This window comes from Schistocerca serialis, chromosome 2 (genome assembly GCF_023864345.2).
Source record: "Schistocerca serialis cubense isolate TAMUIC-IGC-003099 chromosome 2, iqSchSeri2.2, whole genome shotgun sequence".
Lineage (NCBI taxonomy): Eukaryota > Metazoa > Arthropoda > Insecta > Orthoptera > Acrididae > Schistocerca > Schistocerca serialis.
This window is the reverse complement of record NC_064639.1, coordinates 300,424,830-300,688,437: the sequence shown is the minus strand read 5'-3', so window position 1 is coordinate 300,688,437 and position 263,608 is coordinate 300,424,830. Positions and strand designations below refer to the sequence as shown.

Here is a 263,608-nt window from a genome sequence, read left to right as displayed (position 1 = left end):
AGATGTATTAGTTTGCTTAAGGAAGACAGATTTTTAGGACATACCATTTACTATACGTCCACTCGTACTAGTTTATACTTGCAGGCATTTAGCTGCCACCATCTTTCTCAAGTTATGAGTGTACTTAAAATTTTAGTACACAGGACTCATGTAGTGTCTGATACTGACAACCTACAAAATGATCTGATACACTTAAGAAATATTACATAAGACTTGACATACAAAATTACAAATTAAGAGAGCCAGGCCAACCAAAAGATGAACAGGAAGAAAGAGATGTGAGTCCTTTCTATTGTATGTGGGAAATGTCTCTTCAAAAATTGCAAGAAAAATGAAGAAGCATAAAGCAGATGTGATCTTTCCACCAGCCAAAATGGCAGCTCTTCTAGGGTCTGTGAAGAATGATTTGCTTTTATGAAAGTTGTGTATATATGAAATTCCATGTAAATGTGGTAAAAGGTATGTAGAACAAACAATATGCATTGTTCAACAATGTTACATTGAACACCAGTGATACATCTGCCTTCTATAATCTAATAAATCTGCAGTGGCTGAATGTTGTATTTCCTCTAGCCATTCCATGGATTATGGGAAAGTAACCTGTTCAAATGAGACAAGGGTTTCCTACTTGACGAATCATGGAAATGCCTAATTTTACTTCTGAAAAGTCAAAGAAAACATTGTCCAAGACTTCACTGCCTGGCATTCCAACATATGGCATCCATAATAATAAAAAATGTATTTCATAATTCACCGACTCTGTGCTTGCTTTGTTTTACCTGTAAATGCATAAAGCTTTATCTGTCACTGAGCTCTTCTTATTAATGGTGCATGTTTACTCCACAGTGTGTAGAGTTATTTAAAAACTTGCAAATGACTCACTGTAAGAATGGTAGAAACGTTATCAGCCAAGATATTGGAACTAGAATTAAAAATATCCTGGATGCATGCCTGTAAAATGATGGAATCCCATGAAACTGTTCACGTGATATAATTGTGAATGCACTTTCATCGGAATGTTAGTTTTGTGATAATGGCACATGGACTTTTAATAGATGTCAGATGAGTGGAAGAGCAATGTGCACACATTATATATTGATCTTATCACATCAGATGCTAGCCGTGCATCTTTTTAACACTCAGGATTTCACGGACCATCATGACGGATACAAGGATTAGTGAGCACAAGGTTGTTTATCAAAAATGAATACTGTAACATCCAAACCTACCAAAAATAAATGCAAAATATATCTGTTTAAAAAAAGCAGTTAATAATTAACGTGATGTCTTCCTAAGTGGCAGTCAACATTCCTTCCAGTCTGACTATGTAGGTGTAGACTTGAAATGATTTAAATTCAGAAAAATAGTACACTGACAGCTGAGAGATATATACCAAGTAAATTGGTAAGATATGATACTGATCCTCCACAGTACACAAAACAGGTCAGAATACTGTTGCAGAAGCACTGAACAAAGCGTGTCACAATTAAAAGAATGAAAAATCTCCAAGATTGGCAACGTCTTACTGAAGCTCAAAATTTAGTGAGGACTTCAAAGTGAGAAGCTTTTAATAATTTCTAAAATAAAACTCTGCCTCAAAATCTGGCAGAAAACTAAAGACGTTCTGCTCATATGTAAAGTATGTAACGACAAGACATAATCAATACCTTTGATGCTTGATAACAATGGAAATGTTATTGATGACAGTGCCAACTAAAGCACGGTTATTAAACAAGCTTTTCTGAAATTCCTTTGCCAAAGAAGACAAAGTAAATATTCCAAAATTCGAATCAAGAACAACTGCTAATATGAGTAACTTGGAAGTAAGTACCTACAGTATAGAGAAGCAGCTTAAATCACTTAGTAAAAGCAAGGACTCCAGTCCAAATTGTATACTACTTAGATTCCTTTCAGATTGTTCTGATACAATATCTCCATATTTATTAATGATATACAGCCACTTTCTCAATGAAAGATCAATCCCTGAAGACTGAAATGTTACGTAGTTCACCCCAGTATTCAAGAACGAAAATAGGAGTTATCCACTGAATTACAGACGCATATCACTTCTGTCAATTTGCAATGGGCTTTTGGAACATATACCATGTTTGAACATTAGGAATTACCTCAATGAAGTGATCTATTGGCAAACAATCAATAGAGACTCAGAAAATTTCATTTTTGTCAATCACAGTTAGCTCTTTATTCACAGGAAGTAATGAATGCTATATATAAGGGATCTCAAATTGAATCCATATTTTTAGATTGTCAGAAGGCTTTTGACACTATTTCTCACAAGTGACTTCTAATCAAATTATGGAGTATTAGCTGTGCAGCTGGATCCGTGATTGCCTGTCAGATAGGTCACAGTTCATGGTAAGTGATGGAAAGTCATCGAGTAAAACAGAAATGATATCTGGCATTCTCCAGGGAAGTAATAAAGGCCTTCTGCTTTTCCTGATCTATATAAAGGATCTGGGAGCCGATCTGAGCAGCCCTTTTAGATTGTTTGCAGATGATTTTGTCATTTAACATCTTGTGAAGTCTTTAGATGATCAACCCCAATTGCAAAATGATTTAGACAAGATATTTGTATGGTGAGAAAAGAGCTAATTCGCCCTAAATAATGAAAGGTGTGAGATCATCCAAATAAGTACCCGTCTGTTAAATTTTGGTTACATTATAAGTCACACAAATCTAAAGGCTGTCAACTGAATTAAATAGCTACAAATTACAATTACAAAAAACTTGGAACAATCACATAAGTTATACTGTAAGGAAGGAAAACCAAAGACTGTGTTTTATTGTCAGAACACTTACAAGATGCAACAGGATTTCTAAAGAGACTGCCTACCCTACGCTTGTCTATGCAAATATGCATCATGATTTGAAAGATTATTAAATATTGGATTTATACGATGATCTTATAGTGTGGTAGTATCTATGAAAATGTTATCAATAGCAGTGCTGCTGGTACCCATAACCCTTGTTGAAAACTGTACTAAGGGAATGAGGTCATATAGTTCATACTTAAGCCCACAGTGAATGTGATAATAGACAAGGCTACTTTGCTGGATACCTGTTGTACAGTTCTAATGTCACAACATCAACTTTAGTTGCTCTTGCCTAGCAATTGGCAGTGGTGTGGGAGGCACCACATGAAACAAGATGTCTGCTTATGACTTTTTGAGAAATCATACACATATAACGGAATAGCTGTAGCTTGTTTGTGTCATTACAAGAACAATACAACCATTAACACAATGCACTTCAGTGAAAATTGCCACTGAAGTTTCAAAGCACACTCATAAATGAGATTGATGAAATGATGCTATTGGCTATAGCATCATGTTATATACTGTCTCTCACTACTTTCCCATCTGTTCTATTAATGAAGCAAAAGCTTTAAAAATTTTAGATGTACATGTAAATGAGAATTTAAACAGCATGATTCAGTTTAAAATTTCTTAAACAGTAGTTGCAATAACTCTTATACTTTATGAAATTGCAAGTTTTTGAGACAAACAAGTCAGTGGGGTAACATACTGCGCCTGCTTTCATTTCCCGATAATTTTTAAGTATTGTTCAGGTTACTTTATCCTTTGGACATGAAGTTTTAATTGAATAAAAAGCACTTGTCCATAATCACATTGTAGGCATTTTATTGCAGTTTTCAGGAAAACTTCTGTGGAGTTTGGAGAGATGGAAAAGAAGTATTACTGCATTAATGCTCTGAGGATGTGCAGTGAAGCTCACCAGGCAGCATAGTTCAGTCAATGAGAATGTTGTTCATGAAAGGCAAGGACATGGATTTGAGCCACAGTCTGGGGTTTCAGACCAAAGTGAATTTTCTGTACATGTACAACAGCTGAGCTCATTTACATTCCAATATGTAGCATTTAATGGCACTATTTGCTATTTGTAAAGAAATACAGCTTGAAAATTCTTGTCATCACATGTAACTGGTCAGCTTTAGTTTCAGTACATGAGTAATTGTTTGATGATGTCTGCCTGTTTAGCTGGGTGGCAACGTGCTTGCCTCCTGTGCAATGCGCCTGGGTTCAATTCCTGGCCGGGTTGGAGATTTTCTCCGCTCATGGACTAGGCATTGTGTTGTCCTCATCATCAATTCATCCTTATCACTGACACGTAATTGCCCAGTATGGCGTTGATTGCATTAAGTCTTGTACCTGGCGGCCGAACTTCCCCGAATGGGGCCTCCTGGCCAACAATGCCATATGCTCATTTCCATTTTTGTTTGAGGATACATTTCTCAAACAATTGTGATGACATATACCCTGACATTATTACCTGAAATTTCTTATGCACTGTTTAAGTTTAAACTAGCCCAAGTGGAATCCTGGTTTTTAACCTTTAACAACTTGTTACCAGCTGTGGAAACCAGTGTAAATAAAATGGTCATCTTATGCATTGCATGTCACATGTGTAATAGCTGCCACTAGCTTATTGAACTCACCGTCAAAGAAACATAGAATTTCAAAAAGATGCTGTAGCATCCTGCATATTACATACACACTTTACAGACAGTAAACTTTTCCATAACAGAATGTGCGAATTACACAAGGAATTAACCAGTCAGGTACCTCACCTTACTAGCTGGGTAGCCAAGATCACTAATCCACTCATGTGGTGGAGCTTAGCTTGTGAGCAGCTGATATGACTTCTGGCAGTGGAAGAAATTTTCATCACTAGTATTTGGCTGGCTAGGAGAGGAGAGGTTGTGGTACAGTTCCTGATCACCAAACTTATCCACAATGTCTCCTCTCTGTGAATAAAAAGAACTGGGTTGTGTGCTGCTTACTTGAGTGAGGTTTCACCCTCTCCTCCTTTCATTATTGCAGAACACAAATGTGATACTACATGGCAGACACACTCAACAGATACATTTAAGGCACAAGTCCTGTATAAATTGCAATCTTGGTCACAGTTCAATTTGCTTTAACAGATAACTTCATACTTTTTCTCTGTTTGTAATAACAATGTCATCGATGTGATGTAAAATCTTTACCTTCCTTCCTTTCACCAACAAGATTTGTTATTCCACACTAGAAAGATTTGGGGAATGAAACTCTTCTAAGATATGACTTATGAATTTGCTACATAAACTAATGAATGTAATGAGGCTGCCTTGTGGCACATAAAAGTTGAATTTAGTAAAAGAATTGTCAAAAATATAGATATTTCTGTAGCCATGTATAAAGTATGCACTAAATTATGGCTAACTCAGATAAAGTATGAAACTTCCTGGCAGATTCCTCTTCAAGTAAAGTACTTTAATCTGTTATGTCGTCTGAAGAATGAGGTCCCATGTCAAAGTTGGTACCTCATGAATGAACCAAGGACAGTCACTTCTGTCACAGTAATGAATGACAGACGTTGACATAGATGCACCCTCAAGAGGTTCCATACACCTCCACTGCTGGAAGAGTACTTATGTCAGAGCACAGTGACACTCAGCTCTACTCTTTAATTATTACCAGTGATGACAGGATCTTCTTACTTCAGATCCAGCAGTATGAATTGTATTAGAAGCCCAAAATATGCATCAAAGGCTATAGTTAATTGTACATTGAGATGGAACCATCATTCTGTATTGTACCAAAATATAAGCTATAGAGTTCAGCAACAGTAACATGTACATAGATATTCCTGTGGACATGGATTGTTCAGAGTTAAGTATTTTCAAAATTTAATAAAATGTCTAATGTTTTGTGTGTGTTACAGTATCTGCTCAGCCTCCTCCAGAAGTAAATCTAGGCTTGCTAGGGCCCACTGCTGTCCCAACTCCAATGTCTGAAGTGCTTTTTTCATCTGGCACTACACAGACATCAACAAAAAGACTGATTTTTTATCTAAAAAATACTACAATGCTTTACTACAACAGATGGCATAACCCTATCTCTAAGGTGTAAAACAGTTTACTCAGAATTATCATGATGGAACCTATCATGTGACAAAGAACTTGAATCACTGTCAAATCATTTTTCACATGCAGAACGTCTCACCAGAGATGAGAGTCACAGTGAAGTATCAGGAAAGTAAAAATAGTTCCTGGAGATCAAATAATTAAGTGCCAACCTGTGTTGCATGTAAACTGTGAATCACAGAAATTCTGTGAGCTACTTGCTTCCAATGTGAAATGCAAATAAAATTTTTGAGATTTAACATAACCTTCTTTACCATCATTATGAAAAATAGTTGACTATTGAAGGCAGAAGTGGAAACTTTGTAGGTGTACTGGAATACATATTCTTTATGCCAAAGGAAACTAGAGAAGTCCCTCCACGAATGACAACTCAGAAAGTTTACTAATCAACTCCTCCCTATTCAAAATGTGGTATTTCACTGGATGTTTAAAATTACTATTCTAATATTCTGCCAATAATTTGTGTTATAATTCACTGGATGTTTAAAATTCCTATTCAAATATTCTGCCAATAACTTCTCTAGGTGAAAACCAAGTACATTCCTGGAATTAATAATTGAGCAGATGCACATACCTTCTTTATGTAGCTTCAGCACCTCAAACTCTAGGTGCACAGAGGTTCATCAGAACAATAGATTTTTTTAAAAGTGACTGAGAAAGGATTTAGAACTCTTTATCGTTCCATTAATAGCTCCTGAATATTTGGCAGTTAGATTGTGCATACTTTTCTCAATGTGATTCGCCTCAATGAACGGTTCCCCTTCAGTGACATATTGCTCCTCCGATATAACAATGGCTGACTTGTATCTATCCACCTGTATTATAAGCATATTATTATCCTGAAGCTTTTTATTAATTCCATTCATAGTAATGTTCTCTGGAGATCCTATAGAACACGGATAACTGCAAATTGCCTGCACTGCTAGAGTAGTTCTCTGCTACCTTGTTTACTCCTATAGCCACTTCATCGCGCAGGGTCGTTGTCAATAATTTTCCGTCCAAAACAGAAATGATGCGGGAGATTAACTTATTGAGCTATTGCGATAATTTCTGTGATGTATTGTATGATAAGCTCTTAAGGAAAAACTGTTTTTCTTCCTGATCAAAGACGATATTTGTTAAGTTCACTGATACTGCTGTCCACTGTAATGATGGCTCATGTCTTTATTTACATTGACTTTTTGGAATATAGATAACATATTTACTTTTGAAGGCACAACAGCATAACTTTCTTCATACTTCCTGTTGTATCACAACTATTTTTTCAAAACAAACTCTTGACATAATTTCGAATAACTTTATCTCTTAAACATTACTTGTTAAACTGGTTGTTACTGGATACTTTTACCATATTTTTCTTTAAACTTAAGAATCTGTAAAACGTCTGCTTAACTGTGCTATGTAATCTTGAGCATGTTATTTTAAATTGTGGGCAACCAAGTACTTTAGCAGATGTACAGCCAGCCCCCACCCTTCATACTTTCCTTAGCGCCACGTTTTTTACTGTCGCCTCTGCCGCCACCTGTTAACATCTTCCCCATTGCATAGCGCTCAGTATTGCCCCCCATCCCCCTCCTTCAAACACAAACACACACGCACACACACGCACACACACACACACACACACACATTGGCTTATCTTTTTCGCAAGACCACTGCCTGTAGTACAGACAGTAAGAGCGGAAATTTTGAGACCAGTAACCCACAAAATTGACATTTTACAGCAATATTCGAATTAAAAACCCTTAAAGCAGCTTTTAAGGCTGATATTTAAGTGTATACGTACATATGTAAGGGTGTTCAGGTACCCTTAAGATCACACACTGGCCTTACAATGTCCCTGCATAGATGGCGATCTGGAGTATTTTGGATCCAGTTCTACTGGACACCCAGCTGCTGAAGGTATTTCTGCAGTTCATCCTCCCATAGTTTCCATAGTATTACAAGTGAACAGGTATTATCAGTTCTTCCCACAATTACACCTTTTGCCTGGAAAGTGTGTGACATCCTAGCAATGTGCCCTGCCTGGTTTATTCTCCACAATTTCATTTTCTATGCCATCAGGTATTCTCTTCACAGATTAGTCTAATGATCTTTCTCATGATTTTCCGTTCAAAGATCAATAAGTTCTTTTTATTTTAAGTTCTTAAGCTTCCTATCCCAAATAACATCACTCGTACCAGGTTATAATTAAAGTACAGCCATGGGCTGTTAATTACCGTAGGGCAGCGAAAGTTCATAGATACACTAAGGTATTGAACAGGATCAATCTCCGCTGGAAACAAATTAGTTCCAATTTTGGATACCAGGTGCAAATCTGGCGCCGTACAGCATCTCATCAAATTTTCTGATGTTCATACTGAGCAAACTGTGAAAGCAGCGGTTAATAATAATAACCATCAATACGTCTTTCTCACTTGTTTGACCTTTTCTGCACACATCTCGTTCCTAATCCATTACGTATGGAAACATTTGTACAGGGTATACATAAAAGTCCGGGAACACTTTCATTTATTTATTGCACAAGAACTAAACATTGTACAGATGTCATACATATTGCATTTTGAAGAGAAACTCTGAAAGTTTTTTTATAAACGTTTGATATGCATTTGAGGCATTAGACATTGCTGCAAAATGTCCAAATAGGAATATCCAGTAACAGTGCTCTCGGCGAAGAAAAATGGCCTGTACAGTTTTCGACATGACAAGGCACAAAAAACATTTACCTTTGGGGAATCGCACTCAAATTCAATGCATTTTTGTGGATGCTTTGTACCCCAGATCGACAATTATGCCTGTTCACTTTCCCATTAGTGTGAAAAGTGGTTCGTAACTAAAAATTAAGTGATCGACAATGCCATCCCCACCCTCATTCAATTGTTGCAACTGCGAACAAAACTCAAAACGCCTGTCTTTGTCGCCGTCATTGAGCTTCTGCACTAGCTCCAATTTGAATGGTTTCATAGACAGCTTCTATCACAGGACTTTCCACACTCTCATTGGACCCATTTCGAGTTCACGGGATGCATGACGCACTGATTTCTTTGGACTCCTTATGAATGTCTCTCGTACATGCTCCACAATCAATTCACTTACACTGGGGTGTCCAGTTCTCTTTGCCGGGCATAAGCAAACCATCGTAACGATGGTAAATGGCCTTCCTTGTTGGTGGCTTCTTGCCGTACTTGGTTCTAATCATCTGTTGAACAGCTGTAGCACACTTGATTTCGTCGAACTCCGACTCACAGGAAGCTCGCTCCGCACCTGAACTCGCCATGTTTGCGACTAGTGCTGACTATCGGCAATTACCAAACTACGCTGTGGCGGTATACATGAAAAAAAAAGTTCAGGGTTTCTCTTCAAAATGACATATGTATGATATCTGTAATGTGTTTAGTTCTTGTGTAATAAATAATAGAAAGTGTTCCCAGACTCTGTGTACACCCTGTATACGTCTTTCTTACATTAACGATGCCTGATCTGCACCTGGTAACAGAACTGGAACTAATTTTTTCCAGTTCCACATTAACGCATTAGAATCTCTACCAAGTTTAGCTGCCATATGTTAATCACAACCCACACTGGACCTCTGTGAGTGGCTGAACTTTAATTATAAGCACCCAGTCCTACCACTGAGTTAATAGTAGCTTAAGTTTAATTTTAAGTGTCAGATTTTTTTAATGACATTACCTGCTTCAAAAATAAGTTTTTGACCCATTGACAATACGTCGATTAATTTCTTATATGAAGTTATTATGCCGGTTGAAGTCTTTAAAAATTTTCACTCTTGCTATGTTCCATATTCCTACTTGTAATGGAGCGTTTTAGGGGCATCTCTGGACAAGTCGATTCATTTCAGTCTTCTCCGCATTAGTCCACAGTCCAACATTACTGGCATTCGTTGCTAAGTCCCGCAAATCTCTGCTGCCTTTTCCACTTCCTTTACTTCTGACTTAAGTGCATAAAATTTTAATGAGCGATCTGTGATTTGATCAACATGAATAGGGCTGAAATTATTAAGATATGCAACGCTATGTATCAACATCGGAAATCAGTATTTCAGAATTTAAATTTTCAAATTGTATCTATAAGCAAGCACGTTTTTAGGCTAATGTAAGGGAAGAAGAATGTAGCAACCAAACAAATTTTGCTCATATTTAAATAAAATATAATGGTTTCTCAATCAGCCATAAAATCAAAGTTCTAAACAATCTTATTGAGTAAGTGTTTTGCAGATACGCTTCATACTAACGAAGTTATTCTCTATAACTTAGTTGACTTAAAATATCACTTTGTGTTCTGAGTGAAGCTGAAACATTAAGCCTATCTTCTCACGTGGAGATTTGAAGGTTGTTCTTTTCATCAGCTTCAGTTTTGAGAAGTACTTTTTTCTGCACTGCTGTTCATCACCATAAGTGACATCCTTACAACAACATCGATAGTATGCAAACAATATACAGGGTGATTCAAAAAGAATACCACAACTTTAAAAATGTGTATTTAATGAAAGAAACATAATATAACCTTCTGTTATACATCATTACAAAGAGTATTTAAAAAGGTTTTTTTTCACTCAAAAACAAGTTCAGAGATGATCAATATGGCCCCCTCCAGACACTCGAGCAATATCAACCCGATACTCCAATTCGTTCCACACTCTCTGTAGCATATCAGGCGTAACAGTTTGGATAGCTGCTGTTATTTCTCGTTTCAAATCATCAATGGTGGCTGGGAGAGGTGGCCGAAACACCATATCCTTAACATACCCCCACAAGAAAAAATCGCAGGGGGTAAGATCAGGGCTTCTTGGAGGCTAGTGATGAAGTGCTCTGTCACGGGCTGCCTGGCGGCCGATCCATCGCCTCGGGTAGTTGACGTTCAGGTTTCATAACAAACCTTTTTCGTAGGACTCTCCATACAGTTGATTGTGGAATTTGCAGCTCTCTGCTAGCTCTGCGAGTCGATTTTCCTGGGGTGCGAACAAATGCTTGCTGGATGCGTGCTACATTTTCATCACTCGTTCTCGGCCGTCCAGAACTTTTCCCTTTGCACAAACACCCATTCTCTGTAAACTGTTTATACCAACGTTTAATACACCACCTATCAGGAGGTTTAACACCATACTTCGTTCGAAATGCACGCTGAACAACTGTCGTCGATTCACTTCTGCCGTACTCAATAACACAAAAAGCTTTCTGTTGAGCGGTCGCCATATTAGCATCAACTGACGCTGACGCCTAGTCAACAGCGCCTCAAGCGAACAAATGTACAACTAAATGAAACTTTATAGCTCCCTTAATTCGCCGACAGATAGTGCTTAGCTCTGCCTTTTGTCGTTGCAGAGTTTTAAATTCCTAAAGTTGTGGTATTCTTTTTGAATCACCCTGTATATCTTTTTAAAGAGGAGTTTATACAACGGTCTACCCTTCCCGACTAATAACTTTCTCATTTTACTCATCATTTTTAACTCATACTAAAATGCCTCGAACTGAATAAGTTCATTCCCTAGTTGATCGTCTAAGTTAGTTTTAAATGTCACGACTAAGTTTCGCGCCGCTGCAACTACGCTACTGGCCATTAAAATTGCTACACCACGAAGATGACGTGCTACAGACGCGAGATTTAACCGATAGGAAGAAAATGCTGAGATATGCTAATGATTAGCTTTTCAAAGCATTCATACAAGGTTGGCGCCGGTGGCGACACCTACAACGTGCTGACATAGGAAAGTTTCCAACCGATTTCTCATACACAAACGGCAGTTGACCGGCGTTGCCTGGTGAAACGTTGTTGTGATGCCTCGTGTAAGGAGGAGAAATGCGTACCATCACGTTTCCGACTTTGATATAGGTCAGATTGTAGCCTATCGCGATTGCGGTTTATCGTATCGCGACATTGCTGCTCGCATTGGTCGAGATCCAATGACTGTTAGCAGAATATGGAATCGGTGGGTTCAGGTGGGTAATACAGAACGCCGTGCTGGATCCCAACGGCCTCGTATCACTAGCAGTTGAGAAGACAGGCATCTTATCCACATGGCTGTAACAGATCGTGCAGCCACGTCTCGATCCCTGAGTCAACAGATGGGGACGTTTGCAAGGCAACAACCATTTGCACGAACAGTTCGACGACGTTTGCAGCAGCATGGACTACCAGCTCGGAGACCATGGCTGCGGTTACCCTTGACGCTGCATCACAGACAGGAGCGCCTGCGATGGTGTACTCAACGACGAACCTGGGTGCAAGAACGGCAAAACGTCATTTTTTCGGATGAATCCAGGTTCTGTTTATAGCATCATGATGGTCGCATCCGTGTTTGGCGACATCGCGGTGAACGTACATTGGAAGCGTGTATTCGTCATCGCCATGCTGGCGTATCACCCGGCGTGATGGTATGGGGTGCCATTGGTTACACGTCTCGGTCACCTCTTGTTAGCATTGACGGCACTTTGAACAGTGGACGTTACATTTCAGATGTGTTATACCTGTGGCTCTACCCTTCATTTGATCCCTGCGAAACCCTACATTTCAGCAGAATAATGCACGACCGCATGTCGCACGTCCTGTACGGACCCTTCTAGATACAGAAAATGTTCGACTGCTGCCCTAGCCAGCACGTTCTTTACATCTCTCACCAACTGAAAACGTCTGGTCAATGGTGGCCGAGCAACTGGCTCGTCACAATACGCCAGTCACTACTCTTGATGAACTGTGGTATCGTTTTGAAGCTGCATGGGCAGCTGTACCTGTACACGCCATCCAAGCTCTGTTTGACGCAATGCCCAGGCGTATCAAGACCGTTATTACGGCCAGAGGTGGTTGTTCTGGGTACTGATTTCTCAGGATCTAAGCACCCAAACTGCGTGAAAATGTAATCAGATGTCAGTTCTAGTATAATATATTTGTCCAATGAATACCCGTTTATCATCTGCATTTCTTCTTGGTGCAACAATTTTAATGGCCCATAGTGGATTTCTTTACCTGATAAGTGTATCTAACTTGTTGAGAAACCCAAAATGGGAAACAATGGCTTTCGTTACCTTACGCTTCTGCATCAGTGTAGATTTTAACTGGCCAATGACAGGAGAGAACCTCTTGGTTTGTAATTCATCTGAAAGGGCCACCTCGACTTTGGTTCAAAAATGGTTCAAATGGCTCTGAGCACTATGGGACTTAACTTCTGAGGTCATCAGTCCCCTAGAACTTAGAACTACTTAAACCTAACTAACTTGAGGACTTCACACACATCCACGCCCGAGGCAGAATTCGAACCTGCGACAGTAGCTGTCACGCGGCTGCTGACTGTAGCGCCTAGAACCGCTCGGCCACTCCGGCCGGCCCGACTTTGGTGCTTCGAGACAGTCAAGAGGTTATAAACTGACATTTACATTGTCTTACACTGTGTTTCAGTTTCGTGCTAAGTGCAATCATCTCGCCCAACAGCTGACATCTTACAAAGCTATCTCTTTTCGTGAAATGGGCTTCTCAGTTCAATACAATTTCAATACAATCTGCTCGTTTTACAAAGCCCGTGACCTTGAATAAAATACTCGAGCTTTCGATAGCTGTCTCCACCGTCATCATTAGGAGCCAAAATCACTGACTGCCAGGAGTGGCACAGTGTTCTGCTTATATCGACGCAATACCAGCGTCTACAAAATTTCCAGGGAGGGCCGAAGTGACGCAAGCGGAAGGCAAGTTGGGCAGCCAGGTGCAGCTCCGTCCTGCCGTGGCACAGTTGCCAGGGGCCGGCGCCACCTTTGAAACGACCGCTCCCGCCTCCTATAAGGGTCAAGCTACCAACTTTTTTCAGATTGTATTCCGATTGTATTTGATGACCATTTTCTGGGCAATGTTCAGCCACGGCCGACTTCTCAATTTCCGCTTGTTTAATACTTGTAAGTCGTTCGTGAGTGCTCTGTACAAATCACAACGTTCCTGCTGTTTTTTTGTTTTTTTTTAATGTAAAGTAAACAGTTATAACTTCATACCAGTGAACTGAAGCTGCACAAAAGACATAACACACTTCCAGAAAGTCATAAAAGTCTTACGACACTCAAGCAGCACTTGGTTGCTGTCAGCGCTACAAGACTGTGTGAATACTCAGGACAAGGTACCGATACTGCTAAATTATTTTAATCAATTTTGAAGCTTGGAGCTCACAGTACACTCTGCTCATTTGAAAAGCGTTATCAAACTTCTGTCGATTGCAGTTCTTAACGTTGTTTCAAGACACATCTATACACATTAAATACGTTTGTGAGTCCAGTACTAGAATACGCCACAACAGCACTGAGCTGGATGACAAGCCTTATCACTGAAGCACTCTGTGCTGCAGAAAGACGAAAACTTCGCTTCGTCATGAGAGTACCATAGACAACTCGGGGTTTCGCTATTATGACGGGCACAGTCGTCATGATGTTACAATAAATATGTTGACAAATATTATGAGTTGTTTCCAGTTGGTAGAATTATTGTTTCAATTTGTTTTATAAAAATACTTTCCTTTCTCTTTAAAAGCATTTCCCACTAAAACTCTAACGTTGGTTGCGTAACTCTGCTAAGACGTCGCACGTCAACAAGCTATTTGTCAGACGCTATCGATCTTAAGAAACCTTGTACGTTTACCGAATTATCTCGTCAATCACTACCTAGTTAACGAATGAAGTTATCTAAGAATGTATTACCCAAGCTTCAAGAGCTCAAGAATTCACGTCTGAGAGCAGGAAAAAACGAGTCCAGGTTGAACAGAATGAAGAATGGAAGACATCATCTACCCACGATATCAAACTTGCTTCAAAAGAAAAAAAATTATGTTAACCATTCTTTTAAAAATCTTAGCTATTTTGCCGACCGATGAGTCACGCGCTTGACTGGGCGCCTCTGGAAATTTGACACGAGGAATTGCGATGTTTTGAGAGGTGAATACTGACTAATTCATGCCAGCTGTCCACTGAAAAAAATCATCCGAAGAAGCTCATACAAAATAATAACGTGTACGTATTTTACGAATATAAGAGTATTGGTTGCATCATAGATAACCTGCGCGTAATTCGGCCCTGTTTATACGCAGACAAGAGGGAAGCCTTTGGTCTACCATAGAACTTGCCCTCTATTTTAGATGATACTAAGACGAGAATAAAAAAAAATTGAAATTTTGTGAGGCGCCAGAACTCTTCTCTTGTTTGACTTGGACAGAGATTTGAATGTATTTCAGGACGTTGTTGTCTCTTCAGTCCAGAGACTGGTTTGATGCAGCTCTCCATGCTACTCTATCCTGTGCAAGCTGCTTCATTCCCAGTACGTACTGCAGCCTACATCCTTCTGAATCTGCTTATTGTATTCATCTCTTGGTCTCCATCTACGATTTTTACCCTCCACACTGCCTTCCAATACTAAACTGGTGATCCCTTGATGCCTCAGAATATGCCCTACTAACCGATCCCTTCTTCTAGTCAAGTTGTGCCACAAACTCCTCTTCTCCCCAATTCTATTCAATACCTCCTCATTAGTTATGTGATCTACCCATCTAATCTTCAGCATTCTTCTGTAGCACCACATTTCGAAACCTTCTATTCTCTTCTCGTCTAAACTATTTATCGTCCATGTTTCACTTCCATACATGGCTACACTCCATACAAATCCTTTCAGAAACGACTTCCTGACACTTAAATCTATACTCGATGTTAACAAATTTCTCTTCTTCAGAAACGCTTTCCTTGACATTGCCAGTCTACATTTTATATCCTCTCTACTGCGACCATCATCAGTTATTTTGCTCCCCAATTAGCAATTCTCCTTTATTACTTTAAGTGTCTCATTTCCTAATCTAATTCCCGCAGTATCGCTCGATTTAATTCGACTACATTCCATTATTCTCGTTTTGCTTTTGTTGATGTTCATCTTATATCCTCCTTGCAAGACACGGTCCATTCCGTTCAGCTGCTCTTCCAGGTCCTTTGCTGTCTCTGACAGAATTACAGTGTCATCGGCGAACCTCACAAAGTTTTTATTTCTTCTCTATGGATTTTAATACCTACTCCGAATTTATCTTTTGTTTCCTTTACTGCTTGCTCAATATAAAGATTAAATAACATCGGGGATAGGCTACAACCCTCTCTCACACTCTTCCCAACCACTGCTTCCCTTTCGTGCCCCTCGACTCTTATAACTGCCACCTGGTTTCTGTACAAATTGTAAATAGCCTTTCGCCCCCTGTATTTTACCCCTGCCACCTTCAGGATGGCCGGTTCAAATACAGAATACAAGATTGCTGACTGGGGGATACTGGACCAGCTTGCATCCCTGTCAGATTTCCCCAGCACTATGACGCCAGATTCCAAGATGACTGACCAGGGGATACTACCTTAGCCTGCATGGTTGAAAGGTCAGCGATCAACCGGCCATGTTTATGACTGAACTGTTTAATCAGTATTTTAAATGTATGAAATGAGTAAAATCAGAGACATTGGTGAATGTACAGAGTTTGGTAAAAATATGACAACACTGCGAGAAGTGCACGCTCGAACGTAAATGCAGATGCTAGTCAAGCCTGTAGGTTGCGCTGTTGTATTTGGCCTTGAACGGCAGCTGTGCAATGTCCTCAATGCGTTGCAAAGTGTCAGTTGTTGTCAGGACAGTGTTTTGTGTAGTTGTGAATGCATTATGTCGGAGATAAGTGACTTCGAATGTGGATAAATTGTTGGAGCTCGTATGGTGGGTGCTTCTGTAACCAAGGGAGACGGACTGTTGGTGTTTCAAGAGGCACCATATCGAAGACTTACACCGCATACAGGGAAAGTGGAAAAACATCATCCGCTAAGTCATAATGTGGACGAAAGTACACGTTGAGTGATCGTGACAGACGGCCATTGGAGAGGATTGTGACGAAATATAATAGGACGACAGGTGCAGAACTGAATGCCGCACTTGCAAACCCTGTCAGCAGCCAAAAAGACACGAAGGGAGCTCCATTAGCAGAGAATTCCAGGGCGAGCTGGAATTCCAAAACCACTCATCAGTGAAGCAAATGCCTGTGACAGGAAAATATGGTGCTGAAGCCATAAAACCTGGACTGTTGGGCAGTAAAAGAAAGTCATTTGGTCGGACGAGTCTTGTTGCACACTGTTTCCAACTTCCCGCCAAGTTTATGTCCCTAGAGTGAAACACGGTGGGGTTCAGTGATGATTTGGGCAACCATATCATGGTATTCAGCGAGCCCCACGATTACTCTACAAGGTTTCCTCCCGAGCGGTGATGCTGTGTTCCAAGACAATGGCCCCCTGTTCACGCAACTCACATCATCCAGAACAGGTTTTCTGAGCATGAGGTTGAACCATCACGTTTCCCCTGGGCACCAGTCACCAATATTACTGAACCATTGTGATCAGACCGCGCTGCTGCTACGGTCGCAGGTTCCAATACTGCCTCTGGCATAGCTGTGTGTGATGTCCTTAGGTTAGTTAGGTTTAACTAGTTCTAAGTCTAGGGGACTGATGACCTCAGATGTTGAGTTCCATAATGCGTAGCCCGCATCTCGTGGTCGTGCGGTAGCGTTCTCGCTTCCCACGCCCGGGTTCCCGGGTTCGATTCCCGGCGGGGTCAGGGATTTTCTCAGCCTCGTGATAGCTGGGTGTTGTGTGCTGTCCTTAGGTTACTTAGGTTTAAGTAGTTCTAAGTTCTAGGGGCCTGATGACCATAGATGTTAAGTCCCATAGTGCTCAGAGCCATTTTTGAACCATAATGCGTAGAGCCATTTGAACCATTTGTGGTCTGCTTTGGAGAGAAGGGCTCGTCTCCGCAGTCCATCTCCATCATCGTTACCTCAACTTGCCACTATTTTGCAGGAAAAATGGTATAAGCTTTCCTTGAAAATCATACTGGATCTTTGTCCATTCCCAGACGAGAGGAAGCTGCTTTGAATGCTAACGTGTTTTCTACACCATATTAGGCATGACAATGTGTTGCATTTTTGGTGCTTCCATGTTTTGTTCACCACCTGTACGCGTAACATTATAATGAATCAGTTTGTAGACATATACTTTTTAACAGTTTTAACGGTGTAGCTACTCATATTATTATAGCGAGAAATGCCGCTGGTGACTTGGCTGTTCGGCGCCCAAAGTTAAACTCATCCATGCACTAAGAGTTTTAGCACACAGTGCTGTTCTTCATAAACAGCACAGTTCCCCATTATATTAACTTGGCTTGTCTCTTTTTCGCATCAGAAGCAGCTAATCTTCATGCAGGTGGCGAAATTCGACGATTGAAGTTCTGTCGCTAGCTAATTACTGATCGATGATTAACTCCTTTTACACCATTCAGTGATCTACAGCTATAGTCTGCAAACCACTGTAAAGTGCATGGCAGAGGTTACGTCCTATTGTACGATTTATTAGGGCTTCTTCCCATTCCACTCACATATGGAGCGTGTGAAGAATGAATAAATGCCTCCGTGATTGCTGTAACAAATCTGATTTTGCCCTCACGATCCCAATGTGAGTAATACATAGGGGACCATTATATAGGGTGTCCCACCCAAACCTCCCTAATTTCAAAGACCCAGGAAAAAAAACCACAGTAGATATAACAATGAAAAATGCACCACATTGTAATGCATCTCAAAGAATTTATTTATTTACCATCAGTACACCTCTACATGTGAACCATTTGTAGCATGATGAATATCGATTCTATATTCAATTTTTCGCCACGTTCTTTGTAACTTTTCCTCTGTTACTGTTGCAATCGCATCAACCAATGTGCACTCCGTGTGCATACCGGGGGGAGTCATTCCAGATGTGGAAAGGGTCCTTCCGGATGCCATGAAGGGTACAGGGTGCACCCATCTGCAGGTGGTCGCTCATGTCGGCACCAATGATGTGTGTCGCTATGGATCCGAGGAAATCCTCTCTGGCTTCCGGCGGCTATCTGATTTGGTGAAGACTGCCAGTCTCGCTAGCGGGATGAAAGCAGAGCTCACTATCTGCAGCATCGTCGACAGGACTGACTGCGGACCTTTGGTACAGAGCCGAGTGGAGGGTCTGAATCAGAGGCTGAGACGGTTCTGCGACCGTTTGGGCTGCAGATTCCTCGACTTGCGCCATAGGGTGGTGCGGTTTCGGGTTCCGCTGGATAGGTCAGGAGTCCACTACACGCAACAAGCGGCTACACGGGTAGCAGGGGTTGAGTGGCGTGGGCTGGGCGGTTTTTTAGGTTAGATGGCCTTGGGCAAGTACAGAAAGGGCAACAGCCTCCACGGGTGCAGGGCAAAGTCAGGACATGCGGGGACCAAGCAGCAATCGGTATTGTAATTGTAAACTGTCGAAGCTGCGTTGGTAAAGTACCGGAACTTCAAGCGCTTATAGAAAGCACCGAAGCTGAAATCGTTATAGGTACAGAAAGCTGGCTGAAGCCAGAGATAAATTCTGCCGAAATTTTTACAGAGGTACAGACGGTGTTTAGAAAGGATAGATTGCATGCAACCGGTGGTGGAGTGTTCGTCGCTGTTAGTAGTAGTTTATCCTGTAGTGAAGTAGAAGTGGATAGTTCCTGTGAATTATTATGGGTGGAGGTTACACTCAACAACAGAGCTAGGTTAATAATTGGCTCCTTTTACCGACCTCCCGACTCAGCAGCATTAGTGGCAGAACAACTGAGAGAAAATTTGGAATACATTTCACATAAATTTTCTCAGCATGTTACAGTCTTTCGTGGAGATTTCAATTTACCAGATATAGACTGGGACATTCAGATGTTTAGGACGGGTGGTAGGGACAGAGCATCGAGTGACATTATACTGAGTGCACTATCCGAAAATTACCTCGAGCAATTAAACAGAGAACCGACTCGTGGAGATAACATCTTTGACCTACTGATAACAAACAGACCCGAACTTTTCGACTCTGTATGTACAGAACAGGGAATCAATGATCATAAGGCCGTTGAAACATCCCTGAATATGGAAGTTAGTAGGAATATAAAAAAAGGGAGGAAGGTTTTATCTGTTTAGCAAGAGTAATAGAAGGCAGATTTCAGACTACCTAGCAGGTCAAAACGAAAATTTCTGTTCCGACACTGACAATGTTGAGTGTTTATGGAAAAAGTTCAAGGCAATCGTAAAATGCGTTTTAGACAGGTACGTGCCGAGTAAAACTGTGAGGGACGGGAAAAACCCACCGTGGTACAACAACAAAGTTAGGAAACTACTGCGAAAGCAGAGAGAGCTTCACTCCAAGTTTAAACGCAGCCAAAACCTCTCAGACAAACAGAAGCTAAACGATGTCAAAGTTAGCGTAAGGAGGGCTATGCGTGAAGCGTTCAGTGAATTCGAAAGTAAAATTCTGTGTACCGACTTGACAGAAAATCCTAGGAAGTTCTGGTCTTACGTTAAATCAGTAAGTGGCTCGAAACAGCATATCCAGACACTCCGGGATGATGATGGCATTGCAACAGAGGATGACACGCGTAAAGCTGAAATATTAAACACCTTTTTCCAAAGCTGTTTCACAGAGGAAGACCGCACTGCAGTTCCTTCTCTAAATCCTCGCACAAACGAAAAAATGGCTGACATCGAAATAAGTGTCCAAGGAATAGAAAAGCAACTGGAATCACTCAACAGAGGAAAGTCCACTGGACCTGACGGGATACCAATTTGATTCTACACAGAGTACGCGAAAGAACTTGCCCCCCTTCTAACAGCCGTGTACCGCAAGTCTCTAGAGGAACGGAAGGTTCCAAATGATTGGAAAAGAGCACAGGTAGTCCCAGTCTTCAAGAAGGGTCGTCGAGCAGATGCGCAAAACTATAGACCTATATCTCTGACGTCGATCTGTTGTAGAATTTTAGAACATGTTTTTTGCTCGAGTATCATGTCGTTTTTGGAAACCCAGAATCTACTATGTAGGAATCAACATGGATTCCGGAAACAGCGATCATGTGAGACCCAACTCGCTTTATTTGTTCATGAGACCCAGAAAATATTAGATACAGGCTCCCAGGTAGATGCTATTTTTCTTGACTTCTGGAAGGCGTTCGATACAGTTCCGCACTGTCGCCTGATAAACAAAGTAAGAGCCTACGGAATATCAGACCAGCTGTGTGGCTGGATTGAAGAGTTTTTAGCAAAAAGAACACAGCATGTTGTTATCAATGGAGAGACGTCTACAGACGTTAAAGTAACCTCTGGCGTGCCACAGGGGAGTGTTATGGGACCATTGCTTTTCACAATATATATAAATGACCTAGTAGACAGTGTCGGAAGTCCCATGCGGCTTTTCGCGGATGATGCTGTAGTATACAGAGAAGTTACAGCATTAGAAAATTGTAGCGAAATGCAGGAAGATCTGCAGCGGATAGGCACTTGGTGCAGGGAGTGGCAACTGACCCTTAACATAGACAAATGTAATGTATTGCGAATACATAGAAAGAAGGATCCTTTATTGTATGATTATATGATAGCGGAACAAACACTGGTAGCAGTTACTTCTGTAAAATATCTGGGAGTATGCGTGCGGAACGATTTGAAGTGGAATGATCATATAAAATTAATTGTTGGTAAGGCGGGTACCAGGTTGAGATTCATTGGGAGAGTCCTTCGAAAATGTAGTCCATCAACAAAGGAGGTGGCTTACAAAACACTCGTTCGACCTATGCTTGAGTATTGCTCATCAGTGTGGGATCCGTACCAGATCGGGTTGACGGAGGAGATAGAGAAGATCCAAAGAAGAGCGGCGCGTTTCGTCACAGGATTATTTGGTAACCGTGATAGCGTTACGGAGATGATTAACAAACTCAAGTGGCAGACTCTGCAAGAGAGCGCTCTGCATCGCGGTGTATCTTGCTCGCCAGGTTTCGAGAAGGTGAGTTTCTGGATGAGGTATCGAATATATTGCTTCCCCCTACTTATACCTCCCGAGGAGATCACGAATGTAAAATTAGAGAGATTAGAGCGCCCTCCGCCACACACCGTTGGGTGGCTTGCGGAGTATAAATGTAGATGTAGATGTAGATGTAGTGATATGATGTCGCAACGTAGGAATATCGTCCATTTTGGTCGCATACACTCGGTCCTTCACTAATTCTCGCATGAAGAAATCAAATGGCGTAATGTCGGGTGAACATGATGGCCAGACAATGGGTCCTACGCATCACTGTAGTACGTGGACTAAATCTCCCTTAGTTCAGAGCTTCCTTGACAGTGTTATAATTTTCACTAAGAGTAATGTAAAGTTGTCAGCTGCCTTTTTGACAGAACAAATAATACTCTGAGACTTTTATCTCACGACGCTCTCGAAAACATCATATCTACATAATGCAGAGAGCCCTGTGAAGCTATAATTGTCGCGATAAGCTTTTATTAAATAACTTGAGGTAACTTTGGTGCATACTAAAGCTACAAAATTTTGACGACGCGACGGGTAATTGGAGATCTATTTTTCTGCGTCTGCGCTGGTGAGTGAGGAAGAGACTGCTAGGGTCTATTGGTATTTAAATAGAAAGAGAAATAAAATTTAAAAAATGGACAGAGCAATGTGGTAGATGTGAAATGCGATTCGGCGTTGTTTCTCGGTAACTATCTTAAGATGAAACTAAGTTTCGAGAGTTTACCGAATTAAGACAGAAAATTTTAGACTCCATTCCGAAACTCTGTGGCACTGGCACAGCAACCGTGATAATGCTATAGAGAGAATTCAGTCGTGGTTGCGACTGAGATGTATTCATTAGTTCTTCATTTGCAATGCGTTTCGCCTGTATTGAAAGGCATTTTCAGACAATCTAGGAAAATTACAAAACCCAATACAAAAATAATGGTCATATATATGTTACACCTTGTCAGAATTGTGAAAGTATCTACTTTCATTTAGTGTATGAATATTACATCGTAGTTTTAATGGGGGGCGACATACTGAAAGGTTCCCGTCTAACCTCCTTGCCTAGGGACGGCAGATAAAAGTTGATGTCGTCAAGCTCTGAATGAAAACTGCGCAACGGACAATTGGGCAGGGGAGCTTGAGAGCGCTACCTAGAGAGCGTGCCCTTTCTGTACGATACTAGGCAAGGGGCTGGAGGGCTCACACGCTGATGTGTGGGTCCCTGCATTCTGTATCTTTTATTTTAAATGAATTCCTTTAACTTGACTTCTCTGTGATTTTTAAGGTATGTTAAAGATTGATGACAGTTGATTACCTTTTTATTTTAAACATTATTACTCGATTTTACAGCGATTGCAGGAATTGTCCCAGTTTACATATATCACAATTTATAGCTTGGGTATATTATATACTAATCTGCACGCACATTTCTACGGGCAAGACGGAATTGCATTGGCCAAATGTATACCACCAAAGTCTCCCAATATTTTACATAGGACATCCACTATGTGAGGAGGATAACGGGCAAACTGGGGACCAAATACATTAACACAGGGGGTCACATTTCCGAAATTAAACGAGAAAATCATTTCCTTACACAATCCGAAGCTGGAAATAAAAGAATTAGTACAAATATACAAATACCTCTCTTCCATGCGTGAACATTGAGACAGATGTACTGAGGGGAAGTCTGCTCATTTACCCGTCTTCTGTAACACTCCCCTAATATGGCGGGCACCCGGAGGTCTTCCTGGGCCCCGGTGGAGGGGATGGTCGAACCACTTGGCCGTGACCAACCTCTCCACCCCATATCTTGTGACACTGGAACCCCTTTTACTTTTACCTGCCTGTGATGTCTCTCTGATCCCCTACCCAGGAGTAAGGTTGGCACTACTATACTACAGAACTACTTCCCAACTAAGATTTGGCCACGCTTTACGGAAAGGTGTGAAGAGGATTAGGAAAGTCCATGTGCAGATTCACTTTCACGTACAAGAAATGCATAATACACGTCACAAATAAATACGTACTATAAAGCCTGACACATTTCTTTCCACCCGTCCACATGGGTTCTGTTGCACCAGCGAAACCTGCTGCTTATAGAGCGGAAACTACTGTACCGTTTCAATACGCAGTAATATTGAAGAGAAATCGTGCTTTTTGTAGCTTTTTTCGGCGAGTGTCAACTTATGAACGCATAAAAATCAGACCGTAATTAGAGAAAAATTTCTTTGCACAGTTTAAAGATACAACCTTGTTCTATTTACAGGTGGATTTTCGTTATTTTCTGATTGTTCGTTTCATCGCTATAATGTCAAACGCAAGACGCTGCGATCGAGCTTACCGTTCGTTGTAGCTATTGCAACGGAGAAGGCACTGGTGTTAAACTTCAGCTTCAGTTGGTTACATCATATGTCTTTGCTAATGAATACTCCTCGTGTTTGTTAGTTACGAGTTTGTAAAGCAATCATGTTAGTAGCTGTAATATATGCGTGGCTGTGGTGGAGCGTAGTTGTCACACCACTGTTGTAATGGGCCATAAGCACCTGTTCATCAGCGAAGAACGGTAACTTCGTGGTCACATTCCAGTACAGCATTACCGCGTTCAGTTTTTGTCGCGAGTAGAGGGAATTAATATGGCCAATTGCAAATAAATGCTCCATATGCAAGCAGCTCACAATAAATGAACATTTTTATAGCACATTTCAATAGTAAATGGAAAAGTCGATTAGCTCGAATGAATTTAGCGGTAAAGAATGATGACTGAAATAAAACCTATCTTAACCTCTTTCGCTGCTGGCTGAGGTCTGGCTGCTGCTATAACAATCGTCGACTTGGATCAGCAACAGTTCTACTGCTATGTCAATCTTTGTGCTTAACATGGCTCCAGACACTTTGGGGAATACTTTCCAGAGCGGAGCGATACAACCGCAAAGTATCATTTAGTTTAAAATTCTTGTTCACCTTTAGTACCTTCTTCTTAACAAATTACCAAGTAAGTTGAACGGGGTTCAATTTGTTGTGCGCTACAGGCAACCACAGAAGTTTAATTTCCGTGTACATTGATTGCACTATGCTTTCCAAAAGGTATTACTGCGCCCTGAGGTGCGACGCACGTGTGCCATTAGGCTAGCTGTAGCAACTTCCTCATATGATGTGGCATTAAATGGAAGCTCTACATTACTACTTTCCATCCATTCAGTAATAGAGTCCTTTCTCCAGTTCGTAGATGGATTTCGTGATACTAGAATTTACCATCTTGTGATATGGAGCCTGATCTAAAACAATCGCAGATCTGTTTGGTAATTTTTCGAGAACGCTCCTAAATTTGTAGTGTGTGGCACTCATTTCAGAATGGTAATCTGCATCTCCTTTTTGCCCAGTAAAACATAACCCAGCGTTTCGCACTAACCCATCTTCATTCCCAATGTGGCGCATTATAACTCATTTTCCAGAACCGGATGGTGTTTGAATTCCAGCCATTCCACTGTTGAACACTTGCTCTGTGATAATCGTATACATTTTCTGTTGTTAAGGCATTTTCTGTTCCTGCAAACCAACTTTCTGGAACGATTTGCACTACACCAACTCTCATCAGAGTAATAAATGCTCCATCCAGGGTTGCGCAAGCGTCTCATTTCCCGCAAGAACTCGTCTCTCTTTCCTGCTTCTTGGTTATTTTCCATCAGCACAAGTGTTTTGTTGAACTTTTTGCATCTGAAGTCCAATTTTCGAAAGGCACGCCAAAGGGATGTTTCATTCGTATCAGAAAATCTTCCACTGTCACCTGACAGCCTTTTTTTTATTTTTGGTGATACAAGACATGAAGTTTCCCCTCTACGTTCTCTCGAAATTCGCTTAACTGTACCTCCATTAGTACCGAGACTTTCAGAACTTCCCTTTACTGGCTGATACAGAACTGCTTGCGCCCTGTTCTTTTTCGGCATCAAAGCATCAAGGTAAGCATGCGCACTAATCACCATATATTTTTCATAACTCGGTAAATTTTGCATGGTTTCACACAACTCACAAGTACAAGGCAACTAATTATGTTATGAACACTGTCTCACACGACTACACAACAATGAATGGGATCACGATTGTTTCCTTCCTGACCGGAAGCCTCGATGTAAACACTGCAACAATGAAGTGGAAATACTGTTCAGAGGTCTGCCAATATAGCACATACGAGCACGCGGCGCATAGAGAGGCAAAGGCAAATAAATTTCAAATGTGATGAAAGCGCTTTATGTAGATTTACGTGCATAAAGGCGTAACAGCTTGAAACGCAACAATAGAACTTGGATTTACATTATTCGTCTTGTTAATATGCATCACCATTATTAGGTGGATTGCAGCAAAAAAAACGGCTTATTGGAATGTTGTTGTTGTTGTGGTCTTCAGTCCTGAGACTGGTTTGATGCAGCTCTCCATGCTACTCTATCCTGTGCAATCTTCTTCATCTCCCAGTACGCACTGCAGCCTACATCGCTCTGAATCGGCTTAGTGTATTCATCTCTTGGTCTCCCTCTACGATTTTTACCCTCCACGCTGCCCTCCAATACTAAATTGGTGATCCCTTGATGCCTCAGAACATGTCCTACCAACCGATCCCTTCTAGTCAAGTTGTGCCACAAACTCCTCTTCTCCCCAATCCTATTCAGTACCTCCTCATTAGTTATGTGATCTACCCATCTAATCTTCAGCATTCTTCTGTAGCACCACATTTCGAAAGCTTCTATTCTCTTCTTGTCCAAACTAGTTATCGTCCATGTTTCACTTCCATACATGGCTACGCTCCATACAAATACTTTCAGAAACGACATCATCAAACTTAAATCTATACTCGATGTTAACAAATTTCTCTTCTTCAGAAACGCTTTCCTTGTCATTGCCAGTCTACATTTTATATCCTCTCTACTTCGACCATCATCAGTTATTTTGCCCCCCAAATAGCAAAACTCCTTTACTACTTTAAGTGTCTCATTTTCTAATCTAATTCCCGCAGTATCACTCGATTTAATTCGACTACATTCCATTATCCTTGTTTGGCTTTTGTTGATGTTCATCTTATACCCTCCTTTCAAGACACTGTCCATTCCGTTCAACTGCTCTTCCAAGTCCTTTGCTGTCTCTGACAGAATTGCAATGTCATCGGCGAACCTCAAAGCTTTTATTTCTTCTCCATGAATTTTAATACCTACTCCGAATTTTTCTTTTGTTTCCTTTACTGCTTGCTCAATATACAGATTGAACAACATCGTGGAGAGGCTACAACCCTGTCTCACTCCTTTCCCAACCACTGCTTCCCTTTCATGTCCCTCGACTCTTATAACTGCCATCTGGTTTCTGTGCAAATTGTAAATAGCTTTTCGCTCGCTGTATTTTACCCCTGCCACCTTCAGAATTTGAAAGAGAGTATTCCAGTCAACGTTGTCAAAAGCTTTCTCTAAGTCTACAAATGCTAGAAACGTAGGTTTGCCTTTTCTTAATCTAGCTTCTAAAATAAGTCGTAGAGTCAGTATTGCATCACGTGTACCCATATTTCTACGGAATCCAAACTGATCTTCCCCAAGGTCGGCTTCTACCAGTTTTTTCATTCGTCTGTAAAGAATTCGCGTTAGTATTTTGCAGCCGTGACTTATTAAACTGATAGTTCGGTAATTTTCACATCTGTCAACACCCGCTTTCTTTGGGATTGGAATTATTATATTCTTCTTGAAGCCTGAGGGTATTTCGCCTGTCTCATACATTTTGCTCAAAAGATGGTAGAGTTTTGTCAGGACTGGCTCTCCCGAGGATGTCAGTAGTTCTGATGGAATGTTGTCTACTCCCGGGGCATTGTTTCGACTTAGGTCTTTCAGTGCTCTATCAAACTCTTCACGCAGTATCATATCTCCCATTTCATCTTCATCTACATCCTCTTCCATTTCTATAACATTGCCCTCAAGTACATCGCCCTTGTATAGACCCTCTATATACTCCTTCCACCTTTCTGCTTTCCCTTCTTTGCTTAGAACTGGGTTCCCATCTGAGCTCTTGATATTCATACAAATCGTTCTCTTTTCTCCAAAGGTCTCTAATTTTCCTGTAGGCAGTATCTATCTTACCCCTAGTGAGATAAGCCTCTACATCCTTACAGTTGTCCTCTAGCCATGCCTGCTTAGCCATTTTGCACTTCCTGTCGATCTCATTTTTGAGACGTTTGTATTCCTTTTTGCCTGTTTCATTTACTGCATTTTTATATTTTCTCCTTTCGTCAATTCAATATCTCTTCTGTTACCCAAGGATTTCTACTAGCCCTCGTCTTTTTACCTACTTCGTCCTCTGCTGCCTTCACTACTTCATCCCTCAAAGCTACCCACTCTTCTTCTACTGTATTTCTTTCCCCCATTCTTGTCAATTGTTCCCTTATGCTCTCCCTGAAACTCTGTACAACCTCTGGTTGGAAAGTAAACACAATTCGTCTGGAAGTTAACTGGTTGTATTTTTAAGCTGTGCACGGAAAATTTTTATTCTAATTGCGGTCTCACTTCTATAAGCATGTTTTCTCTTAAATATTATCGCGTATGGGGGCCCCTTTTCAACTAAAATTTAATATTTGTACACCATATAAAAGTAGACATTTCCATGATTCCGGCAAGGTCTAACGCATCGGTGTTCGTCACGCAATGTGACCAGAATATGAGCTTAAAGTGAAAGGTCAGTCATTATGAAATGGATAATAAATTGCTTTTTTTTGGGGGGGGGGGGGGGGGGAGCGGGGTAGACAGACGGTAACTAAAGAGTGTACTAGCTCCCATAATATGAAATATGTAATTTAACACTTGCCAAACTACGGACAAACAAATATCACATGTAATCGGAAGTCAACCCCGTAAAATCACACCCAGGAAAGAATGGTCCAAGTGCGTGTATAACGCTAAAATACGGAACAACGTCGATGATCGCAATTTGTACCTAAAACTAGAACGACATTAGCTCATATACAGTATTATTAGCAATAGTCATAAAAAGAAGAGGCCGAAAGCCTGCCATGTGGAGGAAAACAGTAATGTGGTAACACTGCACAGGCCAGTAATGATAATAAAAGAGAACTCTCGATTTGGTACGATCAAATGTGACTTTTTAAAAATATGGGCTCTGCCAACAGCATAAAAAGTCATCTGGAAAAGGAAATCAACAGTGTTAAAATATGTAAACCAGGACTTTATACAACAACAGGAAACAAACTTTATGGATAAAATTACAATGAAATCCAGACCTTTAGCTGCTCGCAGGCGTTGATAAATATCACTGAGGACAGTCGAAAAAGTGTGCCCCGACCAGGACTCGAAGCCGGGATCTCCTGCTTACATGGCAGATGTTCTATCTGACTGAGCCACCGAGGACACAGAGGACAGTGCACCTGCAGGGACCTATCTCTGCTCCCCGTGAGACCCACACTTCCAACTTACTGTCCACACACTACGTTTGTAGTGCTCCTGTCCATCACACTCTTTACTCGCGGCAGTCAATCTACCGATTCTCGTAAGAGTTCGGGCAATATGTGTGTATCCCCACTGAAGAAGATCATTGGCCGGTAAGGCTTATCTATATGAAGATGGTATCCGTTCTTTCGGACATGTCCGAAAGAAAAGATACCATCTTCATATAAACTGTATGGATGTCGAAAGAGCTGACACTGACAATATTTGACTTTCCATGTGGAGACGGCACACCTTAAATACTAAATAGGGCCTGTTTACATCTGTTGTATATGCACAACCCTGCGTATTAGCACTGGCCCGACTAGACGAAAACTAAGGCCTACGATGTCGAAGTACTGGGAAGCTTGCCACGTGGCGAGGCTACAGTTTCTAACTAAGTAAGGCTTTGTGGAACTAATCTGGAAGAAAGCCCAGTGTCTGAACTAATAAAAATTCATAGACTCATTTGAAGATGCGCATCATACCATCGAAAACCGCCTGATTTTTCGGCAGTAACTTATCGTTTAAAAGCCTCAGAGATTTGAAGCATGTTTCGAAATCTCGAATTCTTCAAGCAAATTTAAATTTCGCCCTTCATTTTCTACGTGCAGGATTATAAGTTTTTCCAAAGTAGGGGATTGATGGCCTGAAGCTTTTAGATATTCATCAAACTTCAAAAATAACTTATTAGTGGGTTGCTCATTATACATACATTATACATACAGAATCGAGTTACCCCAAGAAGAAACAATTTGGACATTCGTCTACTTAAATAACTTTTCTAAATTATAAATTAGTTTTTCTCATAATTTAGTAAAGTAATTCAACCAGGCTAATGTCCAAATTGTTTTTTCTCGGGATAGCTCGATTCAGTACGCTCTTTTATTGCTATTATTGGCTTGTGGTATGTTACCACATTACTGAATACTTCCACAAGGTAGACCTTTGCCCTCTTCTTTTGTATGGCTGTTGCTAGTAACCTTGAATCCGACCTAATGTCGTTCTTGCTTTGGGTACAAATGGCGGCCATCGGCATTGTTCAGTATTTCAGTGTTATACATGCGCTTGGCCCATTCTTTCCTGGCTGTGATTTTATGCGGTTGACTCTTCATTTCAAGAGATAATAATTTACTCATGTATGTACAGGGTGTTTCAAAAATGACCGGTATATTTGAAACGGCAATAAAAACTAAACGAGCAGCGATAGAAATACACCGTTTGTTGCAGTATGCTTGGGACAACAGTACATTTTCAGGCGGACAAACTTTCGAAATTATAATAGTTACAATTTTCAACAACAGATGGCGCTGCAAGTGATGTGAAAGATATAGAAGACAACGCAGTCTGTGGGTGCGCCATTCTGAACGTCGTCTTTCTGCTGTAAGCATGTGCTGTTCACAACGTGCAAGTGTGCTGTAGACAACATGGTTTATTCCTTAGAACAGAGAATTTTCCTGGTGTTGGAATTCCACCGCCTAGAACACAGTGTTGTTGCAACAAGACGAAGTTTTCAACGGAGGTTTAATGTAACCAAAGGACCGAAAAGCGATACAATAAAGGATCTGTTTGAAAATTTCAACGGACTGGGAACATGACGGATGAACGTGCTGGAAAGGTAGGGCGACCGCGTACGGCAACCACAGAGGGCAACGCACAGCTAGTGCAGCAGGTGATCCAACAGCGGCCTCGGGTTTCCGTTCGCCGTGTTGCAGCTGCGGTCCAAATGACGCCAACTTCCATGTATCGTCTCATGCGCCAGAGTTTACACCTCTATCCATACAAAATTCAAACGCGGCAACCCCTCAGCGCCGCTCCCATTGCTGCACGAGAGACATTCGCTAACAATATAGTGCACAGGATTGATGACGGCGATATGCATGTGGGCAGCATTTGGTTTACTGACGAAGCTTATTTTTACCTGGACGGCTTCGTCAATAAACAGAACTGGCGCATATGGGGAACCGAAAAGCCCCATGTTGCAGTCCCATCGTCCCTGCATCCTCAAAAAGTACTGGTCTGGGCCGCCATTTCTTCCAAAGGAATCACTGGCCCATTTTTCAGATCCGAAACGATTACTGCATCACGCTGTCTGGACATTCTTCGTGAATTTGTGGCGGTTCAAACTGCCTTAGACGACACTGCGAACACCTCGTGGTTTATGCAAGATGGTGCCCGGCCACATCGCACGGCCGACGTCTTTAATTTCCTGAATGAATATTTCGATGATCGTGTGATTGCTTTGGGCTATCCGAAACATACAGGAGGCGGCGTGGATTGGCCTCCCTATTCGCCAGACATGAACCCCTGTGACTTCTTTCTGTGGGGACACTTGAAAGACCAGGTGTACCGCCAGAATCCAGAAACAATTGAACAGCTGAAGCAGTACATCTCATCTGCATGTGAAGCCATTCCGCCAGACACGTTGTCAAAGGTTTCGGGTAATTTCATTCAGAGACTACGCCATATTATTGCTACGCATGGTGGATATGTGGAAAATATCGTACTATAGAGTTTCCCAGACCGCAGCGCCATCTGTTGTTGAAAATTGTAACTACTGTAATTTCGAAAGTTTGTCTGCCTGAAAATGTACTGTTGTCCCAAGCATATTGCAACAAACGGTGTATTTCTATCGCTGCTCGTTTAGTTTTTATTGCCGTTTCAAATATACCGGTCATTTTTGAAACACCCTGTGTGTATCTATTAAACCGGAGACCTAGAAACGACGGAGAGGCTTCGTCCCGATATAGCCTTCAGTGGTTCACAAACCCACAACAGGCCACAGCAGTCCACCCACCACAGCGATGCCACACTCCAAACGCGGGGTTATTGTGCAGTTCGGTCCCTAGTGGGCCCCCGGGAACGTCTCATACCAGATGAGTGTAACCCCAAATGTTTTCTTGGTAGAGTAATTATGGAGGACGCATACGTGGAAATGGTTTTTGCACAGCAATTGCCGACACAGTGTAACTGAAGTGGAATAAGGGGTGTAAGCCTCCTACTTTCTTTTGCAATCAGGACTTAAATAAAAATGGAAATGTAATGTTAATCAGATCACAGGGAGGAGTTTTGAACTAAATATCGATAGATTAATTCATTCTTAACATCACAAGACAAAAAAATGGCTATAGGAACGTCACAAAAACATTTTTATTTGACAAATGCTTTCACTAATTTGAGGTCTATGGTGGACAAAGTGATCAGCTGGGGATCGACACACTACACTAACCAGATCACTAATCACTTTATCAGACCTCATACACGTGAATCTGGGTTATGGCACAAAAACTACGCCACAATCAAGTATTTATACTCTACTATTCCAAAAAGAAAAATATTGTTCGAAAGAACAGGGTACTGAGAAACATATATTGGAGCCTTACGCCGTAGCAGCAAATACTTTACACTTCTGCTGGTCAGGATGGCACACCACGATGTGTTCGGCGACTGAAGTCATGGACGGCAGCAATCTATTATTAATTAATTGGCGCCCAAAAAATGAAAGTACGCGGTCTTGCATTCGGCTAATTCAGAACGCAGGTACTTCCCTATGAGCCTCTGAAACCTCATGCCTTCACAAATATGTTTTGTAACAGAGTCTGGACGTCTGGGTGCCAGTGACCCATCCCATGGAAATCCGCAGAAAGCTCACGGTTGTCTCATCGACTTCCTGCCTAACAAGCGCCCATCTTCAGCTTTTTATTGCCAGTCTTCATTGCGCTGCAACGGCGAATTCTCGGCGCTAGTCAGACTACCTGGGTTCGGCCGCCGACCGACTGGCGCCATCCAACGTGTCTGCACAATGAGACCACAGGACTCGGCGGTCCGCAAATGTTTTCACCCAGGTTCTGCAGAAAAAACGCAGCTTTCAGCCACCGTACGCTTTTGTTGCAATCGTTTGAATCGGAACCCTGTTCCTTTGAACGCAGGTAAAGCTTACTGCTATTCCTTTACTAGAGCACACAAGCAAGAGCATTAGCTACTGTCCACCATTTCATCATCATGTATCAAGTCAGATCATAATAAAGATCATCTTCCCTAAGAAAATTAAGTGGCATGACACACAGTCAGAAGTGATATTGCCCTGCAATCTCTCACAACCTCCCCGTTCCTCTCAAATTTAATCATGGGGAGTGTCACATTTTAAAACGTTAGCGTGACATGGAACAGAATAAATTTTGACACTTTAGTTGGATTATTATCAAAGAAATAAACATGAATCAAGCTTCGTTCACCATAAACCCCAGCACGATGTTATACGCTGTCTTTACCACATTCAACCAAGAGTCATCCATACAATCCCTGCTGCATTCCTACAAAATTAAAGTGATAAATAAAAATGTGATGGGCATACCATCGGGTCATATTCTTGAAGATCCAGACTTAACTGACAATTACTAAACGGTTACAGGATCATGCAGACATTTATATACACATTCATCCTGGATGATTTCATGTGCTGTTGCCAAGTCTACATGCCACCATCTTGGATGACGTCTTCGCCGCCATCTTGGATACATCTGGCAACAATGCAGAGTGGCGTCGTACATACTTTGCCCCAATACTAATGACATCATTACAGAAGTGCCAAGGACCTAGATCCTGGCAGCGGTTCGCCAATTGTAAGCTTCCTGTTTTCTTTTGTAATCAGGACTTTAATAAAAATGGCAAACATAATGTTAATCAGAACAATGGGAGGAGTTGTGTTGATGTTGTTGTGGTCTTTAGTCCTGAGACTGGTTTGATGCAGCTCTCCATGCTACTCTATCCTGTGCAAGCTTCTTCATCTCCCAGTACCTACTGCAGCCTACACCCTACTGAATCTGCTTGGTGTATTCATCTCTTGGTCTCCCCCTACGATATTTACCCTCCACGCTGCCCTCCAGTACTAAATTGGTGATCCCTTGATGCCTCAGAACATGTCCTACCAACTGACCCCTTCTTCTGGTCAAGTTGTGCCACAAACTAATCTTCTCCCCAATTCTATTCAATACCTCCTCATTAGTTATGTGATCTACCCATCTAATCTGCAGCATTCTTCTGTAGCACCACATTTCGAAAGCTTCTATTCTCTTCTACTCTAAACTATTTATCGTCCATATTTCACTTCCATACATGGCTACACTCAACACAAATACTTTCAAGAACGGCTTCCTGACACTTAAATCTATACTCGATGTTAACAAATTTCTCTTCTTCAGAAACGCTTTCATTGCCATTGCCAGTCTGCATTTTATATCCTCTCTACTTCGACCATCATCAGTTATTTTGCTCCCCAAATAGCAAAACTCCTTTACTACTTTAAGTGTCTCATTTCCTAATCTAATTCCCTCAGCATTACCCAAATTAATTCAACTACAATCCATTATCCTTGTTTCGCTTTGTTGATGTTCATCTTATACCCTCCTTTCAAGACTCTGTCCATTTCGTTCAGCTGCTCTTCCAAGTCCTTTGCTGTCTCTGACAGAATTACAGTGTCATCGGCGAACCTCAAAGTTTTTATTTCGTCTCCATGGATTTTAATACCTACTACGAATTTATCTTTTGTTTCCTTTACTGCTTGCTCAATATACAGATTGAATAGCATTGGGGAGAGGCTACAACCCTGTCTCACTCCCTTCCCAACCACTGCTTCCCATTCATGTCCCTCGACTCTTATAACTGCCATCTGGTTTCTGTACAAATTGTAAATAGCCTTTCGCTTCCTGTATTTTACCCCTGCCACCTTCAGAATTTGAAAGAGAGTATTCCAGTCAACATTGTCAAAAGCTTTCTCTAAGTCTACAAATGCTAGAAACGTAGGTTTGCCTTTCCTTAATCTTTCTTCAAAGATAAGTCGTAAGGTCAGTCGGCTTCTACCAGTTTTTCCACTCGTCTGTAAAGAATTCGCGTTAGTATTTTGCAGCTGTGACTTATTAAACTGATAGTTCGGTAATTTTCACATCTGTCAACGCCTGCTTTCTTTGGGATTGGAATTATTATATTCTTCTTGAAGTCTGAGGGTATTTCGCCTGTCTCATACATTTTGCACAAAAGATGGTAGTTTTGTCAGGACTGGCTCTCCCGAGGATGTCAGTAGTTCTGATGGAATGTTGTCTACTCCCGGGTCCTTGTTTCGACTTAGGTCTTTCAGAGGTCTGTCAAACTCTTCACGCAGTATCATATCTCCCATTTCATCTTCATCTACATCCTCTTCCATTCCCATAATATTGTCCTCAAGAACTTCGCCCCTGTATACACCCTCTATATACTCCTTTCACTTTTCCCTTCTTTGCTTAGAACTGGGTTTCCATCTGAGCTCTTGATATTCATGCAAGTGGTTCTCTTTTCTCCAAACGTCTCTAATTTTCCTGTAGGCAGCATCTGTCTTAGCCCTTGTGAGATAAGCCTCTACATCCTTACATTTGTCCTCGAACCATGTCTGCTTAGCCATTTTGCACTTCCTGTCGATCTCATTTTTGAGACGTTTGTATTCCTTTTTGCCTGCTTCACTTACTGCATTTTTGTATTTTCTCCTTTCATCAATTAAATTCAGTATCTCTTCTGTTACCCAAGCATTTCTACTAGCCCTCGTCTTTTTACCTACTTGATCCTCTGCTGCCTTCACTATTTCATTACTCAAAGGTACCCATTCTTCTTCTACTGTATTTCTTTCCCCCATTCCCGTCAATTGTTCCCTTATGCTCTCCCTGAAACATGTACAACCTCTGGTTCTTTCAGTTTATCCAGGTCCCATCTCCTTAAATTCCCACCTTTTTGCAGTTTCTTCAGTTTTAATCTACAGTTCATAACCAATAGATTGTGGTCAGAGTCCACATCTGCACCTGGAAATGTCTTACAATTGAAACCTGGTTCCTAAATCTCTGTCTTACCATTATATAATCTATCTGAAACCTTCTAGTATCTCCAGGGTTCTTCCATGTATACAACCTTCTTGAACCAAGTGTTAGCTATGATTAAGTTACACTCTGTGCAAAATTCTACCAGGCGGCTTCCTCTTTCATTTCTTAGCCCCAATCCATAGTCACCTTCTATGTTTCCTTCTCTTCCTTTTCCTACTGTCGAATTCCAGTCACCCATGACTATTAACTTTTCGTCTCCCTTCACTACCTGAATAATTTCTTTTTTCTCATCATACATTTCATCGATTTCTTCATCATCTGCAAAACTAGTTGGCATATAAACTTGTACTACTGTAGTAGGCGTGGGCTTCGTGTCTATCTTGCGTTCACTATGCTATTTGAAGTAGCTTATCCGCACTCCTATTTTTTTTTCATTATTAAACCTACTCCTGCAGTACCCCTATTTGATTTTGTATTTATAAACCTGTATTCACCTGACCAAAAGTCTTGTTCCTCCTGCCACCGAACTTCACTAATTCCCACTATATCTAACTTTAACCTATCCATTTCCCTTTTTAAATTTTCTAACCTACCTGCCCGATTAAGGGATCTGACATTCCACGCTCCGATCCGTAGAACGCCAGTTTTCTTCCTCCTGATAACGTCGTCCTCTTGAGTGGTCCCCGCCCGGAGATCCGAATGGGGGACTATTTTACCTCTGGAATATTTTACCCAAGAGGACGCCATCATCATTTAATCATACAGTAAAGATGCATGCCCTCGGGAAAAATTCCCCTTGCTTTCAGCCGTTCGCAGTACCAGCACAGCAAGGCCGTTTTGGTTATTGTTACAAGGCCAGGTCAGTCAATCATCCAGACTGTTGCCCCTGCAACTACTGAAAAGGCTGCTGGCCCTCTTCAGGAACCACATGTTTGTCTGGCCTCTCAACAGATACCCCTCCGTTGTGGTTGCGACTACGGTATGGCTACCTGTATCGTTGAGGCACGCAAGCCTCCACACCAACGGCAAGGTCCATGGTTCATGGGGGGGGGGGGGGGGGGGGGGGAGGGAGGAGTTATAAAATAAATAACAATAGATTTATTCATCCTTAACATCACAAGACAAAAAATGGCTAAAGAAACGTCACACAAACATTTTTTTTGACAAATGCTTCACTAATATGGGGTATATGGTGGACAAAGCGATCAGCTGGGGATCGACACACGACACTAACCAGAACACTGATCACTTTACCTCACCTCATACACGTGAATCCGGGTTATGGCACAAAAACTACGTACAATCAAGTATTTATACTCTACTATTCCAAAAAGAAAAATATGATTTGAAAGAAAAGGTACTGAGAGACATATATTGGAGCCTTTACTCTTCTGCTGGTCAGGGTGGCACACCACAATGCATTCGGCAACTGAAGTCATAGATGGCAGCACCTATTATTAGTGGCGCACACGCAAAAAACGCGGTCTTGCGTTCAGCTAATTCGGAATGCAGGTACTTTCCTATTAGCCTCTGAAAACCCGGTGGATTCCAGTGTGGAGGTGCACCCATTTGCTGGTCTCCCAAACCAATTTGACTCCATCCCATGACTATGGTAAAGAAATATATCAAATGTTTAGATGGCCGACTCAAGACAAATAAGTACACCCATGTATCCATCGTTGTGTGCATGATGCTAGAAGCAGTACCTCTGATCGTTCAGGAGATGACTGGCGCAGGCTCTAAGTGGCACACTAGCAAAGTACGCAAGTCTCACTATTTAGGTAGAGACCTACAGTTCTTTACTAGCGAAGCGCCAGTACAAGAGTGACCACTTCTCTTTTTCTCCACTTTCCTTGCCAGCTTGGTAGCAAAGCACATTTACATCTTAGACTATTCCCACTTAAGCGCAAGCCAATCATGAGCTGGAGCACTGCATTCAGGAGACTGCCCCTTGATCTGCATACACAGATTTGACCAATCAGAGACTTTAAAGTTAATTGGGAGAAAAGAAAAAAAATCAGCTTCACGACCTCTTTCCCATGCGTTTACGCTGTGTCTTTTCTTAACAACATGACTTGGATGGAACTACAGCCCTCCATGAAAGATCGTAATCTCCACTGTTGTGTCCATTAAAACGGTCATAAACTCGCTAAAAGTCTCATGCCTTCACAAATATGCTTTATAATGGAGTTTGGATGTCTGGGTGCCAGTGACCTGTCCCACAGAAGTTTGCAGAAAGCTCACAGTCGTCTCATCGGCTTCCTGCCTAACAAGCGCCCATCCTCTGCTTTTTATTGCCGGTCATCATTGTGCTGCAGTGGCGTCTTCTTAGTGCTAGTCAGACTTGCTCGACGCGGCCGATGACTGACGGCGCCATCCAATGTGTCTGCACAATGAGACTGCAGGACTCGGCATTCCGCAAATACAGGGCTATTACAAATGATTGAAGCGATTTCATAAATTCACTGTAGCTCCATTCATTGACATATGGTCACGACACACTACAGATACGTAGAAAAACTCATAAAGTTTTGTTCGGCTGAAGCCGCACTTCAAGTTTCTGCCGCCAGAGCGCTCGAGAGCGCAATGAGACAAAATGGCGACAGGAGCCGAGAAAGCGTATGTCGTGCTTGAAATGCACTCACATCAGTCAGTCATAACAGTGCAACGATACTTCAGGACGAAGTTCAACAAAGATCCACCAACTGCTAACTCCATTCGGCGATGGTATGCGCAGTTTAAAGCTTCTGGATGCCCCTATAAGGGGAAATCAACGGGTCGGCCTGCAGTGAGCGAAAAATCGGTTGAACGCGCGTGGGCAAGTTTCACGCGTAGCCCGCGGAAGTCGACGAATAAAGCAAGCAGGGAGCTAAACGTACCACAGCCGACGGTTTGGAAAATCTTACGGAAAAGGCTAAAGCAGAAGCCTTACCGTTTGCAATTGCTACAAGCCCTGACACCCGATGACAAAGTCAAACGCTTTGAATTTTCGGCGCGGTTGCAACAGCTCATGGAAGAGGATGCGTTCAGTGCGAAACTTGTTTTCAGTGATGAAGCAACATTTTTTCTTAATGGTGAAGTGAACAGACACAATGTGCGAATCTGGGCGGTAGGGCGGTAGAGAATCCTCACGCATTCATGCAGCAAATTCGCAATTCACCAAAAGTTAACGTGTTTTGTGCAATCTCACGGTTTAAAGTTTACAGCCCCTTTTTCTTCTGCGAAAAAAACGTTACAGGACACGTGTATCTGGATATTCTGGAAAATTGGCTCATGCCACAATTGGAGACCGACAGCGCCGACTTAATCTTTCAACAGGATGGTGCTCCACCGCACTTCCATCATGATGTTCGGCATTTCTTAAACAGGAGATTGGAAAACCGATGGATTGGTCGTGGTGGAGATCATGATCAGCAATTCATGTCATGGCCTCCACGCTCTCCCGACTTAACCCCATGCGATTTCTTTCTGTGGGGTTATGTGAAAGATTCAGTGTTTAAACCTCCTCTACCAAGAAACGTGCCAGAACTGCGAGCTCGCATCAACGATGCTTTCGAACTCATTGATGGGGACATGCTGCGCCGAGTGTTGGAGGAACTTTATTATCGGCTTGATGTCTGCCAAATCACTAAAGGGGCACATATCGAACATTTGTGAATGCCTAAAAAATTTTTTGAGTTTTTGTATGTGTGTGCAAAGCTTTGTTAAAATATCTCAAATAATAAAGTTATTGTATAGCTGTGAAATCGCTTCAATCATTTGTAATAACCCTGTATTTTCACCCAGTTTCTGCAGAAAAAACGCTCCCCTCGCCCCTCAGCCAACGTACGATTTTACTGCAGTCGTTTGAATCGTAACCCTATTCCTTTGAACGCAGGTAAAGCTTACCGCTATTCCTTCACTAGAGCACACAAGCAAGAGCATTAGCTACTTCCCACCATTTCGTCATGATGTAGTCCGCCCCTGGCTGCTGAGTGGACAGCGCGATAGACTGTCAATCCTAACGGCCCGGGTTCGATTCCAGACTGGGTCGGAGATTTTCTCCTCTCAGGGACTGGGTGTTGTGTCGTCGTAATCATAATCATTTTGTCCCCATCGACGCGCAAGTCGCCGAAGTGGCGTCAAATCGAAAGACTTGCACCGGGCGAGCGGTCTATCCGACGGGAGGCCCTCGTCACACGCCATTTCACATTTCATCATGATGTACGAAGTCAGATCATAATAAAGATCATCTTCCCTAAGAACTTTAAGCGGCATGATGCCGAGTCAGAAGTGAGAGTGCCCTGCAATCTCTGAGGGGAACCAGCCTGCATTCGCTGAGGTAGATGGAAAACCGCCTTAAAAACCATCCATAGCCTGGTCGGTTCACCGGAGCAGGTTAGACCACGTGGCTAGCCGGGCAGGCTTATTTACCCATAGTTTGGTAAGTATTACATTTTGTATTTAGTGCAATGGGAGCTAGTACACCCCCTTCCTCACAAACACAGTTTAGGACCTGTAACTTTTTTTGTAAGTTTAAAGAATTTTATGTGGTTTTGTTGTTTTAGAATTTTTGCATCTGGCCCTTATATGTGTTAGATTTTGTAAGTTTCCTAGACTGTCTTCAAAACGTGTCAGAAATGAAAAACTAATAAATCGATCTTTATTTCAACAACTAGTGATTTCTCTCTTTGAAAATTTTGGAGTTTTCGAAGCGGATTGTGACTTCTTTCCATGAAAGTAAGAATGTAAACGTCAGGCTCTCTGTTTTTCCATCTGGTAAAGAATTGATCTCAATGGGGCAAGTCTAAGGAATGTTGATTCCACGGAATGTTGTACAATCCTGATCGCCGAGAGACCAGCATACTGTGCATCTTGATACCTGAAGCGAGACATAGGTGACGCTGTCACAGCAGAGGGCTCCCGTTGTGTATATTCAGAAGATTTTAAATGTAGGCTAACAGTGTATGTCGTAGAAGATAATTACCAACATCGTTTTTATCTTAAGAGAATTGTCATATCGCCACTGTGTGCAGTCTGATTAAGTGTCGCTTAAGTGTTAGGCAATACATAATGGCTGAGACATGAATTTGTGACAACAGGTCGTATTAGAAGTGGAAAAATTAGAGATATACTGCGTTTCTGTGTATACCGCCACTTGGTGTGTGTGTGTGTGTGTGTGTGTGTGTGAGACAGAGAGAGTGTAAGGAGCGGTGGAGGGGGGGGGGGGACACAAGAGATCAGGAATTATTCGATAACGGCATCAGAGATAAAATTCTGATCGATAAAATATCTAGAGGCAAGGTTGTGAAGCGATATCAAGAAGAAGGAAAACTTGAAACTAATGTCCAAGAGTGGATAAGTCGTAATGACTCCGCCAGCACCCCTAAGGCTCCAGCAAAATGAGTACATAAACCTCCTCACAAAGGAATCACTGCACAGTGGCCACTTTCTTTTCTGGATTTCAGTGCATTCTATCACGTCACTAATTTTAAAAGTAAGGTTGGTGTTTCAAAAAGCTTCGTCATTCACAAGACTGTATCTTGTAACTGAATGGAGATAAGAAACTTGGGGTCAATTACAGCTTAGGCATAGAAATAAAAATATTTTATTTTCAAAAGAACCATCCGATATTATAAGGGTACAGTTTCCATTTACCTTCCACAATGTTCAGCGTGCCTTCTGTCAGACACATGACATTCTTCTACATTATATTCAAACTCAATCTATAATGTATCCCATGAAATAAATAAATTGATAGAGCCAAATTTGGAGTGTTAATTGTGTAAGAGATTGAATACTCTGTTTTATAAATTTTATAAAGTAAAGTTTGTTTTACTTCCCTACTTCATAAATCACCATTACTGCAGAACCCTGGGCAGATAGAAAATTTACTATTAGCTGAGATACAAAACTCCCTAGAACTTAGAACTACTTAAACCTAACTAACCTAAGGACATCACACACATCCATGCCCGAGGCAGGATTCGAACCTACAACCGTAGCGGTCGCGCGGTTCCAGACTGTAGCGCCTAGAACCGCTCGGCCACAACGTCCGGCTGGCGTTAGGCTAAAAAGGTTGACTACCCCTGAGTTAGACGGATTGTACATGTACCCTATTGGATAGTCTACTCTTAGATTATGTAATAGCTTTCAGTGGCACCAAAATTAGCGTTTGAAAGAACTGAAATAGATGGCAGCAAAGCAAAAGCCCTCTGTTTTCAAATGTACTTCAACAAAGAAAATTCTCGCTCCACGCCATCTGATAGGAAACTGCGTTTCTTTTATTCAGTTCATTGTGGCAGCTGGTTGAGTGCAGGTCAGTTAAGACTTGTTGCTGGATTCTGTCTGCGTGGAAACGGACGTAAAAACACAGCAACGAGTTTGTATGAAATTTTGTTTTAAAACCGGGAAATCAGCTTCTGAGACTTAAGAAACTATTAGAAACAGCTTTTGAAGATAATTGTATGAGTTAGTCTAATGCTTTTGTCTGGTTCAACAGATTTAAAAATGGCCGCTAATCATTTGAAGATGAACCACGGTCCGGCCATCCTTCAACCTCAAAAACGAAGGAAAATGTTGTGAAAGTTCGCGACTTAGTGCACTCTGATCGTAGACTTACAGTTAGGGAGATTGGTGATGAACTTAAGTTTCTATGCAGTTCAGGCAATTTTAACTGAAGATCTGAACATGCGTCGAGTGTCCGCAAAATTCATTCCAAAAGTATTGTCAAGTGACCAGAGACAATACCGACTTGAAGTTTGCCAAGAACTGATTAATCGGACTAAAAATGACCCAGATTTGTGAAATAGGGTAATTACAGGTGACGAATCGTGGGTATATGGATATGATTCTGAAACCAAAGTGCCGTCTTCGCAATGGAAGACTCCAGGTTCACCACGACCGAAAAAGCACGGCAAAGTCGGTCGAAGGTGAAGACAATGTTGGTGATTTTTTTCGATTCTACCGGTATTATGCATCATGAATTTAGCCCTGGAGCACAGACAGTTAACCAGAAATGCTGCAAATATGTCCTTGAGCGTTTGCGCAAAAAGGTGCGGAAGAAAAGGCCTGCATTGTGCAAAAACAGGACAATGCTCGGGCTCATCGTGCCTTCTCCATCGTTGAATTTTTGACCAAATTAAAAACTCCTCTGCTTCCGCAACAACCATATTCCCCTGATTTGGCCCCTGCAGGCTTCTGTCTGTTTCCTAAACTGAAATCTTCACTGAAAAGGAAGCTATTTCACTCGACTGAAGGTATCCAGGCAAATACGGAGAGCGTCCTTAACACACTCCAGGAAAAAAATTTCCAGGGATGTTTCCAAATGTGGATACACCCTTGGAGTCGGTGTGTTAAGTCAGAAGTGTACTATTTTGAAGGAGATGCATCACAATAGCATGTAAGTACCACCGTTGTACAATTACAAGCCCATTCCTAATACATTCCAATCACACCTCATAGGTTTTGATTGGTGAGTTTGCGAGTATCAAAATATGTGACATAAATGGCCATACCGTTTGATTGCACTGATTTAGAAGCTAAAATTTTTTACGTGGTCAAGTCCATAGACCTTAGTATCTGATATAAATTTCAGCTTGATAAATGAGAAAAAGGGGTCTTCACAGTGAACAGACAGACAGATGGAAAAGAAAGTAATCCTATAAGGGTTCCAGTTTTACAGACTGAGGTACAGAACACTAAAAATGGACCAATTTCCAAAGCCCGATGGAATCGCTAACAGATTCTATACAGAATTTTCTGACTGAGTTAGTTCCATCCAATATTAAACATAACATACGTAGATCCTTCGAACAAAATACTTTGACCAGTAGTTGCAAGAGTGCAGGTGACACGCGTCCACGAGAAGGATATCGGAAGCGGTACACAAAACTAGTACCCAATATCTTCGAAGCCAGCTGTTGTAGAATATATTCTCATCTCAAGCTTACCGAGGTATTTCGAACAGAAAGACCTTCTCCACGCCAACCAGAGATGGATTGCAGAGACAAGGTCATGCGAAACACAATCGCAATTTCTCCGCATCTCATCCTGAAACGCATGGATGAAGCTAATAAGGGGGATGCAGTATTTATGGACTTCCTGAAAGCATTACTCCCAGCACCATGCATGCGCTATTAAGAAAGTATGAGCGCACGGGATAGCTAACGATTTTTTTTTTTTCGACGGATGTAGCAGTAACTTCTGACGTTGCGCAAAGAAGTGGTTTGTGTTTTTTATTAAACATAGGTCGGCGAATATACGTTTGAAGCACAGAATGATATGATAGTGAATCATGTACTGTGGGAAAATGGGGACGGCGTTTGAAATGTGGTACTATTAAATGATATAAAAAATTAGATGGACTTTTAAGATAAGAAATAAACAGGCTCTCCGCAGAATCTACAAAGATAGGAACAAAAGGAAAACACTAACAAGAAGGAGGAAAAAAACGTATATCTAACAAATAATTGGGGATGTGGGGGGCAGTATTCCTCTGAGATGAAGACGTTGATGCAGGAGAATAATCGGCATCACACCCATCAGAAGACTGAGGACATAAAAAGATTTTCAGTCTGATAGTGTCCGGAAAGTAAGTGCGGTTTCGTTCTACTGCCACCCCAGCACTACTGTCACAGTTGCGCACATTCGCATTCGTCTCTCTGGTTCATTGTCTTTATACTGACCTATGGTTCATTGTCTTTATACTGACCTCTGGTTCATTGTCTTTATACTGACGCCATTACAGACGGATTGCATTGTGTTACATTTGTTAGTGATCATTCAGAATGTTTAAAGACAATCTGTAACACGATTTTAAGCCAGCTGAAATTCGTCAACTTGTAGAGATTTGTGGTGTAAATATAATGACTGATGGAATGGTGAGGAAGTGGGTGAGATAGTTCATCGATGGACGAACCAATGTTCATTAAAAAAGCACAGAATGGGCGACCTTCTATTGCGAATGATGATTGCTTGAGAAAATGTGTGAGAAAATTCATGGAAAAAGACGTTTAACAATAAGAATGCATGAGTTTCCCCAAATTTCAAAAAATGTTTTGCATGAGATTGTCAAAAATCGCTTAAATTTTCTCAAATTTTGTTCCCATTGGGTTCCTAAAATACTTACAGAAGTCCACAAAAAGAAGCGAGTTGACAGTGCTTTCACATTCCCTACCAGATACAGTGATGCGGGAAATGAATTCTTAAGCAGAATTGTGATCAGCGATGAAACTTGGGACAAAGCACGTCCCCTTCCTGCTCGAGTCACTCAAAACCTTATTCGACATGTAACGTTACGAGTGTGTGAGCGACTTATCCGTCCACCTAGGGCTAGTACTTAAGAGAGCTGCATTTGGTTGCTTGACTGTGTGCAAGTCGGCAGGACGAGTAAGTGACGCGGCAGCTCCAGGCGAGCTCAAGTGCAAAGACCATGAGCGCGTCGTAGGGAACGGGTAAATCCCAGAGCTGGGAATGTGGACGACCTATTATCGCATTGCCTCCGTGCAGAATATGCTCCAGGAAATGGTGGAATGTCAGACATTCTTAAAAGTGGCCAAGTTATAGCTCTCTAATATTCGATAATAACTCACATCAAAAATTAATGCAAATGTGAATGCATTTTCGATCTCAGGAAAATGAGGTGCATCCAGTGACATAATAGTATATCAATATCATTAAAACTACAGAATTTAATACCTCACAGGGAATAAACATTTTCACAATGACCGTCTGAATTAACAACTTTTAACAGCTACGTGTGATTACAACAAAAATTCAAAAATGGTTCAAATGGCTCTGAGCACTATGGGACTTAACATCTGAGGTCATCAGTCCCCTAGAACTTAGAACTACTTAAACCTAACTAACCTAAGGACGTCACACACATCCATGCCCGAGGATTCGAACCTGCGTCCGTAGCGGCCGCATGGTTCCAGACTGAAGCGCCTAGAACCGCTCCCACAGCGGCCGGCCAACAAAAATTATCACCTCTGAAAACTACATATCTGAAGCTATTTTATTTATTGATTACTAAGTACATCTTTTCTATCTTTTTCATTATGTAAATGTTTGTCAGAATATCGTATTCTCCACATTTACACGGCAATTGAAAGCAGGATGAATACATCATATTTTACCATGCTTGCGTGTTTATTTAATGAACAGATTTCTATTTTGGCAGTAGCTTCATTTAAATGTTGATCGCAAGTGCTATTAAAAAAACTGTGCTAATTTAAAAGTGGTCAGTCACAAGTGTTAGCGGACACGATAACTGAAAAGAGAATCAGATGATTCTGTCAAGAAGGCATACATAATTGTTTAAATAATAATTAACGACAATCTGTTATCATTTATTGTCAGCGCACTTGCGCGAGGATACAGGCTTATTTATTTATGGACAAACTTTTGTCCATATTATTGTAAATGGTTTGAGTGTGACTGAATTTTTTTAACATTTCTTTATATGAATGTTGTGGAAAGTTATTAGTTTAGTGCAGAAAAGCGGACAAGAGGAGTCAAATCATGGCTGTTGCATGTAAGGGCGATGTACCTTTAGTGGGGACTCAAGAGGAGACTGGACTTTTCGAGCGAAGAGGTCAAGGCAGCGGTTCAGGACACTTTTTGTTGACAGCTGTGAGAAGTCAGATGTGCCTGTAGTAACAAGGAATATTCGATTGCGGAGGTGTATGATTATGGGTGGCGAATTGCCACTACCATACTTTAACTTCTGAAGGGACTTACATTTCGAGAGGTTTGAATGTGCTCCAGAGTAGGACTCTTAATTTTTTTCCAGTTGTTTTACAGAAATGAGAATCGATAGAATATCAGTTACTATCCATTGCATCGCTTATGTTAATTTGTGAATCTTCAGTTTCAACTCTGAACGGTTTTGAGCTCTTGAAGGTTTGGTACATTATGATCACGAAATGGATTTAGTTTTCGCATACTTATGATGAATATCTGGTTTGGGGAATTCTCTACCATTCTCGTAATGCTCTCAATGTAACTTTACTGCATTTGATAAGGCAATTTTTTGTCTGTACAGGGTAATTCTAAAGTCACTATACATTTTGTACGTAAACAAATTTTATTAACCAATATGTAACGGCACTGCAACTTATGTTACAATAGGACATAATTTCAGTACATTTCAATGTGACCACCTTGCATGTCTAGGTGCACCCCCCCAGCGCTCCACTGTAGACCGAAAAACCTGGCCAAGCGTATCTGGTGTAATCTCAGCAGCTGCGGCTCGAATCCGCTTTGTTAAGTGTTCAGTGCAGCGGATCTTCACCTGGTATACCTTAGATTTCATAAATCCCCACGCAGAAAAGTCTAAGGGTGTGAAGTCAGGAGAGCGGGGTGACCACAACCGTGGAGAGGCACGACCAATCCATGTGCCGGGAAATGCTTGATTGAGATAATCCCGAAGAACGAGGGCAAAATGGGGTGGTGCACCATCCTGTTGAAAAACAACAGTATCCATAATCACATCAAATATCGATTGGTGCTCCAAAAATCCAGCATATCTAGGTATGTGGTTCCAGTAACGGTTTGTTCTGTGATGAAGAAGGGCCCGTACACTGTTGACCTCGTGATCCCTAACGACACGTTCACTTTAGCTGTGTTCCGTTGCCACTCCTGCAGCACACTTGGTTGTTTGTCTGCCCAGATCCTGCAGTTGTGTCTGTTCACATGTCCACAGGTATGAACTGTAGCTTTATCACTGAACAAGACATTTTGCATCAAATTATCATTTTCCACAGCTTGTAGCAGGTCATGACACATAGCTTGTCTGGCTGCGTAGTCCTCCGCTTCAGTTTTATGTACGACCTGGATATGGTACTCACGTTTGTGCAGCTTGTAACGAATAAGTCTCCATACAGTGGTTTGAGGAATACCAAGCTCCCTACTAAGTCTCCTGGTAGATGCGGAAGGGCTACGTGTGATCGCATCCTGCACACTTTGCACGGTGTCTGGCGTTATGGCCGGCCTCCCTGAACGTTCTTCATCTGCAGCACTACTAGTACCCTGGAATTTATTGACTACGGTCTTGATAGTAAGCCTGGTGGGGCCTGTTTTCCGGAATCGACGGGAAAAGTCTGTCCGCACCTGTTCATATGTCATTCCACGAAGACGAGCAGAAACAACAGCGATTCGTTCTTCTTTGGTTAGCATTCTGTCGTAGTACCTGCAAGAAACTAATATTCCGTTATTATATCGCTGAAATGTACAGTGGTTCAAATGGCTCTGAGCATTATGGGACTTAACATCGGTGGTCATCAGTCCCCTAGAACTTAGAACTACTTAAACCTAACTAACCTACGGACATCACACACATCCATGCCCGACGCAGGATTCGAACCTGCGACCGTAGCGGTCACGCGGTTCCAGACTGAAGCGCCAAGAACCGCACGGCCACACCGGCCGGCGAAATGTACAGTGACTTACCATATCACTGAAATGCATAGTGACTTTAGAATCACCTTGTATTTTGACTGAATATCGTAGGACCATTTCCCGTCCTTTCTTGAATAAACATTATTCAAAATAACTGTCTGTCGTCTACATCAATTACAGACGTTGAATAGAACCCTTGTTATTAAATTATTCATTTTCACTTTTATTTTTTATATTTGTGTATTTCATTGACTCGCAGTTCTAGCCAGTACATAGACTATTTGACTGCAGGATCACAGCTGCAAGTTATATTTGCAGCGAATTAGCTGTGGGACACGAAAGGAGACGTGCGCTGTAAGACTCTATGACTATCGAGTTGTTCTTTTTAAACTGAGCTGTGCATAGCCCAAGTACCTAAAGCACAAGTAAACACTGACGCAACTGATTTGCTCATATGGACTGCTGTTTAAAAGCGCAACTAGTCAGCAATGACCACTAGGTACTGTCGCAAACAATTCGGTTGGATGCAGTTTGATCACCGACCGTACACCCCAGATCTCTCACCTTCTGGCCACCACTTGGTCTTGAACTTGAAGTGCGATTTTTGAGGAAGGCGCTTTGATAGCGATGACAACAATGTTCAGCAGTGGCAGTCTTCACTGGCGGCATCTTTATATGATGAGAAAAGTTGGTTTCCCGTTATGACAAATATATGAACAATGCTGACAACTATGTAGAAAAAGCCGGCCGGGGTGGACGAACGGTTCTAGGCGCTACAGTCTGGAACCGCGCGACCGCTACGGTCGCAGGTTCGAATCCTGCCTCGGGCATGGATGTGTGTGATGTCCTTAGGTTAGTTAGTTTTAAGTAGTTCTAAGTTCTAGGGGACTGATGACCTCAGCAGTTAAGTCTCATAGTGCTCAGAGCCATTTGAACCACTTTATGTAGAAAAATAGTTTAAGAAATGGTCTTTCTTGTAAAAATAAATTTTGCTTTGAAATAAGTGTTTTTCTCAGTTATTTCCTAAAAACTTTCTTTTCGGATATGCTTAGTATTTCAAAGTAGTTCAGAGATCGTCAAGTTGTTTTAAATGTTCAGATATGTATAACTGTACTCTCCATGAAACACAAAACCGCAGTATCCTGTGACTATAACCTCGATGATTCACAATAGTAATCAGTCATCTATTTGGTTGTGACAATGTCCACGATGTGAAGTGGAATGGGCACACAAGCTCAATCGTAGGTAAAGCAGGTGGCAGGCTTCGCTACAATGGCAGGATACTGAAGAAGTACAACAGGACTAAGAAGGAGAATTACTTACAAAACAACTGAGCGACCCGTCGGAAAATGTTGCTCAACTGTGTGGAACCTATATCAGATACGATTAACAGTGGATGTTGAAATTATGCAACGAGTGCCCACACGAACAGTTAAGTTTATTTGACCCATTGGAGAGTGACACTGTGATGCTGAGAAAAGTGATCTGGCAGACGTTTCAAAGTAGTCGCCAACTATCCTGCAAAATCCAACTTACATACTTTTAAGAACCAGTATTATGTGAGGAATCTTGAAATATACTTGTGACGGAACTGCGCTTATTGTTTCCATTAGTGGATAAACTGTTCTTAAGCAAAGTATGAGTAAAGAAGTTTATGTACATATATACACAAAACTGTACATACGCACATAAACATGTTTGCTCACACAATGCTTCAAAACCATTTTCCACTTCTGGAAACATTAAGTTCTCTTTCGATGTGTTTTGTAAACCTTCATTCACACTGTGCCCCTTTTTAATATACCAATATGATCTTACCAGGCCCAGAATTGACCTAAATCTGAGAAAAGAAGAGAAAATGATGCAGAATGTTAAAGCACCTAAAGATGAACACCCAAGACTCGAAATGCATCGAGCATTGATATAAAATCATGGCTGTGACTGAAGGCGGTTGTTCTTTATCTTATGAAAGAAATATTTAATTGCGCAATTCGGTATTTCTCGTCATATGTTATACTTTTTAAGTAAAGCTTTTCCTACTCAAATTTATAAACCAAACACTATTTTTATGAAGATTTCGCGAAAGCAAATTATTCACACAATAAATAAATGTGTTTTCAGAATATAATTAAAAAACATGATCCTTTTCAAGGTCCTCTTCAACAAATCGGATCCCCCACCCCGCGCTTTGACAAAATTCTGGCAACGTCCTTGAGTGGGCCTAAGTTTTGAAATACCCCAAGTGTTTTTCATAAAAGGATAGTTAAAGTTTTACCAAAATACAACTGTCAACAAAAGATTTAAGGTATTCAGCTTAAAGAGCGTTTTTGCTGAAATCGCAGTACAGTATTACAGTTATCTGCAAAAGCCGTAATGATTTATAATAGTTACCGGCTAATAGACTGTGAAGGGCCAGCATAAGGATTAATTATTGTGCGCGTCTGGAAGTAACAGTGTTCATAATTTCATGTGTATATAGTTAACAGCGTTTCTCATATTGTGTTGTAACTAAAATATTCAGTCTTGATCTGAGTCTACAGACAGATTAGTTTCTGGCTCCCGATACCAACTGTCGAACTAGATTTAAGTTTCATATTACAATTGCAGCGTTAGTGAAGTGCACTCGCCAGCTCTCTAACATCTGTGTGCTATAATAAGCAACTGGCTGCAGCTATTCAGACTATAGTATAAGAGACATTCAAATGAAACCTGGTCACTAGTGTAAAGTAACGGTAATGATTTTATTGACTCAAAAGTGTAGTTATACACAGTAATCATACTCAAAAATAGTCTACATAACTGTTGCCACATTTATCTCATTGCGACATTAGCCGGTGTATTCCATCTTTGAAGAAGCTATTAGGCTGCTGTCGGATCCAGGCTTTCCGGTTCAAAATGGTGTCACCATGTTTCGTCACCTGTGGCAATACATGGCAGAAAGCCGTATTCCTCCTCGTGGTAACGTTGCAGATGACACAAAGCCAGCGCCATTCGAGTATTGCGCTGTTCGGTGGTCAAATGGTTCAAATGGCTCTGAGCACTATGGGACTTAACTTCTGAGGTCATCAGTCCTCTAGAACTCAGAACTACTTAAACCTAACTAACCTAAGGACATCACACACATCCATAACCGAGGCAGGATTCGCACCTGCGACTGTAGCGGTCGCGCGGTTCCAGACTGCAGCGCCTAGAACCGCTGGCGTTCGGCGGTCAGATGGTTGGGAACTCACTGTGCACAGATTTTTCGATAGTTCAAGTGTTGATGCATTATGGTGTGGGCGGTGCCCACGCTAATACCCAGTAACCGATGGATCTCGTCCACGTTGATTCTGCGGTTGTCCAAGACTAAAGCATTCACTTCCGCAACCATTTCCGGTGTGACGACACTGCTGATACGAGCACCATCTTCCAGTGACTCACGCCCCTCATGGAATCGTTTGCGCCATTCCACAACCCCTGTACGACTCAGACTATGCTCACCGCACACAGGCTTCATCCGTCGATACACTTCATGGCCTCCAACTGTCTCCGCCGCCAAAAATCGAATCACTCCTCGTTGTTCCCGCTTACTCGCCTGCATGTTCGGTAGTGGACGATAACTTGTGTGGCCACCTTCTCTTCAGTGTGAAACCACACTGGCGCTATGGAACATCAAACGGTGCGCACGCATCAGTCTCTCTACCAATAGATGGCGTCACAATACCCGCAGTTATGTGGTGCCACCTTACGTGTAAGGCAAAGTTAGACCCTCTGACCAGGTTTCATTTGAATGCATCTCATAGATCCAGGTCTCACATGTTCCATTTGATCTAACTAGTATAAGGCGCGAGAGTGCAAATAATAACAGGAATAGAGAATGTAATTACCTGACAACCATTTCAAGGACAGATGTTCCTATAATTGTCCTGATAAATTAACCTCTCGTTCAAGTTAATATTACTCCATCATTAGTAATTAATTGCCTACAATAATCATTAGCTTTCTGTTTTAATACACATGTAGTAATTGTTATTGAGCGCCACTTGTTGCAAAAACGGTTAATATTCTTTCTGCATTACCCATACTAAACTTCTGTTACACTTGTTGATAAATTGCGCTACTGCTTGGTATTTTACTTGCAAAACATAATTTCAGCATCAACTAAACTCAATCCCATCAGTCACCTTTCTTTATGAACCGTGGTAGTACTTGTTATAACTTTGTCTAATGAAGCTGGCAACCATTCTCTTGTACGTAAGTACAGTTTACTTTATTACTGATAGAATCTTGGTTCTGGTACTGTTTCCCTTAAAAAGAAATCTTCAGAAAAACAAAAACAGTCCGATATCTTTCCATTAAGTACAATCACGGTCAAATAAGTATCCTTTCACAGGAGTAACATTGTCGGTGCATTGCTAATTTAGTAGCAGCCAGTAGTGTTACAACTTGCAGTAACACTTAGCAGTGTGAATAATCATAAGTTCAAAAGTTTTACGCTTGCGTTCTATATTACCAAGCTATAGAATTGCTTGTTTGGATATAAGTGTGCAGAGTTCTCGAGTGTGGCAGGTCTTGCACAAATCACTGCTGAACTCTAGTCGACACGCCGCAATACGAACGAAAAACTGCAACATTTCGTACTAAAAGCCTTACGTTTGGTTGCCGTAGGGACTATGTGAAGACAAGACTAATTACAGCGTGAATTGCAGCATTATGAATCCAATCATTCTTCCCGTGCTCCATTAGCTGGAATCCGCAAGAACGATGACTTCTCTCCAGAGAGTTCACTATCTTCTTTGATTTTGGCTCTTGAGGAAGCATGGGCTGCCACTTCCCACAGACATTAAGAAACCTCATTGAAACTGCCCCCAGCAGAGTTAAAGCGAAGGTGGAGACACCCCATATTAACGTCCACTAATAGCTGTCCAGATACTTTTGATCAGATAGTATATAATATTTGGGGGGTGGGGGGGGGGTGTATTATTGTTTTGTGACTTGATCGCACATTGGAAGTTGCCATAGACGTGAAGAAGGAGCTTCTGTCGACATTCTAGGTGACCAGTTGTTACCCTTTCTTTCACATCTTCATTGTGAGTGGACGTTCTCGTGTTCCAAGATAGCAGCCATGTTTTCAAAACTACACGTATACGTTCCTAGTCTGACAAACACTCAGGCATCCTGTCACTCCTTGACTGCCCGCTAAATCACCAGATCTTGATCTCATAGACAATCCCTGAGACTGGAACAGCGGCTGGCACATCATCCCCACAGTTGTCGCATCGACTTTGTGAGGTTACAAGGGACAGAGTAATAGTATAACTAATTTGCTGGATGTTGTAATGTTTACTGTGGAAGAACAGTTGGGTTATAGCAAGTACAAGTCAATATATTTATGGAGTCACCTTCTTGATAAAGAGAGGAGGCAGCATATAACAGTTTCACATTGAATTACTTAGTTACATAATTGCCTATGCCTCAGTGCATAACTTGGTGCATATGTTAATAATGTAAGGTGTGCTTGTCTTGCTAATCATTGGATTTGCTGGGTATCTAATCACTGAAATAGGAGTACTCAATAAATATAAGAGCTCCTCAAAATAGTTCAAAACTCAGATTTAAAGCATAGTAGCAGGGATAATATTTTGGACATTAAAGAACATGTTTTATATAAAAATTAAGTTGTAAGGATGTTTGAGAACCTCTGCTTAATAATTTATTGTCTTTTATTGTGAAGGTACTGTTCAGTTTTCGAACTATGTAGAGCAAAATGAGTATTTCGTATGCCACACCTTTTAGGCAAAGGCGTGATTAAACAAAAGAAGAGGGGTGAAATTGCCAAAAAGTGCAGTGCCCTTAAATATGTAAGTAATCTGATGATTGTCTACAAAATAATATAAGGTATCTAGTTTTACGTATTTTAATATTGTAACATTGTAAATGAATGATGGTCATGTTTAGAAATAATATATTTTACTAATGTAGAGTCATGTGACCGGACACAGGACAGAGGATAGGGGACAAAGGTCGGGGTCTTTTGATCGTGGTCCGTCGGTGCGGTAAGGTCGGTGCGGCTAAGAGCCGCCGACATAGTATCACGTGGCCATCAGTTCGTTTTGTGTATGTGATTCAGTAAAATAAAAACGTTTTCATTCTAAACTGTTGTCGGTGTAAATCATTTGTGAACGATCGTGATTTAGACAAATACTTGAATTCATTCACTGTAGTACTTAGGCTGGCTATTTATTCAATATAGGGCGCGAATGCAACTGTGCATAACCGAACCCCTTTTGCAGACGAGTCATGATAAAAGGTTGTGTACAAGCCCGATTGAAGTTGCAACATGACAAATTTTTGGTCTGCCTCGCTTACATAGTATGTGAGAGGCGGTCCGCAGTCGACAAAGAGGGCGGTAGCAACAGCTACAGCAGCGCGCCGCGAGGAGAGCCGGCGCGGAGTGCGAATTCGCGCTGTTGTAGATAAGGGACACGCGGAGACCCGGCAACTCATTCAGTTCGCCATGGGTGAGGAGAGGAGCCGCCTTCTGCTGCCGCTGGCGCTGGCGCTGCTGCTGGTCGCCCTGCCCGGAGCCCTCGCCTCAGGTAACATCTGCCCCTGCGACTGTCCTCTGAAAACCACTGCCACGCGCATTTCAGGCGGCACTGTCCACTGTAGCGCGTGTGTGTAGCAAAAGTGACTGCTTACATGTCTCTATGCACACTGTCTTGTCTTCACAGCCCGCGGGTGCGAGGAGTAAAGTGTTGCACTATAACTCAGATTCCTCAATATGTTTCCTCTTTGAAAGTAGGCATTCAGTGGGTACTTGGCGTCTGCCAGTCCACTTTTTTCAACTTCAGTGATACTCTCTCATGGATCAAACAAACCTGAGACCATTCATTCTTCCCCAATTTGCATACGTTCAATAACCCCTGTTATTCCTATTTGCTATGCTTTCCACATGCCCGAGTGTTTTGGAGGTGATCTTTTTAAACTCACTGCATTTTTCACACTATCGTACCAAAGTCTACCACATGCCTCCGTTTCCGTTTCACATCCCCAAAAGTTTTTAGTTGGAGGATACTATGTTTTGGAGTTTGATGAAGTGCAAATTTTCACATTTCGGAATATCTAAAGCTATTCCAAACTCTTCACAACTTTGAAACCTTATCAAGGTCATATTGAATATGTGTGCAGATTTTTTCAGACTATACCTTATTACAGATAACTGTAAAACGTCTGAGATTACCAATAATATACATGCACTACTGGCCATTAAAATTGCTACACCACGAAGATGACGTGCTACAGACGCTAAATTTAACCGACAAGAAGAAGATACTGTGATATGCAAATGATTAGCCTTTCAGAGCATTCACACAAGGTTGGAACCGGTGGCGACACCTACAACGTGCTGACATGAAGAAAATTTCCAACCGATTTCTCATACACAAACGGCAGTTGACCGGCGTTGCCTGGTTAAACGTTGTTGAGATGCCTCGTGTAAGGAGGAGAAATGCGTACCATCACGTTTCCGACTTTTATAAAGGTCAGATTGTAGCCTATCCCGATTGCGGTTTATCGTATCGCGACATTGCTGCTCGCGTTGGTCAAGATAGACTGACTGTTAGCACAATATGGAATTGGTGGGTTCAGGAGGGTAATACGGAACGCCGAGCTGGATCCAAACGGCCTCGTATCACTAGCAGTCGAGATGACAGACATCTTATCCGCATGGCTGTAACAGATCGTGCAACCACGTCTCGATCCCTGAGTCAACACATGGGGACGTTTGCAAGACAACAACCATCTGCACGAACAGTTCGACACGTTTGCAGCAGTATAGACTATCAGTTCGGAGGCCATGGCTGCGGTTACCCCTGACGCTGCATCACAGACAGGAGCGCCTGCGATGGTGTACCCAACGACGAACCTAGGTGCACGAATGGCAAAACGTCAGTTTTTCGGATGAATCCAGGTTCTCTTTACAGCATCATGTTGGTCACATCTGCGTTTGGCGACATCGCGGTGAACGCACATTGGAAGCGTACATTCGTCATCGCGATACTGGCGTATCACCCGGCGTGATGGTATGGGGTGCCATTGGTTACACGTCTCGATCACCTCTTGTTCGCATTGACGGCACTTTGAACAGTGGACATTACATTTCAGATGTGTTACGACCCGTGGTTCTACCCTTCATTCGATCCCTGCGAAACCCTACATTTCAGCAGGATAATGCACGACCGCATGTTGCAGGTCCTGTACGGGCCTTTCTGGATACAGAAAATGTTCGACTGCTGCCCTGGCCAGCACATTCTCCAGATCTCTCACCAATTGAAAACGTCTGGTCAATGGTGGCCGAGCAACTGGCTATCACAATACGTCAGTCACTACTCTTGATGAACTGTGGTACCGTGTTGAAGCTGCATGGGCAGCTGTACCTGTACATGCCATCCAAGCTCTGTTTGACTCAATGCCCAGGCCTATTCTCAGGATCCATGCTCCCAAATTGCGTGAAAATGTAATCACATGTCAGTTCTAGTATAATATATTTGTCCAATGAATACCCGTTTATCATCTCATTTCTTCTTGTTGTAGCAATTTTAATAGCTAGTAGTGTATATGGATGTGGTGTCTGTTCTTTTGGACACGTCCGAAAGAACAGGCACCATATCCATATATGTATATAGTTCTGGCAATACCGGCAGTGATCTTCTTCCTCTGTGCGGATGCACACATACTCCCCGAACTCCTACGGGACTTGGACAGAATGTCTTCCACGAGTAATGAGTGTGTTGGGTTGGGACACTACGAATGTAATGTGTGAACATACAAGGTGAGAATGTGGCTCTCGTGGGAGGCGTGCGCGGGATAGTCCCTGCAGTCGCACTATCCTCTGTGCCCTCGGTGACTCAGATGGATAGAGCGTTTGCCATCCAAGCAGTCCCGGTCGGGGCATACGTTTTCACCTGTCCCTGTTTATATATATCAACGCCCGTCAGCAGCTGTAGGTATTAATATAATTGTAATTTCGTACCAATAATATTGTCTGCCTGGTGACTGATATACAACATGAATGACAAGTGTCCCACCACAGTTCCTAGGGCAACGCCAGAAATTACTTTCACATCTGTTGGTGACTCCCCACTCGAGAAACCATGTCCCATCCTCCCTACCAAAAAATCCTCATTCTAGTTACAAATTTCATTTGATACCCCATGTGATCATGCTTTCCGTTGATAAGTGGTGGTCGAATAGAACTCTCAATTGGCTCCACAAGGTGCCAACCAGTAACTGCGCCTCGAAGTAGAACACGTCCCTGCATTATGGGGGCAACAATAACGATAGTATGCAGAACATTACAAGTCAGTGGTCTCTATACCACCTGGATGGAGAGCTACCGTCTTGGAGCAATGGACTAGCACATTCCTGTCGTCTCTATCGTCCTCCAAGTCGTAGTTATACAAAAAGTTTCAGTTAGTCTGTACGTGATTAAAGATTATTATTCGAACTATGCCACGACTATGAAAGTGCCTGAAGCAGAGAACTAAGAGATCAGCATGAGTCTACAATACTTCATCAGGAGACACCAAGGAAACAGAATAGTTCCTTCCTTCACAGAAGTTCGAATTTTATGACTTCTCTTGCGGTTTTCTTCTAGCAAATGGTAACAAACAGTGTTCCATAAATATTTCGTGTATTTATACGAAGTGTGAGAGGAAAGTTTTAAGAATGGGCTTGTAATTGTACAATGGTGATACTTAAATGATACTGTGATGTATCTCCTTCAAAATAGTCCCCTTCTGACTGAACACACCGACTCCAACGGTGTTTCCGGTTTTAAAAATATTTCAGGAAATTTTTTCCTGAAGTGTGTTAAGGACTCTCTCCGTATTTACCTCTGTGTCTTCAATTGTGCCAAATTGCTTTCCTTTCAGTGAAAATTTCAGTTTAGGAAACAGGTAAAGTCCACAGGGGCCAAAAAAGAGGAATATGGCTGTTGTGGAAGAAAAGGAATTTTTAATTTGGTCAAAAATACGACGAAGGAGAAGGCACGATGAGCCAAAGCATTGTCACAATGTTGCACCCAACCCCTGTCTTTCCACAATGCAGGCCTTTTCTTCTGCGCCTTTTCGCACAAACGGTTGATGACACATTTGTAGTATTACTGGTTAATTGTCTGTGCTCCAGGGGTAAATTCATGATGCACAATACCTGTAGAAGCGAAGAAAGTCACCAACATTGTCTTCACCTTCGACTGACTTTGCCGTGCTCTTTTCGGTCTTGGTGAACCTGGAGTCTTCTACTGCGAAGACTGCACTTTGGTTTCAGGATCATATCCATATATCCATGATTCGTCACCAATAATTACTCTATGTAACAAATCTGGGTCATTTTTAGTCTGATTAATCAGTTTTTGGCACACTTCAAGTCGGTATTGTCTCTGGTCACTTGACAACACTTTTGGTATGAATTTTGCGGACACTCGACGCATGTTCAGATCTTCAGTTAAAATTGCCTGAACTGCACAGAAACTTAAATTAAGTTCATCACCCATCTCCCTAATTGTAAGTCTACGATCAGAGTGCACTATGTCGCGAACTTTCACAACGTTTTCATTTGTTTTTGAGGTCGAAGGACGACTAGACCGTCGTTAATCTTCAAATGATTCGCAGCCATTTTTAAATGTGTTGAACCAGCCAAAAACATTTGACTGGCTCATACAATTATCTCCAAAAGCTGTTTTCAATAGTTCGTAAGTCTCAGAAGCTGATTTTCCAGTTTTAAAACAAAAATTCACTCGAACTCGTTGCTCCGTTTTTACGTCCATTTTCACGTAGACAGAATCCAGTAACAAGCCCTGACAGACCCACACTCAACCAGTTACCACAATGAACTGAATAAAGAAAACGCAGTTTCCTGTCAGAGGGCGTCAAGGACAAAGCAATGACTCATTCCCCACCCACTGTGTACCTGCCCACCAAACCAGTAAGCAGTAGCAGATCCATTATTAAAATTTTCCAATCACACCTTGTACCTTTACTCCTTATGTCCTGCAGGTAACTGACAAGCATTTGCAGCACTGTTTCCGAAATCTATTGACTGTCACCTTGCGCACACATTTGACATCCAAACAGACCACATTTGGTATGAGGAAGTGCATATTACTACCCCGGAAAATTCTATATTCATTATTTTGTTAAGACAAATATACTGTCAGATTTGCAGTACATACCACCATGACAGTGAGTGGAACATAAATGGTGCTAGGCAGTGTATCACCCCAGACAGCAATCACTTCAGATACCAGTCACTCCAGATACCAAGTGTGTAATAAAGTGTTTCACTTTAGACTGATAAGCAGATGTCCTTATGCATGTCAATATGAGTTTCTGGTTATGAGTGTTTGGTCAGTTCTCTTGAATTTTTATTTTCAATAGCGGGAATGTTTAAGCAAACGACGTCGACTTTGCTGAAGAGGTGTCCACATTGCTTACAGACTTGATTTTACGAATTACACGCTCTTAAAGGTTTGAATAAGTCTGTACTTAATTCCTTCATTTCTACCAGATTGCATGTTCGCATGACACCGAAAATTTTGAGTACAGCATAAGTGAAATAATGCAGAAGCAATTTTCTGATCATGATGACGATTTCCAGATCAAATTCGAGACTTCAAATCATAGAACATAACTGTCACCAGTTCTTGCATCAGTCTGGAGAAACAGTTAATTATGTTGTTCTCCAGGAATCTGAAACATACGATATAATAGGTTCATGTGGGCCCAGACTCTGAAAATTTGTTCTTTTTGCATTCTAGTGACTCTTTGTGGAAGCGTGTTGCGAAGTTCTTTGGCTATCACTCTCAGACAGCTGCATTTCGACACTCAGGTGGTATATATTTGGAATAAAATAGCTTTGTAATTGACAGACTGGTTGTGCGGGGTCCCTGTTGCCAGAGTGCAAACAACATGCGCCTACAAAACGGGCAACGCTGCAAGCATGTGACGCTCGAAGAAGTACCACGATTGCCTGGTGGTCGGCCCCTGCAACTCGAATCCCCCAAACGTGAATCACAAAGTTATTTTATTCAAAGTATAGAGATCACAACCACGTGGGAGTGACCATACATCTTTGGCTCGATGAGCAAGAAATCGTAGCACAGTACTCCGAAACTAATGATACAGTTTCAGCTTATCATATAAGTTACTGAAATATTTTTTTTATTTATTATTTGGTAGTGTACCTGCCGCAGTGTAAATCTGAGACAAGTTTATATTCCTGACGAACAGTAGAAGGTGTTTCTATGATGATGAAACTATTTAAAGAAAGGAAAGAGAGTACTGAGAAAAATCATGAACCTTAATCAAGATGACTAGATGGGAATTTGAGCCGCCGTCTTCTCGAATACGAATCCACCATTTTACCACTGCACTACCTCGCTCACTGTTAACTCTAAAAAAATGGCTCTGAGCACTATGGGACTTAACATCTATGGTCATCAGTCCCCTAGAACTTAGAACTACTTAAACCTAACTAACCTAAGAACATCACACAACACCCAGTCATCACGAGGCAGAGAAAATCCCTGACCCCGCTGGGATTCGAACCCGGGAAACCGGGCGTGGGAAGCGAGAACGCTACCGCACGACCACGAGCTGCGGACTCTGTTAACTCTCAGAGATGGTGAAGAATGGCAAAGCATCAGTGTGAGATATTTAACCTTTGGGCGGAAATGACTGGGTTAAAGATTCCACTGCCAGTGGAACAGCGAGAACCAACGAGTCATTGTAATAAATTGATCTATTATATTCATAGTTGCTAACATTGTACACTATGCAAATCTGTCCACTACACAGGTATGTCAGAACAACAGCTACAACATTAACATTAATGGAAGCATAAATCTTACTGACTTCAGACCTCATATCACATTGTGCTAATGAGCACTACAGTGCTGTTCACACGATTCTCACTGCCCCACTTATGACAGTAAAAGTATAAACAGAATAAAAAATGCTCCTATCAAAAGCAAAAAAAGACGAACACAACTTGGGCAGAATTAGGAACGTAAGAGAAGGGAACCAGCTTTTCGACTTTGTAAGGTGGCAGAATAAATGAAGGCCAAATTCGCACCTTACATGAGAACTTTATACATCGCAACGAGAAGGTGAAGATGACACCTAACGTAATTCGGCGGTTATGAACAAATTTTCCTATCAGTATGTAATGAAAAACAGGATGACAGTCAATCGACGGTAATTAACACACCGTTCCTATATAATGCATGTCTATGAGCGAAAGGTGAAGCAAGCAAGCGAGAGGCGTTTTTCGGTTTAAAAGCCAGAGGGGGAGAAGTGAAGGCGTGCCACAGGAGGCACCGCACAAACCACTTAAAGGGGTGGCACGCAGAAAGTCAATGAACCCGACCAGGTGACTCAGGTGGGAGAAACGGCCCTGCTGCAGGACAGAGAAAAAAGATTTAAAGAACTGCGTTTCGGAATTCCAAAAAGATACAAACAAAAAACCAGTGACGCATTTAGATTACGTGTCCAGCGAGTGCGACACACGTCAAGGTAAATGTACGCATTTAGGCGTCTGCAACAGGCACAAAACGTCCAATTGGCGGAAACGCGCTAAGAAGGAGAAGCATACTGAAGTTTTGACGCAGTTTAATGAAAGGGACATTTCGATTGGTAGAGAAAGTTTCCTCATAATAAGAGGAACGCTCCGATTGTTTGAAAACGGCCGTGACGTGAACAACGAAAGAATCCAGGTGGGGAGACAGTTCGGCCATAATTAGGACAAGAGAGAAAATTTTGGGAACTCTTATCTGGTTTGGCGTCTAGTGCAGAACGGAGCGCTTAACGCTCTGTACGACGCAGAGAAGAAATTTGTGTGAACACTGAATTCACAGCGGCTGAAAAGCAGCTACAAATTAGCTGTAGCAACATTTAGCTCCAACTGTGGAGAAACGAACCAGCCAATTAGTTAATTGCTCTTGCGAGAACTGAGAGGGAATTATAATATGCACGTTGCTCCAAATATGCGAGTGTATATCCCCACATACTAAGGCTAGGTATGAGTACAAGTTTTCTTGAATAACGAGAAACATAGGTAAAGTTTGTGCTAGAAAGTTCAGCAAACGGTTCTAGGCGCTACAGTCTGGAACCGAGCGACCGCTACGGTCGCAGGTTCGAATCCTGCCTCGGGCATGGATGTGTGTGATGTCCTTAGGTTAGTTAGGTTTAATTAGTTCTAAGTTCTAGGCGGCTGATGACTTCAGAAGTTAAGTCGCATAGTGCTCAGAGCCATTTGAACCAAAGTTCAGCAAAGGTTAAATTAGTTTTATAGGAATTTCAGTGGGCGAGAGTGGCCTAGCAGACGACAGCTCGATGCAGCTTAAGGTAAATACCGTGTGAAGAGACGTAAACTTGTTGGTTCACCAGCGTGGGTCCACTGTAAACTCGAGCGGCCGTGGGTAATCTTTCTAACCATCCGCCGGAGACTTGATTGTCATCCTAAATACGACAGTACCGAACTTTGAAGCGGAATCGGACGATTTTCGTAGTACTGACGAACATCATAATGTATGTGTAGGGACAATGTTGCAAAGAAACTTCTAATTAAACTTTAATATTGTTGTGTTTAGGATTAATGTGTTTTCTTAGAGTTAATATTTAATATTGTTGTGTTTAGGATTATTTCTCTTTTTGATGTTGACGAGATGCGTTATCGTGACAACTGCTTTTATGTTGTCACCTTGAAAACTGTGTAAAAGCGTGTATTTTGTGCTAATTTGCAACATTAAACTTGTCAATTCATTTACAAAAGTTGTTCTCAATCCTAGAATAAGATAACCACCTTACAACTTCTCTGGCAGCTTCAAGTCTGGGTATTCCTTTACTGTCCTTTGGTTTATCTCTATCACTGTAATACGTCACCTAAATCTCATTCCGTTCAAGACTTCCTTAAGAGTGCAATAGTTTTCACCAAGAATGATGTAAAATTGTAAACTACCTTTCAGACAGAAAGGGACCCGCTGAAAGACGTAAACAGTCATGCATGAGCAGCGCCTATTAGACGGAGGGGGTCCGCCAGCTGATCAGTTCCAGTCATTCCACCAGGAAGGAGGTACACTGCTCGTGGTTCAAATGGCTCTGAGCACTATGGGACTTAACATCTTAGGTCATCAGTCCCCTAGAACTTAGAACTACTTAAGCCTAACTAACCTAAGGACATCACACAACACCCAGCCATCACGAGGCAGAGAAAATCCCTGACCCCGCCGGGAATCGAACCCGGGACACTGCTCGTGTTATCTGTAGTTCAACCATGCCTAGACGGTCAATACCGCGGTTCAATCGCGTCCACATTGTTGCTTTGTGCCAGGAAGGGCTCTCAACAAGGGAAGTGTCCAGGTGTCTCGGAGTGAACCAAAACGATGTTGTTCGGACATGGAGGAGATACAGAGAGACAGGAACTGTCGATGACATGCCACGCTTAGGCCGCGCAAGGGCTACTACTCCAGTGGATGACCGCGACCTACGGAGTATGACTCGGAGGAACCCTGACAGCAATGCCACCATGTTGATTAACGCTTTTCGTGCAGCCACAGTGCATAGTGTTACGACTCAAACGGTGCGCAATAGGCTACATGATGCGCAACTTCATTCCCGACGTCCATGGCGAGGTCCATTTTTGCAACCACGACACCATGCAGCACAGTACAAATGGGCCCAACAACATGCCGAATGGATCGCTCAGGACTCTTCACCGATGAGTGTCGCATGTGCCTTCAACCATACAGTCGTCGGAGACGTGTTTGGAGGCAACCGGGTTAGGCTGAACACCTTAGCCACACTGTCGAGTGAGTGCAGCAAGTTGGAGGTTCCCTGCTGTTTTGGGGTGGCATTATGTGGGGCCGACGTACGCCGCTGATGGCCATGGAAGGCGCCGTAACGGCTGTGCGATATGTGAATGCCATCCTCCAACCGATAGTGCAACCATATCTGCAGCATATTGGCGAGGCATTCGTCTTCATGACGACAATTCACGCCCCTATCGTATGGTAATGATTTCACAGACAAACAATACTCTCACTTGGCTCCACAAAATGCCAGTGTTAGGTGGCGCAGTCGTTAGCACATTGGACTCATTTTCGGAAAAACTATGGTTCAAATCCGCATCCGGCCATCCTGATTTAGGTTTTCCTTGATTTCCTAAATCGTGCTAGGAAAATGCTGGGTTGATTCCCTATCCTTGAAACAACCCGAGCTTGTGCTCTGACTTTAATGACCTGGATGTCGACGGGACGTTAAACCCTAATCTTCCTTCCTTCCTTCCTTCCCTCCGCACTGTGCCAGTCAGCAACTGCATCTCCAAGTAGAACACGTCATGACGGCAAGAATAATGGTAGTATATGCAATGTTAACAGCCAGTAATCTCTTTACTATCTGTATAGAGAACTCTAGCCTTGGAGCGAAGGACTTTCAGAATTCTGTTTTCTCCATCGTCCTCCATGTTGCAGTTATACAAGAAATTTCCATTAGTCGGTACATGACTAAGGATTAATGTTCCAGCTGACGAACCTTATGTCACTGGCTATAAAAGTGTCTGTTCAGCACAAGACTGCAATACTTCATTACAAGACACAAACGGAACAGAATGCTTCTTGACTCACAGGAGCTAAGAATTCGATGACTTATCTTGTGGTTTTCTTTCGTCGAAAGGTAACAGCGTTCAAGAAATACTTCGTGTGCTTCAACCTTACTGTGTATGTCCTGCGGGTAACCGACAAACATTTGTAACACTCTTCCCGAAACCATTATGCGTCCCTTTTGCACGTCTTTCTGTCATCCAAATAGACCACATTTGGTCCCATAAATGCAGATAATCTTCCTTAAAATTCGATATTTAATATATTTGATATATTGTTGACGTAAATACCTTTTCATATTTGCAGCACGTGTCCCCATAACAGTGAGTGGAACATAAATGCTGATAGGCAATGCATCACTCCAGACACCAGTTACTTCAGATACCAGTCACTCCAGATACCACGTGTGTAATAAAGTATTTCGTTTTAGACTGATACGTAAATGCACTGGCACATGTCAATATCAGTTTTTGCGTACGAGTTCTTGAAATTGTATCTCCATTACTGGGCATGTTTAAGCAAGCTATGCAAATTTTTTTGGAGAGGTGTCTGCTGTGTTTACGACACTTGATTTTACGAAATGCATGTACTTCAAGCTTTGACTAATATAACACCTAATTCATCTACTTCTACCGAATCTAAAGATGTTATTTTACATGGCAACGGAAACTTGCAGAGAGGCATAAGTAAAATAAAGCAGAATCAATTTTCTAATCAAAGTGTCAAATTCCGGATTCAAATCGAGTTTTGAAATCATACAGCGTAACTGTCACCAATTTTTGCACTCGTTTCGAAACATTTTATTCTGTTGTTCTCCAGGAATGTGGAAAATACGTTGCAATAGGTTCATGTAGGTGTAGACTCGGAAATTGTTTTCTTTTTGCAAGATAACAACAGTTATAAAGAGGACAGCACAGGAACTATTACGGAATACAATAACAGCAATATCAGGCGCAAATCGTGGTTCAACGAAACGTGTACAAAAGCAGTTCGGATCAGGAAGACAGCCAGACAGGCAATGATGAGCAATAACAAATATGAAAACCAAGTAAAATATAGGACAGTCACGAGAGAAATAAAGAGAGCAATCAGGCGAGAGAAAACATCATTCATAAATAAACAGATACAGAAGGCAGACCAGGACTGTAGCCAGGGCAATAGCAAACAGTCTTACAGGACAATGAGAAACTGTAGAAAGGAGTACAGAGCTAAACCCGTGATAATGAAGGATGAGAATGGAAAACTGGTCACTACAAATGAAGGGAATCTAGAGAACTGGTGGAGATACTTCAGAGAACTGTTGAACAACCCGGTAGGGCAGAAAACAACTAGAACGTACAACCATTAGTCGAGGAACTAACTCTGATAGAGGTGAAGGAGGCAATAAAAAGACTGAAATAAATGGAAAGGCCTCAGGCATAGACATGATACGAGGGTCGTTCAATAAGTAATGCCCCATATTTCTAAAAAAATCCATTAATATACGTAGACACACGTCCTTGTTGCTGCTTCGCATTTCATGTTTGTTCTGTGCGCCGGTGAAGTTTCGAACCGTTCTGGCAGATGACAGAGCCGTAATACAGCGACAAAATAGCAACTGTGTTATCACACCAACAGCAAACCAACAGTGTGCTACGAAAGCGAAACAAGAACCATGGCAAAAAAGAGAGAGAGAGAAACTCAACTTTTGAAAATGAAGTACTGAAAAAATATATGGACCAGTGAAGAAAAATGATGAACAGTAGAATATCAGGAAAAATAGAGAACTCAGACATTATACGCACTACCTGACATCACAACGAGTGTGAAATCTGAAAGAGTCAGTTGGCATGGACATGTGAGGAGGAGAAGGGAGAACATGGCATTAAAGGAAGTGATGGATGAAGAGACCACTAGGACGACCGAGAAGAGATAGAAGGCTATCATTGGAGACATGCAGATATTAGGGCTGGGAGATGAAGATGCAGCTGACAGGAAGGTGTGGAAGGCTGGAGTGAGTGAAGCCAAGGACCGGTTGCGGTTTGTGTGGCCAGTATAGGTAAGTATTATAGGGGCTCTTTGTGGAAGCCGTGTTGTGTGTATGAAGCGGAGAACGGAAGTCATTGGACAGCTCTCTCAGACAGCTGCAGTTCGACACCCAGGCGGTAAATACATCGAATAAAATAACTTTGTGACTGACATACTGCAGTGGCAGAGGCCTGTATCTCCTGCATGCAGCCAGCCATACAAGGCGTTGCATGGACCTAAAAAATTGCAATACTGCGGGCATATGACGCTCGAAGAAGAACCATGGTTGGTTGGTGGCTAGCCCTTACCGTACGACTCAGCCAAACGTGAACTCAAAGTTATTTTACTCGAAGTATAGTGATCATTGTTATGAGGGAATGACTGTACATCTTTGCCGGCTGGTGTGGTCGAGCAGTTCTAGGCGCTTCAGTTTGGAACCGCGCGACAGCTACGGTCGCAGGTTCGACTCCTGCCTGGGGCATGGATGTGTGTGATGTCCTTAGGTTAGTTAGGTTTAAGTAGTTCTAAGTTCTAGGGGACTGATGACCTCAGATGTTAACACCCATAGTGCTCAGAGCCATTTGAACCATTTGACTGTACATCTTTAGCTCGACGGGTAGAAAATCATAAGACGGTAGTCATGCGAAGGTAATGATCCAGTTTCTAGCTTAACATGTGAGCTATTGAAATATTTTTTTCCATTATATGGAGGTATATAGGCCGCAATGTAAATACGTGACAATTTTATGGCTTAAATGGCTCTGAGCACTATGGGACTTAAATTCTAAGGCCATTAGTCCGCTAGAACTTAGAACTACTCAAACCTAACTAACCTAAGGACATCACACACATCCATGCCCGAGGCAGGATTTGAACCTGCGACCGTAGCGGTCGCGCGGTTCCAGACTGTAGCGCCTAGAACCGCTCGGCTACCCCGGCCGGCCGACAACTTTATGTTCCACACGAATACCGGAGAGTGTTTCTGTGATGATGAGACTATTTTAAGAAATGAAAGAGAGGAAGACTGAGAAAAAACACAGTGAACCGTAATTAAGATGGCTAGACGGGGGTTTGAACCCCCATATTCTCGAATACGAGTCCAGCGTTTTATCACTGCACCACCTCGCTCACTGTAAACTCTCAGTGGTGGATAATGGCAAATGTGTGGAGACGACTGAGTTAAAAGCTCCAAAGTTAAGCGTGTTGAGGGATAACAGTGCCAGTGGAATATGACAACCGACGATTCGTTGTTATATATTGATCTATGGGACTTAACATCTCAGGTCATCAGTCCCCTAGAACTTAGAACTACTTAAACCTAACTAACCTAAGGACATCACATACATCCATGCCCGAGGCAGGATTCGAACCTGCGACCGTAGCAGTTGCGCGGTTCCGGACTGAAGCGCGTAGAACCGCTCGGCCATAGCGGCTGGCTATACTGGAGCAGGACTCGAATCTGGAACCTTGCCATTCGAGGGCAATGCCCCTGCCGACTGAGCTACCAAGGCGCAGCTTTGTTTCGGCTGTTCCTCTCTCCTACTTTCAAACCTTCACAAAGTGAGGCTCACCATATGAGTCTCTCCCGCATACCCTAAGAACTGAGAACAAATTTCGTCCAGCCATTTAGTTAACAGTGTCGCACTTGCTTTCAGCTATCCAGACGATATGTATGTTTATATTCTGTGAATAATTCTTTGACTGTGGGGGATGCATCAGTTATAGGCTACAATGGACCGACGTCCCGTCATCATTGGTCCTAGCAGCGATAAATACTTTTGACATACAAGAACTTGTATCTTTCATAGTGCGATCGTTATTTCTACAGATGGATCCAAGGATGAGGCAGTGAATATTGGGACAATACGAGGCAATATGCCAGAAAATTTTAACTATCAAAGGACAACACGATCATGGCAGCAAAAGTAATAGCAGTTCTGGAAGCTCTTCTTTCTCTTCACAGAAAGTAATAACAGTATATGTCCCATTCCAAATCAGTACTTTATTTGCCAAAGAACGACTATGCCGGCAAAAAGGAGCCACCCGTAGTACACAGACTGCTAGATGTACGAGGTGTGGCTAGAAAAAAATCGGACTAGTACTGGTGAAACAATAAAACGAATGCAATAAGGCTGAAAGTCGCGTGGCCTGTCACGTGACTCTCGCTCCGCCTACTGCTCGAGTTTCATCTGCCTCCTGCACTCAGTCTGCCCGTGGCGTCTGTTTTAAGTAGTTGACGTTTTGTCTGTGCGTCGGAAAATGTTGAGTGTACAGAAAGAACAGCGTTTTAACATCAAATTTTGTTTCAAACTAGGAAAATCTGCAAGTGAAACGTTTGTAATGTTACAACAAGTGTACGGCGATGATTGTTTATCGCGAACAAAAGTGTTTGAGTGGTTTAAACGATTTAAAGATGGCCGCGAAGACACCAGTGATGACACTCGCACTGGCAGACCATTGTCAGCAAAAACTGAGGCAAACATTGAAAAAATCGGTAAACTTGTTCGACAAGATCGCCGTTTAACAATCAGAGCAGTGTCTGAGTTAACAGGAGTTGACAAGGAAAGTGTTAGGCAGATTCTTCATGAAAGTTTCAACATGAACAAAGTGTGTTCAAAAATGGTTCCAAAGTGTCTCACAATTGAACAGAAGGAACGCCGAAGAATTATTTGTTCTGACATCCTGGAAAACATTGAAAGTGATCCCACCTTCTTACAAAATGTTATTACTTGCGATGAATCGTGGTTTTTTACTTACGATCCCGAAACTAAACGCCAATCGATGCATTGGAAAACTCCTGGTTCTCCACGACAAAAAAAAGCACGAATGTCAAAATCGAAATTCAAGGCAATGATGATTGTTTTTTTTGACATCAAAGGGATTGTGCACATTGATTGGGTACCAGAGGGACAAACAGTGAATCAGCATTACTACATTAGCGTCCTGGCTACCCTACGTGAGCGAGTACGGAGAAAACGGAACGATTTGTGGAGAAAAAAAGTCATGGGTCCTTCACCAAGACAATGCCCCAGCTCACAGTGCGTTGTCAGTGAAGACGTTTTTGGCAAAACACAACATTCCCATCTTAGATCATCCACCCTACTCACCTGATTTGGCCCCCTGTGACTTTTTTCTTTTCCCTAAAGTCAAGTCAGTTTTGAAAGGAACTAGATTTGAGACTGTTGAAGCAGTAAAAGAAAAAGCGACGGAAGTAATGTATGGACTTACCGAAAATGATCTGCAGCATTGCTATGAACAGTGGAAAATTCGTATGGAGCGGTGTAGAGGCCGAGGAGGAGAGTACATTGAAGGAGATAACATGAAATTGTAAATAATTGTAAATAAATGTTTTTTCCAGCATCAGTCCGGATTTTTTCTAGCCGCGCCTCGTATTGAATGAAATACAAAACTATAAATGGCAAGTCAAAATGTATTGGTTCAAAGGCACTGTGGAATGAAAGGAAACTAAATTCAAGGTAGTCAGACCAAACAGGCAATATATGAAGGCGAAGGGAAACATCTTAAACTGTCGGTAAACGACTGTCTACAAAAATATAAATGCACAACATGTCATTCATGGAATAAAGGATAGGCATAATTCTCGAAATCAAGAGACCGACATTATGCCATTTAATCACCGATTTTACCAAACAATCCCTGAGTCACGAAGAGCTGTTGTGGTAAAATGTTCGTATCCACTTTAGCACGACTGAGCTTCAATCACGCATGCTTCAGACAGGATCTATGTTGCATTCACGCTATTGAGCTGGCAGTTTGCGAATGTGGAATCAGGAGGAAGTGAACCACTTGTTCTTTGAATGCGACAGTCGAAGACAACAATCCGCAGTATTGATTTGGCATCTGGTGGCGTTACAGTGTTTTCTTCCACCGGGTTCGATTCCCGGCGGGGTCAGGGATTTTCTCTGCCTCGTGATGACTGGGTGTTGTGTGATGTCCTTTGGTTAGTTAGGTTTAAGTAGTTCTAAGTTCTAGGCGACTGATGACCTTAGAAGTTAAGTCGCATAGTGCTCAGAGCCATTTGAACCATTTGTTGTCTACCAGCATATGTTGAGATGAGTTCAAGTGGAGGAGGAGACCAAACAGCGAGGTGATCGGTCTCATCGGATTAGGGAAGGATGGGGAAGGAAGTCGGCCGTGCCCTTTCAAAGGAACCATCCTGGCATTTGCCTGAAGAGATTTAGGGAAATCACGGAAAAGCTAAATCAGGATGGTCGGACGCGGAATTGAAACGACGTCCTCCCGAATGCGAGTCCAGTGTGCTAACCATTGCGGCACCTCGCTCGGCCCAACATCTGTGCTCACGTTCCCGGCGAAAACGATATACAAGGAACTTTTTCTCTTCCTGTGTGCAGAAAGAGTAAATATGACATTTTGATATATGCAATCTTATCAATCACTGTTAAATTGAGATAGAAGAAACTTGTAAATCTGAATTCGCCTGTTAAATTACACATGTTAATACAGTTAACTATGACTGACTCAACTAGGACCTACGCAGCCTGTAAATTGGCAGAGCTTCTATAGGTGACACCAATCTATTAATTATCTAGTTACATTGTATGTATCCTACATTACAGTTTTGGCTCTCTGGATTTTACTCTCTAATTTTTTTTAACTGACCTAATGTAATACCACTTACTGTCTAGTAGTAGCAGCTTTATTCGTCCGTAGATCTCTTTTTACAGGGATATAGGACATGTCAAAATAATTACAAGTTTAGATCCATTTAAAACAAGCTAATTCGTATACACATATATTTACAGACTTCTAGTTAGAGACAATCATTAGATTTACTCCTGGTATACAATACTTTTTTACAAATAACTTATTAAATAATGTAATACCACACTGTTCACTCATTTCTCACTATCAGTTACTGCACACACTATTCACACATTGTTTCATAACAGTTCACTCACTACACACACACACAAACACACACACACACACACACACACACACACACACACACACACACACACACACACACACACACTGGTGATCTCTGGGCCATTTTCTGTACTGAAACTTCCCATTTGCTAGCCTGAAAAACTGAGTCAGCATCCCTCCATAATGAGTGAGATATTGAGCTCAGAAAGAGGAAGAGGTGTTAGTATTGTGTTATGCATAGCCTGGGGGTAAGTATTTCTAGAAAGAAAAAAAAAACATAAATTGAATGTGTTACGTGGAATGTTGGATGTTTTATAATCATTATTATTATTATTTATTTGCACAACATTTTTTTATCAAACCCCTACTCTGTTTTATCTAAGTAAACCTTCAATGTATAAAAAGTATTGCATAACAGGTACCTTTTTAGCTGCCTTTGTAAATAAGTGAATTTTTTCAATTTCTTTAATCTCTTTTGGTAATTTATTGTACAGTTTTATACCCTGGTAGAAAATGCTGTTTTGAGTTTTATGTTTATTTTTTCTTGGTAAATGTAAGTTGAGTCTATCTCTTGTTGCATGGTCATGGACAGAGCTGTTTGTGTAGTAATTACCAATGTTATTTTTGATGTGTACAATTGACTGGTAAATGTATTCACATGGAGCAGTTAAAATCCCCAGTGTTTTGAACAGATCTTTACAATGATCTTGACTAGTTTTTTGGTTATTATTCTTATGGCTCTTTTCTGGAGTTTGAAAATTATGTTCATATTTTATGCATTTGTTCCCTAAAAAAGAATGCCATAGCTAAGAATTGAGTGTACATATGAATAATACGTAACTAAAAGACACTGCATGTTACTCACTGATGATAGGATTCTAAGGGCATAACATGCTGATGACATTCTGTTTGCAAGTACCTTTGTGAGTTCACACCACTTCAACTGAGAATCAATATCATTCCTAGAAATTTTGCTTTTGTTACACAATCTGTAGAGGTGCCATCTGAAATTGTGATAATTAGAAATTGTATGTAGATGGCTGTATGAACAGAGAACTCAAAGCCAGTAAATAAAAAAAAAAAAACTTAAGCTACTTCATTGTATTCAAGAAGAGCCGAAAACAGATACTATCTGGCCATTTTCATTTAGGCTTTCCCAAACTTCTGTAAATCAATTCATACGAGCCAAGGTATCGTTCTGTATATGTAACCGAAGTCGAATTCCTGCCCCGTCCTTACCACTCTACTGTCAATGCTGCATTGGTCAAATTACAGGAGCCGTTAAAGGCGATGTTTTTCGTCCGCAGTGTGCAAATCTGTTTTTACAGCAGAACTATCGGTGGTGAAAGCCCATGCAAAAGGTGTTAAGGGGGGGGGGGGGGGGGGGGGTAGGACGTCAAACGGGCCGACTTGGAACAGGAGAGGCACCGAACCCTTCCTGGCCATGCTGACAAAGTTTTATGAATTTATTTGTAAAAGTATAGACAGTGGAAATTGAAATGTCCGGTGGTGCCTCTCTCCTGCTCCAAATCGGCCCGTTTGACCTCCTACCCCCCCCCCCCCCTCCCCCCCTTAAGCATCAAAAACTTGGAAAAGGTCTGCGGTTCGGATAAACACAGAGGACTTTTTTTTCAGTGCAGTACTTCAACCAATGACACCAAGAAAACTGCGCTGGAAAAAAAAAGTAAGAGAGGATGAAATACGGTCATGTGCTTTACTGGCCGAGTGTAATGTTGCTCTTGCAAATTGTTACCTAGGATGCTCGCGGATTTGTGTAGCAAATCACACTGAAGCGCCAAAGAAACTGGTATGGGCATGCGTATTCAAATACAGAGATATGTAAACAGGCAGAAAACAGTGCTGCGGTCGGCGACGCCTATGTAAGACAAGTGTCTGGTGCAGTTGTTATATCGGTTACTGCTGCTACCGAGGCAGGTTAGCAAGATTTAAGTGAGTTTGAAAATGGTGTTAGAGTCGACACACGAGCGATGGAACACAGCAGCTTCGAGATGGCGATAAAGAGGGTATTTTCCCGCACGACCATTTCACGAGTGTACCTCCAGTAGCAGGAATCCTGTAAAATATCAAATCTCCGACATCGCTGCGGTCGGAAAAAGATCCTGCAAGAACGGGACCAACGTCGACTGAAGAGAATCGTTCAACGCGACAGAAGTGCAATCATTCCCCAAATTTCTGCAGATTTCAATGCTGGTCCATCAACAAGTGTCAGCGTGCGAACTATTCAACGAAATATCATCGGTATGGGCTTTCGGAGCCGATGGTCCACTCGTGTATCCTTGATGACTGCGCAGTACGAAGCTTTACGCCTCACCTGGGCCCGTCAACAACGACATTGGGCTGTTGATGACTGGAAACATGTTGCCTGGTCGAACAGGTCTCGTTTCAAGTTGTTTCGAGTGGTTTGACGTGTACGGGTATGGAGACAACCTCACGAATCCATGGACGCTGCGTGTCAGCAAGGGATTGTTCAAGCTGGTGGAGGCTCTGTTATGCTGTGGGCCGCGTGCAGTTGGGGTGATATGGGACCCCCTGATTTGTCTAGATACGACTCTGACAGGTCCATGTGTATTCTGACGGACTTGAGCAATTCCAGCAGGACAATGCGAAACACCACACGTCCAGAATTACTACAGAGTGGCTCCAGGAAGAGTCTTCTGAGTTTAAACAATTCCGCTGGCCACCAAACTCCCCTGACATGAACATTATTGAGCTTATCTGGGATGCCTTGCAATGTGTTGTTCAGAAGAGATTTCCACCCCCTCGTACTCTTACGGATTTATAGACAGCCCTGCAGGATTTATGGTGTCAGTTCCCTCCAGCACTACTTCAGACATTAGCGAGTCCATGCCACGTCATGTTGTGGCACTCCTGCGTGCTCGCGGGACCTTACATGACATTAGGCAGATGTACCAGTTTCTTTGGCTCTTTAGTGTATGTGGTGTGTTCAAACGTACTGCAAAACGGCAAGCACAGATCAAGGAATTCCAGGAGTTTCCTTCCTCACATGAACTGAGTGGCACACCTGAATCAACTACTGCAGCCTCCGTATTTCAGTCTATATTCAGGGCACTCACTGAAGCACTCAATTGACCTACATCAGTCACCTCTACAGAATACGATAGTTTTTGCTTTTTCTGTACAGGCACATTTGATCTGTACGGAAGTTTGTGCTTGAGTGAAAAAACTGTTTTTTTTTTCTTTTATTTTAAAGAAAGGAAGAAACGAGCAATGCTGGCACCGCATTCCACACTATTTCTTCTAGTTTGCGTGATGAACTGGTAAGCCTCAAAATGGTGAGCGCAAATAGTAATATTCTTGTGCAGATACTGCGTATCCTCCTTTATACAGTCGGCCCTTCTCGTATTTATAAGCCACTTCTTGCTCCTGGGTAGTGAAATTAAGCAATTACTCTTGGAAAAAAAACCACACACACAAAACGCATACATATAGGAGCGCACAACATTTTTACACTACCCGTTGATATCCACATAACGTAGCCCAATATAGACCAGAACATTTCCTTATTTTCATGAAGTTGTTATGACATGCTAATTTTCACGATTTCTTAGCTGCTTAAAGACAATCATAATAATTACTTGCAATTAAAGGGTTTCGTTACCCAGTGTAGCAGATAACCACAAAGCTATAACGGTATCTGTATTTTTATGAAATTTAAGTATGAAACTAGGTAGGCACTATTGAAGACGTTGTCGAATGCTTATCTGCATTCGGCAAAAGGTCCAGACATTTTTATGCAGTATCAACATCTTGAAATCGTGGTTAAGGTTTTGCAATGATCATTAAGAGCCGAAATTCTGAAGACACTACGACTCAATGGAAATGATAAACATTTTCTCTTATCTCCAAAAGTACAACTAGATATGCTAAAAACGAGCATTTATCATTTGTAATGATGACTTTCCAGACAGCATCCTTTGGAAATCGAGAAAGAGGTATTTCCGGATTACACTTTTGATTTGTGCTACAATTAACAGCGACACAATAAGCTCCAAAATACAACCGCGTTTTGTATGTGCTACACTCATGTACACAGACGCAATCGATTCGTAGTATGCTATGTTTATACGGGCCAGCCGCTTGGCAGCGCTTCAGTAGTGAAGTTGCAGAAAATCTCTGGGAGTTTCATGACTGATTCCACCGCCATGATGCAATACTTTCTCTCCATGACTCTACAACTACCATTGCGCAAGACTGCGAGTAGAGATGGGTCATCTCGAGTTACCAAACCGGATAAACTCTGGTTGAGTGGATTTCGAATCAATCCGAATGTGATTATTGTTGCTAACTCGAGTTGTGTTCACGCGGTGCGCGGCGTTCGCCGCTATCGATGACGCTTCCGCGCGAGGTTGGCGCTTACCGCCGTCGTGCCAGCCGAACACGAGTTGAAGTGAGTTGCAAAATGGGACATCACTCAGTATGGTCTTCAAAAGAGCAGTAGCTAACTACGATTTATTTCGTTTGATGGAAATTCGTGACTGCATTTGATAAGTGTTGTTTACAGGTGGGTCTATAAAGAACATTAGCGTCATGGCAGATCGCAAAAACATGATTTATTAAAATTTTGAAAACAAAGTCACTGAGGGAAACAATGACGAAGTGGTAAGTTTACACTATTCATGCTTAAGCCGTGGTATTTGGCTGCCTTAAGGTCGTCCGATCGTCGTCAAAATCCTTACAGCAAATTCCGGGTGTGTTATGAGTTTTTGAATTGCCGCTTAAAGCACGGCCACCATTCATGACCATAACGATGCATTCGGCTACCTTGAGATCGTCCGATCTTACAACAAATTCAAAGTGTCTCATGAGTACATTTTCAAATTCAGCCTGCAATGTGGCATCCACTAACGCTCATGGGAAGCATTTGGCTGCCTTAAGGTCGTCAGATCGCCGACAAACCATTACAGCACATTCTGGAGATATCACCATATTCAAAATTTCTTGCCAAAAGACTTGAAATTGCGGCCTACAGCTCGATGTGCAGTCGTGAACTGGCTTTTGGCTACAGTACGCTCGACCATTGGTAGTCAAAATTTATACTGCGAATTTCACATATTTTGTAGTCGAACTTCAAGATTTCAACAGCAAAGACCAAATATTGCGCTCTGTAGTGCGGTATTCGTGAACAGTTAATTGGCAGCCTTACGAGCGCTCGATAGCCGTCAAGATCTACACAGCGTTTCAGGGTTTCACAAGTCTATGATCAAAATTTCTATCCGGAAAACCAAACATTGCCCCTATCTTTATTCATCATGCTCGTGACTATATATATGGTCACCGATTTATACCCATAGTTACAGATTGGGAAACTGCACAGCTCAGGCTGGTTAACTGAACTGAGTTGTGATCTGCGCAGACGTAAAAGGAAGAACGGCGTTGAAAGTCATCTCAGTTTTTTCGTCCCAACCCGTTTTAACCTGGGTGTAAAATTAAACACCTTTCAGCCGTTTAGTTCCCAACCTTATTTTATTTGGCCACCACTTTCAGCGTTTTGGTACGCCATCTTCAGGCCCCTTACCGACGTGTAGGAAGAATCTACTTCGGTTGTGATCAAAACAGGGGCCGGTAACACTGGTCTCAGTAGATTTTTGCTATAGTGATCACCTGCCGACCTGGGTCGGCTAAGACTAGTATTGCCGACCTCTGTTTCGATCACAGCCGAAGTAGATTCTTCCTACACGTCGGTAAGAGGCCTGAAGATGGCCTACTAAAACGCTAAAACTGGTCGCCAAATAAAATTAGGTTGGAAACGAGACGAGTCCCGCAACCATCTCTAAAAAGATGGACATACAGAGACGTTTTAACCTGATTTGAAGTCGGTTTATGCAGACTTTCTACTCGGTTAAATTGGTTTGGCGTAAACCAGGCTTTGCCCATCGCTAGCTGCGACTCGACTCGACGATTACCTACCACCTTGTCCGCGCTTTTCTCAATAGCGCAACCTCTGGAAACCAGAGACTGTGTATCGCTCATGGGTCCAGCATTCAAGATATTTAAAGTGACAATATTCCGAATAAACAGATAATTTTCATTGTATCTGCATTCTTAGATAGTGTGGTAGTATACCAGACTGTGACTTCCATGGAGGTAAAAAGAAAGGCCATTCTCGTTTCACAACCATTTCTGCAAATGGGACGTCATTTTGATGCCCCGCGCAATATCGACGACCGCATGATCGGCTGTCGATTATTGTTAGCATTCGATACTGGACTCTGACAAGGCTTAATGCGCGCGTACCGGAGATTTACACAATAATTTATAGACGGTTAATGATTTCATATAAGAGTGCTCTCTCATGAGTGAGTTATTATCGTCAATAATTTACAAATTAAGCATGAAACGCTCTTGTTTTATAGTCTGCACTATGTCATTTCAAGGCAACAGAACATTGAAAATTTATCACAAACACGACACCATTGTCATTAAATGTCACTCAATAACACATCAACGATATAAGCCTTCAAGAGAGAATATGATACCGAAAACAGGTTCGCATCCCACTGCATGCAAACATTCTTTTTCCTGGTAGCGTTGTTAACCCATTCTGGGACTTTCTTACGAATGTAATGCAAGTATGTTCTGCAATATTCAATGTTATTTACATTCTATCTTATTTTAGAACGAAGAATGAAGTAAATATTTAGCGATTTCCGAGTGTGTGGTTAGGCAGAAACCTAAGAGGACAGCTTAAACTACTGTCACTGAAACAAGCAACAACAAAATTCATATTCTGCCTTTTCATAAATATTTGGCTTTTTATTTCCGAATATGTGGTGACTTCTGGGTGTGTGCTTAGCCAGGAAACCTAAGAGGGTAGCTTAAATTGCTGGGAGGGAATCGAAGAGCTACAATAGTTTCCTTGTCACAAAGTCGATAGTCGATGATGTGGTTGTCGATATTGCGCGTGGCGTAAAAATGGCGTCACGTTTACGGAAATGGTTGTGAAACGAGTATGACCTTTCTTTTTACCTCCATGAAAATCACAGTTTGTTGTATTACCACACTATCTACACTCCTGGAAATGGAAAAAAGAACACATTGACACCGGTGTGTCAGACCCACCATACTTGCTCCGGACACTGCGAGAGGGCTGTACAAGCAATGATCACACGCACGGCACAGCCGACACACCAGGAACCGCGGTGTTGGCCGTCGAATGGCGCTAGCTGCGCAGCATTTGTGCACCGCCGCCGTCAGTGTCAGCCAGTTTGCCGTGGCATACGGAGCTCCATCGCAGTCTTTAACACTGGTAGAATGCCGCGACAGCGTGGACGTGAACCGTATGTGCAGTTGACGGACTTTGAGCGAGGGCGTATAGTGGGCATGCGGGAGGCCGGGTGGACGTACCGCCGAATTGCTCAACACGTGGGGCGTGAGGTCTCTACAGTACATCGATGTTGTCGCCAGTGGTCGGCGGAAGGTGCACGTGTCCGTCGACCTGGGACCGGACCGCAGCGACGCACGGATGCACGCCAAGACCGTAGGATCCTACGCAGTGCCGTAGGGGACCGCACCGCCACTTCCCAGCAAATGAGGGACACTGTTGCTCCTGGGGTATCGGCGAGGACCATTCGCAACCGTCTCCATGAAGCTGGGCTACGGTCCCGCACACCGTTAGGCCGTCTTCCGCTCACGCCCCAACATCGTGCAGCCCGCCTCCAGTGGTGTCGCGACAGGCGTGAATGGAGGGACGAATGGAGACGTGTCGTCTTCAGCGATGAGAGTCGCTTCTGCCTTGGTGCCAATGATGGCCGTACGCGTGTTTGACGCCGTGCAGGTGAGCGCCACAATCAGGACTGCATACGACCGAGGCACACAGGGCCAACACCCGGCATCATGGTGTGGGGAGCGATCTCCTACACTGGCCGTACACCACTGGTGATCGTCGAGGGGACACTGAATAGTGCACGGTACATCCAAACCGTCATCGAACCCATCGTTCTACCATTCCTAGACCGGCAAGGGAACTTGCTGTTCCAACAGGACAATGCACGTCCGCATGTATCCCGTGCCACCCAACGTGCTCTAGAAGGTGTAAGTCAACTACCCTGGCCAGCAAGATCTCCGGATCTGTCCCCCATTGAGCATGTTTGGGACTGGATGAAGCGTCGTCTCACGCGGTCTGCACGTCCAGCACGAACGCTGGTCCAACTGAGGCGCCAAGTGGAAATGGCATGGCAAGCCGTTCCACAGAACTACATCCAGCATCTCTACGATCGTCTCCATGGGGGAATAGCAGCCTGCATTGCTGCGAAAGGTGGGTATACACTGTACTAGTGCCGACATTGTGCATGCTCTGTTGCCTGTGTCTATGTGCCTGTGGTTCTGTCAGTGTGATCATGTGATGTATCTGACCCCAGGAATGTGTCAATAAAGTTTCCCCTTCCTGGGACAATGAATTCACGGTGTTCTTATTTCAATTTCCAGGAGTGTATGAATAACCGTAAAAAAAAGAAAGGAGTTGCCATTATGTCACAAATTTGAAGCCGACGTCCGCAATATTACATAGCTCAAAACATTAGGTGCACCGAGTTTACCTTCATGGTTCACGGCGAACATGTTACCCTGTGACATCACTCTGACGTGCCTGTACCCAGTTCCGTCCCTATGGGGGTTTTGGTTGTGTGTTTCATCAGGCAGATTCCAGATTTCTAGATTTCTGGAAACCATTTGACTGGTGTCCCATTGTGGGCTGTTAAAGAATGTACGAACATATGGAATAAGTACATAGATATGTGAGTGGCTCAAAGACTTACTAAATAATAGAACCCAGTATGTTGTCCTCGACGTGAAATGTTCGGTTGCAGTATTACTAGTGTCCTGCTTGACACCGTCAAGTCTTTTAAATATCTGGGCGTAATAGTGCATAAGGACTACAAAGATAATATTCGGGAAATTAGGACTCAGACGGAGGCGTAGAGATAGTTGTTTTTCCCTCGCTCTGCAAGTGGAACAGGAAACGAAATGACGACTATTGGTACTAGGTACCCTCCGCCAGGCACCGTACGGAGACTTGCGGAGTATATACGTAGATGTAGATGTAGAGACAGCGCTCGTGTGTGTGTGTGTGTGTGTGTGTGTGTGTGTGTGTGTGTGTGTGTGTGTGTGTTTGTGCGTGAGCGTCTGTGTGTGGTTGTGCTTTGCTTCCTTTATGAAGAATGCTCGGGCTGAAAACTTTATGTGAACAGCCTCCTGCTGCTAGTCGTGTGAGTAGCAGTCTATCTGTTTGACAGTATAATTATTCCCTCATGAATTTTGTTGTAAATAATCCACTGCACTTCAACAGGAACAATGATGTACATAATTACAATACTAGAAGTGAAAAAATCATTAATCAACATTAAGGTCGTCTGTATCACAGTCAGGGGTTCACAGCGCTGCAACCAAAAGTTTTGATCACTTATCCATTGATATAAAATGTCTGACGGACACCAAAGTAAAATTTGAGACCAAATTGAGCACGTTTTTATTTGACAACTCCTCTTATTTTCAAAATGACGATGAGTTATTGTAATGTGTAAATGGTGGGTAGGCAATACTAACTGACATGTGTGTCTTTAATTAAAAAACGAACAAACTAAGAAATGACTATCATGGAGAAATAGTTACAAAAAGAAATTGATGTTGATATAAAATGACTCGTCCCACATTACCATTTGTCGTGCAAATGATACTTGCGACATGAAACTGACTAATTAACTATTGGTACATACTTTGAAAACTTCAGACTGACTTTCAAAAATAAAGTCAAGCAGATGATCAAATTAGATATATTCCAATTGTCCGCAGCTCGTGGTCTTGCGGTAGCGTTCTCGCTTCCCGCACACGGGGTCCCGGGGATCGATTCCCGGCGGGGTGAGGGATTTTTCCTGCCCCCAGATGACTTGGTGTTGTGTCGTCATCATCATTCATCCCCATTACGGTTGGAGGAAGGCAATGGCCAACCACCTCCGCTAGGACCTTGCCTAGTACAGCGGTGCGGGTCTCCCGCACTGTCCCCTACGCTCCTCGGAGAATGGGACCTCATCATCATATTACAATTGTGATATACTTGGTTATTCCTGAAAAACTGAGAGTTACTGACGAGAAATATTTCGGGAAAAAGAAACAAATAGGCTACTGTTGGAAAGCTAGGCCTACATCTTACAATTGTAATATGCTTGGTTATTCCTGAAAAACTGAGAGTTACTGGCGAGAAATATACCGGGAAAAGAAACAAATAGGCTACTGTTGGAAAGGTAGGCCTACATCTTACACATGTTTACTAAAATAACTTACTTACTAGTTAAAGGAAAATATCCATTTTCATTCACTTTGTTGATGTGCTTAAGATACGGCAGCATGCCTTGCTTCTCTCCTCGTCGCATAAATTGTAACGTACAAGAAGTAGGACCAATAAACAGACACCCTAAGCAAACAAGCATTGGTTTCCGAGTTCCTGATTCATTTGCTATCGAGACAAGTAACTACAGTAAAAGTGGAATTAAATGTATTACGAAAGCACGCTTTTAGGATCACTTCCTTCTCTTCCTAGTTATTCGAAATATGTCAAAAAATAGTAAGTTTCATTGAGTCCAAATGTTTCATATTATTAGAGCAAATACGCATCCAAGGATAGAAAAACGATCGATATTACCTTCCTTGCCCTGCGTTATTCATGTAAGTACTGTTATTTTTAGTATTAAAAAGGCAGTTGCGTGCAAGGACAGAAATGACGAACAGGAAGGAATCGTAAACAGTAGCCCGCTAATGTTTTGGACTATTTAAGATGGCGGCAGGCCACACCCACTCTGGCTAGAAAACAACGTACAACGTAAGTCTATAGTGCCATCCGTTTTTTTACCTCCTTAATGATTTACTACTATTTATTTTAATGACTAAACCTTTCAGTAGTAAATCTTGCGATATAACTTGTTCTTATGTTCAGTTCATAGGTAATATTATTGCATTTAGTGTACAACGCTCCGTTTCAGATACATGAAAATGGCCTAAGGCCGAAATTGTGGAATCGTACATCCAATAAAGAAATGTCAGCTGAAGGCATCACAAAAGCATTTTAAAAATACATTGTAGCTGCGGATCCTCTCGCAATGAAGATTATACCACATGCTGCATTAAAAGCTCGACGGCGGAAGATTTGTTGTATCAATTTACAATCCTGGAGCTGCTAGCCAACTTTAGTTAATTACAACTTTTACAGTCTCACATGGTTAATTTAATGTGGTCAGGTACAATATCCGACAGAAAACGCGTGAAGCTTACAATATCAGTACCCACAAAAACTAACATCACATGTTATTATTAGCTGCATTAAGCTCTTCTCGAAAACACGTAATCTAATCGCACTCTCAGTGCCTTGTCTTTGAATCATATGATACGTATTTAATCATTTCAGTTGGTCTCACGATAAATTCTCGCGCTAGATAGCGATTAAATAAAAATTTGCTCGTATCTCTGGAAGTAATCGCACTGACGATAAATTAACACCTATCACTGCTTAGCCGGTTCACAGTACCCTCTAATTAGATCACTGTGTTATCAGTCTTCTCTTTCCACAAAAAATGTAATACGAATTGCAGCAATCAGGTAAATTTTGTACTGTCAAATCGCTTCTAGTTAGTAACTTGCTGAAAAAAACATTCAAATGGGGCCTCTAGCCAGACATATGAGTCGCGGAAGAATATCTTGATAATAGACAGATAGATATCCAGCGATCACAGGCCCTGCAGACCAGGCGCAGCTTCCATAAACTGCCTACATTCCTTCCTGTTTTGTGCCCACTTCCTCCAGATGTCTCCAATCCCCAGGGCTGCTAGGTCCTTCGCCAGGTCGTCTATCCAGCGCTGCCTTGGTCGTTCAATGGGGCGTTTGGTGTTTGGTTTCCCATCTAGTGCCATCTTTGCATGTCTTCCATCTGGCATATCGGCTACATGGCCCACCCATTGTATTCTTTGTATTCTTTTGCTCTGTATCTGCTATGGTGTAGTTGGTTGTCTCATCAGAAGGTAGATTTGCTCGTTCTTCCTCCTCCTCCTCCATTTTCATTACCTAAAACTGGTCCCCATATCTTCCTCATTACTCTTCTTTAAAATATTAATAGTTTTTCCTTTTCTCGCTTAGTCATGCTCCATGTTTCTGAACCGTACATTACTGCTGGGCATATCGCTGTGTTGTAGATTTTCATCTTAGTGTTCACTGAGATCGATTTAGAGCTGAGTGTCTCTCCGAGGGAATGCATGCATTTCATTCCCACTGCTATTCTTTCCTTGATGTCCATTTTTATGTTGTTGTCCGTGGTAAACCAAGATTCCAAGTATTTGAACTGGTGTACTCTCTTGAATCTCTTGCCATCTATCTCAAGAAATTCTTCCTGCTCTTGTCTTCTTCCTAATTGCATGACTTTGAGCTCTACCTTTTGTGGATAACTGTCCATTTTCTGGTACATTCCTTTCAACTCATACTTTGATTCACTTAGTAGTACTATGTGATCTGCATATGCGAGACAATTGAATTTACCATCCGTCTGTGCTCCAGCCCACTCCTGTTGCCTACACTCTTTTATCATTTTCTCTAAGATGACACTGAACAGAACACATGAGGGAGCATCCCCTTGTCTGAGGCCTGTCACAATCTCGAATATTTCTGATGTGGTTCCTCGGGAACGTACTGCTGCCTTTGACCCTTCGCCGGTCGTCATGGCCGAGCGGTTCTAGGCGCTTCAGTCTGCAACCGCGCTGCTGCTATGGTCGCAGGTTCGAATCCTGCCTCGGGCATGGAAGTGTGTGATGTCTTTAGGTTAGTTAGGTGTAAGTAGTTCTAAGTCTATGGGACTGATGACCTCACATGTTAAGTCCCATCGTGCTTAGAGCCATTTGAACCATTTGACCCTTCCATACAAGCCTGCACCATTCTCATTATCTTCTCAGGGATTCCGAAGTCAAGCATTGCATTGTATAGACTATTCCTGTGGATGCTCTGATAAGCATGTTGAAAATCGGCGAACAGGCTGTAGACATCTTTATCATATTCCCAACAATTGTCTTAGTGTGAAAATGTGATCTATTGTCGATCGGTTTGGTCGAAAGCCAGCTTGGTACTCCTGTATGTTGTTCTCTATGAACGGTTGCAATTTTCTGAGGATAATGATGGAAAGTACTTTATATGTTACGTTCAACAAGCTGATTTTTCTGTAGTTACCACATTCCATTTTGCTTCCCTTCTTGTATATTGGGCATATTATAGCCAATTTCCATCCTTCTGGTAGTGTCTCCTTCTCCTACATCAACTGGATCAGTTTATATATCTCTAAGTGTAAGCTCCCACCTCCCTCCTTGATTAATTCTGAAGTTATTCTGTCCTCCCCTGGGGCTTTGTTGTTCCTGAGTCCTTTGATGCGAACTTCACGTCTTCTTCACTAACTTCCCATTCTACTTCATCTTTCCTTTCCTCCGTAGTGTCTGCAGGTAACATCTCATCTATGTCTGAGCGATTCAACAGTTCTGAGAAGTATTTTTTCCATCTTTCTACAATTCTTTCCTTATCATTTATCAAGTTGCCGTTCTTATCTCTGATAAAAACAGTTGAGCTCTGATATCCACGTTTCCGATTTTTTGTGTATTGGAAGACTTGCCTTGAATTTTTGTTTTGACTCTCTGCCTCAACTTGTTTTAGCAAACTGGTTAGATATATTCTCTTCTCTGCTCTTAGAATTCGCTTTGTCTCCCTTGTGACGTTGATAAAATGTTCTCTTTTCTGCTAATTCTCCCTGTCAGCTAGCCACTTCTCCCTCATCTTCCTTCTCTTTTCTGCAGCCTACTGGAATGTTACGTTCAACCATTTCTTCTTCTTTATTATGTCCTTTCTTCCCAATATATCCTCCGCTACACTTAGTATCGTGGACTTTATTTCTTTCCACTTTTCCTCCATGTTATCTCTTGCTTCCAGGGTCTCTTGGACCTCTAAATGGTTTTTGATTTCTATAGCATATTGTTCTTTAATGGCACTTTCTTGTAGTTTCTCAACACTCAAAGCAGGTTCTAGTGTCCTCTTCTTCTTATGCATGTAGGTGAACATGAGTTTAAGCCCACACACAGTGAGGAAGTGGTCTGACGCACAGTCGGCTCCTCTATACGACCTGACGTCCATGACTCTATGGCTATAGCGCTGGTACACCAAGATGTGATCTATCGGAGTGGTGGTTCTTCTATCTGGTGAGCACCATGTTCTCTTATGTATTCTCTTGTGTTCGAAGTAAGTCGAACTAACTCTCAGGTTCTTTGAAATAGCTAAGTTGATGATCCTCTGACTATTCTCATTGGTCTCATCGTGCAAACTGTGCCTTCCTATAGTTGGTATGTAGAATTCTTCTTTTTCTGCTGTTCCATTGAAATCTCCCAGCACTATCCTGATATTTCTAAGTGGTGAGCTCTCACTTGTTTGTTCCTGTTGGTCGTAGAATTCTTCCTTTTCCTCATCTGTTTTATCCTCTGTCGGGGCTTGAACATTGATGAATGTGATATCCGACACTTGGTTTCCAAGTACTGTGTAGGGTATTCTCTTGCGAACAGCTTTGAATTCTTTAACCGAATTTACTGCTTTGTTGTGTATTACAAAACCACTGCAGAATTCGTATTTATCTACGCATTCGCCGTAGAATAGTGTGTATCCATCCTCTTTGTGAGTTCCCTCTCCTAGCCATCTTGTCTCCAGTACCGCCACCAGGTCCAGTTTATATTGATTAATTTCTGAAACTATGGTCTGGATGGTTCCTGGTCTATACAGGCTCTGAACATTCCAAGACCAAAAATTAAAATTTCTAAATTGTGTAGCGTTTTTCCTTTATAGTTTTCGTATTCCACTGTATCCATCCATGTACGAGACAAGTTTGTGTTTCGTAAAAAGCACAGAATTGGATTGTTAGCCCAATGCCCAACCCTCCTCCTTTATCCGGGCTTTTGACTGGCAGTGACTGTTGCAAGGCAACTGACCCTAGGCCGAGTTATATTTTGATAATACGCAATACAATATCACGTGATGCTACCCCGGTTAAATTCTCGTACCATTGCAGAAATGAAAAAAGGCTGAAATCATTATAACCTAAGCAAAGTTTTAAGAACAGACTGAACATCTGCCTTATTCTATACGGAATTTCCCAAACCACTAAATGCAAAAATGCAGTATCGTACTACTTCAGTATCAATCACATCTGCATTCAGTCAATTCACACAAAGACATAAGTGTAGCAGGCAGGGGAGGAACATGAGTCCATTGGTAGGATACTGGGAAATCAATCCGTCTACAAAGGAGGTTGCTTTCAAAAGATTCGAGCGACACATCCAAAAATACTGCTCTAGTCTGTGGGACCTACACTAAACAGATACAACAGGGGATATGGAATGTATGCAGAGAAAGGCTGTGCCCAGGTAATGAGGGGATTGATCTTGAGGGTAGCAAATCAAACACAGGAAAACTGAATTCTGTTTTCAAATGTTCCTTTGCTAAGGAAGTTACAGATGTACTTTCCCAATTTACTCTTAGCACATTGAAAAGATGAGTGATATTAGTCCTGGTGGCATTGAAAATTGCTAAATTTAAACAAGGGTCCAGGGTCCAAAAGGATCCCTATACAGAATTTGCAGCTATGTTGACTCTCATGTTAAAGGCAATAAACAGTAGATACAATGAATTAAAAACTGAGCCCGATCATTGAAAAGAAAGCATTGGTCACACCTGTCAACAAGAATGGTAACACTATCTGAAGGAGAACGGTAACACTATCTAAACTATCGTCCAGTATCATTGATGTTCATCCGCTGCGAAATCCTAGAACACAAGTTGAGCTCAAACAATGATGTATCTAGAACAGAATGACCTCCTCCATGTCAAACAACAGGGATTCTGAAAACATCGATCATGCAAAACCCAACTTCAGATTTTCTCACATGACATCCTGAACGATATGGATCAAGAAAATCAGGTAGATGCAGTGTTCCTTGACTTTCGAAAAACATTAGCCTCGGAACCATACCATCGTTTATTAACAAAAATACTATTATCTGAAGTATCAAACAAAATTTGGTGCTAGGTTGCAGATTTCTTGCTAGGGAGGATGCAGCATCTTATTTTGGATGGAGAGTCAGTAGCATACGTAGAACATACTTCAGGCCAGCCACACTGTAGCGTACTGGAACCCTCATTGTTATATATATTAATCACGTGGCAGACTATATTAGTAGCCTCAGACTTTTCACTCAAGATGCAGTTATCTATAATGAAATAATGTCTGAAAAAAGCTCCAGAAATATTCGACCTGACCTTTATGAACTTTCATAGTTGCGCAAAGATTGGCAACTTCCTTCTTGGCATTCCTTTACATGTACAGAAATGTGAAATGTTGCACTTCACAAAACGAAAAAAACCTAGTATTAGAATCAGCCAACTGATACAAACGTATGAAGAAAATTTGGATCACCCATTTATTTTGAAATTCATACCACAGAAAACAAAAATAAGCCCTGAGGCATGCTTATATATTCATTTGCAATATGATCAGATAGCTGGATCAAAAGAACAGACATATGTGTAACAACAAACTCGGCAGTTTCCTATGGGGGCTCTTCGCAGCACTTCCGAGAAACGTCAATACGTGATGGAACGTCCCCTTGCTCGGATGCAAGCTTGAAACCTTCTCGGCACACCATCGATGACACAGTCAAATCCAAATTGGTCCAAATTATCCCACCCTTCAGTGGCGATTCTGCATAAGTCGCCCAGAGTACGTGGTTCTTGTCGACGTCCCATAACAGGTCGTTTTAGTGGAACCCACACATGTTCGACTGGGTTCATGTTCGAGCAACAGGCAGGTCATTCTATTCTGGTGATCCTAGCAAGCTGAACAGAACAATGAGCACGCTAGTTCTTATCCATCAAGATGAAATTGTCACTAAAACGTTAGCGGTGCAGCACCACTATTGCTTGCAGGATCACTGTCCTCAACAACCATGAGAGGGGTACAGTGGCCCCTTGTAATGCCATCCCAGAAAATAAATCCACCACCTTGTGGCACACGTGGGGCACGGTGTTGGTGTCGTTCGATATTATAGTGTTGTCTCCAAACACATTGTCTGCGATTATCAGGGCACAAACAATTCTGAGGTTTGTCCATACACAGCACCTGACGACAATCCTGGGGTGTCCATTCTGCATAATTTATGTCCATCTGTAAAAGAGTCCATGGTGTTGTGGTGTACGACTTTGTGCTCGCCATGGTCGTCGGGGAAGCAGATTCGCATCATGCAAGCATCTCCTAACAGTTTGATGCTATACATGTTATCCTGTGGACTCTTGAAATCCCGAATTCAGCTATATTTCTGGAGCACTCAGCCCACGATTCTTTTGATTATAAAGTCATCGATATTGATCATCCTGTGCACCTGTCCAACATGCATGACCCAAAGGTATAAGTTCTCACCACATGTGAAATGGAATCGATGTCACTTTGACTCTGGTAGACACACCTTCTGCGAATAACTTGGTGATGCATATACGATCATTAGTCAGGTATGTCCTTCATCACATGATGGATGTTCACCCTACTCTTCAACTGATGTCTGTAATGTGTCTTCCTGGTGCTTTACTTCTAACTGAAATGCTGTAGTACATTCGAGTGCGACGTTCTACACATAGAGAGCGCCCATGGTAACTGTGTGTATGTTTACAAACAACGTCAGGGGCGACCTTCCGATCGGTACAGGAACAATTAGAATAGCAACAGATCTGCATGACATTAGAGGTGATACAAAACTTTTGACGATGTGTGTACCTGGGTGTAACGGCTTGTAGGGACATGAAGTGGAATGACCACATTAGCTCAGTGGCAGATGACATAGGTGGCGCCGGCTAGGATGGCCGAGCGGTTCTAGGCGCTACAATGTTAGCTGTGTAACAAAAAAAAAAAAAAGGTTCAAATGGCTCTGAGTACTATGGGACTTAACATCTGTGGTCATCAGTCCCCTAGAATATAGAACTACTTAAACCTAACTGACCTAAGGACATCACACACATCCATGCCCGAGGCAGGATTTGAACCTGCGACTGTAGCAGTCCCGCGATTCCGGACTGAGTGCCTAGAACCGCTAGACCACCGCGGCCGGCAGCTGTGTGACACATTGCATTGTCCTGCTGGTATATTCCATCGTGCCTAGGAAAAACGAACTGCACATAGGAGTGAATGTTGTCCCCAAGAATGGATCCATAATTATGCTGATCAGTTGTGCCTTACAGAATAATGAGATCACCCAGTGAATGCCACGAAAACATTTCCCAGACCATAACACTCCCTCCTCCGGCCTGGACCATTCTGAAGATCCAACAGCCATCTGTCCAATGCAGCTTAAAAAGTGATTCATCTGAAAAGGCCCCTTGACTGTACTGGCATGCCAATTCTAGGTTTTGTCGCCGATGAAAAGCAGTCAGCATGGGTGCATGAACCACACCTGCTGCATAAGTCCATACACAGTAACATTCTCTAAATGATATTTGAGGAGAAACACTTGGTGGCCCCTTGGTTCACTTGGGTGGTCAGTTGCTCAACTGTTGCACTTCAGGTTGCCCATACACATCTCCAAAGGCATTGTTCACCCTAGAAGCCACATGTTGTGGGTATTCAGAAGGGACATGCTGTGTTGGGCAGAGATAGGGAGATGAAGGAGATGGGCAGAGAGAGAGGGAGGAACAGTTAGGTCGAGAGGAGGAGGATCAGAAGGACAGAGAGAGGAGGTGAGGAGGAACTGGACAGAAACTGACGGTATAATTAGAGGGAGATGGAAAGAGGAAGTGGATAGGGGTGGGGAGCAAAGGAAAAAGGAAAGAAGGTTGGGTGTAACGTCCCGTCTACAATGAGGTCATTAGAGATGGAGATGGAGAGCAGGAGACAGACATAGACAGGGGGATCCATAGAGATAAGGGGGAGGGGGAAGAGTTGAATAGAGAGAGGAAGGAGGGGGGAGATGGACAGATAGAGTAAGGAGGAGCTGGACTAATAGAAGACTGGAGTAAATAAATAAACAGCCAGGCATCCCCAGCTAGTTATTACATGAACGTAGAAATATGTAATTCAGAATGACAGAGTTAGTACAATTGCAAGTGTAATGTCCTGCAAAATGCTTGCTTCTTATAGTAATGTGATAAAGTATGAATTTCAACGATAATACAAATGTTACACTTTGGTTCCATTGTAAGCTGCTAGGTAACTCCAATTTCTCTGTCCGAGCTAAGTATACTCGACTGTGTTGAAGTAAGAGAGCACAAGGAAATCGCTCACAAACAGCGGAAATTGTCTTGTAAGCAGCACCGGCTTAAGGCACAAGGTACAAAAGTGGCTGCTTGGGAAGATGCGAAATTTGTACACCTGGTCTATCATAATTAGTAGTGAAAACTGACACAAGTCAAACTATACAATAATAGAAGCAAAAACATTCCAATACGCTGGTCTGCAAACAAGCCGTTGGTGAGATGTTTGTGAATGTGTGCTTACGAGCCGTTATTGATCTCAATATCAAATATTGTCTATGCTAGACACTGCATGTATCTAAAATGTAAAACCTAAAACAATTAAGTCCCTCTCTTAGTGGACTCAAATTTGTATCTAATGCCTGTCTAGACAAGAAATACAACTGCTTCAGCACGTTACATGTTACAGTTTGCTCTGCATTCTAACCTATTAACGTAGGTGTTCCACTTGTTCTCTTCGCATTTGGAAGTAATTGCTCTCGTATCGGCAGTAAATTCAAACAACGCTGGATTATCTCGGAAACCTTCACATGACTGTACAATTCGCCGCTCCAGTTCTTCAAGCACATCATCAGCAGAGCTGTGCAAGAAGAATTTTGAGATGGCCATGGAGAGAGAAATTCAGAGGATTCAGGTCACGAGACCTCGGAGGTCGAGGTACAAGCTATGCTGAAGATGTCTATGCAGCTTGGATCTTTCGTTAAATGTAGTCTTTTTTTTATTTTTAGTCATCTCTCTTCTCTCTGGTTTGATGCTGCCCACCACGAATTTCTCTCTCCCTTACCACACTCTCCACCTCAGACAGCACCTGCAACCTGTGTCAAATGGTTCAAATGGCTCTGAGCACTATGGGACTTAACATCTGAGGTCATCAGTCCCCTAGAACTTAGAACTACTTAAACCTAACTAACCTAAAGACATCACACACATCCATGCCCACGGCAGGATTCGAACCTGCGACCGTTGCAGCAGCGCGGTTCCGGACTGAAGCGCCTAGAACCGCCAACCTGTGTCCCCAATTATTTGTTGTACATATTCCAAGCTCTGTCTTTCTTTACAGTTTTTACCCTCTACAGCTCCCTCTAGTACCATGTAAGTTATTTCTTCATCTTAAAACAGGTCCTATCATCCTTCCCCTTATTCTTGTCAGTGTTTTCCATACATTCCTTTCTTCGCAAATTCTGAAGATAACCTCCTCAATCTTCACACTGCCAGTCCACCTAATTTTCAACACTCTTCTGTAGCATCACATTTCAAACGCTTTGATTCCTTCTGTTCTAGATATCCTATACTCCATGTTTCACTACTATACAACGTTGTGTTTCACATGCATATTATCTGAAATTTCTTCCTCAAATTAAGGCTAGTAGACCTGCCCTCTTTGCCTGTAATTGTCTGCTTTTTATATCCTCCTTGCCCCGTCCGTCGTGGGTCGTTTCGCTTCCAAGGCAGCAGAATTCCGTAACTTCCTCCAGTTTCTGATTGCAATTTTTGACGTTAAGTTTCTCGCTGTTCTCGTTTTTGCTACTTCTCATTACTTTTGTCTTTCTTCAGCTTATTCTCAGACTATATTATATATCCACGAGACTGTTCATTCTGTTCAACAGATCTTGTAATTCTTCTTCAACTTCACTAAAGGTAGGTATGTGATCAGTAAATCTTATCATTGTTATCCTCTCACCCAGAATTTTTATCTAACTCCTGAACCTTTCTTTCATTTCCCTCATTGCTCCTTCGATGTTCAGATTGAATAGTAGGGGCGAAAGACTGCTCCCCAGCCTTACACACTTTCTAATCTGAACAATTCGTTCTTGGCCTTCCAATCGTACATTCTCTATTCGTACTTGTACATATTTTATGTTACTCGTCTTTCCTTATAGCTGACTCCCATTTTTTTCAGACTTCTGAACGCCTTGTCATTTTACATTGTCGAGCGCTTTTTCCAGGTTGACTAATACTATAAACGTTTCTTGCTTTTTATTCGGTATTACTTCCATTATCAGGGGCAATGTCAGGACTGCCTCTCTGAAGGTCTTAACTTTCCTAAAGTCAGAGTCATCGTCATCTAATAATTCCTCAATTTTCTTTTCCATTTTTCAGTATAATATTCTTGTCATTAACTTGGACGCATGAGCTGTTAAGCTAGTTGTACAATAGTTCCCACACTTATCTGATCTTGCTATCTTCACATTTGAATGCATAATATTTTTCCGAAAGTCTAATAGGATGTCGCCAATCTTAGATTCTATATACCAACTTGAATAGTCATAAGTTTGCCACTTCCTCCAGTGATTTTAAAAATTCCAATCGAGTATTATCTATCAGTTCTGCCTTATTTAATTTCAAGTCATCCAAAGTTCTTTTAGAGTCTGTCTCTAATACTGGATCCCCTATATCTTACATATTTACTCCAATTTCTTCTTCTATCACATCATGAGACATTTTCTCTCCTCACGCAGGCCTACCATCTATACGCTCTCTCCTGTGTGTTATACAGTGAAATTCCGGTTGCACCCTTAATGTTGCCGTCCTTGATTTTCACCGGAATCTGTTTTGACTTTTCTATATACTGTATCAGTCCTTCTGAGGGTTATTTGTTTTCGGTTTCCTCACTTTTTTCCCGGTCATTTCGCCTTGGCTCCCCTGCACTTCCCATTTATTTCTTCACTGAGTGTTTCATATTGCTGTATTCCTGTGTTTCCCGAAACATTTTTGTACTTCCTTCTTTCTTCTATCATTTGAAGTATTTCATCAGTTATCCAAGGTTTCTTTGCAGATACTTGTCCAGTACCTATACTTGTCTTTGCAACATCTGTTATTGCTCTTTTCAGAGATGTCTACTACTCTTCAACTGAACTGTCTACTGTGGTTTTCCTTACCGCAGTACCAACTTTTTCAGCGAACTTCAAACATGCCTCAACATTCCTCAGCACTTCAGTATTTCACTCCCTTTCACACTAGTTTTTCTGGACAATTGTTTTAGACCTCAGCTTACTCCCCATCTTGTGATCTGAGTCTATATCTGCCCCTGGGTGACCCTTACAATCCAGTATCTAATATCAAGATATTTGTCTAACAATGATGTAATTCAGCTGTGATCTCCCAATGTCTCCAGGCCTTTTCCAAGTACACCTCTTCCTCTTGTGACTTTTAGCCGCAATGTAAATGAATTAGGTCCTGCGACTGTGCCATGCCTTTAGTAAAACAGCTACACTGCATGCCAAAATGCCCATGAGATGTGTTCACTTTAACCCCAGTGTAGCTGTTTTACTAGCGGAATGGCAGACTCGCAGGACCTAACTCATTTACACTGCGCCTAAAGACTCTTGAAATGGTAGTCACTATTACTAGATGAAATTTATTCCAAAACTGAAATAGTCTTTCTTCCTTCTCTTTCTTTCTCCCCAAGCTTATATCCTCCCATAACTCTTTCCTCTACTCCATCCCCTACGACTGCATTCCAATCCATATGGCTATTAGATTTTCATTTGCCTTACATACTGAAAATCACCATATACCTTCTCTACACTGACAAGCCAAAATATTATGGCTACTGCGCACGACGATGTTGGACGTCGCCTGGTGATGTTACGTGACCATGACACGGTACCAGAAGTATGTAAGTGGAGCAGACACGGACGAGGGATCACCCTAGCGAAGATACGGCGTGCAAATGGGGAAATCCATTGAGGTAAGAGCCTTTGACAAAGGGCAGATTATTATTACGCAGAGCCTGTGAATGTGCTACTGCTGTGAGCATCTACAGAAAGGGTAGAAGGACAGTGAAATTTCCACTAGGTACTAATGGTTGGTTGTCCACGTTCTTTACAGAATGTAGAGTTCAGAGGCTTGTCCGCTCTGCAAATCAGGGGCCAGTACCACCTCGTACAATAGCTACAGTAAGCCAACCATTACCATGACTGAATGTATCATTAAGGTCTATGCTACGACATCATAATCTATCGATTAGTATTCAAACTGATTTGTAGCGTAGCTGAGAACCAGACAAGGGTACATCTAGGATCTGTCGGCATAGAGGATGTAACAGTTTTGTTCATTTAGAAGTTACCTCTGTATATACACATAAATAATTAAATCCCAGATCTTAGCATATAGTGCCTGCAGTATTTATACCAGCACTAACATTGTATACTCGTAACAGAAGGAAAATATCTGTAAATGAGTCTGTATTTATTTGGATTAAAGGAAAAGGTGTATGTGAATATGTAAAATTTGAATTAAAAAGTTCAATTACTAAACTAAAAAATAACATAAATTTTGTACTTTCATTATTTCCATTTAGTTTAATAGGTAGACTTTTCTATAACAATACAATTCCACTTCATTCTGCTTTCACCAAATACTTTTCAAGATATTAAATAGGAATGAATTGTTACTTCTTTTAATATGTAGCCTGGAATAAGACACAGAAATTTATTCCTGTAACAGGGGAATGCCTACAGATATTGTTGTTGTAGTGTTCAGTCCGAAAACTGATTTGTTGCAGCTCTCAGATTCAGTCTATTGTGCATAACTAATGCAACCTATATCCACTGCAACTTGCTTACTGTATTCAAGTCTTGGTCTCTCTCTACAATTTTTAGCCTCCACACTTCCCTCCATTACCAAAGTGATGATTCATTCATGCCCCATGACATACTCTGTCACATAATCTCTTCTTTCACTCAGCTGTTCCATATATGTCATTTTTTACCTAATTTGATTCAGTACCTCTTCATTACTTATTTCATCTGTCCATCTAATCTTCAGCATTCTTCTGTAGCATCACAGTTCAAAAGCTTCTATACTCTTCTTGTCACAACTATTTATCGACCCCATTCCACTTCTGTACAAGGCAACATTCATACCTTCACAGTAGACATCCTTACATTTACATTTATATTTAATGTCAACAACTTTCTCTTTTTCAGAAATGCTTTTGATGCTAGTGCCATTGTGCATTCTTATATCATCTTTATTTCAAGTATTGTCAGTTACTTCGCTGCTGAAATAGAAAAAATTCTAATCCTACTTTTAGTGTCTCATATCCTTATCTAATTCTGTCAATATCACCTGATTTAATTTAACTACATCCCATTAACATTGTTTTACTTTTGCTGAAGTTTGTATTATAACTGCTTCTCAAAACACTACCCATTCTGTACAACTGCTCTTCCAAGTGCTTTACACCTGTAACAGAATGGCCATGTCATCAGCCAGTTTAAAAGTTTTAAATTTTTCTCTCAGATGTTTGATTCCCTCTACAAATTTATCATTTGTTTCCTTCACAGCTAACTCAATCTACAGACTGCCCTATGAACTTATTTTAGAAGAAAAAACAACCCCTTTTCCTAAATCACTAGATGCAGATTTATTTTTAAAAGTCTTATCAAGGACTGAGGGCAGGGCAACTACTGTCTGTGGGATGGGAACTAGTGCCAAGTTGCACCAAGTGATATGTTGCTCTTTATAAGGAGAAATGCTCATGAATAGGTCCATCTCATAAGATCTGTTTTGTTAGTTGAAAAGTGTGAAAAACATACTGAACAATCTGCCTGGAATTCGAAGAGGTATATCTATGAAATATCTTGTGAAAATCAATTTACAGCATTTCGAAAAGCCGATTTTGAGGGCAAAATGTAGGTGCACTTCTCATCTGAACTATTGTATGTGATAATCGGCAAGTCCTAGACATTTTTCCTTCCCTCAGTAGAAGTGCATGAGTTACACATCTGATTGTTGAATGGAATTGGTATATTTTTCTACATGAATTCCTATTTAAAATATTGTGTGCATGATCTCCTTTAGAAATCCCAGAACTAGAAATTTTTAACTGTAATTTCCTATCATCCTCTTGAACAAGTTCTGTTTAATTTATGCTCTGCTGCATATTTTTACGAACTGCTGCCATGGTATTACCAACAGAAACTATTTACTTTACATTGTAAACAAAGGTCCTTAAAATCATTTCTTGACACACCCTTGCACCCAACGATGTAGGCTGCACAGTGACACAGCTGCACAACCAGAATAGAGTCTAACACTTAATTCGAGCAATAACCTATAATTTTTCTAGGCTACTTCATCCTGTTTTTGTGGTCATGTGGGCACAGTGTGCCTTTACTGTTCATCTACTATGTTTCTAGGCATTTCTGTAAAGTTTTCAAGTGTATCTTAATGTTTAACCCATTCAGATATGCCATTGCTTTTATTCCCTCCTGCCAAAAATTGCTATGTTCTTCTCAGCTTCTACAACTACACATAATGTATGCAGTGGAATATGTTTTCATAACATGTGTGTCACTACATTTCATCATGCAACTTAGAACTGTAGTGTTGGTTGAAAAAGTGTGTTATATGTAAAGTTCTAAGCCTACTAGCTTTTAACTGCAGCTGCACTGGCATACCAGCAGTTTTGTTGTGATTAGTGATGGTAAGTAAATTAGTAATTTATAATTATGTGGATGTATAGTGGAATAGATATTTATGTTCATTTGTATAAATGTATGTAGTGCCAGTATTTAGATACCGTATATAATGAACATGTTTCTTTTATTTTGTGGTATGTCGAATCTTAGATAAAAATATTACAAGCTACAAAAATTTTTCTTTCCTATTATTATTGCGTAATCTTAACACAGTTCTGTAAAAACATTTTCATCTTGCCTTCCTTAAAGCAAGGACATAAGGATTTTGCATGTTGGATACAAGTGAGCAAGCCGCATGCAGCTGTCTTTGAGAAAACACGGTTTTTCCTAAATGCACACTGGCAACTTTTGAGTGTCTGGCCTTGAACTTTACTTAGGGTGCAGGAATTGCAATCTTTTAAATTGAAAAGGCAAAGGCAAAGTCTCCTTTAACTGTGCCAATAATTATTACAGCCCAGATGTGTAATATGTAAGCGTGTACCATTACATAATCTTGTTGCATACAGATTTAGTGTTAAGAGGACTGGAACACATGCCTTTAACCTCAGTTCATGAGAGTGGTCGTCAAACTGCGATCCAGATCAAGTACTAGCATGGCCCGCGGTTCTCAGCTGTATTTTATAATAACATGCTTCTAGCAAATCACAACCAAATCCAAAAACTTCAACTGATGTTAAGAGCTTCTTAAGACAGCAGTTTTCCTACTCAGTAACAAACAAAAGTATCGATACTAATACAGACAGTAATAGTATAAGATGAGCCTAATTTTAATTGATATTTATGAATTTGCCTAAAGTTAAGTGAAGTTGGCCACTTACATCAGGGGCAGAGGGGTAAATTGCATGGCCACTACAGGGTGAGAGATGTGGGATGGGAAATGTTTTAATGTTTGTCTTTCAGCACTGACAACTGAAGAGCATATGTGACTTGTACTGATCCATTGCTATAAATTTTGACACGGAATTACAGTAACACAGATTCATCAGTGTGTGTTACAGAGACGGAGATGTTCAAATGTGATACATATTTCTAGCAATGAATATGAAATTAAATTAAAGCTGCTATAATACAACACAATGAGTAGAAGAAAGTGATATTCAAAACACTTAGTACACGTTTGTGATTGTGTCTCAAATTAAGTAGTGTATTTAAATGTAAGTGGAGTTACTGTTGTTAATCAATTAATCATCCACTCACACTGAAAACATCAAAAAACTTCATCAGGCAATTACAGTACTGTACTTATGGGTTTCTCAGAGCATCAGCAATCTGAAACAGAGAATAATACACACGAATTGTTCTGAATGGTGCTGACTTAACAATCAGTACTTTGGGGTCAATGACCAACATATCATGTCCTTACTATAGCTAATCTGTTGGTGGCTCATAATATACACATTTATGTAGGTTAACAATTAATAATAAGATTGGTGCATACACAGCAAGGTGACTCCCCAAAATGTTTGTACTAGCTCTTGAACAAAACATGTTTGGTGACTGCTGCTCTATAGGGTATTAGGTGACTTGTTCAGTGGGCATAATATTATCAACAAACATTCTATATCTCTTACCACTTGTGTCCAATCCACATACTGTGCTGATTCTGTGTCGTTGTGATGTTGTACACACATACTTGTTTTTAAACTAAATTTTTCAACATGGTGCCAGAAGGATGCTGTCAAAGAAGAATTTTGCTATGCCACCGTTGATGAGATAAAAACAGAATCGCTAAAGGAGCTGAACACCATAATGAAAAATGAGTTCCAGAAGTGCTTCCAAGATGGGAAAAATCACTGGTACAAGTATATTATATCTGATGGGGATTACTTTGAAGGAGACACAGTTGATATTGAGGAATAAATAAAGATTTGTTAAGAAAAACAAAAATTTATGTTACTTTTTGATGACACTTTGTACATTCATCTCATACCAACAGCTAACATTTTATCAAAATCCAACCACAATCATTATTTTTATCGAAGTTACCAATAGCTGTCTCTTCATGAGAAAGGCCAATGGTAAGTGAAATACTCCATGTGCTATTTGGTTGCTATCGAGTATCTTATTAATGATAGCTTATAAAAAAAAAGTCAGTAAAATATACTCATAGTGGAAAGAATCATGAAAAAACACAATAAATTGCCAAACAACTGTTTTGTATTATAAAAAGAAAATAAATGCAAAATGAAAGTTAAAAAATATCTATTATATGCTACAAAATGAATGTCTGTTTCAAGGAACCAAGATGGGCCCTAAAATAAAATGTGGGCTTTTTCTAAAATAGCGTTGAACTGATGAAGGAAGAAAACAAAAAATAATTTGTAGAATGGTGCAGCACAAATTTTATAATATTTACATGTCCAATAATGTCAGCTGCACTTATGTGTCTACCTCTCTGGGTACACGTAGCTTGATAGTATGACAAACATAGCATCACTGCCGAGCACGGTGTGTGCAAAGGGGCAGAGGAAGGGGAGCTCATGTATGCATCATGCTATTGCAGTGCAGTAGAACTCCAATCATCCACATGAGTAGGGGCTCGACGTGATCTTGATAATCAGATATCTGGATAATTGAATAAATTATGAAAATAGGTAATTTGTTTTTAGAAAAAGCTAAAGATGTGTACACATACTACTGTAATATTTATTTAATAACTGCAAAACAATATTGTTTAAATTGTGTACTGTATAGTGTCATTTCTTAAATATATTAGTAGGAATCATTTGTTTTGCTGTCTTCAGTCACTTTTGTGCAGCCAAATCTCACATCCACTAGACAGTGGTCACACTCAAGCTGCCACTTCACTCATGTTAGAACAGTGCCTAGACATGCAAACACCTCACCAGATGGTGGTCGCACACCTTGTTCAGTGGCAATGTCATCCTCCTGCCCATCAGTTTCTTGAATAATTTCATCAATCTGAGAATTTAGAATACAGGCTCCAAAGAATCACAAGCAAGCCACTTGCCTCTATTCTCAGCACTGCAGTCAGGATGTCCAGGAATTTTTGAAAGGATCCTCAAGTGATATTTCGTCCTATGCTGGTTCTCTTTCTTCCTTTTCTTCTTTACATTTTTTTCTTTCTGTACCTCACCTTTGGTTGAAATACCTTTCAGTTTATACTAATCTCTTCTTAATGTGGTTGCTTTCACCAAATTCCATGCTTCTGTCACCATGTAAGAGCAGTCTTTCAAATTTAATTTTTGGTGATGAGCCAAAATGCCTTCTTCATTTCCATCTCCTACCAGAAACTTCATCAACAGTTGTCTACTGTAATGTCACTTTATAGTTTTGATAACCAATTGGCCCATTGGCTGTAGCAGATTCATTACCTTTGGCAGCAAGAATGCTTTCTGTGGGATGGGCGGATGCATTGCCCAGAATTAACATCACCTCATCTTTCCCAATGGTCTTTTGACATTCTTTACTTCAGGTATAGAAAGGCTTTTGATTGGTTCTTGTAAGAGATTGGAAGTTTTTTAAATTTTTTGAAAGCCCGTTGGGTTTTTCATTTTCCTCTCAACAGAACGGTATTTTGTTTGTGGTTTCCTGTAGAGTTAGCACAGTTCAGTAAAGTAACACAGCCTTTACTAATCTTCTGGTCAAGAGCAGTAGTTTCCCTTTTAGAAGCTAAATTTATTTTAGGCAAATCCTTCCAATAACAACTGTCTCATCTGTTTTTTGTATGAAAATTCAGAATCATAAAATTCTGTTCCAATTTTGAATTTTTCAGTAGAATTTTCTGCTGATTTTTGGGGCTGCTGATAGCTTTTCACCATTTAAATCCAATTTGTGAATACCATGTCTTGCCTTGAAATTCTGTAGCTAGCAATTGCTGACTTTAAATAAATACAAACTGTTGATTTTCTTGGCTAAAACTTTTGCTTTTTCACAAACAATTGGCCCTGAAAGACGGTTTCGCAGTGCTTATTGCTTCAAAAACCACTTGAAAACGGCCTCTTCCACCCCTTTGTTTACTACTGTTTTCATTGCTTTTCTTGATGAACTCCCATCCTCATTCTCAAGGATAGAAATGAAGTATAAACTGGTGACTTGTGCCTGTATGTCTGAAATTGCTAATGTTCCCACTCTAAATTTCTCAGATAACTGCTTACCACTCATGCATTTGTCTGACTGTTCAGCATTTCCTTATAGAAGACAAATGTTGCACAGCAAATTAAAACACATTCACAAAACAAATCAAAAGACGCAGAATACGGAACATATAGTGACAAATCAGTGTATACATTAAGGTCACAACACCACTGTAGGTCACACTGAATGACAGGCACCGCAAGCACAACAGCACACATATTGTGCATACAACAGTATGCATACTGTATTCATTGTTCACTGGAATATTTTGTCTTTTAATATATTCACTGTGGATTGATGATAAGGTAATAAAGAAATATACAGTGTTCTACATACTGTAAAAACTATTGAACAAAACCAAAAATTTTATTCATACAGTACAAATTCCTCTTTTCTCAAAGTGATATAGATAGTTTGAGTTCTACTGTAGCTATATACATTATACAGTCTGTACAGTATACAACAAATATAGTAACTTCTTAACATGGTTCACCTTCCCTGATATAAAAACATTCTCTACTTCATCCTAGGGGCCTATTATTATTATTATTATTATTATTTCTAAAGTTGTCTACATCTTCCTCAGGTTTCAGGCTATACCCATATCATATTTCATCAAAATCGTGGCAGTGGTTTGTCATTAAAAGAAAGCAGACAGGTTTACTTTCACAATTAAAATATTAATGCAGGTAATATCATGCATTTACTCTTTAACATAAGGGACAATATTTTGTAATTGGTTTCAAGACAGCATCTGCAACAGATGACAACTGCCAGCCCTGTTTGCTTGTAATTAGAGCAATTGTAAATATCTGGAACAGAGATTGCTTTACTCTTCTCACTCAGTGAAACCAAGCTTATGTGAACCTTAGTCACTTTGTCAGTTCCAGTGTTATACGTGGTCTTAGCAGGTAGTGGACCAAAAATTTTATTTCAGTTTTGTGATGGATCGAGTAGAATTTGACAAAGTACTGAAAGACCTAAATCAAAACATGGCCTCCTGCAGTGGACAACATTCACTCAGAATCATTGAGATCTTTGGGAAATGTGATACTGCAGTGCCTGTGTTATTCTATATGATGATGCAAAGCTCCTACTGACATGCATATGTATCCAAAGAAACAGACACTGCATTGACTACAGCCATTAAGAAATATGTGAAATGTATTTACAGTTGTAAATATGGACTACCATTAGCTATATAATGGAATAACAACAATGAAAATTTGTGCTGGACTGGAACTCAAATCCAGATTTCCCATTTATCATGAGTAGTCGCCTTACCATCAGGCTATCCGAGCATGACTCACAGCCAGACCCAAACTTCCATTTGTCGCCAACAATGTGTCTACAACTTGTACTCATACATCCATTATGTATATTCCTATACAGCTGAGATAATTTACTTGAAAATCACTTGTCTGGTCTCAGAGGATAAATATGATATTCCAGTGCCTGTGTTATTCTAAATTGCAATGCAACGCTCCTTCAGACTTGTATGCATGTCCGTAGGACCAGGCACTGCCGCAACTACAACCATTAAGAAATATATGAAATGTATTCACATTTGTGAGTATGAACTACCATCAGCTGCATAATGGAATGGCAACACTGAAAATTTGTGCCAGACAGGGGCTTGAACACAGATTTCCCGCATATCATGAGCTGTAACAACGTTTGGCTACCATTGCATGGCTCACAGCCAGGCCCAAACTTCCATATTTCATCAACCATGTGTCTACAACCTGTACCCGTACATGCATTATGTATATTTCCGTACAGTGGAGACATTTTGGAATAACACAGACACTGAAATATCATACTTATCCACCAGCACTGACCGGAAACTTTCAAGTTTTAAGCAAAGTGTCTCCCCTGTATGGGAATACACATAATGGATGCATGATTGCAGGTTGTAGACATATGGTTGATGAAGTTTGGGTCTGGCCATGATTCATGATCAGATAGCCAAATGGTAAGGCAACATCTCGCAATAAGTGGTGAATTCAGGTTCGAGTCCCAGTGCGGCACAAATTTTCATTTTCATTATTCCATTATACAGCTGATGCTAGTCCACATTTGCAACTGCAAATACATTTCATGTATCTTTAGGAAAAACAGTTATGACAAAAAATCTTTGGGTGGGTTTAGTGACATCTCTGAACAGTCAAAGGGACTGTGTCTGTGATACAACATCCACAGTCAACATTTATCTTCAGGACTTCTGGGAACCAGGGTGATGCAAAACTTTTTTTGATGTGTGTACATTCTTATGAAGCCACTGCTAGATTTTTATGTGTGCACTCTTCTAGCCAAGTTCAACAAGGTTTCCCTAAAAGCCAAACCTTTGTATTAATGATATTTCATTAACAACCTTATTTTTCTAGCAAAAATCTTCATTTTACTATATAAAATTGTTAGCGCTGTAAGATAGAAACATTCTGTTCTAAAATTTGAATAATTATGTAACAACATTTTTTGGCAGTGATATTTCCTGAATTTCAAAATTTAGTAAAAGTGCAGGACATTTCTGAAATAGTAGAGAATCAGGGCTTTCAAATGTGATGTGTCAATCCTAAATAGTTATTTCCAAAGTCAATATTTCAAATGAGGGCTGGTTTTCTTAAACTTAAATTTTGAATAATTCCATGAATGTAATGTTTTTGGACAAAATACTTATACATTCTCATCAGTTAAGTCACAGTTTCACACAGTTTCATCCTGAACAGTAACAGCTATAAAAATGAAGCTTATAACAATATTTGTTGGCATCACATACATGGTTGTACCTATCAAACACAAAAATATTTGCTTATTTCAGAACAAAAATGGAACACCGTAATTCAGTCCTTGTATGCAAATTTATATATTGCTATTTGCAAATGTTTTGATAGCATTATGGTATCATCAGAAAATATGATTTTATTGTGATCAACATAATCCAAATAATCACATCACAATGAGCAACAGTATTAGCGTGATACTTCACATAAAGAAATTTTTCATATTACAAGAACATCAATATCTGTCACTACATCAAAAAAAATACTCTATATAAACCCTCCCATTTTGCTCTTGATTATCTTTTTAACACTGTAAAACTCTTTTTTGCAGAAGCATGGAAGCACAAGGCTTTAACAGAGATGTTTATGAGTGGACTGGAGACATTTCATTCATCAAGAGTGAAGACACCTCATTTTCAAGAGGCATTGCATCATCTTACCCTGACAAATCATATTGAGTCAGAATATCTTACAGATCTGAGCCCAAAGGTATGTCCTCAAAGATATACATACAAAACATAAATTGTCTTTTAAATCATGTAATATATGCAGTATTAATTTGGCTCACCTACATTTTCTGGACAAAAAGGTTTTCTGTAGCAAATACAACATTGTATTTTTGATATCACCTATAACAAAAGAGACTAGGAATTTTTCTACAGGTCATAATAATTCAGTGTTGGAGCAAAATTTTCTTTTTGTCTTCTGTTCTTTTATTTTAATGAGACATCAACAGTGATACCACTGGATACTGCGCATTTACTTCCTTGAACAATGACAAAAAAGATTTTGCCCTCTTCATGTTTAAAGGGCCTATACTAAGACTTACATGAAATGACTTAGGATCACCACATACATCATAATGTAATAAACATAGCCCTTCCTGGAACTGAGACTTGTATTCCCTAAAATGGCTAAAGCATTGAAGCAATGCGACAACTTCAACCAGTCAGCATTGCATGCAATTATATTTGCATTTTGACTGCCAGCTGGCAAATTACCGGTGTCAGTTAATTTAGAAATTCTACCTTAATATAGATTTAATATAAAACAGGTTTCATCAGGACATATTAACTACCATATTACATGTGACATAAGCCTAGAATGAAAGTCTGTGAATAAATTTTGATCATGATATTTCACTTTTCTTATTAACAGACAACATTTATTTTGTGTGATGAAAAGGGCTGTGTCTTTAATTTCAGTGTTTCCATGGATATTTGCATCCCTACATTTGTGGTACTGCCTTGTCCCTCCAACAAATCCATTTCTCCCAATGGTACTTTCTCCCTAGGATAACATTGAGTTGCAGTGTTCAAGGTAACGGAGGGAAGCATCTGTGACACGGAAAGTTTGAGTCACTACTGGAGGCATCTTCAGTTGGCCTAACTGATTAAGCTGACTGCTAGCAATAAGGAGGAAACCTTGTTTTGAATCCTTGTCTGGCATCAATTTACATTCATCATCTTAGCTTTAAAATTACTATAGTCCCCAAAAGAAAAATTTGAGCCATTCAGTACTAAAGCTTGTATTGTAACTGATGTTATTTCAGTTTGAATCTCAGGTTAGCTACCCACAATGCTCCTAATTACTAAGCCACTATTTGATACTTTGCATGAAGTCTGACAAAATATGGCAGAATTTGGGCATAGTGGCATTTTATAATATGATTCCCTCAATAGATAAATACACTATAGACAAATCTCAACATGACTAAAAGTTTGAAACTCTCACGAAGGTAACAAGACATAGGTTAGAAACAAGAATAGGATGCACATAGAGATACTCAAGAAAAGTTATTAATACAGCTTCAACACTGACTTACTTTAACATCGAGTATAGATTTAAGTGTCAGGAAGTCATTTCTGAAAGTATTTGTATGGAGTGTAGCCATGTATGGAAGTGAAACATGGACGATAACTAGTTTGGACAAGAAGAGAATAGAAGCTTTCGAAATGTGGTGCTATAGAAGAATGCTGAAGATAAGGTGGGTAGATCATGTAACTAATGAGGAGGTATTGAATAGGATTGGGGAGAAGAGAAGTTTGTGGCACAACTTGACTAGAAGAAGGGATCGGTTGGTAGGGCATGTTTTGAGGCATCAAGGGATCACAAATTTAGCATTGGAGGGCAGCATGGAGGGTAAAAATCGTAGAGGGAGACCAAGAGATGAATACACTAAGCAGATTCAGAAGGATGTAGGTTGCAGTAGGTACTGGGAGATGAAGAAGCTTGCACAGGATAGAGTAGCATGGAGAGCTGCATCAAACCAGTCTCAGGACTGAAGACCACAACAACAACGACAACATACTTAAGTGATTAACATTGCAAGCACAAGACAAAGCATTGCAAATTAGAAATGCTGGTACAGTAATGACCAGAGTAGCCACCAGAATGTTGAATGCAAGCATTAAAACATGCATACATTGTGTTGTACATGTGTCGGATGTCAGTTTGGTGGATAGAGTTCCAAGCATGTTGGACTTGATCGGTCAATACAAGGACAGTTTCTGCTGTTTGTGGATCATGCTGGAGTTGTCATCTTGTAGTGTCCCATATGATTGAAGACAGACCTGGTGATTGAGCAGGCCAAAGCAACATGTTCACACTCTGTAGAGCATATTGGGTTACTACAGCAGTATGAGGGTGAGCATTATCCTGCTGAAAAACACCTCTTGGAATGCTATTCATGAATGACTGCACAGCAGGTCAAATCACCAGACTGATGTACAAATTTGCAGTGAGGGTGTATGGAGTACCACGAGATTGCTCCTGCTGTCATATAAAATCATGCCACATACCATAACTCTAGGTGTAGGTCCAGTGCGTCTAGCAAATAGGCAGGCTGGTTGCAGGCCCTTAACTGACCTCCTTCTAACTAACATATGGCCATCACTGGCACCGAGGCAGAACCAGCCTTCATCAGAAAACACAAAGCACTGCCAACCTGTCCTCCAACAAGCTTTTATTTGACACCACTGAAGTCACAAATGGCAGTGGTTTGGGGTCAGTGGAATGCATGCTACAGGTTGTCTGGCTTGGAGCTGTCCTTGAAATAACCCATGTGTAACAGTTTGTTGTGTCACTGTGGCACCAATTGCTGCCCATATTGCTGCTACAGATGCATTATGATGAGCCAGAGCCATATGCTGAACACAATGGCCTTCCCTCTTGATAGTGCCACGTGGCCATCAGGAGCCATTTCTTCACGCAGCCATACATTCTCGTGACCACCACTGTCAGCAGTCATGTACAATGACTACATTCCTCCCACATCTTTCTGCAGTATTGCAAAAGGAACATCAAGCTTCTCTTAGCCATATTACATGACCTTCTTCAAACACAGTGAGGTGCTGATAATGGTGTCTTTGTTACCTTGACGGCATTCTTGACTAACATCACTTCATCATGTCTAATCTCAAAGGTAACTAAATCTCATGACCATTACAGAGTGTATTTAAAGCAAACCTGAACTACATTCTCATAGTGGCATTACTAGCACCACTCTTATGTGACTGAATGCAAAATTTGAATAGACATCATATTTTAGATGCAGGAACACATATACCAACTTCTCTTTATGCCACACAACTCCTTCTCGGCGTTGTGATCTTTTTTTTCTGTCAGTGTATGTTGTGTAGGTTAAGTGGGTGGCAGAATACCACTAGGCAGGGGTAGGATATACTCCTCATCTCAGTGCACGAAGAGAGGTAGTCAAACCACTGGTGGAGAATGTGATACAGTTGTTCCAGTCCTGGGTGAGAGTGAGTTGTGAGAGGGATGCTCCCTTGTGGCTGGACTGAAGGTATGTGGGTTGTGGTATTTAAAGCAAACCTGAACTACATACTCATAGTGGCATTACTAGCACCACTCTTATGTGACTGAATGCAAAATTTGAATAGACATCATATTTTAGATGCAGGAACACATATACCAACTTCTCTTTATGCCACACAACTCCTTCTCGGTGTTGTGATCTTTTTTTTCTGTCAGTGTATATTGTGTAGGTTAAGTGGGTGGCAGAATACCACTAGGCAGGGGTAGGATACTCCTCATCTCAGTGCATGAAGAGAGGTAGTCAAAACACTGGTGGAGAATGTGATACAGTTGTTCCAGTCCTGGGTGGGAGTGAGTCGTGAGAGGGATTCTCCCTTGTGGCTGGACTGAAGGTATGTGGGTTGTGGTAGGTTACTGGAGATACAAGGCATGGGAGAACTGTTTTTGAACAAGACTGGGTGGATAATTTCAGTTTATAAAGGCCTCAGTCAGAACCTTAATATATTTGGGGAGGGACTGCTCATCTCTACAGGTGAGATGACCACAGTTCGCTAAGCTATATAGAAGGGACTCAAAGGGGTGGAAGCTGTTGAAGTGGAGGTATAATTTGTGCTTGGTAGGTTTGAGGTGGATGGAGCTATGGAGGTAGCCACCCTTGATGTGAGTTTGAAATGTGGCTTGTTGGGTTGAGGAGGACAAGTGAACTTAATGAGTGAGATGGTGTTGAGATTCTGGAGGAATGTGGTTAGGATGTCCTCACCCTTGGTCCAGATCACAATGGCATCATCATGCAATCTGAACCAGGTGAGGGGCTTTGGATTCTGGATGATTAGGAAGGATTCCTCAAAATGGCTCAAAAATGAGTTGACGTATGTTGGTGCCATGTGGTGTCCATTGGTGTACCAAGGACTTGTTTCTAGGAGGAGTAATTTTGAATGAGGATATGACTGGCCATGGTGACCAGGAAGGATTTTGTAGATTTAGAATCAGTCAGTCATTGGGAAAGGTAGTGTTCAACAGCAGCAAGGCATGGGTATTGTGGAGGTTGGTGCAGAGAAGGTGGCATCAATGGTGCTGAGCTCTTTGCTGGATGATAAAGGAACAGGAACTGCAGTGTGTTGGTGCAGGAAACAGTTGGTGTCTTTTATATACAAGGGTTAGTTACATATAACACGCTGGAGGTGTAGGTTCAGAATATCAGAGATGGGAGCACAGTAACTGGCCACAATGGGTCATCCAGGGTGATTGGGTTTATGGACTTCAGGGAGCATGTACAAGGTAGAAGTAAAGGAACGGTATGGATTCGGAGAGAGATAGAACTCAAGGGCAAGGTTCTGGGATGGTCCTAAGAACTAAAGGAGACAGGAGATCCTGTTGTATTTCTGGAATGGAGTCAATGTTTCAGGATTTGTAGATGGATTAATCTGCCATCTGCCAGCTGGTGGAGTTCTTCCACCAGGCATTCCCTGCATTTCAAAACTCTCTTGTCTGGAGAAGGGATTATAAGATCAGGATCAGTTTTTAAATAGTAGACTGCAGTTCGTTCTGTGGATGTAAGGTTGTTTCTATGTTGAGGGACTTGGAGAATGATTGTGAGGCAAGGTTTGATATTAGTAAATTCTGGAAAATTAACACAGGATGATTTTGGAGCAGTAAGGCCAAGTAAAATTGGATAGAGGAGTGAACTGAGTCAGATACAGTTCAATGTTAGATTTGCGTTGAGTCTGATTCATAGGGTTGGTGGTGAAAAAATATTTCCACTGCAGGGACTGGGAGAAGGAGAAAGATCATTTAAAAAAAGTCCAGTATGGTTGAATTTGGGAGCAGGGCAGAAGATAAGGCCTTTGGAAAGAACTATATTTCTGTGGTACTGAGGCTTTTGGAGGGAAAGTTTATGACTGCATTTCAAGCCTGTTTGGTTTCTGGATTCTGTATGGTGGAGGGTGGGAGTTTCTGAGGATGAGGTAAATGTAGTAGGTCTGCAAGACAGGGTTTTTAGGGTATGAGGGGATGCAGGAGAGGTTTGGAGGCTCTTGTAGAGTTGGTGTATAGGGATAGTCCGAGGCAGGAGTGGGAGGTGAACAGATTGGAGAGTTTTTTGAGCTGGCATTGTGCATGCAGCTCTAGTTCCTGGAGGGAAAAATTTCAGCTTGGGAGTTGAATTGCAGCTGTTCGGGATGGCACAGCAGGGGAATTTTACAAATGGGGAGGAGGTATTTCAAGGAGGTTTGGGCCTGATTTATATGGTTTTGCAGGGCTCTGGCCTGTCAGAATTTGAACAAATAAAGGTCATTGTGGCAGTAGAGATTGCAGCTGGAGTTAAATAATTTGATAGTCAGCCTATTTGTGGGAGATGCATGAGCTAGGCAGCAAGACAATGACAGTATGTGGGACTGGGTTCTGGGTAAGGATAGGGAAACCTTCCTTTATTGGTACAGATGAACAGAGCATGGATCAACAGTGAAGAATAAAATATATGAAAGAATGGAACAGATTGATGTATCGGGAAAAATGTGAAACTGAGGCAGTGGGATCAATTTCTTTATTCCAGCATCTGCATGCTGACCTCATGTAATCCATTTACATCTGTTACCCTTCTCTTCACACATATCTGTCCAGCAAATGGCATCCCACTACTGCTGTATTTTTATTTATTTTATTTCTTTGATGTCAGTGTGTTTCCACAACAATATCAGTTTGTTTTTGTCTTTCACTATTGGCCATACTCTCTCGGGTTTCACCTTTTTCCCCCATACATCATCCATTACATTCTTTTTGTGTTTACCTGTTCACCTCCTACTCCCACTTTGGACTACCACTATCCACCATCTCTACAAGAGCCTCCAAACCTCCCTCAGATCCTCTCATAGCCGTCAAACCCTGCCTTGAAGACCTACTACATTTACCTCATCCTAAGAAACTTCTTTCCACCACCAACAGAATCCAAACCTCAAACATGCCCAGAATACAGTCATGAACCTGTCCTCCAAATGCCTAAATCTGACAGAAGTAGCAGGTCTTTGCAAAGTCCTTATCTTTTTCCCCACCCCCCAAGTTCAATCATGTTGGACTTTTAACCAACCCTACCAATCAGACTCAACCCAAAAGTAATGCTTACTCAGTTCACTGCTCCACCTAACTGTGATCCACACCCACTACACCCAAATCACCCCCCACTAACATTTCTGAACATCAAACCTTGCTTCGCATCATCCCCCAAATCCCTCAAAATGGAAACAACCTTACATCCAAAGAAAGAACAGCAGTCCAACATCTAAAATCTGATCCTGTCCTTATAATCACACCTATGGATGAGAGCTCCATCGCTGTGATTATGAAATGCAGGAATTGCCTGGTGGAGGGTCTCCACCAGCTGTCAGATTTCTCCACCTACACACCCTGACACAGTTCCCCATTCCATAAATCCAGCAGGATCTCTAGTTCCTCCTCAAATTCTTAAGCCCATCCCACAACTCCCCTGAGTCTCTCTCTCTCTCCTCATGCCTACCACTCTCCACAATCTCACTTTCTACATGCTTCCTAAAGTCCATAAACTCAAACACCCAGGATGCACCATTGTGGCCAGTTACTGTGCTTCCACTGAAAGGCCCTCTGCTCTCATAGTCCCACATCTTCAGAATATTATCCATAACCTACTCTCCCATATAAAATACATCAACCATTTCCTGCTCCAACTCTCCACAGTTCCTGTTCCTTTATCACCCGACAGCATGTTCATCATCATATAACAAGTTGAAAGAGAGAGAGATGGGGGGGAGGGAGGGGGGGGAGAATGATATATATGTACTTATGATAAACCCCTTCCCTCTGTGAGATTTGCCTGCTTTATTTCTTCGTTGACAGTCCTCAGATTCCACGTACTGCATTGTTATACTGGCTGAAAAATGTGAAGTGGGGGGGGGGGGGGGGTGGAAGTTCAACACTGACTACTGTAAGTGATGTAGTCAACAGTTGCACAGTTGAATTTCACAGTTCTTTACTTTCACTGTTCACTAACCCCCAACATTACACCGTTAATATGGCCATTTCACTATTGGCTAACTTTTGATAAGCTTCATTAATAGTTTGCATGCATATGTCAGCGTACTGCTACAATAGTTTACCATTGAACGTATATGAGCAGTAAAAACATAATCACACAGTTCACAGACTTTCAAATAAACTGAACAGTCACTGTCATTGTTTTAACACATGGAAATGGAATATTTGTGTTACACTTATTTCACGGTTGCATTGTTATTGACCTAACCAATACAGGTTCCTCATCTGAAAATCAGCCATGGACTGTCTGTCTCAGGACCAAAATTCAGGCCTTTATATACCATCACAATAATAGGCACTGAAACTACACATTGTTTGATGTTTAAGTTGAAGAAATTACAATTAAAACATAGCTCATCAAACTAACTGAATACATAGAAATATTTCTTCTTTTCAACAGTTTCTTCCACTACAAGGGTTAAGCTGCATTGTTTGTTTAAATGATGAAATTAACAGATATAGTTATATAAATAATACTTTTGACAAACCTGGTAATTACTTTGGAATTAATGAAGGGCTGGCTTTGCTAATATATTTCTGAATAGAGCCAAATAGATACTTTAAGAATACTAGTACTACTTCTTCCAAATGTTTATAATTAGCACACTATTTATATTTGTTTATAAGTCAACAATAGAATCTAAGTCACAAAACTATTACTGATTTCTTCCTATAACAAAAGATATTAACTAGTAATAGCCAAAATAAATTAGGAAATTGAGTAAATGCACAAAACTAAGCACAACATTAGTTCTGGTGCTATATTCTTTAAAACTGAGGGCCAACCTTTCTCTTTCATGAAAATGCAGGTTAATGGTAACTATTCAAAAATGAAAAAAATAATTGAAGTAGGCAGATGGCAAAACAAAAGAGGAAGTAAAAAGATCCCAGCTTGCTTTATCACACCTTGACAATTACTTTCCTCCACACCTCCTCTGTGGTACCACAGATGACATTTCACTAACCTCTTTTGTATTAAGAATGCAGTACAAGTGAGGTGACTGTTTGCTTCCACCACCTCGAGTGGAATGCGTAAGTTCTAATTAATGTTCACCAACCTGCAGGTTCTATAGTTGTTATCCCATGTGCAGAGAACAGCACATAGGTCATGAATCTGTTATCTTGAGGCTGTAATAAACTCTTAGTGAGGAACTGATATGATATAAATAATTAAATTTCCAATTAGTTTGTTTATATGAGATGCAACTTGCTTATTATTACCAAAACATGAGAAATTGCACAATTACAATCCTCTTTAGAGTAGAAATAATTTCCATTCTTCAACAAAATAATGAACTGCATATTTCTGTAATTACTATCACATTGCTCTCAACTACATGTCCAAATAACAAAAAATTGCTAATAAATTCTTGACTGACACTGACTATGGCAGACAATGTCTGTCCTCCGAGGCTGCTGAACATTTAAAAACTAAGACTTGCTACTTAAGTCTTGACTGATACTGACCATGGCAGACAACATGGCTGTCCTCTGACACTGCCGAACCAGCTCTGATCTTACAGCTGAACAACTTTGCATGCCATCCAAGTTAGGCATGATCCAAAGATCTGTCTGCATTTTCATTTAGCAGTTGCTTATTCTTCTGCTGGTTGTCAATACTTGTGAAATAATGGAATGATAGCACACTATTGAGAGATCCTTTAATATGAAATACAAGTAAATATGCCGTTTAGTTTTTGTAATATTAATAACAGAACATTATTATTTTGCTGCACAACTTCTGAATGCAGCCAATCACAGAGAAGGACCACAATTTAGGCAGTCTTTCTCATGATAACCATACCAAACAAACCATCTGTCATTGGTACCTCACACCACACTACATCATCTTCCCACTGCTGCCTTCTCAACTGCTCTAAGAAGAGCTTATTTTGCCTGAATATGACAGCTGTGAAGCCAGAAATATTACAACTATTGATGCCACTTTCCTCTTTGACTAACATCCTCAATGCCCACGTCATTGTGCCTATTGAATACTACCTGTCCCAATGCCTGACTGACTTGTAGCCCACAACCTCCTTCCTGGTCAACTTGACCAACTATATCCACAACCACAATTACTTCTCCTTTGAAGGCACCACCTACACAGAAATCTGTGGTACACCAGGCAATCCTTATTAATCAGCCAGAACCCCAAATCCCTCATCTGATTCAGATTCACTGATGACATCGTCATAATCTGGACAGAGGGTGAGGATACTCTGCCACATGCCTCCAGAACATCAACACCTTCTCCCCCAGTCAATTTTCCTGCCCTTCTCAACCCAACAAGCCATCTTCCTCAATGTTGGACTCAACCTCAAAGATGGCTTCATCAGTTCCTCCAACCATATCAAACCTACCAACCACCAACAATACCTCCACTTCAACAGCAGCCACTCATTCCATACCGAGTCCCTTCTATACAGTCTAGCCACTCATGGTCATCACATCTGTAGTGATGAGCAGACCCTCTCCAAATATGCCACAGGTCTCACTGAGGCCTTCATGGATCAGAATTACCCTCCCAACCTTGCTCAGAAACAGATCTCTCTTGCCTAGTCTCTCCAGTCCCCTAGTCCCCTACCATTTCCCACATACTCAATATCTGACCACAAAGGAGCACTCCTCTCAAGACTCAGCCACCAAGGTCTGGAGCAGCTGAATCACATTCTCCATCAGTGTTTTGACTGCCTCTCACCATGCATAGAAATGAGGATTACTCTATCCACTATTCTCCTCACCCCTCCCACAGTGGTATTGTGCTACCCACTGAACCTATGCAATATACATATCAATCCCTACCCCACCTCTGCTCCCAACCCTTTGCCTCACGGCTCATTCCCTACCATATACCTAAATGCAAGACATGTCCCATACATCCTCTTGGGACCAACTATTCCATTCTTGTAACGAGCATCTCCTATCCCATCAGAGACAGGGCTACACTTGAAAGCAGCCATGTGAGCTGCAAACTAAGCTCCAGCCACTGTGTTGCTTTCTACGTGGGTGATGCAACTAACAAGCTGCCTGCCTGCTTGAATGGACATTGTCAAACTATTGCTAAGTGACTGGTGGACCACCAAGTTGCTGAACATTCTGCCCTACACAATGTGCTTCCCTTCAGTGACTGCTTCACGGCCTACATCCTTCCTAACAACACTAGCTTTGCTGAACTGCGCAAGTGGGACTCTCCTTACAACATATCCTTCCTTACTATAATTCACCTGTTCTCAACCTTTGCTAGTCCCACTCCTCTACAACCGATCTATTCCCTACTCTGCTCCCGCTCCAGCACTATAAAAGCATCCTATTCTGGCGACACACCCACTAGTCCTCCGTCTTCTCTACTTCTATCCTCTCACATCTCCCTTTTCTATTCCCACCCCACCCAGCACGGTGTCACAACTCTGCAACTAGCACAACTAGCAGCCTCTGGTGGCTTGTGAATATACATTTGGGGTGTTCACAAATTTTTAGACTCAGATCAACCTGAATGTGTGAAATAGCATCTGTTGTATAACAATCATGATTATGAACAAATTTATGCAACTACAGCCACTGCAAAGAATAGTAATAATAACAATAATATGCATAACTTGTCTGACAAAAGAAAGACTCGCTTTTGTGAAATGTTGTTTTGCAGATAATTATGTAGAGGTTAGAGCAAGAATGAAATAATGGAAATAATATATAAACTTCCACTACTCTCTGCCTTGTCAACCAAATATTAATATTACTAAAGTTTTATCACTCACCAAGTCTCCATTTCTGAAGCAGGAAAAAAGCATAATCTCTTCTTACGAAATATCCTATCCTTCTCCAGTCCACATAAAAAGTTATTATTGATACACCTTATGCTGCCCTGTAGGTACACATTAAATAGATAAAAATATACAGCAACATGACTGACATTCCTTATTTATAAAGAAAATCTATGCGTCTGTTTTTCAATCATGCAAATGTCTCAGTCACTTCATGATTGAAGTCTGTAGTATGATTAACAAACTTTTTCTCAATTGTGAGCATTGCCAATGCTGAAAACTTGTTCTCTGTTATTGTGTTTCAAAGAAAGGCTTTTATGCTTGTCAGTGTTGAGAAACAAGATTCAGGGTCAACTGTTGTAAGAGCAGTTGTTATAATTATTCTAATTAGTTCACATAAGTGCAGAAATGTGTCTAAATCCAAGCTGCAGCATTTCAACGGCACCACCCGTGCATTGAAAGTCTTTTCTGCTGTAGAGTATTTCTAGATCTGTTCTCAGTTGTGCCTTCAATAACCATGGGCATGCTTCAGCAGTAATGTCAAGTTCTCTCTCAGGAAAATCTGTCAAAAATAGAGAAAATGAGTTCACACCCAACAATTTTGATGCCACAAGGTGATTCATGAATAAATATCTTTCATTCACACAGTTTATTATGGTGTCACAGACTTCTTTCCATCTGCTACTTTATTTTCTGATTTTCTTTTCTTCTGAATTTGTTCTTCACAAGCTGAGAAAATTTCTTCAATGGCAATATTTCTTATTCCCGTAATTACACCTTCAAACTCCAATAAAATATTGTTTAACAGTTATTGCTTCAAGATGCCAATGTTGTAGCTTCCTGGAGAGTATGTCTGTGTGTAGCATGATCCTATGAAAAATTGTAGCCAAAATAAGAACTCAGGATCTTTCAAATTGGAGAGGAGGCTGTAACTTTCTCATCTGGTTTTGTTATCTGCATGACCAGAGAGGGTAATTTCTTTTAAACACTCAATCAGGCTTTCCTTATTCTCTTTAACTGTGGATTTACTGTCCAAAAGTTAAACACCCACCTTGTAGCTGCTAACCATAGTAGTCTAGTCTGTACAACTCTGTCTAGCACACCTGTTCTGTGTGGCGAAATAATGCAAACTTAAAATTCCTTGCATTATTATTTCTCTACATACACTTGGCATACAATTCTGAAGTTCATTTTGAAGTGTTCTGGATGTACCTTTAAACACAGTTGCAGTTTCTAAGTGTTCTTTCATTGAGCCATCAATAGCACTTACTTAATTTATAAGCCCACAAAACACTCCTGAGTTTTCTGATTCTTCCCTTTCATCATGACTACATAACGCTAACTCAAACGACCCACAAAATTTTATGCAGTCTATTAACCTGGAGAGGATATGTCTATTCCTGTTCACTTGCTCATTGTGTTTCCTGACAGACACTCTGTATATGCTGTCAAGCTGAGTACTGATGTTCACTTTACCGAGCACTGAGAGTTCAATGTCTGCATTTTTGTGTGAGTATGTTTTTGTGCTTTTCTAATTTTTTCAGACAAATGTACAAGATCTCTACACCTGTATTAGTTCACAAATTAATTTCTGGACTGAAAATCAGACATGGGAATCAATACAGTGCCTATCTTACATTGCATCCACAGGACCATTTATGCTTATTGCACACTTCTTTGTTAAATGTTCACTTGTAGTCACACTTTTTTTATTTGGTGAGATATTCAGTCAACAAATATAGTCCACAGATCCTTAGTTCCTTTGTGGCTAAGTCATCCTGGTAATTTAGTTTTTTGTCAGATCCTAAAATTGATTCAGCAGAGTTCATCTTGACACTGCACACGAAAGCTGATTCACTGTTTCCTGTCAGTGCTGTTATCCATACAGTACCAAACCAACTACAACACAAACTGCCATTAATGGAAAGATTGAAATCAGATAGTAATGCCTTAGTGTCAGTATAACTATAATGTATTTTGACATCTGATTTAATTTTACTGTATGTTGAGTGAATTGGCATATCTGAGGCGTGTGCTACCACCTAACGGGATTAACTCCAATCACTAAGTGAATGGAGTGAGCTACCATCTAGTGGAATTGACATAGACTTGTAGTTGAGTGGAAATGACTAGCTGTGTACGCCACAACCCACGTACATTGTTTATCTGCTCCACATGTATTTGACCCATAAGGCAATTACGTCATGCCAGTCATGGACATGCAGAAGCTCCTTAAAATGTGCACAACTGAGAGTGTGCTTGTACCCGTGATGCAGAGTTTCACTAAGTCTAGGGAAGTAGGAATGAGGAATAGCACAGTAAAGTAAAGTGCCATATATTTCAGATTATTGTGTCTGTAGTACATTTAACAGCACTCAAAGAAAAATAACCAATAAATCCTCAAGGTGTCAAAAGTTTGGATGTTCATGTGGTCATGTGCTCTTCCACAGCAGCCGCCACTGCTAGTGACACTATGCAGACCCCACCACATTCCTGCATGTCCTCACAGCAGCACACCACCTTCTCCTACCCCTTCCCTGCTACCCCTTCCCACCTCCACCTCAGGCCTCTTCCTCAACCCCACCACCAATGTCAGATTGCTGTTCATATCAGACCCAGTTGCACCCTGCAGTTTTGTCACTGTGGCCAAAAAAATGGCCATCTGTACATGAGTTGTGCTTGTGTGAATGTGTGTGTGTGTGTGTGTGTGTCTGCTATTTCTGAAAAAGGCCTTTTGGTCAGAAGCTTAAATGCTTTATTGTCATTTGGATGTACCTGTGTTCAACTCAGAGCCTCCTCTATGTAGCGAGTAGCAAGATATCCTTTTATAATATTGTTGAAAGCATAAAACAGGTTTATCTGATAAAATTAATTCTTGTCTAAAACATTCTACTTCAGCACCTATGTTAAGTGAAGTACCTAAAACATCAACTGGAATATTGTTGAAAATAAGAATCTTTAGTGAGTGCTATAGCCATTCTGAAATGAAATGGGAGAGCATTTTAGGAAGTTTGTGGGAAGACATTCTTTAATAACTCTTGGGGGTAGCTGTTATAACTGTAATGAATTTTTTGTTTGATTTCCTATTATGGTACTGACACATTGAAGTCTTGAGAATGCTCAGTCACAAACCGGAATAACATTGTGTAACATGTAAATACCTTGAATGATAACATGAACACACAACTTTGTATTGACAGTTCATAAATGTTTTATGTTAACATAACAAATGCGCATTGCACTGATTGTCATTCTCTCGAAACCTGCTACCGACTATTCTTCACTCATTTGTAAACACACCCCTGGAGAGTCATTTCATTACATTTGTGTAAAGGGTGAATGCCTCATCTGTCATGGAACAGAAAGAAACCTTACATGTTACACATGGGAATGGAATTGATTATGGTAAAATAGAGGTGTTCTTGTTGCAAAGCTGATCCAAAAGTAATGCCATGAAGTGGTCATCTATCAATGATGAGTCCACATCCACTCATCTCCGCGATTACAAATACACTAACTTCATCTGTCAATGATAGCAACACATTGCAAAACAATCAAATGAATTTCATGAAGACATTTTAACATACAGGTGCTATTATTTTTTGTGTGTTTATCACACAACCTGCCAATACTGTTGGGTAATTTCCACAGTATATAGAAACAGTTAGATATTTTATCTCGTTGGGCTGCATTGCATTTCTCTAAATGCTGTCCCTCAGTTCATCTAATACAATATATTCTGGAAATGGTGAGTTTACATGTTTTCAACTATAATGGAAGCATCTAAAATCTTCTTTGCTGTTGAAAATCTATTGCTTGCAAAATACTGAGTCCATCGCTGTCCGAATCTGCTACTATTCTATAGCATGTCTATCTTGTGCATATCTTTGCCACACCAATGTGTGTCACCCATGACAAGTGTGCAACATGTCTCCACAGTGCTGTTCCCAGAGATTTGGACCACACCATTTCTGTGTACACTGCACCTTTCATTTTTGTGTGGTGGTGGTGGTGGTGGTGTGTGTGTGTGCTTGTGTGTGTGTGTGTGTGTGTGTGTGTGTGTGTGTGTGTGTGTGTGAGGGCAGAGGGGAAGCGAGGCCGGGGGGGGGGGGGGGGGGGGGGTGAATACCTCTTGTCTATAGATTCTTCACTTTATATTGGTTTTTTAATTTTTGTAGGTAAGTTTTTGAGAGATAATTGGAGTCTGTCTTCAAGTATCTTTCAATTCAGATTTTTCAACATTATGAGATGCTCCGCCCTGAGTCAAATAAGCCTGTGAACATTTGTGCTGCCGTTATTTGCAGACATTCAGTATCCCCAGCTGGTCTTATTTGATATGGGTCCCACACACTTGAGCAGTACCCTAAGATGGGACAACAAGGTATTTGTAAGCAGCTCCTATGTACACTGCATTTCCCTAGTATCCTACCAAAGTCTGCCATCTGCCATAGCTACAACTGTACTCATGTGATTATTCCACTTCATTTCCCATAAATCATTAAACCCAGGTTGTTTGTACAAATTTACTGATTCCAGTTGTAACTCACTGATGTTGCAGTCATAGGATAATTCATTGTATGTGCTGCATTTTGTGCAGTACACATGCCCATGTTACCACTTCACCTTTGATTCTTAATGCTACAAAGCAGATTTTTCACTGCTTGTCCCATAAGTCCTTAATCTGACCAAAGAAATCAACTGGAAGCCATTTGGCAGTATGACTGAATTTCCTAAAATCCCAATGGTCAGGAATGCCTGACCATTTTGCATTCCTGGAACGTGGCTTCTTACTATGCCATCTGCTGTAGCTACAATTGTACATATGTGATTATTCCACTTCAATTCCTGTAAATGATTAAACCCAGGTTTAATGTTATAGCTTCATTCTTTACCTTTTGGCTACTTCTACCCAGCTGACAAGTGATTGCATCTGATAGTATCTTTGCTTAGTTTGTTTATCTGATGTGTGGTAACTATTTGTATTAAGCATTTCTTTGACCTCATTTTCAACATTGCCAACTTTCATTTGTTATTCACTGACTTTTGTGTCTAAATGTTCTACATGAGTAGTATAAATGTCAATTTTGTTGATATGGTCCTCTTCTATGCCACAAATGTCAGTTTTGATCTCTTTACATTGTTGTATGAATCTTTCAATTTGCTCTCCTAGCTGGGCACTGATCACATACATTCTCTGTTTATGCTCTTTGCCCATTTGCCAGCCAGTTGCAGCCAGAAATTCTTTGTTTATGTCAAGTTTTGTGGTAAAGCTTTCTCTTATGTTTTCCTTTCACTGACTTCTGTTTTCAGCCGAGTTTTGGAGTAAGATCTTCATTTAAATGATTCTTATTTTGCTCCAAGCACTTCAGTCTCCCTTTCTTTGCTTGCTACTTCTCTCAAGATTTACCAGAAGCCCTTCCTTCAATTGCTTACCATTTTACACCAACTGCATGAACATGGTAAACACATATTGATTTGGCCAACCTCTCTCTTACCTGGGCGTATCTAGTTTTGGTGGCAATTCTGTACTCAGACTTCTTACATTTACCAGTAGACTACAGTTCCCAATCCAAGAAACTGCTAACATTTCACCACTGATCTCCACCTCCACCTTTAACATCATCTACCTGCATCAACACTGAATCTCATAATGTTTAATGTTCGATTACACCACACAAGTGCAAGAATCAGCCTTAGAAACACACCAAATGGATAGCCAAACAATAGAACATAAAAGATAGTTTGCTTTTACATATACAAACTTGTACCATAACAGTAGAGATTCACAGCAATTTAAATTCAAAAATGGCACACCATCAAACAAAATTAAACAAAATTATTAAAAAAAGCAGTTAATCAAATTCTGTTTCTTATCACTATTCAAACCATTATTCATCAGAATTGTGTTAAGAGAAGGAAAGTAGCTAATAACCACACAGCGGAGATGCTGAGTCGCAAATGGCACAACAAAAAGATTTTCACAGTTAAAGCTTTCAGCCAACGGCCTTTCTCAACAACAACACACACACACACACACACACACACACACACGCACACACACACACACACACACACACACACACACACACACACACACACACACACACAAACGCAACTATCACACACAACTGCGGTCTCACGCAACTGAAACCACACTGCGAGCAGCAGCACTGTTGCATGATGGGAATGGTGACTGTGTGGGGGAAAGGAGACAGCTTGGGATGGATTAGTGTGGTAGGGATGGTGGGCAGTGAAGTGCTGCAGGTTGGGCAGCAAGCAGCAGAGAGGGGAGGGGGGGGGGGGGGGGGGGGGGGGGAATTAGCGATTAGCGGGAAAGGAGAGAAAAGAAATAAATTAAATAAAATAAATAAAAGGGACTGGGTGTGGTGGTGGAATGTCTGTGAAACCAGTCATTTGGTCTACAAGCTGAGCTGCAGCCACTTTGCTGCATTCTACGTAGTCATGACAACCAACAAGCTGTCTGTCCACATGAATGGCCACCAGGCCAGGAAGAAAGTGGATCACCCTGTTGCAGAACACGCTGCCAAACATGATATCCTTCATTTCAATGACTGCTTCACAGCCTGTCCCTTTCCACCAACACCAGCTTTTCCGAATTGCACAGGTGGGAGCTTTCCCTGCAATACATCCTACATTCCCGTAACCCTCCTGGCCTCAACCTACGTTAGTCGCTGTCCTCGTCCATCCAGCCCCATCCCTGCTCCAATTCCAGCACTACACAGATGTCATTCCACCATCACACCCAGTCCTTTTTATTTACTTTATCTTATTATTTTATTATATTTTTATTTATTTCTTTTCTCTCCTTTTCCGCTACTCCACCAAACCCCCCCCCCCCCCCCAAATCAGCCAGCTGCCTGCTGCCCAACCTGCAGCATTGCAGCACTGCAGCACTTCACTGTCCGCCATCCCCACCACACTATCTGTCTCCCTCCCCACCCTAAGCCGCCTCCTTTCCCCCACCCAGTCGCCACTCCCATCATGCACCAGTGCTGCTGCTCGCAGTGTAGTTCCAGTTGCCTGAGACTGCAGTTGTGTGTGATAGTTGCATTTGCATGAGTGTGTGTGTGTGTGTGTGTGTGTGTGTGTGTGTGTGTGTGTGTGTGTGTGTGTGTGTATGTGTGTGCGTAAGTGTGTCTGTTGTTGATGAAGGCCATCAGCCGAAAGCTTTAAGTGTGAAAATCTTTTTGTTGTGCCTATCTGCAACTCAGCATTTCAGCTATATGGTGAGTAGCTAATTTCCTTCTCATAATATTGTTCCATTTCATCCTGGTTTTCCATTATTTGATTCATCAGAATTGCATTTATTAAATAGGCCTGTGAAATATTTGTTCATATCACCTGGGGTGCTGTTGTTTGGTTATGCAGTTAAGCCACAATCACACATGCATCTAAGGTGACAACAGCTCATGGCATATCACAATGGCACTGTGAGTTACCATTCACACAGGATGCCACAGATACTAAATATTGGCACTGTTTTCAATATGGTGCTAGCTGAAATCATATGGGTTGGGTGAGAACACTTGCATAATTATGAATTATCACAAAGCATAAATACAGTGGACATAATTTTACTCAATATTAAAAAAAAAAAAGAAAAAAACAGAAAAGTGTATTTACAGTATGAACAATAACATACACTTGAAAATATTTGAATTGCAGAAGATGTCCAGTAATAAATTTCAAAAAATTAATGTGTGTTGTGATTTTCCACTGATAAAAGTGTAGTTGTAGAAGCAAACTTAATAATTGCTGCAATAAATAACACACTGATGTTATTCTTGCTATACTCTTATTTACAGGACCAGTTGACCACTTGTGTCCTCTGCGATGTAATTTTGAATGCATTTATGGAGTATTACAAGAATGGGAAATCAAAAGATGAATTAGAAGCTTTAGTCTTGGATGCCTGCGTCACACTCAACATAGAGACTGAGGAAGTCTGCAGTGGCGTTATTGGGAGCAATGTTGTAAGTATACCCGCATTTTAGAAATATTGCAGATATGTACAGTGAGTACACTGTCATAATCTTATGGCATACAAAAGCTTATCTACAAATTTGTCTGGGTGTTATTTTGGCTATACATCTTATTGCTCTTTACTGAATTTTAAATATTCTTTTTAAGTAAAAATATTGTGCACTTCCCCATATGTGAAATTATTAGGACAGATGTGGTAACTAAATCCGTAGTATATTGTCCTGAGTACTTTATCGTGCACAGTTTTTGGTCTTTTGTGCATGAGGAAAATCTGAGTCTTTATGTTTTATCACAGCATATCTATGCGCCCTCCCCCCCCCCTCCCCCTCCCCCACCTTATGTCAGCTGCTTATCTATTATAGTTCCCAAAAATTTTGTGCTACCTACTTTTCTAACTGCCTCACTATTTAATTTAATATATATTATACATTTCACTTTGGTTTGGAGCATGAGATAAAGTGTTTTAAATTGATTTATAAAAAGGGTGCCTTGCACTAAGTATTTTGTAAGTTTCTTTTTTATGTATTCCGAGAAATCGTCTACATGGAGAATAAACAGTACTGGCCCAAGCATACAGCCTTGTGATACACCATGTCTGACAGTTTTTAATTCAGATCTGTAATTAGTTGTTTCCGCACTAGTATGTCTGATTTCTGTGCACTGTTTCTGATTCATAATGTACAATTTGACCATCATAGCATGTCCCTGGATTTCCACACTGATAGAGTTCTTCCATTATCCTGAAATGATTTATCGTCAAATGCTTTGGATGGGTCCTTGAAGAACCTGCAAGTCTCCTGTTGCCTATCAATTGATTTTCCTTCTCTGAAATCATGTTGCAAGAAATTTACTATTTTAAATTTGCTTATAAACATACAATTCTATTGTGAATTATCATTTCATATAGATTCCTTAATCAGGCAGGTAGGTTAGAAAATTTAAAAAGGGAACTGGATAGGTTAAAGTTAGATATAGTGGGAATTAGTGAAGTTTGGTGGCAGGAGGAACAAGACTTCTGGCCAGGTGAATACAGGGTTATGAATACAAAATCAAATAGGGGTAATGCAGGAGTAGGTTTAATAATGAATAAAAAAAATAGGAATGCAAGTAAGCTACTACAAAAACCATAGTGAAAGCATTATTGTGGCCAAGATAGATATGAAGCCCACACCTACCACAGTAGTACAAGTTTATATGCTGACTAGCTCCACCGACGACGAAGAGCTTGATGAAATGTATGATGAGATAAAAGAAATTATTCAGATAGTGAAGGGAGATGAAAATTTAATAGTCATGGGTGACTGGAATTTGACAGCAAGAAAAGGAAGAGAAGGAAATGTAGTAGGTGAATATGGAATGGGGGTAAGGAATGAAAGAGGAAGCCGCCTGGTAGAATTTTTCACAGAGCATAACTTAATCATGGCTAACACTTGGTTCAAGAATCATAAAAGAAGGTTGTATACATGGAAGAAGCCTGGAGATACTGACAGGTTTCAGATAGATTATATAATGGTAAGACACAGATTTAGGAATGTAAGACATTTCCAGGGGCAGATGTGGACTCTGATCACAATCTATTGGTTATGACTGTAGATTAAAACTAAAGAAACTGCAAAAAGGTGGGAATTTAAGGAGATGGATAAACTGACAGAACCAGAGGTTGTAGGGAGTTTCAGGGAGAGCATTAGAGAATAATTGACAAGAATGGGGGATAGAAATACAGCAGAAGAAGAATGGGTAGCTTTGAGAGATGAAATAGTGAAGGCAGCAGAGGATCAAATAGGTAAAAAGACAAGAGCTAATAGAAATCCTTGGGTAACAGAAGAGGTAATGAATTTAATTGATGAAAGGAGAAAATACAAAAATGCAGTAAATAAAGCAGGAAAAAAGTAATACAAACGTCTCAAAAATGAGATAGACAGGAAATGCAAAATGGCTAAGCAGGGATGGCTAGAGGACAAATGTAAGGATGTAGAGGCATATATCAATAGGGGCAAGATAGATACTGCCTACAGGAAAATTAAAGAGACCTTTGGAGAAAAGAGAACCACTTGCATGAATATCAAGAGATCAGATGGAAACACGGTTCTAAGCAAAGAAGGGAAAGCAGAGAAGTGGAAGGAGGTTAAAGAGTGTCTATACAAAGGCGATGTTGTTGAGGACAATATTATAGAAATGGAATAGGATGTAGATGAAGATGAAATGGTAGATATGATACTGGATGAAGAGTTTGACAGAGCACTGAAAGACCTAAGTCGAAACAAGATAACATTCCATTAGAACTACTGATAGCCTTGGAGAGCCAGCCTTGAGAAAACTCTACCATCTGGTCAGCAAGATGTATGAGACAGGCAAAATACCCTCAGACTTTAAGAATAATATAATAATTCCAATCCCAAAGAACGCAGGGGTTGACAGATGTGAAAATTACCGAACTCTCAGTTTAATAAGCCATGGCTGCAAAATATTAATGCGAATTCTTTACAGACGAATGAAAAAACTGGTAGAAGCCGACCTCAGGGAATATCAGTTTGGATTTTGTAGAAATGTTGGAACACGTGAGGCAATACTAACTCTAAGACTTATCTTAGAAAATAGTTCAAGGAAAGGCAAACCTACATTTCTAGCGTTTGTAGACATAGAGAAAGCTTTTGACAATGTTGACTGGAATACTCTCTTTCAAATTTTGAAGGTGGCAGTGGCAGAATACAGGGAGTGAGAGGCTGTTTACAATTTTTACAGAAACCAGATGGCAGTTATAAGAGTCAAAGGGCATGAAAGGGAAGCAGTGGTTGGGAAGGAAGTGAGACAGGGTTGTAGCCTGTCCCTGATATTATTCAATCTCTATATTGAGCAAGCAGTAAAGGAAACAAATGAAAAATTCGGAGTAGGAATTAAAATCCATGGAGAATAAATTAAAACTTTCAAGTTTGCCGATGATATTGTAATTCTGTCAGAGACAGTAAAGGACCTGGAAGAGCAGGTAAACAGAATGGACAGTGTCTTGAAAGGAGGATATAACATCAACATCAACAAACGCAAAACGATGATAATGGAATGTAGCCAAATTAAATTGGGTGATACAGAGGGTATTAGATTAGGAAACGAGATGCTTAAAGTAATAAATGAGTTTTGCTATTTGGGGGGGGGGGGGGGGGGCAAAATAACTGATGATTGTTGAAGTAGACAGGATATAAATTGCAGACTGGCAATGGCAAGGAAAGCATTTCTGAAGAAGAGAAATTTGTTGACACCAAGTATAGTTTTAAGTGTGAGGAAGTCCTTTCTGAAAGAATTTGTATGGAGTGTAGCCATGTATGGAAGTGAATTGTGGACGATAAATAGTTTAGACAAAAAGAGAATAGAAGCTTTCGAAATGTGATGCTACAGAAGAATGCTGAAGATTAGATGGGTCGATCACATAAATAATGATGAGGTATTGAATAGAACTCGGGAGAAGAGAAATTTGTGGCATAACTTGACTAGAAGATGGGATCGGTTGGTAGGACATATTCTGAGGCATCAAGGGATCACCAATTTAGTATTGGAGGGCAGCGCGGAGGGTAAAAATCGTAGAGGGAGACCAAGAGATGAATACACTAAACAGATTCAGAAGGATGTAGGTTGCAGCAGGTACTGGGAGATGAAGAAGCTTGCACAGGATAGAGTGGCATGGAGAGCTGTATCAAACCAGTCTCAGGACTGAAGGCCACAACAGCACCACATTTTAGAAAAATTGAGATGAATGATATTGGCCTGTAGTTCTGTAATTCACCTCTGTTTCCTTTCTTAAATACTGGCTTTACTTTACTTGATTTTAGTGAATCTGGAAATGCACCTTCCTCTATAGGAGCATTCAGCACATTTTAAGGGTTTCAGTAGACTTTCCCTGCAGTAACCAATTAATACACAAAACCAAAACATGTAACACAAATATGGCTTTAGTCATAAAATTCTGAACAATAATGGAAATAAGCCTCTCATGACTCCACACATAACGAGATGAAAGAATCATACAGAAGGTGCAACATAAGTGATACACAGAACAACTGATGTGAACAGTACAAACTAAAAGAACATAGTGAGAGTGAGTCAGCAGTGCTCTGTGTCTACATGAATACGAGTCTCCAGTAGGAACTGTGAGTTCAACCAGTGTCAATGCACACTGTAGAATGTGAGGAAACCAGGAAAATGCATCTGCAACCAAGAGCGAGTAGGAATTCGAGAAGGGCGCTACAAAGTCCACATGAATGCATTCTCATGACTGGTGTGGAGTGGTCTAGGGGACCAGAGATGCTCTGGGAACTGCCTGTTATCAGGCACACTGCTCACAAACTCCAACAAAATGGACTATTTCACCATCAAGCCCTGTCCAAAAGACATGCCTCCTAGCTAACAGTTTAGTGTGTGAAATTCTGCAATGGCCCTGGTGGAGAGGCTGCTCTGGGAGACAGGTCCTCTGCAGACAACAGCAAAATACTGTCAAAAACAGAGAGGTGATACCGTAAGGAAAAATAATTGTGCAGAGGATGCAAAGCTTGGTATGGGGTTTATCTGACCAGCCTTGTTGAACAAACTGATCCACCTCATGGAGAACCGGGTTGGCGGCAATGATAGTTGCTATGTGCAAGCTCACAAGTGGGAAACCCTTGACTGTGGCCTGCATTTCAGTATCTAGATGGAAGCAAAGCAATTGTTCATTATCGAAGTCAGGATCAGGACCCACAGGAAGGCAGGACAAGGTGCCCACATTGGCATGTTTAGATATACATCAAAAATAGATTTCATAACTGTAGCAAGACAAGAACAGTGTCCAGCACCGGAGGTGGTGTGCTCCCTTTCCAGGCAAGGAAGTGTGAGGGTTAAACAAGGAAACCAAGGGTTTCTGGTCAGTAATAAGGTAAAACTTGGAACATCCCTCCCCACCCCCCCCCCCCCCCCCCCCCCCCCCCCCACACACACACACAAAAGAGCTTGTAATTTCTGGAGAGCATAGACAATGGTAAGAGCCTCTTTTCCCACCTGAGAGTAACACCATTGGGCTGGAGAGAGAGATTTAGAAGTGAAAGCAACAGGTTCTTCAGAGCTTTGGCATATCAGTGCACAAGGACCACCCCAAGACCTTATTGTGTGGTGCCAGTCACCAAAACTATGTAGCTAAAAAAAGGGGAAAGAGTAGTATGGATTACAGCACTTGAAAAGCATATTCACAATCTGGGCTCCAGGAAAAAGGTACATTCTTGCATAACATGACATGCAACAGCTGGATCAATGTGACCACCCTCAGCAGGAATTTACAGTAGTAAGCTATCTTCCCTACGAAGACCTGAAGCCCCTTCATGGATGAGGAGAGATGCAGTCTGGTAGAGGCAGAATCCCATTCTGCAAGACCGCAATCTCCAAGTAAACAATAGAAGGTTGAAAAACCTGACATTTTGTAAGGTTACACTGTAAGCCTGCAGACGGTAAGACAGAAAACAAAGTGCCCAAATTTTGCAAGCAACTGGCTGTGGAGGAGCCCATGACAACAATATTATCCAGATAATTAATGCAATCCAGGACAGGCATAGTAAGTTGCTCAAAAAATCTTTGGAAAATAGTAGGGGCACTAGCCACACCAAAAGGAAGGTGCAAACATTTTTAGAGACCAAAATGTGTATTCAAACCGGAACTTGCTGAGACTCTTCATCCACAGGAACCTGCAGATATGCTTTAGACATATCAGTTTTAGAGAAGTACTGGCCACCTGATATTTCTGCCAACAGTTCCTCCAGGTGTAGGAGAGGATACATATCCATGATTGACAGTAGTACTGCAGTTGCCATAGAGGCAAAGTTTCCCTGATGGCTTCTGAACAACAACCAACAGAGATGACCATTTACTAGCCATAATAGGTTGCACCATCCCTAGAGATTAAAGTCTATTCAATTCAGTTTTCACACAATCTATCAGGGTGACAAGAATAGGAAACACATAACAAAAATGAGGCCATTTTGAATTTAAAGGAAATATGAGTATAAACTGTAGAGGGAGACCAAGAGATGAATACACTAAGCAGATTCAGAAGGATGTAGGTTGCAGTAGTTACTTGGAGATGAAGAGGCTTGCACAGGATAGAGTAGCATGGAGAGCTGCATCAAACCAGTCTATGAACTGAAGACCACAACAACAACATGAGCAGAAAAATTCATAGCACACCCTATAACATCCAAAAACAAGTCCAAAAACTCCTCACACAGTGTTTCCAGTTGAGAATATGGTACCTGAATCGGCACAAGGTGAGCTGCGTTGGTGACAGTAAATACAAGTGCCTGAAACACATCCGTCCCAAGCAAGTTCTCAACACCGGCATCAACAACCATCAAATATGTAATGGATTGAACCACTGACTTGTAAGAAGCAGATGCTATAAATTGTCCCAACAGTGCAATGCTCTATTTTTTTAACTGACCACTTGCACATGACTTGTGTCAATGGTGGCAAGCCTAAACTGATGTAGGTTTGAGAATGCAATAATTTCACTGCAGCACCTGTAGCTGGAGCTTTTGGTGAAAAACACTGAACTCGATAAAGAACTTGGGAGAAGTCACAATCATTGGAGTTGCACATTTTATGTCTATGTCCTTCCGCAAACAATACATGAATGCAAAATGGCCATTCTTCTGGCAAGCATTACAAGTAGCCCAGAACTTACGGCATGCTAAATGTTTGTGCTGAACAAAACTGAAAGGACAAGATGGAAACAGAGAACACTGACACTGGTGCTGTGGCAGTCGTGGTTGATTGGGTTGAGCTTAGTCGGCTCAGTGCTGGGCCCACATGTTTACCACCACCATTGCTGCTTCCTTGTGCAAGTTACCTATCGCCCTAATGGGCACATCTTGTGGTACTACTGCCACATTGCCCCACACTTCAGTCTGGTCACCCTCTGCATGAGAAATTTCAAAAGACTGTTCTATTTGCAAAACTCCTACCAATGGGGGGTTTTCACAGAGTAAAGCCTTCTGGTGCACTTCTTTGTCCAGAGCTAAACACATAATTGTGCTGCACACCATAGAATCTGCATAAGAGTCATTATGGACATAAGTAATGAACTGACACTTAACAGCAAAGGCCATGAAGTTCGGCTGCCCAGGCCCTGTATGACTGGTTTGGCTTCTTGTGGCATCAGTAGAATTCAACTCATGCTGTTATGGCAGACATTCATTGATCAAGGTGACACAATAATTGATACTCCTAGGGTGGAATCCATGAGAGGAATAAGGCTTTGCTCAAATTCAAGTGTGTCACGTTGAAAGCCAGAAAATGCAATCTGAGACTTTTTATAAGCTTCCCAATCCTCAGCTGAATCATCATATGGAGGAAAAGTGTGTGGATGGACAGTGGAAGCTGACAGTGTGGTCACTGCTGAAGTAAGCTGTTCAGTAAGGGCAGGTAGCACAGCATCCAAAATGACTAAAACAGATGAAACTGCAATTAAAGACAGCACACAAGGAAACCCTTCCAAACTAATTGCCAGTCATGTAGTAACCAACTAATAGGCCTACATAAAACTGATCCAATAAACACAAATATGGATTTATTCATAAACCTCTGGACACTAACGGAAATAAGCCTCTCATGACTCCACACATAACAAGACTAAAGAATCATATATACGAGGGCTATCCACAAAGTACATTACGTTTTCGTTTGTGTCCGTTAGGGGTGGGGCTAGCGCGGCCATCTTGGTGTCATGGCATTCCGCCGCTCAGTCGGCATCCTGCCGTGCTAGTGAGAGGTTAGTGCTGTACTCCGTTGAGTTACTGTGACAGTTTGAAATGTCAGTGTTAATTGAAAATGCCGCGAAGTGTGAAGTGTGTGCTGTAATAAGGTTTCTGACTGCAAAAAACTGTACACCAATAGAAATCTATCGGCAGCTTTGTGAAGTGTATGGAGACAACATAATCAGTGAAGGTGGAGTGCGTCAATGGGTCATAAAATTTAAAAATGGCCGAACTAACGTTCATGACGAAGAGCGAAGTGGAAGACCCAGCATAGTGACTGCCGAACTTGTTGAAAAGTCGATGCCATGGTCCGTGAAAACCGTAATTTCACAATAACGGAACTCTCTATGAGTTTTCCACAAATTTCACGAAGTTTGTTGCACGAAATCATTACCGAAAAGCTTGGTTACCACAAGTTTTGTGCAAGATGGATACCAAAAATCTTGACAGAGATTCACAAAAATCAGAGAATGGCTGCAGCGTTAACGTTTTTGGACGCTTACGAGAAAGATGGCGACTCATTACTCGATTGCATCGTTACTGGTGACGAAACATGGGTTAAGCATGTGAACTGTGAGACAAAATTGCAGTCAATGCAGTGGGGGCACACAAATTCCCCCCAAAAACCCAAGAAATGCATGCAGACAATGTCGGCAAGGAAGGTGATGGCGACTGTCTTTTGGGACAGAAAAGGTGTGATTTTTGTGGATTTCCTGGAAAGAGGCACTACAATAAACTCTCAAAGGTATTGCCAAACTCTGCACAACCTCAGATGAGCAATACAAAACAAGCGCCGGGGAAAGTTGGGCTCAAAGATCTTGCTGATTCACGACAACGTCCGGGCCCACACGGCAAATGCCACTCGTGAAGTTCTCGAATCTTTTAAGTGGGAATTGTTTCCTCATCCACCACACAGTCCCGACCTGGCACCGAGCGACTTCCACTTATTCCCAGCAATGAAGAACTGGTTGGCTATGCAGTGTTTTGATGACGAGGCACAGCTTCAAGAAGAGGTAACCACATGGTTGAAGGCGCAGGCGGCCGAATTTTACGACGAAGGATTTTCCAAGCTCGTCCATTGCTATGATAAGTGCCTTAATTTAAATGGAAACTATGTAGAAAAGTAGTATTTAAGTGTGGCTTTCATCTGTATATAATTAAAAAAATTTCCAATACTTTATTTATTTTTAATTCCAAAATGTAATGTACTTTGTGGATAGCCCTCGTACATTGCAACATAAGTAATACACAGAACAACTGACGTGAGTAGTACAAATTAAAATAACATAGTGAGGGTGAGTCTGCCCTGCTCTGTGCTGGTGTGAGTCACCAGTACACGGTGTGGCAGAGACCATGCATTGTGCAGGCTTCCTGCAGATGGCCTCTAGTGGCTGGCCTGTGCTGATACAGTTGGCAGTTGATTTAAGTACACATGTGTGGTGACACTACACTTGGTGTACTCACACTTACAGGTACTAGTAGCAGGATATAGCTTCCCTGCATTCCTTTATGAGGTATGATGTAACACCATTTAAGCCAGATGACTGTCTGACTTTTAGTTTCTTTATTAGGTTTGAAATTTCTGTATCAATTGTTGGGATGAATCTAATTGTGTGGTTTATATGTGGGAATTTTGGCACTGTACTTTCTCTGTTCATTTTCAAACATAAACCAAGTATCTCAAGGTATGTCACACTTCCACATACCAAAGCTACAGTGGAACAAAGCAAGTCCCTGAATAAATAAAAAAAAGATGAAAATCCTACCTCCAAATAAATCATGAAATAAACCTGCAAAAGAAAATGATTAAATATTTCAGTTAGGCTGAAGACTTACACAACCTCATCATGATTCTAACATCCAATCTCATGCTTAACTGATGAAGTTCATTCACCAAATCCCAGGAGCTGAGTGCCCATGCATGCTTACTGACCAACAAATCACCCAGATAAACAGAAGTGACTCAAGGTGTTCCTTTCACCACCAACCAAACAACAGTCAAATTAGTTATGCAGAGAGAACAAACCTCTTCGTCTTGGTGGGGCTACTCAATGTTGGTCATACTGTCACCCAGCAGACAAAAAACAATACCTACTAACACCTGGTAAATACTGAGTAGACACACATTCACTCACTCTTTCATGCAAGAGAGGATGGAAAGTATAGAATGCAGGAATGTAAGATAGAAACAATATAAAACAGAGGTGTAGATTACATGGTAAACAGTGGATAATATTTTTTTTGCGTTATCAGTCTTCTTCCAGCTGGTTTGATGTGGTCTGCCGCAAATTCCTCTCCTGTGTCAGCCTCTTCATCTCAGAGTAGCACTTGCAATCTACATTTTCAGTTATTTGCTGGATGTATTCCAATCTCTGTCTTCCTCTACAATATTTACCATCTACAGCTCCCTCAAGTACCATGGAAGTTATTCCATGATGTGTTAACAGGAGTCCTGCCATCCTGTCCCTTCTTGTTGTTAGTGTTTTCCATACATTTCTTTCCTCACTGACTCTGCAGAGAATATCCTCATAGCATGCCTTATAAGTCAACCTAATTTTCAACATTCTTCTGTAGCACATCTCAAATACTTTGATTCTCTTCTGTTCCAGTTTTGCCACAGTCCATACAATGCTGAGTTCCAAACGTACATTCTCAGAAATTTATTCCTCAAATTAACGTCTATGTTTGGTACTAGTAGACTTCTCTTGGCAAGGGATACCCTTTTAGCCAGTGCTAGTCTGCTTTTTATGTCCTACTTGCTCCATACATAGTGGGTTATTTTGTTGCCTAGGTAGTAGAATTCCTAAACTTCATCTACTAGGTAATCACCAATCCTGATGTTAAGTTTCTCACTGTTCTAATTTTTGCTACTTTTCATTAATTTCATCTGTCTTGGATTTTCTCTTAATCTGTATTCTGTAGACATTAGACTGTCATTCCATTCAGCAGATCCCACCGTTGTTCTTCACTTAGACTGAGGGTACCAATGTCATCAGTGAATCTTATCATTTATGTGCTTTCACTTTGAATTTTAATTTCACTCTTGAACCTTTGTTTTATTTCCATCATTGCTTCTTTGATATATAGGGTGATGGCAGGGGTGAAAGACTGCATCCCTGGGATGTAAGCTAAAGTGCCACAGCAAAAGAGATTTAAAAAATATAAGTATAATAAACCTTAAACCATAAGACAAAATACACAAACACAATAACTAAGAATAAAGAACATTATTAAATGTGGAAAAAGAGAGAAAAAAAGGAACCATAAATAAAGCAAATAAAAATTGGCCCCTAATCATGGAGTACAATGTATGGCATCACCAAAATGAGAACACAGACAATGTTACAGAAATACCTACCAAAAGTTTGTTGTCAGAGCATTCCTTCTCACAAAAAATTTCTTTAACGAATATTCACAGCACAACTGTGCACAAATTTATAAATGAAACACGCTAACAACATGAATATCCTCCCTGGACTGACCCAAAAGTTCAGAAAATGAACAAAATGTTGATAGAAACAGGATTCATTAAAAGAAACAATATACGGGATGAACATTAATAAAACTGACAAACTGCAGGGATAGATTCCTGACTATAAATGGAGGAAAAAAGGTGCTGCAAACATGTGTCAGAAATGGATGGTGTGTGTGCAATGACAACAAATTGTCCCAGAACACAGTACAGAGCTGCATTGCATTCACATCACAACAGATGTTTAAAGTGGCCTCCATAGGATTACAGGTGATAAGGATAGTAGGGGCTGTACATTGGCTTACACCATATCGGCAGGCCTCTTGCCTTGAACTTGTACCAGAGTTTGTCTTGATATCCTGTAGAACTCAGTCCTCCAAATCTGGAGTATGTACTGTCCACTAGCTCCCTGCATGTTCGTCTATCTGAAAGGAACCGTGATCACACAAATACCCAAAAAGGGCTGGAAATGTTGTTTGATGTGGCTGGTGTCTATGAGAGTACTTGTTTCAGTATAGCCATGCTGTCTCTTGACTGTTTCCATCTGCTTGGCTGAATATCAGACCATTCTGGTGCTTACAATATGCTGCATCAATCAGACAATCTGCAACATACAAGGAATACATGGCACATAGTTGTGGGAACTGCCATTTGTCAGCACCATCTACTGTGGAAACGATGCATTTCAAGACAATTGTTCATAGGACCTTGTTTCCTCCATTTCCACTCAGGAATCCATCCCTGCAGTTTGTTGGTTTTATTAATGTGCACCCTGTATCTGTATGCCTCTGTCTCCCTCTCTCTCTCTTTCTTTTCAGTCTCACTGAAAGAAACACATAAACACATGCAAGTTTGTACATCATACTGTAAACAAGTGCTCAGACATTGTATTCTGACACACACAGTAGATCCACTATCATATGGTACAAAAGCAGGATGGTGAGGGGGAGAGGGGGGGGGGGGGATGGAGGATCGTTGTCACAGGTATCAGTGGGAGTCATACTGTCCCCATCTGTGATGCATTACCTCACTGCCTCAGCCCCAGGAAACCCCCTCAAAGTGGCCTGTATCATCCTGTGTACCTCATTGACATGGTACATGGTGGTAGTCATGGCTGAGTGTCTCCATGCATCATCAGCATTCCAGTGCGGAGTGCTGATGGTCGTTTTGTTATTCCTGTGCAAGGCTGGCATGTTGTGTCTCTTCTGTGTGCCCCCTTAGCAAGAGACAACATTGACCAAGGTGCACTCTCATATAACATCAGTCAGCTGGCCAAATATGATGGCACTTCCCGATGATCTCTCACAGATTTGGTGCATGAGATGACTTGTGTCATGTAATGGTATGCCCCCTTGGAGCACCAATTATGTTGGATGTCACAACCAATTTGGGTTGATTTCACACATCTCAAGCGATAGTGAGTCTTGTGTCTTTGTCTTGTTACAAGCACAAGTGACCAGTCCATGTTCCTGCACTACCTGGAATACTTGATAGTTATGCCAATGACCTGTCACAACCATTTACATGCACTCCTCAGCTGTCTCACCGAAACTCAGTTTCATCAACCCTAGTTCACCAAAATCTGGCGGGTGTGTCCACATGGCTGACAGCTCACCACTCACTGTCATCGCCACAGCAAGAAGCCTTGTCCAGCTTAATCAGTGGGCTGTCCATCAGCAAAGGGGGGAGGGGGGGGGGGGGCAGGAGGGGGAACTTGCAGCAATCCTCTGTATTGTCTGGCCCACTTGCAGCTGTGGCCTGTAACAGCCTTGTGCACTGTTTGGCGCACACTCACCTGTGTCGTATTCAAGTTCTAGCAGCAACATCTTAAATGTTTCTATATCATCCTTGCACCTCTCTGTGAGGATGATGTGGCACAAGTGTGTAGGCAGCTTTGTAGTACAGACATGGATAACTCCACTGGCCTGTATGGGTCATACAGGAACTAGTTGCAATAAAACATGCATTTAAATAATCATGTGGGGCATGAGAAGCTGGACTGGTTCAAGGTCAGTTACACAATACTGCTGTGCTTCACATGATCCTGTGCCACCTTGAACTAATAGACTGACAGACAAGCTTGTTGAAAATCATTACTTAATTGCCATGTCACACTGCTAATTCATTCATATGGTGGGTTCACTTTCAAGACAACTGCTCAAGTATTCATTGTGCACTCAGCCAGGCAGAAGGGAGAGAAGACTGAAACTGTTCCAGCTAGGACCTGGGCTAGATCATGCTGCAAGAGTTTCTGAATACTTCGAACTTCCTCACCAAGAGGAAGTGCTTGAAACTGAATTCTTGCATTTCCTCCCCATGAGACTGTTTGCAATGATTCCTATTTTGCTCTCCTCATCATGGCCAGACTCTGGGTCCACACTATCGTGCCTATTTTTTCTGGCACTTGCACTCACTTCAGTATGACACCTGAGGGGGGCCCCAAGGTGAGTCACACATTTTTTGCAGTTTGTATGTAATATCTCTGTGCCTCTTGCTTACTCATATGTCCCTGCTGAGATTTCAACAGAGAGCGCACCTCTTTGATATCAATGACAGTGATCATTGTCGTCTTGTCACTACTTTCGCTGACAGAAAAGCTCCCTACTTTTTCTGCAAGCTCAACGACCTCATCCTTCTGTTGCTGAGTCTCATCGAGACTAGTTACCTTTATACGCTCAACCTCCTATTCAAGTAAGTGAATCACCTGGATACTTTCTGCTGCATGGCCCTTAATGGACTTGGGACACTGTACCCCAGCTTTTTGACAATGAACAACTCCACTTGCTTGCACTGGTACTGCTCTTCTAATGCGTGGAAATTCCCAACAAGCCATGCCTCTCATATCTTAATCTCTTCACTAATGTGCATCTGCTCCACTTCTATGATGCAGAGGCTCTGCTCCACTAGCTCAAATTGAGGGTCTCAAGTTCAGCTACAACCCTGGTTCAAGTTTTCAGAGCAAGATCATTTAGCTTTTCGTTAATTTTTTCCCCTAAATCTTGTGATATTTTTGTGTCCTTGTCTGAATTTTGCAATGTCTGCAGATAATATTTCATTGTATTCTTCATGTTCCTTCATCAAAACTTGCATTAGCCTTCCCATACTTAACTAATTACTGGCAACAAGACTAATTGCAGACTCAGCTGTGACTTCACCCCTACTCTGGAATTCTGGCCTGCATTTTGATCCTCAGGCTTGGTGTGGAAAGCCAGTTGCACACTTTCCAAATTTAGAATTGTGGCAGCATTGCTAAAATCTGGCTTGGTAAAATGATCACTTTTTTTTGTAACCTAGGACTAACTCAAGATCATGTTCTCTATGATCTTTAGCAGAGAAACTAAAACCTCTCCTTGTTGCTTTCTAACTTGTTGCACCATGTGTTACTTGTGGGATGGTTATGTGTATCCATATTCAATACCCAAACCAGCAAAAAGTTACAAAAGGAAATCCCTGGACACATATACTTTTGCCCCCCAAAATACAAATCAAATTAACATGCAAAAGTCAGAGGAAACCTAAGCTCAAAAATAGTCATCCACAATCTAATAATAGAAGTTGTCTTTACATGCAAGTTATATCCCTGTACAATGTAATGAAATAAGATAATAAAAAGAACCACCAAAACAGAATTTACAGTGGAACAAACACCTTGAGCAGCATCACCATTATGATGTGCTGCTGAGTATGATACACCTTATTTTCAAAATCAGCAGTATAAAAATCAGTTTTCCAAACCTGAGGAGGCAAATGACTCAAAAACATCTGTACCAGTGAAAGTACCACTGTGGCCCAGCTTTTGTAAACACACCTCAGCTTTATGACAGAGCCTGTGGCAAAAGAAGCATTATGGGCTTCTTGGTGTGGACTCCAACCATCAACTCCTGTGAAATCACTGTACTGACTGTGGGATTAGCATAGACTGACTGAGCACAGACTGACTGCGAAGGCCCAGTGGCACTGGTTATATTATCATGCAGATGAGTACACTCGATCTGGTTGTTCGTTTGTCAGCGGCTGTAATGACTGCTTGCCCTTTGGCTCTCTGCAAAACCTGATGTCATCCAACACTTGATTTGTATCCATGCAAGGTGTGTCAATGTAGTTCCATTGGCTAAGTGCCCTCTTGAGGCAGCAGTCACTATCAGTTTTGTCAAATGGCCCCACCTACTGATTATACAACTGGTGAAATCCCACCATACCAAGGGATGTCATCTGGCAGCCACCAGAGAATAACAGGTCTTCCAAAGCTCTGTTGAACTCTGACTCTAATACTGGATCTTCCATATCAACTTCTTCAATCATGCCACTAGACTATTCCTTCCCCTCATACAGACTCTTTCCACATGTCTGTTCTCTCTTCTTTGTTTAACTGTGGAATTCCCGTTCCTTTCCTGATGTTGACACCCTAACTTTTAATTTCACCAAAGGATGTTTTGACTTTTATGTAAGATGAATCAGGTCTTCCAATGACCATTCCTTTTCCAGTATCATCAAATCTTTTGTGCAGCCATTTCACCTTGGATTTCCTGCACATCATATTTATTTCATTCCTAAGCAGCTTGTGCTACTGTATTTCTGTCTTTCCCTAAATATTTTTGCACTTCCTTCTTTCATCTAGCAAGTTCAATATTTCTCCTGTTACCCCAAGTTTCCTTACATCTATGTTTAGAGTAGAGTAGAGTAGAGTAGAGTAGATAGCTACTGGTAAACCTTTTAGGATGTGAGGTCATGGGCCAAGAAACTTTTCCATTCCTCACATTTCATTCAGGACTGCGCTGGACATCTTCGGAGGTGCTCCTCCGCTGAGTTAGTCGGTAAGACTCAGCAGAGGAGTGCCTCTGAAGATATCCTGCGCAGTCCTGGACAGAAAGTCAGGAGCAGAAAAGTTTATTGGACCACGACTTCACATCCTGAAAGGTTTACCAGCAGCTATGTCATCTGGTCATGAAAGCCTTCATTCTATGATCAGAGTAGAGTAGAGTCTTTATTGGTCCTGGTAATCATATAGCACACAAATAGTACATTCTGATGTAAGACAAATCAACATATAATAAAATATAATATTAAATTTGCATTAATTTCGTTATTTCTACATTAAATGATCACTGAGTTGCAAATATTGTACAAAAATAAAGAGTAGATATTTTAAAGCAGACAGAGCATGTACTGTACTGGCAGATTAATATTTGTATTACAGCAACATTTACATGCTAAATCATTAAAGTTCTAGTAACATTCATGTGATACATCACTAAGGCAAACACACAAATCATTAGCGAACTTCCTGAAGGAACTTCTGGAGGCTATAGAAGCAGTGATGAGTTAAATATGCCTTAGCAGTTGACTTGAAATTTGCCAGGTCATTTATTGATTTAATTTGTGGGGAAAGTTTATTATAAATAACTTTCCTATAATGCAGGATTCCTTTTTTATTCATGGTGGTGCTGGTGGGCTCTAAATGAGTTTCATTTTTGTGTGGTGTTATAGTAGTGGATAGTTTCATTTTTATGGAAGAGAGTGGGATTTTCCATTGAATATTTTTTCAAAAACATGGTTCTCTCATACACATATATACATGGAAGTGGGAGGATTTCTAGCTTTTTAAAGAGTCATCTACAGCTTTTGCTCCATTTTACACCTTCCATTATTCTTATAATTATTTTTTGTCATCTAAAGAACTTTTTGCTAAGAGAAGAGTTACCCCAGAAAATAATTCCAATATTTCAGCTGTGAGTATATGTAGGCATAATACACAGTTTTCAGAGAATCTTTGTTGCAACACCCCTCTAATATTCTCATTAAGTAGTATGTAATGCTTAATTTCTTACAGACTTTTTCAATGTGCATGCCCCAATTAAGATTATCTTTAACCCACTTCTATCAGCATATGATGATAGCTTGCTAAAGGTGGCATTTTGCTGCAGCTTCCGGCCATGGCAGCTGGAAGTGACCAACAGCTGTAAATGCCATCAGATAATGTCTGCATATTTTGTCAAAACTGCTCACAACTGCTGCAACATAACTTTGTTTATTACTTGCGTTTTTATTAACTTTATTCAGAAGTCATTTTCTCACAGAGTTTTGCACCTTTGCCTTGAGCAGGAGGGTTCTCCATTACTGAAGGGTTTCAAGTACAAGATACATTTTGTAAATATTTCTCTGAGCCTATAAACTAATGATTACAACTGAGAAAGGAACCTACACTCTAACTTTTAAAATAGGTTGATACTGAACTATTTTACTACTAAAAACAGCTATTACTGTAGCCTGAATATTGTAAAACTACACACTACAATAGTAAGAATTGTGTCTTTGATCTTCTACCACACATCCATTGCAAGCACATTCCTAAAGTCCATATGTTTGCGATCATACAGTACAGGATAATTACCCACAAAAACAGTGCAAGTTGTTCACCACTGTTAGCATCACAACCTTTTATTGCCATTGTAAGATATTATGCTTACCACATTTACTGCAGCCAGCCGTCAATGTGACCATCACTGCTACTTCAGGAGTCAAAGTTCAGCAGTTGCAAGAGTGAGTTGATGATATCAAAACCATTGACTACCGAACAGTTCCAGCAACAATTGGTCCCTTGCTTAGCCTAGACAACAGTAGTCACCTGCGAGCCAGAACTGCAGCCACTACATCATGCAGTTCCATTGAAATACTAGCTGCAGAAGTCAAAACTGATAAGTCATAGCATTTATCAAATTGTAGACAGGATTTCTGTCCATTCCTTACCTTCAGGAGGTGAAACGTGTAGTACTTCCAGTAGATACATAAAAGTAAGTATACACTTCTTAACTTTCAGAACTAATAGTTCCTATCTTGAGGAGAAGAGATGGATATATTTGGTAAGGTTAAAAGGAAGGGCAGGTCCCTTGGATCCCAGGATAAGAGAGATCCACTTTCAGTCTGCACAATGGTATATAAAAATGAAGAAGGATGTCAGAGAGGTCAATGATCACACATTGGTAAACACTGTGCCAGCTGATGAGGACAGAGTGAGATGCAAAGTTAGATTAGTGGGCAAAGAAATGAATGTGTCACATCACAAGTTATTACAGGATAACATTTATTGCAGTAAGATACCTAGACATGGAGCCCAGTGAATGTAAGGAGGTTGCAAACTTATGTCTTAGTGATGACTCATAGCACATCTGTTGCTATGAACCAGCGTGAGAACGGGCTACTGTGTCACTTAGAACAACTGTATATTCAAACCCCCTACAAATCTAAATAAAACATATTAAATATTAAACAATTATTTTCAAACTTGATATACCATTTTTTGTTATTCAGAAGAAGATCTCATCCAAATTTCAAACTTGTACCTATTATAGTTTCGGAGATTCAGAAAATTACCAAAAATCCACCAAACCGACACTCAGGGTGGAAAAATTCAGTTAGGAACAGTTACAGTTTGTCTTCTGTTATCATTTGAAATCATTAATGGAGTTCTCGATATATCAAATCAATTAGTTTGGATTTTTATTTTTAAAACTTTAATTACTTTTCATTTTGTAGTATGAAATTCAGGAAAAATTAATATCTGTTTATTATGCTGTTGTGTGAATATATGGGAATGAGTGAGAGTGTGTATGTGGGACATACATTAAAATTCAATATTACTCTATGTAAAGCATTACCGTATTTACTCGAATCTAAGCCACACTCAAATCTAAGCCGCACCTGAAAAATGAGACTCGAAATCGAGGAAAAAAAATTTTCCCGTATCTAAGCCGCACCTGAAATTTGAGACTCGAAATTCAAGGGGAGACAAAAGTTTTAGGCCACATCTCCAAATCGAAACAAAGTTGGTCCATTGTAATATGAGACACAATTTAGATTGAATGAATGATGATACAGCTACAGTAGTTTGGTTCGAGTCGTAAGCTTAGCAGTTACGCTTTGCCAGGTAGCCATTGCTATGCGTCAGGCGCTCCATCCTAATTTATACGGGTACGATTCCTTTTTCACGTGCTTTGTCTGGTTTGAGTTGATTGCTTATTTTTCTTTGATCTGATAAGCGCCGTCTTCTTTGTTATAGGTGTTTACGTCACTCTAAGCTGAAAATGCATTACTGTACTGTGTCATGCATTATTTGTTGTATTCTGATAGTGCGTGTTTACAGCCTGTCGCCGCTCGTGGCATGGCTTCCTTTTGTGTGCGCTACCATCGCTTATAATTTAAAAAAAAAAAAAAAAAAAAGAGGAATCGTCTCATTAGCGAAACAATGGCAAGAGACTGGTATTTGTTGTTACTTACACTGCTGCTTTCTTTGGTAATGATTAACAAGAACCAAATAATAGACTGCGTATGATAGATGTTCTGAACGACAGTTTAGCGAAAAATTTTCTCCGTTTGAAAGTCTTTGGAGACGCCTCTTTAGTACGTTATATTCTGCACAGAAATTAGAGTCAACTTAGATTTAAAAATGTAGTCAATTGCCATGCTTCATTTCTGACTGTATCACTACTAGGCATAAGAATAATACGAATATAAAGATGGCATGATATGCATATTCTTCCGCGTTTGCTGTTGTCTCACTCTAGTTTCGTAGCTTATTAGGCAGACAGGATTTAAATGAGATAGCAGCAAACACGAAACAATACGTGGTAAAATGTTTATATTTGTATTATTCTTATGGTGAAGAGAATACTGCATGTGATTCAAAATTCATAAAAGTTCCTATTAGTAACCATCTCTTCTCACAGGTAGGAAAAAATCCAGAACGTAGAGTTGGCCATATTGACAAACATCCCAGTCTTGCCAGTCGGATTTTCGTAGTACATTGAAATGCTGCTGCTACATTCGAAGATGAACAATACGGAATTTGTATTTACTTCGTTGGATAATGTACGAAAATGCAGTGGTCGAAACTCGGGGCGGAGAAAAAAGCTCGTCTTCCACTTTTATTTTTTTATTTATTTTTTTATTTTTTTTTAATGGCGCAGCGGTTTTGGTGCCAGTATTTATCTTTGTGCCTACAAAGCATGCCTATGTAGCGCTACATATATTCGACGGCAGAAGTTAGTTGTGGCGGCACCCACCAACATTTTTCAGAACTTCCGCTTGCTTTGCACTCGATTCTAAGCCGTAGGCGGTTTTTTGGATTACAAAAACTGGAAAAAAAGTGCGGCTTAGATTCGAGTAAATATGGTATGCAATCAGATCGCAATGAAATCTGTACTGTACCCACGTTGCTGATGACGTATGTCAAGGTGTGATTGCTTTTGTAAGAAGGCAGCCAGAATATCAGTTTGCAGGGTAATGAGTTTCTAAATTAATTTCAAGATTATTTTTCATTTCGATCTTTTCTATTAAACATTATATTAATATTTGCGTTTTGGAATGACGCAAATGCTTTTCTGAATTGTGATTGGCTTAGGTGAGTTTTGCCATGAGAATGATCTTGAAGGATCATTCTGATTGGTCTGTCAGACTGACCAGCCAATCAGGATTAAGCAGTGCCCATGCACTGAAACTTAGTTATGCAGAGTGTGGGGAGGCATTGGGATAGTCGCTCGCCAGCTATCGGACGCGAGAGGTCATGCTAAATGTCTCAGTTCTCATTATGTCTAAGATGAAGAAATATTGAGTTCCACATGTTTGAAACTAGTTACAATGAAAGCTGTTGCAATATGGACAGTTTGATGAAAGTTTGGAGTTTTTGGATTGTTTTGTGGAAAGTTACAAGCGTGTGAACTTTCAGCCACAGTGGAAATTCCAAGTGGCACATTCTGTAATCATTTATGGAATATTTGGCGTGAACTTCTGTTATAGAAGAACACTGAAAGAGACCAAATGTAGAACTCGCAAATAGTGGTGAATCAGAGACTGTGAGATCGTAAACATGAATTGATCAAACTTGTGTAGATTTCTGGCTGCCTTGCATGTGTAATTTGTTGTCTGTCTGAGAACTTCGTGTGGCACAGTTGAGTAATTCGCTAAATGTGGACTTGATAGATAGATCTATGCATGGCAAAAGCAATAAAAAACATTGTCTTCAGAATTTAGGACATGAATTTCAATCAAAAAGCACCACATTATCACCCAAAATTATGTTAAATAATATTACAGGAACTGAATTGCTACTAGAGCTACGCAGACTTTGCAGGATAGATATTAGGTGACGTTTTCTTCGATGCTGCTTTTTTGCTGTCTAGTAAGTATCTACGCTTCCAGAGAGAAGGGTCATTGAGCAGAAGCTGTATTGAGGCAGGTGGACATTTAATTTGAACAGTATGATGACGAGAAATCATAACCTGCCCCTCCGCAAATGGTGCAATGAAGAATTATGAGAGAGAGAAAAAGAGTCATTTTATGAATTAAGGACAGGGGGGCATTAGGACACAAGGATGTGGTGGAGGGCAAGTTCTTATCACTGAAGTTCATTCTGGAAAACTAGTGTCAGGTGAGAGTACTCAAATAGCTTGTGTGTTGAAGCAAGTACTCAGGTACTTTGAATCATGCTGTAGAGCATGCTCAGCAGCTGGGAGCTGAGTATCCGCAAGGTAGACATCTGTGTGACCTGTGGTTAAAATGTATAACAATAGTTTTTAGTTTCTAGATGGATGCAGTGTTCCCCTAGACAGTGTGGCTTAAGTGTATAATATGTCTAGAACCTGAATATGGGTCCTAAGGGTCCAAAATGCATTGTGCTTATTGTTACTACCTCTCAAGTTAGCTGCCATTACATTGCAACAGAAATCTGAACATTAGCTTTACATCAAGGGCAAAGCTATAGAGGCAGCTATAAGCTAATAGGGTACAAAACTGCTACATTTTTACCATGTAATAATTTGGCTAATAGGGTACAAAACTGCTACATTTTTACCACGTAATAATTTGTTATATGTAACATAATGTACAAATAGCTATAATTCTTCTGATGACATCAATTGCATGTTAATGCTTATAAATTAAGGCTTACTTTTATGTATAGATATGGGTTTAGAGGCAGTTATAAGCTAATAGGGTACAACACTGCTATATTTTTACCATGCAATATTTTGCTATGTAAAACTGATGTACAAAAAGCTGTAAGTCTTCTGACAACATAAATTGTATGTTAATGCTGAAAGATGGATAAAATTAAATAAATAAATAAATTACAGATTGCCTCACTGTTGGATTGCCATTCATCAAGTGAAACATACCAGGACCGAGATTAGTAACACAAGTAGTCATAGAACATCTTTTCCTGTGAAGAATATCATTTCAGTGTTTGAGATGATGATGAAGTTGCATGTTTTGATAGTAGTGGCTCCCATTTCAGGACACACAGACAAAAGCTTACTCTTTAAGCCAACACAATATGTTTCAAGAGGAACAGTACTCTACAGTACTTTCTACACTTAGTACATTTCTTGAATGGGAAGGAGCTCTAACAACTGGTACAATGGAAAGTACCCTTTGCCATACTCTTCATAGTGGTTTGTGAAATATAATTTTAGGTTGTATGTAATGTGTAGGGTTAAGCATCACCATGAAGGAGGTAAATAAGAAACACAGAAGAGGGTTGGATCAGTTCCATCTGAGAAAATATATTAAGGTAATATGAGTGCAAGTGGGAAAACAGCCATTTCTGTATCATATATTGAGGAAGCTCCAGGAAACTCAATCTTAGTGACATATAAAATTAATAACAGTCTGCAATAATGCATACAGACACAATTATACTGACCACACCAGCTCAGTTGTGGGATAGCAAGTGTCACTCAATCTAGGAACATCTGCACCCACCATCATTATGGGAACCAGGAAAGTAGAAAGAGGACCATCAACACTAAGTTCATTAAAAATATCAGGGGGTCTGAAAGGTAGCCAGATGAAAGTTGCAACTGAAAAGATTAATTTCATTCTGTACAGGGTAAAGACATATGTGTTGATTATTTTGTCCCACGACTTTGGACAGGGTGTGAACAGCATTTATACAACTATCATCTATCTCCACTATGCACTCTAGAGTGCATTTCAAGATAGATACAGCTGCAGGAATGAACTGAATTTTTCCCATAATTTGTGGATTTTGTGCTTGTTGCTGATTACAAAAGTTTATATTTTAGAGAATCACTGTGGGCAACAAAAACCAGTAACTGTATAGAAGACTGTTTATTAGTAGGTAAACAGCATTCTAGTCTTAAATGTTTTTCTTTCCATTATTACTACAGTGATCTGTTTTTATTACTAGTATTGTGATCTACAGTGACATGCTGAGAAGTAATGCCTCTGAACTTTTTGTATCACAAATCTTAAGCTTCTTAAATCAGATAAGCATTATTAACATTCTACATTTTATTCTTCATGACCTCACACTTGCAGCCATCTGCCACTAGAGGTCTCTGAATTGTAGTGTGTAACATGTTGGTTTGTAATGTAACTGTGTCGGCATGTGAGAAACCTTCTGCTTCAATAGTGTTTTGAATTTGAAGAGTTTGAGGAGGAAGTTCAGGCCAGTTTCACCAAACAACACTCCCATTTTACAGTAGTTCATTTATTCACCTCTTTACACAAGCAAGGCTCACACAGAGCTGAATGGCGGAACTGCACAAAGATAATGTTTAGCTTAGTTCAAAGACGATACTTAGATCAATACTGGTGTCGACCTCATCGGCGCCACAAGTTCATCCACACATGGAGCACACTCTCCTTCAGCAAGACAATGCCAGACCATACACAAGTGTTGCAACATCTGCAACAATCCGGCACTTAGTCCCAACTTGGCCTCATTCAATTTTCATCTGTTTTCAAAATTTAAAGAACACCTTGGAGGACTTCACATTGATAATGATGAAGTGGTGCAAGCAGAGGTGAGGTTTTGGCTCCATCAACATCAACAAAGTAAACCATTCTTGCCAACAAACTGGTCTATCCTTGGGAGGAATGTGTTTGCAACCATAGTGACTATCTTGACAAATAAGTATGTAGATATGAAGAATAGAGATGCAGAACGTTAATAATATTTGCTTTATTTAAAAAGCTTTAAGAGATTTCACATAAAGACGTTGGAGGCACTGCTTTCAGCATGGCTTGTACACTGATAAACCATATTCTATAATGTGGCACAACAGCTTATAATATTTACTTTATTTTACAGGATACAGTGGTGTATATAGTTGATAACAAACCAACTCTGACAGCAAAGCAGATATGTAGTGTTCTTCTGCAGGACTTAGAATGTGCAGAGACTGACCCTTCATATGAATGGACAGTTGATATTGATCTGGGTGAGAAACCACAGTATGTTCCACCGTCAGATCCAGCGGTATGTTTCAGTATTCTGTACTGCATTATAAGATATACTATTCTTAACAGATCATTGGGAGAGAATGTATAACGAATATTCCAAAAAGTTACTATCACATATAGTCATTCATTTCAGTTTTTGAGGAATCCCAATTTTGTTCTGAGGTCCTTTATCATGATATAGTACTGTGAACAAAAGTAGCCCACTTATTGAAATCATTGCTCAGATCTTGACTTTTTGATACACTACGTATCTCATAAGAAACATGATAGTATGGACAGCCTACAAAACATATAACTGATTCTTGGCTTTGATCTTCCATTTCCCCAGCTTTGAGAGGCCATGGTAGTTTTGAAAAGATTTTGTAGCTTTTTTCCTTCAAAAGCATATGCCAGATAGCAGACTTCTTGATTAAAGTCAAGCTTATTAATACAGGAAATAGATTCAGATTCTTATATGCCGTTGATCACATGCAGTGAAATAGGCATTACAATTATGTCAAGATACATAAGAAGTTACTATGTTCATGAGTGTATACATTACAAGTACAAATTATTCATGTTACATTAATCAATTGTACAGTATTGGAATCATAAACTTAAAGCTCAATTTCTATGTTACAAGTATCCAAGAATTCTGTAAGACTGTAGTACGGATTGTCCATTAACCATCTGTCCAGTTTACTTTTAAAATTATTGAAAGGTGTATTGAGTGCAGTATGTGATAATTTGTTAAATAATTTCAAACAGTTCACTTTGTGAGAGTTGCCTGTTTTTGCCAGCCTATGACTAGGATGTCAATACTCTGTTTGTTTCTGATGTCATGTAAGTGTATGTTCTCTCTGGTGTTAAATTTTGTTCTGTTCTCTTTAGTATATACCAGTGAAGCATAAATATAAAGATTTATCACTGTCATTATTTCCATTTTGATGAATAAGGGGCGGCAGTGTTCCCTTGGACCAACCTTGCACATTATTTGTAGCATCTTTTTCTGCATCAGTAGTACATCACTGGAATGACATAAGTGGCCCATAGTAACAACCCACAAGATATCTGAGACTGAAAAAGTCCAAAGTAAGCTGTTCTGAGATATTTGTTACTCACTAGATCAGACCGCTTCCAGATGAGATAGGACACCCTCGATAACTTTTTGCAGACCTGGTTGAAATGGGGTTGCCAATTAACTTTGGAATCAATGAGTATTCCAAGCAGTTTTACAGATTTTAGTTCTACCTCGTTAGCCAGGCCCAACTGTAGATGCTGAGTTTTCTCTGGATTACATAGAATTTTGTTAGCTGAGAACCAGTTTAGGTTAAGGTGAGAGTGTCCTATGATTTCTGAGGCAGCTTTGATAATCTCGATCGGTCACACAGGATTGGTCAAGTCCCCACCAGAAGTGAAAGTGCAGAACACAGATCCTAGCCTATAAAACGCCATGTTTTTTAGAATGAAGGTGCTCTTGGTGATAGTCACATGGATGCTGAAGTTGTGATGGTCAAAAACTGGTGAAAGATTTTGCATTTTTTGTCTCTTGCCTCTTTGCAATTAGCACTGGTAGCAACTCTACCTATCATAGGACTTGCACCTTTTGTGCGACTCCTATGTGCTCCATGTATAGTTATTGAAGGACAGGAAATACATACCCATTAAACTTCAGATAGGTTCCTCCAGCTTTCCTTTCCTTGAAATCCAAGTCCAGTACAGGTGTCCCTACCACAAGACACTTAGCCACATCAATTCTTAGCAGTAACCTTACAGGAGGTAGGTGTGAACCACTTGCAATGCCTACTGGTGATGCATAGATCCCCCCCAGTCACAAGACCACAGCCAAGTAGCTTTGACTTGTCACATGGATAGTAGTACCCAGTATTCCACACTGTAAGTGGGAGTGGAGGAAAGTGAAGTAAGGGTTAAGTAATAAGTAGTTCTTCACTTTGCTTCTTAATTTATATATAAAAAGGTAGAACAACAAGTCTGCTGCACATATAATTAATTTACCTTTGTGGCTGAAATATTTAGGTGTGTGTATGCATGTGTGTGTATGGGGGGGGGGGGGAGGGGGTTTGCTCTACACTGTCTGTAACTCCAAAGTTCTAAACTCATGGGATTGTGTTTATTATTTTGTGATATTTGTGATACATTAAACTCTTCAAAGACAGTGAAGGGACTTTTGCCACCACAAAAATATCACACACCACATGTTCAGCATAAGCTACATGTAATTCTAAACATGAACAGCCATCTGATGGTGATGTGCCTGTTGGTTTGAAATCAGTAATGGGATATTTATTTTTGACAAGTAGCATTATCAACACTGGGTGATATTATGGGGACAGTATAACATGGCAGTCACCTGCGACTGTAAACAAACAAGAACTTGAACTGTCCGAGGGGAGAGGAGCAGTGTGGGGGAATAAGCTCCACCTCCCTCTCGAATGGCTGGTGCCCTATGTCCACATTCTGTGCTCCCACGAAAGCAGAACTGACATAACAATCATAGGGATCACTGATTCCTTTTCTCATGGTGAGAGTGTCATTTCAATCCCTTTATGCACCAGAATTAGTCTCTTCACTCACTTCAAAAAGAAAAAAAAATGAGCAATTCACATTGCAAAGCAAATTGTAGTACACAAAGCATTTGATAGGACTACAGTGCAATTGCTGGCTGCAGGTGGCAGTCGTAGTTCAGGCCACACTCCTACCAGTAAAGTTGCCATGATGCAGTGTCTGTATAATAACTGTTTTTAGTTTTTGCAAATTAACCTCATATCTTTACATAGAGATTATCTCACAATGTCAGTTTTTGACAAAATAGAATACGATATGTACAGTTAAAAAAACATTGCAGTCCTTTAATGAAAGATTAATAAAAAACAGAGTAATCAATCAGATTAGAGTACAGTATTTACATGAGGACATAGCACTACATACAAAATATACAAGGGTCTTAATAGCAGACAAGTCCAGAGAACATTGGTTGTCTTACAAAGTCCTTTGTTGGGGCCTCTCTCTAACTATCTATTTATCTGTTTGTTTCTCTGTCTATCCATCTATCCTTTGTGTGTGTGTGTGTGTGTGTGTGTGTGTGTGTGTGTGTGTGTAAGATGAAGGCTTTTATTGAAAAGCTATATAATTTTTCATCTTTTTTGTGTGCCTATTCTATGTACATTGTTCCCCAGTTGGTGAGTGGTGATTTATTCTCATACAGATATTTTTTTCTGTCCTAGACATAGAGTAGTGTTTTACCTTTAAATGTGCATGTTTGTCATTTGCATTCATCTTAATTTCTTAAAATCAAGACATAATGTTTTAAATTTACAAACATTGCTTAATTTACTGTGATGTAACTTTTCAGCCCTATCCAAACAATATGCATTTTGCAGGAGGGTGAAGTCTTCACAGTGCTCCATATATCAGATACTCATCATGATCCAATGTACTTACCTGGTGGCACGGCAGTATGTGATGAGCCGGTATGTTGCCGTAGTGATCAGGGTCAGGCAACAGATGCAGCATCTATTGCTGGTTACTGGGGTGACTATAGGGGCTGTGATATTCCCTGGCACAGCCTGGTGTCTGCACTTAAAAATGCTGTCACACAGTATCCTGTGAGTATATTTTGTCTTTTTTTCATAATTTGAGAATGAAAATGTGCAGGGATAGAAACAAAATTCTCACACACTGAATAAAAACAGACAACACCAAGCAATAGGTAACATAAATATTAATAACAACAATGGAAATCTTGAGCAGAATAATACATAAAATAAAGGAAATGTCACCATTCGCCTATAGCTTACTGATGTGTGACACACAGAAACACACAAGAAAACAGGATTCACACTTTCTTTCAAGCTCTTGCTCTTCCTCTAGCCGAAAGTGCAGCACACATTCATACACACAGTCATACAGACACCAAAATGCACACACGCATGGCAGTCTTGCTGTGGCCATGGGTGCGCACGTTTGAGTCTCTCTCTCTCTGTCTCTCTCTCTGTGTGTGTGTGTGTGTGTGTGTGTGTGTGTGTGTGTGTGTGTGTGTGTGCGCGCGCGCGCATGTGTGTGCAATTTTGCTAGAGAAAGAACAAGAAAAAGAAGATCTTAAAAGCTAGTGTCAATACTGTTTTATGTTGCATATTTCTGTTCACTACACATCACCCTTATTTTACTTATAAAAATTAATGATTATTAAGTTAACTGAGTATCAAAACACCAATACTTCACTGAGGTATATACACAAGTAGAAAAGGAAACGAACTCTACTGTAGCATTTTCTATTCAGTAGTAAATGAAAGCCTTCATTATTGGTATATTTTATGTTAGACACATATTTCTTTTTCTACAGATTATTTGTTGCTGGTTTCTGAATCCACCTGCAATGTATGTGATGTTTCCTGTTAAGTTATGATTACCCCTTACAATATAAATCAAAAGAAGTGATAGATAAAAGATATTTGAAATGTGACCAGCTATGAGATCACCTCATGTATTAAGTCCATAGTGATTACAATTGCAAATGAGGTTGAATCAAACTAGGCAGTTTATTCTATTTCATATTGTTACTATCATCAGATCTCTCACATCAACCCAGAAATATGTAAGTTCTCAGACAAATTTACATTCCTTTTGAAATGAACACAGACATGCTTCCAATGTTTTATTTGTACAGGAAATGGTGTGAGGATAATATTGCTTACAATGACAGTCATATGCCATTGCGAAAGGCAACAAACGAGCTCTAAGAAAATGAAAGAATACTGATTGGCTTACAAATTGCAATATTGTACTGTGCAGCTTCTACCATTTATGAATTACAAGAGCGAACAACCACCAGCAAACTACATAAATAATACTCCTAAATACTATGTAGCAGCAGACATCAATAAGCTTTTGGAACCAGAAATCAATTAAGTCAACTAAATGGAGGTTCCCATTGTAACAAGAAGTACTATTCAGGAATTATATTGGAATGTTAGGTAGGGCATGAAGTGAGGCAAATCTTAAAGAGATTGTATGAGAGTAGAAGCCTCAATGAAATGACAACAAATGACTTCCAAGAACACTAGTCAACACGCTGTTATACGTCTGTTCAGATTGTTTACATTCGGTAACTCAGTCACAGTAAAGTCCAAGAACACTAATAAAATATATGGAGCAAATTTCAACAATTGAAACTCTAGGTTGTTAAGAAACAAAGTGGTCTCCCAGAACAAAAATTAGGCGACTGGGACAGAATCAAGAACAATGAGAAATATAATGGCCAATCAATATCAATTCTTTGGAACTAGTGGCTCCTTTATGAGGAACTAATATTACAAGACAGAGTGTATGCGGCTAGTTATTGTGTAAATCTCATTTCACTTTCTTCCACTCCTGTTACACTATAGCATACTGCTGTTGGAAAATTCCTAGAGATCTATGTTTATTTTCAGATGGCAGAAGGTAGCTAGATATATATTAGGATTAGCACCCAGGAATTCCTGCAGAAATCAGTTTTAATTTCATAACATAATGACAACACCTAGTAAAAAACCTCTTTGTAATTTTATGGAAGCAATTTATTTTCAGTGTCATCAGTGGATATTTTTATTAGATAAGTTGTATAGATAATCCAGAGAGGTCAATTAATGTTTGGTTTCTAATTCACAAGAGCATGACTCAGCAGTTTGTCTGTTAATGCCACAGTGAGGGATTATGTTGTCATCCTTCTCTGAATTCATCCTGCAGTTGACGTAATATTTAAATGCCAGTTTTTCTCCCTTTGTTAAACAGTAAAATTCACTCTTCTATCAAAATGACAAACAGTGACAAAGAATACATACTACTATGGTAAGTTGTTAAAAACTACATGTGCTGATAAAACCTACCATTGTCCCACTGTCTTGAAAATAAAAGAACCCTATGTGATAGTAACAACAAGATATCTCATGAAATTAATGTACATATGACAGTTTTTGCAGTGCAAGTTCTAACGGTCTTTATTCCACAGGACATCAATTATGTTTACTTTACTGGTGATGTCATTGACCATGGAGTGTGGCAGACAAGCATAGAAAGGAATAATGAGTCATTCCAGCTTTTTTTCCCAACACTAAAACAGGCATTTGGTGATGCCCCTGTTTTTTCAGCATTGGGCAACCATGAACCACATCCTGTCAACCAGTAAGTCCACCTTCCAGAATATCAGACAGATTGCAAAATTTAGCTTTGTAAAGATATTTTCAAAAGTATAGCCACTTTCTCTAATCCACTGAGGCAAGAAAAAAAAACTTTCATTGTAACTAAATTTTATAGGATATTCAATAGAAACTTAAAAGCTATATCATTCTAAATTTTAAAAAATTGGAAGCAGATTAATACCCTATGAGAGCACTCTGAATGTTTGGGAGACAACATAAGGATATTCATATTTGTCATTTTATCAGCAGAGAGCAGCAGTGAGCACATCACTTATAACAATTAAGTTTATTGCTGTCAAATGCTCTTGTTAATTCTTTAATGGCTGAGGTGGTTTCAACTGATAAGTCATTTTCAGTAGCTTGTAGATACCTCTTGGCTGACGACAGTGTCAGAACATATGAGCTTCCTGCTTGGAGCTTGCTTTTAATCCCTTGAACAGGTATTTACCACATTGGCAGAGAGCAGCAACATGCACATTACCTTTAACAATAAGATTTCAACTACAAGTCTTACAAAAGTGGTGACTCCTCTCATGTTTTGATGCAGCCACCAACCAAAATATATCTATGAGCTAATGAAAGTAACTTATCATGCAAACCTAGTTTATCCATTAAATATTTTACATGAGCATTGAACTGCAATAAACTTTATTGCTAACATGTGGATGTAGTACTACGTGATAGATTATCACAGAATGACCATACTGCAGATATTGTATTGCAATGTATATGCATACATTTTACACCTCTTGCAAGCTGACAACACCCTCTCCTGCAAGTTAAGTTACTTTATGTGTATCCTGTGTTCCGAATTCCTATTACCCAAGTGGCTGTTCCCATATTTTTCCATTTCTACAGGTTTGATACTATATATGAACGTCTAACAGTGATTATGTAAACAACAGTCAAAATACTATGTTGTTACCACTTCTGGTCAATAGCCCATCATCAGCCACTATTTAAAGCAGCAGCAACCAAATAGTATCAGTCACAAGCTGAGCAGAGGTGTTACATTTGGTATTGCCTTGAAGCATCTGTTGCTGTCACCTTAAATCTGTCTGACAATTGTCTGCCAACCAAAAGTGCTAATACCATTAATGTTATATTTCTTTAGGCTTTTGTGACAGGCTAGTTGTAGAAATGGTTCTCAGGCAAGACAGCAGATGTCATTGTAAAATCCTCACAATATTTCATCAGCACAACTGACAGACATCTTCAGGTTTGTGACACCTGAACATGTTGGTCAATTCTGCCAGAGGAGTATTGTGAGTATTTCACAGCAAAATCCAACATTTCAGCTGAAAATGTTTCGACAACATTAACATTAAATAAATGTGATCAAGACTGTCTTTCTTACAATCAAGAAATTGTGTTATGTCTGAACAGACATTATGTCTGAATTATTGATTAATAATGAGTAAATTCCTATACCTGATTATATGTAATTTGCACATATTCTTTTTGTCCATAATTTTTAAAACAGATATGCACCTGATGATGTAACAGACGATACTGTATCCTCCAAATGGCTTTATGAAACAATGGCAGATCTGTGGCAGACATGGCTACCAGCTGATATAGTACCAACTGTTATGAAGGGGGGATATTATACAACCCTTCTGAGACCAGGTCTTCGGATCATATCTCTCAACAACAATGTGTGCTTTAAGTACAACTGGTGAGCCAATTTAATTTTACATTATTACTGTCAACATATTTTTTCTTCAGTAAAACTCCTCATATGGTCCTGGTGCCTACCCATTGTCAACTGTACCATGGAAAGTCATGATGGAATGTAACAATATTATGAAAACGATAGCTGCTACTCACCATGTAGCAGAGATGCTGAGTCACAGATAGGCCCAACAGAAATACTGTCAGAAAATGAGCTTTTGGTCAACAAGGCCTTCATCAGAATAGAGCATACACAGCCACACACTCATGCAGATACGACTCTCACAAACACGACCACAGCCTCTGGCTGCTGAGACCACACTGCAAGCAGCTTTGCATGATAGGAGACACAACTGGGTGGTGGGGGTAAGGAGGAGACTTGGGCAGGGAGGGGGAGAGATGGCAGGGTAGGAGTGGGGGATGGTAAAGTGCTGCTTGTGGGATCATACAGGGACACAGTGGAGAGAGGGTAGGGCTTCTAGGTGCAGTTGGGTGGCTAGACGGCGGTGGGGGGGGGGGGGAGGGGGGGGTAGTGAGAAAGGAGAGTGGTAAAAAGATTGTGGGTGCATTGGTGGAATAGAGGGCTGTGTAGTGCTGGAATGGGAACAGGGAAGGTGCTAGAGGGTAAGGACAAAGACTAACAAAGGTTGAGGCCAGGAGGATAATGGAAACAGGATATATTGCAGGGAGAGTTCCCACGTGTGCAGTTAAGAAAAGGTGGTGTTGGTGTGAATTCTGAATTGAGTAGGTGGGAACTCTCCCTGCAATATATCCTACATTCTCTTAATCCTCCTGGCCTCAACTTTCATTGGGCTTTGTCCTTACCCACTATCCCCTTCCCTGTTCCCATTCTAGTACTACACAGTCCTCTATTCCAACAACGCAGCCACACTCTTTTATCTCTCTCCTTTTCCACTGACCCCCCTCCACCTTTACCCCTGTCTAAACTCCCAACTGCACCTAGCTGCCCTACCCTCTTTTCACCTTTTCCTATATGCTCCCACAATCAGCACTTTACCATCTCCCACCCCATCCTACTATCCCTCGCCTGCTTCACCCCAGCCTCCACTTTACCCCCATCACCCAGCTGCATCTCCCATCATGCGCAGCTGCTTGCAATGCAACCTCAGAAACTAGAGACTGCAGTCATGTGTGTGTGAATTGCATTTGCACAAGTTTATGTTTGTGTGTGTGTGTGTGTGTGTGTGTGTGTGTGTGTGTGTGTGTGTGTGTGTGTGTACATTCTACCTATGACGAAGACCTTGTTGGCTTAAAGTTTATGTTCTGACATTCTTTTTGTTGTGCCCATCTGCTACTCAGCATCTCCAGTATACGGTGAGCAGCAACTATCCTTTTCATAAACTGTTACAATATCAATTGTTTTAATTTGTGAGAAATTGCTTAAGTGAAGGTTAGTAATCTGTTGTAGTTACCTATTACTTTATAAAATGCCTAACTATTAAATCATCATTTTAACTATTAGCTGTTTAGAAATCTGCTGAGAAAAATTACCAGTAATACAAAAATAAAATACACATGAATATAAAATTGATGTAAAATTTTAAAGGTAAATTAACTTTAAACACACACTGTTAAAAGTTTCGATTTTGCAGTTCATTACAATTGCCTCAGTTTTACACATATCTCCACCAAACGGCAACTGTTTCTTATCTGAGTCAATGTTACAGTTCATGACTGTTTCTTTCTTGTAATGAATCAGTATGGAAACGTCCTTCATATAATATTCTGTCTGTTGATAATTTGGCAAAGGATAAATTGTGCTTTCACCACAAGCACTGCCAAAATCATTAGCATCATTTGTACAATTTTAGTTACTTTAGAGGAGTCTACTCTTTTAGAAGCCAAGACAAAAGATGAAGAAAATGCAGGTATAAATGCAAGATCCAATTTTCACTGCATTTCCTTCTGGGTTTGTTAAAATTGCACATTATCTTCAATGCAGAACACTAAAATATTCTTTACGGAGGTGATTCATATAGGTCAATGGGTCAGGCATGCCCTACACATCAGAGACTGCTATCCCCAGGTAGCTGACTCTGTGTGGTGTGCGCTCAAGGAGACCCATAAGTATAAGTGTAAGGTCCAAAAGAGTGCCCCCCCCCCCCCCCTCCAGGTGAGAGTGTTAAAATACTAGTAGCAGTGAAGCTCATATAATACAAGGTACAGAAAGTTTGTTGAAACGTGCAGTAGGATTTTTGGGGAAAATTTTAAGCATTTATCGAAAGGATAGCTAACGGGTAATGGAGGTGGTGTATTTGTTGCAGTGGACAAGAAACTCAAATCCATCCAAATAGAAATTTAAGCTTTTTACAAGATTGTTGGGGCAAGACTCAGTATTGGGGGTGGGCATAAAATGTTAATTGATCCTTCTATCCCCCATCCAACTCACCTCCTGATATAACCAAAAACTTAAGGAAAATCTCAGTTTGCTTATACATAAGTTCTCCAACCACACTGTAATCATTTGTGGAGACTTTAATCATCCAACAATCAACTAGGAAAATCACAGTTTTCTTAGTGGTGGGCATGACAAGACATCCTATGTAACACTACTAATTGTCTTCTTTGAAAACTACCTAGAACAGATGGCTTAAGTCCTGACTCATGATGGAAATATATTAGATATAATGGCAACAAACAGACCTGATTTATTTAGGATGTCCACATAGTGAGAATAAGGTGGTTGTGGCAACAATGCTTATCAAAGCACACAGGACAACTAAAAGAAGAAGAATGATATACATCTTCAGTAAACTAGATAAAAAAGCAGTAATGTCACATCTCAATGAGGAACTTGAAATATTTTGCACAGAACAGGACCATGTAGAAGAACTGTGGCTCAAGTTCAAAGAATAGTTGACCATGCAATGGATAAATATGTACCCAGTAGAACTATTCATAATGAGAGGAACCCTCCATGATATGCAGTCACTGTAAAGAAACTTCTAAGGAAACAGAGGCTACGGCATAATAGATATAAAACCAAGTATAGGGCTAGACATAGAGAGATTTTGAATGAAATGTGTTTAGCTGTCAAGAGAGCAACACATGATGCCTTCAGTGACTACCACAGCAGAATATTGTCAAATGATCTTTCACAAAACCCAAAGAAATTCTGGTTTTATCTAAAGGCAGATAGTGGTACCGAACTTAGTGTCCAGTTAGTTGCAAATGAGACATGAACTGAAAATGAGAGTGGCAAAGCAAAAGCTGAAATGCTGCCTTTTTTAACTTTTCCTTTACAAATGAAAACCCAGGAGAACAGTCCCAGTTTAATCCTTGTACCACTGGAGACATGAGTGAAATAAGTGTTAGTATCAATGGGGTTGAGAATCAGCTGAAAACATTAAAACTGAACAATGCTCCAGGGCCCAAAGGAATCCCTATCAGATTCGATACTGACTTGTAGTTGAGTCAGCCCCCCTTCTAAATATAATCTATTACAGATCCTTTGAGATGAAAACTGTGTGCAGTAGTCGGATGAAAGCACAGGTCACACCCATTTACAAGAAGGCTAGTAAAAGTAATCCATATAGCTGCCATCTAACATATTTGACATCAAATTAGTGTGGGATCTTAGAACATATTCTGAGCTCCAGCAATGAGGCATCTCAAACAGAATGATCTCCTCCACGCCAACCAGTTCATATTCCAAAAACATCTACCATGCGAAACCCAACTCGTTCTTTTCTTGCAACATACTGAAAGCTTTGGATCAAGGTAGTCAGGTGGATGTAGTATTTCTTGATTTCCAAAAATCATTTGACTTAATACCACACCTATCCTTATTGTCAAAAGTACAGTCACATGGGACATCACCTGAAATGTGCAACTGGATTGAGGATTGTTTGATAGGAAGGATGCAGCATTATCTTGGATGAAGAGTTGTCATCAGATGTAGAAGTAACTTCAGGTGTTCCCTAGGGAAGTGTGTTTAGACACTTGCTATTTGTGTTGTACAAAGGGTGTTCAAGAAGTTTTGCACAGTCATCTCTAATTTTTTTTTATTTTTTGCAGGACGACAGTAAAATTTTTTGTGATCATACTTGGAGCTTACTCAATGTAGCCTCCATCAGCTGTGACGCATCTGGCCTGATGTTATTTCCATGATCTAAATGCACTTTGGTAAAATTCTGGGGATTGATTTTTGCACCATCAATTGATACAGGAAATAAGGTCTTTCTCATTATCAAATGTTTTACCACACAGGTGGGCCTTCAGATGGCCAAAAAGGTAAAAATCAGATGGAGCCAAGTCGGGACTGTATGGAGGATGAGCAACAATCTTCCAACCCATTTTCCTGATTTTCTCTATGTCATAAGGACTGTATGGGATTTGGCGTTGTCATAGTATAGTCAGGGGTGATTCTAGAAGTTGGTCAAGGGGGGGGGCTAATGGTGGGGGAGGGAATGAAATATTGCTTAACAAAAGGAGAGTTGGGGTCCTCTACTGACAAATTGGTAAAATTTGGTGTTGCTTAAAGTAGTTTTTGGTAACTGTTTTGGAGTTCAGGGTAAAAACATGTCTACAGAATGTGTGTGCCAGGGAAAATAATATGATTTGACCCAGATGTCCGGTGATTACAAAGTTTTTGTCTGGGCTCAGCAATTTAAGTGTTGGTAGGCATACCCAGCATAATTACCTTTCTTGATTATTGTAAGTGTTACAAGTACATTAATATACATCCAGTGTATACTAATAAATAATAAGACACCCATTTTATGTTAAATAATATTTATTGGTTTAGATACTAAGCAATTTGCTGTTCTTATTCTTTTGTTAAAATGCGTTTGACATACATTGCAACCTACATTGTTACATAATTATAAAAAATGACTGAATCTGTTGAAGTAATATATTCACTGATTTCTGAAGTCATTTTATCCAGTGTAATATGATACTCTATTGGGGAGGGGGGGGTTATAGCCCCCATAGCCAACCCCCCCCCCCCCCCCCTTGCTGCCACCACTGGGTATAGTCTGATGAGCTGACCCTGAAGCTGTGGTATGTGGGTCTTGATGGCATGTCGCAGCTTGTCCAATGACAAACAGTAATGGTCCAAGTTAATTGTGGAGCCAGTTTCCAAAAAGTCAATGAAAATGACACCACACTGATCCCAGAAGAAGGAGGCCATTGCCTTTCAGCCTGCTGTCTGTGAAAGTCTTGGTTTCTTCTTACAAAAGGAACCCAGATGATACCACTCCATGGATTGGGTCTTGCTCTCAGGTTCGGACAAAAACAACCATGTTTCAGCCTGGGTAATGACACCACAAAACACTGTTTCCCCTCTTAAGTAGAGGTCTTCATGAGACCCTCGCACACATTCTTCCTCACCATTTTCATTTTGCTTGTCAGTAATCTTGGCACCCAATGTACACAGATTTTTCTGTACCGTAGTGAGTGTACCAGTGATACCACACTACCCAATGACAAACGAATCATTTCAGCAAGCTGTCATGTCATCACACATCTGTCATTTTGGATGATTTGATCAATGGTCTCCTTATTCACATCACTCACTGCCGTCGATGGCCTATCACATTGTGGATTGTCCAGTGGACAGAAAGCACCTTCTTTAAACATTTGCATCTGCTGTGATCCATTATGTTCCCCCCATAAACAGGGAGCAACTTCTTGTGAATCGATGTGAGAGAGTCATCGCTGATCTTGAAAAGGAACTCCATCAACGACTATTGCCACAACCTGACATCTCCTTCACAATCCATTATGGCTCACCTGTAAATAAAAGAAAATACTTTAACTTATAGCTAAATGTTCCAAGTATGTTCACAAAAAAATTTTATTTACTAATGCAAAAAATAAAAAAATTAGAGATGACTGTGCAAAACTTTTTGAATGCCCTAGGCATATTAATGACCTTGCGGACAGTATTAATAGTACTCTCAGATTTTTTCCAGATGACGCAATTATCTGTAGTGAAGTACTGTCTGAAAGAAGCTGCATATATATTTAGTTCGATCTTGATAAGATTTTAAAGTTGTGAAAAGATTGGCAACTTGCTTGAAATGATCAGAAATGTAAAATTGTGCACTTCACAAAACGAAAAAAATGTAGTATCCTATGACTATAATATCAATGAATCAAATACATGGGCATAACACTTTGTACGGATATGAAATGAAATGTTCACACAGGCTGAGTCAGGGGTAAGGCAAGTAGTAGACTTCAGTTTATTGGCTAAATACTGGGAAAATGCAATCAGTCTACAAAGGAGATTGCTTACAAATAATTTGTGTGGCCCATTCTGGAATATTGCTCAAAGAATCAAATTGAGGACCATATCTCCTAGGTCATGGATAAAAATCAAGCTGTAAGTTTAAGTAAATGCAATCAACAATACAACATAAGAATTAGCTTAATTTTTCAAGGAATTAAAGGAACTCCTTGACAGAATAAAAGGAGTGACCCAGGAGGAAGCTCTTCAGTTTCGATTTGAAAGTGTGTGGATTACTGCTAAGATTTTTGAATTCTTGTGGTAGCTTATAAAAAATGGATTCAGCAGTATACTGCACACCTTCCTGCACAAGAGTTAAGGAAGTCCAATCCAAATGCAGGTTTGATTTCTGCCAAGGATTAACTGAGTGAAAGCTGCTTATTCTTGGGAATAAGCTGACAAGTGAACAGGGTTGTCAAGAGATTCATGAACTTACACCACTTATTGCCTGAACTGCCCATTTCTGAGGCAAAAACATCCTTTTAGAATGGGAAGAGCTACCCCAAAATATAATACCATATGATATAAGTGAATGAAAATGAGCAAAGTAGACTATTTTTGTGTTGAATGATCACTTACTTCAGATACCATTCAAATACTAAAAATGGCAGCATTAAGTTTTTGAACAAGATCCAGAATAAGGGCTTTTCATGACTGTTTATTATCTATCTGAACACCTAGAAATTTGAACTGTTCAGTTTCACTAATCATATGCCCATTCTATGAAATTAAAATGTTGGACTTTATTGAATTGTGTGTTAGAAACTGTAAAAACTGAGTCTTATTGTGATTTAGCATTAGTTTATTATCTACAAGCCATGGACTGATGTCATGAACTGTACTATTTGAATCCAAGCCAATGTTGCACACAACATCCTTTACTACCAAGCTAGTGTCATCAGGAAACAGAAATATTTTAGTAACCTGTAATACTAGACAGCATATCATTTATATACATAAGGAACAGGAGTGGCCCCAACACAGATCCCTGGGGAACCCCCCAATTGACCGTACCCCACTCAGACCCCGCATCACAGCCATTCTTATCACTGTGAATAATGACCTTTTGGTGTTTGTTGCTAAAGTAAGAGGTAAACCAATTGTGAGCTACTCCCTGCATTCTGTAGTGGTCCAACTTCTTGAGCAATATTTTGTGATCAACACAATCAAACGCCTTAGTTAAGTCAAAAAGTACGCCTAGCATTTGAAACCTTTTGTTTAACCCATCCAGTATCTCATAGTGAAAAGAGAATATAGCATTTTCAGTTGTTAAATGACTTCTAAAGCCAAACTGTACATTTTACAGCAAATTGTGCAATATAAAATGATCCGTTATATTGAACATATACAGAGGATAGCAGCACAAATTGCCAGAGGTTTGATTGACACATGGGCAGTGTCACAGAGATGCTGAAGAAACTGTACTCACACACACTTGAAGATAGAGGTGAACTAACTTGTGAAAGACTACTTAGAAAATTTCTAGAAGAAGCATGAAATTATGATTCTATGAACACACCATAACCACCTGCTTATTGCTCATATAGAGATCTTGATGACAGGATTAGATTAATTGTAGTACACACAGAGGCCTTTAAACAGTCATTCTTCCCACACTTAGTGCATGAAAGGAAGAGGAAGAAACCCTAACAACTGGTAAGGTGGAACATAACCTGTGCCATGCACTTCACAGTGTTTTGCATAGAGAGAGAGAGAGAGAGAGAGAGAGAGAGGTGTGTGTGTGTGTGTGTGTGTGTGTAGGGGGCAGAGGGTTGGTTTGAAATGTAAAAATACAAAAATCAGACTCATTAAAATTAAAAATATCTTCTTATATGGAGCTCTCTCAGAAGTTTGTTCAGTATGAACTGCATCAGAGAGACATCAAGATGTATTTGATTATGGTGCATCATCCAGGTAATATCCCTGAATAAGTCCCTGCAAATGAGATTCAATTTTTGTTACATTACCAATGTAAAGGAACCACATCAAGAAAAGAAGGGAGAGACAGAGTTGTAAACATTTCATGCACATACAAACAAACTATTATATGAGAATATTCATTTGAGATCCAAAACAAAGATCAGGATTAATTTAAGGAAAACATGTGGAAGGGTGGCCCAACTTGATACATTCTTTTACCATTCCCAAACAAATATTTTTATTTAATAACAATTCTATCACAAGCCAGCTAACAGTTACCAAGTTTCTTGCCAAATTCATACAAATAGTTAAGGTTTTTAAATTAATATCATAATGTGTAAGGACATTTGCATTATAGATAAAATTATAAATGGTACAGTACTCGAAGAACATGTCAGGTATACAATACAATGGTGGTCTGATAACAAACATTTAATTGATTAAATAAACCTGTGGTGGCACTCTGTCTGTGTGACTGGCATTACAACTGTAGGCTAATCCCACAACAGGACTTGAATATAAGTTCAACAAACATTAAATGAAAAACATGAAAATGCATACATCTCCACTGCAACATTAAGCTCCAGACCTACTCCAAGACAAGAAACTAGACACAAGTACACATAATATTGGTATCCAAAGTCCATTAGCCATCTCACCATTAGGAGGTACACATCCACTTTAAATTTTCCATTTTCCTGACAATACTAGTGAGCATAAGGCAACTGATGACACTTAGATGTTATAAGACAATATTATTCCGGTCCCATACAGACTAGACACAACCAAGCTGGCCAAATGCTACCCACATGTAAAAAATGAGACAAACAGTAATATTTCACTGATTGGCCAAAAGTCTGTTACACATAAATCAAGTTAACTATTAAAATATACTACTGGGTCCTTAAAACACTATTTAAATGATAATGACAAACAAACCATTATTTTTTTTTTAAAGAAATCAAGAAATTTGGCACTCAGTGTGCACAAAGGCCTTCATCACATACCCACAAGGACCTTACAACAATAGAAACACCAAGTCAATTACTTCCCCAAAATCACCAGAGCCAAGTCCTAATCCGGCAACACCCCCACTGCAGCATGATACCAAAAGAATGCCAATAAATTACTAAACTTGAGGGTGAAACGGAAGATCCACAGAAGCTTATGTGACCTGCCAACATCTAGGCCTATTGTGATGATGGAAAAGCCACCAAAAATAAGGAAAATGTGTCCCTGCCCTGGATCAACAGAACCACTGCTGATACAAGGCTGTCAACATACACCAAACAACAAACAGCAAACGAGTTTGATAGAAATTAACTTATGGAAATTAACTTACACAGCAATACTTAAATGGGCAATTAAAGATTATTTTCAAGGAAACCAACTATTAAAACTTCAGTATAGGAGCAACCCACTCATAAACATTGCAGTTTAATCTCCATAGCTATAACAAGAAACATTGTGCAAAGTAATTTCAAAGAATAATTACATAATAATTCAAACAAGCTTAAATAAGTCAAGGTATAGGGGCTAATAGAGGCTGTAATTTGGATAAGCACCAAATAGCAGATGACTGGTTAAAATGTGCACGTATAACCTGAAGAGCTCCTCAACATCGAGTAATCTACCCCTCGCTCACATCATTTGTTGACTGTCACTGACTTCAAAGTAAACTCCTTTAATAAGCTTCAAGAGCAGTTAGATTTTCTAAAAAATTTTGTAGTTACCTTCCTTTTTCATAGATGGCTCCAGTTCTTCACATCTAGGGGCTGATCCTTGAATCTGAAATTTTTTTGACTTTATAGGTTCTCATGGTTCAAATTGATATAGTAACTACTGACGAATTGGGTGTTTTTATGTTGATTTTTACTCTTTCATATTTTTCTATATCATACTGTCTTAACAATTTCCACTTCAAAATCGAAATTACATTGTTGTTGCCAAACAAAAAAACATGTCCAATCACATCCGAGGCATGCCCACTACTACTCCATCCTGTGGTACTAACAATATCCCACAGAGTTTACGAACTTTCTTGACAAATGACTTTCTGTTAATCTACAACATTATTTTATTAATGAATCCAGAAGTAAACATAATAAATATCATCTGATTGTGCAATTAGTAATAGGAATTTTAAGTGTGCCAGATATTTCGTAACGTTTCTAAATGAAGAGAAATTAACTGTACATAGAGTTAGTACATACTGATTGTAACAACAAAAATAATTTCTTTTTATTGATTATAGCCTGAAATATACCACATCATATACAAAATCATATGAAATTCTTTTAGTTAAACAGCTGAGAAAATATTAAACTGATTAAAAGGGAGAAAGTGTTTTTGGTGTCAATAACTTCTGTTGAAGAAAAGTAATGCTAGAGGAGGATGTCCCTTTACAGTGTGCAAATATGAGCTTACACACACACACACACACACACACACACACACACACACATACACACATACACACACTTGACCCACATGTGCATAGCTTTAGGCAGATTGCAAAACATTTCAGTTACAGGCCAAAACCAATAACTCATCCCAGGAAGGACCATAAGGTCTACAACAAACAGAAATCACAATCAGTAGTATCAAATACTCAGTGATAATGAACACTGATTTTTAGTACAGGATTAACATTGCAAAATGCTAACTTAGAACTTGACACACACAGCCCCAAATGGGGTCACTGAAAGGCAAAAGGAACCATATTAATGGCCAGCACAAATCAGGGCAGAATTAGCTATCTTTTGGCACAGTACTCACTGAACAGTCTTCATACATAATTTCAAATTAATGCCAATGAGCCAAATAGCTTAAGGGCTCCAAGTAGATACCAGATAGTACCGCCCTCCTGCTCGTAGCTGCTAACAAGTTGTTCAATACATCTCGACATCTTTACAATACCACAATTGACTGATGCACTTCATAACCAGGTTGCATGTGATGAGAGTTGCTACTTGCCAGCTAAACTCACCAGTAGCAACAGTCAATGCTGCAGGAAAACAGGGTCCCTCATAGGCCAACAGTGAATGGTCTCAACTCACTGCAGTCACCAGGATGCTGAGTACTCAGGCACACCCATTCAGCTTCATGTCCCACACACCACTCACTGTTTGACAAACTGTGGCCAAGAAACAAGTGCACCACCCTGTTGCTGAAAACACTGGCAAACATTGTATCCTTCATTTCAATGACTGCTTCAAAAGCCTGTGCCATATGGATCCTTCCCACCAACACTAGCTTTTCTGAATTGTGCAGGTGGGAACTTTCCTTACAATACATCCTACATTCCCATAACCCTCCTGACCCCAACCTTCATTAGTCGCTGTCCTACCCATCCATCCCGTTCCCTGCTCCCATTCCAGAACTACACAGCCGTCATTCCACCACCACACCCAGTCATTTCTTTTATTTTATTATTTTTTTATTTATTTCTCTCTATTTCTCTCCTTTTCTGCTACTCTCCCCCCCCCCTCCCTCCTCCCTCTCCACCACTCCCCAGACCGCTGCCTGACCTGCAGCACTTCACTGTCCACCATCCCCACCATACTATTCCTCCCCTCCCCACCCCAGGGGCTCCTTTCTCTCACCCATTCGTCTCTCCCATCAGGCACTGGTGCTGCTGCTCGCAGTGTGGTTTCGGTTGCCTGAGCCTGCAGTCATGTGTTTGAGTTGCGTTTGCATGATTGTGTGTGTGTGTGTACGTATGTGCGTCTATTGTTGACAAAGGCCATTGGCTGAAAGCTTTAAGTATGAAAATCTTTTTGTAGTGCCTATTTGCGACTCAGCTTTTCTGCTAATTTATTCCCAGTCAGCCACTGTCTGGCATCATCACTGTTTACATTACCTCAAGCATCACTTACCATTGACTATATAAATGTGTCATTTATGGGAGCTGATCAACAATTGTATACCGTTCTTTTTAACTCCATATGCACGGTCATAGTGCTAGCTCGACTGCTGGCAGCACTTTGTAACTTATGCATTATCCCTTCACTGCTTTCATGTAATTTTTTACCACTGCATTCCACAATGCCCGGCGTTCACTGTCAGTCAGCACATGTGGTCTGCCTGGTCTTGATTTAGCTGTAGTTGTTCCTTTACATTTGCAGTTTGCAATCACATCACCAAGAGTTGACTTGGGAAGCTTTATAAAGGACGAAATGTCCCTGATGGATTTATCTTCAGATGCCACCCAGTGACTAGTTCACATTCAAAGTCACTGAGGTCTCCTGATTGACCCAACCTATTGTAACTGTTTTTATACTGACAACACAATACTTTTATGCTGGTGGATGCACCTCTTGTGACATCTAGTAGTCAGATGAGCATCACATAGGAGTGTCCTGATGCTTTTGATCAGATAGTGTATGTGTCAAATCAGCTACTTAATATGCTTAACCAATGTAGTGGCTCAAAACAGCTATTCAAAAAATAATGTCATTCTCAAATCATTAATGGAAATGTTAGATGATAGTGCGAGTGAGGCAAGCAATATATTACCTTTATGCTACACTCTAAGGAAAGAGGAGTTAACTTCTGGGCAGCTCGCGATTTAAATATCTGCAAGAACAGGAAAAAAGTCCATATGACATATAATTTACCCAGTAACCTAGCATCAGATCTAAAAAATATTTATTTCAGTCAATATGTCTCATATAGATTTGCTATTTTGGTATAAAAAATAGTAAAATTACATTTTGAAGTTCTAATGACGACTGTGTTCTTTCACAATGCAATTCAATTGATTTTCAGTAGCCTAAGCAGATCTGATATTTGGAACCAAAAACTTTTATCATGAACAATTTTCCTGTCCCATCAATATCAATTTAGTCTTTGTGGACTGCAAAATAAAACTCTACAAATTACACCTAATACAAATGCACTCATACTATACAAGTATTCAGAATTCCTTGGTATGGAGGACATAGCTTTTTATTTTGATGGTGAGCCATTAAGTGATGTAGAAGTAACTTCAGGCATGTCTCAGTGTATCTTGTTGGCACCCTTACACCTCATGTTATATAGTAATGATCTGACAGAAAGTATTAATAGTAACCTCAGATTTTTCACAGATAATGAAGTACTATATGAAAAAAGATGCACAAATATTCAGTCAGATGTTAATAAGATTTCCAGGTGGTGCAAACATTGGCAGCTTGCTTTAAATGTTCACATGTCACAAATTGCAAAAACATAGTAGCTTATGAGACACAACTGGAATCAGTCAACTCATACAAGTAGCTGGATGTAGCAGTTTGTGGAGATATGAAATGGAATGACCACATACACTTAATCAGAGGCAAAGCAAGTGATGGACTTTGAATACTGGGAAAATGCAGTCAGTGAACAAAGGAGATTGTTTACAATACACTTGTACCCTGAAGAGCCAAAGAAAATGGTACACCTGCCAAATATCGTGTAGGCCCCTGAGAGCTTGCTGGAATGTTCCAACATGACGTGACATGGACTCGCCTAATGTTGGTTGTATGTAAAGTACACAAGCGGCAAGATGCAGTCAATACCTTCGCTGCGCAGTGCCGATGGTGCTGTTACCGACGACTGTGCCGCTAAAGCGGAGTTATTGAACGCAGTTTTCTGAAATTCCTTCACCAGGGAAGACGAATGGAATATTTCAGAATTTGAAACACGAACAGCTGCTAGCATGAGTTTCTTAGAAGTAGATACCTTAGGGGTTGCGAAGCAACTCAAATCGCTTAATACGGTCAAGTCTTCAGGTCCAGATTGTATACCGATTAGGTTCCTTTCAGATTACGCTGATACAATAGTTCCCTACTTAGCAATCATATACAACCACTCACTCACCGATAGATCTGTACCTGCAGATTGGAAAGTTGCGCAGGTCGCACTAGTGTTTAAGGAGGGTACAGACCTATATCATTGACGTCGATTTGCAGTAGGGTTTTGGAGTGTATACTGTATTCAAACACTATGAATCACCTCGAAGGGAATGATCTATTGATACGTAATCAGTATGGTTTCAGAAAACATCATTCTTGTGCAATGCAGCTAGCTCTTTATTCGCACGAAGTAAGGCCGCTATCGACAGGGTATCTCAAGTTGATTCCGTATTTCTAGATTTCTGGAAAGCTTTTGACACCGTTCCTCACAAGCAACTTCTAATCAAGCTGCAGGCCTATGGGGTATCGTCTCAGTTGTGCGACTGGATTCGTGATTTCCTGTCAGGAAGGTCACAGTTCGTAGTAATAGACAGCAAATCATCGAGTAAAACTGAAGTGATATCAGGTGTTCCTCAGGGAAGCGTCCTGGGACCTCTGCTGTTCCTGATCTATGTAAATGACCTGGGTGACAATCTGAGCAGTTCTCTTAGGTTGTTCACAGATGATGCTGTAATTTACCGTCTAGTAAAGTCATCCGAAGACCAGTATCAGTTGCAAAGCGATTTAGAAAAGATTGCTGTATGGTGTGGCAGGTGGCAGTTGATGCTAAATAACGAAAAGTGTGAGGTGATTCACATGAGTTCCAAAATAAATCCGTTGGAATTTGATTACTCGATAAATAGTACAATTGTCAAGGCTGTCAATTCAACTAAGTACCTGGGTGTAAAAATTACGAACAACTTCAGTTGAAAAGACCACATAGCTAGTATTGTGGGGAAGGCGAGCCAAAGGTTGCGTTTCATTGGCAGGACACTTAGAAGATGCAACAAGTGCACTAAAGAGACAGCTTATACTACATTCGTTCGTCCTCTGTTAGAATATTACTGTGCGTTGTGGGATTCTTACCAGATGGGATTGATGGAGGACATCGAAAGGGTGCAAAAAAGGACAGCTCATTTTGTATTATCACATAATAGGGGAGAGAGTGTGGCAGATATGATACGTGAGTTGGGATGGAAGACATTAAAGCAAAGACGTTTTTCGTCACGGCGAGATCTATTTATGAAATTTCAGTCACCAACTTTCTCTTCTGAATGCAAAAATATTTTGTTGTTGAGCCCAACCTACATAGGCAGGAATGATCATCAAATTAAAATAAGAGAAATCAGAGCTCGAACATAAAGGTTTAGGTGTTCATTTTTCCCGCGTGCTGTTCGGGAGTGGAATGGTAGGGAGATAGTACGATTGTGGTTCGATGAACCCTCTGCCAAGCACTTAAATGTGAATTGCAGAGTAATCATGTAGATGTAGATGTAAATGTAGAATGTCTGAAGTAGTGATGGAGAGAAGATACACCATGAACCCGTAAGAGTACAAGGGAATGGAGATCTCTTCTGAACAACACGTTACAAGACATCCCAGATATGATCAATAATGTCCATGTCTGGGGGGTTTGGTGTCTAGCGGAAGTGTTTAAACTCAGAAGAGTGCTCCTGTAGCTACTCTGTAGCAATTCTGGATGTGTGGGGTGCCGCATTGTTCTACTGTACATGAATGAAGGTCGGTGAACAAACAGGATGCTTACAAGCATGTCATCTGTCAGAGTCATATCTAGTTGTATCAGGGGTCCCATGTCACTGCAACTGCACACACCCCACACCATTACTGAGCCTTCACAAGGTTGAACAGTCCCCTGCTGACATGCAGGTTCCATGGATTCATGAGGTTGTGTCCATACGTGTACACATACATCCGTTTAATACAATTTGAAACAAGACTTGTATGACCAGGTAACATGTTTCCAGTTGTTAAAAGTCCAATGTCAGTGTTGATGGGCCCAGGTAAGGCATAAAACTTTGTGTTGCACAGTCATCAAGGGTACACGAGTAGACCTTTGTTTCCAAAAGCCCATATTGATGATGTTCCATTGAATGGTTCACGCGCTGACACTTGTTTATGGCCCAGCATTGAAATCTGCAGCAGTTTGCAGAAGGGTTGCACTTCTGTCATGTAGAATGATTCTCTACAGCCATCACTGGTACCATTCTTGCAGGATCTTTTTCCAGCCACAGTGACGTCAGAGATTTGATATTTTACCACTTATGAAATGGTTGTACTGGGAAATCCCCCACACCATCACTACCTCAAAGATGCTGTGTCCCATCACTCATGCGCCAACTATAACACCACATTCAAACTCACTTAAATCTTGATAATTTGCCATTGTAGCAGCAGTAACTGATCCAACAACTGTGCCAGGCACTTGTTGTCTTATATAGGCATTGCCGACTGCAGCACTGTATTCTGCTTCTTTATATATCAAGTGTTTCAGACTAAATAAGACTAATATTTATTGAATACAAAGAATGACAACACAAATGACATCAGGTTTATTTGACTACTCAACAGTAAATCCTAAGCTTTCTGAGAATCACAGCTCATGATGTCAGGCTGCTAAATACCTAATGCTGTCAGTAGATGTCACTCTCAGTGACTCATTCTCAGAGAGCCTATTACACTGAAAGAGTGGCCAACACCACTAAAACAGCCATGTTCCTGCAAAAGTATAGATACAAATGAGACTGTAGCCAAGTGCAGGATCTCATTGTTATACCTCTGGCACTGAGGCAAAAAAATAAGATAAAACTGTGTAAACAAATTTTGAAGTATTGTATTGCAACCATCTTTTTGAATGTTACTACTTAACTTGCATTGGCCTGTGGTTCATCGATGTTGTGGATGCTACATAACGAAAGTTTCAAGCTTCACAAATTATTTATTGACATCAGTTGATTGACAGAACTGGCAACTGAACTGCACTGACTCCTGAAGTAAACAAAACACTGACTGACTGACTGGCTTCCATGCAACATCCCTGTGTCGCTTTAAATGCAATTTTTAACAATCGTTAACATTGTTAATTTATTGCCAAATGTAACTTACAATTAAAAACAGTTTCATCTAAACTAACTGCTGTTGCATTTTTACAGGTTATAACATAGATCGTCTTTGGTTTTATGTGTGAAAATTAATTCAAAATCTGATTTCCACAATTATTTTGTTTTTACTTTAACTTTGTAATAAGTGACTGTATGGATTTTATTGCTAACATTTTTTGAAGTATACACATCATGCTTTGCCAGATTTAATAAATTAAATACACACTTGTTCTCTCAGATACTGGAAATTTTGTAAATTTGGGTGGTGTAACTAACAAGAGGTAAATATCTGCATAATTTACAAGCATCATTAATTACAATGAATTTCATAAAAGTGAATAATGAATGAAATTACATCACTAGATAATGACTGTTATTTTCATTTGAATTGTAATGAGGTTTTTGTGTTAGTGAAGTTACAAATTACAATTATGGTAATTAGAGGCATTAGTTATTTATGTTAACATTTCCACAGCCTCTTAATATTTGTTGCTAAACATTTATTATTTCAATTTCACAATCTGACATTTAATTTGGCATATGTACATATTTTTGTTAATGGCAACACTCTATTAACAATCACAAGTATGTACATCATTCCAGAATATTCTATATGTATTTATGAAGAAGAATATGTTTTGGGGGAAACTGAACTGAATGATACCTATGAAAATACCCATAAAAGACCCTAGGAAGCACTGAATCATACGATAAATATATGGATACATATTTTAAAAAATGTGGTATCAGACAGTTCATAATGATTTTGGGGGAGGCTGTTGCATTATAGTATGTTTACTGGACCAATACAGCTCTTTAGTAATGTTCACACTAACAGTATATGGAGTTCAATAAAGTTAATGTAAAAGCTATTTATAAAGCTTCATATTTCTGCTTTGAAGCCTCGAAAGACCCTAATGGTACTGACCAACCGCCTAGTCATCCTCATCCTTTAGACATCACTGGATGTGGATGTGGAGGGGCGTGTGGTCAGCACACTGCTCTCCCGGCCGTTGTCAGTTTTCGTGACTGGAGCTCCTACTTCTCAATCAAGTAGCTCCTCAGTTTGCCTCACAAGGGCTGAATGCACCCCGCTTGCCAGCAGTACTTGGCACAGTGGACGGTCTCTCATCCAAGTGCTAGCCAAGCATGACAGCGATTAACTGTGGTGATCTGATGGGAACCAGTGTTACCACTGTGGTGAGGCCATTGGCAAAATAACATGAACCTACCACAAATTTAGGTGTCAAGTCAAGTACAATAAGTTAAACATGAAACACGCACTACACTAGATAAGACAAAACTCCACGATAAATATTAATTCCTTAATTTAGACAGTAAATCTGTATATGTGGTGTGTCATGAGCCTACAAATTCTGTAGTCTAACGTATTGTCAAGGCAATTTTTTCAGTGAGTTATCTTCAATTGGACACTTATTTACAGTAAACAGTGCTACCGGTACCTACTGCAAATAATAATAATAATAATAAATAATAAATAAAAATAAAATAATAAAAATGTAAATTATGTACTCACAATTTATCAGTACCAATAGCCAGCAATAATACGGAAATGAAGCCTGGTGTTCTGGATCATGATAAAACTGTGATTGACTCTTTACATTACCTGCAAATAGAAGGAGATAAAGCCATCATAAACTCTGGAGGTTGTATGCACAAAATTTTAAAGAATTATAGTCCATCAAAAAATTAGTATTTTTCAATACTTGGTGGAACAAGTGATGTTTATGGAAACAAACAAATATATTCATGTAAAACTTAGTGAGTAAAGTGAAAAAGCAAACAAATATAATGACGGACATCCCTCACAGCAGTCATCTAGAAGGTTCTAGTATCTAAAAATTCAAAAGGCTGAACAGTATCTACAAAAAGATCTATTTGTCAACTGCAAATGCACTTTTCTGGGTTTTTGTATCTCCTCTGTTTACTACTAAAGCCCTCTAATTTCTTCTTTCCTCGTTAGACAGCAAAACGAGCATACAAAATGCACCAGTATTACGGATGAACCTTCCTGGTAGATTAATCTGGTTTTAATCTGCATGGACATTTTCATTTCAGCACATACTGCACTGCAGAGTGTACATTTTTTCTGGAGTGCTATTGCTGTGTATAAGTTATTTCACTTGTCTGTATCAAATTTTAATTTGTTTCATATGACTCATAACTGAGAATAAAATGATGTTGGTTTCATTAGAAAATTATGATTCACTATTTGATTATTATAATTTCAACTGGACAAAAAAATGTACAATTTAAATAAAAGTAAAAAAATTACAATAAAGCAGACACAGACAGCGGATTCTCCTGTTACCAGACTTCAATGCTATGCATTCACTGACAAGCACCTATATAACACACACCAAGTGTTTTGCCCTTAACAGTGCTCAGAAATAATTTTTAATGGCAACATTTTCAAGTTTTTCTTTCCTAAAATTGTGTCACACTGTTTTAAGGAATTGATGTTTGGCCATAGACTTCCAAATCCTAAAAATGTAAAGAAAATTGAATGGGGCTGCTCCGTGAGGTTCTGTTGTTAGAGGAAACCTCATATTTACACTCTCAGTCATAAAATCTATACAACATGCAGTCTGATCAGAGTGCAAACACTTACAGAAAGCATAACAAATCTGAAACTAACTCAAACTAACTACAGTCATTTTCGTAAGTCTTGAAGAGAATGACTCTCTGAATGTGACATCTGCTGGTAGTATTAGGTACTAGCTACCCTGACATCACAAGCTGTGACCCCCAGAAATCTAAGGTTTAATGTCTAGTGTGTGATTCACAGAACAGTGTTACAGAAGAGCTGAAAAACATGAGGGGAAAGAGTCTTGAAAATGGATGTCAACTATCCCCTGGAGCTCTACTTACAATGTTTCATGACCTGGCAGGTCGATAGACACACAAACAAACAGAATCATACACACAAAATTCTAGCTTTCGCAACAAACGGTTGCTTCATCAGGAAGGAGGAAAGGAGAGGGAAAGACAAAAGGATGTGGGTTTTAAGGGAGAGGGTAAGGAGTCATTCCAATCCCGGGAGCGGAAAGACTTACCTTAGGGGGCCTTTTTGCCCCCTAAGGTAAGTCTTTCCGCTCCCGGGATTGGAATGACTCCTTACCCTCTCCCTTAAAACCCACATCCTTTCGTATATATATATATATATATATATATATATATATATATAGTTATAATAGAGGGAAACATTCCACGTAGGAAATATATATCTAAAAACAAAGATGATGTGACTTACCAAATGAAAGTGCTGGCAGGTCGACAGACACACAAACAAACACAAACATACACACAAAATTCTAGCTTTCGCAACCAACGGTTGCCTCGTCAGGAAAGAGGGAAGGAGAGGGAAAGATGAAAGGATTTGGGTTTTAAAGGAGAGGGTAAGGAGTCATTCCAATCCCGGGAGCGGAAAGACTTACCTTAGGGGGAAAAAAGGACGGGTATACACTCGCACACACACACATATCCATCCACACATATACAAACACAAGCAGACATATTTAAATATGTCTGCTTGTGTTTGTATATGTGTGGATGGATATGTGTGTGTGTGCGAGTGTATACCCGTCCTTTTTTCCCCCTAAGGTAAGTCTTTCCGCTCCCGGGATTGGAATGACTCCTTACCCTCTCCTTTAAAACCCAAATCCTTTCATCTTTCCCTCTCCTTCCCTCTTTCCTGACGAGGCAACCGTTGGTTGCGAAAGCTAGAATTTTGTGTGTATGTTTGTGTTTGTTTGTGTGTCTGTCGACCTGCCAGCACTTTCATTTGGTAAGTCACATCATCTTTGTTTTTATATATATATATATATATATATATATATATATATATATATATATATATATATATATATATATATATATATATATATATATATATATATATATATATATATATCCCCCCCCATGAACCATGGACCTTGCCGTTGGTGGGGAGGCTTGCGTGCCTCAGCGATACAGATAGCCGTACCGTAGGTGCAACCACAACGGAGGGGTATCTGTTGAGAGGCCAGACAAACGTGTGGTTCCTGAAGAGGGGCAGCAGCCTTTTCAGTAGTTGCAAGGGCAACAGTCTGGATGATTGACTGATTTGGCCTTGTAACAATAACCAAAACGGCCTTGCTGTGCTGGTACTGCGAACGGCTGAAAGCAAGGGGAAACTACAGCCGTAATTTTTCCCGAGGGCATGCAGCTTTACTGTATGATTACATGATGATGGTGTCCTCTTGGGTAAAATATTCCGGAGGTAAAATAGTCCCCCATTCGGATCTCCGGGCGGGGACTACTCAAGAGGATGTCGTTATCAGGCGAAAGAAAACTGGCGTTCTACGGATCGGAGCGTGGAATGTCAGATCCCTTAATCGGGCAGGTAGGTTAGAAAATTTAAAAAGGGAAATGGATAGGTTGAAGTTGGATATAGTGGGAATTAGTGAAGTTCGGTGGCAGGAGGAACAAGACTTCTGGTCAGGTGACTACAGGGTTATAAACACAAAATCAAATAGGGGGAATGCAGGAGTAGGTTTAATAATGAATAGGAAAATAGGAATGCGGGTAAGCTACTACAAACAGCATAGTGAACGCATTATTGTGGCCAAGATAGATACGAAGCCCACACCTACTACAGTAGTACAAGTTTATATGCCGACTAGCTCTGCAGATGACGAAGAAATTGAAGAAATGTATGATGAAATAAAAGAAATTATTCAGATTGTGAAGGGGGACGAAAATTTAATAGTCATGGGTGACTGGAATTCGAGTGTAGGAAAAGGGAGAGAAGGAAACATAGTAGGTGAATATGGATTGGGGGACAGAAATGAAAGAGGAAGCCACCTGGTTGAATTTTGCACAGAGCACAACATAATCATAACTAACACTTGGTTTAAGAATCATGAAAGAAGGTTGTATACATGGAAGAACCCTGGAGATACTAAAAGGTATCAGATAGATTATATAATGGTAAGACAGAGATTTAGGAACCAGGTTTTAAATTGTAAGACATTTCCAGGGGCAGATGTGGACTCTGACCACAATCTATTGGTTATGACCTGTAGATTAAAACTGAAGAAACTGCAAAAAGGTGGGAATTTAAGGAGATGGGACCTGGATAAACTAAAAGAACCAGAGGTTGTACAGAGATTCAGGGAGAGCATAAGGGAGCAATTGACAGGAATGGGGGAAATAAATACAGTAGAAGAAGAATGGGTAGCTTTGAGGGATGAAGTAGTGAAGGCAGCAGAGGATCAAGTAGGTAAAAAGACGAGGGCTAGTAGAAATCCTTGGGTAACAGAAGAAATATTGAATTTAACTGATGAAAGGAGAAAATATAAAAATGCAGTAAGTGAAACAGGCAAAAAGGAATACAAACGTCTCAAAAATGAGATCGACAGGAAGTGCAAAATGGCTAAGCAGGGATGGCTAGAGGACAAATGTAAGGATGTAGAGGCCTATCTCACTAGGGGTAAGATAGATACTGCCTACAGGAAAATTAAAGAGACCTTTGGAGATAAGAGAACGACTTGTATGAATATCAAGAGCTCAGATGGAAACCCAGTTCTAAGCAAAGAAGGGAAAGCAGAAAGGTGGAAGGAGTATATAGAGGGTCTATACAAGGGCGATGTACTTGAGGACAATATTATGGAAATGGAAGAGGATGTAGATGAAGATGAAATGGGAGATATGATACTGCGTGAAGAGTTTGACAGAGCACTGAAAGACCTGAGTCGAAACAAGGCCCCCGGAGTAGACAATATCCCATTGGAACTACTGACGGCCGTGGGAGAGCCAGTCCTGACAAAACTCTACCATCTGGTGAGCAAGATGTATGAAACAGGCGAAATACCCTCAGACTTCAAGAAGAATATAATAATTCCAATCCCAAAGAAAGCAGGTGTTGACAGATGTGAAAATTACCGAACTATCAGCTTAATAAGTCACAGCTGCAAAATACTAACACGAATTCTTTACAGACGAATGGAAAAACTAGTAGAAGCCAACCTCGGGGAAGATCAGTTTGGATTCCGTAGAAACACTGGAACACGTGAGGCAATACTGACCTTACAACTTATCTTAGAAGAAAGATTAAGGAAAGGCAAACCCACATTTCTAGCATTTGTAGACTTACAGAAAGCTTTTGACAATGTTGACTGGAATACTCTCTTTCAAATTCTAAAGGTGGCAGGGGTAAAATACAGGGAGCGAAAGGCTATTTACAATTTGTACAGAAACCAGATGGCAGTTATAAGAGTCGAGGGACTTGAAAGGGAAGCAGTGGTTGGGAAGGGAGTAAGACAGGGTTGTAGCCTCTCCCCGATGTTGTTCAATCTGTATATTGAGCAAGCAGTAAAGGAAACAAAAGAAAGATTCGGAGTAGGTATTAAAATTCATGGAGAAGAAATAGAAACTTTGAGGTTCGCCGATGACATTGTAATTCTGTCAGAGACAGCAAAGGACTTGGAAGAGCAGTTGAATGGAATGGACAGTGTCTTGAAAGGAGGATATAAGATGAACATCAACAAAAGCAAAACAAGGATAATGGAATGTAGTCTAATTAAGTCGGGTGATGCTGAGGGAATTAGATTAGGAAATGAGGCACTTAAAGTAGTAAAGGAGTTTTGCTATTTGGGGAGCAAAATAACTGATGATGGTCGAAGTAGAGAGGATATAAAATGTAGGCTGGCAATGGCAAGGAAAGCGTTTCTGAAGAAGAGAAATTTGTTAGCATCCAGTATTGATTTAAGTGTCAGGAAGTCATTTCTGAAAGTATTCGTATGGAGTGTAGCCATGTATGGAAGTGAAACATGGACGGTAAATAGTTTGGACAAGAAGAGAATAGAAGCTTTCGAAATGTGGTGCTACAGAAGAATGCTGAAGATTAGATGGGTAGATCACATAACTAATGAGGAAGTATTGAATAGGATTGGGGAGATGAGAAGTTTGTGGCACAACTTGACCAGAAGAAGGGATCGGTTGGTAGGACATGTTCTGAGGCATCAAGGGATCACCAATTTAGTATTGGAGGGCAGCGTGGAGGGTAAAAATCGTAGAGGGAGACCAAGAGATGAATACACTAAGCAGATTCAGAAGGATGCAGGTTGCAGTAGGTACTGGGAGATGAAGAAGGTTGCACAGGATAGAGTAGCATGGAGAGCTGCATCAAATCAGTCTCAGGACTGAAGACCACAACAACAACAACACACACATATATATATATATATATATATATTTCACAAACATGGTAGGTCCTGTAGGAGATGATGTCTCTGTCCACGAAGCTCTCCAGTCCAGATACATTCGGTACACCACTTCCACCACGTACAACAGCGACAGTTAACCATCCATTCCCATGTGAAAATGAATCGTTGAGATCAATACTAAAATTCAGCCTACATCCACAAAAGACAGCAGGTCCATCAAGTAGGGAGTGGGCAGCTACAGATTTAACAGTGTTCTTCTTCTTGTCAGCGGCTGAGGTAGTCATTTCTATGTCCAGCAAATTTCCAAACAAAATTAACAGAATACTTAAATCTAATTGCAAATTCATCAATACGTGTTAAATCATTAGCAGGTGTAATATCAGAAAACGGAATAGGTCCACAGACGACCCTCCATTGTTGAATTGAATCATGAGCGCCAATATTTTTAAAAACATCTTGAAGAGATTTAGTAGCAACAAACTTATCAATAGACCAATAGCTTCTACCATAAGTATAGAGTTTATATTTCCTCACTAAACCTGGTCTCTGAAATCTTTGTTGCTCCATATTGTCGTCATTTGGTAATGTAATTGTATAATATTCGGTATGCTTAATATTATGACACGTATGTATGTAATGGCATAGTCCGTTATTCGAAATTCGAATTTTGGATTTTTGACGTTATCCCGGACGGGCGTACTAGTCAGACTAGGTACGCCCGCCGGCTGTTGGGAATGTCAGTGTATATACATGTGACGAAATTTCACAAACATGGTAGGTCCTGTAGGAGATGATGTCTCTGTCCACGAAGCTCTCCAGTCCAGATACATTCGGTACACCACTTCCACCACGTACAACAGCGACAGTTAACCATCCATTCCCATGTGAAAATGAATCGTTGAGATCAATACTAAAATTCAGCCTACATCCACAAAAGACAGCAGGTCCATCAAGTAGGGAGTGGGCAGCTACAGATTTAACAGTGTTCTTCTTCTTGTCAGCGGCTGAGGTAGTCATTTCTATGTCTTCAATGGTCCTATAAATAGTCTGTCTTGCACGACGACTAAATCTCCTGAAAGGCATCTTGGCAGCGTTCAATGCAGTTGCCTGTGCAGCAGCAGCAGCGCGAATGACCGGCTGCGCCGGGATCGCTTGCTTATATACCCGCTGACGCGGGACTTAGAATATTTCACAGTGCCAGCCGCGCGTTATCCCGGACGCGGGCACTAGTCAGACTAGGTGCCCGCGTCCGCTGTTTGTCAGGCCACAGCTGCGGCTGGCGCGCCGCCAAGATAGCCTTATTTGCAATTTCACAAACATGGTAGGTCCTGTAGGAGATGATGTCTCTGTCCACGAAGCTCTCCAGTCCAGATACATTCGGTACACCACTTCCACCACGTACAACAGCGACAGTCAACCATCCATTCCCATGTGAAAATGAATCGTTGAGATCAATACTAAAATTCAGCCTACATCCACAAAAGACAGCAGGTCCATCAAGTAGGGAGTGGGCAGCTACAGATTTAACAGTGTTCTTCTTCTTGTCAGCGGCTGAGGTAGTCATTTCTATGTCTTCAATGGTCCTATAAATAGTCTGTCTGTATATACACTGACATTCCCAACAGCCGGCGGGCGTACCTAGTCTGACTAGTACGCCCGTCCGGGATAACGTCAAAAATCCAAAATTCGAATTTCGAATAACGGACTATGCCATTAGATACATACGTGTCATAATATTAAGCATACCGAATATTATACAATTACATTACCAAATGACGACAATATGGAGCAACAAAGATTTCAGAGACTAAGTCCCATAGGACATGGTAGGTCCTGTAGGAGATGATGTCTCTGTCCACGAAGCTCTCCAGTCCAGATACATTCGGTACACCACTTCCACCACGTACAACAGCTGTGGCCTGACAAACAATGTACAATCACCAACAAACTTTACATATTCACAACATCCTTTACCTTTTATCCAAATAAATACAGTTTCATTAACAGATAATTTACGTCTACTACGGGTATAGAGGGATAGGGATGAGGGCGAGGTATATACAGATTTGCCAAAGTCTTTATTTGCAATTTCACAAACATGGTAGGTCCTGTAGGAGATGATGTCTCTGTCCACGAAGCTCTCCAGTCCAGATACATTCGGTACACCACTTCCACCACGTACAACAGCGACAGTTAACCATCCATTCCCATGTGCCCGCCGGCTGTTGGGAATGTCAGTGTATATACATGTGACGTCATCGACGTAGCGATGTGTGTGTGGGGGGAGTCTGTTGTGCCCCCCCGTCCCCCCACATGGTGTATTAGTGTTTTATACTAAAAATGCTGTTCTCACTCTATGGTCTACAGATCCTAGATGTACGCTTACAGGTTCTCAGCTACACTACAATTAAGAGACGAAAGTTAAAGTCCGTATACATTGGATTCCCTATGGGACTTAGTCTCTGAAATCTTTGTTGCTCCATATTGTCGTCATTTGGTAATGTAATTGTATAATATTCGGTATGCTTAATATTATGACACGTATGTATGTAATGGCATAGTCCGTTATTCGAAATTCGAATTTTGGATTTTTGACGTTATCCCGGACGGGCGTACTAGTCAGACTAGGTACGCCCGCCGGCTGTTGGGAATGTCAGTGTATATACATGTCTCTGTCCACGAAGCTCTCCAGTCCAGATACATTCGGTACACCACTTCCACCACGTACAACAGCGACAGTTAACCATCCATTCCCATGTGAAAATGAATCGTTGAGATCAATACTGAAACAAACTAACACAAACATGGTAGGTCCTGTAGGAGATGATGTCTCTGTCCACGAAGCTCTCCAGTCCGTATACATTCGGTACACCACTTCCACCACGTACAACAGCGACAGTTAACCATCCATTCCCATGTGAAAATGAATCGTTGAGATCAATACTAAAATTCAGCCTACATCCACAAAAGACAGCAGGTCCATCAAGTAGGGATAGGTATAGGGATGAGGGCGAGGTATATACAGATTTGCCAAAGTCTTTATTTGCAATTTCACAAACATGGTAGGTCCTGTAGGAGATGATGTCTCTGTCCACGAAGCTCTCCAGTCCAGATACATTCGGTACACCACTTCCACCACGTACAACAGCGACAGTTAACCATCCATTCCCATGTGAAAATGAATCGTTGAGATCAATACTAAAATTCAGCCTACATCCACAAAAGACAGCAGGTCCATCAAGTAGGGAGTGGGCAGCTGTGCACCATAAGGCTGCGGACCAGCATTCAAATAAAACAAATAATCATTGAAAGATGCACTTCCACCACGTACAACAGCGACAGTTAACCATCCATTCCCATGTGCCCCGCGTCCGCTGTTTGTCAGGCCACAGCTGCGGCTGGCGCGCCGCCAAGATAGCCTTGAGACGCCTTATCGGCAGGGTCAAAGGTCATGCGCTCGGAGAGCTGACGTAACATGCTGTTACCAACTCTATGACGACAGATTCGAGATGTACGCTTACAGGTTCTAAGCTACGCTACAGAATAATGGGCTACGCTACAAATAAATTTATTTGTGGGCGTCCGGGATAACGCGCGGCTGGCACTGTGAAATATTCTAAGTCCCGCGTCAGCGGGTATATAAGCAAGAGATCCCGGCGCAGCCGGTCATTCGCGCTGCTGCTGCTGCACAGGCAACTGCATTGAACGCTGCCAAGATGCCTTTCAGGAGATTTCGTCGTCGTGCAAGACAGACTATTTATAGGACCATTGAAGACATAGAAATGACTACCTCAGCCGCTGACAAGAAGAAGAACATTGTTAAATCTGTAGCTGCCCACTCCCTACTTGATGGACCTGCTGTCTTTTGTGGATGTAGGCTGAATTTTAGTATTGATCTCAACGATTCATTTTCACATGGGAATGGATGGTTAACTGTCGCTGTTGTACGTGGTGGAAGTGGTGTACCGAATGTATCTGGACTGGAGAGCTTCGTGGACAGAGACATCATCTCCTACAGGACCTACCATGTTTGTGAAATTGCAAATAAAGACTTTGGCAAATCTGTATATACCTCGCCCTCATCCCTATCCCTCTATACTGAATTTTAGTATTGATCTCAACGATTCATTTATTTGTGAAAATACAATGTACAATCACCAACAAACTTTACATATTCACAACATCCTTTACCTTTTATCCAAATAAATACAGTTTCATTAACATCGTTTGCTTATATACCCGCTGACGCGGGACTTAGAATATTTCACAGTGCCAGCCGCGCGTTATCCCGGACGCGGGCACTAGTCAGACTAGGTGCCCGCGTCCGCTGTTTGTCAGGCCACAGCTGCAGCTGGCGCGCCGCCAAGATAGCCTTGAGACGCCTTATCGGGAGGGTCAAAGGTCATGCGCTCGGAGAGCTGACGTAACATGCTGTTACCAACTCTATGCCGACAGATTCGACATGTACGCTTACAGGTTCTAAGCTACGCTACAGAATAATGGGCTACGCTACAAATAAATTTATTTGTGAAAATACAATGTACAATCACCAACAAACTTTACATATTCACAACATCCTTTACCTTTTATCCAAATAAATACAGTTTCATTAACAGATAATTTACACTGCCAAGATGCCTTTCAGGAGATTTCGTCGTCGTCCAAGACAGACTATTTATATGACGTCGATGACGTCACATGTATATACACTGACATTCCCAACAGCCGGCGGGCGTACCTAGTCTGACTAGTACGCCCGTCCGGGATAACGTCAAAAATCCAAAATTCGAATTTCGAATAACGGACTATGCCATTACATACATACGTGTCATAATATTAAGCATACCGAATATTATACAATTACATTACCAAATGACGACAATATGGAGCAACAAAGATTTCAGAGACTAAAGTCTTTATTTGCAATTTCACAAACATGGTAGGTCCTGTAGGAGATGATGTCTCTGTCCACGAAGCTCTCCAGTCCAGATACATTCGGTACACCACTTCCACCACGTACAACAGCGACAGTTAACCATCCATTCCCATGTGAAAATGAATCGTTGAGATCAATACTAAAATTCAGCCTACATCCACAAAAGACAGCAGGTCCATCAAGTAGGGAGTGTGCAGCTACAGATTTAACAGTGTTCTTCTTCTTGTCAGCGGCTGAGGTAGTCATTTCTATGTCTTCAATGGTCCTATAAATAGTCTGTCTTGCACGACGACGAAATCTCCTGAAAGGCATCTTGGCAGCGTTCAATGCAGTTGCCTGTGCAGCAGCAGCAGCGCGAATGACCGGCTGCGCCGGGATCGCTTGCTTATATACCCGCTGACGCGGGACTTAGAATATTTCACAGTGCCAGCCGCGCGTTATCCCGGACGCGGGCACTAGTCAGACTAGGTGCCCGCGTCCGCTGTTTGTCAGGCCACAGCTGTGGCTGGCGCGCCGCCAAGATAGCCTTGAGACGCCTTATCGGCAGGGTCAAAGGTCATGCGCTCGGAGAGCTGACGTAACATGCTGTTACCAACTCTATGCCGACAGATTCGAGATGTACGCTTACAGGTTCTAAGCTACGCTACAGAATAATGGGCTACGCTACAAATAAATTTATTTGTGAAAATACAATGTACAATCATCAAAAAACTTTACATATTCACAACATCCTTTACCTTTTATCCAAATAAATACATTTTCATTAACAGATAATTTACGTCTACTACGGGTATAGAGGGATAGGGATGAGGGCGAGGTATATACAGATTTGCCAAAGTCTTTATTTGCAATTTCACAAACATGGTAGGTCCTGTAGGAGATGATGTCTCTGTCCACGAAGCTCTCCAGTCCAGATACATTCGGTACACCACTTCCACCACGTACAACAGCGACAGTTAACCATCCATTCCCATGTGAAAATGAATCGTTGAGATCAATACTAAAATTCAGCCTACATCCACAAAAGACAGCAGGTCCATCAAGTAGGGAGTGGGCAGCTACAGATTTCGTCGTCGTGCAAGACAGACTATTCATAGGACCATTGAAGACATAGAAATGACTACCTCAGCCGCTGACATGAAGAATAACACTGTTAAATCTGTAGCTGCCCACTCCCTACTTGATGGACCTGCTGTCTTTTGTGGATGTAGGCTGAATTTTAGTATTGATCTCAACGATTCATTTTCACATGGGAATGGATGGTTAACTGTCGCTGTTGTACGTGGTGGAAGTGGTGTACCGAATGTATCTGGACTGGAGAGCTTCGTGGACAGAGACATCATCTCCTACAGGACCTACCATGTTTGTGAAATTGCAAATAAAGACTTTGGCAAATCTGTATATACCTCGCCCTCATCCCTATCCCTCTATACCCGTAGTAGACGTAAATTATCTGTTAATGAAACTGTATTTATTTGGATAAAAGGTAAAGGATGTTGTGAATATGTAAAGTTTGTTGGTGATTGTACATTGTATTTTCACAAATAAATTTATTTTCACAAATAAATTTATTTGTAGCGTAGCCCATTATTCTGTAGCGTAGCTTAGAACCTGTAAGCGTACATCTCGAATCTGTCGGCATAGAGTTGGTAACAGCATGTTACGTCAGCTCTCCGAGCGCATGACCTTTGACCCTCCCGATAAGGCGTCTCAAGGCTATCTTGGCGGCGCGCCAGCCGCAGTTGTGGCCTGACAAACAGCGGACGCGGGCACCTAGTCTGACTAGTGCCCGCGTCCGGGATAACGCGCGGCTGGCACTGTGAAATATTCTAAGTCCCGCGTCAGCGGGTTTATAAGCAAGCGATCCCGGCGCAGCCGGTCATTCGCGCTGCTGCTGCTGCACAGGCAACTGCATTGAACGCTGCCAAGATGCCTTTCAGGAGATTGCGTCGTCGTGCAAGACAGACTATTTATAGGACCATTGAAGACATAGAAATGACTACCTCAGCCGCTGACAAGAAGAAGAACACTGTTAAATCTGTAGCCGCCCACTCCCTACTTGATGGACCTGCTGTCTTTTGTGGATGTAGGCTGAATTTTAGTATTGATCTCAACGATTCATTTTCACATGGGAATGGATGGTTAACTGTCGCTGTTGTACGTGGTGCAAGTGGTGTACCGAATGTATCTGGACTGGAGAGCTTCGTGGACAGAGACATCATCTCCTACAGGACCTACCATGTTTGTGAAATTGCAAATAAAGACTTTGGCAAATCTGTATATACCTCGCCCTCATCCCTATCCCTCTATACCCGTAGTAGACGTAAATTATCTGTTAATGAAACTGTATTTATTTGGATAAAAGGTAAAGGATGTTGTGAATATGTAAAGTTTGTTGGTGATTGTACATTGTATTTTCACAAATAAATTTATTTGTACCGTAGCCCATTATTCTGTAGCGTAGCTTAGAACCTGTAAGCGTACATCTCGAATCTGTCGGCATAGAGTTGGTAACAGCATGTTACGTCAGCTCTCCGAGCGCATGACCTTTGACCCTGCCGATAAGGCGTCTCAAGGCTATCTTGGCGGCGCGCCAGCCGCAGCTGTGGCCTGACGAACAGCGCTGACAAGAAGAAGAACACTGTTAAATCTGTAGCTGCCCACTCCCTACTTGATGGACCTGCTGTCTTTTGTGGATGTAGGCTGAATTTTAGTATTGATCTCAACGATTCATTTTCACATGGGAATGGATGGTTAACTGTCGCCGTTGTACGTGGTGGAAGTGGTGTACCGAATGTATTTGGACTGGAGAGCTTCGTGGACAGAGACATCATCTCCTACAGGACCTACCATGTTTGTGAAATTGCAAATAAAGACTTTGGCAAATCTGTATATACCTCGCCCTCATCCCTATCCCTCTATACCCGTAGTAGACGTAAATTATCTGTTAATGAAACTGTATTTATTTGGATAAAAGGTAAAGGATGTTGTGAATATGTAAAGTTTGTTGGTGATTGTACATTGTATTTTCACAAATAAATTTATTTGTAGCGTAGCCCATTATTCTGTAGCGTAGCTTAGAACCTGTAAGCGTACATCTCCTACAGGGCGTCAGCGGGTATATAAGCAAGCGATCCCGGCGCAGCCGCTCATTCGCGCTGCTGCTGCTGCACAGGCAACTGCATTGAACGCTGCCAAGATGCCTTTCAGGAGATTTCGTCGTCGTGCAAGACAGACTATTTATAGGACCATTGAAGACATAGAAATGACTACCTCAGCCGCTGACAAGAAGAAGAACACTGTTAAATCTGTATCTGCCCACTCCCTACTTGATGGACCTGCTGTCTTTTGTGGATGTAGGCTGAATTTTAGTATTGATCTCAACGATTCATTTTCACATGGGAATGGATGGTTAACTGTCGCTGTTGTACGTGGTGGAAGTGGTGTACCGAATGTATCCGGACTGGAGAGCTTCGTGGACAGAGACATCATCTCCTACAGGACCTACCATGTTTGTGAAATTCCAAATAAAGACTTTGCCAAATCTGTATATACCTCGCCCTCATCCCTATCCCTCTATACCCGTAGTAGACGTAAATTATCTGTTCTACTAAATACTACCTCAGCCGCTGACAAGAAGAAGAACACTGTTAAATCTGTAGCTGCCCACTCCCTACTTGATGGACCTGCTGTCTTTTGTGGATGTAGGCTGAATTTTAGTATACGATTCATTTTCACATGGGAATGGATGGTTACATATTCACAACATCCTTTACCTTTTATCCAAATAAATACAGTTTCATTAACAGATAATTTACGTCTACTACGGGTATAGAGGGATAGGGATGAGGGCGAGGTATATACAGATTTGCCAAAGTCTTTATTTGCAATTTCACAAACATGGTAGGTCCTGTAGGAGATGATGTCTCTGTCCACGAAGCTCTCCAGTCCAGATACATTCGGTACACCACTTCCACCACGTACAACAGCGACAGTTAACCATCCATTCCCATGTGAAAATGAATCGTTGAGATCAATACTAAAATTCAGCCTACATCCACAAAAGACAGCAGGTCCATCAAGTAGGGAGTGGGCAGCTACAGATTTAACAGTGTTCTTCTTCTTGTCAGCGGCTGAGGTAGTCATTTCTATGTCTTCAATGGTCCTATAAATAGTCTGTCTTGCACGCAGATTTATTTGGATAAAAGGTAAAGGATGTTGTGAATATGTAAAGTTTGTTGGTGATTGTACATTGTATTTTCACAAATAAATTTATTTGTAGCGTAGCCCATTATTCTGTAGCGTAGCTTAGAACCTGTAAGCGTACATCTCGAATCTGTCGGCATAGAGTTGGTAACAGCATGTTACGTCAGCTCTCCGAGCACATGACCTTTGACCCTGCCGATAAGGCGTCTCAAGGCTATCTTGGCGGCGCGCCAGCCGCAGCTGTGGCCTGACAAACACATATGGATGGTTAACTGTCGCTGTTGTACGTGGTGGAAGTGGTGTACGTAATGTATCTGGACTGGAGAGCTTCGTGGACAGAGACATCATCTCCTACAGGACCTACCATGTTTGTGAAATTGCAAATAAAGACTTTGGCAAATCTGTATATACCTCGCCCTCATCCCTATCCCTCTATACCCGTAGTAGACGTAAATTATCTGTTAATGAAACTGTATTTATTTGGATAAAAGGTAAAGGATGTTGTGAATATGTAAAGTTTGTTGGTGATTGTACATTGTATTTTCACAAATAAATTTATTTGTAGCGTAGCCCATTATTCTGTAGCGTAGCTTAGAACCTGTAAGCGTACATCTCGAATCTGTCGGCATAGAGTTGGTAACAGCATGTTACGTCAGCTCTCCGAGCGCATGACCTTTGACCCTGCCGATAAGGCGTCTCAAGGCTATCTTGGCGGCGCGCCAGCCGCAGCTGTGGCCTGACAAACAGCGGACACTAATACACCATGTGGGGGGACGGGGGGGCACAACAGACTCCCCCCACACACACACATCGCTACGTCGATGACGTCACATGTATATAGACAGACATTGCCAACAGCCGGCGGGCGTACCTAGTATGACTAGTACGCCCGTCCGGGATAACGTCAAAAATTGAAAATTCGAATTTTGAATAACTGACTATGCCATTACATACATATGTCTCATAATAGTAATCATACGGAATATTAAACAATTTCATTACCAAATGACGACAATATGGAGCAACAAAGATTTCAGAGACTAAGTCCCATAGGGAATCCAATGTATACGGACTTTAACTTTTTACCGGACTTTAACTTTCGTCTCTTAATTGTAGCGTAGCTGAGAACCTGTAAGCGTACATCTAGGATCTGTCGGCCATAGAGTGAGAACAGCATTTTTAGTATAAAACACTAATACACCATGTGGGGGGACGGGGGGGCACAACAGACTCCCCCCAAACACACACATCGCTACGTCGATGACGTCACATGTATATACACAGACACAAAAGACAGCAGGTCCATCAAGTAGGGAGTGGGCAGCTACAGATTTAACAGTGTTCTTCTTCTTGTCAGCGGCTGAGGTAGTCATTTCTATGTCTTCAATGGTCCTATAAATAGTCTGTCTAGCACGACGACGAAATCTCCTGAAAGGCATCTTGGCAGCGTTCAATGCAGTTGCCTGTGCAGCAGCAGCAGCGCGAATGACCGGCTGCGCCGGGATCGCTTGCTTATATACCCGCTGACGCGGGACTTAGAATATTTCACAGTGCCAGCCGCGCGTTATCCCGGACGCTACATATTCACAACATCCTTTACCTTTTATCCAAATAAATACAGTTTCATTAACAGATAATTTACGTCTACTACGGGTATAGAGGGATAGGGATGAGGGCGAGGTATATACAGATTTGCCAAAGTCTTTATTTGCAATTTCACAAACATGGTAGGTCCTGTAGGAGATGATGTCTCTGTCCACGAAGCTCTCCAGTCCAGATACATTCGGTACACCACTTCCACCACATACAACAGCGACAGTTAACCATCCATTCCCATGTGAAAATGAATCGTTGAGATCAATACTAAAATTCAGCCTACATCCACATGCGCTCGGAGAGCTGACGTAACATGCTGTTACCAACTCTATGCCGACAGATTCGAGATGTATGCTTACAGGTTCTAAGCTACGCTACAGAATAATGGGCTACGCTACAAATAAATTTATTTGTGAAAATACAATGTACAATCACCAACAAACTTTACATATTCACAACATCCTTTACCTTTTATCCAAATAAATACAGTTTCATTAACAGATAATTTACGTCTACTACGGGTATAGAGGGATAGGGATGAGGGCGAGGTATATACAGATTTCGTCGTCGTGCAAGACAGACTATTTATAGGACCATTGAAGACATAGAAATGACTACCTCAGCCGCTGACAAGAAGAAGAACACTGTTAAATCTGTAGCTGCCCACTCCCTACTTGATGGACCTGCTGTCTTTTGTGGATGTAGGCTGAATTTTAGTATTGATCTCAACGATTCATTTTCACATGGGAATGGATGGTTAACTGTCGCTGTTGTACGTGGTGGAAGTGGTGTACCGAATGTATCTGGACTGGAGAGCTTCGTGGACAGAGACATCATCTCCTACAGGACCTACCATGTTTGTGAAATTGCAAATAAAGACTTTGGCAAATCTGTATATACCTCGCCCTCATCCCTATCCCTCTATACCCGTAGTAGACAGACTATTTATAGGACCATTGAAGACATAGAAATGACTACCTCAGCCGCTGACAAGAAGAAGAACACTGTTAAATCTGTAGCTGCCCACTCCCTACTTGATTGACCTGCTGTCTTTTGTGGATGTAGGCTGAATTTTAGTATTGATCTCAACGATTCATTTTCACATGGGAATGGATGGTTAACTGTCGCTGTTGTATGTGGTGGAAGTGGTGTACTGAATGTATCCGGACTGGAGAGCTTCGTGGACAGAGACAGGAGATTTCGTCGTCGTGCAAGACAGACTATTTATAGGACCATTGAAGACATAGAAATGACTACCTCCACCGCTGACAAGAAGAAGAACACTGTTAAATCTGTAGCTGCCCACTCCCTACTTGATGGACCTGCTGTCTTTTGTGGATGTAGGCTGAATTTTAGTATTGATCTCAACGATTCATTTTCACATGGGAATGGATACAGGGCGAGGTATATACAGATTTGCCAAAGTCTTTATTTGCAATTTCACAAACATGGTAGGTCCTGTAGGAGATGATGTCTCTGTCCACGAAGCTCTCCAGTCCAGATACATTCGGTACACCACTTCCACCACGTACAACAGCGACAGTTAACCATCCATTCCCATGTGAAAATGAATCGTTGAGATTGAAGACATAGAAATGACTACCTCAGCCGCTGACAAGAAGAAGAACACTGTTAAATCTGTAGCTGCCCACTCCCTACTTGATGGACCTGCTGTCTTTTGTGGATGTAGGCCGAATTTTAGTATTGATCTCAACGATTCATTTTCACATGGGAATGGATGGTTAACTGTCGCTGTTGTACGTGGTGGAATAGGTGTACCGAATGTATCTGGACTGGAGAGCTTCGTGGACAGAGACATCATCTCCTACAGGACCTACCATGTTTGTGAAATGAAACTGTATTTATTTGGATAAAAGGTAAAGGATGTTGTGAATATGTAAAGTTTGTTGGTGATTGTACATTGTATTTTCACAAATAAATTTATTTGTAGCGTAGCCCATTATTCTGTAGCGTAGCTTAGAACCTGTAAGCGTACATCTCAAATCTGTCGGCATAGAGTTGGTAACAGCATGTTACGTCAGCTCTCCGAGCGCATGACCTTTGACCCTGCCGATAAGGCGTCTCAAGGCTATCTTGGCGGCACGCCAGCCGCAGCTGTGGCCTGACAAACAGCGGACGCGGGCACCTAGTCTGACTAGTGCCCGTGTCCGGGATAACGCGCGGCTGGCACTGTGAAATATTCTAAGTCCCGCGTCAGCGGGTATATAAGCAAGCGATCCCGGCGCAGCCGGTCATTCGCGCTGCTGTTGCTGCACAGGCAACTGCATTGAACGCTGCCAAGATGCCTTTCAGGAGATTTCGTCGTCGTGCAAGACAGACTATTTATAGGACCATTGAAGACATAGAAATGACTACCTCAGCCGCTGACAAGAAGAAGAACACTGTTAAATCTGTAGCTGCCCACTCCCTACTTGATGGACCTGCTGTCTTTTGTGGATGTAGGCTGAATTTTAGTATTGATCTCAACGATTCATTTTCACATGGGAATGGATGGTTAACTGTCGCTGTTGTACGTGGTGGAAGTGGTGTACCGAATGTATCTGGACTGGAGAGCTTCGTGGACAGAGACATCATCTCCTACAGGACCTACCATGTTTGTGAAATTGCAAATAAAGACTTTGGCAAATATATATATATATATATATATATCTCTGTGTGTGTATGTGTGTGTGTGTGTGTGTGTGTGTGAAAACGAATGAAATAAAAACAGATTTACGTTCATGGTTCTGAAATTCAGTACAACAATAACTGTTTCATAGGTGGATTCACTACAAGCCTGCAGATCCAAGTGAACAGCTCAAGTGGTTAGCAGAAACATTACTTGCAGCTGAAGCAGCAGGAGAAAAAGTACACATTATTAGCCATATGCCATCAGGATCTAGTGCCTGCTATTCAACATGGTCAAGAGAATACAACAGAATAGTTGATCGGTATGTCATTGTAAAAACATTACAAAATATGTAACAGATTAGTGTTCACCTTGGTCTGCAATATAATCTTCTCATCTTATAAGGACATGACAAATAATGACAGAATTAGATCATTTTGACAGCTTGGTCATTAGGCCACATATATGGTGACTCACTGTAGACTATATTGGTTGATCTAGTTGATCAGTAGATAAAGAGCATTTCTGAATGAGAGAGAAATGAAAGGGCTTGAAGATTTTTCATTGCGATTTGACTATACTTGCAGGGTTGACCCTTCAATTTTCCCAAATGGTGGCATTTGAGTAATTTTAAAATTACATTATATTGAAGTTGATGTTAAGTTGGAGATATGATGATTTGTTAGATAAGGAAAAATGGGGAGTGACATTTTTGGAAACTATTCCATGAGGATATGTGCAAAAAACAACAAAGGAGATAACCATGCATTATAGTTTGTCATCTCAACAGTGAGTATGTTCCACAGATTTGAATGTATTGGTTCCTCCAATAGAAACCTAGTTTGTTAATATGATGGTATCACATGTTGTTCATTATCATAGAGGCAAGGGAAATGGTAAGAGGAAAGTGTATTGTGTGCATGCAGAATACAAACAGCAAAGCCCTACTGCTGAGCATCAGCCAATCAGCCATCTCATTGTGAGTGTGGTAAGTGTGAAGTTTAGGCTGTAGCATCGACCTCCACTGACATGGCCACAAGATGTTGTGACTTGTCCTGTTGCCCATATACAAGGGTTGCCATTTAAGTTTTACAAATCACTGGTGCTATTGGGATGTGTTTTAAAATTTGCCATCTGTGATGGAAATGTTGAAAATGTTGGAAAACCTGTTAAAGATAGAGACAAATTATACTGCAAAAGCTTACTTACAACCTTTCAAGAACCAGTACTAGGTGAAGGATCTGGAGATATACTTCAGCCTCCTATGTAATGCTCCTGAAGGGACAATGAAAACAAAATTATGCTAATTACAGCATATGCAGAGGCAATGAAGCAGTCATTCTTCCCATGCTTCATGCATGATTGAAATAGAAAAAAATCCATAACATCTCACACAATGCTAAGTACCTTTGGTATAATCTTTACATGCTATGAATGTAGATGAAACTTATTTTAGCTCATAAGTAAATATCATTAGAGTATACAGGGTGTAGAATAAATTTTGCACTTGGAATCGGCATGCAATTCCCCTTCCAGGTTCAAGACAAAAGTTAATCTAGGAAAATCAGTTTGGTTGCATTTTGAAAACACATGTTTGGAAACAAGGAGCTGGCAACAGAGTCACATCTTACTGCACATTAGAATATACAAGAGAATGTGTATCACCCCACACTATTGTACTAGCTGTAGTAGCTCATTGACTAGACTGCTGGGACATCAAACCCACATCTACCATAGAGCCATGGTCCAAATACTAACCAGATTCATTTTTTATTTTTTAGGCATTTGTTCCCCAATTCTCATCCTTTATATGATGGACATAATTTTGTGATATTACAGTAGCCTATCACATGACAGTGGGATCCATTAAAGTGCATGCATTTGTCTACTGGTCCTGTCAAGTTCATGTAGGGCAGCTTCCAAGTGGAATGCATAAATGATGAATATGTCTATATGTTTTTGGTGCTGGGTGCATCTGATAACCAAGCTGCTGCTGCTGCTGCTGCTGCTCATGCATATACTGCATGGTACCCTCAAAGGCACCATCGCCAACAAGAATGCCTTTAATCACCTGGATCAATGCCTTCATGAAACCAATAATCTTCATCCACAAATAATAGACAGAAGTCATCCAAGGATTAGTTGAACTCCATAAACAGAGGACGTGTGTCTTGAAACAGTTCAGCAATCACCTCAGAGAAGTATCCGCGATATTTCAAAGACTGGTTGTTGAAGTGTTGCATGATGAAGAACTGCACCCATATCATTACACATTAACTCAACACCAGCAGCCAGAAGACTGTGTTTGATAAGTTAAGTTTCATGAATGGCTTTTGCACCAGGTGGAAATAACCAACATTTTATAAATAACATGATATGGACTGATGAATCCAACTTCACTCAAGAAGGTATTTTTGACCTCCACAATAGCCGCTATTGGTTGGAACACAGTCCACATGTCACCTTTGAATGTGGCTTTCATGCACACTTTGGCATAAACCTGGGGGGTGAAATAATATGAGGATTGCTTTTGGGCCCCTTACCTATTGCTGGATAAGTTGAATGCAACCCAATATCGTATGTTTCTTTGCAATAGTTTGCTTGACAAATTAGAAAACATTTTATTTGGTGTTCAGCAACAGCTTTGATTTCAGCCTGATGGTGTACCACCATGCTTTGGAATGCCCGTGCATCACTATTAAAATGAAGTATTTCCATGAAATGGATTGGTCATGGAGACCTAGTGTCATGGTCTCCATGTTCCCCAGACCTTAACCCACTAGATTTTTATTTGTGTGGACACATAAAGCAGAAAATTTAATGTACTCCAGCCATGGATGTACTTGACCTAAAAGCTTGCATGCATGGTGCTTTGATAGTGATGGATGCAGATGTGTTGCATAGGGTCCAGCAAAGTATGATCCAGTTAGTTGCAAAGTGTTTGCAGATGCGAGGTGGTCATTTCGAAGATCTACTCTAAAATGAATGTTGCTTTTACATGTACATACCAGCTCTGTGAAAATATGCCTGGATGTCAAATGCGCAGAATGGAATTCTTGTGTGTAGCATAGCATGTGCTCTAGTGAAGCCTATCTATTGTGTTTTTCTGCATCATTGTGTAGACGGGTAGTGTATCCACTATTATTTTCTATTCACTTCACTTGCATCATGAAGGAAACAAAGTGGTCATTTACATCTATAAGAAGTCCATGTTATGTCTTAATGTTTAGATGAAGGCAATAGTAACAGAAAGATATACACAAGATACTGTGTTGTGGAGGTGTAAACTGGATACAATTTGATGCTTTAACTGGGGGAAAGGAATAAAAATAAAATGTTTGGCATGAACATAAATTGAACAATGGCAAGTCTGTATATCCATTCCCCATGGCATTTCCTTGTTTCACTGAGTTAATGGGGCAGCTCCATAGCAATGCAGAGTTCATGCTACATGTTCAAGGCCACACTGCATACAACCTCATTTTTTAAATTGCATTTCCATGAAATCTGTTGGTGGGACTGGATTTTGCTAGATACCATTTCATCTTCAACTGAGATGAGGAACTGCATGCTGACCACCAAGAGTGGCATTTTTCTTCATCAAATTTACTTATCAGATACTTTCCATATTTATTATTCAGTGTGACTCCAACTATTTTCTATAATTTTACAGTTAACAGTATTCAAGTCCTTAAACGGTCTTCTGCTAGGTGCTCTGTTATGGTAGATCTCCTACTTCTGTCTTCTAAAACAAAATTATGCTGTACTAAAAAATATTAAATTTATTTAGATGTATTCACTAATCTGCCTCTTCAATGTTCATAATATTTTTGTGAATGGTCATAGCGAAGAATCATAACCACAATTTAATTTACCTTTAGCATTACATTTCTTGAGTGAGAAATATAAGGCTTGCCTCTTGAAAGTTAACTTTTATGGCATCAGTATACTTCTTCAGTACACAGATTGGGTATTTCAGAGAGAGTAGATGAGCCAAAATTTTTTTTAGCAAAAAAGAGGGGTTTGTGTTTTTCATTGTGGTCAACTTTATGTATTCTTTGCTGTGGATATTTTATACCCATTTAGAATCCTCATATTTCCAGAAAATTATGTTCTTTTGTAATAAATTTTCATTATCTTTATATCTTGGTATTGAAAACAAGGAACAAATACGATTATTTGTGTGTCTCCTTGTTATTTTATATTTTCCAGTTCTCCTTCACCCTATATTCATATTACTTGTATTTTAATACATTAGAAGCTTAGTTTTGTGCCTTAGTTTCCTCTGAGATCAGTATTTCACCAACAGAAAAATACTATTATTGGTACACAAAAAAGGTGAATATGTTCCTGTTTATTTAAAAGACTCTGACTGAAAAGTAGGATACAAGCTGTCTAATTCTCCCTTCCTCAGCACCTTTAAAGTTTTTTCCAAAAACTTTGGATGCAAACTTTTTTTTAATTTATTTTAAACATACAACTCACCTCAAACTTCCACAAGCTCCCTTTACTGTAACTCACTCATATCCACTAGTCCACTGCTGTAAGTTGGTCATACCCACCAACTCCCAGTTGCCATTTCTCATTCACTCATTGTCATTATCTCTCTGTATCTATATGTCATTTTGTCCTTTTCAGAGCCACAGTCCCCTTTGTTGTGACCTACTACTACAATCTCCTCTCACTGTCACTGTTTCTTTGCTATCTCTTATTGCTAATATCTCATTCCTTCCTTCCTACTGCTGCAGTCTCTTCTCGCTATCACTATCTCTCTCTCTTTTTTGTTGTCATTGTCATACACTCTGTCTCTCATTATCAATGGCTCTCCCCCACTTCACACTTTCTCTTTATTCCTCCTACCCCCCCCCCCCCCCAACCCCACACACACACATACACACCCAACCCAGCACTGTCTCCTTCATTCTTTTCCTAGTGCTGTTCTGTCACTGTCATCTATGTTTCACTGCCACTGTGTCCTGCTCTTCCTCTCACACTGCCAATGTCTCCTTTGCTCGTTCTGTAACACAACCACTGTCTGCTATCTTCCTGTCTCAGCATAAAATAGTGCACATATGTTTGCAAGCCAAACTTTTTGGGAAAATTTTTAAAGGTGCTGAAGAAGGTAGCACCCCACTCTTCAGTCAGAAGCTTTTGAAAAAAATAGGAACAGATTCACATTTTTTGTGCTCTGAAATGAGACTTTTTCCATGGGTTCCCTTTTATTCCCTTTTGCAGCTGGGCATGAAACTTATATGAAAAGAAATGATTGGTCAGTAAAATTTAAGCAGATTTTTATGTGAAATTGAAATAATGCAAAAGTAATTTTACAGCTCAAACCAGATCTTATGAAAAAAAAAAAAAAAATTGTGTGTGCTTCAGTAATACAATATGGGATTCCCTGAAGATAACAAAGGCACTTTACATCATACTTCTCCATGCTAAGTTATTTTATAAACTTTGTTTTTGTCTCACATAGGATTTTATACATGTATTTTATGTGTACAAGTAGGGTAACTCTGAATCTCTGTATCTTGGAAACAGTTAAAGACATCAAGAAAATTTTCAAGGTTATCCAAAATCAGGATCTTGGGAATTTCAACCATTTGCTTTACTTAGCCATCTTGGAATCCTTGGCTGGGTTTTGGTTCAATGGTGATGGCCAAAGTATAGTAAAAAATTCCTTTTTGTGGGAACTGCCCATGAACTAATAGTGCCTCTGTAAGTCCCATCAAACCCACCATAGACCACATGAAATACAAAAAGAACCAACCAATTTGCTCCATTTTCCTAAGCAGAAGGAAGTGTAATATTAATATTTTGTCCCCGTAGGGTAGTGACACTAAGACAATCCTTCTGTTGGGTGTACATATGGTCCCTAACACAAGAGCTATCCAAAACACTTCACCTAACTTTTTATCGCCATCAGAACCAGAGGTGTGAGCACTGGAAAACACCACATTTGTGCATGGCATTTTGGAATGTATTATGTATTCATGCTTCCACATGTTTACCGATTTTCTGAAAATTTCCTTTTTGATTTTTCTTGTTGTTCAGTATTGATTTATTCTGTTACCATTTGCACTCTTTTAAACTTTTGCTGTGTTATTATTGTTAATCTTTATTATTAATTTTTATTGTTCATCTTTATATTCATTTTCAGATTTGAGTATACCATAGCAGCTGTATTCAATGGACACTCACACAAAGACATTTTTCAGCTTCACTATGCTTCTGATGATAGATCTAGGGCTAGCATTGTTGCTTACAATGGAGGAAGTGTTGTGACAGCAAGTAATGTAAATCCAAATTACAAAGTGTACAAAGTGGATGGAAATACAGGAGTGAGTAATTTACTTTCATTACAATAACCTGCTGTTACTAAGGACTTATTAGGAGGATTACATAATAAGCTACTCAGAAAACAACTGTTTCAACAAACATTGGTACAAAAATTTGATCACCATCACTCAAAATAGTGTTCTGTCACCCACCCAACCCACACAGTATCCAAATTCATCCCTATGCCATCTATACTCCCAAACTTACATCACAAATATCTTTGCCATCTGGATAATCTGTAATACTTCTGCTCAGTTGTGTGATTGTCATCATTCTATTGATCAAACAGGTTCTAATCAAATTAGTCATTCTTTGATATTTCTGCTTTTACCTAGTGGCAAAATGTTGCATGACTGCCTTCTCATTACTGTCAGAACAACAGTTCAGCAACCACAATTCATTGTCATGTGCATCTTCACTTATAATCAAATAGTGCTTTTGTGTTCCAGCTCTGCTAGCATTTATAAAGCTGTAGCTCAGATTAAATTCTCTGTGGCTGGTGGCAGACAGGCCATAGCCAAACCTTGCTTTCACTTTCTGCGTGAGGCACGATTATCCCAGCCCTCATATTGGGCTCTAACAGTAACTCATTGAAAACTAAAAGGGCTATGTTTATCCTCTTACTCCATATTAACTTCAGCTTTGATCGTGTCACTTTTGACAGTGCTGTTGAAAGCTGCTTGTCAACTTCTTGGAAGAAGATATGCTGAATTGACATCAGAGGCATGAGACAGTGAATATTTGCTACTTAAATTATTAACTAGTATATTTCAAAAAGGTTGCAAATAAATATGTTTTGCTCATCACAATTCAATAAAGTTTTCTTGTTCATCAAATTTTTTATGCATGTTGACAAGTTGACTTTTAACAGACTTCCAACCTGCTTGGTAATTGCTCCCTTCTAAGCTTTTAGAAAGGAAGTTCATAAATGAAGAATCTATTATCTTAGCAGTGACACTGAGAAAAAACTCCTTAAATTAAAGATCAATGCGTTTTTTAAACAGTTAGTTATAGTCTGCAAACAACATAAAACAGTGAACTTGAACTATGAACAATGACTACTAAACTGTGAGTAGTTACAGACCATGAGCAGTTACAGTTACACGCTATGCTGGTGAGTTGATATCTGCAACTGTTGTGTGGAAACCCCATCAGCTGTAGCAGTATGGCTGGCACTCACTGGCCTCTGTTTAGTGTATCATTCATGGCAGCCTTCTGTCTTCTGACAAAGACAATTTGTGCAGTGTCAGTTCCAGTATCCTGCCTCACTGAGACTGGTCACTTTCCACACTGTTCTTTCCCTTGGTTCAGGTTCTTTTGAACATTTGGCATGTTACTTCTTCACATAGACACACAGCCCATCATAAAAGTGAAGCACCCAGAAGATGTGGTCAGACATTACTGTAACTACATCAAATACCCATAGCTGATGTGTACATAAACGATCTGTGACAGATAGAATGGGTACCAGAGTGCATTTGTGTTGTTCATGTCTAGTGTTGTTATCAGGCCTTGAGACTATATAAAGAGTGTGGGCAGCATTCAGATGTAGAGTGATCACTGTGAAGGACACGTAGATGCCACTTCCTTGTGTGGCACAGCATTAGCAGCACCTGACATAATTTGAAAGAGGCTTCATTGTAGGATCTCCATTTGGTCATCTGGTTGAATCATGCAATATTATGCAGTTTTGTGGGGCTTTCAGATGTGACAGTGGCCTGATAATGGACTGCATGAGAATCTGAGGGTAGGCTTACTCATCGTCAATGTTCAGTCTACCACATCTGACCACCACAAGGAAGGATCTCCATAATGTTCACCAAACATATCACATCCCCTTAAAAGTTGTGCCAGCATATGAGAACAAGTGTGGTCTCCCAGCAACATTCTGCATCATTGCACACTGTTGGTCAGAGACTAGCAGAAGCTGGACTATAGCCTTAGCATGCCATGCTGCATCCTGGCTGTGTTTGGAGTTTTGCTGTTACTGGGAATCAGAGACTGCTGATGAATGTCATCGCATTGTGTTCAGTGGTGAAATGCAGTTCTGCACTAACATTGATGATTATGTTTGGTGATTATGGTAGCAATATGGGAAGAGGTCCCATTCTTCCAATGTTTTGGAGGGACACTGTGGTGTTACTCCTGGTGTTGTGGTGTGGGAAGCCATGGGGTATGACTTCAGGTCCTGGATAGTGGTGAACAAGGGGGCCCTGAGGGCACAATGGTATGTCAAGGACAACCTGCACCCCCATATGTTACCTCTCATGTGGTGTTGTTATGGTAACATTTTCACCAGGACAATGTTTGACAACACATAGTACATTTCTTTATGAACTGTCTGCGTGATGTTGAGATAGTTTCGTAGCTGGCAAGATCCCCAAATCTGCCCCTAGAAAAACTTGCGAGACCAGCTCAGACTTATGACACTCTTCCCAACTGATTCTGTGCATGTATCCAGGCTCTATGGCAGAAATCAGTTATCATAATGACATTGTCTTGGTAAATTTGTCTCAGTTTGGTAATTGCTGAAATATCATGACACAGTCACTCAACTCGCGAAGCTCCTTTACATTTTCTCCTCCCCTCAAGGTGCTTCATTCTTTTTGTCAGGCACTGTTGATCATTATAGTCTTGTTGTTGATGTTATGGTCTTCAGTCCAGAGACTGGTCTGACGCAGCTCTCCATGCACCCCTATCCTGTGCAAAATTCTTCATCTCAGAGTAACTCCTGCAACCTACATCCTTCTGAATTTTATGAGTGTATTCATCGCTTGGTCTCTCTCTGTGAATTTTTTCCCTCCACACTTACCTCCAATACTAAATTGGTGATCCCTTGATGCTTGAGAATTTGTCCTACCAACTGATCCCTTCTTCTATTCAATTTGTTCTATAAATTCCTCTTCTCCCCGATTCTATTCAGTACCTCCTCATTAGTTATGTGATCTACCCATCTAATCTTCAGCATTCTTATGTAGCACCACATTTTGAAAGCTTCTAGTCTCTTCTTGTCTAAACTATTTATCATTCATGTTTCACTTCCATAAAGGACTTCCTGACACTTAAATCTATACTCAATATTACCAAATTTCTCTTCTTCAGAAACGCTTTCTTTGCCATTGCCAGTCCACATTTTATATCCTCTCTACTTCAACCATCATCAATTATTTTGCTCCCTAACTAGCAAAACTCATCTACTACTTTAAGTGTCTCATTTCCTAATCTAATTCCCTCAGCAGCAACTGATTTAATGCGACTAAATTCCATTATCCTCATTTTGTTTTTGTTGATGTTCACCTTATATCCTCCTTTCAAGACACTGTCCATTCCATTCAACTGCTCTTCCAGCTCCTTTGCTGTCTCTGACAGAATTACAATGTCATCAGCAAACCTCAAAGTTTTTATTTCTTCTCCATGGATTTTAATTCCTACTCCAAATTTTTCTTTTGTTTCCTTCACTGCTTCCTCAATATACAGATTGAATAACATCAGGGATAGCCTACAACCCTGTCTCACTCCCTTCCCAACTTCTGCTTCCCTTTCATGCCCCTCGACTCTTATAACTGCCATCTGCTTTCTGTACAAATTGTAAATAGCCTTTCGCTCCCTGTATTTTACCCCTGCCACCTTCAAAATTTTAAAGAGAGTATTCTAGTCAGCATTGTCAAAATCTTTCTCTAAGTCTACAAATGCTAGAAACATAGGTTTGCCTTGCCTTACTCTATCTTCTAAGATAAGTCATAGGGTCAGTATTGCCTCACGTGTTCCAACATTTCAACAGAATCCAAACTGATCTTCCCTGAGTCGGTTTCTAACAGTTCTTCCATTTGTCTGTACAGAATATGTGTCAGTATTTTGCAGCCATAACTTATGAAACTGACAGTTCAGTACTTTTCACACGTGTCAACACCTGCTTTCCTTGGAGTTGGAATAATTATATTCTTCCTGAAGCCTGAGGTTATTTTGCCTGTCTCATACAGCTTGCTTACCTGATGGCAGAGTTTTGTCATGGTTGACTCTCCCAAGGCTATCAGTAGTTCAAATGTAATGTTGTCTACTCCTGGGCCCTTGTTTCGATTTAGGTCTTTCAGTGCCCGTCAAATTCTTCTCACAGTATCATTACATCACCTTTGTATAGATGCTCTATATACTCCCTCCACTTTCCCACCTGCCCTTCCCAGCCCAGAACTGGCCTTCCATCTGAGCTCTTGATATTCATACGGATAGTTCTCTTTTCTACAAAGGTCTCTTTAATTTTCCTGTAGGCTGTATCTATCTTACTCCTAGTGATATATGCCTCTACATCCTTACATTTGTCCTCTAGCCATCCCTGCTTAGCAAATTTGGCACTTCCTGTCCATCTCATTTTTGAGACATTTGCATTCCTTTGTGCCTGCTTTATTTGCTGCATTTTTATATTTTCTCCTTTCATCAATTAAATTCAATATCTCCTCCATTACCGAAGGATTTATAATAGCCCTCATCTTTTTACCTACTTCATCCTCTGCTGCCTTCACTGTTTCATCACTCAAAGCTACCCATTCTTCTTCTACGGTATTTCTTTCCTCCATTCTTGTCAGTCATTCCCTAATGCTCTCTCAGAAATTCTCTTCAACGTCTGGTTCCTTTAGTTTATCCACATCCTATCTCCATAAAATGCCATCTTTTTGCACTTTCTTTAATTTTAATCTACAGTTTATAACCAATAAATTGTGATCAGAATCCACATCTGCCCCTGGATATGCCTCACAATTTAAAACTTGGTTCCTAAATCTCTGTCTTACCATTATATAATCTATCTGAAATGTTCCAGTGCCTCCAGGCCTCTTCCACATATACAACCTTCTGTCATTATTCTGAAACCAAGTGTTAGCTATAATTAAGTTATGATCTATGCAAAATTCTACCAGGCGGCTTCCTCCTTCATTGCTTACCCCCATTCCATATTCACCTACTAATTTTTCTTCTCCTCCTTTTCCTGCTGTCGAATTCCAGTCCCTCATGACTATTAAATTTTCACTTCCCTTAATTATCTGAATAAATTCTTTTATCGCATCATACATTTCTTCAATCTCTTCATCCTCTGTGGAGCTAGTTGGCATATAAACATGTACTACTGTGGTAGGCGTGGGCTTTGTATCTATCTTGGCTACAATAAGGCATTCACTATGTTGCTCATAGTAGCTTACCAGCACTCCTATTTTTTTATTCATTATTAAACCTACTCCTGCATTATCCCTACTCGATTTTGTATTTATAACCCTATATTCACGTGACCATAAGTATTGTGCCACTGAACTTCACTACTTCCGACTATATCTAACTTTAACTGATCCATTTCCCTTTTTAAAGTTTCTAACCTACCTGCCCAATTAAGGGATCTGACATCCCACAGTCCGTTCTGTAGAATGCCAGTTTTCTTTCTCCTGATAACTATGTCCTCCTGAGTGGTCCTTGCCCGGAGTTCCAAATGGGGGACTATTTTACCTCCGGAATATTTTACCCAAGAGGACGCCATCATCATTTAACCATACAGTAAAGCTGCATGCCCTTGGGAAAAATTACGAGTGTAGATTCCCCTTGCTTTCAACCATTCGCAGTACCAGCACAGCAAGGCCGTTTTGGTTAATGTTACAAGGACACATCAGTCAGTCATCCAGACTGTTGGCCCTGCAACTACTGAAAAGGCTGCTGGCCCTCTTCAGGAACCAAACGTTGGTCTGGCCTCTCAGCAGATACCCCTACATTGTGGTTGCACCTACAGCACAGCTATCTGTATCGCTGAGGCATGCAAGCCTCCCCACCAATGGCAAGATCCATGGTTCATGGGTGGTTAGTCTTATATGTTTATTATAGTTTTATATGTTTTATATGTTTTACCAATAGTGTAAATGTTTAATATTATAAAGAAAGTATTTATTTATTTAATCGTAAGGCTAGGGCCTCCCATTGGGCAGACCGTTCGCCGGTCTTTCAATCTGATGCCACTTCAGCGACCTGCAGTTGATGAGGATGATAGGATGATGATGAAGACAGCACAACACCCAGTCCATGGGCAGAGAAAATTCCCTGACCCAGCCGGGAATCAAACCCGAGCCCAGAAGATTGACAATTAGTCACGTTGACCATTCATCTACCGGGGACGGACATAAAGAAAGTATTGTAGTTTGAAATTGCCCCCTTAAGCTTTGGTTTGAGGGCAATATGCCTCACTACTTCTGCATGTGTTGCACAAAGGACTCAAACACACCCATTCTTGTTTTGCAACATTAACTTGTAAGTAAGAAAAACATTTGAAAAATCTTAAAGCTTCGCTACCCAAAGCTTATTGTTTCCTCTCCCACACAGTACAAATTCCCCTGAACAATGTAGGAGGGAATGGTACCACCAGCTTAGCTTCCATTCTCACAATACCTGAGGCCTAAAGCTGCCTATATATCTGCCACACCTGACATCATTTTCCAAAATATTCGAGAAGGCGACATATTCTACAATAGTATCTCATCTGAGCAACAATATTATGATCAGAAAATTACAGTTAGAGTAGTTGTTCTACTGAGAATGCCATTTATACGTTCACTCACCAAATTTTACAAGCATTAAATAATAAAATAGTGCAAATTGGTATATTCTGTAAACTAACTAAGGCATGTGACTGTGTGAATCACAGTATTTTGCAAATAATTAAGTTTTTGGTTCTTCCATATAAAGGCCCCACCGTGAACCATGGACCTTGCCGTTGGTCGGGAGGCTTGCATGCCTCAGCGATACTGATAGCCATACCGTAGGTGCAACCACAGCAGAGAGGTATCTGTTGAGAGGCCAGACAAACGCATGGTTCCTGAGAGGGGCAGCAGCCTTTTCAGTAGTTGCAGGGGCAACAGTCTGGATGATAGACTGATCTGGCCTTGTAACACAAACCAAAACGGCCATGCTGTGCTGGTACTGTGAACGGTTGAAAGCAAGGGGAAACTACAGCTGTAATTTTTCCGAGGGCATGCAGCTTTACTGTATGGTTAATGATGATGGCATCCTCTTGGGTAAAATATTCCGGAGGTAAAATAGTCCCCCATTCGGATCTCCGGGTGGGGACTACTCAAGAGGACGTCGTTATCAGGAGAAAGAAAACTGGCATTCTACGGATCGGAGCGTGGAATGTCAGATCCCTTAATCGGGCAGGTAGGTTAGAAAATTTAAAAAGGGAAATAGATGGGTTAAAGTTAGATATAGTGGGAATTAGTGAAGTTCGGTGGCAGGAGGAACAAGACTTTTGGTCAGGTGAATACAGGGTTATAAATACAAAGTCAAATAGGGGTAATGCAGGAGTAGGTTTAATAATGAAAAAAAAAAAAATAGGAATGCGAGTAAGCTACTACAAACAGCATAGTGAATGCATTATTGTGGGCAAGATAGACATGAAGCCCACGCCTACTACAGTAGTACAAGTTTATATGCCAACTAGCTCTGCAGATGACAAAGAAATTGAAGAAATGTATGATGAAATTATTCAGATAGTGAAGGGAGACAAAAATTTAATAGTCATGGGTGACTGGAAGTCAGTAGTAGGAAAAGGGAGAGAAGGAAACGTAGTAGGTGAATATGGATTGGGGTAAGAAATGAAAGAGGAAGCCGCCTGGTAGAATTTTGCACAGAGCACAACTTAATCATTGCTAACACTTTGTTCAAGAATCATAAAAGAAGGTTGTATACATGGAAGAAGCCTGGAGATACTGGCAGATTTCAGATAGATTATATAATGGTAAGACAGAGATTTAGGAACCAGGTTTTAAATTGTAAGACATTTCCAGGGCAGATGTGGACTCTGACCACAATCTATTGGTTATGAACTGTAGATTGAAACTGAAGAAACTGCAAAAAGATGGGAATTTAAGGAGATGGGACCTGGATAAACTGAAAGAACCAGAGGTTGTAGAGAGTTTCAGGGAGAGTGTAAGGAAACAAATGGCAGGAATGGGGGAAAGAAATACAGTAGAAGAAGAATGGGTAGCTTTGAGGGATGAAGTAGTGAAGGCAGCAGAGGATCAAGTTCAAATGGTGGTTCAAATGGCTCTGAGCACTATGGGACTTAACATCTGTGGTCATCAGTCCCCTAGAACTTAGAACTAATTAAACCTAACTAACCTAAGGACATCACACACATCCATGCCCGAGGCAGGATTCGAACCTGCGACCGTAGCAGTCACGCGGTTCCGGACTGCGCGTCTAGAACCGCTAGACCACCGCGGCCGGCAGAGGATCAAGTAGGTAAAAAGATGAGGACTAGTAGAAATCCTTGGGTAACAGAAGAAATATTGAATTTAATTGATGAAAGGAGAAAATATAAAAATGCAGTAAATGAAGCAGGCAAAAAGGAATACAAATGTCTCAAAAATGAGATCGACAGGAAGTGCAAAATGGCTAAGCAGGGATGGCGAGAGGATAAATGTAAGGATGTAGAGGCTTATCTCACTAGGGGTAAGATAGATACTGCCTACAGGAAAATTACAGAGACCTTTGGAGAAAAGAGAACCACCTCTATGAATATCAAGAGCTCAGATGGAAACCCAGTTCTAAGCAAAGAAGGGAAAACAGAAAGGTGGAAGGAGTATATAGAGGGTCTATACGAGGGCGATGTACTTGAGGACAATATTATGGAAATGGAAGAGGATGTAGATGAAGATGAAATGGGAGATATGATACTACATGAAGAGTTTGACAGAGCACTGAAAGACCTAAGTCGAAACAAGAGCCCGGGAGTAGACAAAATTCCATTAGAACTACTGACGGCCTTGGGAGAGCCAGTCCTGACAAAACTCTACCATTTGGTGAGCAAGATGTATGAGACAGGCGAAATACCCTCAGACTTCAAGAAGAATATAATAATTCCAATCCCAAAGCAAGCAGGTGTTGACAGATGTGAAAATTACCAAACTGTCAGTTTAATAAGTCACGGCTGCAAAATACTAACACAAATTCTTTACATACAAATGGAAAAACTAGTAGAAGCCGACCTTGGGGAAGATCAGTTTGGATTCCGTAGAAATATTGGAACACGTCAGGCAATACTGACCCTACGGCTTATCTTAGAAGCTAGATTAAGGAAAGGCAAACCTACATTTCTAGCATTTGTAGTCTTAGAGAAAGCTTTTGACAATGTTGACTGGAATACTCTCTTTCAAATTCTGAAGGTGGCAGGGGTAAAATATAGGGAGCGAAAGGCTATTTACAATTTGTACAGAAAGCAGATTGCAGTTATAAGAGTCGAGGGACATGAGAGGGAAGCAGTGGTTGGGAAGGGAGTGAGACAGCTTTGTAGCCTCTCCCCGATGTTATTCAATCTGTATATTGAGCAAGCAGTGAAGGAAACAAAAGAAAAATTCGGAGTAGGTATTAAAATTCATGGAGAAGAAATAAAACTTTGAGGTTCGCCGATGACATAATTCTGTCAGAGACGGCAAGGACTTGGAAGAGCATTTGAACGGAATGGACAGTGTCTTGAAAGGAGGATATAAGATGAACATCAACAAAAGCAAAACGAGGATAATGGAATGTAGTCGAATTAAGTCGGGTGATGTTGAGGGTATTAGATTAGGAAATGAGACACTTAAAGTAGTAAAGGAGTTTTGCTATTTGGGGAGCAAAATAACTGATGATGGTTGAAGTAGAGAATATATAAAATGTAGACTGGCAATGAGAAGAAAAGCGTTTCTGAAGAAGAGAAATTTGTTAACATTGAGTATAGCTTTAAGTGTCAGGAAGTCGTTCCTGAAAGTATTTGTGTGGAGTGTAGCCATGTATGGAAGTGAAACATGGACGATAAATAGTTTAGACAAGAAGAGAATAGAAGCTTTCGAAATGTTGTGCTACAGAAGAATGCTGAAGATTAGATGGGTTAGTCACATAACTAATGAGGAGGTGTTGAATAGGATTTGGGAGAAGAGAAGCTTGTGGCACAACTTGACTAGAAGAAGGGATCGGTTGGTAGGACATGTTCTGAGGCATCAAGGGATCACCAATTTAGTTTTGGAGGGCAGCATGGAGGGTATAAATCATAGAGGGAGACCAAGAGATGAATACACCAAGCAGATTCAGAAGGATGTAGGTTGCAGTAGGTACTGGGAGCTGAAGAAGCTTGCACAGGATAGAGTAGCATGGAGAGCTGCATCAGACCAGTCTCAAGACTGAAGATCACAACAACAACAAAAGGCTAGTGTCATTTGCCACAAATTTATGCTCCGACTAGTTGGTAATCTTATGACTCTTCTGGTAATGCACCAGTGATGACTATGTTATTCTCGAAAACTAAATCTGCAACAAATTATGGATTTTGTGACTGTGACTGACTGGTGTCCTTTAGATTTGAGTGTTCAATGGTCACTGTGCATACTAGCCTCCATAGGATTAAAAATTAATAATCTTGTAAATAGTTAACAAACATTGTACACAGGACTTAAATGAAAATTTGTAACAGCTGAACAAATGATAAATTGTTCAACATGAAGGGAGTTCAGTAACTAATAGAACACATTTTTTCTTAACTACTTTCAGTTGAAAAAATGCAGAATTTGTTCTGGGTCATCATGGAATATTTCTGCTTCAGCCTATATAGTTTCATGAAGTTCTGATAGGTCACAGCACTATACATATCTTTCAAAATGTTGCCTGTAACAGAGGTGCATTCCAAGCAGAGAGCTGCCATTGAGCTTCTTTTAGTAGAAAACCAGAGCACCACAGATATTCATAGACACTTGCAGAATTTTTACAGGGGCCTGGCAGCGAATAAATTGGGCAGGTGTCTGTCATCATGCAAATAAGGTCGTGCAAACCTGTCTGATCTCTTGCATGCCAGCCTGCTACATATTGGTGTGACTCCTGCAATGTTGGAATGTGTGGACACTCTCATTTGAAGTGATTCGTGGATCACAATCAAAGCACTCACTACTCAATTGGACTTCTCTGTTGATTGAGCTGACACACTCATTCAAAGAGTTTGTATACTCAAAGATGTGTGGCCATTGGGATCCTTGCCACCCAACAAAAGATATAACAAGCAATGAAGAATCACTATGCAGAACTGCTTGCATGTTAGGAGGCTGATTGTGGCAATTTTTTGTCAATCATTGTCACAGGCAATGAAACATAGTTCATCACTTCGAACCAGAAGCAAAATAGTAATCCATGGAATGGTGCCACATTACCTTTCCTCCAAAGGAAAAGTTCAAAGCCACACCCTCTACCAGTAAAGTCATGACAACAGTCTTCTGGGGCTCTGAAGGGGTTGTTCTCCTTGATTTCTTCCCTCATGGCGCAACCATTGACTCTAAAGTGTATTGTGTTAATGTCAGAAAATTGAAGAAATGACTTTGATGCATTCATTGCCACAAAAGTGAAAATGGACTTCTCCTTGTCTATGGCGATGCATGGCTTCACAGCAACTCTGTGCACCCAAATGGAGCTCACAAAACGTCGTTGGAATGTTCTTCCTCATCTACCCTACAGACCGCATCTCACATCTTAGCACTGTGAATATAATATATGATCCATACAAAACTAACTAAATTAAGGTGTTTGCACACAGATGATTAAGTCCATAAAAGTATTAGCTTTTGCTATATAGAAAATAAAATAGTGTGTAATGCTAATGGACAAATCATCAACATTTGCCTCTCATTCCTCACTAACTCAGTTGATTCATTCTCCCATACTATGCACATAAAAACTACAGTAAGGATATAACAATAAGGATTCAACTCACTTTTCCAAAATTTGTTGTTTTGCTGAGCAATTCTAACAGTTGTTATTGTTACTTTGAGTTTCAGTAAACTACTTATCTGCTATTTTTTTCATCCATGTTATCTGCTTAGCTATTAAAAATGTCTGAAGCTTTTCCCCATTTTTAAACAGTAACAAGAAAAACCTGTTATTTTTGCAGTCTGTAATTTTTGTATTACCTTTACTTGTTTTTATTTTGCTCTAATTAATTAAAAAGGAACAGATTCAATCTCAAAAGCATTAAGATATTAAAAAGAACTAAAGAATTGTAAGTATGCAGACTGTAGTAAAATTTTTCATCTCAAATATAGGCTGTTGTGGATTACACTTCTTGGATGTTCAATCTCACTGAAGCAAACCTTGAACCAAATACTGAACCTAACTGGTACAAACTTTACTCTTTCCGAGAAGCTTATGGTGTGGATTCTATGAATTTGACTGAATTGGACAAATTAGTCCATCGAATGGCTGAGACTCCTGAGATCATACAACAATACTATGGGTAAGCTGAATATGTCATTTCCTAGATTAGTGACAGGAAATAACACAGTGAACCAAAATCTGATTTATTCAAAATACATATGTCTTCTGTTGGCCAAATATGTGGAGATAATTGACAGTCTGAAAGAAATTAGATGTGAAACTATAGTATACATTGTTATAAATGCATCTAATGAGGCACATTTTTCACATCTTTTAATTTTATTTAATTTTCTTACTTTTGTTTCCTTTTTATCATGTCTTACTTAGCATAAAGGGACATCGAACACATGTGCAGAACTACAGACCTATATCTCTAACGTCGATCAGTTGTAGAATTTTGGAACACTTATTATGTTCGAGAATAATGACTTTCCTGGAGACTAGAAATCTACTCTGTAGGAATCAGCATGGGTTTCAAAAAAGATGGTCGTGTGAAACCCAGCTTGCACTATTCGTCCACGAGACTCAGAGGGCCATAGACACGGGTTCACAGGTAGATGCCATGTTTCTTGACTTCCGCAAGGCATTCGATACAGTTCCCCACAGTTGTTTAATGAACAAAGTAAGAGCATATGGACTATCAGACCAATTGTTTGATTGGATTGAGGAGTTCCTAGATAATAGAACACAGCATGTCATTCTCAATGGAGAGAAGTCTTCCGAAGTAAGAGTGATTTCAGGTGTGCCACAGGGGAGTGCCATGGGACCGTTGCTGTTCACAATATACATAAATGACCTGGTGGATGACATCGGAAGTTCACTGAGGCTTTTTGCAGATGATGCTGTGGTGTATCGAGAGGTTGTAACAATGGAAAATTATACTGAAATGCAGGAACATCTGCAGCGAATTGACGCATGGTGCAGGGAACGGCAATTGAATCTCAATGTAGACAAGTGTAATGTGCTGCAAATACATAGAAAGATAGATCCCTTATCATTTATCTATAAAACAGCAGGTCAGCAACTGGAAGCAGTTAATTCCATAAATTATCTGGGAGTACGCATTAGGAGTGATTTAAAATGGAATGATCATATAAAGTTGATCGTCGGTAAAGCAGATGCCAGTCTGAGATTCATTGGAAGAATCCTAACGAAATGCAATCCGAAAACAAAGGAAGTAGGTTACAGTACGCTTGTTCGCCCACTGCTTGAATACTGCTCAGTGGTGTGGGATCCATACCAGATAGGGTTGATAGAAGAGACAGAAAAGATCCAACGGAGAGCAGCACGCTTCGTTATAGGATCATTTAGTAATCGCGAAAGCGTTACGGAGATGATAGATAAACTCCAGTGGAAGACTCTGCAGGAGAGATGCTCAGTAGCTCGGTACGGGCTTTTGTTAAAGTTTTGAGAACATACCTTCACTGAAGAGTCCAGCAGTATATTGCTCCCTCCTATGTATATCTCACGAAGAGACCATGAGGATAAAATCAGAGAGATTAGAGCCCACACAGAAGCATACAGACAATCCTTCTTTCCACGAACAATATGAGACTGGAATAGAAGGGAGAACCGATAGAGGTACTCAGGGTATCCTCCGCCACACACCGTCAGGTGGCTTGCGGAGTATGGATGTAGATGTAATGTAGATAAACTGTTGTTGTTGATGTAGATTTCTCTCTTCTAGGATTTTCTCACTACATTTCTCATTAATAGAAATGCATTGATTTCTTTTATGATTTGTTTTCATATACTGGACTACTATAAATGAGTCATTCATTTTCAAAGTTTTTCTTTCTTCGAAGTATTAAATGTATAAATATGCTAGTTGCATGAGTAAAACTGTGGTCTCACCCAGTTGCATTGTGGCCATCTGTTGGCATTGCAAGTGTAGTGTCTGGATAAAATTGCAAGTAAGAAAAGAGTTTTTATGTGTTGGAAATGTGAGATGTTTATCTGTTACAATGATACAGAGTACATTCGGGAGGAATTATAGAAAAGATCCGATACCCCCTCATTGGAGCATCATTGTTCATCACTGCCTAAATGACAAACTTCCACATTGTTCGTTCCCTTGTAGGTCACCTTACCTAACACCCTGTGGCTTTTTTCCTTTCAGAGTATATTAAGGATGTATTTATGCATGCCCGATTCACCATGAACAGTGGAACAGCTCAGAGAATGCATCAATGCTGTGGTGATGACCATTGACAGGACATGGATGAACTTGACTACCACTTGGTGCTTGTGTTGTGTGGGCAGAGGGGCACTTGTAGGACATTTGTCAAGTGCAAAATGCAAAGTCGATGAGTTTACAGTTCTAGTAATGCATCAATCATATTTGTACATGTAATACTTTGGAAAATATAGATCTTGGAAAATGAATTTCAACCATTATGAAGGTACGCATACAATATCGAAACTTCATCTTTCCAACGAAATGCTTATCAATATCGAATCACCTAACATGCTAAGTGTGTGTCTTGGACTTAGAGTCATTCAAGATTTGTTTACCTTTTATTGGCGATTTTCTTACCAGGTAAGATAAACTGTACCCACCAGCAGTCTTCCAGCTACAGTCTGATGGTTCTTTTCTATTACTAATTCTCATATATTTGTAACTCTAATTAGCATGCAATTTCCGCTACTAGGTAGGCCAACATTAGCACAACTTTGCTAACTTGAAATAAGTCAGTTATCAGTCAAACCCTTCTCCCAGAGGTGCTACTATACAGAATTGTTGGATAACATACTGAGTTAGGAACTGCAGGAGAATAGCTTTAAGAGACTGAAGCTCTAGTTGTGCAGTGTAGTCTGCTCACATTATTCATGAATAGAGTGCTACTTGAAAAAGACAGAGAGGATGATATGAGTCCTGCAGTGTGGACAGTAATGCCCCTGTTATAGGCATCAATCAGTTCCACAATTGATGCATATTCTTTACCTACATACAGTTCTGATCTGGCTGTGGCTGCAGTCTTTCAGTCTTCATCCTTCATGAACTATTTGAGGACTTGTAAAGAGCTACTCTAATTTTTAATAGTGAAAGCATTGTGGGTCATATAGATGGTAGATGAAGGTAAAATCGTGGAAGGTACAATGTATGTATTCAGTAAAAGAAACAGCTTTGCTCTCAGGTCTCACTGTAACCGCTGCTTCAGAAACCATGACATATTCAGAGGGAACAGGCAAATATTTGTGACAACAGTGATACAAATTTCACTGTGTGATTAGGAGGACAGTGATGCTTAAGAATAGTGATACACCAGGTGACAGATTTAGTAAGCAAAACAGGTAGTGAAGACAAAAATTAATGTAAACGGTTTCTCTCTATTTATTTTATTACTCCTAGTGTTATCAAATTTTAGGCAATCAGTGACTGGTCTAAGTTTAGAATGGATATAATGCTAATGTTTTAGGCAGATACTTTTATTTCAGGAAAACAGTTTGTAATTTTCATCAGCTAGAATTTGTTAAAAACAATTTTTTCTCAAGGACCCTCTTTTTTCTTTTTATAAAAACAAGAAAAAGAAAAGAAGACAGAGCCTCTTATACCCAGGTAAATGTGGTACAAATTCAGATAATTTGTAGTAAAGTAGGCCACTTTGGATTTAATCAGTGTCTTCTTTAATCCATCACAGTGCTTTTCAACCTCAACCACAAACCTTTTATTGCATGAACAATGATGATAACAAGAAATTATTGGTTTACTACTGTTGAGATGATGAGACTGCGAGGGCCCAGGTCTTTACATTAACTTTTTATTTTCTCCTTCAGCAAGTTGTAAGACTGTCACACAGTGTTGTAAACCAATCATCTTTTGTCTTTCTAAGTATCATTTTACGGGTGGCTTGTAGTTATAGTCTCTGAGATGAAGCAGTACAAATTTCAAATATTTTCCACATGAATTTACATAATGACAGTCAATGTTAAGGAACTGATGATACTGACTGATGGTTTTTTAATAGGTGGTAGTTAAGCTGCACATTCAGTGCTGGTTAAGCTCAGTGTAGCAGAGGGTTGGGGGCATGGATTCCACAAAGTGCAGCTCTTATTGGTCTCCCTGTAGACAGGTCTCTTCAGTCTAGCCGTTCTACATCACATGCAGAACTTAGAATGTGCCATACTGGATTTTGGACTCATAAGTTGGAGCCCATGTATTGTGAGTTATTTTTTATAACTTACATACTATGAGATCATGCTTTTTCAATACATTAGCACATTGAAAATGTGTCAATACTGGTACAATTTATTGAAGGAAATGAAAAGAACTATCATATTGCTGAGTAAAGCATTTTTGTATTTTGTTGTATTCATATTATAGCTTGTGTGTTATGAAAGTATGCCATTTTAAGACAGTGGTGCATTGAAGCTGTATCAGACACACATCATTCTTGACATGTCAGCAATTAGAGAATCATATAAGACACACAGACACAGAAGTTTAAGGCAGTTTAATACAGTGTTCCATTTACCTGATGACTGTTTGCCTGGGGTAATGCACACCAGCCATGGAAACCGCACTTGCTGGTCGAATGGGTCCTGCGGGACCACACTATGCCCCCCCCCCCCCCTTACCCCCTCCATTTTTTGTGGGTTATAGCCTGAAGGTCATACAGACAAAAGCGCCTTGTTGGCCAGCGTTATTCGAGTAGTGAAACAGGCATTAAGAGTGTAACAGTGAAGTTTGCAAACGCAAAAAATGGCAAGAGCAAATTATTCAGTTATACAATACATGTTTATATACGATTTGTATGTGCATGCAGAGTCCACTCATATTGTTCAGACATTGTTTGAACAGAAGTTTCCAGGTGTTCAAGTTCCAAGTCATGATGCAGTTCACAAATTAGTGAATAAATTTCATGAAACAGGAAGTGTTCAAGACAAAAAGTGTAAACGACAACATACAGTGCTCCCAGAAGCTCGTCTTGATAACATTGCTTACTGCCTGGAAAATTCCCCTAAAAGTCTCTTAGGTGTCTTTGACAGCATACACAAATATTGTGCACCTCTATACAAAGAGGTGCTAAGCTGCTTGGGCTAAGGGCCTATAAGGTATCAGTATTTCAAGACTTGATGATCTTGTGCAGAAGGTTAAGTTTTGTGAATGGGTTTTAAAACAAGTGCATGACGCTGAAATGGATCCTTACCTAATTCTGATATCAAACAAGGCTTGGTTCCATTTATACAGGTATGTTAATTCCCAAAACTGTCAGTACAGGAGCGCATGTAGACCTGTTGTGCTTCACGAGAAAAGCCCTTCATGATCAGAAAATAGGGGTGTGGTGCACAGTTAGTGGTGACAAAATAATAGGCCCAATTTTTTTTAATGACACAGTTACTAGTCAAAGACAGGTGCACAACATTTTGTGACCATTTCTTAATGAACTGAGTGAAAGAGAATGAAGCTTTGCAGTTTCAACAGGATTTGGCAAGGGCTCATAAGGCCAATGTTTGTTTGCACTCAATTCATGATTTCTTGAATGAAAGAGTGATTAGTAACAATAGGTGGCCCACTAAAGTCCTGATTTAACTACGTGCAATTTTTATTTATGGGGTGCACTGAAGGACAAAGTGTACACAACAAATCCTCACACAATAGAGGAACTGAAGGATAATATCCGTGAATTAATTAATTCAATATCTCAGTGAGAATTACATCATGTGATTAATAATGCCTTGAGTAGATGTTAGAAATGCATGGAAAATAATGGTAGGCAGTTCCAGCATCTCCTTGCATGACATGGCTGAGAACAAAATTTATTTGCTTGTATTTTAAATGTAGTCATGTACCGCAGCAGTAGATGGGCAACACGGTATCTAATCGCTAGGCAATGGAGCACTCGCTACCCGGCATCTATTCTACGGCACAGGTGGTCATCAGATAAATGGGATACCCCATACATAGTGGTGTGAACTTATGGTATCAAAATTTATAAGTTCGCACTCTTCTTTCTACAACTGTTCTTGCAACTTGGTTTTCAAATGGTCCAGTAATGATGAATAATATGCACCTGTAATAGTTTTACCCTTTTCCAGATAGTCAATGAGGATTATCCCTTGCAAATCCCAAAAGACATTTGCCATAACCTTTCCGGGTGAAGGAACGGTCTTCGTCTTTTTTGGTGCAGATTCTACCTTGGTAACCCATTGTTTAGATTTTTGTTTGGTCTCAGGAGTATAGTAATGTATCCATGTTTCATCCACAGTGACGAAACGACGCTTGAAGTCCTGCAGATTCTTCCTGAACAGCTGCAAACCATCCTTGCAACACTTCACACAATTCCGTTTTTGGTCAAGCATGAGCAATCACGGAACCCATCTTGCAGATAGCTTTCTCATGTCCAAATGTTTAATATTGTGTACCCATTCATTCAAGATACCGACAGCACTAGCAATCTCATGCACCTTAACTCTTCTGTCATCCATCACCATATCATGGATTTTATCTATGATTTATGGAGCCATAACCTCCACATGGCGTCCAGAGCATTCAGCATCATTTGTGCCCATATGACCACTGCGAAAATTTTGTAACCACTTATAAACTGTTCTAATCGAAGGTGTTGAGTCACTGTAATGTTTATCAATCTCCTCTTTAGTCTCTTGAGGCGTTTTTCGTTTCATAAAGTAATGTTTAATCACCACAGGAAATTCTTTTTTTGTCCATTTTTTGACAATCACTCGACTTCCTTGATTCACACGAATGCCAAACACAAAGAAATAGACCAATATGGCTGAAACATGGTGTGTGTTTTTTCCAAAGATGTTACTAACTAAACTTGACCTCAATATGTGCCGGTGGTGCCATCTCTCAGACTTTTCAAACACCCCTCATATAAAACTTTTGATTCCTCACATGCTCATTTGTGAGATGCCGCAAACATAATTTAGATGCAGTTTTTCAGAATCACTAATATGGACTTACCTCAGTTACTGAATGCAGAGATTTTGTCCTCCCTAATCCTTCAAGAAAGTCTTCTCTGGATTCATGACTCATGCTTGGTCTAATTTTATTACCTCATTGAGATAAATGGTTTTACCATGGCTGTTGGTCAGCAAAGCTTCTAGAAACTGATCCAGTTTGTTACAATTATGGAGAGGTATTTCCCGCAACACATAGAAAGTGTTCTCTGTAGTAGGCAAGATTCTTATGTTTATTGCACTGCTACTTTATTCTGCCATCCATAAGTCACCTTAAAGTAAACCTTGTCATATGAAAGTAGCAAAAACACACATTACTCTTCTTGTAATTTTAGTATTGATGTATAGGTAACGTGTTATACACACATTTTTTGCAATTAGGAAAAGAAATGTGGATGTGTGAAAAAAGATGGTACCATAACTCAAAATGTTTGATCTGAGGTACTGGCGGTAAAAATGCTAAATGTCCATATGCTTCCTATGAATTGTCTCAATCATTGTAATCTTTAACATAATACACTCCTGGAAATGGAAAAAAGAACACATTGACACCGGTGTGTCAGACCCACCATACTTGCTCCGGACACTGCGAGAGGGCTGTACAAGCAATGATCACACGCACGGCACAGCGGACACACCAGGAAGCGCGGTGTTGGCCGTCGAATGGCACTAGCTGCGCAGCATTTGTGCACCGCCGCCGTCAGTGTCAGCCAGTTTGCCGTGGCATACGGAGCTCCATCGCAGTCATTAACACTGGTAGCATGCCGCGACAGCGTGGACGTGAACCGTATGTGCAGTTGACGGACTTTGAGCGAGGGCGTATAGTAGGCATGCGGGAGGCCGGGTCGACGTACCGCCGAATTGCTCAACACGTGGGGCGTGAGGTCTCCACAGTACATCGATGTTGTCGCCAGTGGTCGGCGGAAGGTGCACGTGCCCGTCGACCTGGGACCGGACCGCAGCGACGCACGGATGCACGCCAAGACTGTAGGATCCTACGCAGTGCCATAGGGGACCGCACCGCCACTTCCCAGCAAATTAGGGACACTGTTGCTCCTGGGGTATCGGCGAGGACCATTCGCAACCGTCTCCATGAAGCTGGGCTACGGTCCCGCACACCGTTAGGCCGTCTTCCGCTCACGCCCCAACATCGTGCAGCCCGCCTCCAGTGGTGTCGCGACAGGCGTGAATGGAGGGACGAATGGAGACGTGTCATCTTCAGCGATGAGAGTTGGTTCTGCCTTGGTGCCAATGATTGTCGTATGCGTGTTTGGCGCCGTGCAGGTGAGCGCCACAATCAGGACTGCATACGACCGAGGCACACAGGGCCAACACCCGGCATCATGGTGTGGGGAGCGATCTCCTACACTGGCCGTACACCACTGGTGATCATCGAGGGGACACTGAATAGTGCACGGTACATCCAAATTGTCATCGAACCCATTGTTCTACCATTCCTAGACCGGCAAGGAAACTTGCTGTTCCAACAGGACAATGCACGTCCGCATGTATCCCGTGCCACCCAACGTGCTCTAGAAGGTGTAAGTCAACTACCCTGCCCAGCAAGATCTCCGGATCTGTCCCCCATTGAGCATGTTTGGGACTGGATGAAGCGTCGTCTCACGCGGTCTGCACGTCCAGCACGAACGCTGGTCCAACTGAGGCGCCAGGTGGAAATGGCATGGCAAGCCGTTCCACAGGACTACGTCCAGCATCTCTACGATCGTCTCCATGGGAGAATAGCAGCCTGCATTGCTGCGAAAGGTAGATATACACTGTACTAGTGCCGACATTGTGCATGCTCTGTTGCCTGTGTCTATGTGCCTGTGGTTCTGTCAGTGTGATCATGTGATGTATCTGACCCCAGGAATGTGTCAATAAAGTTTCCCCTTCCTGGGACAATGAATTCACGGTGTTCTTATTTCAATTTCCAGGAGTGTAGCCTAAAAGCTCATTGTCCCATCATTTGCATAAAGGTACTGGTTACCATTTTAGTTTATTACCCTCTGAGAATTATTACTTGTTTCTGAGAGAATAAGGTAATATCCCAGATCACATAAGAAACAGATTGCCCAATCGCTTGGTCTAGCAGGCAACCCATGTCAGGGAACGGCCACCAGGTGGCAACAGCTTCAGACTCTTACTTGTGGCACCAACCACTAGATGGCACTCCATTCTGTGAAATATGTGGCAACATGGTCCGAACGTGTGCAGCTTTCCACTATTTGGCGTCTGTGAAGTACAGCTGTTTCTGACATACCGGTGGTAGTGGATCGAGTCGTCATGCCGAGGGCCTGCGAGTATATCAACTGTGGAAGGAGTAGACGGACAAATCCTGAACTAAAAATGTTCAGATTTCCCGTCAAACATAAAGAAAGGTCACGGGAGTGGATTTTAAATTCAGGTAAATCAATAAATTAGTTACATGTAAGAATTAATAAAGAGCCCTAAGCATTCAATCCTATCTAAATTTTGTCGATCTTATATTCTGATATAACGTGGCAGCCCTTCCTGTACAAGAATCATATCATATAATTTTTAAATGAAATCTTTGCTGCCATTTGGACTTTTTTAAACTGTTTATTCACTTCACTATCGTAATTTTGGTTGTAGGGGCATTTTTGTGTGCAATATGAAAACTGAAACAAATATAAGATATGGATAACAAAATACAAAGCGTAGTGTGCTAACACATGATAAACAATTTAAGAAGCATTACCTTAGACCTTGGTACTTCAAAATGGCTCTAGAGCTGAAATCGCAACAGTGAAATAAATGAATAATAGCCGTCATCTAACTGCTAGGTCATCGGTCCCTCTAAATCCTGGTACATACTAGAACGAACGAAGTGAGCGAGTGTAAAATCTCGTTTATACTGCTGCAAACGAGTATTCATAGATAATTCGCCAATGTTCACTGCCATTCGTTTATACCTGTGAACAAGCGTTTATACTGGAATGAAGGGAGGAGAATAGAAAAGAACAAGCATAGCATGCAAACTCTAGACGCTGCCTATTTTAATTTTTTTTTTATCTGTGTGCTAATAATCCTCACACAGCTTTCACTCGAAAACAACACTACTTACAGTAACAGGTCTGCGCGAGTGCGGATATCCCCAGTAATAACTGTGTTGCAGATAAAAGCGTACGTCTGTTGCGAATATTTGTGGGTTATCTTTAAACTGAACAAAGTAAATTTTTAACATAATTATGGTTTGCCGTCTGTGGCTCTTCAAAGTTGACACCGCCAAAATTTGCTCGAAAAACACGCTTTCACTTGTATATTACCGCGTTTGCAGCCCCCATTCAACAACAATCCAAAATTCATTGTTTTGTGCCACTCTTATATCATTTACGGTAAGTTACATGCAAAGTAAAAGAATTTAAATTTGAAATGACTGTCATTGAAATATGTCCAGCCTTAATTCGCATCATAACCGAGTGCGGATTTTGAAAACTTTCTAGTGTTAACTTGCACGTGGAGATCTTTTTTTCCACCATAATCCATATCAGAAGAGCTGTATAGCAAAGAGGAAATAGACGGCATGGAAGGCGAGTGTAAAACCTATGCGACTGCAATACAGTCTGCATTTAAACAGTAACTCGCGAGAAATGTTTGTGTGTTACTTTTCATTTATTTCGTTTCGCGTATGATTGTGAGAAGTATCCCTACAGAAGAAATAAACTTGGTTTGTAGAATTACAGGAGATAATCTACATTCTTCGATTCTCGGGAAAAACCACAGCCGATCATGAGCTACAGTCAGCTGTGTGACGAATGCATTTCGCGCGCAGTGCTCTAGCCGAACGCAAATCAGCGTTATTCACGTCACCGAAGATACAGCGTTGCCAATTCCGCGACATGGTCAGGTCAGTTAGCATTGTAGCGTCGCCTGCGACATCTGTTGGCCAACGGGAAAACTATTTTTACGGTTGCCTGTTCCGCCGTAAGGACGGTCAATCTGTTTCTTACGTGATCTGGGGTAATATTTTTAATGAAGTTACTAGTTCAGTTCAGTAACAAGCATATTAAAAAAAAAGTATTGTAAATGTGTTGTCTTTGTCACTTCTAAGTTTTCTTTGAAACAGAAGATAACCTAGATATTCTTTAAGTAGGCATCATTGTATTTCACTGTACAAGTTATTGATCCATAATCATCTTTACTTTGGTTTTAAAGTCATCAACAACAATACTGTTATCATGCTGCAAAAATAGATGGAAATTGGTATTTAAAGTAAATTTTCGTCATTTGGAATGCTGTTTATCCAATGAATTTTGATGTTACCTTCATACCTTGTATCTAAATTACATGTTTTTAAAAATAATACTGCATTAATCAAATTTGTTTCAGATACTCTGTGAAAGAGGGAGATCCAAGTTTGGCATCAGGCTGTGATGCAAATTGCCAGAAAAGTCAACTGTGTAGTATTGTTACAACCTATTTCAGAGACACTACTAAATGTGAGGAAATAACAGCCAGTATGCCTGGAAGGGCAAAAATTCTGAATATGTAATTTAAAAGAAAGCCTCAAAGATGAAACTATCTTCTAACTGACACATTACAGCATGAAACTAGTGAAGCAGTAATGTAAAGAGTGAAAAATCACTAAGCTTTTGATGTATCTGCAGAGTATTCATTTAGTTTAATGTGCTATAATTTTTATGGTCATTCAATTCTAGGAAGCAATGAGTGATTCACTCCAAAACTATGAATAAAGCATAGTTTTTATTTGAAAAATGTGTTCCTTTAAACCAAAGAAATCATTTGGAATTTTTATTCTCCAAGGAAAATCATTTATGTTGAAAAGGATCCTATCTCACAAAGAAGACTGTTGTGTTTGCTCAACTTCAACCAAAAATAATAACACGTGTGTCAGTGTTCAGCTACATAAATTGTGCAAAAATGTGTATTTTTCTGAATCACTTTGAAGTTTCTTAGAGGCATCTGCAGAATTGATGTCTCATAGCCAGAAGTTGTTTCTTGTTGGTAGTCACACAGTTTAATGACAAACACAACGTGCTTAGGTTAAACACAATGTGCTTGGGTTAAATTTTTCACAGTTTCACATGTTCTTATGGAGTGCTGAGCAGTCTCTATCAATTAAAAACTCTTCAAGTGTTATTCTGCTGTTTAATTTAGCAGAAACTGTCCTAATTTTCTCCCAAATAATGTCATTAAACAAGCAACTAAAGCGAGCTTACCTTTCTATGCTATAAGCAGCATTCAGTGGTAGCAAGTCTACACAGTCCATTCATGTCATTATTATACAGTTCCCTTGTACCTAACACTAATTTACTGTCCACTTAATTCATTCCCAGTACAGTAACTGCAACAGTTGATTAACAGAAGTTCAATTCTTAGTGGTAGTGGGCTTAATTGTCTTTCAAGTCACAGTCCATCAAAATAACATAACACATCCTTACCACCTGTCCTGTTATTCACAATATAAAAGTTAACAAAACAATATCCATAAGCAGTCAGAAATAAACATTAATTTATGCAGTGAGCCACAGATTTTAATTAATGCCAACACCATGAACCTGTTCTTGTGATTATAATTGTGAGCGTACTTCCATTGGAACATTAGCTAAATGATAATGGTACACAGATTTTTAATGTATGTTAACAGATTGTGAGAGCAGCATGCACACATTGATCTTATCGTGTTGAATGTTAGTCACAGACTTTTTTATCACTCAAACATTTCTGGAGATGTTGCTAATGTTCTCCCAGGGCATGGACTTTTATATACTTGTGGTGGTTTTCTTATATTCTTCTGGCACTTACTATGCTTAGGGTGATCTGTTTTGTCAACCAGTTGGCCAGTAGCAACCTGGGCACACTGAGTATGAGTTATCGACCTAGGGTGACAGCACATGAACATGGGGCCCAAATATTTTACTATCCCATGATAGTAGTCCACCCCTGAATTAATAATTTCTCTGACTACTCAGCAAATTGCTGGGGGCAAACTTGAAATACAACATTTTATAACAACCCAAACTGTCTGACTGAGCAAGCAAGAGGCAGCAGCCATAGATGATATCCAGATATATTAGGAGGTGGTATAAAATGTTGATCATCACAACAGTTTTATTCCCACCAGTCAATTTCAAATGATTACAGTAAACCTTTGAGATAAAGCCTATCATAGTATCCTACACAAGGTCACTTTCCAACAGGCCATAGTTATTCCTTGTCATTGTTCAGAAGTACTAGCCACTCGCCTAGCTGCCAGCCTCAGGAAACTTAAGTGAGGCAATCACCCATGGATGTGAAGGCACCACAAAGATGTAATTCTACCAAGATGGTAGGGAATCTCACTGACATCATCACAACGGCCAAGCTGTCTGGGTGATAGTTGTCTCAAGCATTTCCTTTTCTATAATGTCAGATGCTTATCATTGTCGTCTAAAGAAGAAAATACACCCAGCTGACAGGAAAACATATTGCAAGAATAACTATCAATAACAGAAAATGGCACTTTGTTGTTTTGTCATCACGTACGCATAATGTTATTTTCAGATGTTCCTCCTTGCAGGCATCACAAGTGGCCATTGACTGTGTAAGTTAAGAGTTCCATACTGACAATACTATTCCAACAAGCACACGCAGCAAATATTGCTCAGGACAGTTATTTATCATTGTCCTGCAGTCATCGATACTGCAGTGGCATGACCTCCTTTTATGTGGACAAAGTAGTGTTATTGATACATATTATGTATGTATCTTTTATGTACAGCTGCATCTCAACAGGACTCTCTTATGCACCAAAGATCATACGCACCTGTCATCCAAAGCAATAAAAAGTGCTGCTCAGGCAGCCTGACTCTGGGCACCAAATAATTTCTTTTCATATTGCAGAAGTGCATCAATTCAAATTGTTGTTTGGTATAACACTGTTGATTCTGTTTGCAATAATTACCAAAGATAAGAAATACTACTGCTTCAGTGAGTGCAACAATCTCTCACCAACTAATTATTTTCAGTTAAATGCTATTATTTTCCAGTTTGGTGTCACTCTAATCACTCTCTCAATGATAAATTTAATCACATTTCAAGGAAGTCACTATCTTGCTCATATCATTTCAGTATATACCAATTTTCTCAGTTAAAACTGACAACTCTCATATTTCCAAAACCAAAGATAAACAAACTCCTTCTTTCCCATATTTTGATAAAAAAGTATTTCCAAGTATTTTCAATTAAGTATTTGAAAAATAATTCATCACACAAACACATTTATATTCTCTTCAATATTTCAAAAATTTTTATTGTCACCATTCTCAACCAAGCAGTGTGCATGCATCACCAACCACGGCTAATTCAGAACTGATGCAAAGCTTTATAACATATTACATATTCTTTATTTTTCTTGTGACAATAATAATTTTCAGAGGAATCTTTACTGAGTTGAAGAAATCATCTTGTGTAGTCTGGCAGTCAATGTGGCTGCAAACTTGTCTGTCATACACACTCTACCACTGTCAAGTCACTGTGTAGACCATGAAATGAAGAAAACAAATACACAATTTGTAGCATGTCTACAATACATTACACATATTAATACTGGTAATTATTTATTACCAAAGAGAAAAATAGTAAGGCTCTGAACCATGTGGTGGTGGAGTGCAAAGACTCTCAGTGAGTCAGCTTCCCAGCTAAAACACCTCATGACATGTTCCAGTTACTGACTGAGATGCTCAGTTAAACAGTAAATCTTTTGTCAGTTGAAAAATCTACCCAGTCTCACGAAACTATCACAAAGTTCTCAGTTTGACTAGTGTCAGAGATAATTTGAATAAGTAAATTGGAAATAATAATGACTTTGAGTGTGCCTTTGTCAGCTTTTTTCCTGAAGCCAGAGAAATATCATTCAGTGTCAACAATGCCATCTTGCATGACCAGACTTTCAGATGTCACTTATGATATTGTGTTATCATGACCAGAACCAAGTCCAAATCTGAAAGCAGGCAGGACAGCCAGCGAAGTATAACACACAGCACTGAAAGCACATTATCAAGAACACCAATGTACAGCTAGAACTAAACTAAGGTGAACTCCTGGACAGTGTGTGGTATTATTTGCACTAAAATAAAATACTCCAGAATTTACATACATAAGATATTTTGAGAATCTTCCAGAAGTGACATACGCTAAGTAAAAAGTAACTGCTGGTGGTCAGGTTTGAGCTTGAGACTTGCAGCACACAGTCCAGTGAGGCTAACCACTATGCCACACTACATGCACCACAGCATATGGCATTGCTTCCTCTCCTAGAGAAATAACAACACACCATGTCAGGGATTTTCGCTGGATTCAGCTAGAGCATTCTGGATCTAGGTATAGTCAATGGTCCTCTCTTTGGTGGCACTGGTGGAACTTTGTGTTGTGGTTGTGTTTTCACATCCTCCTCACTTTAATGAGTATAGAGCATAGCCCCTCATCTTGAAGCTTCTGACTGTTGAGTGGGTCTTCAGTATGCTTGAAACACCCATTGCCAATTTGAACCTCAGGACCCTAATAGGTCTTCATATGGAGGACATACACTTCTGTCCCCTTGGTGAAGGCTCATAATACTCGACATCATATGTGACTTCTGACAAGCAACAAGGATACAATATGGCTTTAATAATTTTTCCTGATAGTCCCAATTAAGGCAGAGCTACTAAAGTCCACACCAAGTCTCCTGGGCTCTATCTTGCTATACAGTGCTTGGCATTATAATGCTTTGTCTTTCTCCTGGGTGTACATGTGAGCCACTTGTCTTGCTTCTACTGTCCAGGTGATGAGGTGTTTCACATCATCGTCCTGCTGGTACATCTATTTCTGTTTTGGATTTGTGACCACGGAGCAGCAAGAAGAGTGTGATGCCTGTAGCATCTTGAATCACTCGGTTGTTTGTAAATGTCATGGCAGGCAGTATTGTATTCCAGTGTCTCAATTATCTCTGACACTAGTCAAACTGAGAACTTTGCATTTCCACATACATAAGTAATATTTACAAGGACAAGATGAAATATCTTTTGAACAGTAATGCAGTAATGAGATGTAGGTACTTCATGGCACATTATTCAATGCACATTATTACAGATTCTAAATTAGTACAGTAGGCTTACGTTTCTTAAGTTTTCTGTACATCTAGCATGTACTACTTGTGCAGAAAGCACAATGCTATCGATTGCTGTGTGCATCAGACTCAAGACATATGAAATTTTAAACAAACTGTGTTTCTAAGCAAAGTAAAGTTTTACCTGTGCCCATATTACCTCAGTGGGATTGGAATGGCAGTCTTAAGGTCCTCTGCTGTTTTCCATTCTCATCTGTTTCATAAGTGCAGTGTGCAGGGTTGTGGTCAATGACAAGTAGCAGTGGTTCCACGTGGGTTTGTAATGAGTTGAAAGGGATTCCACTATTAAGAGCCGTGTTTTACAGACTATAAACTGCTACAGACTTTAAGATGCAACTTAATTTTTAAGTAATTTGTTTTAAATAACATTTTTACCATTTATATATTAGATTGAAAAGCCAGACTAAAAAAGAATTCTTAATTTATAAAATCAAACAGATCTTTAAAAATTCCAGGAAATCACCATCTGAACTTTCTCCTTGTTCCTCTTTGTCGTCATTGTTGTCCTCTTTGTATACAAAATGGTTTCCACTGCTATCGAGAGCATTATTTATGCTGCACTTCTGAAGGATTTAACAATAATGTCTTCTCTCACCCAGGACCATGAATGTTTTATCCACTGACATGTTTGATTGTAGGTCATTTCAAAGCTCCCTTTGACTTGAATTCATGTTGGATTTCATCCATCATCCACTTGCTCCATTCTTCTCTCATATACATTCTATATGGTTTATTTACCAGACATGAAGAGGTTGCAACCATGAAGTAAGTCCTCCTGGATTAACAGCGAGCTCTGCATTCCCCTGTCTCAGTTTCTCTTTCACAGAATTTTTCAAGTGACTATTAAACTCATCTAGCACAAATGAGAACCCTTCTTCAATAAAGCACATTTCCTTCTTTCACGTTGTTGTTGTTGTTATCGTCAGTCCTGAGACTGGTTTGATGCAGCTCTCCATGCTACTCTATCCTGTGCAAGCTTCTTCATCTCCCAGTACTTACTGCAACATACATCCTTTTGAATCTGCTTAGTGTATTCATCTCTTGGTCTCCCTCTACAATTTTTACCCTCCACGCTGCCCTCCAATGCTAAATTTGTGATCCCTTGATACCTCAGAACATGTCCTATCAACCGGTCCCTTCTTCTTGTCAAGTTGTGCCACAAACTCCTCTTCTCCCCAATTCTATTCAATACCTCCTCATTAGTTATGTGATCTACCCATCTAATCTTCAGCATTCTTCTGTAGCACCACATTTCAAAAGCTTCTATTCTCTTCTTGTCCAAACTATTTATTGTCCATGTTTCACTTCCATACATGGCTACACTCCATACAAATACTTTCAGAAACGACTTCCTGACACTTAAATCTATACTCGATGTTAACAAATTTCTCTTCTTCAGAAACGCCTTCCTTGCCATTGCCAGTCTACATTTTATATCCTCTCTACTTCGACCATCATCAGTTATTTTGCTTCCCAAATAGCAAAACTCCTTTACTACTTTAAGCGTCTCATTTCCTAATCTAATTCCCTCAGCATCACCTGACTTAATTTGACTACATTCCATTATCCTCGTTTTGCTTTTGTTGATGTTCATCTTATATCCTCCTTTCAAGACACTGTCCATTCCGTTCAACTGCTCTTCCAAGTCCTTTGCTGTCTCTGACAGAATTACAATGTCATCGGCGAACCTCAAAGTTTTTATTTCTTCTCCCTGGATTTTAATGCCCACCCCAAATTTTTCTTTTGTTTCCTTTACTGCTTGCTCAATATACAGATTGAATACAGATTGAACAACCCTGTCTCACTCCCTTCCCAACCGCTGCTTCCCTTTCATGCCCCTCGACTCTTATAACTGCCATCTGGTTTTTGTTCAAATTGTAAATAGCCTTTCGCTCCCTGTATTCTTTCACAGACTCTGTTAATCCATAATTTCATACCAACCTCTTCCATCCAACCCTTGTCACGTACATCAACAACAACACCTGACAGTATTGCAGACAGTTTTGGTATTGCTTTCCACTTGAAAATGATCACTGGATTAAGTTTAGTACTATCACCATGACATGAAAGGACAAAAGTGTAGTGTATTTTTTTCATGTCCACTTGTTTTAATAGTTAGAGTTTTAGCATGTTCCGTGGCAACAGTTTTGTAACTCGGCACATCAAATGTCAAAGGAGTTTCTTCCATATTCGCTACTTGGTGTAGTTCCACACTGGTTTTCTTTCAGTGTTGAATAATAAAGTGATGGAAAGATAATACAGTGGAACTCAATTTTACATTCTCCAATTTTACGTTTTTCATGATCCTGTACCATACATTCGTAGCCCCTGTGAAAAGCCCATAAGATCAGTGCTAAAAATTTCCCAATTTTACATTTCTTGCTTGCAAGGTTTACCTCAGTTCTAAGTTCTTATTCGATGTTGCACTTGATTTTGTCCTATTTTCATCCTATTGATATTTGATGTGACTGAATGAGTTATAGGTGCCACAAAAGACAAATGGTTCACACAACAGGTAATGGTGGAGTTACGGAATATTTTAGGCCATTGTGGAGAGGGGAGACATGAGAGAGGAAATGTTGATGCATATACGATCAATGTTGCCAACACAACTTGCAACATTTAGCTTCACCATGTAATTATGATACAACTACTGCTAGGCTGCAGCGGTAATGGAAGAACAAGACAGTCGACGTGAAGTGCACCGGACTGAGACAATACGTGACAAATGGGCCCAGCCACCACCTTTTCTTGTGCCACTTATATCTGAGTCTCATCTTTTTGCATGCATTTCTGATGTACTATATTCAGCAACAATATCAATCATCAAATTTTTTAAATCAAACTCTGAGTCTCGAAGAATATGCTCTATCATAATGGAGGAACCGTGCCCAATTCTGGTTAGTGAACTCTTATGGCGACTTGTTAAGTCAACAAATAGCAAGCACAACCACCAGACCACACTAACACATGTAAAAAGAGTTCACGTACTGGAGAGGGGGAGTGGCTCTTCAATTATGGGAGTGCAGGTAGAGGGGAAAGTATTTTGTGAAGTGTTGAAAATATACTTTTCATGAAGGTGACGAGCTATGACAGAGATGTAAATGAGCAAGAGTTTTGTGATAGCACATTTTAAAGACTTTCGTGTTCAAATCTGACATGATAGAGTTGCAACAACTACATACATAACTCATGTATATACTTTTGACCACACACTGTTGATCGTAAAGATTGGTACCAGTGATAGAGGGCATGAAGCAAAACTGTAGCAGCTGAGCTTTCTTTCAAATTTACATTTTACACAGTGTACAGAAATTCACTGAGCTGACTTTTAATATGCTTGTAACATTAAATAGGCAAGTAATACTCAATTTTTCACATCTCTGTTTCTCTAAACAAGCCTGAAATAACACTTTAATGATGGTGAGCATATGAAGTGCAACTCATAAGCAAAACATTAAACAATAAAGCAATGGTGACAAAGTTTGTCATTAAGCAGCAGTCTGCATTTACACTTATGGTTTAACCACTTAGCTGCTGTTATATTTCTTATTTAATTCAACAAGTTCATCAATATTTTGCTTTTTTCTGGGTGAGCACAAGGGATGATCTTTCAAAAATGTGGGTTTTGAATGTATAATTTGTAGTCATAGCATGTTGGAAAATAGCTAGATTACCTTGTACCCAGATACCAATTTCAACTTTTTGATGCGTTTTTACTGGCTGTTGCCAATCTCCGATTTTTTTACAAACTGATGAAATCTGTTACCACAAATTATTGTATAAACATTGTATTGTACATTTAATTTCCTTCACTTGGACAGATTTTAGACAAAGTGTTGGAGAGGGTTACGATTTTTAACCGTATGTGCCAATTACATGTGTTTTTATCACATTTTGGGGGTTTTAACATTTTCCTCAATTCTGCATTTTCGTCAATTTTGGGTTTTTTAAAGTCTGGATCGCATGAAAATGTAAAATAGGGGTTTCAGTATGTTTTCTCTTCATACTCTTGTGGCAGTTTCTGAGATATTATGGTTCTGGTTCGGGTGCTAAATCCATGATCTTTCATAAGCCTGTAGCTGCAACTACCTTCACCCTCAAAGTCTGTTAAGTTCCACTGTAATACGAGCCTGTGAACATAAACTATATGAATCATTTCTATATTAATTCTAACGCCATTTTGACAGTGTCCTTGTATCCATTTCAACACATCATCTTCTAGTTTCGGCCATTTTGCATTCAATCCTCTAATTGCACATTAAGTCTTGCTCAATTTTTTTTTCAGCTCTAGCCTACTAGCCCGCCAATGAAAAATTATTTATATATATTTTTTTCTGTTGGTGGATAGCCAAAATGCTGCTCAGCTGCTCTGTTTCCATGTCCATCTGCATATTCGATTACTTTCAATTTATTGTCCACATCATATGAATACCTTTCATTTTTTTCCATTACAAAACTAACTACTAACAAAATTAATGTACTGCTACCAATAACACAAATCATTTTTCAATTTAAGTTCACTGGCACAGTAGAATGAAATGATGCATCATAGGCTAGACAGCATTCTGGGTTTGTGATGGTGGGGCAGGAGGGAGACAGTGTTAGCAAGCTTGTGAATCCCCACAACTCATGTTCGTCACATTGGTGCACGGCTGCTACCATTCCGCAGCATCATATTTATGGCCATTTTTAAGACTGGTGGGAATTTTAAATCAAACAACGGACATTTTCATATTAATTTGGAGTATAAGACACACCTTAATTTTGGAAGCAATTTTTCAACACAAAAAGTGTGTCTTATAATCCATAAATGACGATAACCAAGTGGTAATATCAAATTTTCTTGTAAGCGTAGTAGGAGCTTTGATGGTTGCCACAGTGTTGTCCATCACAATAACCAAGCTTGGGGAGGAGTTGTTGGGGGTTGGGGAGGGGGCCATGTAAGTGGGCGCAGGGTGTATGACAATAACTGGTTCCAAAACCATAATTAAAAAAAAAAAAAAGCAAATACATAATATTGTAATGGGAATCCTCATAACTTAGACATTAATGCCTTAAATCTAAGCTTACTCTGAGTAAACTGCCTGAGTCAGCTAATCATGTGTGAATCACAATAACACAGCCACCTCTACTCACCAAAACTTGAATACCACCAAATTCACCACTCATTTTCCATCACATTGACCTTGCATGGTTGTGATATACATACATTTCATTAATGTAATAAATGCCAGATGTTCTACCGCCTTTGATCTCTTACATTATTCCTTGCACCCATAATGCCATTCCTCTCTGTAAATTATGTCCTTTCACCAGTCATTCCAATACACCTGGAAACCATGTTCTTTAATATTCTTAACATTGTTCACTGACTGCTGGATAGCTTTTCGTTCAAATGACAAACTACGTTGTCTGCACTCACATACTGTATTCATCTGTAGAATACATACAGTAGAACCCCTCTAATCTGTCACCTTTGGGACCGGGACCATGGTTGGAACGAAAAAAAGGTCGGATTATCCAAAAAATCTAATATTTATTGCAAAAAATATGAAAAGACATTTAGTACAAAAAATTAAACGATTTAAGAACTAAAAGACATCTACAGTAATATAAAAGGATGTTTTTTACACAGTGTTAAACAATATATTGACTAAAAAAAGTCTACACACTATAATATGTATTGGTTTTAAAAGTAAAAACAACAAACAAATTACAGTACTGTACTGTACTTAATAACGTATAAATGATATATACTGTAAACTAAAAAATGTTTATAGCACTGTATATAAAAAAGAACTTTTTACAAAGAAATAAACTACTGTACGTATAAACTAAGAAATAATTATACTGTATGCATTGTTTTTACAGTAAAAACGAAAACAAATTACTTGGGAAAAAGATCAGTGACACATTTTTGTTTAGCAGATGTTATTCTAGATTTAGCTGCAGTGTCCTTCCATTTTTTTATCCAAATAACGTCCATTGGAGTTGAAGCTGGATTCTGCTTGATGTATTGAAGGGCAATGTAAAAAGCGTTTTTTGCATCGTTGTGTGAAATCCCGGTGGGGATTTCGTCTTCGCCGTCCGAGTCCTCATTTACAGTTTACTGGGTAACAGCGGCAACAATCTAGTTGTCATTGAGCTCTTCAAAAGTGTCACAATCTTTGTCACTTTCGTTGATCCACTCTTCAACTTCATTGGCAGGGACGTTCAGCTCCAGAGTTTGTAGATCTTTAACGATTTCCAGTGCGTCGTTGTTTTGCTCATCTTCGGTATGCTCATTTTCAGTCATAACTTGTGGCCAAGGCTTACACCACGATTTCCGCAGTGTGTCAGGTTTCAGTTCATCCCATGCTGCAGCGATTGTGTAAATAGCATCTTTGATGTTCAGGGATTTCATTGCCTCAAATAAGTTATGACGTCCTTCAGATTTTTCCAAGATTGAGCTCATATACTTTCTGCGATATCGCCTTTTTAAGCATTCGATAATGCTCTGATCCATTGGTTGGATGAGTGAGGTCACATTAGGAGGCAGAAAGAGAGCTTTTATGTCCCCTTTCACCAAATCTTCCTGAAATGGAAGTGATACCGTGTTACCCAACAGCAGTAGAGCACGAACCGGCAGGTTTTTATGTTTCAAGTCTTTTTCCACTGATGGCACAAACTTGTCGAAAAACCAGGATTGAAAAAGGTTGCAATCCATCCAAGCTGATTTTTGATTGCGGTAATAAACCGGCAAGGAAGATAAGTTTATATTTTTGAATGCCCTTGGCTTCTTAGATTTGCCAATGACGAACAAGGGGAGATTGTGGGTACCATCTGCGTTGCTACAAGGAATAACTGTTATTCTATCTTTCATAAGTATCGTTCCTACCACGGGTTCATTTGCAGCTGTGAGCGTTTTTGTTGGCAACATTTTAAAGTTCAGCCCTGTCTCGTCAATGTTATGCACTTGGCAGGGTGACAGATCATTTTCTTCTACAATTTCTTGAAACTCAACAGAAAACTCCTTAGCAACTGCAGCATCGGCAGATAATTTTTCATGAGAAATAGAAACTAATCGGACACCATGATGAGTTTTCCAACGATCAATCCAGCCTTCACTGGCAGCAAATTTACTTTCGGCTTCCAGTTTTTTGTGCAAAAATATCTCTTTTTCTTTGAGAATTGGCCCTGATATTGGAGTTCCCTTTCCTTCTTTCTTGACAAAACAACATCTAAAATGCCTTGTCAAGCAGTTCAAGTTTAGGCTTTTTTTAATGTTTTGCGATTCTTTAGTGTGTTTTCACCATCAATTATAGGATTCAACGTCTTTCCAATTCTTCCTCCAATCCTTAATTGTCGAAACACCTACATTCAGTTCCTCTGTAATTTTTGGACTGATTCTCCTTCGTCCAGTCTTTGTAGCACTGCTAATTTTTCATGTAGTGAAAGAGTTACGTGTTTATGTTTGAATCCAGACATGCTGAAAAACAGACAACTGTACACACAATGAATCTACAGTAATAAGTACTGTAGAGAAGACAGAATAAAGCAAACAATGACGTTTTTTAATCCCAACAAAGGATAAAACTGCACAATAATGTACAGTATAACAAATGCACAGCAATAGACATTGCAACAACGGCCTGACAGGCGTCCAGTCAGTAACAAGTCGGCACAGGCTCGCGAACCTGAGCATGGTCGAACTAACCGGAGTGACCGACCATCCAAGGTCGGATTAGAGGGGTTCTACTGTACTGCATTCATCTGTAGAATACGTGTTAAGTGTGGAGTACTACAGAACAGTGTTAATGAAGTCATCATGATCACTTACTTCTTTCTTACAATTTCTTTTCTTCCTCAGCATTACAAGCCATTAGTCTTTTATTGCTAAATCTTATAAGCATTTTCCCAACCAACAAGTCACTATGACAATCGCTTACAAGTGTGCATGTCCACAGGTGTATTACTTAGTCTAGCTGTGAACAAATGTTTGAAGTGTCCAGGAACAGTTTTGTAACCCTACAGTTTTATTTTCTTGTTCTCAGTTGATCCACAGTTCAGAACAATAGTTAGTCAGCTGGCATCCAGTATCTTGTAATGCTAAAAGGAATATGAAGAACAAGAGATTCACTACCGATCAATTATTGAACATATCAGAAGATAGTGATTTTGAGTTTGTAAAGAACAATTATAGAAGAGGACAACTGGACTTTCAAGAATACTGAAACTTGCCAGTGATGACAATGTGGAAGCAGAGCTTTCAAATAGTTTCATAACAGTGCAGAACTGGGCGATATGGATCATGGAGTTGAAATCATTAACATTGCACACTGCCAGAAGTTAATAACTCGGGTGAGATTTGGCATGATGAACCACAAGACATAAAGTAACATCCGTTTAAAAAACAATAAAGTTTACTTATTTAATTTTTTAGCAATACACCAACAGATTTCTTTATGTTGTCACTTACAGATGACATACTCAAGTGTCTAGCTGCTGAAATGGATGACAATGCTGTGAATATATTTCTGAGCAATAATAAGAAAAATGGGTTTAGTATTTGTAGCTAGAAACCAGTAAGTATAGACAAAATACTCATCATCTTGGGTATTTCATCTGTATGGATAATGTGAAAGACTACTGGAAGAAAGATCCCCTGTTTCAAAATAGAGGAATAGTGATGAGCATGAGCAGAACAGATATATGACCACCTAATGCTAATTACATTTTGCTAAAAGTCCACTGCTAGGGCACCCAAAACATGATGATTAATTACATACAGTATGAAACAATGAGAAATCCAGGATAGAATGTAACAGCAGCATGAAAAGGACAGCTGCTAGTCACCATATAGCAGAAATGCGGATTTGCAGATATGACAAAGTCAAGTGATAGAGGACTTAGGAACTTTATGTAATTTGTTTTAAAGACTATATAGAGTGGAGAGGGAAACAGTCTGAACAGGGATGGGGCATATGACTTCAAAATATCAGCCATTGAATTAACAGAATTTATACCACCAAGTAACTAGTCATTTTCTCAAGTACAAAAATCAACATAATTTTGTGAGGAGACATAAACAAACACAAGTACCACAGATGAAACTAGCAACCCCATGAATATCCTTCAGAGTTCTGGCATGTCCCTGTTGGTCAATTGTGCAACAAAGGTTAACACAATGACTGCATCAGTAACTGACCATGTAGATACAAATATGGTCAGAGAGTGTGAGGTAGCTGTAAAAGATCTTAGACTGTCAGACAATTTCTACCAAATAATAACAGTAAAAAGGTGTGTGGAAAAATTCCCTAAATGCAAGATAACAAAAGACAATTATCGGAAACAAAAATACAAGAGTTATCAAAAGAACTAGCAAACCACAGCTGGGATGAAGTGTATAAAGAAATCATTGTAAATGTGAAATTCTCTAAATTTTCAAAGTTATTTAAATTGAAAAAAAGTTTTCGAAAAATATTCACATCACTATCAATGTCTCACAACAATCAGTGAATAACGGCAGGTATTAAGTCCTTCCAAACCCTAAGAACTCCAGGTCCATATAAGAGGGTCATAATGAGCCAGAGTTCTTAAAATTCTATTAGAACTACAAAACGGCTTATAGGAAGGTGCTGATTGCTGTAAAAACGTCCTTTAGTGAGAAAATAATAAACTAGGTCGTTACAGTTAAAATGCAGCTACTCGTGGAGGTTGGCTCTGAGCACTATGGGACTCAACTGCTGTGGTCATCAGTCCCCTCTCGTGGAGGTCCAGGGGTCTAGTGAAGCAGGGGATACAACCCGTCGGCTTTGACCAATGACGTCACCCATTGCTCATAGATGGTAATGTCTTCACTTCGACCTATAGATAATAAAACAGTTCTGTGTCCGGATATGCGCTCTCATTGTACATTAAAGTAATTGAATGTGATTTTAAAAGAGATTGCTACATAATGCTGAAAATATTCTTCATGAGCATTTATTAAATTAGTTGATTGTTTCTAATTCATTCGGTACATAATTTCATTCTTAGTGATATTGAGGTAATTTGGACTATTAGTTTCTTATTTTAGAACAATTTTTAGGATCTTATTTCCATTTGTAGGTATGGATTTAACTGATGATTTATGAGAGGGTATGGGCGAAGACGTGTTGGCCACGATTTGTTTTTTGCAAATGTGTGATCTCATTGCTGAGTATGTTCAATGTCAAGAGTGTGGCGGTCATATGCACCTCACAAGTGTTTCTCGTCGCCATACTCACAACTTATTCATATGGCGCTGCAGCAGAGATAGGTTGTGGCGATCCATTAGAAGAGGGATGTGGTTCAAAAAATCTAAGCTCGCCTTGAGAGACATTATGAAAATCAATTGCTGTTGGTGTTTGAGATATTCTGTGTGCCCATGAATGTCGTGTGAGTAAGCATACAGTTGTGGTTTTGTACTGTTTTTGTAGGGAAATTTGTGAGGAATACATGAAATATGGGGTGGGCGGGGGGGGGGGGGGGGGGGGTGTTATGGTCGAAATTGACGAATCACATTTTGGCAAAAGGTAGTACAACACAGCTAAAATTTGTATCCCGTCCTTCAGTTGACCTTTACACTGACACTATGTATTTGAAAAGAACGACATTTGTAACATTGATGAGATTTACCAACATATGTCAACTGGAAAGCAGGATACAAATGTTGTGTATAGCTATATAGTTCAAGTAAAGAATGGGATACTATTAACATCCAAGGTGAAAAAAAAACTGTACCCCATAGTGAAGTACGGGATACAAATTGTACGTGTCGTCTTGTTGCCTCTTCACATAGTTCAACTGAGGTACAGGATGCAAATGTAACGTACGTCCATTTCCACATTTTCGTTAGCAGTGTACATACATAGAAGTCAATGGACGTATAGGATACAAAAATTATGTATGTAGCTCATTCTGCCATCAGTAGTACTAATATCTACGTAAAAACAGACTGTTAGTGATAGTGGAGGCGAAATGAACAACACATGTAAAATTTGTATCCCGTGCTTCATTTAGGGTTTAGCGAAGCAGGGGATACATAGTTCAACTGAACAACAGGACACTAATGTTAGTAGAAATGAAGAAATTGACGTACGCCAAACTTGCATCGTGTACTGCACTTAAGCAATACAGTTCGAATGAGGTTTGAGATACAACTAGTATATATGTGATGTGATGTATTCTATGCTAAGAATATTTTCCATCCATTTTTCCCCTTTCATTTTCCAGAGAAATAATATGATACAAACACGTGACATCCTTAACGTGAAAATACTACTGGCCTTTATATATGTCAACTATATTTTTCGTCTCTCATAGGCCCTATTCCTTTGTGTCTGAACATTCTTGTCAGCTCTTTCGTCTGTGTAATAAATGCTCTCTGGCCAATTCTGACGTCATTGGTCAAAGCCGACAGGTTGTATCCCCTGCTTCACTAGACCCATGTTCAGTGTGGGCTGTAATTATTGTGTTGCAGCGAAACATTCTATATAAGCTGATGCGTTATTGCAGAACCGATTTACACCGGAAAAACATTAGTTCCAAATGTGGCCACCATGTGCAAATCTGGTGCTGTACAGTTTGCACAGCGTTACGACACCCACACTGTCATTTGACAAGCTATAATATGAGTGAACAGTATCTATCAAGAAGAGAGAGAGTGTGCTGTTAGTGAACCTCTATCTGAACAACAGCAGTTACAATGCTGCTTTGAGAAAGTACACTAACTGAAAGGTCTGAAGAGAGGCCCAATGTCACTAGATGGTTTAACAAAGATGATAATGAAATTTCAAAACGTGGGTGACCTTGGTGTGGCACAAGGAAGAGGAATGTGTCCTGTCCCACTGGAAGTCATTGACAATGTTGCTGTTGCTGTAACTGACCATGCAGCACACGCAGCAGGTAGTGCCAGTGCTCATGCAGCGTCACATGAATTGCCCATCCCATGGTCAACAGTATGGAAAATTTTGCGGTCCAGACATCAGATCAACCTAAGTGTTTCACTAGATACTTTCCTACAAGAGATGGTGCGACCATCCTTGGTCTAAAGTGTGACATAGTTTCACTTTGTTACAGCACAACCTAATGTGTAACATGGATCCTGAATCACAGTAAAATCATTTTTCAAATACAGAATGTCTAGTCACAGGTAAGTGTCACAGTGAAGTAAAATAAAAACCCAATTAGTTACTGAAGATGAAATACTAAGTGACAACCTTTGTGGAACAAGTGTAGATCACAGACATTATGCAAGCAACTTACTTTGAATATGAAAGTCATATAAAATTTTGAGATTTAACAGTTATCTGTATTGCCATCACCCTGAAAAGCCACTAACTAACAAGTACAGAAATAAATGTGAGACTCTCTTTAAGGTATGTACAAAGAATTTTATTAAACACAGTACAGTATTGCAGACAACCCTGTAGGCAGGGCAACCACAGCTACAAGTAGTCATCTTGGATACTAATAAATCACTCCGACTGTATTTAGTCCTTTACTACTGGATCACTACTGGTTTTGTGGCACTAAAAGCCACATTTTCAGGTGAACATCTGTATAACAATAAATCCAGAAGGAGTAACAACTCTGAGATATACACTTGTGTTGTAAATTGTTTTAATGTTTTAACAAAATTTTTAAAAACTGTAAGAAACTTTTACAGGAGAATATTAAACTGTTAATAGTCATACAACTAAAAAATTAGAGCTGAAAAGCTCAGAGCTTTTGTAACCAACATTCGTTGTCCGTCACAAAAAAACACTATTAAAAGGCGGTATGTCATGGATAAAACAGCCAAATTCCAATACAGTGGATGGGTCCTATGCAAATCATACCACAGTGATCCACTGGTACAGTGAAAATAAATGAAAAACTATTAAAACCTAATTTTGGGCCAGAAAGAAAAAACAAGAAGCGGTTGCCTCAAAATGGAGGGATATTCTACCTGGACCAAACCCGTCAAGTAAACAGCTATTGACTGAAAAGCTAAAGCTGAAAACCACACTCACTGCTGCGCCAGTCTATATGCAATCACGAACAGGTGAAGCAGCCACGTGTTTTGTCATACTGATGGCAACAAAGTGAACAGCTTGCCGGTAGATGGCTCGCGTATGCACTGGGGATGCGTGGGTTCACCGACTCATGGGTAGTCTTTTCGGGGGATACACGGATGGTGAATGAGAACACGTAATATTGGGTTAAAAAGAACAAAAACTTTTTTGCAAACAATCTGTAGAATAACACTCTGTAGCATATGGTGGTGGCAGTTGACATATTTTTTTCGTTTATAACATTCCTTACTATACCGCCCAGGTGTTTCTTAAAGTGCAGGAACAGATGGTAGTCACTGGGTGCAAGATCGGGACTGTACGGAGGGTGATCTAGAGTTACCCATCGAAAAGATGCGATGAGATCTTTGGTCTGATTCGCCACATGCGGACGGGCATAGTCTTGCAGCTAAACGATGCCCTTGCTCAACTTCCATGGACTGTTGCTTTGATACTGGTGTGACATAGGCTACCCATGTTTCATCACCCGTAACAATTTGGCTTCAGAAATCATCATCGTCGGTGTGGTACCGCTCAAGGAAAGTCAATGCAATGTCTAAACGTTTGGTTTTGTGCACATCCATCAACATTTTCGGTACCCAACGTGCGCACAATTTTCAGTAATTCAAGTGCTCGGCCACAATGCCATACAGACCACTACGAGAAACATTAGAAAAGTCATCCCACAAGGAGGAAATCGTAAATCGTCTGTTTTCTCTCACCTTATTGTCCACTTCCTGCACCAAACTTTCATTAACGACCGAAGGACGCCCACTCCGTTGTTCATCATGCACATTTGTGCGGCCATCTTTAAATGCTCTCACCCAAACTTTCTTACCATTCCATCACTCATAATGTTTTCCCCGTAAACTGCACAGATCTCACGATGAATATCGATCGCTTTTAGGCCTTTAGCACTAAGAGATCTTATAACAGCCCGTACTTCACAGTCGGCTGGACTGACGATTATCGGAGGCATCTTAAACACTCAGTACACAACGTAAACAGGATGAATCAGACTGTAATGACGTCAGTGCGTATTAAGGTACAGGCTTTCATGTAAAAATAAAATTATTGGGATATCTTAACACGTCTTTTTTTTAAATTTCAAAACGGTACCAATTTAAAAGCACGCGAACTATTCCACTTGGCATCTCCTTGCGGGGAGCGAGCACTACAGCTGCTGATAGGAGACGCAAGGTGCATGTACTGCAAGCACGCAAAGCAGGCAGCACAAACGTGTTTCTTAAACTTCCAAAAAAGGATAGCCTTAATTATCAGTTAAATACTACGTGCTATCAAAATAAAGATCACTGTTTGTACTGACTTATCAACTAAAGACATTAACGTTCTACACTATCAGTTACCGTATACAAATAAATGCGGAATTAGAAGTAGGTAAAAGAACAATTTATGACACTAGGGATGGAAGATAATTTACTGGATGCCACACATTGCAGCAAAGCTATAATAAAATTCAACACAAATGTATAATAAAACAAGAATGGAACAGACCAATTTTGCGGAAGCTTCTGATAATTCCGATGCACTAACAGTTTCACTTTCGCATTTAATCGTTTTCTCTGACTCCTTAGTGGTATCTAAAGTGCCGACGTCGACAATGAGGTTGTCAATGGCTATTTGCATCACACCGTCATGCCTCCAGTACTGCTGCTCAAGCTTGTGACAAAGGCAGCTGGGATATTTTTACTTCCACTCTTGTTTTCCATCTTCCTCCTTAAAATTCATTTTTTCATGTCTGACTAATTACCATTAACATGTGTGAGTATAATCTGCATTTCCATAAAAGAGAAAGGTTGGCCCTCTGTCGTAAAGAATATAGCACCGGATCTAATGTTGTGGTTAGTTTTATGTATGTAATTTATTTTCTAATTAATTTCGACTATTCCTAGTTAATACTATTGTTATAGGGTGAAATCAGTAATTGTTTCGTAACTTAAATTATATTGTTGACTTATAAACAAATATAAATTCTGCACTAATTATGAACATTTGGAGGAACAACTAATAGCATTCTTTAAGTATTTATTTGGCTCTATTCGAAAATGTGTTAGCAAAGCCAGTCCTTAATTAATTCTAAAATAATTACCAGCTTTGTCAAAAGTATTGTTTTGTAATTATATGTGTTAATTTCATGATTTATTTTACAAATAATACGGCTTAACCATTGTAGTAGAAGAAACTGTTAAAAAGACGGAATTTTTCTATATATTCAGTTAATTGAATGACGAAGCTGTTAATTGTAATTTCTGTATATTAAACATCGAACAATGTGTAGTTTCAGTGCCTATTATCGTGATGATATATTTAAGTGCTTGATTTTTGGCCCACGGCCAAGTTTCAGACAAGAAATCTGTGTTGGTTCGAACAACGACAATGCATCAGTTTAACCATTAAATAAGTGTTACACCAAATAGGCCGTGTGTTAAAGCAATGACAGTATCTGTCCAATATTTGAAAGACAGTGAATCGTGTGGCTAGGTTTTTACTGCTCGTAGATATTCAACAGTAAACTATTGTAGCAGTATGTTGATGTTTGCCTGCAAACTATTAATGAGGCATATCAGAGTTAACGTTAATAGTGCACTGGCTATATAATTGTGTATTATTGGGAGGTTGTGAACAGTGAAAATAAAGAACTGTGAAACGCGAAAGTGCATCTGCCGCGTACACCATTTAAAGTAGGCAGTGTTGAACTTCCACCCCCATTTTTCAACCAGTATAGCAAAGCAGTACATCAACACCAAGGATCAGCAACGAAGGAATAAACCAAGCAATTGTCACAAGCTGTTGTACCTTTTTGCAGTAACCTTTCCAGTCTTCAACAATAACAGCCTGAAAACACACCCTGGCAAAAATCAACAGATTTTCGTATGACATGTCACCTCTAATGTTGCACTCACGAAAGGGTCTTTTTATTTTGGATCACAATAGCTCAATGGCATTCAAATCACAATTGTATGCCGGCAAGCGAATAGCTTTGTGCCCCTTTCTTGTTGCCAGTATGTCAACTCCAGACGACTTCGCCGCCGCCCTATTCTGCCGAATCCGGTAGTACAGAGCCTCCATTGTCATACTCTCATCATGTTGGATTTTTCTATTTAGCAGCCACTGTACCATAGACACTTTCTTATCGTATTTGGTGGGTGGTTTGTTGTGTTGTCTGCTGTGATGAAGTGCATTGTCCATGACTATTACGAAGTTGGAGGAAGATTTGGGAGTACGAGCCCTATTTGGTATGCTTTCCACCACTTGAGCAATATTCTATGATAGATTGCACGAGTGTTTTATAAGTAATCTATTTTGTAGACTCCAAGCCATTTTCCAATGAAGCAAATTTAATCATCTGCCTAACCTACGATTGAGCCTGTCTACATCTGAAAACACACTCTACAAACCACAGTCAGATGCATGGAAGAGCGTACTTCCCACTGTAGAATGTACTTGCTAAGTATTCTTCCTTTTCCATTCATGCATGGGAGACGTGAATAATGATTGCTTAAATGGGTTAGTGCAAGCTGTAACTAGTCTAATCTTTTCCTTACTGTCCGTATGGGGGCGATACGGAAGGGACTGTACTATATACCTAGATCCCCCACTCAATTCTGGTCCTTCGAACATAGTAAGTAGGTTTCCGTAGGATACTTTGCGTCTCTCTGCAAGTGCCTACCGTTTGACAGTTTTCATCCTATCTCTTGTGGCTGCAATAAACCCGCGACCATTCGTTTTACCTTTCTTTATTAGCGTTTAATATCTCCTCTTAGCCCTATTTTTTACAGCTCCCACTAACTTGAGTAATATTCCAGGTTGAGTCAAACGTGCCTTTCGTAAGCATTTTCCTATTTAGACACACAGCATATTTGCCGTATCCGCGTCAAATCCTGCCCTATGTCATCATTCCACTCCATGCCTTCACAAACTGACCAATTCCGATTGTTGATACTGTCTTAGAGGAAACCTCATTTTTAGGTTTTATACATAGCAAATTTTTACATTTCTGAACAATTAAAGCAAGATTTTTTCAGACAATTCTTTGTTATAGATAACTGTATGACATGTAGAACACTTGAGAGAACTAGCAAGTGTCCCAACATACTTTCTTCGTGCACACCTGAAATTACTTCTACATGTACACAAAAGTTTATTAAATGGACATTAACAGCTAAAAAACTTCATGTTGAGTAAAAACACCATTGCGTCTGTATGGTTACTTTATTATTTTAAAAACCACGACAGGATTGGTAACATCATCAGCTGACGCTATGATTAGAAACTGACCATAAAATAATACCAGGAAGTGACAAGAACGTCAGATCTTTGCCAAAAGTGGCTCAATGCAAGTGCTATAAAATGTGGCAATGACCAATACTTACAATTACAGCATGATGCTGAAGTACATTTGATATTCTTAGCAATAATGGTGTGAAGTTCAGACATACGGAAAAAAAGGAGGAGTTTCCTTTCAAGTCTCTGGGTGTTTGCAGAATTACGTTTAATGGCTGCCTGTACAAATGTATCGGCCAGATGGATAGAACATTTGAGGTCAGATTTTGGGAACATTTATCTGGCTCGAGTTCTAAATTAGCTTTGGATACCCATTTTTCTGAGACCGGTCGCTCTGGTATCAGTATTTCGTCTAACCCTTTAGTGTTCCATATTAAATCTTCAAGATCTAGAGATTTACCGTGCGTAAAGCAATTTGCTGCTCATATTGCCAACACCCAAGTTGAATTGGGACATAACACGATTTTAGCTAATTTTCATTATCTCAATGGGTAACCCACCCGTTTATCAGTTTGTGCATTGCCACCTTCTCCTTCTCCTCCCCCCACCCCAACCTCGCCCCATCTTCGAGTCTTTTTAAAGTCTGATTTCTTATAGATCCCTCTCTTTTCAGTTTTTAGAGTGTTAACATATTAAATAGTTTCCCACAGTACGCCATCTAGTCCCTCCAATAATATCCAATTACCAGTTCTACTATACTATCTGACACTGTAATACATTGTACACCAACCTCACTCCTGGCAATTTTCTTGCACACGAAAGTCCGCCTAAGGCTTCTGCGCATGGGTCACGTACCTAGTGGACAATCAATATCCCGTTACCCGTTTGGTTGTGGTCAATCTTGGTGTTGTCCTGTATCCTGTACATCGTATCCACTATAACATTGTGTGGTTTTCTCCGGTTTGTTTCTTTTACCTTCGTTCTCCCCACTGCACCATAATTGAATGACTTATTCCCACTCCTTCTTTAGGTTCTGCCTATTGGCCCTCCCTTTCTACGTTTGTTTATCGTGGTATTCTACTTGATCTTTAGGACGGAGTAAAATTCTAGGAATTGGGGGAAAAGTTTAATATCAAATGTATTCCAGTATCACAAGTAACTACAGGGTATTACAAAAAGGTATGGCCAAACTTTCAGGAAACATTCCTCACACACAAATAAAGAAAAGATGTTATGTGGACATGTGTCCGGAAACGCTTAATTTCCATGTTAGAGCGCATTTTAGTTTCGTCAGTATGTACTCTACTTCCTCGATTCACAGCCAGTTGGCCCAATTGAAGGAAGGTGATGTTGACTTCTGTGCTTGTGTTGACATGCGACTCATTGCTCTACAGTACTAGCATCAAGCACATCAGTACGTAGCATCAACAGGTTAGTGTTCATCACGAACGTGGTTTTGCAGTCAGTGCAATGTTTACAAATGCGGAGTTGGCAGATGCCCATTTGATGTATGGATTAGCACGGGGCATGGAGGTAAGAATAGAGGGAGACGCCATGACGTCACAGCTGTGAAGCTATGTGAAGCCGAGGGTAGCCATCTCAATCCGACCAAAACATTGCTGCTGTAAGCTTGTGTGCATAGGCTTGTCGCTCGTTTTTGGAAGGATTTTGCGCTATTATGGTGACTTGTGTGGTGTTCGGATGTACGAATCGTTCTGATTGTGATGCGAAATCGAAGGGAATAACATTTCATGTGTAAGTTGTCTCGTTAAGTGTGATTTTACAACTTCATTGTGAATGAACGTGTGCTACAGCGGTACTTGTACTATAGCGTGTTTTTCTCCTGTATAATTTTAGATTTCCTAAAAATGAAAGTCGGAAAGCTCTGTGGGAGAATACAGTGAGGAGGAAGAATTGGCGTGCGTCTAAATGGAGCTCTGTATGTTCTCAGCATTTCCGAGAAGAGGACATAGACCGAACTTTCCTTTCAACAGTAAGGCTCCGAGAAAATGCTGTAGCATCAGTTTTCCCTACACACCCAAAATATTTGCAAAAGGTATGTTGATTCAAAGAATTAATTTCTTAGTTTTCAAGTTCACGTTTCAGTATAATACGTACGTATCGCCGATAATCGAAGTGTTGAGTAACTCACTTTGTCTTCATCATGTACCAAATTAGAAGCTAACACTACATTAACTGGCGTAAAGTATAGGCCTAAACAGGACACTGTGTAGATTTGCCATTCTGTGTACCGTATTTCAGTAAATATTGCTGGTAATGAACAGTGTTTCCCAGTAGTGTAACGTAACTGAAATGTCCCAGTACGTATTACAAACAAGATGTATTTATGGGGCTTTGGAGGGAGGGTATAGCTAACTTAGTTTTCAGTTTCTATTATTTAGTTTGTGATACACGTTTATTACTGAATTAACAAAATTGTATCGTTTACATTGAAGGCTAGCTATTCGCAATATTACATTAAAAACTATTTTTAATCAGAAGAAACGCGGAATTTTGCCTTTGCGAGATTTTATTTTAAACAAAAACTTTGAAACAACCAATCTGATTACGTTACATGCGTATATGGTGCAATTAGCGACTGTAATACACGCAGCGCTATAGCACACTGGCAATGTTTTGGTCAGAGTGTCATGGCAGCGAGCCACGCCCCCATGGCTTCAAAACGTAGTACGGCTGGGATACGTAGCGCCATCTCCCCTTATTCTTACCTACATGGCATGGGACAATAGCCGTGGCGCGGTGCGTTTGTATCGAAACAGATTTCCAGAACGAAGGTGTCCCGACAGGATGACGTTCGAAGCAATTGATCGGCGTCTTAGGGAGCACGGAACATTCCAGCCTATGACTCGCAACTGGGGAAGACCTAGAACGACGAGGACACCTGCAATGGACAAAGCAATTCTTCGTGCAATTGACGATAACCCTAATGTCAGCGTCAGAGAAGTTGCTGCTCCACACGGTAACGTTGACCACGTCACTGTATGGCGAGTGCTACGGGAGAACCATGTACAGCGTGTGCAGGCACTATCAGCAGCTGATTGGCCTCCACGGGTACACTTCTGCGAATGGTTCATCCAACAATAAGTCAATCCTCATTTCAGTGCAAATGTTCTCTTTACGGATGAGGCTTCATTCCAACGTGATCAAATTGTGAATTTTCACAATAAACATGTGTGGGCTGACGATAATCCGCACGCAATTGTGCAATCACGTCATCAACAGAGATTTTCTGTGAACGTTTGGGCAGGCATTGTTGGTGATGTCTTGATTGGGCCCCATGTTCTTCCACCTACGCTCAATGGAGCACGTTATCATGATTTCATATGGGATACTCTACCTGTGCTGCTAGAACATGTGCCTTTACAAGTACGACACAACATGTGGTTCATGCACGATGGAGCTCCTGAACATTTCAGTCGAAGCTTCTCAACAACAGATTCGGTGACCGATGGATTGGTAGAGGCGGACCAATTCCATGGCCTCCACGCTCTCCTGACTTCAACCCTCTTGACTTTCATTTATGGGGGCATTTGAAAGCTCTTGTCTACGCAACCTCGGTACCAAATGTAGAGACTCTTGGTGCTCGTATTGTGGACGGCTGTGATATAACACGCCATTCTCCAGGGCTGCATCAGCGCATCAGGGATTCCATGCGACGGAGGGTGGCTGCATGTATCCTCGCTAACGGAGGACATTTTGAACATTTCCTGTTACAAAGTGTTTGAAGTCACGCTGGTACGTTCTGTTGCTGTATGTTTCCATTCCATGATTAATGTGATATGAAGAGAAGTAATAAAATGAGCTCTAACATGGAAAGTAAGCGTTTCAGGACACATGTCCACATAACATATTTTCTTTCTTTGTGTTTGAGGAATGTTTCCTGAAAGTTTTGCCGTACCTTTTTGTAACACTCTGCATAAGGATAGGTCACTGGTATATTTTATACTAGTGGAATTCAGCCACTTATACTAAAGATCTGACATTATTTTTATCCAAGATTGTCACTTCCTGTTATTATTTCACGGTCTCTTGCTATTCAGGACTTGACCTGATGACGCAACTAGCGTTACAAAACCGGTCGTACTTTTTAAATGAAGTAACCACACAACAGCAGAGCTGTTTTACCTCAACATGCTTCTACATGTATCTGTGGCTGTCCATTCAAGATAAAATACCGTGTTCTGTCTACCAAGAAATCTTCATTCTAGTCACAAATTTCATTTGATACCTTATATGATCATGCTCTCACTGACGATCAAAATTCTCACCTGGCCTCACAAAGTGCCACCGAGTTAGGTGGTGCAGTCGTTAGCACACTGGACTCGCTTTCGGAGGGACGACAGTTCAAATCCTCGTCCAGCTACTCTGATTTATGTTTCCTGTGATTACCCTAAATCGCTCTAGGCAAATGTCGGTATGTTCCTTTGAAAGAGCACGGACAGTTTCTTTCCTGGCCCTTGAAACAACTAGGCCTTGTGCTCTGTCTGTAATGACCTCTATGTCGACCTCATGTTAAACCCTAATCTTCCTTGCACAAAGTACTAGTCAGCAACTACATTCCGAATCAGAACGCGACCCTATTAAGAGGGTAAGAAGAACGGTAGTATGTGGAGTGTTACAACTCAGTTATCCCTTTACCACCCGAATGCAGAACCCTGGCCTTGGAGCAGAAGACTTAGAGAATTCTGTTGTCTTCATCGTTTTCCATGTTGCAATTGTACAAAAACTTTCCATTAGTCTTTACATGATTAAACATCATTTTTCCAGGTGATGAACCTTACGTCATTGGCTATAAAATAGACCAAAGCTCGGAACTATCAGGTCGTCACAAGACTGCAACACTTCATTACAAGACACCAACGAAACAGAAAAGTGTTTTCCTTTATGTAAGCTGCGGGGTTTTAGGTCTTTTCTTGTAGTTTTCTTTTAGCGAATAGTAACTGTGTTCTCGAAATATTTTGTGTGCTTAAAGTTTACTGTAGTGTCCTGCATGTAACCAAAATGTATCTCTAACACTTTTCCCAAAACCATTGTGTGTCCCTTTTGCACGTGTTTCTGTCATCCGAATAGACCACTTTTGGTCCCAGAATTCCAGACTGTCTTCGTTAAAATTCGAGACTTATTACTTCGTTGAGATAAGTACACTGTCACATTTGCTGTAGATGTACCCGGGACAGTGAGTGGAACAAAAATGCTGATAGGCAATGCATCACTCCAGACAGCAATCACTTCAGATACCGATCTCTTCAGACATCAAGTGAGTAATAATGTGTTTTTCTTTGCATTGATATGTAGGTGCCCTTGCACGTGTAAAAACAAGTTTCTGCTTACGAGTTCTTGAAATTTTTCTCTTCAACAGTGGATGACTTTGTTGTCTGGATTGTTTACCGCATTTTATCTTACGAATTACGCACACTTGAAGGCTTGACTATCGTAGTACGTAATTCATTTACTTCTACCGACTCTCAAGGTATTGTTTTGCATGATAGTGGAAACATGCAGTAAGGTGTACCTGTGAAATATACCAGAATCAGTTTTCTGATCAGTGTTTCAAATTTCGGTTCTAAACCGATATTTTAAGCCATGCAGCGTAATTGTTGCTAATTTTCGCACCAGTTTTGTAACAATTCATTCTGTTGTTCTCCAGGAACCTGAAACATACGACTTAATAGATTCATGTGAGTGAAGACTCTGAAAATGTTTTCTTTTTCCATTCTAGTGACTCTTCGTGGAAAACGTGTTGTGTGCATGAAACGTAGAACAAAGGTCTTCTCGCCTGGCACTCCCAAACGTTTGCAGTTCGACACCCAGGTAGTATATACTTCGAATAACATTACTTTGTGACTGACAGACTGCAATGGCGGGGACCTGCGTTAGCGGCGTGTAGCCAGCCACGCTTGAGAAGGCCCTGCCTGAACCTAAACATGGCAACGCTGCGACCACGTGATGTCCGAGGAAGAACTACAATTGGTTGGTGGCTAGCCCTTAACAATTCGACTTGCACAAATGTTAATCACGAAGTTATTTTAGCTGCAGTATAGAGATCATTGTTATGAGAGAATGATTAACTTTGGCTTGACTAGTAGGAAATCGTAACACACTAGTCATCCAAATGTAATGATTCACTTCCTAGATTAACATGTGAGTTATTGAAATATTTTGTCCATTATTCGGCGGTGAATAGGCCATAAGGTAAATCTGTAATAAGTTTTATGCCAGACCAATAGTAGAGAGTGTTTCTGTGATGATAAGACTATTGAAAAAGTAAGGAGAGAGACTGAGAACAATCACAGTGAACCTTAATCAACAAGACTATGTGAGGATCTGAACCGCCATCTTCTCGAATACTAATCCACTGGTTTACCACTGCAGCACCTCATTCACTGTAAACTCTCGGAGGTGGTGGAGAATGGCAAACGCATCATTATGAGATACTTAACCCTTGTGTGGAGACAACTGAGTTAAAGGAACCAAACCTAAGCCTCATGGCGGCTAACACTGCCAATGGAATACGATAACGTATGAGTCACTGTAATAAATTGATCTATTATGTGCATAGTTGCTAACATTGTGTGCAAATTTGTCAACTTTGCACGCATGTCAGATCAACAGCTACACCCATAACATTAACAGACAGTGGAAGCATTAACTCCTGATGACTTAAGACCTCGCGTCACGTGGTGCTACTGAGCGCTGCAGTGCTATTCGCGTGATCCTCACTTCCCCGCTTCTGACAGTAAAAGTACAACCAGGATGAAAAATGCTCCTATCATAGCACAAAAAGAGGCAAATACGTCCTAGGTGGAGTTAGGGATGTAAAAGAAGGGAACTAACTTTTCGACTTACCTACCAGCTTCAAAGACATTTAAAACAAAACACCTTGACGTATTTGCAATTTATTACGAGTTAACCCAACTTCCCCAGTGTATGAGTGAACCCTACTTCCCCAGTGCAGTGAGCTCTCTCAACTGCAAGATTCTGGCACACCTGCATCTTGCAATTTATAGGCTTAAGTCCCTGGTCCAGTGCCTAAAATCCAGACCATTCCCCAGTCATAGTAAATAATATATAATAATATCATATGGTTGGAAGAGCATATATGTAATAGCTAAAAAAGTTTTTCTGGGAGAGGGGGATAAAATCTCTGGAAGGGTATTTAGCCCCAGAGAGAACCTATGTAAATTTCTTTTTATTTCTGGGTGGAGGCCAGGGGCTGATTTTTTTCCCCTGAGAACCATTTCACCTCCAAACCCACCGCCTGTTGGGTGTGTGGTGTGGTGACGAATGCCATGGTGGATGGCATGATGGCATGTGGTATGTTATATGAATAACGTCATGTTACTTTACTCGACACAATGCATTATATTAAATTCCACTGATACTAATACTAACAAGTAACAAAGCACGAATAGGTCAAGATGTTTTGTTTCAAATGTCTTTGAAGTTCCCAGATAAGTCGAAAACGTAGTTTCCTTCTTCTGCGTCCCTAACTCTGCCCAGGACATATTCGCCTTTTTTGTGCTATGATACGATCATTTTTCTTTCTGGCTTTATTTTTATTGTTATAAGCATTTAATGGTTTATTTGTATCAATGTAATACGTCAACTACATCTCACTCTGTCCACTACTTCATTAAGAGTTCTGCATTTTTCACTAAGAACGATGTGAAGTTGTCAACGACCCTTCGAACATAACAGGTAGCACTCTCAGACATGTAGCTTATGAAGTCTTTCTCCAAATGAGGATATCAAGTCTATATAATGCACAGCACATGCTGAAGCTATACTAGTAGCAATATGCGGTTGTCATCATATGTGCGATAACTTTGGTGCATATTATAGCTATACAATTTGGACGATGCGACGGATTGTGGTAGATTTTTCTGCGTCATTTGTAATCATGCGCTTGTGGGCGAGGAAAACACTGTTGTGGTCTATTCGAATTTAAACAAAAAGAGAAATAAAATGAACAATGTGTAGAGCCGTATAATTTGCTCAATGTGAATTGCAATTCGGCAGTTGTTTTACGAGAAGTGTCTCAATATGAAGCTAAGTTTTGAGACTTTACCGAAGGAACCCAGAAAGTTTAGAAGCAGATTGTGACTTCTTCCATTGCAAGTAAGAACATGAACTTCAGGCGGTCTCTTTTTCTGTCTGAAAAACTATTGATTGCACAGAATCATTAAAGAAATCTCGATGCCACGGAACATAGTACAGTACTAATCGTTGAGAGATCAGAATGCTGTGTCTCCCGACACATGCATTGAAAGACACATGTCACTGAGATACCAGAGTGCTCCTGTTTATCTTCAAAAGATTTGTAATGCACAGAAGGTGTGTGAATCGTCACGGATAGTGATCATTATCGTTTTTATCTCAAGAGATTTATCGTGTCGCCACAGTGTGCACTCCGCTTAAGTGTTAAGCAATACATAATGGCTGAGACAAATCGAATTTGTGACAACAGGCAGTCTTAGAAGTAGATAAATGCGAGATAGATGTTCCTGACATAGTCTGGGGACGATTTGCAGTGAACAGCAACTGAAGAAAGCTTCACAAGCCAAGATCACTAGCGACCGTAAATACGTGATATGCTGCGTCTGCGTAAAACGTCAAAGAGGAGGTGAATGTGTGTGTGTATGTGTGTGTGTGTGTGTGTGTATGAGAGGGAGAGGGAGAGGGAGAGGGGGGTTCAAAGAGATCGACAGATAAAATGAAATTTTGGATTCTGTCTGATCGATAAAGTATTTAGAGGCAAGGTTGTGAAGCGATATCAAACGCATGAAAAGTAGAAACGAATGCCCAATGAAGATGCAGGGCGATTTTTACCAATGGGGACAAACTGCAGGAGTGGAAAAGAAACGAGATGTTGATCAAATTTAACTTGCCCACCATACCAAACCCTCCAACAAAATGAATACACGAACTTGTCACAAAGGAAGCAATGCCATTCGAGCACTTGCTAGCCCGGATATCAGTGCATTCGACAACATCACATCACTAATTTTAAAAATGGTGGTATATATGGTGTGTCAAAAAGCTTCATCCGATTTCACAAGACTCTACGAGAATGAGGATAGAAACTTCATGTCAATTTGAACTTAGGTACTGGAATTACATTAAAAAAAAGAAGAGCCGCCTGATGTTATAATGGTATATAAGTAGTAGGGAAGGGGGGGGGGTGTATTCTCAGTGCAGAGTGCATTGTTGCCATATGTATCCAAGATGACAACAATGATGTCATCCAAGATATAGGCCTGTAAACTTGGCAACAGCGCATGACGTCATCCAAGATAGCGACCAGAACATCAGCTGATGGCGCGAATTCCATTGTGCAAGATGGCGGCTTTTGGCGGGAAAGTGCCATGCCCCACTGGTGGGAATTTTGAGTTTTGGTGGGAAATTGAATTATGTACATCTAGGGTTACATGGCAGTCCCCCACCCCGCTTTCCGACTTTTTGCATCATGGCATGTTATCCTTTTGGAAAATGGGCGGCAATTGGTGAGAATTTTGCTCTAAGAGCTTACTCCTGCCACTCAGGCGAGTTGGTATGGCGTTGCCCCACTAAAAAATTGATCATGATGTCATTCAATTAGAATATAATTTGTTTAAATTTGTCTAAATTTTTTGAAATTTGTTTGAATTTATTATCTACCTACTGCAGCAGTGGCTTAAAGTGGTGTTACCGCCACAAGAACCTGACATATCAGAGCTCGTTGAGTTGTCGGTGTGGAAGGAGCATGTGTTAAATTAGAGAGATGTTGGCGCCAGACAGGTTGAGTTTTAATAGCTGTATTACATGCACTAATTCAGCCAAGGAGCGCATCCACAGCTCACTGCATGAAGAATGGAAGCCAACATTAATGCTTGAACATCTGAAGACGAAGAATACGGTCCTGCAAATAAATGCTTTGCATCGAGATGCATTTAAGATGCATTACACGATTCATGGAAACATCTGTCTCCACTGGAACTGTCTGTCATTTCTAAAACCTACGTATAAGCTCCCACCCCACAAGAGACAACTGCCCCTGATACAGCAGACCAAAGAACTGAGCTAGTTCGTGAGTTCACTGCTAGAGTGTACCGCGATAGGTCACATTATTGTGCGGTTCAGCCAATAGGAGCACACCATCATGATGACATCACGTGTTTTCCTCAGCTGCACTTCTACCCCAGCCTCCGCATCTCCCCTGGCGGTCTGGAGGAGAAAATGGCGGGAAAAGTACTGAGGTTGTTCTGTGCTGCTGGAGAGAGGAAGGAGTGTTATTTATTCATTTTTCGAACAATTTGTTTAGGGACAGATTTCACGTAGTTCATTTATTACGCTGATACAAAACACTCACCCTGAAGTTCTTGACGCCACAGCAAATACACTGCAGACCTGCAAACTACTCGTAGACCACCGAAAAAATGCATGTGTAACGCTATGCAAACACGCTCACAATGCTCAAAAACCAGAAAATAATGCAGTGCAGAAACACTCAGTGCACGTAAACAATGCAACGTATCAGCAACTCGATCCCTGGTTCTCCTGCGTGGAAAGCTCAGGTGTACCCCCTAGCACAATTAAACCACCAGAAGTACTTGGAATTGACTGGAAAATAAAAATGGCTGTGCCCTTTCCGGGATCGAAAGCCCAAGTGCACCCCTTAACACATGAAAACTGTCCAGATGCGGGAGAAGAAGGTTATCTTATTGTACTTCATTTATTTTGGTTAGGAAACTGACGCAAAGATTGATCCTAATTACATAATTAATCACAAAATTAGGTCCTAATTACACAACTATATGCATAGCACTACACAAGGACGGCATAATATCGCAATACAGCGCAAAAACTGACAATTCCATACAACTGGTGTCATCCTGCTGGACAAAAATTACGCAATACCACTCCAAAGCAGTGACAGAAGCACTCAGATTCTACCCCACACCTACAAACTGGCGGAAAAAGGCTCCGTCTGTCCATCCACACTGCAGGTGGAGAGAGGGCCTCGATTTTCGGCAGTTTGTGACTGTACATCCAGGAGAACGCCCGTTGAATTACCGCCTCCTCTGCAGTCTTTTAGGACGACGATTTTCCCCTGTACATGTGCTGCATTATGACCCATTCATTACAAGTGCTGGTTTTTTCTTGACAATACGATGTGTAATTAGAACTGTGACGCATTTTTTCCATTAGCTGTGATAGCATGTATTGCCTTCGATTACCTGGACCGTAGAGTGACTTTTAATAGGAATCTGTAGCGAACTCTGAAGTCAAACAATGATAGATGCTGTATGCTTATAGGTAATATACTTTTCAAACTCCTCTCTGTTCAACACCAGCATCTCGTCAGTTGAAGATATTTCCCGCCAAAAAGAATAAAGATAGTACCTTACACCGCAACCTTTTTCGCGCCAGCCTGTAGGTTTAGGATAGAGTTTGAGTGTTTCTGTCGCTGCTTTTGAGTGGTATTGCGATTTTTTTTTCCAGCAGGATAACAACAGTTGTATGGTATCATCAGTTTTTGCAGCGTATTGCCTAATTATGCCCGACCCTTGTGATTAATTACGTAATTAGGATCGATATTTGCATCAGTTTCGAGTGGTATTGCGGAACGTTTTCCCATGAGGATAATACCAGTTGTATGGTATTGTTAGTTTTTGAGCTGTATTGCGATTTTAAGCCACCCTTGTGCAGCGTTATGCATATAGTTGTGTAATTATTACCATTCTTTGTGATTAATTACGTAATTAGGATCGATCTTTGCGTCAGTTTCCTGACCAAAATAAATAAAGTACACTAAGGTAACCTTCCTCTCCCGCATCTGGACAGTTTCCATGTGTGCACTTGGGCTCTCGATCCAGGAGAACCAGGATTCGAATCACGGAAAGGGCACTGCTATTTTTAATTTTCCAATTTCAGGGGCTTTGGTGGTTTAATTGTGTTAGGAGGGTGCACTTGGGCTTTCAGCCCAGGAAAACCTGGGTTCGAGTTGCTGACATGTTGCGTGAGTGTTTATGCACTGCATTATTTTCTGGTGTTTAAGCATTATGAGCGTGTTTCCATAGCATTACACACGCATTTTTTCGGTGATCTATAAGTAGTTTGCATGTATGTATGCTGTGTAATGCATTATATCGGCAATTTACGAGTTGTTTGAGTCTCTGCACATCAGTGTACTGCATTATTTATGAGTAGTTTGCAGGTGTGCAGACTATTTAGTATGGATTTAAGCATATCATTGTGAGTGCTTTGTATCAGCATAATAAATAAACTTTGTGAAATCCGTCCCTAAATAAATTGTTCGAAATAAAGTACACTCCTTCCTCTCTTCAATAACACAGAACAGGCTGAATACTTTTCCCACAATTTTTGGAATCGCGAGATCGCTACGGTCGCAGGTTCGAATCCTGCCTCGGGCATGGATGTATGTGATGTCCTTAGATTAGTTAGGTCTAAGTAGTTCTAAGTTCTAGGGGACTGATGACCTCAGAAATTAAGTCCCATAGTGCTCAGAGCCATTTGAACCATTTGAACCACCATTTTCCCCCTCCAGACAGCCAGGGGGGATGAGGAGGCTGGGGCACACGTGCAGCTGAGAAAAACGCATGACGTCATTATGATGGTGTGCTCCTATTGGCTGAACTGCACGATCACATGACCTTCCATGACGCCCTCTAGCGGTGAATTCACGAACTAGCTCAGTTTTTTGGTCTGCTGGATCGAAGGCAGTTGTCTCTTGTGGGGGTGGAAGCTTATTAAGAAGGTTTTAGAAATGTCAGACAGTTCCAGGAGAGACAGATTTTTCCATGGCTTGTGTAATGCATGTTTAATGCATCTCGATGCAAAGCTTTTATTTGCAGGGCCGTATTCTCCCTCTCCATACGCTCAAGCATTAATGCTCGCTTTCATTCTTCATGCAGTGAGCTGTGGATGCATACCTCAGCTGAATTAGTGCATGTAATACAGCTGTTAAGACTCCCCCTGTCGGCCCCAACATCTCGCTAACTGAACACATGCTCCTTCCACACAAACAGCTCAACAAGCACTGATATGTCAGCCTCTTGTGGGGGCAACACCACTCTAAGCTGCTGCTGCTGTAGGTCGATAATAAATTCAAACAAATTTCAACAAATCTATACAAATTACTAGGTCTACCACTTTGCTTCCACCGTTTTTTCTCGAAGTTCGTTACTTTATTGTGAAAAACCTCCAAAAAATTTACGATTCAAAGTATTGGTCATCGTTGGCCACTGCTTTCTCCTAGCTTTAGAGCAGCATACGAGTCCCGCAGTGTATAAAATGGGCATCGATCCAATTTTTCACTTGTTCATATGACCGCAAGTGCTAGTCACCTTGGTTATGTGTCATAAATCAAGAATGGTGGCAGTCAGAGAGAAGAATATCTGGAGAATACAGTGAGTGTGGCAGAACTTCCCATTTCAACGTTTCCAAGTATATTATGACGGGATTTTCGACTTGGGGTTGAATACTATCATGCTGCAGAATCATTTTTTTATGTCTATCGCTGTAGTGTGGCCGATTGTCTTTCAGTGCTCTGCTCAAACACATCAGTTGCTTTCGATAACAATCTCCTGTGATTGTTCGCGTCGGCTGCAGTAGCATTGAAAGCTTTCTCTCTTTCACAACCATGCCAGTCTTCAACGTCAAAATCACCATTCTTGAAGCATGGGAACCATTTTCTTCGAAGATCTGTCACTAACTGGCGTCTCATTATAGGTCTTACCCACCTTTTTATGAGCCTCAGTCACAGATTTCTTCATATCAAAGCAGAAAATTAAAACCTCCCACAGATGACGAGAATTGGACTCATATGTTGACATATTCAGTCGAGAATAACTTTACGATGCAATCAAAAATCGATTGATATTTTGATGGTGTTATCTTCAAATGCCTAAGCTTACTGTATTACACTTACGAGAATGATTTGAACCACTACTTTCCACTACTTCTGTCTATTGCAAAACGGCAGAAGCAAAGTTGTAGACCTAATGTATTCGAATTGAATGACATCATGAGCAGTATCTAGTGGGGGCAACACCATACGAACTCCCCTCAGCGGCAGGAGTAAGCTCTTTGACCAAAATACCCGCCAAAATTCGAAATTCCCACCCATTTCCAAGAGAATAACGTACCATCATACAAAAAGTCGGGGAGGGGGGGGGCGGGAGACTGCCAGGTGAGGCGACCCGCAGAAAGCCAGCTGGTGTGGCCGAGCGGTTATGGTGCTTCAGTCTGAAACCACACTACTGCTACGGTCACAGGTTCGAATCCTGCCTCGGGTATGGTTGTGTGACTAACCCAAGGACTTAGGTTAGTTAGGTTAAAGCAGTTCTAAGTTCTAGGGGAATGATGACCTCAGATGTTAAGTCCCTTAGTGCTCGGTGCCATTTGAACCATTTTGAACCTGTAAAATCACATAATTCAATTTACCGCCAAAATCCAAACTTCCCACCAGAGGGGCATGGCAGGGGGCGTGGCACTTTCCCGCCAAAAACCGTCTTCTTGGATAACAGTACTCGTGTCATCAGCTAGCGTCATGGCCGCCAGCTTGGATCACGTTATGTGCTGTTGCCTAGTCTACAGGCCGCCATATTGGATGACGTCACCGCCGCCATCTTGGATACATCTGACAACAATGCATTCCGCACTGAGCATCCCCCTACCCTACTTCTTACATACAGTATTTTACATGCATGCTAATACAGGCTTAGGGTACATTTTACAATCAAATTTAAGATCAGATTTTCAATTTACTTTGCATAAATTTACAGTGTGCCCTCCACCAGACACAAGACTACTGAGCGGATGACAGTCACACTCATCCACACTTTCGCCTGGATATTTTGAGTTATGTCATTCACTGTTGTCGTTTTACGAGGTGTCACTGCCAACCAACCCATAACACACAGAGTCTTTGTGAATCCACCTCACAAAATCACAAAAAGTGAAATTAGGCGACGCTGGAGGCCAATGTTGACATGCGGGATCTGTGTGGCACGTCCCTTACCAGAAGATCCAGTGGCGTAGTGTAGACAAAAATGATGCCACACGTTTGTAACTGAACTGTTCTCTTGAAACATGGAATGAAAACCCCATTTGCTGTTTTTTTAGTTTTTATTTTTTTTATCGCCATCTGGATTTTACACACGTTGGGTAATGAAGGAGCGAGTGAGCTTGCTACATCAGGAAGACACCTACTGGTAACCACATCAACCACCAAGTTACAACTAGCATCCCTAGTCCGGATGCTGGTGGTCTCTGACCAACAATTGAGGACGTCACATAATGTAGTAACGAGAACATTCCTTGTTCTCGGGCAGTGAGAGCAGATGTGAAGACGTTGTGATGCACTTGCTACACAATATAAGCTATCGTCCCTTGTGGTGATCACACGTGATCAATGGGAAACTTGACGACAAGTATGCCTCGCCTCACTTTCCTATGTGAGCTATTGTCACATCCGAATGCCCCCACATATCTGCACGATTCGACCAGCCAGCCAAATCGAGACCCATTATGCAGCCCTTTTCAGCCTCTATCTCGTGCTGATAATGCTGTTTCGCAGGAGCACACAGCATCTCCATGTCCTGCACAGTGATAACTACCAAAATGTCGCTTATTTTCCCTACCAGTGCTGCTAACACTAAACATGTAGAACAGTAATGCACTCTGGTGGCCATTCCATTTTTCAGAGAGAGTTGCAACTCTGATCATTTACATACCTGCCAATGGTTTATACATGTATGAAGTTACATTCGCATCCGGTCATACATTCTGCATGCTTCACTTTTTTGTCAGTCAATGCATATTCATTCATGTAGATGATACAGTCATCTGTCCGCCCTGATAGTTGAGTGGTCAGCGAGACAGATTGCCGTTCTACGGGTCCGGGTTCGATTCCCGGCTGGGTCGGGGATTTTCTCCGCTGAGGGACTGGGTGTTGTGCTGTCTTCATCCTCATTTCATCCCCATCTGGCGCGCAGGTCGCCCAATGTGGCGTCGAATGTAGTAAGACCTGCACCAAGGCGCCTGGTCCTGCCCTGCAAGGGGCCCCCCGGCCAATGACGCCAAACGCTCATTTCCATTTTTTTCCATACAGTCATCTGAAATAGGAAGAATCCTTTCGAAAAACCTGTATAAAACGTGGCAAAAAAGTGGGACGAAAGATGTCGGTAGACACCACAGGTGCTAGTATCTACAAGCCCCTCCCCCTCTTTCCCTATAAAACCGTGGTATGAGGATGTACTTCCATAATGCAATCTTCTGCAGTATCCTCCACAGGCCGGGCGTCAGACATTAACAACTTCTTCGTGAGACTCAACATAAGAAGGTGATTTAAGTTGTTCCATTTCATCCTTTGAACGGCATGGCGACCAGCAAGCGACTAAGCAATTTGAAATGCTAACCACTCTTTAGTCTCACGCTTATCCTCAGAAAAGAAAACACAACTCACATAAACATCAAGAATTTTTTTGGGAGATTATAAGCTAGATATGTAAATCAGTGTACTGCTACAGAGAGCTTCTGTATAATCACAGGGACTGACAGGCAGTACTGTTGTATCTGTTGTTGCTGCTATCGTCTTCATTCCGAGGAATGGTTTGATGCAGCTTTCGTGCACTACCTTCTCTGGTTTTGCCCCTTGAGGAAGAGTGAGCTGCCATTCCCCAAAACATTCAGTCGTCACATTGAAGGTGTTCCCAGCGGAGTTAAAGCTGTCATAAATGCGAAACGTGAACACACTGCATATTAAACTTCCTGCCAGATTAAAAGTGTGTGCCGGACCGAGACTCGAACTCGGGACCTTTGCCTTTCGCGGGCAAGTGCTCTACCAGCTGAGCTACCCAAGCACGTCTCACGCCCCGTGCTCACAGCTTTACTTCTGCCAATACCTCATCTCCTACCTTCCAAACTTTACACTCTACAGAAGCTCTTCTGCGAACCTTGCAGAACTAGCACTCCTGAAAGAAAGGATATTGAGGAGACATGGCTTAGCCACAGCCTGGGGTATGTTTCCAGAATGAGATTTTCACTCTGCAGCGGAGTGTGCGCTGATATGAAACTTCCTGGTAGATTAATACTTTGTGCTGGACGGAGACTCGAACTCGGGACCTTTGCCTTTCGTGGGCAACAATATCCTTTCTTTCAGGAGTGCTAGTTATGCAAGGTTTGCAGGATAGCTTCTGTAAAGTTTGGAAGGTAGGAGACGAGGTACTGGCAGAAGTAAAGCTGTGAGGGCGGGGCGTGAGTCGTGCTTGGGTAGCTCAGCTTGTAGAGCACTTGCCCGCAAAAGGCAAAGGTCCCGAGTTCGAGTCTCGGTCCGGCACACAGTTTTAATCTGCCAGGAAGTTTCAAATCAGTGCACACTCCGCTGGAGAGTGAAAATCTTATTCTGGGAACACTGCATATTAATGCCCACTAATAGGCGTCCAGATACTT

The 263,608-nt window shown here is 40.6% G+C and overlaps 1 protein-coding gene across 1 annotated transcript; it reads left to right on the top strand.

Moving 5' to 3' along the window:
- Positions 1 to 55,004: 55,004 nt before the first annotated feature.
- Positions 55,005 to 224,337, top strand: LOC126455920 (sphingomyelin phosphodiesterase-like). The gene is made up of 11 exons (XM_050091678.1): positions 55,005 to 55,086; positions 105,032 to 105,189; positions 124,130 to 124,297; positions 148,654 to 148,821; positions 152,186 to 152,410; positions 154,792 to 154,964; positions 156,465 to 156,659; positions 194,394 to 194,564; positions 200,403 to 200,583; positions 212,665 to 212,855; positions 224,051 to 224,337. Exons 1-11 carry the CDS (start codon positions 55,005 to 55,007, stop codon positions 224,211 to 224,213), a joined length of 1,875 nt encoding a protein of 624 aa, XP_049947635.1. The 3' UTR covers positions 224,214 to 224,337.
- The last annotated feature ends 39,271 nt before the right edge of the window (positions 224,338 to 263,608 follow it).

Coding starts and splice junctions, on each gene's coding strand:
- LOC126455920 (XM_050091678.1), top strand. CDS start 55,005: ATGGGTGAGGAGAGGAGCCGCCTTCTGCTGCCGCTGGCGCTGGCGCTG. Junction 148,822..152,185: donor TTCCACCGTCAGATCCAGCG/GTATGTTTCAGT, acceptor TGCATTTTGCAG/GAGGGTGAAGTCTTCACAGT. Junction 200,584..212,664: donor AAGTGGATGGAAATACAGGA/GTGAGTAATTTA, acceptor TCTCAAATATAG/GCTGTTGTGGATTACACTTC.